The 288,358-nt window shown below is 41.7% G+C and overlaps 2 protein-coding genes across 2 annotated transcripts; both read left to right on the forward strand.

Moving 5' to 3' along the window:
* Positions 1–49,252: 49,252 nt before the first annotated feature.
* Man1a2 (mannosidase alpha class 1A member 2) lies at positions 49,253–178,066 on the forward strand. The gene is made up of 13 exons (XM_027393789.2): positions 49,253–50,177; positions 79,906–80,161; positions 82,586–82,682; positions 87,081–87,199; positions 90,016–90,096; positions 111,414–111,508; positions 124,073–124,196; positions 127,134–127,227; positions 141,721–141,836; positions 146,397–146,616; positions 153,110–153,282; positions 156,228–156,343; positions 174,505–178,066. The coding sequence occupies exons 1-13, from the start codon at positions 49,876–49,878 to the stop codon at positions 174,635–174,637; spliced, it is 1,926 nt and encodes a 641-aa protein (XP_027249590.1). The 5' UTR covers positions 49,253–49,875; the 3' UTR covers positions 174,638–178,066.
* A 68,688-nt stretch (positions 178,067–246,754) lies between these two features.
* Positions 246,755–269,250, forward strand: Tent5c (terminal nucleotidyltransferase 5C). Its single transcript, XM_027393788.2, has 2 exons — positions 246,755–247,009; positions 264,003–269,250. Exon 2 carries the CDS (start codon positions 264,030–264,032, stop codon positions 265,203–265,205), a length of 1,176 nt encoding a protein of 391 aa, XP_027249589.1. The 5' UTR covers positions 246,755–247,009; positions 264,003–264,029; the 3' UTR covers positions 265,206–269,250.
* The last annotated feature ends 19,108 nt before the right edge of the window (positions 269,251–288,358 follow it).

Consider the following 288,358-nt stretch of genomic DNA (forward strand, 5'->3'; position numbering starts at 1 on the left):
AAATATAAAGTTTAAAGAAATAAGTTCATTGCCTTAAATGAACATTATATAGAAATGAACATGTATGTGAGATGAGTTTGGGATTACCTGTGTGCATTGCAGACTGGAAGGATGCCCTCTTGACCCTTATTAGAAGACAACTAAGAGCCAATTGTACATGGATTTTCGAGATAGTAATGCTCACTTAGCTTCTACTACTATTTCAAATGTCTTACCCTCCCACAGCATTACAGACTTAGGTTAGTTACATCTGGGGACTGGGTGCTGAGTGAGGACTGCCACCAACCTCCGCCCCACCTCCTTTCATTATGATTCCCCATCCTGTAGCCCAGAGGCTTGCTGAGAAGAGGCAAGTGCCCCAGCTGTTCCCCACCATAAAGACGCCATTCAGGAGACCCCAAGTGCTCCTCTGCTGAGAGGTTCTATGGGAGAACTCGATTCCTTGTAATGTTCCAACACATTATCCCACAGCATTAGCCCAAACTCCATCACTGAAGAGGTGCAAGGGACGAGAAGCAGAGATGAAGATTTCACCAATGACTTTGCTTCGGTGTAACTTAATAGGGTTCCCAGACCCCCAAGATCTGGGCAATCTGCATTGATCATCTGGCATGTAACTAGAAGAGGTCAGCAGAGGAAAACATTCAGATCTTCTTTGAAAAAAAATGCAAATCAATCCTGAGCAGTATGGAGACCACAGGCACTAGAGCTCATTGGTTATCATTTGTGTGTGAGAGTATCGTAAGTTACTCACAAGTCTCTCCCTTTCTGCAATTTCACCCAACAAATGCCAGCCAGAAATGATCATTTCTTCACATCCTTAATTATCTTGGCCTCTGTAGACTGCAGAGCTTTCAATCAGTAGCTCTCCAGGCAGACACTTTGGAGTCAACCACTTTTTCCAAGGTCTGTTCCTCCCTCCTTGGGGCATGCTTATCTCTCCTAAGTGTTGCTTTCTTTAATGCCACCATGTCATCAAGCCAGGACACCCAAAAGGAAGCAACGTGGGGAAGAGAGCTGGGATAGTGATTCTTGATTTTTAATTGATTAAATTTGTCATTGATGGTTTCGCACATGTACATAGAGCATTTCGGTTCTCTTACCAAACCCTCTTTTCTCTCCCGCCCACTTCTCTCATCCCTTCCTCCTCGCTATAGGTTCCTTTCTCCCTTCCATGCCTTTCTATTTATTTTTGTGACTCTGATAGAACCAGACTGTGTGTGGACATTGGCTCAGAACTATCCACTGGAGCCTGATGAGCTTATCATTGGGTACACAACTGAGAGCAATAACTATCTCTCCCTCCCTCATATTCCATCAGTTGCCAAGAATTCATCTGGGAGTGGTAAGGACTCTGAGTCCTTTCTGGAGAGGAATGCGCAGGCCTGGAGAGAACACCACATGGACTCTCTCATGTGTGAACTCTGGCTTTCCATCTTCACCTTCATGTGTTTGACTCGAAGCAGCTGTTGTAGCCAGGCAAGCAGAGAAAGAAAATCAAGGGGAGTTAATAGGACACAGGTGATATGAAAGGCAGGAAGGGAACATGGGATGGAAAGGTTCAAGCAGGGATGGAGGTGGAGGATGGGAGAAACAAGGGGGCAGGGACAGACTAAGCACCAAGGGTGAAGAAAAGCCACACAGAGACCCATTCCGAATAGTGATTCCTAATGCTGCATTCAAGATCTCAGCAGCCTGCATAGGCCAGCATCTTCTGAAGGTGCTGAAGGGAAATTCTAGAATGCTTCATTTGTCCCCCTCTGGAGTAGAAAAGAGACAAAGCAATGCAGGCACCTCGGAGAGCAGAGGGTCTCACCTCCCACTCACTGCTTCTGTCACAGAGGTGTGGAGGGTGGGACAGTAGAGGAGGACCTCACTGTCAGACCTCACTCACAAACTCCCAGATTCCTGGTAGGAGCTCAGGCTGCCATCTCAGATAGTTAAAGAGCACAGAAATTGCCACCTGACTCCAGACATACTACATCCAGCCTAGGTATTCTCATGAAAACTCCAGAGATGTATTTAAGGGAGTGTGCTGCCCTGCAGAGACACAAACCCAAATACAGAGGGGAAAGTCTCCAGAATTTAGATGAGTCCTTCTGCAGTGTGAGCTGAGGAGGAAGTGTGTGTGTGTGTGGGGGGGGTTAATATCTGTGTCAAATCTATTTGTACACAGTCCTGTGATGTGGGCTTTCACAATGAGGACTTTGAAAGCTCTCAGCAACTATATGAATTAGTTATTATTACTTCCCATTTTCTAAATGAGAAAACTGGGAATTCACAAGGCCTGGCACTGTGCCCAAGGCCACACCACGAGTTGGAGGTAAAACTGAGCACGTTTTTTGCTCTTGGCCATTGTGTTCAATTAACTAATTGCTAAGTTATCTTGGTTCTGCCTCTCAATCTTCAAATCACTCTCCCCATGGCCAGCCTTATCTCCATGAACCTAGGTCAGGCCTTCATTTTGTCTCACTACAGTGGCTACCTAACTCTCCTCCCTATATACCCTACAACTACCCTTACTCCCCTCCTCCCAGCCTACCTCTATCGCATTGAAGGGACCAGAACACCCCCCCGCCACGTTTTAGCAGCCATGCTAGGCTAACATGTGCTCACCTGACCTTGCCCCTCCTGTCCTTCTCACTAGGAGGTTAGATGCCCTCCTCATGGCAAGGAACCAATCAGAATTTAGCTGGCGGGGCTGTGCTTTGTGGCTCTGGGTGTACTTTACACACAAGTGCACAACAATGATGTGCAGAGCATAGCAACCACCCTGGGAGGGCCTATGGGCCATAACAACCAGTTGACCAATCAACACAGGCCAAATTGTCCAAGCCTGGAAGCACACCAATCCTGAGACTGTTGCATACACTCCCCTTACACTGCCTTATAAGATCCCTGCCTCATAGTTTTTTGGGGTCTTTCTCCAGCCATCCACATGGTGAATGGATGAAGGGCCTGAGCTAATGGGGTTAGCACGTTAAACAGTTACAATAAAAGACTCTGCTTTTGCATTGAAATGGGCCTCTTGGTGATTTGGGGGTTTGGAATTTGGGCACAACAGCTTCTGTACCAGATTTTGACTTTCCAAGGAAAGTGCAAACACATGATTTTCTACCCTAGGTCTCACAGCCTTCTCATCCTTTCTGATAACTAACAATGGAATCCCAGGCATCTCAAGACAGAGGCAGACCAGCTCTGTCAGAGTCAAGCATCCATACATTTTCATATTTCTCAATCTCCCTGGCAAACACTTGACAGTAGGATGCAGCCCCCCAATCCCCAACCCGGAGCAGATTCACCTTTCTGTTGACTGTGGCCAGAGAGGGTGGGTGGGGAGATCACAGAACAAGTGAGAAACAGAATGAGACAGAGAGGTATGAGTTCAGATTGCAGCTTTGCCTACTTTTCCATAGACGTCTCCAATGCTCTAAGTTCCTTGTGAACACACCCTGAATTACTTTGTTGAAAATCTTTTGATGGTAGGCATAAGTGGTCGGCTCCCAGGAATGTTATTGTGTTCCAATGGTTTGTTTCTCCTGATTTCTTTCTGACCTATGGTGTACTTTAAGTCTTGAAACCTGGTGGTTTAACTCCTTCCATTTGCTTTTTTCAGAATGTCTGTGTTGTTCTACAATTTCTGCATACAAATATGAGTCTGTTTTTTAATTTCTACAAAAAACTCAGGCTGGTGATGGTTTTAATTAGAATTACTCTGATCAATATAGAGAGAATTGACAGCTTTACAATATTGAAACATGTAATCCATACATATGATGAATTTACCCATTTATTTGGGTCTTTTAAGTTTCCCTTGACAATGGTTGAACATAAAGATTTGCTAACCTTTAATTAGATTTACTCCTAATAATTATATGGTTTTGCTGTTATGAAAAATGCCATGATAGGCTTAAATTATTTCCTCCATTTTTTTTTTATTCTACCTAAAGAAGATTCACACTTCGGACTCTCTCCTTTTAAAAGCCCTTTGCAAAACCTTCTGAGGTAACCTGGTGGTTTTCTCATCATTCTTTTATATTATTTTTCTTAAGAAAGGGCCCCATGTTGGAAACATTCTAGACCCCATAAAACTTAGACCCATCTTTTGTCAGACTGTAGTGTTCTTGGTCTCTTCTCTCAGAGTCCCAGGCTTCTTTGAAGTCCATAGAGTTTGGATAATGACATCTGCCTCTGTGGTAGGTTGAATAAGAAATTTCCTCATAGGCTCATGTACTTGAACACTTATTCCTAGTTGGTGGTGTTGTTTGTGGACGTTATGGCCCCTTTAGGTTATGGAGCCTTACTAGAGGAAATAGACCAACCATTAGGGGCTGGTTTGAGAGTACAAAGCCTTGCTCCACATCCAGTTCACTTTCTCTGCTTCATGTTTGTGGCTGAAGATGTTGTCAGCCAACTCCATGCTCTGGCTGCCATGCCTGCATGCCGCCATGCCTTCCTCGCCATTATAGACTCCTCCTCAGTGTCTATAAGCCAAAATAAACTCTTTGATTTGGCTATGGTATTTTTATCACAGCCACAGAAAACAAACTAGAGTACACACCATTTGTTTTTATGACTGAGTAATATTCTGTTACAGTCTGTTGCAATCAACCACATTTTGTTTAGCTGTCTACCTTTAGCTACTCTGCATAGAGTTGCTGTGAATATGGATATGTGTGTTTTTTGAGACACCTGCTTCTAGTTCTTTTCGGCCAATACTCAGGAATGAAACTGCAGGTCATATGCTAGGTTGTTGTTTAATTTCTTGAGGGAAGCACCAAACTGTTGCCTTTCCTAGGAATATTTGGAGGACTCACTGAGCCAACATATTTGCAAAGCTTTTGGCATGGTATCTGGCACATAGCAAGAATCCAATAATTTGTTGCTAAAAGATGGAATTCCATACAAGTTATCAGTAGTACAGTGTATCTGTTGCAACATGTGTCATATGTTGGAGGGGACAATTGGTCTTCATGCCTCAGTTTTTGTATGGAGAGGTTTCTACTGGGAAACCACATCTCCTATCCATTCTCTCACTTTTTCCTAGAAAAAAAAAAGTGGGTTTTAGTATCTGGAAGATCAAATAAGACAAGTGCCTGTTAGTTCATTGCACCATTTCCTTGGGCTCTGCTTGGATATAGGAGCAGTTAGTCTACATCCTTGGACTATACCTGTCCATACCATTAAGGTGTGTGTGTGTGTGTGTGTGTGTGTGAGAGAGAGAGAGAGAGAGAGAGAGAGAGAGAGAGAGAGAGAGAGAGAGAGAGTATGCACATGTGTGAGACCATATACATATACACATGCAGGTATATATGAGTATTTGTGCATGCATGTGGTCAGCCTCAGGTGTCATTCCTCAGGCACCACCCATCCTATTTTTTGAGACAGAGTCTCTCACAGTCCTGGAGCTCCACAAGTAGTTTAGGAGGCCAGGCCAGTGAGCCAAATGATCCATCTGTCTCTGCCTCCCAGCGCTGGGATTACAAGTGTGTGCCTTCACATCCAGTTGGTTTTTTGTTTGTTTGTTTATTTTTTTCTTTTTTGAGGTGGGTTCTGGGCATCAAACTCATGTCCTCATGCTGGTGTTATAAATACTTTATCTATTGAACTATTTCCTGGGTCCTATGCTGTCAAGTTAGTGGCATATATTTATCACAGAGGCCTAAGGTTGTTCAGCTTAGCTCAGACTGGAATTGCAGAACTTTGTCTAAAATTAACCTGAAATATAAGCTAAATGAGCCTCTCTGCCTCTCTCTCGCTCGCTTCCTCCTCCTCCTCCCCTGCTGTCCCCCCCACTTTGGTTTTTAGAAACAGGGTTTCTCTGTGTAGCCCTGGCTGTCCTGGAACTCTGATCAGTAGACCAGGCTGGCCTCCAACTCAGAGATTCACCTGCCTCTGTCTCCCAAGTGCTGGGATTAAAAATGTGCGCCACCACTGCTTGGCTTGAGTCACCTTTTTAAAAAACTCTTTGCATGAGTAGTAAAGATTGTATTTGTGATTTATACATGCCTGGCCCCTATGCATATTACACAATTGATTCAGCAGTAAGGAAAGGATGGGCACTCCTCCCCACATCCACCCCCCACCCCACCCCCCACAAAAATCACTAAATATATCTAGAAAAATGAGTAAACTAATTCCTAAATTCTATTCAAATCTAAGTAGTTTAGGAAACAAACTGCAACTTGAGATCAAATATAATGAGTAAGTATTTACCTTTTTCTGAGTTTTTTCTTCTTTTGTTCTTGTGGGGGAGGAGATGGCATTAAAATAGAACAGCTATGGGTGGTTGTGGTGATGTAGAAAACCTTGACAGCAAAAGTGCTCTGCGAGCCATTCTCCATCTCAGAGAGGCGTCACTGCAGAGTCCCTGCACTCTTAAACTACCAACCTCGAGCTGGTATTTGTTTTCATTTTTGCACCTAACAGAGCATAGCCTCACATTCATTCTTTTGTCTCCCGGGATGAGTGTGGAATCCATAAGTAGTGTAATGGCTTCTCTTTAATTCCATTTGATAAGCTTGTATTGGGCACCCGCTATGTGCCAGGCATTTGAAGGGTGAGGGAAGGGAGACCAAGATAGGTAACCTTCAGTTTCATGTGCATGGTGTTTTTAGTGTGGTGCAAAGGAAGGATGCGACTCCTGTAAATAAACAGAAGGCAGATTTTAGCTGGTCTGGCTTTCAATGAGTTTCAGGCATTTGGTTTAGATGATTAAAATCTAATACATCTCACCAAAGGAAATTGGATTCAGAATTTTATTTCATTACTATTCCCACACTGGTTTTTCTCCCTTCTGTCAAGCCCAAGTGCCTCTCTCCCTTTGGAAGTTGGCATATTTTTATAGTTGCAAGCACATGCAACTAGTTTAGTAGTTTATTTCATGTTTATGAAGCCACAGTTTAAGCAGTTTAGTTATTTGGCTATTTCATGCCTATTTTTCAGATAACAGGCAACATCAGCCTAATGAATGAGCAATTAAGGGGAAAAATAGAATTCCAAAATAAGAAAGAAAGAAAGAAAGAAAGAAAGAAAGAAAGAAAGAAAGAAACCCTGTTTTTTAAATTTCATTTTGGATATATCCCTTGGAAATTCTTGCCCTCAAAGTCAGTTGCCAGGATTCTGGATTGCACTTCCCTTAGGTAGGGTGGAAGGAGTAGGGAACAATGTGATCCAGAGAATTTCTGTCCAGGCACATCCCGGCATCAATATTCCCTCGACGACAGGCATACAAGAGGCAGCTGCAGCAAAATGACTGAGAACAGGCCATAAAGCCAGACTGCTCAGCCTTGAATGCTGGCTCTTTTTCCTACTAGCTCTGTGTCTTTGGGTAAACAAGGAAACTTGGGTCCCTCATCTGTAAAATGAGAATAAACCCTGGGCTTGCTTCATAGGCTTGTTGTGGGGAACAAGAGTGAATTAACATTTCCAGGGTACTGGGACTGGTGTCTGGCACATGGTAAGGACTCTGGCTCATAAGTTGAAATATAGTCAAGAAGGTAGAACACAGAAGAGGGACGACAACAGCTCTCAAAAGAAAACAAAGAACAGGGAATAAGGTGGAATGAAGTGAAATGACAAAAGGGCAAGATGAAGAGAACATCGTGAGACAGAAAAGAACATAAGGCCAGTGCATGGCTGGGAGGGAGGTGGTAACCTAGATACGGAGTGTGGAAAGGACCAATCCGCACTGGTTTCTGTTCTGTGACCTTGTGCAGCTCATTTGATACTCCTGTATCTCTCACCCCACCCCCAAAACAAACTCAAGGACTGGACCCGGAGAACCGTAGCTAAATACCTGCCTAGCCACTGACCAGCTAACTGAGTAACCTTGGCAATTTACCCAATCCCTGAACCCCAGTCCACTTTGCCGCCAAGATGCTCAATAGTTCATACTTTACAGGTCACTATGGCGCACATGTTTAGCTTGAGAGTTCTGAGGATATCAGTTCGGGTTTATACGACCTTCAAATTTACTTGCTATAAACGTCCTAGCCTAAACAATTTCTTCCTGCCTTTGTCCAACTGAAAATTTTAAATTAACTGTGAATCTCAGTCAACAGAGAAATTTCCTAGCTGCTTCTCTCTCTCTCTCTCTCTCTCTCTCTCTCTCTCTCTCTCTCTCTCTCTCTCTGTGGGCTGACTTCTTAGTTAATTCTCTCCCTCTGGATAGCTGTAAAAGCAAAAACTACTGCCAGGACAGCTCTTATCAAAATATTTTAGCACTTCTGCATCTGGTCCTGGCCATAAAATAGAAGTGAAGAAACACTTATGTAAAGCTTTCAGAGCTGTGAAGAAAAAGAGGGCTCTCATTTTATTGGCTGTGGTTCATATATCTCCAGGACAGCAAGGAAAAAAAAAAAACTTAGAGATTTAAACCAAAAAGGCACTCAGTGAAAGAAAAAGATAGGACATGCTCAGCAGCAACAAAAGAAGCATGAGAGGCAAAGAATGAGTATTATTGGGTGAATGACATCACTCCTGGGCTGTTCAGCTCCCTGAACCAAGAAAACCAATGGGTTGGACCAGTGGGAGGAGTCACTGATTCATATGCAAATTAGGTCCCCATTCGATCCTCCCTAATCTGCTCAATTGCAGTGCTGGCAACAGCATCTGCACCAGTGAGCCTCCCAGTCCCAAACCTCTTCATCCAATTTTATTCTAGTGTCTGAGCTCCTCTCTCTCCTGGTGAGGCCTGCCTATTCCCTCCTGCCTAGCTATTGGCCATTTAGCTCTTTATTAAACCAATCAGAAGTCACTTTCGGCGGAGACACAGCTTCACAGTGCATAAATATCCCACAACACAAAACCAACAATAACGGCCTTCCTCATGATTACATAGGAAAAGGATAGTTATTATTTAATATTTACTGAATCCCTACCGTGGTTCAGATATTGGACTATACAGATAAATAAGACAGAAATCCTGAAGTCAAGTTCACTGGGTGAGAGAGCCATAACTGTGATAGGAACTAATGAAGTCTAAGGGTGTAAAATACATATCCTTGGGCAGGGTATTGGTGGCGCCTTTAATCCCAGCACTCGGGAGGCAGAGGCAGGCGGATCTCTGTGAGTTCGAGGCCAGCCTGGTCTCCAGAGGGAGTGCCAGGATAGACTCCAAAGCTATACAGAGAAACCCTGTCTCGAAAAACCAAAAAAAAAAAAAAAAAAAATACATATCCTTGATTTTAAAATGGAGTGGGGTGTCTACTTTCCATGGGAGGTGAAAGAGACAAAAACAACATCGGTGTTTCTCCTATCAATTCATTCCTATCATCTTCATGACATCTCTTATGACTGTCTTAATCATATTATAGGTTAGGAGGCTTTGGCTCAATGAAATTAAACAATTTTCGCCAAGTCACAAAAGGTTCAATCTAAGTCCAGTCTAAAGCCTTTGCTCTTTCTTTCTAGTAACCTTGCTATACTGACATTAGTCGGAATGACAGTGCATAGAGTCCATAGAAAACCCTGGGTGAAACCAAGGGCCATGTCACAGCAGAGATAAGTAGTAACTGGGAAAACAGGGAGGGGATAGGAGAGAGGTAGAGGGGTGGGGGACTGAAGGAAGCTGCATCTCCAAGAATATTGTCGGCTGGTTGGTATGGCCTTGATAGTTTAGTCAACCATGGTGGGGGTATTGATAGAAGAAAAACTGGTAAACATTCTGAATCAGGGTTTCCCTAGAGAGCCATTAATCAGCACACACCCAATGGCAAGGTCTAGGGAAGCAGCTTGGATGCTTCTTGAAGTATTTACAATGGTAAATTTCTTTCTGAAGGGAACCTAATAGGAGGGAAGCTAATGTCTCAAGCCCTGCATATTCCCTGCATCCCTGTGTTTGTAGTAGAATGGTTAAAGATGCTGTCTGGAGACCCTGGTATGGAACTTTCATTGTCCTTTGCTTGCTGTCTTTTGTATCCTGGGAAGGCTGAGAGGTTAGAGTAACCAGAAGAAACAGGGAGAAGTTAAGTGGATCAACCCAAAAGACATTCCCTACATCACCCATGCTTATTTTATAAAGCAGCCAGTTTTTTAAAAGACATATTTATTTTACTCTTTGACAACTTCACACATATTTTGATCATATTCAACCTCCCATTGTCCTCTCTAATCCCTCTTGACACTTTCACAGCAAACCCAACTCCTGTTTTTATTTATTTGTTGCTTGGTTTTATGTTAAGGGATATTTGTATACTGTGAAGCTGTGTCTCTGCCTAAGGTGCCTTCTGATTGGTTTAATAAAGAGCTGAATGGCCAATAGCTAGGCAGGAGAGAATAGGTGGGACTTCTGGGGAGATAAAGAAACTCAGGAAGAGGTGCAAGTGATCAAACCATTGAGACACAGGGAAGTCAACTCACAGTATGGAGGAGAGGTAATAGGTCATGTGGAAGAATGTAGATTAACATAAATGGATTCATTTTAGTTGTAAGAGCTAGTTGTGAACAAGTCTAAGCTAAGGCCAAGCTTTCATAATTAATAATAAATCTCTGTGTCATTATTTGGGGGCTGGTGTTCCAAAGAAAGTCCAATGAGAAAGCTTGCTAGAGCTTTGCTTTGCTTTTTGTGACCCATTGAGCCTAGAGTTGCTTAGCTGGGAGGTTGTTTGCAGGCACATGGGTAACATCAGTGGCTACACCACTGAAGAAAATGAACACCCCTTCCCCAGCAACCATTAACTGCCAGTGAAGCAGTAGATTTTAAAGAAGCTGTAAATGAGATGCACAGGTTGCATGAGAAAGCAAAACAATGATTTGACATCAGGGTTATTATCTATCAAAGTTGATTTCTTTTGAGGGAAATCCAAAGTCTCTGTAAATCCCCAGGTGGTCTGGTTCCATGCACCTGTGTCCCTAGCCCCCTCCATGCTCTAATGCCCTCTTCATTCCTTCCAGCCATAACTATTATTCCTGTAGGCAGATGGGGCTATTCACTCCATCTCTCTGCTTTCAACTGTGGTCCTCTCTGCCAGAGTGATCAATCCCTAGACATTGCCACCATTGGTTTCTTCACAAAAGTCATCTCAAATGTCACCTTTCAGAAAGACATCCCTTACGTTCTCCGTGTGAACTGGCTTCTGCCGCTCCCTGAGCAACTTCAGGGCACTTTTCCTTACGACTTCAGCTGTGCTTTCTGATTGACTTGTTCCCTTGTTAGTGACTATCTCTCCCTATCCTAAAAGAGAAGCTCAATTGGAGCAGGAACCATGTCTGCCTTGCTCACAGATGTGTTCCCATTCCTGAATAGACTGCCTCATACAGAGCAGGGCTTGACACATGCCCATGGGCTGAATTTGGTGTGTATTTATGCTGCTGGGGAGATGCAGGCTTTATGTAATATTAATTCAATAGCCTTGATATGTCTCTCCATCTTCTCTCGTTTCATCTGTTTTAAATTTCTCCAAAGTAAATAATGATTATCTTCTGGACAAGTCTAATACTATTTGGTTCATCTTGTCTTGGTATTTATGTTGTACTGTGAACTACTAGCCAACTACTACCCCATTTCCTTTTTTCTAAGTTAAAGGCCAATAATTCCAGAATCTTTCCCTTCCCCTTCCTTCCTCCTCTGCTATTCCTTTTTTTCTCATTTGCTAGTCCTACCTCTTCTCACATATCCCGGGCATCTATCAAGACTGCTGTTTTATTTGCATATTTGCCATGAATTTGTGAACACATATTACTCTCAGAGAAACGTCTAGAAGCTAAAAGGTACAAGAAAACAAAATCATAATTAACAGAATAGGAATCAGAAACTGCCAGTGACATTGATACAAGACTGCCATGATCTGTATTCTGGCTAGATTTTATGTCAAGTTAGAGTCATTTGGGAAGAAGGAACCCCAGTTGAGAAAATGCCCCCTCTAGACTGACCTATGAGTAAGCCTGTGGAGCATTTTCTTGAGTGATGATTGATGTGGGAGGGGCTGGCCCCTCTCTGGGCAGTGCAGTGCCTCCCTGGGCTGGTGGTTCTGGGTGTCACAAGAAAGCAGTGTGAGCAAGGTCTGAGGAGCAATTCAGTAAGCAACATTCCTCCTTGACTTCTGCTTCAGTCCCTGCTTTGAATTCCTGCCCTGACTGCCCTCCATGATAGAATGTGACCTGAGAGTTGTAAGCTCAGATGAATCCTTTCTTCCCCAAGTTGCCTTTGGTCTTGGTGTTTATCACAGCAACAGAAAGCAAACTACGACAGAAATAGGCAAAGATTTAGGAGTGTTACAAGAAAGTTATTAATCTAGTCACAAAATCTGACATCATAAGACATGACTTAATGCAAAGGGGAAAATCAAAGATGAGTATTTGTATCTAAAGTTCTTCATTACTTCTCACTCATAATAATAAACCATTTGTGAGAGGGGGAAAAACCTAGTATTTAATAAAAGGGCAATAAGATACCCAGGAAATTCATGGTTAAAGTATTTAATGTGTGGGAAAATAATGATACATTGCTAAGTGAAAATAATAATCTATTATTCTACATAGAATTAAATATTCTATGTAGAAGATACAACAAATGAAGCATTTTTTTTAATGTGGGTGATTTCTAGTCATGCTATTAGATGTTTGTATAGCTTTAAGTATTTTCCAAACTGTTTATAATAAGCAAGAATATAAATTTGTATGTGTGGTGTACATGCATATATATGTTTGCTTGTTTGGTTTTGTGTGTGTGTGCATGCATGTAGAGGGAAGAGGTCAATATAGGGTATTTTCCTTCATCACTTTCCATCTTAGTTTTTGAGATAGGATCTGTGATGGTTTAAAAGAAAATGCCCCCCAAAGTGGCACTATTAGGAGGTGTGCCCTAGTTGGAATAAGTGTGGCCTTTTTGGAGGAAGTGTGTCACTGTGGAGGCAGACTTCGAGGTCTCAAATATGCTTAAGCTATGCCCAGTGAGTTTGACTACTTCTTATTGTCTGCAATTCAAGATGTAGGAAGCTCAGCTCTGTCTCCAGCACCATGTCTGCCTGCATGCCACCATGTTGCACCATGATAATAATGGACTAAACCTCTGAAAATGTAAGCCACCCTGAAAGGCCAGGATAAAGAAGACCCCTTCAGCAGACAAAATAAGGCCTAGGATATAGGGTGACTAGCCGGTTCAGCAACTCTGATCCAGGAAAAGGCTAGCCATAAAAAGTTAGATTAGAATCTTACAAACGATCTTAAGGAATAGGGAGTTTCCCCTTATGATTTCCCTCGGGACCTTTCACTGGTATTCTTGGTATTTTTGGGTTGGGGCTTCTTCCCTCACTGGTATTCTTGGTATTTTGAGTTGTGGTTTCTTTCCTTGGGACCTTCCACTGGTATTTTTGGTATTTTGGATTGTGGATTCTTCCTTTAAAATCCCTATTCCCAGCCATTCGGGATCGAAACTCCTCTACTCCTGCGTGGGATATGAGTCTCGGGGCCCCAGCGCGCTGGTTCCTGTCAATAAACCTCATGTGATTGCAGCAAGGACGGTCTCTCATGAGTTCTTGGGGGTCGCATCATCCTGAGACTTGAGTGAGGATCTTCCCTCTTGGGGGGTTTTTACAACCCTAATTAAATTTTTTTCCTTCATACGCATTGCTGTGGTCATGGTGTGTATTCACAGAAATTGAAAACCTAAGACAGGATCTCTCACTAAACCTGGATCTCACTAACTTGCTAGGGAGCTTCAGGGATATGCCTGATTCTGCCCTGAAACTGGGATTACAGGCACACTCTGCTACACAAGCTTTTCATGTGAGTACTAGGGACCCAAACTCGAGTCCCAATGCTTCCGCAGCAAGCATTTTACCTACTGAGATATCTCTCCAGGCCAAGCAAGGATGATTTCATCACAATAATTCTCAAAAGAACATATGACCTCTTTATTATAGGTATCTTAAGTATTTCTTGGCACATATGGTATATTTCACATTGTAATTTTCAGTTGCAAGAACTGTTGATTTTCTTTTTGAAAAGATATATGCATATATACAGGTCTGTAGAACCATACCTACTCTAGAGGTCAGGGGAGACAGTCCCCATGCACTCAGATGCAGTGGCAGCAATTATGCTGTAGAGTTGTCTATTTGCAGTCTGAGGTGGGAGGAGGCAGGAGCGGCAGGAAGCCCACAAACAGGAAGGCACAACAGTATTTAATTAGAGAAGGAGATTGTTTGTCAATAGTGGTTTCCCGAGTTTTACAGGCAAACCTCAGGATGAGAAAACAGCTGAAATTACAAATGATAGGATGGACATTTAGTAGTTGTGATGAGCTGATACGAAGAAAATGAGATGCTGATCCATGAACTAAAATACATAATTCAATTATTAGAGATAATCAGTAAATCTTTAGCCCACTAATGGAATAAAATACAAATCACCTAGTCAGCGCAACCCAAGGTTTATAAGCTATGGGGATAATGCAAAACAATAAAGAACAGCAGCTAAGTTAATTGGCCATTTCCATCTTTATTAATTAGGGAACTATGTGGCAATGTGGAAAATACACGTTAACCATTTCAGACACGTTTTTCACATGTTATCTTTAAGTAGGCAGGATCTCTTGGTCTTAATTCTTTGTGAAATAAGAATGATGGGTTTGGTGCTGTAAGTTAGTCTTGATTGTAAACTTGCAAGGGTTCTGTTGCTTAAGAAGACAAATCTTTGGGTGTGTCCATGAGGGCGTTTTCAGTGAGGTGTGACTAAACTGATAAGATCCGCATTGGTGTCACCTGTCTAAGGACTGGGTCCAGAACTAAAAAAAAAAGGACAGACTATGCACACAGTGTGACCCACTGCCTCATGCTCCTGAGGCTGCCCTTCCCTGCCATGATATATTGTCCTCCCCCACACACAGCAGGGGACAATATAAACCTTCCTTAAGTATTTTGTTCAGGCAGCAAATACAGTAGCCAATATAACAGTGGCATAGGGTTTTCACAAGTGTCTTTCTTATTCTCTTATTGAAGCTGATTTGGAATAAAACTGTAATATATATATATATATATATATATATATATATATATATATATTTCTGGATTCCAATTTTTGTTAATAAAACAGGTTTGTTGATCTTATTAGTAAGCTTTCTAGTAAATGTGATATATTCCAGCTAATATGTTTACTCAAGTGGGGTTTTTGCTTATTTTTTTATTTTGTTTTGCTTTGTTTTTTTGGACAGAGTCTCACTAGGTAGCTCTGGCTGGCTTTGAACTCACAGAGATCCACTTGCTCCTGCTGCCTGCATGATGGTTCTAAAGGCATACAGCACCATACCTTGCCCCAAAGTCTATTAAAATTGCTTTACTTCAACATTAGATTTTGTCGAGGGAAATACAGTTTTACTGCTTAAGCAACCACAAAATTTATGCTAGGGAAGCCCAAGGTTGTTGCTGGTATCAGACACACAGCAACCTCAAGCAGTATAACACTCAGTCCTTTCCTGAAGCAGCATGTCACCTTGAAAGAACACTCTTGAAGAAACAGGGCCCATTCTCCCAAACTACTTTTCACTTTTGGAAAACCATTCAGAGGATCTAATGGCCTCTTTGCACTTTAAAAACTGCCCCACGAGGAAAGACATTCGCACTATATCATTAACTGAAAAAAAGCAAGCCACGGGGAAGTATGGATGTGTCCAGCCTACCTTATGAAAATGCATAGCTGAGTCTTGATAGATAAGGTGTGTGTTATATTACTTTTATAGATGCAGCAGGCCAGACTGGAAGCACTCTGCCTATTTCAACTCACACTTTACCCATGATCACCCTGGGAGGAAGATAATACCATCGTCATCTTTGTGTTACAGCTGGGAGTGTTGACAAATGGCCTTGAATTATGAACACACAGAGAATGTTCTGAAAGTGTGTCCTGAAAGTTATGGAGCCACAAGTAACAGTGCCAAAAAGAATTTACATTATTTACTTATTTAATTAAATTATTTGAGTCAGGGTCTCACTATGTAGTTCTGTTTGTCTTCAAACTTGATGTGTAGACTAGATTGATCTTGAATGAACAGAAATATGCCTGCCTATGTCTCTTGAGGCCTGGGATTAAAGGCATGGGCCATGAAGGCCGGGCCTGGATTTATACTATTTATGTAACAAAGTTAAAAGGGAAGCTGGAGACCTCACATTTGTTTTCTCCCATTCTCATCTGAAGTCTAAGAGTAGTGAGCAGGGGAAGGAGATGGTGGTCTGCTAGGATTTGGGAGAGCTCACCTGCTCTGCAGAACGTGAAATGGTTAGCGGGAAGAAGTGGTTACATCAAAATGTCCTTGGTAAGAAACCATCCATCAGGCTGCTCTCCTAGGCTAGCACACAGTTGACACCAAGCCCCAGATAAGCCAGGCTTATGGAACTGTGTTCACCCTCCCGACTTCATGAGAATCAGATCTGATCTCACACATGTTCCACTGCACTGTTTATTTTGGGTTCGTATTACTGATCTGTTTAATTTGCCCAGGGAGGTTATAAACTCTTGGACAGCAGTGATGCTTTGGGAAGTAGCACATTCTTCCCAGGATGCATAAACACAGAAAGTGTTTGGAAAATGGGAGTTGAATGGAAAGGAATCAAATAAACCTGTCATGGTAGATCTGGGCAATTTGGAGTGTTTACTTCCTGTTCCAGACCAGGGAGAGGAGCACACTGAAAATGAAGCCCATCATTTCAAGAGAGTATTTTATACGAAACAGATGAGTTAGGTACATGTTCTAAAACAAAAAGCCTGATTGTGTCCAGTCACACTGGTGCTGTGAACTGCTGTAGAGAATCTAATCTATACTGCAAAGGTTGAATTCACTGGCTCATGTTCCACAAAGGATGGAAGAATCCTCCCTTCTTTCACCTTCTCTTCCCTTCCTCTTCCCTGAGCCTTTTGTACAACTCAGTCCTAACTCCTTTATATGGAGCAAAGGAAGACACACCTGTGTTCAGGTTTGAGACATTGGAACCTTTTCTATTGCTGTGACAGAATACTTGATGAAGTAAAGGCTTATCTGGGTTTACAGTTGGGGGTACAGTCTGTTATGGTGGGAAAGCCACCCCATTGTTAGTATTTAGGTATTTGTACTGGCCTGCCCATGGGGTCCTGACAGGATACACCCTCAGCTGCTACCACTAAGAGCATCACTTGTGCCTATTCACTATGTTCCCTTTTAAAAGGGTCCCACCCACCTCCCATTCCTCTCTCCCTCACTCTTTCTCTCCCTCTCTTTGTCTGTCTGTTCCTCTGCCTCTTTTCTTCTCTCCCTCTGCTCCTGTCCTTGGAGGCCAGCCCTCCCTTCCCCCTTTTTATAATCCCTTTTCCTTATAAAAAGAACCCTTTGCTTGAACTCTGTTACATGGTGTCTTTCTCTCTCAAGCTGCTTTTTTAAAATTACAACGCCCATGATGGAAAGATCGGGAGGAGAGGGTTATAGTACTTTGCAGTCAGGAAGCAGAGAGATAGGAACGCTGATGCTCAGCTCACTATTCCTTTTCATTCAGTCCAGGACCTCAGCCCATGAGATGGTGCTGCCCACATTTAGGCTGGGTCTTCTCACCTTAATTGACCTAATCTAGATAATCCCTTACAGGTGTGCTCAGAAATTTGTTTCCATGGTGATTCTACATCCCATCAAGTTGACAATCAGGATTAACTATCTCAGAAACCAAACAGGATGAAGAATGTATTAAGGAAAGGGGACTGTAGGGGTGATGGGCTATTGGTTGTACAGATTGAATTGATCTAGTAGATAAATTCACTGAAAATGTGGAAGCTAAGTTTCTCATTGTTGTAGAAGAGAGAAATAAACTAAGAAAGAAATGCTAGTGTGAACAGTGTGGTATTGCATTGATATTGGTGTTGCTGGTGGTTCTTGTCCTGCTAGGTACTGACACACTTCAGCCCCAAATAAACACACAGACGCTATATTAGTTATAAAACTATTGGCAGATGGCTAGGGCTTTTTATTGGCTAGCTCTCTTTTAATTATTAACCCATAACTACTAATTTATGTATTTCTACATGGCCTTATCTTACCAGAGAACACCTGGCATGTCCTATCCTCCTAGTCCCTCCATGGTGTCTGAATCTCTGCCTAACTTTCCCAGAATTCTCCTCTTCTCCTAAGTCCCACCTATCTTCCTGCCTCATTGGCCAAACAGTGTTTTATTCATCAACCAATAAGAGAAACATATATACAGAAGGACATCCCCTATTATACTGGGACTCATGGATTTAAGTAAATATATACAGATAAGGAAATATTTCTGGCTATCTATGTGGTCATACATTTGTGTAGACATACAGTCCTTGCCAACTTTCCTAACGTCATTATATTTTCAACTATAAGTTCCACTAGATTTTAAATAAATCACTTTTAAATTTATTTGGTGTGTGTGTGTGTGAGAGAGAGAGAGAGAGAGAGAGAGAGAGAGAGAGAGAGAGAGTGTGTGTGTGTGTGTGTGTAGAAAGAGAAGGGGCAGCACACTTTTTTTTTTTAATCAGCTTGCCAGCCAATTTCCCCAACATTATTTATTGAATAATTCATCTCTTCCCATTGATTTGAGACACTTTCATTATCATATATTATGCTGACTGAAAATGTATTAGAAAAGCAACCTTGATGCTTAATGATGGAGCAATGCTGACACATCTCTGTTTCTTATGCTCTGATATCTTGAGCATCAGGGGCCAGCTTCACATTTGTGTGTGTGTGTGTGTGTGTGTGTGTGTGTGTGTATGTGTGTGTGTGTGTGTGTGTGTGTGTGTGTGTGTAGATCAGAAGTCAACAGCTAGTCGTCTTCCTCAATCCTCTCTGTCTTAATTTTTTGAGACAGAGTGTCTCACTGAAAGTGCAGCTCTCCAATATGATAGTCTAGCTGGCTATAGAGCAGACCTGCCCACCTCATTCCTGATCCCAGTGCTTGGGTTGCAGCTGCATGCAGCTCTCTTTGCTGGTCTTTATGTGGGTGCTAGGGATCCACACTCAGATCCTTGGGCTTGTGTGGCAAGCCCTTACCAACTGGGCCATCTCCCCTGACCCCAAAAGATACTTTAAGTTCAACAGACGCTGCCTGTGTGAATTCTTGCCTCAGAAAATATCACCACCAGTTTCCCTGCTCAACTGTCTCTTAACTGTCTCTGCCACTGCCTTACCTGCTCAGCAGGCCTTCCTTTTCCCCTTTTCTCTGCAGTCCCCTCCAGGTAGGCTGTCAGGACTCTTCCCCATGTTATCACAACAGCCTTAAACTCTTCAGATCCATCCGTCATACTGATTCCTGAAACACAAAAAAGATCAATAAGTAAGCATAATATGGGCATGCCCCCTGACTCTGCAATTGAAACCTTCAAGTCTGCTCTCCATCTTAAGCAGTGCAGAATTGTGGAGGCTGCTGACTGACCTTCCAGCAACTCCTCTTCCACCTAACTTGTGCATATTCTACAACTTGCTTTCCAGAACTAGGTTTGAACTTCTGATGGCAGTACTGTATCTTTGTTCTGTCTGAACTCTACCTAGAATGTGCTGTTTCAGTCCTATTTGACACAGGTCCTAAAAATGACACTGCTCCCCCCAACCCAACTCCTTCCACACTGATTTAGTAAGTGGCACTATTCTAGCAATTTAGGATGCTGTCATTAATGAGACAAAGTACTTGTCCTCAGGGAGTTTACACTCCAGAAGGATTTTTGTTTGATACCATCAGGAACCTGCTGACAGAAAGGCTATTATTCTTGCACCATTAATTATTTTTTATTTATCAGGTGCCAGAAAGGGAATTCAGACTCCAGTCTGCTCTGAGTCACTTGTCCTGAGCACCAGGCTTTGCTGAGGATTTGTGATGTGAAAAGAAGTTTGGTTCCTCAAAAGGATCAAGTAGGGTGCTGCTTGGGCACTAAATAGAAAAGAAGACAACTTGGTGGCAATGTTGAAAAAACCAAGACCCCTTTGCTGCCTCCAGTCACTCAGAAGTAAATATAGGCATCATGTCTTAGATCAAAGTTGGATCTTTGATTCTATGGACTGGTTTGATTGTTTGATTACAGAAACCAAAAAGAAAGAAAGAAAGGAAGGAAGAAAGAGAGAGAGGGAGGGAGGGAGAGAAGGAGGGAGGAAGGAAGATAGATGCATTGAGGTAGTCTAAAATAAAAGTATTTATTCAGTACTTCGGACTGAGCCTGACGTAGGCCAGCTCTCAACTACAAAGTTACCCTGTCCCTGTTTGTTTTTAGTGAGACCCCATCTCACTAAACTGGCCAGCCTAGCCTTGAACCTGTGATCCTCCTGCCCCAACATCATAAGTAGCTGTAGGCCTGTAACACCAGACCCAGTGTAATTAATTAATTAATTAATTAATTTTTAATACTTTCAAGAACAATGCAAAATTAATATTATGGTCTTAATATTACAGGTGGAAAGGCAGACTCAAAAAGGTTAAATAACTGTCCACCATCCCATGGTTCCTCTGGCATTAGGTTTGCAATAGGAATTTTATAGATCCTATACAGAACTGGCATAAACTGAATCACTTTGAAAATAAACAGGGCAAGTTGCTGTTTAAAGAACTTCTAAATGGGCTGGGGGTGTGGCTCAGGGATAGAGCACTTGAGGAGAGAGCACCTATGAAAGATAAATTACTTCAATAAATAATAGTGGAGGGTTGCTGGTGTGCCATTTTTGAGGTTAAGAAAAGAAAAAATAAAGATGGAGAGAGGACAGTTAACAGGCCTGAGAGTGCAAATTGATGGGAGAAATAGCTTGTAACATTCTGCAGCACAGTAGGAGGATGGCTGATAACAATTCATTGAATATTTTAAAATAGCCGGTAAGAGAGGATTTTGAATGTTCTCAGCATCAAAATATGATAACTAAGGTACTAGATAAGCCAGTTACTCTTATCATTATACATTATATACCTGCATTGAAATGCCATACTCTACCCTATAAATAAATACAATTACTATGTGTCCAGGCAAAACACAAATATAGTTTTAAAGAACTATATTCTAGCCTTGCTTCTTAAAAAACAGATTTAATATTATTTTAAAGTGTGTGTGTGTGTGTGTGTGTGTGTGTGTGTGTGTGTGTGTGTGTGTGCCAGAAGATTCCTCCTGCAGTTGGAATTAGAGGCAGTTGAGCCATCCAGTGTGGGTGCTGGAAATGGAACTCAGATCCTCTCAAATGTGAGTCTTGCAAGAATAGCATGCACTGTTAAACACTGAGCCATCTTACCAGCCCTCCCTTACCTTGCTTCTTAAGCCAAAATAACTACTAGGTACCTCAAAGATTTACATGTAAAACATGAAATCACCAATAACCCAGAAGAATATACATGGGTGCATATTAATAAATCTGGAATGAGCAAGACTTCTAAAAACATTACACAAAATCCAGAAGTTATAAAGGAAAAGGTTAGTCAATTGGATTGTGACAATTAGAGTTTGGGGGCTGAGGAGATGGCTCAGTGGGTAAAAGTGCTTGCTATGTGAACATGAAGACCTGGGTTTGGATCCCAACACCCATGTAAAAAGCCTGACTGCCACATGACTGTAACTCCAATGGAGTGACAGGCAGAAAGAGAAGGATCACTATCGTGGGCCCTGTCAGCCTATCCCTAGGGGTCAGTGGGGGAAATAAGGCAAAGAGTACTAGAGCAGGGCAGCTGACTTCCAAACCCTTGAATGGTGTGCACATTTGCATACATAGGTGTGCATACACCACACACACACACACACACACACACACACACACACACACACACACTGCAATAAAAAGTTTTGTTTGGTTCTAAAGCTCAGCATTGGCCTTTGTAGTGAAATCCTCAACAGTGATGTTGGACTGTATGATCTGCCAGACATCTACACAGAGATCTTGCTTGACAAGCTCCACTGATCATAGGCATTCAATCAGAAACAGAGTGGGGATATGTATTCTCTGTTCTGGGCTGTACAACTTTGTACTTGGGTACTTAACGTGGCCAGATGTCTGAAGCTTCAATAACAGAAAGAATGGACGTGGGGGTCTAACACACTTGGCATGGTAGACAAGGCTGAGCTGATGCGCCTCAGAGACCAGATCCCCAGAGCTCCCTGTCAATCCTTCCTTGGTTGTTTTAAGACAAGGTCCAACTGTGCAACCCTGGCTTGGATTTGACACACTCCTGTCAGCCTTCCCAGTGCCAGGTTGATAGGTCTGCACCGCTGTTCCTGACATGCCTTCTTGAAGCTGGGCTTAGGCGTAGAATACACAGGAAATGCAAGCATGAAAAGACAAGTGCAACCTATTTGCTTCTTGATGGAACTAAATTCTCCCATGGAAGGTACCGTTTTACTATTTTAAGAGCTATTTAGCTGAAAGGAAGCTATAACTGAGTTTATATGGCTTTCCTTAACAAAATTGTGGAATGTATCAATTTAGAAAACATTAGGGACTGACTTAGAGGTCTGTAGGGGAACTGCTGTGTAGATGCTTACACTTTGTCATTTGTAAAGTGCATATCCTCTATTAAGCACTGTCTCAGGGTGACAAACATGCACTAAGGGGATGAGCAATGAATATTTTTTAGTTTTGCTTTTAGTCTCTTCAGTCATCTAAATTACAGTACTTTAAAATGAGACTTTTGAATAATACTAAAGCTTTGTAAGAGGAAAGTTTGGTGTGTGGTGCATGTATGAGTGTGGATTTGCATGTATGTGGGGGGTGAGCATGTGGTGTGTGAACACGTAGGGTGTGTGCATGTGTGTATCAGTGTAGGTATGCAGGTGTGTGTGTGTGTCTGTGTGTGTGTGTGTGTACGAGTGTGGGTGTGCATGCGTGTATGTATGAGTGTGTATGCATGTGGGTGTATATGAGTATGCAGAGTATGTAGGAGTGTGTGTGTGTGCATGTGTGTAAGCGTGTATGCATGTGTTTATATGAGTGTAGCAGTGCACGTGTGTATGGGAGAGCATGCACGAGTATGGGTGAGTGTATATGAGTGTGAGTGTGTGTGGGGTGTGTATGTATGAATGTGTGTGGCGTGTGAATGAGTGTAGGAGTGTGAGTGTGTGTGTGTGCGTGCGTGCGTGCGTGCGTGCGTGCGTGTGTGTGTGTGTGTGTGTGTATGGTTTTTCTCTTCCTTCCTGTGTTTTTTCCTATTCTGAGAAAGGATCTCACTACGTAGCCCAGGCTGGCCCCGAACACATTATCCTCCTGCTTCTGTATCTAGAATGCCAAGATTACAGGGTGAACCACCAAGCCTGAATCTGTGTTTATGTGTATTTGGGTGTGTAAGAGCAAAAGAGAGAGAGAGTTGAAAGCATAACAGCATGACCAAAAAGTTACAGCAGGGCCATAGGCTAGAGGTACAGGAAAGGCCCTACCTTCAGTCCAAACACAGTAAAAACATGAACAACAACAAAAACATCTTAAAACAACAATAGACACTACAACAGGAGCAGGAGAGAAGGCTTAGTCATTAAAGATCAGGTATTTCCCTCACAGAGGATCCAAGTGTAGTTCCCAGCACCCACATCAGGCAGCTCACAACCACCTGTATCTCCAGCTCCAGAGGATCTAACACCCTCTTCTGATCTCCTCACATGCACATACCCCCACAGGATAAACAATTAAAAACTTAAGGATAGAACTTAAAACCAAGAAACAAACACAGCAACAACAACACTTTAGGCTCTGGGAAGTTCCTTCCGATCCTTACTGAGTAAGCAGGGTTCTGGAAAGCTTGCCTTCCCATTGCAGAAAGATTACCAAGCTGTTGCAACAAAAGAAGGAAACAAGAACTTAGGTGGCATGCATCTGTGACTCCAACCATCAGGCTGAGGCAGGAAGTTGACAAGTTTGAAGTCATTTGGTGTTGGGAGACAAATCTCAGGACTTGACATGAGATCCTAGGCCATTCTTGGCCGGCCACATAGTTGTATATTAACCTTTACATAGGAGCTCCTTAGAACCTCAGCTCAAGAAAAAGACCCAGTCCTCCACCCACAGGCTCAGTCACCTGGACAATCCTCCCTGGACCTCTTACTCATAAACTCTTTACCCTGCCAAACATCCTCTTTGAAGCTTCCTAATATCCTGCCTATACTAATACCTGGTGCACAAACAACCCATTCTACCCCTCCCCATATCCTGCTCTGCCGACTATATAAGCTAGCCTGAGAAAAAATTAAAGTTTGCCACTTGATCAGAATCCTGTCTTATGGTCATTCTTTCTGCGTCTCTTTTCCCCATTCCCTATCCCTGACTCTCTTGCTCCAGGTAGATGTCCTGCAGGTTGGGACAATTTGGACTATGGAGTGTGATCCTGTCTAAAACAAAATGGGGTGTCAAGGGAGAGAAATTTCCAGTATACTTTATCAAGGTGGGAAGCTGATAAGTAAGAGTGAGCCAGAGTGCATGTGTAAACCATCTGGAGGAATCCATGGAAAGAGTTAAACAACGAGGCTCAGGGGCTTTACTGAGAAATGGCCCAATAGTTAAGAGCATTTGCTGGTCTTTCAGAGGACATGGGTTCAATTCTCTACACCCACAGAGCAGCTCACAACCACCACTAATTCCAGTTCCAGAGGATTCTATGCCTTCTTCTGGCCTCTACAGGTATCAGGTACTAGGCATGTATGTGGTACACATATGTGCAGGCAAAATAACCATACACAGAAAATAAAAATAGATCTTATATATTAAAAAGAAGAAGAAGCAGTGAAACCCAGAACAGACCACACTTTTGGCAAAATCAGGCAAGGCAAAGAGGACAGAGATGCTACAACTTGGGGATAAATGCATTGATGCCCCATAAGCTACGAAGTTTGAATACTGTCACATTCTGGGGTTCCCTCCAGAGACTTAGTGACACCTAAGTGCTATCTATACACATGGATTTTAGCCAATTGATATTTGGAAATGACAGTGATCTTGAGGGAGGGCTACTGCACAGAATGGATATGAATTCTCAGTTCGTATCTACCTTCAAGGTCCTGTAGAGAGAGGGATACAGCAGTGGGCAAGCCTTTCTGAAAGGAAAGAGATGCAGCTTCCTGGCTGAATTGCTTGGCGCCTGTGTGCAGTATAGACAACAGTGAAAAGCTGGTCAGGGACAAGAGCTGTGGATGTGCTTCAAGAGTTTCATCACAGGCCTAGTACAAAAATATCCAAACTGCCAAGGGAAGACCCTGACACTGCCAAAATGGTAGATATTAGAAACAAAACGGCAACAGGCCAAAGTGCAATCTCAACAGTAGCCCACACTTACTAACTGTGTGCTAGGCATGGGGCAGAGCCCTTTATGGGGTTATCTCATTTAGGAAATTTAAGGAGGTAGATGAAGAACTTATACAGGTTTAACAGTTGAAGTCATCATATCCCATGTGATACTGCAGTAAGAGTAGTTAGGTACTGGAGAAAGTATTCCAAGTAGAATCAATTATAGGGCTATACATAAAGTTGTTAAACTAAAAAAAGAAGACCCCATTGTGGAAGAAAGTGGAAAAGAAAACACTGTTCCAGCTTCCTGTGAAGGAACAGTGGCTGGTCATGGCATGTCAATCAAAGCTCCAGCTGCCAACCCAAGAGCAGGCTCCTAATTGCATCCAGCTGTTAAGATTAGGGGTAAGAAGCAAGAAATGCCTATCCAAATCACAAAGGAGCCACCAGAACCGAGACAGTCACTAAACCATGAGAAGGCAAAGACCCAATCTCAACCCTCAGTCTTCCAAGAAGGCCTATGGGTGGCCTCTTACCAGCCACAGAGTCAGTCAACCCAGAAACAAACAAAAGGGTATCTGTAAAACTACCAAACCAAACTGTCCCTCAATGGGTGCTGAAGAAGACAACACTACATGCATAGGGGCTGTGTTTAAGAAGAAAGCCTGACACAAGCTAGAGTCATTTGGAAAGAGGGAACTTCAACTGAGAAAGGCTTCCATCAGACTGGCCTGTAGGGAAATATGGGGGGGGGCATTTTCTTGATATTAATCGAGATTGATGGGGGGCCAGCCCCCTGTGGGTGGTGCCACTGCTGGCAGGTGGTCCTACTGCTGGCAGGTGGTCCTAGGTTGTATAAGAAAGCAGGTTGAACAGTTAGTAAAGAGCAAGCCAGTAAGTAGCATCCCCCAAGATCTCTGCTTCAGTTACTGCCTCGAGTTCCTGCCCTGACTGTGAGCTTTAAGATAAAATAAACCTTTTCTCCCCAAGTTCCTGTTAGTCATGTTGTTTATCACCACAATAGATAGCAGATTAAGAAAATCCTTATCAGTATATATTTGAAGAAAAGGCTGTCAAAACCCTATAGCTGAGAGGAATAAAAAGAGACCATTAAATAATTTATGTACAATTTCAATTGGAGGAATCATAAATGGAATGTCTTTCCTCTAGGTCAGGATACTATCAACAAATATGCCTTAACAATAGCATAAAATGCTATAAAGGGGAAAAAACACAGCAAAAACTGGCTAAGTGATTCTAGGCTGCTAGTTTTCAAGCTTCCATCACTCCAGGAATAATACCTTGAATATCCTTCTCTATCCTTGTACTTAATATTTTCCTTTAAGTTGGTGCACATTTTAAATTTACATATGCTTTTTAAAAGACAAAACATTATATCAGGACTATAAAAAGAAAGCTGATATCACTTGCTGTAAATAGGAGGTAACAATAAAAACAAGCACTCTTATGTAATAAAAACCAAAACAACGTTATACAACTCTAGCTAGATACTATTACACATGTCAAAGGCTTTCAGCCTGGGGCCTGCTCTCTTTTCAAAGGGAAGATTGGCAAGTGATAGCTACACAAGGACTGAATGGAAAGTTTCTCCTTGAAATGATAGACAAGGACTAGGAGAGAATTAGAAAGGGAAATTGTGTTCATTGTGTAATTTAATGTCAGTGTCTGGGTATCATGGATAGTGTCTCTTATGACCTATAGCCTAAACTATGATTTGAAGTCATGGATATGCACGTGTGGGGAACACAGCTTGTGAGCCTCTGAAATGAAGTAGAAATAAGATAGGAAATCAGAGAAAGAAGGGTTTTATTTATTTTAATAAAAAAAGCACATTAAGAAATAGGAGCAGAAGACACACAAACACAGAGCAAAACAAAAGAAACCAGGAGGGTGAACTTATGCTTGAAAGTTATCAAAGACAGCTCACAAAATAGAGAAGCCAATCAAAGGCCAATTGGCTCCAAAGTGGTACTGTGCTCCATCAGATGCCCCATCAGTATGGATGGAGAGCAGAGAGATCCCCAAATGAGTATGAAAGGTTAAGGCTACAGGCCATATCAATGTTTCATGGACCTCTGTTCTTGAGGGGGAGTAGAGGGGGTGTGAGAGAGACAGCTGACACCTCTCAGAGCCCAGTGAGATCATTGCATGACTTACCCAGCTGGCAGAAGTAACAGGACCAACTGGCATGTCAGGTATTCCAACTTCTTTATTTTTCCCTGGTGGGGGAGGGATGGGAATTTGTCCAGCTGAGTTTCACTTCTCAGAGAGCTGTTTTGCATGTAGATTTTGAATTGCCCATTACTTAATTTGTTTTTCTAGGCGGTAATAAAAAATGTAATTTATAACTGGTGGGTTCAGTGACCAGAGAGAGTGATAAAATTCCAAACCCAAAGCATTGCTATTCGGTACCTTTTGCAATTCTACTATAATCTGGTTTACAGCAAGGCAAAGATGGGCCACTTGGGGCTAGTGTAGTTGCCATTTATGCCTCAGAAAATAGTGCCTAATGATTGGGGAAGGGTAAGTAAATAGAAGACCAATAAAGGACAAGGTAAAATCTAAACAGATCACATCAGAAGTTACACAGATGCTAGCCAACATAAAACTGTTATGTTACTTTAAAAATTGTACCATCTGGGGGAGGGGGGGTTGGAGAGATGGCTCAGAGGTTAAGAACAGTGGTTGCCCTTCCAAAGGTCCTCAGTTCAATTCCCAGCATCCACATGGTGGCTCACAACCATCTACAATGAGATCTAGTGTCCTCTTCTGGCCTATAAGCAGACATGCAGGCAGAACACATAATAAATAAATAATTTTAAAAATGTACCATCTGTTTTACAATTGTGATTCATACATAAGAAACCTAAGTACTTTGTATTATACCTAACTTACAATGTAAATATTTTTAATATTCTACTTTCATAGTATTTAACATATTATGTCCCCCCCAACCTTTAAGACATAGTACAGCTATGTATCCCAGTCTGACCTTGAACTCACTTATATAGTCCAGGCTGACCTCAAAGTCACTATTCTCTTGCATCAGTGACTAGGCTTGGGATTACAGCTGTATGCTACTACAACGAGCCTTTCTCTATTACATCTTTTTAAGATTCAAACTCAACTTTCTAATTTTTGTTTTTTCTTTCAGGTTTTTTGTTGTTGTTGTTGTTCTCACATTGATGTATTGAAGGAGGGAACAATATATACAAGATTTTCTCTATTTTAATGTACAATTAAAAATTGTACTTTAGGGCTAGAGAGATGTGTCAGCAACTAAGAGCCCTGATTGTTCTTCCAGAGAACCCAGGTTCAATTCCCAGTACCCACATGACAGCTCACAACCATCTCTTGGTAACTCAAGTCCCAGGGGATCTAATGCCCTCTCCTGACCTTCTTGGGCGCTACACCCATGTGCTGTATAGAAATGCATTCTGGCAAAACACTCATACACATAAAATAAAAATAAATAACATTTCTAAAAAAATCAAAGAAGTATTTTGCATTTGTATAATGTATTACATTCCACTCGCATGTTTTCACCATGACTCTCAGAGGCAAGTAGACTTTACAGAGGGGTAACAGGCAAGGTTGAACGATTGCCTCATGCACACTCAGCCTGTAAATGCAGGTGACATTTGAAGTGAGCCTCAATTGAAGGTGGTGTTCTGCCTGGGGAGGAGAGGCTGACTGTCTCCTCAGACCTCACAGGTGGCCTTATTTCATTAAGATGCCTTGGTTGTAGACGGTAGGCACTGTGTGAGAGACTTTTCCTGAGGAGATGTAACACACATCTACTCCCCCTAGAAAGGGAACTCAACAATTCATATTAATTATTGCACCAAAGTCCAAGTTGGTGAACCAGTGAGGTGGGGTTCCCACCAAAAGTATGAATGAAGGGTTATTTACAGGAAAGCCTGCCAAGGCATAGGTGATGCCTTGCCAGAGGAACCCTAGAACTTTCTGCACAACTGCCAGGCAGCTCCACAGGTCCCAGAGATCTCACTGAAGTGTGCCTGGTGGGTCTCCCAGCAGCTAGGAACTGTTTCTGTAAAGTGGAGCAATGTGTCTTTCAGAACCCTGAAAGTTTCACCTTTCCCAGTCATGTGATGTTTGTTTACCACCTGGGTCTCAAAAGCCTTCCTCTACCTCTTGAAAGGAAATGTTTCATTTCCTGTACATGGTAGGATCTGTTCCCAGGCTTGGTTCTCAGATTTAAGTGAATACCATTAGTAAACATACGAGAGACTGAAGCCTAAACCCTCAGTCTGGTTTATGTATTTTAAGAACCAATGTCACTTCACAGACCAGTCAGAGCCAGTCTCTGGTATAGCCAGTGTGTACTGGCCCTGCTAGCAGGATTATATATGATGACGAAGGGTATAATGAGACTGAATGATGGGAGGAAGGTGGGAGATGTTGGGTAGGGGACAAAGAGAAAATGGCATGTACAGATGCTTTCAATGTGCCTTTCATCATTGTTGTCTTTACACTATCACCAGTACTTACTGCCATCATTGGTCCCAGTCTAGAAGGGAGGAGATATAGAGGCCAGGAGATTAATTATTTTGCCCAAGAATTTGATTGATTTTATTTGTATGTATTTATTTGTAGCTTCTTGATGTTGTCACCCTCAAGCCAGCAACTTCTAATCTCAGCAACAGAGAACTACCTCATGAAGGGCTAGGGATTGCAAGTAACCAAACTGTCTGTAGATAGAAAACCTTCTCACTTTGGCACCTGGGAGGTAGAGGCACACAGATTAGAAATTCAAGGTCATCCTGTGTTACAGGAGATCTTATCTCAAACAAAACAAAACACCGGCATTTAGGACCATGTCAGTTTTATTTGCTTTGAGTCTTGGCTCCTTAACTGGCAACATCAGCTGTTTATGTATAAATTCACCTACATGATTCCCACCCCATCCCCCCACCCCCAACTCGGGCCCTCTCTACCGGTTCCCTTACATAATGAAGCAAGCCAGGGCTTATGGTTTATGACTTGAATTTAAAGTTTTCAAGAAACTTTTTGGAATTCTTTACTTAAAAGTGACATAAATACCCTATGACTAATATTTAATTTGATGAGCAGCAGTAAGGGACCCTTATCCTTTCTCCTTTTGCAATTTTATCACTTCACATTAACTTTTAGAGGTTTAAATATGTCATCTCGTCACGACTCTGTAAGTTTTAATTATCAAAGAAGCTACATCAGTTTTTACCAAAAGCAGAGTGACCTTATTTTATAGCTGAAACAAAACCCAAAGCTCGGTCCCAGCAGTAGGCACTTAATAGGTCATTCCATAAAGATTTATCTATACTTAGTGGATAGAGGAGAATTTCAAACAGGGTCAAACCATGTACTCACCTACCTTTAATCACTTAAGGCAGGTCAGGATTTTTTCCCATTAAGGCTGCATGTTGGTTAAATGACGTTTGTTTTTAGGACCACTCAAAAAAAAAAAAAAAAAAAACAAAAAAACACCCCCCAAACCAAAACAAAACTACTGCATTCAACAATTTAGAGGATAGAAAATTCAGTGACTAATATTAATATAACCGCAGGGGAAACAGAAACAACAAGCTAGTTTTCTTTTATTTCGGCAGAAGGTAGCTTCTCTATGGGGCCGGAGAAGCAAACAGGGTTTCATAACTGTATTTATACACCTGGCATAAGAAACGAGTCCTCCAGAATGAAAGCAAAATCTAGGGCAGAAATAGCTGGGTGTTGGAGGGAGGTGGGCATGCGTGTAGGAGAGAGGGTGAGGGACACGCGTCTCCTGTCTCTTAGATTTAGAAATATCAATTTCGAGCTGTCTATTGCTTACTTTTGTGCCGCGCAGTTCTTTGAAGAGATGTGATTAAAATTCTCGGCCTCTGCACCCCCATTCCCACTCCCATCATCCCCTTCCCTAGCAAAATCTGTTGCCAGCGCCTTTTCTGTGGCCCTTTCTTGTGTGGGTTTTCTCTGCGGACTAACAGCTAAATCAGGAAAAGGTCTTGGCCACAGCTCACTGCTTCAGTGACTACTCTGAGGCCAGCTGGGGACTGACAGCCTCAGACCCCACAACCACTTGCCACACAGATGCAATTGCCTTGAAAGGCAGATGCATTCCTCTGTTAACCTCATGCCGAAAAATGAAAACGGGAAGTGCAGCAATCGTTCATGCAGTTACCCCCTGCTCATTCTAGGAAATAGAACCAAAGAAATGTTCCCTCGGAGCAAGACGTGATCTTTCTTAACAAATAAACATTTCACGTGCAGAATCAGTACCAAATGTGGTTTGCAGAGTTCTCTGAAGAAAAAAAACTAAATGATTTGTCTTTCTCTCTTCCTTCCTTCCTTCCTTCCTTCCTTTCTCTCTTTCTTATCTTCCTATTAGTGAGGAGCTGCGTTGTGGTGGTGGGAGGCTGGAGGGTAGATGCTTGGTGTTTAGAGAATAGGCCTCATTTTCTTGATTTTACAAAACACCGTTAAAACATACATAAGGCTTTATAAATTATAATTTTGTCATTACAGGTAAGATTATCCTTTCAAGCATGTTTTGGATGAGTTCTGAGGGAAGGGGATTGTTAACGATGTTTGAGATCTTAGTTGGCTGCTGGTATTTTCTGTAATGTAGAGTGTCATTTGTCGCTTTCCCAAGCCACCTTTCCCCACCTGGGCAGAGACAGCCTGTCCATTGGAGAGCAGTACATGTGACAGAAGCAGCAGCTGACTACCAAATGGAATCCACATCCTGTAGCCCTGACAAGGGGTGCATGCCCTCATAGCCGGCCTTGTTCCAGCTCTTTCCCTGTAAGCTTGTTCTGTTGGTTAGTAGACTCTTGAATCTGCTTGAGTAGATATTTCTCCTCAGTGAGGAGCTTGCTTGCTGGGACCTGCATGCCTCAATGAGCAGAGACGGGCAAGCCCTCCCACCCAGGATCTTGCCGAATAATCAAAGCATTCCCTGCACTGCAGGAAAGCAGAGAGCCTGCACCCAGCTATCCAGATGTCACATGACCCAGCAGCCCCTCTCCTCCAGATTTCTCAGGCTGAGAGAGACTTGTAGCTTAACTAAGGACCAGAGGAGCTTAGCCTCACAAAGTAGACTCAGAAGGAGAATCAAATGATGGAAGGCAGGTGTGTGTATGTGGGGGGGGGGGGGGGAGGGCATAGACGACGACGGATGACCGGTGTCATTTGAGTCCAGGCTGTGTAGTCATAGTCTGGCTTCCTACTGATTTACTGGGGACAATCTGGTCCCTCCATTGTTTCAATGGCAGTACCAAGTCTTCTCATCTCTGAAATGGAAATAACTGGGTTCTAAAAAGCATGTGTGAGATAAAGTTAGCTGCTTGGCATATAGGTGATGCCAAACTATTATCAGTAAAGTCAAACAGACATGAGGTTTTCAAATGCCTCGTGGCAGCGGGACATGGTGGCCCACACCTTTAATCCTTGGAAGGCAGAGGAAGGCAAATCTCTGTGAGTTCTAGGCTAGCCTAGTCTACAAAGCAAGTTCCAGGACTGCCAAGGCTGTTAGACAGAGAAAGCCTGCCTCAAAATAAATAAATAAAAACCGACAAAAACAAAACAAAATCAAATGCCACATAATTCTGTTGTCTTTGAACCAATATCTTGAATGGGCAAGTAGTGGGCATAGTTAGCTTTAAAATACATTTTTTTTTTTTTACTTCAGTTCTGCAAACGTTAGTTTTGTGTGGAATTAACTTCTATGCAGAGAAGCCGGCACGAAGGCATGCTCCCAGCTGAGCATTTTTGGTTTACGCTATGCCTGGCCTCTACAAGTTGTCTAATGAATATTTATGAATCAGTACTAATACATGTCTACCTCAGAGAATTGCAGCCCAGTATCCTCTGACCTTTCTTCCTGTCTCCCTTGTTTTCTGGGGTCTTGATACTGACAATTATGGTTGTAACATCTATTTTTATTAAACGAGAAAGGGACAAAATTAGGAAAATGAAAGGCTTGGGCACACTTGGCTCTGCTGCTTTTTTAAAACGCATATTAACTATTAACGTTAACTTTGTTCTGGGCATTCTGCCAGCTGCTTTTCTCATTGCTCTATCTTTTAGTCATTTCAAGAACATAAAAGGAAGTTATTTCAGCTGAGGATCTGAGAAGTTATGCAGTCTGTTCTAAGCTAAACAGCTTGAAGTGGTGGAGTCCTAAGCTCTCAATAGCTAGTAATACCTATTTTTCACTTCTCAAATATTGTTGGAGGGCCCACTATGTTCTATTCACTCTGCTAGGCACTAAAGGCATGGTGGAGAACAAAAACAGACTGCTCCTGCTTCTCACAGGGTTGCTAGCTTACTGGTGAAGGTTGACAGTAGAGGGGCCATGGCAATTCAGTATCACAATGTAGAGGGGGTCTGTGGGTGGGGTAGGTCTTGCAGGCAGGAAGGATCTGGGCTTGCAAAAACTCAGGGGTAGAAAAGAGCAAGGGACTTCTGAAGCTCTGCAAGGAGTTCCTGTAGCACCCAGTCCATTATAATCAAGGCATGGGCAGAGCACCACAGGCTCTCAGGAGGGGGCCACTTCTGCTGCCTGGGTAAGTCAGACCAAGCACGAGTTTACTTGAAGTATTGTGCCACTAAGGCTCTCGGGATGTTTCACAAAGTGGTAATAATGGGCTCTGGGGTGATTATGTTCATTTCTATGATTAGAGTTTTTAAAAATGAAATGGAATTTAAAGATTCTCCACAGTAATTCCTTTTTCTTGATTCCCCCATCACATGAGCTGAAAGGCAGCCTTGACTGAGTCAGAGCTTATAGAATAAGGTATAGTGGTGTGTGTGTGTGTGTGTGTGTGTGTGTGTGTGTGTGTGTGTGTTTATGATGCATGTGGGAACCAATGTAAGATCTTGATGTGTGTCATGGACACAAATCTGTCCTAATAATACCAGTTGGTCCTGTATACCTAATACTTGTCTCGGGCTGTGTCCTTGAGCTATACAGGTTTTAAAGGCTCACTGAGGCTCCTTATAACCCTAGGAAGCAGGATCAACTATGTCTAGAGCTGCCCATGAGGAAATTGAGGCACTGGTACATTAAGAGATGGTGTTCACACATGGAGTAGGCAGCAGAGCTCAATCTTTAAAGCCAGGACAGGGTGGCCTCCAGTGGTTACTCTTGATAGCTGGCAGTGTAGGAGAACTGTATGATGTTCATGAAATCACTCATGCCAATTAAATTAAAGTCTTGGTTCTCGGTCTGGCTGTTTGTTTACAGATGATCCCTCCGGTACTATCTTCAATCCCAGATGTTAGAACTTGTGGGTGTCATTGGCGGGAAAGCAAAGTGCCCATTCTACCTTTGCGAGCTGTTACGGAGCAGAGTCCTGTCTGTGCTTGGTGGCACTTCTCACCCAAGCCCTGAAAGCAAAGCTAACCTCTCCTCAGAGGCCTCCATAAAGGCTCAGCCAAAGATGGGTGGTGCTGACACTGGCAATCATGTGTTTCTAACGAAGTGCTTTGGGGCTCATGGTGTGACCAAGTTCCACCCCAGATTCTAATTTAAGTGCTTAGAGTAAGGACTGGAATGTTAAGTTTTAAAAACAAGACGAATTCCATGTGTGAATGTGATAGACGGGTAAGAAGATGTAAGGATAAGAGAATAGTTGTACAGATAAGAGAGGATGATATACAAATAAGAGCATACGGCACACAGATAAGAGGTCCTTAATATGTATTGCTTACAGAGAACAATGAAGAATTCAGACATCACCCACGATGATGATGATGATGATGATGATGATGATGATAACAACAGATTAAGGTAATTGAATCAAAGACTATAAATGCTTCCATGAAAACTTGTGGCCTAAATACCCCCAACCCCCCTTTTGAGACTGGCTCTCTTGTAGTTTAAGCTGGACTTGAACTCTTCGCAGCCAAGATTGAGCTTGGACTTCTGATCATTCTGCCTCTGGCTCCTGAGTACTGGGCTCACATTCGCACACCACCAAGCTTAGTTTTTGATGGGACTCAAACACATGGGGCAAGCATTTTACCAACTGAGCTGCATTTCTAGCCCTCTGGTCTGTGATTTCATTAGAAACATATTTGAAGGTCTCTAGTTCCTAGCCTTTGTTATCCCAGGGTTGAGATCCTTGAGGTTTTTTTGTTTATTTGCCTGTTTGCTTGCTTGGTTTTGTTTTGTATTTTAGACAGGATCTCACTGTGTAGCCTACACTGATCTCGAACTCACAATCCTCCTAAAGCAAACAATCCTTTATAGAAAGTGGTGGCCTAACTTAGTTGTCATTTCTCCCTGTGTTTTCATATGAAACCAACTCCCAGATCTGCATCCTTTGGTCTGTCCTCCTTACATAGTCTTTTCTTGTATATGTATGGTGTATGTGTATGTGTGTTCATGAGTGTTCACATGTGTGTGGGAGCACCTGTGTGAGCACATGTGCTCTTGGGTATTGAGGTCAAAGGCTGACAAAGAGTGTTTTCTTTGGTCATTTACTAACATTTACTTTATTCACTAAGGCAGGGAGGATCTCTCCCTGAGTTGAGACCAGAGCTTGTCAATTCATCTAGTCTAGCTAGCTGGGCTCCCATCCCATCTCTACCTCCTGAGTCTAGGATTACAGGTGATCTACCACAGCAACTCAGCATTTGTGTGGATGCCAAGGATCCAAATGCTGATCTTTAGGCTTGCATAGACAAGTCATTTCTCTACTGAACCATCTCCCCAGCCATTTCCCTACATGTGCTATTCAGAGCATGCCCCAGTGTTTCCAGTTTTGAAATGTAATCAGCCACAAGTTTTAATGGTTACCTTGACATCCCCAGCTCTGCCCTTACATCTGCAGTGAGTTTTCTAATGTTCCATTAGCAGATGTGACTCTGTTGTTCAAGAGCTGCTTCTACCACTCTGCCAGCTGCTTGCAGGTATCTCCAGTAGGAGGGGAGAGGAGAGGAGGGGAGGGGAGGGGAGGGAAGGGGAGGGAGGAAGGGGAAAGGAAGGGAGAGAGAGAGAGAGAGAGAGAGAGAGAGAGAGAGAGAGAGAGAGAGAGAGAGAGAGAGAGACAACTTTGATAAAAATAGCCAGACATTTGAAAAGCCTTCATTTCCCTCAAACTCACAGACATTAGATAGTCATTGTCTTGTGGCAACCCAGGGTACTTTGCTGAAAAATGAGAGAAAACCCTCACAACTCTCTCCTACTTCCTAGTTACTATGTTATTATAATGATGAGATGGCTGTAGCAGACATGAGACGGTTCATTTTGTTTCCTGTTGGCTGCTAATTCTATCTTTAAGCTTGGTGAGTCTTCCTGGTAGCGTATGTCTATCCTAAGACATGTTCACATCTGCTCACGTATTGGTTCATTTGTTCATCCAAACATCTGTCTGTCCATCTGTCTGTCCCTCTCTCTCTCTTTTCTTCCTTCTTGAATACACATTTCCAGGAAACACAAAAGTTAGAAGGAAATTTCAATCACCACTACTACAAAAACAAAGAGAACCCAACTTTATTTTTTGACAACTGAGAAATATAATTTTATTCTTATAGTCTCTTTCCTCTACACTGTTTGAAATCAATAATTTGTGTGTGTGTGGGGAGGAACCAAGAAGAGTATGGCACATCTATTCTGCAATATCCATTTTATGGAGATGAACAGTAAAGCATATTTTGATGGCAGGACTCTATGTTTTCAACATTTCTTCTCAAGAGTGAGAGCTCTATAATGCAGAAAATAACTCATCAAGTTTGAGGTTGGTGACACCATATGGTGACTGGCTACACAGAAAGACTCTGTCCCTAAAGGAGATGAGTCCACTTTGCTGTTTTGCTTGCACCGTCTCTGATAAGAAAGGGCTGCAATTTTAAAAATTATGTGCTCTTAATGAGGTTGACGGTGGCTTACACAACAGGCTACATGAGAGAATACTAATGTAATATTAGGCTTCAAGTAAGTGTAAACTAAAAAATCATGACAATTTATTGTTTTCTTGGAATGCATCCTTGTCATCATTTAAGAGATAACATTAAGCTTAGCATGGTGGTGTATGCCTATAATTCTAGCACATGAGTTCATGTTTGCCTTACATAGTAAGTATAGTACAGCCAGAACTGCACAACAAGGTCCTGTCTTATGAACAAACAAAACAAAACAATAATAAATGATAGCACTAGAGTCACACATAACCTCATTATGACTCTATTACTATCCAGAAACTTTCCCGTCTGCAGACGCCCAAGAAAATTTCCTTCAGTGGTTTCAAAAGGCCTCATGCCTATTTGGGCAGTCATTACAGTCTCAAACTTTATTCACATTTTTAGTAGATTAGCCTGAAATTGCATAGCACATTTGGAACGTTAAAAATCTACACCTCATTTGCATTTGGGAATTACTATAAAGTAACTACAAAACCTCACAATTCATAATTGGAAATCTGTAAATCCTTTAAGCCCTTTTCATGCTTGAAGCTGCCAAGTTAAATGCCTTTGGAATAATAGCTCCTAATGTCCAGAATTTTATACCTCGGTTTGCATGTATAAAGTGTGCTCATCCCCATCCCCCACTTTCCCATCCCAGTCACTGCGAAACCATTGTTCTCTGAAGAATAATTACTACTTGGAAATGCAAACATTAGTTTATGGTAATTAATAGCAACCGGTAAAGAGAAAGGGACTTATGCACCATGAAATGTATGCCCGAGAATTCATGGTAAACTGAGAAAGTGTGATTGCTTTCATTTTTTTCTTTTACTTTGGTGCTGGGGACTCACCTCAGGCCTGAACATGTGCACTCTATTGTATTGACAGTTACAACCCTTGCCTTGGATTTTCCTATATTTTTTATATTTAGTGTGTGTGTGTGTGTGTGTGTGTGTGTGTGTGTGTGTGTGTGTGTGTGTGTGTGTGTGTGACTGAGTGAGTTTGTGTGTTATGTTCAGGCAGGTCACATCTCCCAGAACTGGAGCTACAGGTGGCTGTGATCTGTTCCATATGAGTGTGGGGAATAGACCCCAAATCCTCTCCAAGAGCTCTAAGTACTCTGAGTGGCTAAGCCATTTTCTAGACACCCACAAATAAGTTTCTTACACTGTCAAATGTCATTTTCTTCAAGTTATTGAAGCATCTTTACACATGATTTTTGAGGTGGAGATTATAGGCCAGTTGGCAGAGCACTGGTCTAGCATGCATGAGACTCAATTCAGTGCCCAGTATCACACACACACACAAAAGTACTTTTTGGTAGATTTTTTAAAAAAATTGATGTACTTTGTATATATTGAATATAATTTAAGTTTTCAGTGAACAATTTGAATGTCAAAACTGAGGGAGGAGAGTTTTAAGTATATAACCAGAAGCAAGGAAATAGTATCCACTCCCTCAAGCAACTCGGCTTTCCCCTGTTATTGCCATGCAGCAAGTTGTCTCTACAAGGTTATGGATGCTATCCTCATCCCTGCCATCCAATCAGCCATGCTGCCTGCGTACTTTCTTGAAAGCCTGTCCATCTTTGCCAAGGATTCTCCTATCATTCAGGGCATCTTTCTTATAGATGGCAGAGTTTTCTAGCTGCTCTCTGTCTTTGTTGTAGTCTAAACCATCCCAAAGCCCATTCTCCATTTTATAGTCAGAGTGACCCTTCTAAAAATGGATATGTGATCTAATCACGCCTCTGCTTAGAACTTTTTAATGGCTTCCTAGTGCTTTCAGAATAAAGCTTTCCTACTTTAATGTGGCCTCCCTCAAGGCTCTTCATGATTCAGTCCCTACTACTTTTTTTTTTTTTGTCTGCTTGATTTAGCTATTTCTGATTGTTAAAAATGCCCAGCCATATGGTGAGCTTGTCAATTCCTCTTTGCAACTTTGGTCATTCTTCTTTCTATAATTGAAAGCCACGTTATTGGGTACATTAGGTTTCCCCTAATGTAAAAAAAAGTAAAGACTTTTATCATTATACTACATATTTGGTTTAAAGGGTTATTGTCTGATATTTATAGCTTTATCAGCTGTCTTTTTGTTATTATTTTAATATGGATCTTGTTATAGCACCTTTCTGTGGTCTACTTTGTATGTCTCATGCTAACACCACCTACTTGAATATTACTTCTATTTTTTGTTAAATTTAAACCATATGATGTTCTATGTCTTTATAAAAAGTAATTACATTATGTTTATTACACTCACTGCTATTTGGAGTTAATTCTATTTTGTGCTTTTTGGGCTATATTATGTTTATTTTGCTTCTGTTGAATTATTGTTTTTCTATATTAACTCTGTTCCATTCTTGGCTACCCAGTCTCTCTGCTGATTGAGAAGATCTGGATTTTCACTGGTATAAAACAACCAGAATATAGGTTGATCAGACTGGTGGCATGGCGGCCTAGCTGGATGAGAGGGTCATTTGAGCCCAGGAGTGGGAGACTTGTTTGGACCACATAGTAAGACCCCTTCTCAAGGGAAAAACAGACTTCAGAGAAAGTCATTGTTCCTGCCTTTTCCCAAACATGACAATGGTCTTAGAGCTCTACAACTATCCATTTTACATTTGCTCTCATGCACCTATTTCCTTAGTTGCTTGTTTTGTTTGTTTGTTTGTTTGCTTGTTTGAGTCAGGCTTAACTTTGGCTACCTGAGTACTGGGATAACAAGTGTGTTCTACCATGCCTAACGTGTACTTTAAAAGAAAATAAAAACACAAAGGGAGGAAGTACTTAATCCCACTTTATATTTTATTAATTCCTTTGCTCATTAGTATCTCTTCTCTTAAGCTTTCTCACCAATGTTTCTTTGTTTTAGGCTGATTGGCTTTGCTTTAACAGTTCTTTTGATATAGAGCTGTGATCCATAAACTCTGTTAGTTTTTATGAATGAAAGTGACTGCTTCACATTCTTCCTTAAATGACAGTTTATTTGGAAACCAAACTCTAAGTTGATAGTTTTAATTCAGCACTTCCAGCATATTCAATTGTCTTCTTTGAGAATTTAGCTATAGTTCCTCTGCAGATAACCAATATTTTCCCTTTAATGACTTATCTTTCCTCTTCATCCTCTTGATCTTTTATGTCACAATCTTGTGGTAAATGTCTGTACTTATCTTCATATGAAGTTCTGATAGTCAATAGAAAACTTTGAGCCCACTCACACTCCCTTGAGTATAGCTTTTCTAATCTTGGCAGTTTTTCTTATTGGGATTCCTATTAAATGTAAGTTGGAGTAACCCGATGTTAGCTAGCCCCATGGATCTGGAAATTTCCCTGTAGTTTGCAGGTCTCTTTTTCTTGACTCTATTCTGGGTGAGTTTTTGGTGCATCCCATTGATGTGTTCCTTTTTCTCTTTGACTTTGCTAGCTCCAGAGAATTTTTTCCTACTTTAATAACCATGATGTTATTTTGTGAGATTTCTGTTAGTTCTTTTTCATTTTGCCTGTTTTTTAATTTATGCATTCCATAATTTCTTGTCCTTTTAAAAAGGGATGTTGTGCCTCCATTTATTAACTTGAAAAAGCAAATGTACTTCATTTAAAGATCTTTGTCTGGAGTCAGAGAGATGATTGGGTGTTTAAGAGCACTTAACTGCTCTTGTGGAAAACCTGAGTTTGGGTTTCAGCACCCATGTCAGGCAGCTCACAACTGCCTGTAATTTCACCTCCAGGGAATCTAATGCCCTCATCTGGCCTCTGAGGGCATCATGTCCATACATGTGCATGCACACATACACATAAATTTAAAAAATAAATAAAGCTTAGCCTTTGGGGCACCTGCATTCATGTACACAAATCCACACAGACACATACACATAATTTAAAATTAAATTTAAAGGTCTTTTAAAAATAAGTAGATCATGTCAGGTGTGGTGGTGTATTTCTTTAATGCCAGCACTTGGAAGTGAGAAACAGGAAGGTCCTTACAAGACCAAGGCCATCCTGGTCTACAAACTGAGTTCTAGGCTAGTCAAGCTACTTAATGAGGGGCCCTCTGCCCTTTTAAAAAAGTTTTTCAGGACAGGGTTTCTCTGTGTAGCCTTCGATGTCCTGGAGCTTTCTCTGTAGACCAGGCTGACCTAGAACTCACAGAGATCCTCCTGCTTCTGCCTCCCAAGTACTGGGATTAAAGTTGTGCACCACCTACAGCTGAGACCCTGTCTAAAAAACAAAATAAATCTTCAAAAATCTTTTTCCTTTTGTAGAGTTAGTTTCTGAGTGTTCTGAGTGTTTGTTGAATAGCTTTATTGGCATTAGACATTTTTATGTATTTATAACCTACCGGTAAAGGTCACTTTGAAGAGGGCATTTCTATTTTGTTTGTTTGTTTTTTCTCGTTTGTGTTAGCATATTTTTTCTTCTGCTGTGCTTCCTTCTCCAAAGCTAGTCATTTTTCCCTCCATCTGCCTCCTAGGCCTCAGTTCCAGAACCAGGTCTAAGGTTAGTATTTTGATGTTCCCACCTCATCCACGGTGGAGAGGGGGCACCACGGAACCAGCGTGTAGCTTGGTTCCTGGGTTCAAGGCAGGCTTTGTGCTCCTGCTTCCCTGGCATGGGGTGGCAGCAATATTTTCAGACCTTGGCTCATACACTCAGTCTGGCTCCTGTCCTCTCTACTTTGAAGTCCATTTTGTTTCTGCCCCCTCACAGGAGTCAAAAACCTTGGCTTTGGGGGCTGACCCCAGTGGGTTCCTGGCTATAGACTGCCAGGTGCTTTCTGTTTCTGTTCCATTTCTGCCTCACAACGTTTACTTTGTTTCTGAGCCTGAGTGTGTTTTCTCTTTTTGGTTTTCTCTTTCTATATTTCAGCCTCATTACTTTTTTTTTTTTAAAAAGAAAACTTAGAAAGAAAAGGACTTTTATTTTAAGGCTATGGGTGTTTTGCGTGCATGTATGTGCATGTTGTGCAGGTAGTGTCCATAGAAACCAGAGGAGGGCATGGGCTTCCCCTGGAACAGACAGTTGTCAACTGTCATGTGGGTGATTCGAATGGGATCCAGGTCCACTGGACCACCTTTCCAGCCTCCATCACTGCTGTTTTTATGTAGGAAAAGGAATGGTTAAAACATGACCTTGCTGCACTAACTTGAGCAAATACAGTCTTCTGTGGGCCTCTTCCTCTTTTCTCTCATTCTTCCATTAGAAGCTCTGCTCTAGAGAAAAAGAACTTCTTTTACTTTCCACATTGTCAACAGATTACATGCCCTTTTCTGGAACACCAAGTTAGCATGATATAAGCCATAGCAGACAGTTAGGTGGAAATAAAAACAAACAAACTCGCCGTTATTACATATAAAGCAAGAACCCACTAGTTTCTAGATCCGTAACCCCAAAGGGCCTGTTAAGTCTCTGATAATCTTGAACCCTACACAATATGGCTTCAGAAAAATCACCAAAGAGGAAGGATCTACAGGGCAGACATGCTTATCTGAGATTACTGTCTGTGTAGGTCAGGGGGCAGGAGAGGAAAATGAGAACAAATCCTTGGTAACTGAATCTTTTTTTGCTAGATTAGCTCCAGTCAAGAACAGTCAAGGCTGATGATGTGATATATGCACTCACTTGTCCAGCAAAATCAGAGTGCAAAGAATGGTGCAAAAAGCCTTAAGTGGTACTTCAATAGAAACCCCTCTTTCTCCTCATGACATTCTCCGAGGCTTTCCAAGGCTTTCCCAACCTCATTTGTCCCGGAAACTCCTATTCACACTGATGCCTGGGATAAGGTACTCATTAATGTTTGTGATATTCCAACCACAGAGGAAGCATCGTACTTATCTGTTTAATTCTTGGGACAACTCTATGGGGTTTGCAAGTTTTAAATGAGATTTCTCATTCTTAATATTGTGGATGAAAAAAATTAAGGGCAGGGAACATATTCAAAAACTAACAGGTACATGTGAAGACCAAATTAGGCCTGCGTTTCCCCAGCACCAGAGCTACATTCTCTGGCATATATAGGCTACCTCATATATTTTAGTCATCTTTGATGCCTACAACACAGTATAGCACCAGAATACATAAATCAACAAAATATATTCTCAAGCTAGCTGCCCAGAGTAGGCTTGTAGTAACTTTAACACAAGGATTTATAAAGACTGTTTAACCTTTTTTGGCATCAGATTCCTCTTTATAAATATGGATATGAACATCCCATTTTGAAGGTGTCTGTAGAGGCTGCTGAATTCATTAGCTTTCTGTTGTCACTTCTGAGCAGCCCATTCAACTTACATCTTTTTTCCCTGGCTGCCTAAGGAGACAGCTGTTCCCTTCTGTCCACCCTGCTTATGTCCCTGGTGCAAGTCTGTTTGGTTCCAGAAAGAATGGATTACTTGTGGTTCCTGAACCCTTACATTTCCAAAGTGAATGAAGTTTCACATATTAGTGGCAGCCATAGTTCCTCCATGTCAAGACATGCTAGGTATTGCTCAATAGTTGGTTTCAAGCCACCGAAACTAATTCCAAGGGAAAAATAAATTGCTATGGTTGTGTAATTGTGTTGGTAGCTTCCTGTCACTGTAACAAATGCTTGAGTTAATCAAGTTAGCAGGAGAAAAGGGTTTTTATGGTTCATGGCTTGAGATCCTGGTTCATGATTCCACAAACCCTTTACCTTTGGTCCTCTGGCAGGGGTGCTGGATGACAATGGCAGGGGGCACAATGTGAAGCAAAATTGCTCTTAACAGAAAAAGAGGAAGAGACCAGTCCTCCAATGTTTCTGGGGCATACCTGTAACCATCTGAGTATCTCTCACTAGGCTCTGATCTCAGTTTCTATTACTTTTTAAAATAGTGTTATGAGTTGCTCCAGACCCACACTTTGGCATTCTGCCTATACCCCCCAAAAGCCTATGTCCATCTTCCAATGCAAAATGCAACGTGCTCTTCTTTAAGAGTACCTGATACCTTAACTGTTGTGATTGCTCACAAGTCCAACTCTAACATCTTAAGACACCAACATCTCAAGACAAGCTCATCCATGAACCTTTATAAAAATCAAAACAAGCTGCACTATTTGAAGGTATAAAGGCATAGCATAAAACATCATCATTCCAAAATGGAAGGACAGGAAGACAGACAGGGAACCCAGAAGGACTAAGACTAAATCTTAACAGCTCCATTTCCAGCATCCAAGATAAACTGGTGAGATGTGGACATCTGAGGGCTGTGTGGCCCTGTCTTGTCCCTATGGCTTTACTAGAGAACAGCTGATTCTGCCAACTGTCTGCAGATGCTTATTCCATATTGCAGACCTCTGTGACTTCTTAGGGTCTCCCATGACCCTTGGTGTCACTCTCAGAGCTTTGGACATTGCTCTGTCAAGGGCTGCTTGCAGGGACTTTGACCCTGACATATACTATATATTTAGGCTTTCTTTTGACTTCTTAGTGCAAACTAATGCTTGGATGTTGTGTGCTTATAGAATCAGTATTACATGGAAGAATCATGGTCTGTTTCTGTGTGACTTGTACCTGGGGCCCCCTTGGGCCATAGCCTCAGAGTGCCTTGCTGAATAGTGACAAGGACATGAATTTCTATGCACTTTTGGGCACACTGAAAAATCTGAGCACTCAAGAGAGGGCCTGTGTAGATTTTCTCTTCAGTGTCTCTGCTACTTTCATCTTGGTTTCTTTCAAGGCAGCTCAACGGAGACCCATAGACTAAGATTAGGAAAAAGACAGTTAGCCAGAGGAAGGTTAGGTATACTTCTACCTCTAGGTCAAATAAGTAGGAAGTTTATTTTGTATTGAGCTAATGAGTTGTTTTTATGTTTTAAATTAAAAAATATTTTATGTGTATGAATCTTTTGCCTCCATGTGGATGGATATATATATATATATATATATATATGCATCTTTTTCTGGCGTTCCTGGAAGTTGCTTTGTAGACCAGACTGGCCTCTGCCTTCTGAGTGCTGGGCCACCACTGTCCTGCATATATACTTTTTGTTTAACGTGTGTGGTGTATACTTGTGTATTCATGTATGTATCTCAGAAGTTGACATTAGGTATCTTTCTCTAGTTCTCTTTTGTAGCACAAATTCTAATTGTTCTTAATAATAAAAACTCAGAGTCAGATATTGAGGTTAATGCTGAAGATAAGAGGAGCAAAGCAGCCAGCTACTAGAGAGTTCTTAACGCTACCAATGCTCAGACCAAAGGGGCGATCCTGTCCTCAGACTGCATTCTTAGACTGCTTAGACTGCACTGCTCCTCAGACTGCATCTCTCTCTTGATTCCTCCTGCCTTATATTCCTGTCTCCCCTCAACCATATCACTCCTGTCTCCACCTCCTCAGTGCTGGGATTAAAGGTGTGTGACTCCAAGTGCTGGGACCAACTTTGTGTGTTCTCTGTTTCTCTTTTAGACTGGATCAATTTTGCATAGCTCAGGATCTCTTTGAACTAAAAGAGATCTGTCTGCCTCTGTCTCCCGAGTGCTGAGATTAAAGGTGAATACACCACTGCCTGGCCTCTATAGCTAACTAGTGTGGCTGCTGGGATTAAAGGTGTGAGCCACCACTGCTTGACCTCTATGGCTAACTAGTATGGCTAGATTTGCACTCTGATCTTCAAGCAAGCTTTGTTAGATCATAAACAAAATAACAACACACTCTTTTCCTTATTTTTTTGAGAAGGGGTTTCTCACTGAACCTGGAGTTTGCTGTTTGTGCTAGACTGGCTAGCCAACAAGATCCAGGGACCCTCTTTTCTCCACTTGCTCCCAGTGCTGGGATTACAGGATCATGCTTCCATGCCTGGTGTTTTTACATGTATGCTGACACTCTCTGAAACCATGGAGTCAATTCCCTCAGATCACAAGCTTTATAAACAAAAACTTACATGATTCTTACAAATAAGAATTTACTTGACCTTAAACAGTTCTAGTAATAGGCAACACTTATTATGGATTTATAAATAAGCAAGTCCAGTAAAGGCGGAGGTTGGGCTGAAATGTATGTATTTTAGTATTGGTTCAGTACTCTGGTCACCATTTCCCTATTCGCCCACACATCTGAAAGCTCATTGGAGATTCCTATTACTCTAGTCTTAGGACTTGGTAGATTAGTCATACAGTGGTTCCTCAACAGTCATCTTTTATAACCAAATAAGCTATACATCCTCAGGCCCAAAGAGTTGGCCTAGGCTTGTTTGGGTTTTCCGACTTTCATGCAGGTAACCTGAAAATTTCATAACTTTAAACTACACATTATCCCAGATCTTTAAGGAAAATGCTTCCTAGAGGCAAATAGTAGTGGAGGAGCAAGGCTGGAACCTAGTTATTTCCCTACAAATCCAGTGGTAACACCCGGTCATTTCTCATCTGACATCCTTTCTTCAACAGGTTGGAACAAGAAAGAATCAGGTTAAGTAAATAAAAACCCATCTTTTTTTCAGTACTCTCCTCCCAGTTTCATTTAGAATGGGGCTAGATGATGATACTTGATCTAGGAAGCCTGGATCAAGGTCACAATTGTTTTATTTTATTTATTTTAACAATGGAAGAGTCAATATAAGGTTAAACAAACACAAGGAATATCAATATTGCAATACATGAGTGGATCCCAGGAATGGTCCTATCAGTCTGAAATCTGTAGGGATTAAACTTTATTTTGTTAAAATTTAATAATTCTAATCTTCTAAACTATGAATTAACTTAATATGGATTTGTAAGAGGGAAATTACCATTTTATCTGCCACTTCGGAACCTTGTCTACACCTTTGATCAAAGCCTGACTATGCTTTGAAAATGAAATATTCTCTTTAGGCATCTGGAATGAAATTCCTCTTTGTTATGTACTCACACACACCCCAGTTCACATTCTCTGCTTTCTGCGCATTGCCCTCAGATGCATGAGTCCGTGTTCACCTTGATATGACTGACTCCATCTCCTGAAATCTGACCTTAACTTTCTCAAGTACCATTCTTTATAAATTTTTAATTTAATTAATTATAAATGTAATACAAACAGAGCACATGGGGAAATTATACATAATACCACTGTCTTAGCTACAATCTTTTAAATAGTCCCTTTTACTGTATTTATATATATTATATATTTATATAAATTCTCATATACTTGTAATCATGAATAAATTTGCAACAAGCTTTTTAAAAACAGTACTGATTCTTTTAACTCTGTCTTTTTAGAAGTGAAAGATGGAAGGGGAGTTGGAGGGGAAGACAGAAGGCAAGTTGGAGAGGTAGACGAGAATTGGTAATGATTTGAGGGCTGGTGTAGGAGTATAATAAAATAGTTCACTATATTTGAGTATCTGCAAAAATATGTAAAATTAATACTTTTATCTCATGGAGAAAAAAAATAGGCAAGGGCAAGAAAGAGGGCTAGGCATGTATAAGACTTTTCACCAGCTATTAAGACTGGAATTGCCAAAGTCACATATGTAGAATAGGTTATGGCAGATTTCCAACGATTGCTATTGCTTGTGGCTAACAGTTTGGTGTCAAGCTAGGTAATATTTACTTTTCAAGATTTATACAACTTGCTATTTCATTCAGAGTTCGGTATTTATTTCCCTTGACCTCTCATGGAAAAGAATGACCTAAACAGCAGGACAGCATAGCGTTCCTTTTCCTCTGGCTCTCAGAGTCTCAACACCAGAGATCTATGAAACCGACACATTGTATAAAGACACATTCCGGGGAGCAGGGATTTCTTACATCCATTCACAAGTGTCCCACACAAATCTCACTCACTTTGGATCCAGCACCCTGAGCGACGACCCTTAACATTTTTTATGTCTTGTGCTTGTTTTATTCTGTAAAGCAAAGACTTCTGTTGTCCCGTGGTAGGCAGTTAGTTAGATATGCTGAGCTTTTAGAAATTTCTACTGAGATGTAGTTCTGAATCCTGCTAAGGAACATGGAGCTTCTCAGGCTGACTTCCCACCCCTGCCATTTCTGGGCCCCTCGCCAATTACCAGCCACCAGTGAGGATGTGTACAAGGAACACAAAGTAAATATTAAAATTAAAAAAATAAGCTGAAAGCAAATTAGCTCCAAGAATACATATGCACTGCTAAGAAACCCATTATACTTAACCACAACCTGGGTCTTCTCTAGATTATAGATAACAGAACTGACTCCGATTGCTACTAAGCCTCAACTTCAACAATATTGTCCTTTTGGGTTTCAACACCTGCTCATTCATCTCTATTATCTTTTTTGGGGGGTGGTGGTGGTGGTGAAGATGATTACAGAGTGTGTCCTAGGGACTGAACCATGAGGACTCGCCTGTCCTACACAGGTAGCCGGATTCCTTAGGAAGGAACCCAGTTGAAAGGGCAAGGCTGCCATTTTAACACGGAACCGGCACGTGGCTAGTGCCACCTCCTTCATCCAGCCTCGCGTGCCCAAGAACGCGTGGAAGTTTGAGACTCTGCAGTTAAACCCCGGGCCCGAGTGTGTGTTAGCGAGGCAGGCGCCAGCCTTGGCCCCCGGAATCCGTCAGTTCCGGTAATCCCAGATCCCAGGGCCACTTCCCAGACCCGGGCGCTCGGTCCCGCTCGTCTGGCCGCGGAGGTTTCCGGGGGCTCGGAGCTCCCGGCAGCGGCCAGGCCCGAGCGGCCCGGCCGGCGGGGGAGGGGCGCGGCGGCCGGGAGCGTGCGCGCGCACCTCACACTCCGCCGCCCGGGACGCCCACTCGCGAGTCGGGGCGGCAGGCCGGCCCGCGCCCCCGCAGCAGCTCCGCTCGCGCCAGCCGGTGCCTCCGCGGCTTCCAGAGGCCGGGGACCAGCCCCGGGCCGCGGTCCGCTCCGCCGCTGCTGCTGCTGCCCGCCGGCGAGAGCGTGCGAGCCACCGAGGCCGGGCCAGTCGGAGCCGCCCTGCGCCCGCCCGAGGCGCGGCTGCTCGCCCCGCGCTCCCGCCGCCCGCCTCTCCCAGGCGGTGCGAGGAATGAGCCGGCGCCGGCCCCCCGGTGGTCGGTCCGAGGGCCGCGGCCCGGTTACCTCGCACGCCGCCGAGGCGCGGGGGCTCGGCTCCCGCGGCTGGGCTCGGCCGGGAAGCGGGCGGCGGGGCTCGCTGAGAAGGAGGAGGAGGAGGAGGAGGAGGAGGGAGGAGGAGGAGGAGGAGGAGGAGGAGCCGGGCGGGGGCGGCCGCTCGGCAGAGGAGGAAGTTCCGCTCCTGACAGAGCGCGCGGCGGCGCGGGCGCTGAGGTGTTCGGGACACCGTCGCCCTCGCGGCCCCGGCTGAGTCTCGCCGCTGCCGCTGCTACACCCGGCGCCGCTGCTCGGAAACCGCGGAGGTTGAGGAGCGGCGGAGCGGAGGCTCCGGACGCGATCAAGTGGACGGACCTGCTGCAAGTCAGCGTGTCGCCGGACGCCCACCCGGGCGGGTGGCCGCCTCTGAGCATCGCGCCGGGGCGCGGGCATGGCAGAACCCACCTTGCAGCTTCTCTGCAGTGAGGCTCGCCCGGTCCACTCCCGGGAATGAAGAGGAGACTCGGCGATCACCCGGTGAGGCACTGAGAGCCAAATGGCGAGAAGATCTTACCGGACAGAGACCAGCGATCGCTTGGGAGGTCACCCGGGCTTCTGGATGTAATCGGAGAGCGTGAAAGAGGTGGCTTCGTAAAAACAAAAAAGCACAACAATCCTTTGAAAGGAGGGAAATTGAGTTTATTCATTTTTGCCAAGGTTTTGAAAAACGGTTCGATGTCTTGTACGTTTGATATAAGATGAGAACTTTATAAAGTATTCCGTCCAAGAGCCTAAACGATGACTACCCCCGCGCTGCTGCCCCTGTCTGGTCGTAGGATACCACCTCTGAACCTGGGGCCGCCCTCCTTCCCACACCACAGGGCTACCTTGAGACTCTCCGAGAAGTTTATCCTTCTCCTTATTCTTAGTGCCTTCATCACCCTGTGTTTTGGGGCATTCTTCTTCCTTCCAGACTCTTCAAAACACAAACGCTTTGATCTGGGCTTAGAAGATGTGTTAATTCCTCACGTAGATGCCGGCAAAGGGGCTAAAAACCCCGGAGTCTTCCTGATCCATGGACCCGACGAACACAGACACAGGTTCGTTTGTTTTTCAAATTCTGATACTCTCAAATTTAGGCTCTCTCTTGGTAGAGCAAGGAACAGTTCACTGCTTTTGCTTTTGCTTTTTTCCTTCTTTTTCTTTTTCTTTTTTCAGTAAAACGTCAGTGTTAAACGTTGCTGGCTCATACCTAGCTGAGTGGAGCCATAGCCTGGAAGGACTGCTAGAGTTCCTTAGTTTTCAGACTCCTCTGCTGTGGACAGCTGGGAGTGGAGATAGGGGATTCAGGGTGCGCTCATCCAGGACGTGTTGCTACCCTGTGAAGTCATTGAATCTTGACAGCTGCTAGACTTCGCTCACCCAACAAGTCCAAGCTCTGGCGTGTGCTCTTATTTTTTTGTTTGTCTTAATGTAAGATGTGGGTGGTGTGTTTCCAACTACTATAATTTGGTCAGTTAATCTGAACCGAGCTCTTGGGGTGGGGGTTATAGTGAAGATGAATTGGAAGCTCTGCTTGCACAAGCCTTTAAGTCATTTCTGTATTTTTACCTAAGAGACTACTTTGGAGGCAATTCACTCTTTGCAAAAGTGTCTCTTCTCTCATAAGCTAATTATCGAATGTGTGAGGAAGAATTATGTATTTGAGATGAGACCACCCGAATGATAGAAAGAACCCCTCCCTGTAGAAAACTGGCAGTGGAACTTAAGCGTGAGGATTTTGAAAAGCCTAGATTCAAATGTGAGCCCAAGTTAAATATTTGGGACAATACACTATTGTAATGAGGGCTTTCTCCATTTGTCAGCATAGTTAATCATTGCTTGCCTGGTGGTTCATTGACTTTTGGTTTTACCTTATGGAGTACTTCTAATAGGGTTTCATACCATTTTTCTATAATTTGGGATTTTTTTGATATTTCAATTTAAGTACTTTTAGATTCTTTAATTTTTCTCTGAGAAAAATCTTATTTGGTCTGGGAAATATCTGCTGAGAAAAATAAAGCAGTTTTTCTGTACAACCTTATTTCCCATGGTATGTATATAAGATATGATGAGCATTTGGGAAAGAATGTATTTAAGGCTGGCATTAGAGCTCTTTGACAGCAGTGATGCATTAATGTCAGTTAGCTATTATGGTTATCTGTCATGTACTAATAAGGAGCTTCCTTTGTATGGGTAAAAGTTTTCTAGAAATTTCTAATTTTTAGTTTAATGAATTTCTATTTAGAGAGTTAAGAAAAAATTCTCAATTGGTTGAAGTTAAAATACAAATTAGAATGAACATGTAGATATGTGCATTTTACTGCACAATTTTAAAAAGGTCTACTTAAGTCTTGTAAATAACAACCCTTAAACATTATAGCCCATGAATGTATGTATATATGTTGTTGTTACTGAGAACACCTGGTTCCTGAGTTTGTTGTGAGAAACAGGAGTTCTGATAGCTGAGGGGTGGTTGGTGAGCTGCATCCTTAGTTTGAGATAGGAAGAGTCAAGCTAGCAAATGATATATATGTATTGCATTTGCTTGGTTACCGAGTCAGACAGTTCGAATTCATGTGTTGAGAGTTCAAGTAGTGAAGGACCTCTGTATTATCTATTTCCACAGCATTAACAGTTTGTATTTATCTTTGTTTAGTATTTTGTTGCTTCCTCTCATCTGCAAACACTCTATTAAGAATAATTTTACTTTGAGCAAGCAAATACATTTAAAATTAAGTATACATTTAAAACTACAGCAAATTAATGTGCAAATATGAACTTGATTAAGAATAATTCAGAAAGTATTTTTATAGAATTGTTTGTAATTGAGATCATACTTATTTTTTGTGTTTGTAATATAGAAGGCAAAAATTGTGTGTGTGTGTGTGTGTGTATGTGTGTGTGTGTGTGTGTGTAAGGGCTAGGGACAGGAGTGAGGAACCTCAATTTACTAGGCGATTGGAGGCAAATCATGGCCATATTTCCTGTAAATGGTGTTTAAGAGCTACTTGTTGGGTTAGTGTTTCTTTATGAATGCATTAGGTAGCATAGTATGGGTTTAAGTTCAGGAGTTAGTCATTTTACAGTTTTTCAGTGACTAAAATGTGTGATTTTTGAGCTAATTTTTAATCAGCTCCAATTGTTTCCCTCTGTATGACTGTGACATCTACTTTACAGGTTGTTATGTACTGAGTGATATAATATGTGCAGAGTTCTCAATATTGTGCACAGCATTCAGCCAATTATCAATATATGTTAGGTTATTATCACTTGTTATAGTTGGGATATTATAATTCTGACTCTGCTTTAAGCATTTTATGTTTCTGAAAAGCTAGGTACAGTTTGGTAACTATTTTAAGAGGAACATTTTGTAACTACATTATTTTATAGCCAAGTTATTAACTAACAGTAAATATTGTTCAGACTGCCCATCTGGAGCCTCCCATGTGGAGAGGTTAGTGGACATTTAAAAGGTGATTTTGGTTTGGGGAGCTAGAAAGTTGTACTCAGAGCAATCAGAATTTAGGGAGTGACTGTCTAGCATTTGTCGTGGAGGTAGAGAGCAATGAGAAGAGGAAGGTTTCATTGAGGGAGGAGGGGCTCTGAAACGTGAAGAAAGCTAACTGAAGTATAGTAATGGGAGGAACAGAGGCTGCACTGAGAGTCCTAGTGGGAAAAAAGCTTGACATCCTCAAGGCTGCAAGAATTGTTCCAATGACTGATGTAGTAGGCTGTGTAGTTGTGTGGCCAGGTGAAGCAAGTAGACAGATGTGGCTTACAGTTCCTGTCTATTCCCTGGTCATAGAAGCCTGAGTTAGTTATTAGCATGCACAAACTGGGAGATTGATGTGAAAGTCTGGATCGCTGATAATTTCCTAAAAGACTTTGAGGCTAGATCCGTATTCCAGGGTGTATTTTCAGATGGCTAACACTTGGTTGGAATCTGGCTCCCTCTGACTCCCTCTGGACAGGCTTGTGCTCTCCATTTTATGTCACTCACTTAAGGTGTCAGATAAGTAATGTAATAAATCAGTACTTAGCCTGCCGGTAGTTAGGTTTGCATCTCTAGGCTGGATTCAAGGGTCTGTTGCTAAGTATTTTGGTCTTCATCCTGAGTAGCCTATGGGAAGTCACTGAAGCAAAGGAACACCATCATTTTGAATTTAAAAAGACAAAACCAGTTACTTTAGTATAGGAGAACAGCCAAGGCTTGAGGGTCTAGGACACAGAATATTGGCTTATGCCATAGCAGTAATACTAGTGAATAAGAGAAATTAGTGGAGAAATGAAATTGAGTTAAGTTTTAGAGACTTGTGTTTGGCTGAATATAGAGGCTAATGTAGGAGGAGAGAGTCCAGGCTAACTTTTGAGTTTCTGGTTTGCATGATCTTGGATTAATACAAAAGTTTTTTCTATTAATGCCTTTTTAAAAATTTACTTTTTTTGTTATTTTTGCCTTTATTTACACGATTGGTATTATATGGAATTAATATATTTGCTTGAGGATATCTTAGCATGTTCCCTTTTGCTAAGTAGTTTATACATTTTTGATAAACTTTTTACATGTTTATAAAGCATGTTTATAAAAAATGTTTATAAAGTATTTCAGAGTACCAGTCAACTGTCAAGTGATAATAGGACAAACAATACCAATATTTTAAAATTACATTTGTGATGTTAAATTGTTGCTAATAGGAATTTGTTAGTGTGCATTAATGTTATTACAATGTTTGATGATCTACATAAAGTGTCATCTTTCTAGTTTGTGTATGTAATAGGCAGTTTCAATCCATTTATCAGTCTTTCATTTTGAAACTGATATTTACTTATGCAAATGATATTGCACAGATGAGCTTGGGGAACCCTCTTGGTGCGTGCATGTGTTTAAAACATTGAATGTATATTTCTAAGTTATCCTTTAGTTAGGATCATGTTAGTTTGAATTCAGTACTTGAGAGTCATGTGTGTTTATTTCTGGTAGTTCTCTTAAAGGGGAAAAAATGTAGGTTTTGGAGTAGAAGGATCTAAAGTGAAAATTGTGTTTTTTTATTTGGTGGCTATATGATAGTGAACTAGATGTAATCATTTTGAACCTGCAGTGGCCATTACTAGTTACATCAGACAAAATGTGTACGTTAGCTGGATGTAGAGATGGCTTAATAAGTAAGGCACAGTGGAAACAGAGGCAGGTGTATCTCCATGAGTTCAAGGCTAGCCTGGTCTAGATAATGAGTTCCAGACTACCCAGGGCTATATAGTGAGATGTTGTCTCAAAAACAAAACACAAACCCAAACAAAAATGAAATCCCGCAGCTGTAGTGAGAGATTCTTGAATTCTCTCCTTTCTTAGATTTAGTTTTATTTATGTGAGTATCTTTCTCTGTGTGTATGACATGTACGTGCACAGGTACCTGTGGAGGCCAAACAGAGGAGGTGTTCGATCTCCTGTAGCTGGAGTTTTATAGGCCACTGTGAGCTTTTAGATGTGGGTCCTGGGAATTGAACTTGTGTACTCTTAACCACTGAACCATCATCTCTCCAGTCCTTTGAGTTCTTTATTCACATCATGATTGTTGTTTTTTTGCTTATGATTCATCATTGTTTTTTAGTGCATATATTGGTTATTTTTCTACTAAATGCTAGACAGGAAGTAACTTACAGGCAAAGTTATTTTACCTCACAGTTGAGGAATGAAGCTCATGGCAGTGGGAGCAACTTGGTCTGTAGTGCTGAGGAAGCAGTAAAAGGGAATTCCAAAGTTTATCTGGCTTTCTCCTTTTTCTCTTTTTATTTAGCCCTTCATCTAGCCCATGGGATGTTGCTCCCCAATGTTAGGTGGGTGTTTTTTTCTCAGTTAAATGTTTTTGAAAACACCCTTGACAGAAATTCCTGACTGTGTGTCTTGTAGGGAGTGGAGGAAGCCCTGAGTGAGTGAAATTCTTAGTGAATGTTTATTGTTGAAATGGACTCCAAGTGGACCCATGGGAAATTGGCAAATCTGTTCCCCAAATGGTTCAGGCTCAGAAAGATTTGAGTGTTTACTGATAAGTGATCAGGCTATACAAAAGCTAGCAACTGCAGCTTCCTCTCCATGTTTACAGCTGGAGACTGCTTGCTGAAACTAGCCAACTCCTTGTTGTCTTATGCTGTACTTGAACTCACTGAGTTTCTGGATAGCAGAGGTAGTAGCTCAGAGTTCAACACTATTCAAAAATCTAAACTCTCTTTTGAGACTCAGAGTAGTCTTTTAACTATGTAAGTCTATCGTCCAGTAAGATTTAAAACAAAGCAAAGTAAGTTATATATTTTCATTTTCAATGACACAGAGTAAACATCCCTATTCCTAAAGGTAGCAATGAGGGCATAGCAAAGAAAGATAGGGCCAAAAGCAAGACTGAAATCAGACAGGACATATACCAAATCCATGTCTGGTAGCCAGGGTTCTTGGTTGATCCCATATGGGCTCCAACAACCTTGGGTACTCATTCCCTTCCAGTTTTGTTGTCTACAATACAGTACACCTAGCCATTTCTCTCTTAGGCTGGTCCCATTCCTTCCCTACAGTATTTTTGGTAGATATGTCTGGTTGTAGCATCTCCATCTTCCTGGGGTCTCTAATGTGACTTAGGTTTCACCTTTATAACTTTATGCAGTGGCCTCTGCATTGTGTTGGGCTAGCTTTGGGGATTTTCTGAAACCTTGGTACAAGCCTCCATCACCCTGTAATTCTGTGAAAGTAGCACTCTGTGTACAACCCCACCAATTTTTACTACCAGCTCAAAATATAGTCTGTACCCTATTTCACATGGCCTCTGTGTGCGTTGGTAGTTGAATCTCAGAAGACACTTCCCCAGGTCAGTTACTTTTCAGTAAGAAACTCCTTCAGCAGTATTCTGAGTGCAGGCTCTTTTCATATGAATTTGCATTTTACAAGCTAAGTCTTCAGTGGGTGGGGTCTTGTCCTATAAGGGAATATTACTTTTTAAATTTTTAAATATTCTGTGTGTGTGTGTGTGTGTGTGTGTGTGTGTGTGTGTGTGTGTGTTGTACACATGCCATGGTGCACACAGAGCTCAGAGAACAAATTAGTTCTTTATACTGTGTTGATTACAGAAATTGAATTCAGGTTGTAAGGCTTGGCAATAAGTGTCTGCCCACTAACCCATCTTTTTGGACCCATAGGGACCTTTTTGTTGTTGTTGTGCTAGTACAAAATAAGTGATTTCTCTTTCATCTTAATCTCTCAAACCTTCCACCTAAAGAAAATGTTTTTTAGATTATTTAATTACATGTGTATATGTTTGTGCATATAAGTGCAAGTGTCCAAGGAGGCCACAAGAAGGTGTTGGCTGCAAGCCTTCTGATATGGGTGCTGTAAGGGTCTCCGCAAGAGCAGTGCATCTACCTCCTAACTGATGAGCCTTAATTTCCTTAATAACAGATTCTTTGCCTGTGTCTGCCATATCTAATCTAAGCTTACTCATATTCCTTTCCTGGCTAAATTGTACATTTTCCCTATTTTTCTTCTTCTCTCTGTCTCTGTCTCTGTCTCTGTCTCTGTCTCTCTCTCTCTCTGTCTCTCTCTCTCTCTCTCTCCATTAATCTGGGCGAGAGCAATGGGTAGTAACCATACCACAGGCTCAGTGCTCTGCTGTGAAATTTCCTCTGCTAAACAAATTAGTCCATTACTTTTGAATTCAGCCTTGCTCAAGTTGTCTGGACACAGTCAGACACAGCTGTATTTTTTGCCACAATGTAATATGGATGTCTTTTAGTCCTGTTTCCAGCTGAGTCTTTATTTCTGTCTGAGGCCTTGTGAACTTTAATTTCACTGTCTGCATTTTTATTGGTTCTCCGGTTGTCTGCACTCCCACCATAATGGCCTGTTAAGTTCCAGTTATAGCATTCCAGTGCATCACCCAAGGACTTAAAACTCTTGCCACTTTTGACTCCTGTTGCCCAAAATAACAGAAAAAAAAAACCTATATATATTAGATATAGATATCAAAAATTTATTTACAGTAAATCAGATTTATTTAAAAATTGTTCTTTGGGGCTGGAGAGATGGCTCAGAGGTTAAGAGCACTGACTGCTCTTCCAGAGGACCTGGGTTCAGTTCCCAGCACCCACATGGCAGCTTACAGCTGTCTGTAACTCCCGTTCCAGAGGATCCAATACCCTCATAAAGACATTCATTCATGCAGGTAAAACACTAATGTACATAGAATAAATAATTTAAAAAATTGTTCTTTGATTTTTCACATAACCTTACCATTTATTAAGCATAAAAGCAAGTTTGCATACTAATGATATAGATGTGTTTATTTTTACATAAATAAATCTGAGGCCACTTCAAAAAAAAAGAAGTCTTGACTACATATTTGATGCTGCAGGACACAGACCATCTTCATTTTTCAGAGTTGATTAGTATTTAATTTTATAATTATCAATGCTGAGAATGCTACTTCACATAAATTAGTATAAAATAGCAAAATGTACACAACTATCTTTTTATGTTTTTACATGTACTTATTTATTTATTTATTTAGTGTGTGTATGTGTGTGTGTCTGAGTATGCACATGCCTCAGGGCTCATATGGAACCCATGTGGACAACCTGTGGGTATTGGTGTTCTCTTACCACAAGGTGGGTTCTGAGGTTCGAACTAAGGCCATCAGGCTTGATGGCAGGTGCAGTCACCTGCTGAGCCATCCAGCTGGCCCACAAAAGGTACCTTTAAAGTCTTTTCAGATATTGCTGGAAATTGTACCATAATCTCAAGCCAAAGTTCATTTAATGATTTTTAAAATAAAACTTCTCAGCATCGGAAATAGCATCTTTAAAAATCAAACATTTTAACATTACACAGAGATAAACTAATACATGCTGATTAAAATATTAGAAGGCTTTGGTTATTATAATTGAATTATTTTTCTGTTTAAGGAAAAACATATGTACAAGAAAAACATTGAGGCTCATAACAACAATGTTCTTGAAGCTGAGTTTCAGGAGAGTTTATTGCATTGCATGGCGTATGGTGGCATGCACAGTATAAAGCGCCCATTTCATGTGTTCAGAATACAGGTTGCAGTGAAGTCATGTGATGCAATTTGGGTGAGCATTGCTAGAAACACCACAGTTTGATATTGAATGCATCTTGGGGTATTGCATGTGTCCTGTTGCCATATTTTCATGCCTCTTACATTCAGTTACATGTTTCCATCTGTGGTTGTGACCCACATTTTAAGAAACTGAGTTATACTCACAGATCCAAAATCTTTCAAATTCCTCCTGTAAACCAGTTCTAAAGGATTGTAAACTATGTGGACAGGCTGTCACAGCAGTGACAGCCCTACTTCTTGGTTCCAACTTTCTTTATTAGTTACTTTTTCTTTGCTGTGACCAAATATCTGACAGGAATCAACTTAAAGGTAGAGGGTTTATTTTGGCTTTTAGCTTAGCATGCAGTGGTGGGGAAGGCATGGTCCTGACCAAGAACTAGAGGAAAGGAATGCCAGGGTTTGTTTGGCTTTTTCCTTTCCCCTTTGTTGTCTAGTTCTTGACCCCAGTCAGTGGAATGGTACTACTCATCTTCAGGGTGGGTTCCTCCATCTAGTTAATCTCTTTGGAAATCATACAGACACATTCAGTGGACTGCCTTATTAACTAACATCCTCAGGTTTCTTATTCCAATCAAGTTCATAATTAAAATGAACCATTATGGTATGAGCTAGAGATTGTAAATATCAGTATTGCAGTTTTAATGTTCTTTCCATTTTGTACTCACTTGATTCCTCTTCTATGTTTTTAGACCCCCCTAACATGTTTATTTTATTTTGAGACAAGGTCTGATATGAGGCTCAGACTTTCCTGCCTCAGTCTTCCAGGGTATCAGAAAATATATATATATATATATATATATATATATATATATAGGTTCTTTTGCAGGTTTGCTGATTTATAGTAAGTCTGTTGGATAATCCATGATCTTTGTAATATATTTACACCATTTAGCTCATAGTTGTTTGTCTTGCTTCTCTTTACTTAGATGTGAAATATATACAACAGTCTTTGTACATTTTATATTTCTGGACAACAGACTAGAGTAGGTTTCTTTATTGTTGTTGTTTGGATGAGAATATTGACTGAGCACCCTTTCCAGCTCTGTAGTTGGAAAACAAATAGTCTGTATTCATAGACGTAACTATCTTATTGTTGGAGTAGGTTTTTGTGTAGTTCTCAAATTCAGAATACAGTTGGCAGTATGGATAGTCTGTATGATTCCTTCATCACTCAGAGTATAGTTCTTCCTAGTTCCTCTGCACAGCTAGCTCATCCAAGAGTTGCTCTCAGATAGAATGAAGGATATTGGAAGATGAGGTAAGAAGTACGAAGGGCTCTGTATAAATATTTTTTATAATATGTTTGTATGTGTGTATGTATATTGTGTGAAGGTTCGAACTTGTCTTGGGTAGACTTTTGGCTCTTCACTGAGATAGGGAGCACTTGCTAGGGTGGCAGATTGGGTATGAAGGAAGACCTGGGTGTTTTAAATCCAAGTATGGTTATAGGTTAGTGAACAATTTGTTCGAATTCTGAGGCTAATTTTGTGATGGCTGGTTGGTTGTTGATTTTGTTTTTTGATGGTCTGAGTTTTCTGTTTTTTCTCCACTTTAAATCATTTCTATTTTTTTCTCAAGTGTAATCTGGGAGATGTTGTACTGAGAGCTACTCACTCACAGGGTAACATTTGGTATGTTCTTATTTAAAGCCTAATTTTTATCTGAATCAAAAATGCCTGTAACTTTGCATTATTAGTTAAACATTTTGAAGCCACAGAGTATTTTTTTATTCTTGTATTGGATATTATAAGAGATGAGTATTAAATGCCATAATAGGTAGATAGTGTTTATTGGTGGGCAGAATTTATTATTACTATCATCATCATTATTTATGGTACATACCTTTAATCCCAGTACTCACAAGGCAGAGGCAGGCAGATCTCTGAGTTCAAGGCCAGTTTGGGGACAGCTAAGGCTACAGAGAGGAAACCTTGTCTCAAAAAACCAACCAACCAAACAAACATACAAATGTTTTAAGGAAATAAAAATAAAGTTTGCTTAAATCTAGTTTATTTCCTCCAAAAGTTAGGATAGCTTTTACAAAATTTTCTTTGGCTTTGTAAAAAGAGTTCTAGGACTAGGAAATATTTTTTTTTCTTATTATTTCTTCTTTTGGGCTTCCTTATTAAAATATCAAATTCGTGGTCTCTGGATATTCCTTCTAAAATATTGACATTGATTTATTTAGTGTAGGTTAAGGTTGTCTTTTTTTAAAAATCTAAAACACAGAGACTTTAAAATTGCTACTGATTTTTTATTATCAGTGGAAATGGAGTTTATCTCTGTGTCCATATCCAGGTAGCTTTTCTGATAATAAAGGTAGACTATCTATAATCCAGGAAGATGGTCTGTGCAATGGTCATTTCAGTCAACATTGGACTGTGCCTCTATACAGGATAGAAATCTTGTAACATTACAGTGGCACTAAGAAATGTCCATCACCTGTCTTATGCATAGCTGAAGAAATAAAAAGGGGTGGGTCTCGGGAGGGCTCAGGGAATCAGTCCACAGTAGAGTTTAGCAGAGCATTTTAGAGCTTTTGCAGACCTTAAGGAACTCCTTTAAGCTTTTGGAAGTGTAGCCCCCAACATTAGCAGGTTTTACTTAGCAGAGATGAATGCTCATGGTATGTTATCTATTTCTAAGCAAAATATTATTTTCTGTCATGACTGGTGTACATCTGTGCTTTAAAAATACTTTGAGGTTTTTAAAAATACTTTTTCTAATGGTGATTTTTTTTTTTAGAACCTAAGTGTTCTTGTTATTTTGAGTTCTGTGTCCTTTATTATTAGCTTGCTTGACTTACTCTTTTAGCTCCTCTGCTATTAGACTGTCTTTAGAATTTTTTTTAGTCTTTTGTTATTGTTATGGTATATTCAGAGGATTATATAATCATTGCTTCCTGATCTGTCTGTCTTTCACAATGGTCCTTGAGGACAGATAACTGTATTTTATCTATTTCCAATGCATGAAGGCCTTTTGTTAAAAAAAGTGACAAAAATATTAGAAATAATTTGTATTTGGTCAATCTAGAACAAACTTATTCCTGGAATTGTATCTTATAGTACTCAATGCCCCAGTACCAAATTTCCCGTTTTTTAGGAAAAAGAAATAGAATAGAAACATGTGATGAGAAACATGTGATGAGTGTTTCCATGTCTTTAATCCTCTCTAGTTTTTTCATCAGGTTTGTAAGTGGGTTTTAGTAATCTCATCTTGATACTCTAACATTGAAATCATGCCTATATTTTGAAAGTTTCCTCCAGAAGCTGTGTATCTACTAAACACCATTAACTGATTCTTAAAAATGTATGTATATGTTGTATTTCCTCTTGATTGAAAATTGCAAAAATATACAAACTGGGTCTGTTTATTTCTTGACTGGGAAAATGATTTTGTTACTTCCATTTTTCTGTTTGTGCAAATTCTGCCAAAGATGTTTATTTGCTGTTGTTTTTGCTGAACTTTTTTCTGTTAAATTATTGTTGAAACAAAATTTATGGTGGAGATTGTTTATTCAGATTGGGTTAAATACCTCCTTTAGAGGACATTGCTTGTAATACTTGTTTTAGTATTTATATAGTCCAGGGGAAGGCATCATTGTATATTTAAAGTAAAATTGGACTCAAAGATAAAAGAAGCTCTAGTTTTAGCCTTGGCCTTTAGTATTGAAGTATGTTAAGATAAGGTGTTTAACTTTCTTGTGCTTTGCTGTCTTTATTTATGAAATGAAGGAATTGATTGAATCATCTTTTGCTCATGAACATTATTGAAAAGTAATTTATGCAACAGGGAGCTGACAAGTGTGTGGTACTTTACACAGCACAAAGACTGAAGATATAATATATTCTATTTAATAGAAATTAATGTCTTTTTTGTACATAAAATTACAAGTCAAGACAGGGTTTCTTTTTGTAGCCTTTGCTGTCCTGGAACTAGTTCTATAGGCCAGGCTGGCTTCAAACTCACAGAGCTCTGCCTACCACTTCCTCCCCAGTGCTGGGATTAAAGACGTGCACCACTACTGCCTGTCTATAAAATAATTTTTAAAAAGTGAGTAAAATTTATTTATAATATGGTTATACAGTATATGGAAATGTAACAAATGAAAATGGTGGTGAAGGAGGTGGTTCATCGAGTAAGAGTGATTGGGCACAAGTGTGAGGACCTGACTTTACATCCTCAGCACCTGTATAAAAGATGGGTGTAGCCATGAACCTGAGCCTCAGCACTGTGGGGAGTGGAGACAGGAGGCTCACTGGGGCTTACAGCCAGCATAGCCAAAAAACAAAAAAGAAGGACTCCAGGTTCAGTGAGAGACCCTGCTTCAAAGTGGAGAGGGATAGAGCAGTATATCCGACCTTGTCTTCTTGCCTCCACCACACATACATACATAAAGAATATATACACACATACCCCTAAGTAAAACATTAAAAAAGTGAAATGAACTTCATATATTCTTGTTTCTCATTAGTGTAAACAATCTATTGGCTATTACAAATAGTGCTGCTATGAACATCGTTGAACAGATGTCCTTGTTGTATGAATGTGCTTCTTTTGGGTATATGCCTAGGAGTGGAATTGCTGGATCTTGTGGTAGACTGATTCCCAATTTCTTGAGGAGTCGCCTTACTGATTTCCAAAGCGGCTGTACAAGTTGGCACTCCCACCAGCGGTGGAGAAGTGTTCCCCTTTCTCCACATCCTCTCCAGCATCTGGAAACAACCTAGATGCCCCTCAACCGAAGAATGGATAGAGAAAATATGGTACATTTACACAATGGAGTACTACTCAGCAGAAAAAAACAATGGAATCTTGAAATTTGTAGGAAAATGGATGGAACTAGAAGAAACCATTCTGAGCGAGGTAACCCAATCACAAAAAGACAAACATGGTATGTACTCACTCATATGCAGATTTTAGACATAGAGTAAAGGATTACCAGTCTACAATCCACACTGCCAGAGAAGGTGGTAAACAAGGAGAACCCTAAGAGAGACATACAGGTCTCCCCTGGAGAAGGGAGGGTCAAGATCCCCTGAGCAAATTGGGAGCACAGGGAAGAGGTGGGGTAGAGAGCTAGGAGAATGAGAAGGGGAGAAGAGGAGGGATGCAGAGGACATGAGGGAGCAGAAAGGTTGAGTCAGGGGAAGAATAGAAGATAACAAGAATGGAGATACCATAATAGAGGGAGACATTTTAGGTTTATAGAGAAATCAGGCACTAGGGGAATGTCTGGAGATCTACAAAGATGATACCAGCTAACAATCTAAGCAACAGAGGAGAGGCTTCCTTAAATGCCCTCCCCTGATAATGAGATTGATGACTGACTTATATGCCCCCCGATAGCCCTCATCCAGCAGCTGGTGGGAGTAGAAGCAGACACCCACAACTAATCACCTAAGTGAACTGGAATCCAGATGCAGACGAGTGAGGAGCAAAGGGGTCCAGACCAGGCTGGTGAAACCTACATAAATAGCTGACCTGAACATCAGGGAACTCTTGGTCCCCAGACTGATAGCTGGGATAGCAGCATAGGACTGATCCAGACCCCAGGAACATGGGTTTCAGTGAGGAAACCTCGGAAATCTACAGGACCTCCTGTAGTAGTTCAGTACTTATCCTTAGCATAGGTGTGGACTTTGGGAGCCCATTCCACATAGAGGAATACTCCCTGAGCCAAGACACACTGGGGTGGGCCTAGGCGCTATCCCAAAGGATGTGATAGACTCTGATGACACCCTATGGAAGGCCTCACCTTCCAGGGGGAGCAGAAAGGATATGTGATAGGTAGGGTTTTACTTGTGGGGTGGTGGGAGGGGAGGATGGGAGGGAGAAGGGAACTGGGATTGTCATGTAAAACAATCTTGTTTCTAATTCAAATAATAAAAATCAGGGGGTAGAAGAAAAATAGTAAGTCCTCTAGAATAATACAAAGATCTAGACTAAAAAAACCCAACAATTTATTGAATGTTTTGTATGTGCCATTTTGAGGGCAGAGTTCAGTATATTTAGAAAAGTGTTCCTAGGTGTCATTTTTTGAAGTTGGGTTGACAGTCATACTGTTTGATTTACTATCTAAGCCATGAGAGTTAGATTTTGGGAAAAAACAGAGTCCTTGAGTAACTGAGCCATCAGGCCCTTCAAGGGCTTTCACTGCTACTGAGGCAAAAATTACCTTTGACTTAAGACTGTCATTTTCTAACCTTAATATTGAGAGGTATCCCTGAAAAGAGTTGTTCTCTTTTGTTTTGCAAATCTTATAAATTAGGCACGATTCTTTTTTGTTTGTTTGTTTTTAAAAAGGGAATAGGGTAATCTGGAGACAATATGCATCATTGCTTGCCTTTTGGTATTTTGACATTTACATATTTATAAAATCCTCTATTTGTAGCCCTGTTGGTTTCTCCTAAACTGATCCTTATACTACTATTAAATTATTATTCAGCAGGTGTTTCGAGTTTTTATTATGTATCAAGTAGTATCCCAAGTGTTAGGGATTATTGTGAAATATAGAGGACTAATTTTTGACAGTGGACACTATTTTAGATTCAAAGTCAGGTAATGGTGGTGAATGTCTTTAGTCCCAGCACTTGGAAGGCAGAGGCAGGCAGATCTCTGTGCATTTGAAGCCAGCCTGGTCTACTACAGAGGGAGTTCCAGTTCAGCCAGGGCTACACAGAGAAACCTTGTCTCAAAAAATAAAACAAAATTTTAGATTTAAATCTTGCTAGCATTCTTAATGAAACCTTTGTGAGGTTTTGCTTTGATATTTGGATCACTGCTGTTATTTGTGTTCAGGTTAGTCATTGCTTTTGCGTTTCATTTTGTTTTCTCTAATATATTTTGTTTTATTAACTTGTGTATTTTGATGTATGGACTAGGCTATCTGGAAATAAGTGGCAGATATGCCTATCTTTTTTTGACTATTAACAGAGCCTAGCATATGAAAAGAGAGGCCAAACATAGGCACAAATCTGTGTAATTATGTATTTTAAACTGTTTGAACTTGTGTATAGATGTGTAGGTGTTGTAGCTTTATCTGTATATTTACTTGTGCAGTGTGCATACATGAACCCCGATAGTAAAGTAGAGCATGATGAAAAGTTTGTGTTTGATTTGTCTGCTAATGTGCTTACTCAGAATGTGAAGTATTTGACTATGGTTTTGTGATATTGCAATAAACATTTGCCTTTTCAATGACCCAAATTTTTTCCCTCTAGTTAAAAAGCTTGTGGTAGCACATTAGGGTGAGGTAACCTTGAGCCCTGGCTCTCCTGCAAACTCACTGAGAATGTAAATTGATTGAAACTTTAGAATAGCATTTAGCTATCCTGACTAATTTACAGTGTATATTTCTTGATTCTGCAAGTCCAGGAAATTATCTTTGGGAAACCCTTGCATCACTATTCAAAGAAATGTTGACTTTCCCCCGAAGCTGTAACATGATGAGATAAATGATCCAATTGTCGTCTGTCAGTGTAGTATTAGTTAAGTAAATTGTAATGGCTTCATGTATACAGAGGTTTTGCATTCTTAAAACTTCTATTGATCTTTCTAGTTGCTACCAATAAAATCAGTTGTCATAAAATAACTTATTTATTTTTATCTTATATTCATTGGTGTTTTGCCTGCATGTATGTTTGTGTGAGAGTGTCAGATCTTGGAGTTACAGACAGACAGGTGTGAACTGCCATGTGGGGGCTGGGAATTGAACCCTGTTCCTCTGGATGAGCAGCCAGATGCTGAGCCATCTCTCCAGCCCCAGTGTTCATAGTTTTAGTGTATTTAATACTTTATGTTAAGTTCCCCCCCCATATCTGTCTTGTTTTTGAAAAAGTTAAGAACATACATAACATCAACAGGTAAATGTCAGGGTCCACAGTAGAGTTCTTCACATTTTCTTATTTCAGCTGAAGATTTATCTTTGAAGTCAGATTTTGGCCCAGCATTGTCATTTTCTTTTTCTTTCTTTTTTTTTTTATATTTTTTTTTTTTATTAGTTCAAATTAGGAACGAGTTTGTTTCACATGTCAATCCCTTCTCCCTCCCCACACCCACACCCCTCCTACCCTGCGACACTGTCATTTTCAGTACTTGGTTTTATATGCTTATAACATAATTCACACATTTCTCAATATTATTATGATTTGGGTATATTGACATTTTGGGGCTCTGTCTCAATTATATTATCCACTTAGATATTCTGTTGTATAGTTAGCTCAGAAGTTGTATGCTCCTCAGTTGATAGATTTTTTAGAAAAGATTCATTCTGCAGAAACATTTAGAATGTATTATTAGTGCATCTATTTTTCTTCAAGATTAAAATGTGGAATTGCTGGGTTTCAGTAACCTGTGACATTCAGAGCTCTGGGGTGACACTTCAACCCGTGTCTTTATAAACCTGGTATTATTCTACTAAACACCAATTTTAGTCTTCATGCTTTCATGAAGTGAGAATATTTGTGAACACATTTCTTGGTTGTTAGGTTTTGTATTCTGTGAGACTTTCTCCCTCCTTAATTTGTGTTCGAGAAGGCACATTCTTGTGTGGCTGCTTTGGAATTTCTGGGTTCAAGGGATCCTTTAGCCTCAGCCTCCCAAGTATTTGTGGGATGATGTGGGTGCTACTACACCCAGCTCTGCTGATTTTTCTTTGGGGCTTTTGCCCTTTTCTTGCACATTTGTAGGAATTACACTTTCTATATGAATTCTTTTGTTAAATATGTTATGATTTCTTCTTGCTATGGGGACTGTGCTGCCGAATTTCTGTGAACTCGACATAAGAGGAAACCTCAACTGAGGAATTGCCTCCATTGGATTGGCTTGTGGTCATTGCTAGTTGCTAGTTGATGTAGGTGGCCCAGCTCACTGAGGACTGGTTATTCCGAGCAGGTGGGCTTGCACTGTATAAGGTAGCCGGCCTGAGGGAACAGCAAGTCAGTGAGCAGCATTCCTCTGGTCTCTGCTTCTGTTTCTGCCTTGGCTTTCTGCAGTGATGGGCTGGAACCTGTAAGAGTGATAAGCCTGATCCTCCCAGTTGCTTTTGCTCAGTGTTTGATCACAGCAACCGAGAGTGAAAGAGGGCAGATTCCTTGTTTTTGTGCTCTGTATCTTTAGTTTTATATAAATTTAACATTTTAATGGGATTTGACATGATTAGCGTTTTCTTTTATGGTCTTACTTTTATGGTTTTATATTAGAACGTTTTCTTGTTACAGCCAACACTTTCCATTCTGGTGGTTTTAAATTTTGCTTTTCATTTCTAAGGATTTAAATCCTTAGTACTGATTTTTGCATATGATAAATAATGAGGAACTGACAGGGTTTCAAATCACCTGTATGTTTTCCATGTGAGGGACTACTTGTCTCTATTTCACTTAGTAAAGAGTCTTCCTATAGATTTATGATACCACTTATACTATATGAAAAGTTTCATATACTCCTAGTTTTTCTCTTTTCTTGCCTCTTTTGTATATTAACGTTGAGATAATGTAGTTTAGATGATGGTAGATTAGATCAAGTATGTTCTTCAAAACTTACCTTACTAATTCCAAGATCATAAGTGCTTTTAATTCAGATAAAATTCACCTAATGTGAAATTAACCATTTTAAAGTGATGATTTACTTAATGGCATTTGTAGATGTAATGTTACTCAACTATTGTCCATAATTTGAAAACAGTTTCAACACATCAAAAGGGAACATTGATTCCTGTGAAGGTAGGCTTTCCAGTTTCTATAGGCAGCTGTCAGAATTTTGTAAGAGATACCTTAAATCTGAGGGTTGCTCTGGGTACTGTCACCACCCTAACAGTGTTAACCCTTGCAGTTTATGAACGGTCTCTGTTACTTAGATCTCCCATACTTTCTGTATTGTTTGCAGTTTTCAGTCTGAGTGTTTTCTCTGCTGTAAATTCATTGCAGGTATTTTTTTTTCATTTTCTCTTTAGATGTTATTAGAAATATGATTGTATTCTTGGAGGGACATGGTGGTGCACGTCTTCAGCCCCAGCACTCTGGAATCAGAGGCAGGTGGATCTCTGTGAGCTTGAGACTGGCCCCGGTGTACATGAGTTCTAGGACAGCCTGGACTACATAGAGAGATCCTGCTTCAAAATAAAAGACAGACAATCCTACAGGTGGTTTTCTCTGTTCATGAAATATGCAGTATCTAGTTTTATTTATTTACTGCTTTAATTTGATTCTGGAGCTAAGGCAATACTGGCCTCATACAATGAATTATGGTTTTCTTCTTCAGTTTCCTCTAAAAGCTTCTGTGGAGCTGATAATAATTTTACCCTAAGTCTTTGGAGGAATTCTCAAGTAAAGTCACCTTAGCTGAGGAGTGCATGTGTGTTTTACATTTGTAAGATTGCTGTTGTGCCTCTTTTCTCATTTCTAATGTTGGAAATTTATTATGATTTCAATACCTTCCATTCAATAATCAAGAGAAGTGGAAGGAAAATCAGTAGGGACATAAAAACCAAGTTGACTTGACACTTACAGAGTACTACCCAACAACAGCAAAATACACATTCTGTTAAGACCATTTTCTAGACCATAATAAAGGGATTTAGGTCATATGAAGTATGAACTTAGCTTCAGTGAAATTAAAAGACATTTGGTATGGTAAAGATACTGGATAGTCCCCAAATGCCTGGAAATGGACACCTTTCTGAGTCATGGGTTACAGAGAACATAAAAAGTGCAGTTGGATGAACAGTAGTTATAGCTGGAGTTTTCCTGTCCCATAGCAATTCTCAAATGATCACTCAGAGGCTTACCATAAATTATAAATGCTTGGTCAATAGCTCAGGCTTATTACTAACTAGTTCTTACAACTTAACCCATTTCTATTAATCTGTGTGCTGCCCCAAGGCTTGTGACCTTTACCTCTATCTCATTTTGTATGTCTGACTTGTTCTCCTTCTGGCTGGCAACTCCAGATTCTACTCTTCCTCATCCCATCATCCTCAGTTTGGCTTTCCTGCCTAAGTTTATCCTGTTTAGCTATTGGCCAGTCAGCTTGTTTTTTCAACCAATCACAATGACATATATTCACACAGTATAAAGGAATATTCATAGTAGGAAGGTTTACAGTGGATTGTACACTTGAGCTGTGAGTTGTATGCTCTGAATAAAACAATTTTAATCCTTATTCTAAATTGTACCATCTGAAACTGATGTAGCTGCTGCCACTTAGTTTTTTTTTTTTTTTTTTTTTTTTAAATGAAGAAACCATCCTGACATGTATTTGTTTGTTTTTGAGATAAGTCTTGGCATACAGTTCAGGCTGACCTAGAGCTCACTGTGTAGCCGAGGCTGGCCTTAAACACATAGTCCTCTTGCCTCTGCTTCTCAAGTGCTGAGATTGTAGGCATACATCTTCATGCCTAATTGTTACACGAATTCTCTTTGGTCTTAATAATAAAAATGCAGAGTCAGCTACCAGAGGGTGAAAGTTGAAAGATAAGAGAAGCAGAGTGGCCAGCCACTAGGGTTCTTATCTATACCAATGCTCAGACCTAAGGGGCAGTCCTGTCCTCAGACTGCATTCATCTCTACGAATCCTCAGACTATGATGTTGAAGATGTCAGGCTGCCTGCTGCTGTGAAGAACAGTAAAACCTGGCCGGATTTTAAGGCAGCTATCTAGTTTGGCAGCAGCCCAAGAAGGGGGTCCAGGGAAAGCCCACCAGGAGAGAAGAAAGGCAAATCTAGATGGTAGGGAAGTGACTCTAACTGCATGTATCTCTGGCCTGTGCTGGTGGCTGCAAAGCCGCAGGCAAATGACTTTTTCATGAATTTGTACCTCCAAAATTAGGTGCCAGATGTTGCATAAATTCTCTTTTGTCTTAATAATAAAAACTCAGAAGTCAGCTATTGGGGTGAAAGTTGAAGGATCAGAGAAACAGAGTGCCCAGCCACTAGAGTTCTTACGTCTATCGATGCTCAGACCAAAGGGGTGAGCCTGTCCTCAGACTGCACCTCAGACTGCCTGAGCTCCTGTCTCTTCCCACCTTACCTCTCACCTATTGAGGTATACTGTACAAAACATAAAGTGTATCCACTTAAATTTGTTACTTAACCTTTTTCTCATTGACAGAATGCCCTGACTTAACCTAAAGGAGGAGCTGTTTATTTTGGTTTACAGCTGTGTAAGTGTCAGTCCATTGTGGTATGGAGGACATGTTGAAGCAGATCAATCTATGTCATAGTTATGAGAGAGGGAGGGAGATACAAGATACCCACAAGAACCTGTTCCAGTGACCTACTTTCTGCAGTTAGGGATCACCACTTGAACATTGGGAAGCTCCCAAAATGGTGCCACTAGCTGATATGTAAGATTGTGTGGTTGTGGGTCATTTCATATTAAAGCAGTAATATCTGAGTAAAGTTAGGTGGGAGCTTGTACAGCCTCCTTAGTGCAGATGATCACCCTTAGGTAGCTGAATATCTGTGCTTTGCTGACATTTGACTTAGAGTGTCTAAAGTCATACTAGTTATCTTTCTCCCTCTTTCCTTTTACCTGTTTCCTGTGTTTGTGTGAGTGAGTGTGTGCATGCACACACATGTGTTTGTAAGTGCATGTGGAGACCAGAAGTTGATGTCAGTGCCTACTATTGCTCTCCCATTTATTTATTTATTTATTTATTTATTTATTTATTTTATTTATAGGCAGAATCTTTCACTGAACCTGGAGCTGACTGATCTAGCAAGACTAGCTGGCCAGGAGGCTCCAGGGATTCTTTTGTGTCCACTATCCTAGAATTGGTATTAGAGACATGTAGCGAGATTTGCCAGGAGTACAGGCATGCACCATGGTACCTAAATTTCCATGTGAGTTGGCATCTGAACTCAGGTCTTCATTACTTATATGGCAAGTGCCTCATTGACTGAGCCATCTCCTCATCCCTCCCTTTTTCCTTCTTCATTCTCTGCATTAATTAATGATGTACCTGTTTTACATGTCAGTATAGAAAAATATCATTTTAACTTCCTTCCCTTTCTATATTCATTCACCCAAATTTATTGAAATGAATATAAATCTGCCTTTTTAAGATTAAAAAAATGTCTCTGTGTGTGTTAAGAGCTTGTGTATGCAAAAAGAACATTGTATCTATTTCTTGGAGCTAGAGTTATAGATAATAGTGAGCAGACAGACATGGGTGCTGGGATCTGAACTTGGGTCCTCTGGAAGAGCAGCAAGTGATCTTAACCACTGAGCCATCTCTCCAGTCTCTTGGTTTTGCCCTTCTAAAATTAGACTTTTTTCTTCAGATCTAGTGTGTATGGGTACATATGCATGTGTTTGCCCTCATGGCTTCTTTGACCTTCTAATTCCTTTCCCAGTCTCTGTTCCTCCTGTACCAAAGTCAACCCTGACATCTTTCTGAGATTTAAGTGTAGTTACGTTGTTTCAAATTGAAGTCCTTTAGTAGCTTCCTCTTGTACTCAGGATGCACTGTAATATCAACTCATGCATTTGTCTTGTGCACCCCCCCACCCCAAGCTCATTCTATCCTACTGTAGTATGTTTTCTTCTACCCGTGATTTGCTTTATTGGCTATACCAAATTACTTTGTCTGGTATGCTGTGTCACTTCTTTGTGCCATCATGCACTCTTAATTTCTGTGCTTTAATTTCTTGTTCAGCCTGGCAGGTTGCCATTCTTTTAATTTCTATTTGATGTTTACATCTATCTCTATACAAACCTGTTTTCAGATCATTCTCTGTATGCCTAATGTATAGCTATTTTTTCCATGTGTGGCTTACCTTTTCTGTAACAGTTGCTGGATTGTACTTCCTCTGTTGTGATTTACTCATTGTATACTTACTCTGTTTACATATTTGATTTTTACTCCTTGGAATGAGCAAATCTTTTGGCATGGTGTGTGTGTGTGTGTGTGTGTGTGTGTGTGTGTGTGTGTGTATTCCCAGAGCCTATTTTAGTATTCCTTACCTTTTGGAAATACTGGTTGATTATCATTGGATTCAGTGACTGATAACTATTCATTTGACCTAAAATTATTATCAATATGAAATCCTATTAAGACTCAAGTTCGCCTAATCAGTTAGTGTTCACTATATAAGCAGAAAAGAATTAACAGCCAAATTGATGATCTGTGCCTGAAGAAAAACAGTGGGTTTGTGTTGATGGTCATGGGCTGCATCATTGTGTAGCAATGCTTTGGAGTGGAACCTGTGGAGCCTGATGACAGTTTGGGTTTGGCATTGGTACTTGAGGCTCAGTGGATTTCTCAGTGCTTAGCTTTGAATCTCTCTTGAGCCTTTGTCATATGACTTGTACATTACCTATATTGATACAGAGTTAGGCTTCTCTATTAACATGTCTGAAGAGGAGGGTGCATTCTTATGGGATGGGGAGTCCCAGTGGTACAGTTTGTACTCTGATTCTTAACATAATCAGTATCCTAGAAAGTGCATGAGTTGGCCTACCATATTATACAGAAAGTTCTTTGTTGTTTATGTGAGAGTGCTATTCTGTGTAGATAGAGTGCATTCATTTGCTACTGAGAATCATCTTAGACTGAATTGTGAATAACTCCCTTATAATAGTTGGCACCATGCTATCTCCTAGCCATCTCAAAGTTTGAGGGGTCCTTCTGTCATGACCTTGAAGGTGAGGCATTTCTTTTTATAGGTCTTCATTTTCTTCAGGTGCTTTCACTAAGTTGTGCACAATTTCATTTGTGTTGTTTCACTGTTTTCTTTTCCAGTTGTTGATTGTCCTCTAGTCATTTACTAAATATAGACCATTCTCGGTCTATATTGTACATCAATAGTTTACCTAACTTTATCAGTTATTTTTTTATTTTTTTCCTACATTGTATGAATTTCTCTTTAATATTATTAAAACAGAATGGTTGAAAAGGCTGTTTCATAGCTAGTTTTTTAAATTTTGGTATAGGCTGTAAATCTTAGCAAGGAAATAATTACCAAGCTCACCAGTGTAAACATGGTATTGCCATAGAAGAGGCTTGAGTAGAAGTTGGAAGGCTTGGGGTCTAGAAAGGCAGGGCCACAGGGTGGTGGAGGAAAGTGTTTGCCCAGCACTGGTTGGCCATTCCCTTCCTTGCTGCACTCTTACATGTAATGGTTTGTCAATCCCTATAGACTTCTGCCTGTGACAGAGACTGGTTTTAAAGTCCTTTTTGTCTGTTTTGTTCTTTCTTTCATTTCTTGTTTAGTTGATAGTTTTCCACTACAGTCAAGTAGAAGCTGTAATAGCATCTTATTCACTCATCTGGAAGGGGATTGCTTTTGTAGCTTAGGAATGACTATATTGAGTGATAAGAATATTTGCCTTTGGAAAGTATCTTTTATTTGGTTTTCTCTTTTTCTTTGTTATGAAGTGTAGACATCAGAAATGGATATTGACTTTTACTCTCTTGCTTTTAATGAATGGTTTTATTATTTTCTTTATTATTAGACAAATTTTATTGGTAAAGCTTTTAATATTTTGGAGATAAATCCAATTATGATGTATTATTCTTTTTTCTAGTGCTTTTTTCCCTAAAACACTAAAATTTAAGGAGTTCAAGTTTTTATTTTTAAAATTAATTATAAAAATTACATATATTGTCAGTTCACACATGTTGCTTTCCAATTGTACTTGTAGCTGAGCAATTAAATTTAGTGTTTACCTAATAAAGTAAAATGTTGGGAGCTATTACATGACAATATTAACAGCTAGATGTTCTATTACTACCACATGAGTTTTTATTTGGATTTGAGGGTGAATTTGGCAAGTTGCTTACTTTAAAGACAATTGTCACTTACAGCTCTTTGACTATATCTCTGCACTAGGGTAGGAACTTGGAACTTGTTTGCCTTTGAATCTTTCTTGCGCCTCTGTTACCTGCCTATTGAGCTAAGCTTTCCATGATGAATCTGAACAAAATCCAAACTCTTTGACTTAGTAGCTTTTATCTTATTAGGAAAGATACTTAATTACAACATCACATACGATGGTATGTGAAAGAATTATGATGCCATGAGACTGTGTTAGAGAAACTTCTTAATCCAGGAGGTACTTGAAGAAATTATGATTGATCTGTGGCTTGAAGGTAAAGCAAGAGTTTAAGAGTGTTTTAAATAAAGGGGAAATACAATGCACAAGAAGCTTCAGGAGGCTTCTGTGACAAGCAGTTTTCAGGCCATCTAGAAACAAACACAGGTCCTGTGCATATAGTGTGCCCTAATGCCCACTTCTTCAGGGATCCACTTGGACTAGGAGCTACTACTGTTCCCAGGGATTTCCAGGTACCACAGGAAGAATTGAGGTATTATAATCTTTAATGGTGGCCTCAGAAATAGAAGGTTGGTGCAACTATGAGTGCTGTTGTCGGCACATAGACAAAGGAAGTGTTGGCACTGGACTAGAGGGGATAGATTAAGCACAGTTTTCCACCATTTTTGTCTTATGGTTTGGTGCCTTCTACATTTTTGCAGGTTTTCCAACAAGTTGCTATTGTCCTGTTTAGGGACGCTGAAGGTTGTAAGAGTGCAGGTCTTGGTCTCAAAGGACAATGATAATATATTAATTAGCTGTGCATATGGCTGTGTGTGTGGGAGTGGGTGGTAATGAGAAAGGGAGAGCAGCTTGAAGAAAATGAAGGAACCTAATTCAGGGCTTGCTGGACTTTCAGCCTGGGGTCCTCTCATGCATTCTTTTAGTAACTGTGTGCGTTTGGCAGAGACCTTCTGTGAGAAAGGAGTCTTTCTCAAAGAAAGACTTCTCTGAGAAAGGAGTCTCAGAGAGGTGATGTATCTTTAATGTCACCCACCTAGTGAAGATTCCATAGGCCTTACAGAGAGATGTCCTAGGTTAGTGTGTTTTGTCTTGCTGAAAGGGCTATGGTGAATAAGGAGACTATGACTAAGTAATCTTTGAAAATTCTGTGCTAGACATTTCTGTCATAGAGCTCAGGCGCTGTAAAATGGTCATGTTTCATTGAGAAGCTTTAAGAAGATAGATGGGATGTATTGTGGCCTGCATCCATTGCCATCCACTTCAGGGCTGACTCTAGATGGTAGTATATAACCTGTTTGCAGGGGTTCAGTGGTGGGTGAAGATGCTGCACAGTTATGCCTGTGAGCCTTTGCAAACATAGTGGGCTTTTGAATGTTACTCAACAGTTAGGTGAGGTAGTGCAGTTCTGGACTGGAAGCTGTTTCTCTACTTAGCGGTTACACAGTGCCCAGTGGGTTTGGCCACCCATTCTTTACAAGCCAACTAAAAGCCAACTTAATAATGAAAGCAGAAAAAGGGGATTTGTCCATTGTGGCCACATTACTATGGATGGACTTGAGAGGGGTTGTCACTGGATATTTATTCTTAAATAATTAGCTCCTTTAATTGCCTTATTGAGGACAGGTGGCTTGTTGGCGCACAGGATGTTAGTCCCTAGCTTCCTTCTGGAAGCTACCTTCCACTACTTTTCACAAAGACAGAACTTCCCTTGAAAGGACTAGTTCTCCTGTTTGACTGTGCTTTTCCCTGGGGCTCAGTACCGAGTCCTCCACTTTTCTGAACCTGTGTGTAGCCTGTACTTGCATAGAATAAATTCGGGAGACTTAGCTGAAAAGACAGAGCACCCAACTAGCAGAATCTGCACAGAATCTGCAAACTGGGGCAGGCAGTTGAGGGCTCCAGTGGAATCTCCCTCTCTCTTCTCTCTTGATCCATGTTGGCAATTTGTCCTCCTGCTTGATGGTCTCACAGTTGACTCATAAAGCTGTAACAGCTACATTTGAAGAGAAGAATAAATAGTTGGGTAAGTTTGGACTTAGTAGCCAAAAGGCTGTTTTCTCAGCTGGCTTTGTCCATTTCTTAATGCACAGAGAAAAAATTTCCCAGTAGACCTCTTTTTTTTTTTCTCGTTTATTAAATTAGGGTTATGTGATTACCTGTAGCTGTGGACAGGTGAGAACGATCTGGCTGGCATAGATGGATTATGGGGTGTTCTATTGGGCAGGCACATTGTTCTGTTTTTGGTAAGCTAGCTTTGTATTTTTTGTGTACGCTGGAGCGTGTGTGTGTGTGTGTGTGTGTGTGTGTGTGTGTGTGTGTCTGTCTGTCTGTCTGTCTGTCTGTCTGTCTGTCTTCTGTTTAACCATCTATTGAAGGACATCTGGATTTCCTAGTTTTTGTCTGTTATGAATAAAGCTGGTATAAATGTTTATATAGACTTTTCTTTGAGTTTAAAAATTATGGTAAAGTATATATAATTTTTCATGGCCTTCTTGAAGTACAGTGACATTAGTACATTCATATTGTTTGTATAGCCATCAGTTGTTGTGATATATATATGGTTTTTCAAGACAGGGTTTCTCTGTGGCTTTGGAGGCTGTCCTGAAACTAGCTCTTGTAGACCAGGCTGGTCTCGAACTCACAGAGATTGACCTGCCTCTGCCTCCTGAGTGCTGGGACTAAAGGCATGCGCCACCAACGCCAGGCTGTGATATATTTTTATGATCTAACAAATAAAGCTTACCTGAAGATCAGAGTACAAAGGTAGCCATACTAGTTAGCCAAAGAGGTCAGACAGTGGTGTTACTCACTTTTAGTTCCAGCACTCGGAAGACAGAGGCAGACAGATCTCTATTAGTTCAAGGCCACTTTGAGCTACGCGCAATTGATTCAGTCTAAAAGAGAAACAGAGCTCACATAAAGGTGATCTTAGAACTTGGGATCCCAAGCCTTTAACCCCAGCACTAGAGAGGAATACATGGTGGGAGACAGGAGCTCAGTGCTGTCTAAGGTTTGGTGGAGAGCAGTGCTGTCTAAGGCAGTCTGAGGACAGGATCACCCTTCAGTCTGAGCATTGGCCAGGGTTAGGAGCTCTCTAGTGACAAGCCACTTTGCTTTTCTTTTTTTTTTTTTTTTTTTTTCAAATTTTTTTTTCAAATTTTTTTATTAAATTATTAATATTTTCACATGTACTTTCCCTCTCCCTCTCCCTCCCCCCACCCCCATTCCTTCTCCCCCACCTCCAACCTACCCCCCACCCCATCCACCCGCCACTCCCCAGGCAGGGTAGGGACCCCAACCAGGGCTCCACCAAGTCCACCAAATCTTCCTGTGCTGGGCCTAGGCCCCTCCCCATGTGTTCAGAGACAGAGCGAATCCCTTCAAGTGGGATGGGCTCTCGAAGTCCCTCCCACCCACCAGGGCAAAATGCCAGTCCATCTCCAGAGGCTCCCAGGAGTGCAGGGGCCTCCCCATTGGCATCCATGATCAGGGGGCTGGATTAGTCCTGTACTGTCCTCCCAAAGAGCATCTGGGGTCGATATGCTTTCCCTTTTTCAGGCCAACTGTTTCTGTGGGTTTCTCCAACCAGGTACAGACCCCTTCGTTCTTCATTCCTCCCTCTCTTCAACTGAGTTCCAGATTTCAGCTCAGTGTATTTCTGTGGATGTCTGTCTCTGCTCTCATCAGCCACTGGATGAGGACTCTAGAATAGCATAGAGAGTATTCATCAATCTCATTCTAGGGGAAGGGTTTCTAGGCCAACTTCTCCTCCACTGCCCAGACTGTCAGATCGTGTCATCCTTATAGGTCTCTGGAGATCTTCCTAGTTCCAGATCTCTTCTCGGACCTATAGTGACTCCCTCTGATATGGTATCTCTCATCCTGCTCTCTCTCCTCTATTCTTCCCCCAACTCAATATATCTGCTCCTCCATTTCTTCTCCTCTACTCTTCATCTTGTGCTCTTATTGTGGCAGCACCCACTTCCCTACCCTCATGCTCTCAATTAGCTCGGGAGTTCATGCCATTTCCCATTCCTGGGGTCCATTTATCCCTTAGAGTCATTCATGATTTCTAGTTTCCTTGGGGTAGAGGATTATAGGCTGGTAAACCTTTGCTCTATGTCTAAAAATCATATATGAGTGAGTACATACCATGTTTGTCTTTTTGTGATTGGGTTACCTCACTCAGGATGGTTTCTTCTAGTTCCATCCATTTGCCTGCGAATTTCAAGATTCCATTGCTTTTTTCTGCTGTGTAGTACTCCATTGTATAAATGTACCACATTTTCTCTTTCCATTCGCCACTTTGCTTTTCTAATCTTCCACTTTAACCCCAATATCTGTCTCTGGGTTTTTATTATTAATAACCATTCTCCTTCATTTCAAGACCTCTTTTTATCTTGGAAACAGAAACTCTGTGCCCATAAAACAATGACTTTATTACCCTTACTCCAGGCCCTCGATACCACTATTTTAGTTTGTAGCTCTATAGCTTTACCTTCTCTACATACCTCACATGAGTGGAACAACATTTGCCTTTCTCTGACAGGATAGCATTCTAGGCTTTTGTGTGAACATAACCTTTCATTTCTTTGATAAATGTGTAGGAGTACACTTGCTGGATTCTGTGACAGTTGCATGTTTAGATTTGTGTAGTTTTTTTTTTTTTCTTAAAGAAATCAGCAAACTTTTCCCAGAATGGCAGTGCTCTTTTACATTTCTGTTAAGTATTATTTAGGTCCAGTTTCTACAAAGGTGACTCTGACCATTATGGATTGTCCCCTTTCAGAGAGTGGACATGGCAGTTTATTTGGAAAGTAATGGCTGTAGCAAGTCTCAGCCCTGACTGCATTCATGTGCATTGTGATGGACTTGAAGAAAGATTGAGATCTCTCTCACAAAAGTAGAACTGGGGAGAAAAACGCTGTGGTTGAGAATGTGGCATTGCTGTTGAGAAAGTGAAATGGTGATGACTCTGGAAAAAGTGTTTCCTTAAGAAAATGAAACATGGTATCCCTCTTGGAATGCTGCAGTTAGACTTTGGGCAGTTGCAACCCACTGTGTCCACTAAATTTAGCAAAGGGCTCTGCATAACACAGGTTGAGTAGCTCTCATCTGAAAAGCCCGCAGGCATGGCATGCAAAAGGTTTCAGATATCAGAGCATTTAGGAGTAAGGATTTTAGATTAGGGAAACAACCAGAATTTTCAAAACCTTCTGATAAACTGAAATCTGAGACACTTGTGGTCTCAATTATTTAGGATAAGAAACAATATATTCACCACTAACTAAAGTAGAACTTTTATTTTAAAAAAAGGCTGAAGAGAGTTTTAATTATTCATCAGTTGGGAATCATTGTGTTATTTAATCTTGGCCATTTGCAAAGCAGCTTCAGCAGCATATGCTGTACTAAATAAATGAACGTTTCCTACCTCTAATTTCCCTTCTCTTCCCTTGGTCCTAGGTTCCTGTGTTTGTCCACTCTCTGCTATTTAAACCACTGATTTACTTTCCCTTTCCCACTGGCCTTCTTGGCCTCCATCTTGACCCCATCGTTGCCCTCTTTTCATGGATCTCCTTCAAGTTATTGGTTCTAGTTTTCTCTTTTCTCATGGAATTAGAACTTTTTTCTAGGCTTCCTCTTTCCATGTAAAATATGTACTCAGCATCTAGAATACATTTTCCTATTCATATCACCTTATGTTTATCTTACTCTTTGGGCAGATATGAGAGATAAGAGTTTCTGTCACTAATACGTCTCATCTTTTAATGGAGGGGGCTGGAAAACAAGCATTAAAATTTAGAGAAAGAACTTTAAGGTTTGGTGTACTACTCTTTCTTACCAATTTTTTAAGTTTAAATTTATTATTTATTTTTAATTCACAGGGAAGAAGAAGAGCGTCTGAGAAATAAGATTAGAGCTGATCATGAGAAGGCTCTGGAAGAAGCAAAAGAAAAATTAAGCAAGTCAAGAGAGGAAATCCGTGCTGAAATTCAAACAGAGAAAAATAAAGTAGCCCAAGCAATGAAGATAAAAGAGACCAGGGTACTGCCACCTGTCCCTGTTCCACAGCGTGTAGGGGTCAGTGGTGGAGACCCAGAAGACAATGAAATCAGGAAGAAAAGAGAAAAAATTAAAGAGGTAATAAGCTGAGGTTGGTGATATGGAGTGGTTACAGATTTATGTCTGACTGGATATTATGTGGTGTTATACATTGTGTTTGTTCATTAGTGTAGTTGTAATTCAGTTTCCAGGTTGATAGCAAGGATTGGATCTCTGTCGTCCTTTTTTTTTTTTATTGATATAATGTAAGTTTTTGAAAACACATTTGATTCAAGTTTCTTTAGATGGTTATTTTTACCATCACCATGTTAGAGAGCTTTTGAAACACAGGACTTTATAATAGAATGGAGTCTGTGTATAAGTTTATTGAATAAGCAATTTAAAATATTCAGGTTGTGCCGGGCATTGGTGGCACACGTCTTTAATCCCAGCACTCGGGAGGCAGAGGCAGGTGGATCTCTGTGAGTTCGAGGCCAGCCTGGTCTCCAGAGCAAGTGCCAGGATAGGCTCCAAAGCTACACAGAGAAACCCTGTCTCGAAAAACCAAAACCAAACAAAACCAAACCAAAACAAAACAAAACAAAAAAAACCTCAGTTTGAAGGGGATGTACTATATACTGTCATAGACAAGGTTTTAAACAATTTGTGCTGTATTAGCCATGTTTCAAGGAACTGTACTGCTATTAGGACCATGCTCCTTCCGAAGATTCTTAATGGATTGAAGGAAAGAAAAAAATTAATTTCAAAATACTTTAAATTTATTTAGCTTCAAAAGTTTTTCAAGTTGTAGTTCTAGGAATTCCTGATTAAGAGAATACTAGCTCTAGTGAATTTGAATTAAACTATGTTAAGTAGGGCTCCTGATAATTCTGCGTATAGTTTACAGTTGTACTGCTTGAGAAGAAGCGTCATGAGGTGTAAGAGCATCAACAAGAATAAATTTAATTTATAGGAATCTCTGTATATATTCTGATAATAGATACATATTTTAAAAACTTAGTCTGGCAGTTTTTCTCACTGCCATGACATATTTGAGCTTCAAAAGGAAGGAAGGGAGGGAAGAAAGGTGGGTGGGCTTATTTTGACTCACAGTTTGAGGGGACAAACTGAGTCAGGGAAGGTGAGATGGTTAGTCATGTCATATCTGCAGTCAGGAAGCAGGAGAGTAGTAAATCCTGTACTCAGCTGGCTTCCTCCCTCTCTCCCCCCTTTCCCACAGTTTGAACCAAGTGGAAGGGATGGTGCCACTCACTTTCAGCATGGGTCTTTCTTCCTCAGTGAAGCCTCCCTGGAAACACCCTCAAAGACATAGCCAGAGTTGTTACTAAATGGTTCCTTATCCTTTGAACAGGGGCATTTGACATGGCTGATTCTAAGTCCGTAATATGCATTTGTCTCTGTCTCTTTCCTTTTGTTTCTTAGTTTTTTCATTGTTGGGAGAGAGTTAGCCATTATCAGTTTAGGATTAAATTATATTACATAAACCTTGAGATTATATAATGAGGTGATCTCCTTCCTCTTAATGTTTATACTAACATGAATACAAAGGACTTGATTATCCTACTTGATCTATATACCCATCCAGTCACAGTGACTAGAGCAAGAATTGGCAAATTACAACCTGTGGGCTAAATTTCTTTCATTTGCCTGGTTTTAAAAAAATCAATTTTAGTTAGAATACAGACATGGCCATTTGGTTACATATTACGTAGGATTGCTCAACAGTTTCAATCTTCTGGTCTCTGGACTAAAGGTAAGAGAGTGTGTAGTCAGACTGAATTAGTTGGTGGTAGAAGCAAAGTCCCTTGATTGGCAACCTAGTCATTATCACAGTGAAGAAAGAGGAGCTGTTTCCCAAAGCATTAGCAGTTTATAAAAGGAAAGAATGCCAAATAGCTACCTTTCTTCCCCCAAATAACTTTTTGATTACATCTGATTTTTTTGTTGTGTAGATTGAAATTAAATGTAGGTGTTTTAGTTAGGGTTTCTATTGCTGCTACCGAACACCATGACCAAAAAAGCGAGGGGAGGGAAGGGTTTATTTGACTTACATTTCCATGTTGCTTTTCATCATTGAAGGAAGTCATGACGGAAACTCAAACAGGCCAGGAACCTGAAGGCAGGATCTGATGCGGAGGCCATGGAGGAGGGGTGCTACAGGCTTGCTCAGTCTGCTTTCTTATAAAACCCAGGACCACCAGCCCAGGGATGGCACCACCCATCATCTTCCATTAGTTGCTAATTAAGAAAATGCCTTACAGGTGGGGAGGCATTTTCTCACTTGAGGTTCCCTCCTTTCAGATAACTCTCCCTTTGTCAGGTTGGCAAAAGACTAGCCAGCACAGCACAGTAGGTATCTGAAACAAGTGTTAATTGAATAATATGCTAATATAGGAAACATGGCAGAATGGGTAAAGATATAATAACCCAACTCTAAATTATATGAAGTAAAATAGTCTGTGGATAGCTTCAAGTGGTGCATTGTAATTTTTCTCTTCTCAGATGATGAAGCATGCCTGGGATAATTACAGAACATATGGATGGGGACATAATGAGCTCAGACCTATTGCAAGGAAAGGGCATTCCACTAACATATTTGGTAAGGTAACTTATGAATTACTGTTTTTTTTTTTTTTCTTTATCTTTGAAAACAAGATCTAGCTTTCACTCCACTAACATATTTGGTAAAGTAACTTTTTTGAATTACTGGTTTTTTTCTTTATCTTTGAAAACAAGATCTAGCTTTTAAAAGTACTCTCCAAGATCTTTATTCTGTGCAGCTATAATTTGAACTTTTTGTTTTAGTGTGCCAAGATTTAGTTCTTGCACTGGAATACATAGCTTTGTGTTAGATATTCTATTTACTTAGGTACATTTAAGGATTTTGAAGCTTTTTTTCTGCTTGCTTGTTTGTTTGCTTAATGTCATGATATGTAGGTATCTATTTGCAGGGTTTTTTTTTTTTTTTTCCTTCATGATAGTAAGTGCCTTTTGTGATACTCAAAGGAAAAGGGAGAGCAGTTTAGAGATTTCAGTGTGGTATTAGAAGTTTAATAGGCAGCACACCAAAAGTTACTTGATTGGTAATTGAGTGGATGATGCTGTGAATTGATGGTGTGTGTGTGTGTGTGTGTGTGTGTGTGTGTGTGTGTGTGTGTGTGTGTGTGTGTGTGTGTGAGGAAGGGGTTTAAATCGGTCTGAGGAAGAGCGGTACTATTCTTGAGCTTGTTCTTTTTCCTTTTCAGCTCAGTTCACTTGTTAAATGTAACTTGCCCAACTAATTTTGACTAGCATGTTTCATTAAACCCAGGGTTAGTTTTGAGACTTGTCCAAGTTGTCCCTTGGGTCATCACTACTTCCTCTTGTTTTGACTGTTGATGTGTTGGCTATCTTGGTGGTATCTATTAGTCAACACACATGCTGGTCTCATATATTATTCACAGGCAGAGCTGTTTTCTTTATTATTTACGGTATGCCATAGTAATAGTTCAAATAACAGTATTTTTACTTGTTAAGAATTTTTCTAATGGTATATTTCTCAGAATCTCTCTCTCTCTCTCTCTCTCTCTCTCTCTCTCTCTCTCTCTCTCTCTCTTTTTGTCAGAAAAAAATGTCTTAAAAGTTAAGTTGTCTTGAGTTTGAAAGTTGTGGAAAGAAAAGATTTCCTTTGGGTGGCTAGTCAGTAGCTACCAGGTTTTTCATAATATATTTTATTTAGCTGATGTCATTTAATGAAATAGAGTATATTTCCTCTCCAAATGCATTACAGATGAAAAGTTCCTGTTGCGTTGTAGATGTCACAAATGACAGTTCTCTAAAAGACATTGTATATTTAATAGTCAGTTAAATTAGGTCAGACTGTGATAGACAGTGAGCTTTAAGGATTTGAAGATAAACATGTATTAAAAATAAGAGTGGATGTGAATTTTCTACATTAAATTAAAAATTGTGTGTGTGTGTGTGTGTGTGTGTGTGTGTGTGTGTGTGTGTGTGTACGTGTACGTACATACATGAGCTATGGAACTGTGTGGAGAAGCACATCCCTGCTATACTCTCCTGGATGGAGGTCAGTTTTCTTCTTCCACTATGGAGTTCCAGGACTCGGGCTCAGGTTGTCATGTGTGTGTAGCAAGTGCCTTTACTGTTGAGTCTTGTCCCCAGCCCTAACTTTTCACTTTTTGCCAGGTGTGTTGTACAGTTCCTTTCATGTCTTATCATGTACCAAATAGACATTAGTTCTCATCCTGCTTTTAAATATTTTTTATTTTAAATTAAAATTAAGTATACAATTTCCCCCTTTCTTTTCCTGCTCTAACATAATCATTCTTTTAAAAACAGAAAAGTATTTTAGCTCATGGAGAACATACCATATAAGAAGAAAGTTGTAGTAAAGTGGTAGATAAGAGCCCAAGTGCAATCTGTGATTTTCAGTAGTCAAAATTAGGTGTTGATAGAGTTTATTATTTTTTTGTTATTTTCCAGACAAATAATTTGCCAAGGAAAAATAGATCATTTACTATTCTTTGTCTGATATTCATATACAGAAAGTTTATGGAAGGTGTTTTGAACTCCAAAAATTGTTTCTTGTTTCTCTCTGTAATCTTTTTGCACATCTTATTCTTGCTAGTGAATATGATTTGATGAATTTTTTAAAAAAAGTTTTTTACTTTTTTAAAAAATAAAATGCTGAAGATAAGAGTGGTAGTTTAGTGTCTCACCTGTCATCCCAAATTTATTATGATTTTGTAAAAAACAAACAAACAAAAACCAAAACAGTTTTTTTAAATCCATTCTCTGTTACTGTAGGTTTTGTGGACAGGTATTGCACTTTTACTCACAGTCTTGCAGGTTTCAGGGAGTTAAAATAAAGTTTGTCTTTCCTTTAACTTTACTTGTAAATGGTTCTTTTATATGATAAATGAAATCACTGTTCTCCTGGCTTCACTCTAGTTAGTCCTTGCCACCATAGTACTCTGCAGGTAACAGAAAGCCCATTTCAAAATGACTTCAACAAGAGTAGCATTCTGTTATCTCTGGGGTCCTGGTAGAGACTTAATTCAACTCAACCTTTTCCCAACCTCTTCCTTCCGTTTGTTTTGTGGCTTCTTAGCAGGATAGGTAGGCTTCAACATTTGAAGTTTCAAGTCTTCAGACTACTCACTGCATATGTAGAATTGGAGAAGGGTTTGGGTTTCTTAGAAATAAGATTGAAAGAATCATTGGCTTTTGTTGTTGCTAACTGATGGGCAATAGTCATGTGTCTTACCCTCTGTGGGCCTGCTGCTGTGGAGATCAGAAGGAGAAGACTGCTGCTGCTTCGGACATAGTTTAGCACTGATCCTAGTGATCCAGACGTGATTAATAGAACAAATCTTTGGGTTTTCTGAGACAAACTTTTTTTTGCTTATTGCTTGTCTATAACTTACCTCTTGCTTCAGCTTCCCAAGTTCTAGAGTCATAGGTCTGTACCACTGTGGTTGGCCAGCATGGATGCTTTTTATTTGGATATTCTGGAGAATTGTGGAGTTATGTTAGAGAGAGGTCTTTTTGCACTTAAAAAGAGGAATTTTGATTCAGCAAAGACTGACATTGCTGTGCATTATTATTATGAGATCCATCTGCCTCCACCTCCAAGTGCTGCAATTAAAGGCATATGCTATTACTACCCAGGTTGCAGTGCTTTTTAAAGACTGCTTTTGGTGTTCTCTTTCTCTCTCTCTCTCTCTCTCGCTCTCTCTCTCTCTCTCTCTCTCTGTGTGTGTGTGTGTGTGTGTGTGTGTGTGTGTGTGTGTGTGTGTAAATATTTTTTTTTTTTTACTTCTGATTTAACTGGGGCTTTGATTTTAGTTATTTTTGTTTTCATATTCATGAGGGATCTTTTGTAGTTTTCTTCCCTCCCTCCCTCCCTCCCTCCCTCCTCCCTCCTCCCTCCTCCTTCTCCCCCCTCCCTCCCCTTCCTCCCTCCCTCTCACCTTTTTGGAGACAGGGTTTTACTATATAGCCTCCTGGCTGGCCTAGACTTCAGCCCGAGCGGTGGGATTAAAAGGTGTGCACCTGACTAAGTTTAAGTACTGTCTTTATTGAGCAACATCCTTGAAGTACAATCCTAGTTATTGATTGAAGATCTCTCTAATGTTAGTATTTAGTGCTGTGCATTTCCTGCTAACTGCTAGATTTAACTTATCCTGAGATTTTTATGTCATATTTTCATTCAATTAAAATATTCAGACCTTAATCTAGAATCCATATGTTGATTTAATTATCTAAAAACTGAACAGTCCACTTAATGTCAAGGGTCCCATGTAGCCTAGTGATTAATTTGGCTATTTCTGTGACACTAGTGGGATCAGATGGTAGTTTTATTTTTCTTAGTGAATTCATATTTTCAAACAGTGGTATATGATATTTATGAAATGAGTTTTAGTTTTTGTTTTATTAACATTGGTATAGAGTTGGAATTGTCAGCCTGAACACTAAAGTAGAATTTATGTTATGAAACTTGTAGAATGTGTGGTACTTTTGTAGTGAGTGGCTCTTGGTATATTTGATCAAATATATTATCAGAAAGATCTCTGCCCTGCTAATCTAAGGTTTTGAAATTTATTGTGAAAATAAAGTAAGACTTAGAATTTTCTTAATTTCCTCTACTCTTTGCATTTTTATTTCCTATTTTGATTTTTTTTTTGTTTCTTTCCTCTGAAAAACTAGGTTAGGAATAGAATTACTATATGGTTGTTTTCATAGAACCATCTTTCAAATTAGTCATTTTGACACTTTGTTTCTAACTTATTTCTGCCTTTAACTTTTCTAGTTCTACTTTGTTGTTCATGTTTGTTGGTACCTTTTCTTTCTCAGTAGTGGTGGAAAGTGAGCAGTGATGTTATTTTTTTGATCATTATAATCTTTGATTTACTTTCAATATGTAAAAAAAACTAAAAATGACCTCATATGAGGGGGATGTTTTTAACAACAGCTATTTCTTTCTTTCTAAATATAGGAAGCTCACAGATGGGTGCCACCATAGTGGATGCTTTGGATACCCTTTATATCATGGGACTTCATGATGAATTCATGGATGGGCAAAGGTGGATTGAAGACAACCTTGATTTCAGTGTGGTATGTATACTTTGGCAATTCATCTAATCTCTTAATTATGAAAGTACAGTTTTAATGTTCTGGTCTGAATATTTGTATCCTCTCACATTCATGTTGAAATCTAGTCACTAATGTGCTAGAACTAGAAAGGGTCTTTGGGAAGTGATCAGTTCATTAGGACAGAGCCATTACGGATATAATTAGTTCCCTTATAACGAAGTTCTCAGAGAATTACTTTGCTCTGTATATGAGAGGTCACATAAGTACCATCATGAACCAGTTGAGTGGCTCTCACTAGTCACTGAATCTGCTGGTGCTGTGGACCTTGGACTTCCCAGATTCCAGGAAGGTGAGGAATAAATTTCCATTAGTTAACAGTTGCATATGGTGTATGCTGCTTGATTATAGCCAGCCTCATGGTTGAAGGTGTCAGTTGTGCTGTGAGCATGTTCTCAGCAGTTTGCTGAACCTATGCTAGGTCATCATTCTTTTGGGATTCTCATTTGTTCTGTTATTTTTGTGTAAATACTCACTGTTCTCGATACCTTTTCATATTTCTTGCAATGATCATTTAAAGCAGTGTCTTAGCTAGTTAAGGACATAATAGCAGGGGGAGAGGCAATGAGGTAAAGTCTTAAAAACTAATAAACTGCTTTATTAATACTTAGTTTATAACATTTATATTAAGAATAACAGACTACATCTGATTAGAGTAAGCAATGGTGGAATATTTCTAACTATTGAAGAATTTCTTATTAATATGACATTTCTGAGAAGATAGCCCAGGGAAGCCATGCACATGTGGCTGAGGATAGAATTAGAGGTTTGAGATTATATCCTCTTGTCTTTAAAAGCATATATGCCTGTTATCTTTGCTTGTTATGCTGTGTTGAAAATGTCCATTAGTCCAGTTGTTCAAAGGTGATCTGTCTTTTCCCCTTGTTTCTCTACTGCATTCTAATTCCATTAGCACGTGAACTGTTCTTCAAACACTCAAAATAAGGATTTGTGTTTTCATCAGCTTTGCAAAATTTGTCATTATTTTACCTATATGCCTCTTCCCTATTTCTTCTGTCTCTCCATTTAGAACTTTTCTTACCTTCTCTCTTAAGTTAGGGAAGAGAAGAATTTTACAAATAATTATATAGCAATAGATGATGTAAACATTACTTGTGCATATAATGTAGGATAAAAGCTTACTAATGGTTGACTTATTTTAAATTCAGTAGCCAGAAAAAAGTTGGATAAGGTGATATTTTATTTTTTTCAGAGACCTGCAAAAAGTGACAGAGTGATTCACATAGTGAGATGAGGGAAAATGGTCAGCTAAGAGAGTATTCAGTATAAAGTGACACTAGGCCTCAAGTTTGCCATTCTGGGAATAGCAAGTAGGCCCATATGACCAAGTCAAATAAAAGAATCTTAAATTAGTGAGATGTCAGAAAAAATGTGAGGGATCTGAACATAATAGATCTTAGTTGGCATTTTACTCAAAGAGTAACAAGAGGCTGTTGGAAGAGGTGTTAGTAGAGACTTAAATGCTACTGCAAGAATCATTATTATTATTAAGTCAAATATTTCCAGTATGTAGCAAAGGGACTTAATAATAATAATGAGCACTGCTTGCAGGGGTAGTTGTGGAATGAAGATGCTACAAGACTAGCATGGAGCACTAACGTGGAGCTCCTCAGTTTCCTATTGGTCCAGTTCTCCTGTGACTCTTGCTCAGCTCTTTGTGGCTACTTGCTGTCCTTCAGGGAGGTTTTTCGAGACAGGGTTTCTCTGTGGCTTTGGAGGCTGTCCTGGAACTAGCTCTTGTAGACCAGGCTGGTCTCAAACTCACAGAGATCTGCCTGCTTCTGCCTCCCAAGTGCTGGGATTAAAGGCGTGCGCCACCAATGCCTGGCTCTTATCTATTGCTATTTATTGTAAAAACTTTTTGCTATATTTATGTGTATGCATACTGCAGTGTGCAAATAGAGATTATTGGATAGCTTGTGTGAGTCTGTTCTCTACTTCCACCATGAATTCTATGAAACTGTATATTACATATGTAAATATTTGTGATAAATTTGCTTCAATTTGTTTGCCTTTTGGTTTTGTTTGTAATCTTTCTTGTAGGTAATTTGCATATTAGGGAACTATAAAATTCTTAATTTATTTATTACAAAATTTTGATTTTATTCTTACACATTATCTGCTTTATTAAGTTTGCAAATTATCATATTTTCTTCTACTTCTGTATTTTACTTTTTAAATTTCTAGCCATCCATTTTTCATTTTGATGTATGTGTGCTGTGCACATCAACATTGATTTCTGACATAGGAGTTGGTTTTCAGGAGTATTAGTTCATTAACCATAATTCTCTTGTGTTTTGGCATCTCCTTTAATAATTACAATAATTATTAGGTACCAGCAAAATATTTAATATTAATGAGAAGAGATAGAAATAGAGTTTATGCTACAATAATTAAAATAAAAATAATGGAGTCATTAGAGAAGTTTTTTTTTTTCCTTAGGACTTGAGATCCATTATTCAGGAAATGGAGGCCTTTACAAGTCAACAGTAGTCAACGGTAGTGAATACTGCAATGATCCCAGGATTGTGTCGGGTACATCAGTATGGTCCCTTGATTTTGGCAGTCAGGAAGCTGTGGTGATAGTAATAGAGGAACAGTAGTGAACTAACAAATAGAAGATGAGGTTTCATGGTATGAGGAATGAAAATGCACAATCTTAAAACACATTCTGTTTGTGAGAAACAATTGAAATACTAAAAACACTTGGAACTGTAATGTATTTTGTGTATGTGAGTGTTTTCACTTTGTCTCTACAGAATTCAGAGGTGTCTGTGTTTGAAGTTAACATTCGATTTATTGGAGGCCTCCTTGCAGCATATTACCTGTCAGGAGAGGAGGTGAGTAGTCAAGTAATATCTTGTTTGTTTGCTTAAGAAGGTCAGAGAAAGGATAGGCAGGGCTAGTGGCCAGAGAGAATAAATAGGAAGAGAAATCTAGGCTAACAAAGAAAAAGGCAGAAAGAAGGACGAAGCCAGGCAGTGGTGGCACATGCCTTTTAATTCCAGCACTTGGGAGGCACAGGTCAGCAGATCTCTGTGAGTTCAAGGCCAGCCTGGTCTACAGAGTGAGTTCCAGGACAGCTAAGACAGAGAAACCCTGACTTGAAAAACCATTTAAAAAAAAAGGGGGGGGGGGTGGTCATGAAGGGCAGTAAAATGAAACACTTTCCTAATAGCATATTGTTTTTTCTAATTTGAATATTTCTAAATTTAAGATTTTCCTTAAATACAAATTTTAGATTCCTCTTGCCTAATTTTTACAGAATTAAAGTTTTGGTTGAGTTTTATAAGCTTAGAGAGTTGGAAGAATAGTTTGGCTCTTTGGATTTATGAGCACTTTGTTTTCATTTTAGAATTTTATTTAGGTGTTTGAAAAATACTTTGTATGAGTGTCATGTCCATATGTATTTCTGTGTACCTTGTACCTGCCTGTTGCCTGTGGAGGCCATAAGGGCATTAGATCCCCTGGACCTGGGTGGACAGTAGTGAGCTGCCATGTAGGTGCTGGGAGTTGAACCCAGCTCTTCTGGAAGAACAGCCAATTCTCTTAACCACTGAGCCATCTCTCTAGTCCCTATTTATGATCTTAAAGGGTCTTAGGTGTGGTATTTCCTTACGGAACATTTTTATTATACAGGACACCTTGCGGGAGTCTGTTCTCTATTTCCACCAGGAGCCTTTTCTAGTTTTGCTAATTAATTCTGGTAGCTGTAAATTGAATAAATTCTCAGATGTTCTGTTCTGTTCTGTTCTGTTTTGTTTTGAGACAGGGTTTCTGTGTAGCTTTGGAGCCTGTCCTGGCACTCATTCTGTAGACCAGGCTGGCCTTGAACTCACAGAGATCCGACTGCCTCTGCCTTTTGAATACTGGGATTAAAGGCATGTGCCACCACCACCCAGTTTTAGGGATGTTCTTTGTGAAAAGTAATATTATTAGTAAAAAGGGTTGTCTTATTTTTCTCTATAGAGAAGAGTTTTCTTTTTCTTGCCTTAATGCTTTGTCTATTATAAAATTTAATAGGAATTGTCAGAGTTGGGATGCTTGCCTGGCTCTTGGTCTCGGTGGACCGGGGGTGGGGGGGGAAGCATTTGGTTTTACACTATTAAACATAGTGTTAGCTATATTATGGTCATCATCATCATTTATTATTATTTTGGTAGATACCCTTTATCAGTTTGATTATGTTTTCTCAAATTCTTAGTTTGCTGGATTTCCCCCCCATGAATGGATTTTTTTTTAACTTTTTTTTATTAATTTATTTTTTACATTCCAATCCCAGTTCCCCCTCCCTCCTCTCCTCCAATCACCCCTCTCCCCCCCCTTCCATCTGTTCCTCACAGAGGGTAAGGCCTCCCTTAGGAAGTCTGCTAAGTCCATTCTATCATCTCATTGAGGCAAGACCAACACACCTCTCCACCCCCCACATCCCTGTGTCTAGGCTGAGCAAGGTATCTCTCCATATAGAATGGGCTCCACTAAGTCAGTTTGTGTTTTAGAGTTAGATCTTGGACCCACTGCCGGTGGCCTCATGTATTGTCCCAGCTGCACCATTGTCGCCTATATTTAGGGAATCTAGTTCAATCTTATGCAGCTTCCCCATTTGTCAGACCGAGTCAGTGATGTCTTACTAGCTTGGGTCAGCTGGTTCTGTGTTTCCCCATTATGGTCTTGACTCCTTTGTTCATATTATCACTCCTCCTTCACTTCCATTGTACTCCAGGAGCTCAGCCCAATGTTTAATTGTGAATTTCCGCATCTGCTTCCATCTGTTTCTGGAAGAGGGTTCTAGCTTCTCTGGGGTTGTGGTTTGTAGGCTGGTTATCTTTTGCTTTATGCCTGGTATCCACTTATCAGTGAGTACATACTATATTTGTCTTTCTGGGTCTGGGTTACCTCACAAAGGGTGTTTTTTTTTTTTTTCTAGTTCTGTCCATTTGCCTGCAAATTTTAGGGTGTCATTGTTTCTTACTGCTGAGTAGTACTCCATTGTGTAAATGTACCACATTTTCTTTATCTGTTATTCAGTTGAGGGGCATCTGGGTTGCTTCCAAGATCTGACTATTATAAATAATGTTGCTATGAACATAGTTGAGCAGATGTCCTTGTGGTGTGAATGTGTCTCCTTTGAGTATATGCCCCAAAGTGATATTGCAGGGTCTTGAGATAGGTTGATCCCTAATTTACTGAGTTTGTCAAAAATCAGGTGTTTGTAGGTGTGTGGATTAATATCAGTGTTTTCAATTGGATTCCATTGGTCTACCTGTCTGTTTTTAATGCCAATATACCAAGCTGTTTTCATTATTACAATTCTATAGTAGAGCTTGAAGTCAGGGATGGTGATGCCCCCAGATGATCCTTTATTGTACAGGGTTGTTTTGGTTATCCTGGGTTTTTTGGTTTTTTTTTTCACATCAATTTGAGTATTGTTTTTTATGAATGCATGTTTTGATGTCAAATTATTTTGGAATGCAATAAGATGATTGTGTTTCTTAATTTTAAAAATTACATCTATTTATTTATTTAGAGAGAGAGCACTTAGGATAGTTGGGAGGAGATCTGTTCTTTCCTTCTACCTTGTGGGTCTTGGGGATTGAAGTCAGGTAATTACCCTGGTGGCAAACACTCTTATCCCCATGTGTACATGTGGAGGACTGAAGTTAGTGTTGAGTGTCATCTTGCTTTCTTTCTAGCTTATATATTGAGGTGGGATCTCTCACTTGAGCTCAGAACATGTAGAATTGGGAATTCTATATACTCATTGGTAGAATAGGTAGGCTGTCATGCCCACCTTGCTTTTTAAGTGGTTTCTGAGAATCCAAACTCCAGCTTTCACACTTATACAACACATGTTTTATCCCCTGAGCTGACTCCCAGCCCTCATTTTTTAATACTTTGTTTTTATCAGTTTGTGTATTTTGTGTAAACTTAATTCATTTTCTTAAAAGGTAGAATTTCCTTCTGAGGCAACTGAAGCTTTGATTCTCCCTACCCTCACATTTTATAACAATATATTCAATTAGATATAACATGGTTGAAAATGAAATGTGTTTTGTGTTTGCACAGAGCAGCATATGACTCTATGTACTTCTACAGTGATACCCCATCAGACATGCCTAGGTATTGGTCTTATTTCATTGCTGGAAAATTGGCAGTTAGTGAGTAGAGCAGCTTAAGGAGGTTGCTTTAGACACTGTTGTGAGGAGGAAGCTTTGGGTCAAGTAGAAAGGTGGGCAGAATATCCAAGGTTGGGCATTCTGTTTTTCATCTTTCTGGGGGAAATCTAGTCCCCAAAAGCTTTCTGAAGAAGGCAGCACTTCTTGACTTGGGAAGGAGAAGAATCCAGACATCCTGGTTGGATATAGGCTGAAACAGAGGATAGGATTGAGCAGCAAAAATTGTGGACTCAATCCAGAAGACTGAAAAATATTTGGTGATCTAAGGGGCACTAAGAGCTATAAACTCCAACCTTTTCTAATTCTGACTAAAAATTCTTTGCAAGATTAAAATGGAAGTCTAGATTTATAACCTGACTTTGCTCCAGGGCTCAGAGAGAAAGCACCAAATAGTAGTCCCTCTGGTAGTCAAAGGGAAAGCTAGAGTCACAGACCAAGAGATCCATAGTTAACCACGCTCATGCCATTCTTGAAGCCCTGTGTCAAGGTCATGGTATAGAATGAAGCTGTGACTAAAATATAGAGTTTTGCAAGCTCAACTTGATAAAATTTATATCACTGTTTTTCTGTTCTTTTTCCTATGGAACTTTTCCCAGTCTGTTTCAAGGTGAAGGACAGGGCAGGAAGAATCAGAGAGAATGCTGAGGGCAGTAAGTGGGGATGCAGATGAGACTGGATCTAGCTGCCCACCCTCACTTATTCTATAAAAAGAGCTCTCATCCTCTCCTTTTGCTGGACATACGGACCATAGGGTGAAGGCCAGGCAGAAGCAAAAGGAAGAAACAGCACAGCTGTTTCCTGCTTAACCTTTTCCAACAAAGAACAAGGAAGGTGATAAGACTGTAGGAAGAGGACAGCATGGGCATGTGAACTAATCAAAGAGGAAGAGGCTGTCTCTCGTCCTACATACAAATCTGTGGTGAACTTTATGCGAAGGCACGAGAAAGAAAAAATGGGAAACATAGTGGGATGTGGGGAGGGCACCCACAGCTGTGAGAGTTTTAAGGATCCTCTGTGAGTGTCTCTTGGGAACTGGATGAGAAATCATGGCTTATGTGTGGAGTTAATAGCTAGGAAAGTAAGGCCTTCACTGAAGAAGGTAGCTACTTTTTGTGATATTTGGCTGCTTGATTATAGTAGCTAAGATTTTACAGCATAGGACTACCCCTCTAGTGCCACTTTTGGGGATTTTCTCCATGAATCTCCTTTCATCTATACTTTTATGTACAACCAAGAAGAGCCCTTATGTGTTTGCTGCAGAGCTTGCTTAGCTACATTTTTCTGTAGCATTTGATCCAGTAAAGTGCAGATGCAGTATAGACTGAGCCATCAGCATCAGCTTGTTTTCATGGGAGTTTCTAGACACAGGGAAATAGAGATCCATGGTGCCTTGTTTTTTTTTTTTTTAGACTTATAAAAATAATTATGTTTGTGTGTCTGTGTGTGGGTATGTGCACATATGCTGGTGCCCATGTTGGATTCCAATATGCTCCATCTCTGCAGCCCTTCTGCCCTTTTCATACAACTGTTAAGATTTTTGTATTTGTCTCACCAGATTTTTTTATTTATTATTTTTCATTTTACATACCAACCCCAGTTCCCTCTCCTTCCTTTTTTCCTGGCCCCACTTCCCACTCCCTATCCACTCCTCATAGAGGGTAAGGCCTTCCTTGTGGAGTCAATAAAGTCTGGCATACCAAGTTGAGGCAGGACCAAGCCTCTCTCCCCTGTATCAAGGCTGAGCAAGGTATCCCCTCATGAACTGGACTCCAAAAAACCAGTTCATGCCCCCAGGATAGGTCCTGGTCCCACTGCCAGCCTCCTCCCCCAACAGATCAAATCACATAACTGTCACCCACATTCAAAGGGTCTATTTCAGTCCCATGCAGGTTCACCAGCTATCAGTTCATAGTCTGTGAGCTCCCACTAGCTATGGTCAGCTGCTCTGTGGTTTTCCCCCCCTCACGGCCTTGACCCCCCCTTCCACTTGCTCATATGATCCCTCCTCCCTCTCTTTAGCTGAACTCCAGGTGCTCAGCCCAGTGCTTGGCTGTGGGTCACTGCACCTGCTTCCATCAGTTACTGGATGTAGGTTCTGTCCCTTGGATTCCTTTCTTAGCAACAGCTTGTGTCTAGGAGCATCCAGCTTATAGTCCATCGTCAGGACAGGAGCTCAAGGTTGGAACCTAGAGGCAGGAACTGAAGTAGGGCTCTCCTGCATGTTCTGCTTCCTCTGCATCAGCTCCCCTCCAGATTTATTTCTTTTTTTAAAAAATATATTTAAAAAATAATTTTTAAAAGGATGCCTACTTTTAAAATATATTTGTAATTTTTATCTCCATAATTAACTTATTATTTGTATTGTTTGTGTGTGTATGTGTTTAACGTTGTATTAGAGACTACATCCATGGCCTCTCATGTGAAACAATTTCCCTTTGAGCTATATACCAGCCCTCTCTCACCCCTTTTTGATTTATTTATGTGTTTTGCCTGCATGTATGTATGTGGACCACATCCCTGCATGCCTGGAACCAAGGAGGTCAGAAGAGGGTATTAGATCTCCTGGAACTGGAGTTACTATGATTGTGAACCATCCTGTGAGTGATGGGAACGGAAGCCAGGTCACCTGCCAGAGCAACAAGTACTCTTAATAGCTGCTCATCTTTCCGGACTCAGACCCCAGTTCCTCTGGAAGGTTTGGGACAAGTCTCACAAAGTTGCTGAGGTGACTAAAGGTTCCGACTTTTGCCTTAGCCTTTTGAGTAGCTGGACACACTGGTGTATGCTGTCATCTAACACAGCTTAAGGACTTTTGTTGGTGGTGTTTTTTTGAAAATAGCTGCTCTTTTACATACAGATGTTTGATTTATCTGTTCTATTGTCTGTCTCTAGACTGAACTTCACTTCTGAGAGCCTCTTAATGCTGTTCTCTCAGTTCTTTTCTTTTTTTGTTGTATCTTTGTTTTATGCTAAAATCCATAATATATTGCTACAGTTCTTACTGTCAATGTCAACTACATGGTAGAACTATTCAATATAAAGGGAGACACTTTTTATTGATCTAAATTGCAGTGATTTTTGTTAGTCTTCATTTTTATTTACAGATTGTGTATTTTATCCCTTTGTGTAATGAGCTTCCTATAGTATTTTAAAAGTCGATCTGCTGTTAGTGAATTCCTTCTGCTTTTGTTAGTCTCAGTCTTTATTTCTTTGTTATTTTGTATTTTTTAACCATAATTTTTATTGATTCTTTGGGAATTTCGAATCATGCACCCCACTGGCACTTATTTCCTAGTCCCTCTGTATCCACCCTACACCCTTAGATTGTCCCCATCTCCCAGAAAACATTTGAAATAATAGAAATAAAGTTAAATTTAAAAATACAAATCAGTGTAGGGAGAGACCCCATACCTGTGTAAATGACCATGCCCAGATGGGCGTGGTCACAGGTATGTAGAAGGGTAGGATAAAGGGCAAGGAGCAGCTGGGCTCCCTCTCTCTTGGGGTTCAGCCAGGTCTTTGGAAGCATCTGGGACCCGACTTCTCAGAGTGACAAATCTGGTTACTGATTCCTCGTGTGAGTATATCTTCCTAATAAATTACCAGTTAATAGCCTATCTTAGGTTTAATCTTGTTCCCCATCAAATCAGAATATTAATTAAAAAACAAAGCAAGCAAACAAAAACCACATTGTTCATCTTTCCCTCCTCTCCATCGCCTCTTCATCTGTCTTGGTGGCATTGGGAGCTGCAGTGTGTCATGCAGTATATACTATTTTGTCCATACAGCTTTACTTGCAAAGAAATGTTCATTGTGTAGTCTGCTGTTGGTCATGTTCAAGGCTTTTGGCTTCTGGTATCCCATCAATACTGGACCTTCACCAAATCTCCTCTCAGATATCCTGGCTATTGCCCCAAGTCATGGAGCTCTTGTGGCTGTGGTTCTGAAGGACCAGTCCCTTCACTCTCTCTAGCTGGTGAAGATAAAGTAGATGTTGGGGAGTGCCAAGTCAAAGCCCTGGATATGTGCCTGGGTGGTAGCTGAGTTGGTCATTCTGGGCTACTGGTGCCACTCCCCTTAGGTAAAGGGTGGAGCCAGTGTGGGGATTAGCTCTCATAAGAGGGGCAGGTCCATGGCAGGGCAGGGTAAGTCTTCCCCAGGCCAGTGAGGGTCAGGGCCAGCCCAGCACAGCCCTCATATTCAAGACATGGTTCAACCTATGATTCAACACATGATTTGCATGGCTCCCTGTGGTAACATGACAATGAACATCAACACAGACCCTGGCTGCCCAAGGGCCTCAGCAACACCTCAGGCCCTGATGACACCATGGCCCCAGGTGGCAACATAGATCAGCTTGGGGTGACCCCTGTGGTGGCTGGCCCTCAGGCAACAATATGGCACGTGTGGCAGCCCAGACCCCAGGTGTCCTCACTGCCTTCAGTGATATCAAGAGCCACAGATACCAACACTGGCCATAGCTGCAGCAGAGCCATGAACCCAGACATGACCCTTGGCAGTAGCCCAGGCCTGGGTGTCAACTATGGCCTGGGGTGGCAAGTAGGCCTCTCACATCAGCTCCCCACCACTTTTTTTTTTTTTATGCACCTTCTCCTCTTCCGATCTGCAACTGTCCACAGGACATGAGCCATTCTGTCTTAACTGTGGTTATGCCTTCCTAACCCAGAGCAAGCGATATGTGTCTGTACCAGGCTTTTTCTTTAGGGCACCAACCAGCTTCCAAATCAAGACACAGAGACTTATTATTAGTTTTGAATGCTCAGCCTAGCTTATACTTGTTTCTGGCTAGCTCTTTTACCTTAAATTAACCTGTTTCTTTTTATCTACCCTTTGCCTTGGGGCTTATTACCTTTCTTACTTCTGTGTATCTTTAACTGCTTCTCTATGTCTGGCTGCCTGGTGGCTCACTGGCTTCTGGCCCCGGGTGTTTTTTGTTTGTTTGTTGTCCATCCTCCCATCCCCCCAAGGCAGGGTTTCTCTGTGTAGCCCTGGCTGTCCTGGAACTTTCTCTGTAGACCACGCTGGCCACAAACTCACAGGGATCCACCTGCCTCTGTTTCTTCAGTGCTGGGATTAAAGGTGTGTGCCACCACCACCTGGCTTCGTTCTTCTTTTTTCTTTTCTAGTGTAGATTTCTCCTCCTATTTATTCTATCTGCCTGCTACCTGCACCTGTCCTTTCTCTGCCTAGCTATTGGCCATTTATCTCTTTATTGGATCATCCAGGTGGCTTCGGCAGGCAAGGTGAAACAGGTGCAACATGTCTTTACATAATTAAACACATCCATACTTTCTTAAACAAATGCAGCATAAACAAAAGTAACACACCTTTACACAGTTAAAGTAATATTTTGCAGCATAAACAAATGTAACACATCTTTGCCTAGTTAAAATAATACTCTACAACATTTTCCCTCTTTTGTCTAAATGAAAAGCAAGGGTTTTAACTTTAGCATAGTAAAGCTATATACAACTAGAACAATTATCAAGTAAGGATGACATTCACAGTATCCAGTCCATTTGTATTTAGCAAATTCAGAGAAAATACTCCATTATTTATCTTGTCTTGGTGAGTCCAAAGTTTTGTGCCTAGTTTATCTTCGGTCATAACCAAGGAACACTAAAACTGTATAGTCTTCAACTCCAAAGACCAGAGAAGGATATAATATTACCTGAGTAAACAGGAAGTACAGTGCAAGCCACTTCCAACCCTTTAGAAATGACAGATATCTGGCTCCTCGAACAGTTACTCAAGGTTCCTCTGCAGTGTTGGGGAGGAACATTCAGCCTACAGGCCTAGAGTATCTGGCAGACTTTTCGATGAAGCAGGAATTTTGAAGGACTGTCCCTCCTTATATTAGCAAAGTTTGACAGTCTTTTTGCTTTGTGTCCTGCTTGTCCAGTTTGTATAGCATATTGTTAGCAGTCAAGACAAGAAGAATTTCTTGCCTAAATGGCTAGTTTTGTCACAACAAAAGCAAACTCCATATGGAGTTTCTTCGATACCCATCATATTCTCTGAAATAAGTTGGTGCTGCCAGGAGCAGAAATTTCTCATTGTCACGAAAAGCCTTAAGTAATTAAACATCTAAAATGCCATATTTTTTAGGTCTTTGAAGTGTTTGAAGACCATCTGTCAAATATATCTGTTTAACTTTCAAAACATACCTAATGTGACTACAAGTTTGATTATTATAGATGACTAACTACTAACCTGCATTTTTAATTATATGTTATATTTTTTTCATTCATTTATTTAGCTCATAAATAAATAAATGCACAATTATGATACAGAATACAGTATGTTCACAATGGCATGGCTAAATTAAACCAATTAACATGTTATATCACACATATTCATCATTTTTGTTTTGAAAACACTTACAGTATACTATCTCACAACTTTTAAAAAATAGCATTGTTATCAACCATATTTATCATGCTCTCAGTAGACCTCAAGACTTCAGAGAGTCCATGTCTCTTGTCCAACTGTAGTTTTATATCCTTAAACCAACCATTTCCCCATTTTTAAAAGACCCACATTGAAGCCTAATAGCCACAATTCTGGTCTCTGTTCCCATAAGTTCATCATTTCTAGGTTACACATAAAATTGAAATTGTGTGACATTTGTCTTCCAGTGTGTCACTTATTTATTTATTTTTTTGGCAAGCATATAACTTTACTACTTACTAAAGATGAAATCAAATTTGCATGTACAGGTGAGCACTCACTGAAATACCTTGGATTCATCACATATATGAGTTTCAATTAGCATATATATTTATAAATGTATACATATATATATATATTTATATATAAAAAGAGCAATAATGGCAGTATGTTATGCATCAATAGCAACAGCTTTTCCAGGTTCTGCAGTCCTTTGAACAATTGAAAATTGTAGAGACATCCAGCATACTCCCATTTAAAAAACAAACAAACAAACAACAAAAACAAAAAAAAAACAAAAAATAAAACATAAAATAAAATAAATAAAACTAAAAAACAAAAAAATAAAAAAAAACATCCCAGAAAACAGCACAGTTCTGTTACTCTTGTGGTACTTGGCACCATTTTTTTTTTTTTTAATTAGTTTCTCAGTCATCATCTGGGAGGAAACCATTCTGAGCAACATCATTAAAAACAGCTCTGATAAAGCATGGTCACTACTATGTATCATAAAGCAGGTCCACATATAAGTGAGTACATATCATGTTTGTCTTTTTGTGATTGGGTTACCTCGCTCAGAATGGCCAGAAAATTGTCCATTTTCTTTAGATTTTCAAATTTTGAGGAATATAGGTTTTCAAAGTATGACCTGATGATTCTCTGGATTTCCACTGTGTCTGTTGTTATGACCCTCTTCTCATTCCTGATTTTATTAATTTGCATGTTCACTCTTTGTTGTTTGGTAAGTTTGGATAAAGGTTTGTCTATCTTGTTGATTTTTCTCGAAGAACCAACTTTTTGTTATATTAATAATTTTTATTGTTCTCCTAGTTTCCATTTTATTGATTTCAGCCCTCAATTTGATTATTTCCTGGCGTCTGCTCCTCTGGGATGTATTGGCTTCTTTGTTTTCTAAAGTTTTCAGTTGTGCTGTTAATTCTCTAGTGTGATTATTCTCCTGTTTTTTTCATGTGGGCATTTATCGCTATGAACTTTCCTCTCAGCACTGCTTTCAGAGTATCCCCTAGGTTTGGATATGTTGTGTCCACATTCTCATTGAATTCTAGGAAATCTTTAATTTCTTTTTTTATTTCTTCCTAGACCCATGAATTGTGCAATTGGGTGTTATTTAATTTCCAGGAGTGTGTAGGTTTTCTGTAGTTCATGTTGCTGTTGAATTCTAATTTTAAAGCATGGTGGTCTGATAAGACAATTTTTTTGTACTTGTTGAGGTTTGCTATGTTGCCAAGTATGTGGTCGATTTTAGAGAAGGTTTCATATGGCACTGAGAAGAAGGTAAATTGTTTTGTATTTGGGTGGAATGTTCTATAGATATCTGTTAAGTCCAATTGCGCCATAACTTCTATTAGTTCTTTTGTTTCTTGGTTAAGTTTCTGTCTGGTGTTCCTGTCCAGTGGTGAGAGTGGGGTGTTGGAATCTCCCACTATAAGTGTGTGCGGTTTTATGTGTGATTTGAGTTTTAGTAATGTTTCTTTTACAAACGTGGATGCCTTAGTATTTGGGGCATAAATGTTCAGAATTGAGACTTCATCCTGATGGATTTCTCCTGTGATGAGTAGGAAGTGATCTTCTTCATCTCTTTTGACTGATTTTAGTTTAAAGTCCAATTTGTTGGATATTAGGATTGTTACCTCTCCTTTTTTCTTGGGTCCATTTGATTGGAAGATCTTTCCCCAACCTTTAATTGGGAGTGGGGATGTTGTGTTCTCTAGATTGCTTCCTATTGTCTGGATGAATACATATTTAGGAAACCTGAGAAAATTGAAATAATGGTCCAGTCCTGGCAAAACCAGTTATAACATTTGTTGTCCAGTCTCTGCGCAGTAGTAGGAAAGTAGAAGGCGGTGGCAGCAGCAGCAGGTATTGCTTCTTCTTCTTCTTCTTCTTCCTCTTCCTCTTCCTCCTCCACCTCCTCCCTCTCCCCCCCCCTCAGGTTTCTCCTATTATTCTCTTTGCCTGCTAGTCCTGTCTATCCTTTCTCTGCCTAGCTATTAACTGTTCAGATCCTTATTAGACTAGCCAGATGCTTTAGGCAGGCATGGTGAAACAGATGCAACATATCTTTGCATAGTTGAACACACATCCTTACATTGTTAAACAAATGCAGAGTAAACAAGAGTAACACACCTTTGCACAGTTAAAGTAATATTCTGCAACATAAATAAATGTAACACATTTTTGCCTAGTTAAAATAATATTCTACAACAAGTGACCTTCCCTCCTTATTTTTAATGGATTTTCTTTGGGTGTAGAATTTAGGTTTATGCAGTTCTCTTTAGCACAGTGCTTCTTGACCCCTTTCTGGGCCAAACGGCCTTTTCATAGGGTTTTCATATCCAATCGTTATATTATAATGCATAACATTTGCAAAATTACAGTTATGAAGTAACAATGAAAGTTAATTTTATGGTCGGGTCACCACAACTTGAGGAACTTCATTAAAGGGCTGCAGCATTTGGGAGGTTGAGAACCACTGCATTAGTACTTTGAAGACAACATCAGATCATCTTATGAAGGATGGCTTATGATGAGAAATCTGCTTTAAGTCTTTGTCCTTCTGTGTGTGATGTTTTCCTTTTTGGCTACCATTAGGATTTTCTGTTCATGTTTTGTTTTGTATGAAGAATATGAATGGTTTTACTTTTCTCTTGGAGGTAGGATAGGACATCTTTATCTTACTTGATGCTCCCTGAATCTCAGATATATCTTTAACCACTTTTAAAAACTTCTTAATTACTATTTCAAAACATGTTTTCTTCTGCCTTTGCTTCTTTTTCCCTGGTATTATAGACTATATATATAGTGTTGCCACTCTTGGACTAATTGTTCTTAAAAGATAAGATTTTTTAAAAGAGTAGTTTAAAGAGTACTTTAATGCAAATGTGAGAGGAAATTCAAAGATTTCTCATTTACCTTGTGTGTGTCCCCTGCCCCAACCTTCTCCCTTACTGCTGTCTTCCATGATAGTTTATTTATTACAGCTGATGAGTTTACACTGTCAGATCTTCATGCAGTAAGTAGTTTACAGTGTGGCTCAAATAGTGTGATACATTCTGTGGGTTTGGACAAATGCATAATGACATTTACTCCCCATTACAATATTATTTATAGTTGTGTCCCAGCTGGTCTAGTTTTCTGTTGCTGTGATAAACAACATGACTAAAAGGGACTTGAGGAAAGGGCTTGTTTTAGTTTACAGTTCTAGGACATTTAAAGGGAAGTCAGGCAGAAATGAAGCAGAAGCTATGGAAGAACCCTGTTTCCTGGCTTGTTCTTCAGGGTTTGCTTAGCCTGCTCCCTTCTGTCATCCGCAAGCACTTGCCACCCTCAGAGGACCCAGAAGATGGTCCCTTCCCCATTAGTTGGCTACCAGGAAAATGCTCTACAGAGTTGTCTACAGAATAACCTATTGGCGTTATCAGTGCAAGGAAGAACATAGGACTGTTTTAAGACTCTGAGTTCAGATCCCACTCCCCATCCCAGGTTAGAGGTTATTATCATTCTGGAAGTACTGTTTTCTGTGTGAGTGCATTTGTACTTGATTAGATTTCATCTCAATAGCAATGAGACAATTTGTGAAAGGGAAGCTTCAGCTTTGACTCTTCCATGGTAAGCAACCTGGAGAAAAGTTGAAACATCGAGGAAAGGTTTGCTTCTATTAATGCTTTTGGGGATTTCAGTCCATCTCAGCAGGGAGGGTCTGGCAGAGTAGAGGAGGAAGCAGTGAAAAGGAATTTAGGACTGAGCCCAGGCAAAGTAGGGCAGCCGAGTACATGTGCCCCGTGCCCCGTGACTGACCTTCTCCATCTAGGCCTGACTTTCTGCCCTTCACCAAAGTGTGTCACTATTGAAGTCCATTCATTGGGTCAGGCCTTCCACCATGGAATTGTCTCTGGAAGCACTTCACAGCTGTGCACAGGGTGTGTGTGCATCTCTCATTTTCTAGGTGTGCCTTAATACAATCAGTTTGGTAACATTAACTAGCAATTTGTGAGAGTAGTGTAGATTTTTACTTAGTTTAAAATAAATAACAAATACATTAAAAAAAAAAAAAAACTGTCTACTCAGGGGTAAGGGCATGCCTTTCTTTCCTGACTTTTCTCATTTAGTAGAATCCCCATAATGTATTTGTAATCATTTTGATTTGAAAGTTAAGACCACACACTTTTCTGTGAATCTAAAATCTGAGATGTGCTAAAAACAAATGCATCATAGAAAAGTAATTTGAGTTTGGTATTACCCAATGATGAATAAATAGGAGTAGATAGGCTCTTTTCATATGAGTCAGAGAATTGACTATAATTTATAATGTAACAAGGTGCTTTTGTTGTATAGAGGTCTAACTAGAATAAGGAATGTTTTACTTGTTACCCCATTTTCTGGTGTAGGAAGACACATATTATAGGTTCTCCTAACAGTGTTACTGTTTTTTGCTGATTTGTTATTATCATAAATGTGAAGCATTATTTTTCTCAGAAAAATGCTATTTCTATTAACTATCCACAAGTTAAGAACATTTGATGATTTATGTTTACTCAGTACAGATACATGGGTTTTCTTTAACAAAATGGTCTCTGCATTTTTTCATAGTATCAAAGTGCCTTTTTAGCTAGGAAGGTATAATTTATATGGAAAATGGTACCTGGAATCTGTCAGATAAAATGGAGGAATTGTTAGGTAGAGTTTAATACACACTCACAGATAATAAAAACAAAAGAAATAACAGCAATAAAATCTGTCTTTACTAACATAAGTATACTAGGTCAGTTTAGGGATATTTTCTTGGACAAATTAATAGCTTTTAAACCTAGGTAAAGTCATGAATAAAGAAAAAGAAATGTTAAGCATTGATGTTTTCTGGTTTAAATATCAAGTTATTTTGGAAAAAGTGATCTTGCTCCAGAAATTGCTGTAACTTCTATTGAAAATTTGATGGTTTTTTAATCTACAAATGCCATGGTAATTGGGCAAAATATTCCACTAAGCTTTGCTGGCTGTTCCATTTTTCCTTTTTTTTTTTTTTTTTTTTTTTTTTTTTTTTTTTTTTGCTGTAATAAACATCATGGCTAAAAGCACCTTGGTTAGGAAAGGGTTTACTTTACCTTACTGCTTATAGTCCATCAAGAGGGGACATCAGAGCAGAACCTCAGACAGGACTGCAGGATCTGAAGCAGAGGCTGTGGAGGAACACTGGCTTGTTCTTCTAGGTTGCTCAGTACCTTTCTTACACCACTCAGGCCCACTTGTCCAGGGCTGACATTGCCCTGAATGACAGGCCCTCCCATGCCAATCATTATTTAAGAAAATGTCCCACAGACTTGCCCACAAGACAATCTGATGGAGGCATTTTCTCAGTTGACATTCCCTCTTCTCAGATGGCATTGACTTTTGTTAAGTTGATGAAAAAAAAATAAGTAGTACTCTGATGTCCTAATGTCTTTAAATATATTCTTTGTTATTTTCCTTTTCATTGTGTGAGGTCATATATGCATCTGTACATAGTCATGTGTGCTATAACGTTTCAGTGGTAATACCAGTTTATAGTTGATTATGTTCCTGCTTCCGGATTGATGATTGAGAAGATAGAGTTTATAGCTATTTGTAGCAGGTAGAAATTTAGAGGTAAAATTTACCAGAGGAGAGTGCTCTAGAGGAGGAGTTCCAGATGTTGTACATAACGACTTGTTAGGCTAACTCCCAAAAGTAAGCATTCGTAAATCAAACTTCCTAGATGCTACTCTTGATCCTGAATATGCCTGTTCCAGCTGCTGTCTGCTGTAAGGAAAGGTGGTTGGATTTTGAGTTTAGTTATGTGCTTCAGAAAACATAAAACAAGGATTCCTCAAGGATATAACAGTAATGAAAGTCTCAGAATTCAATTTACAGTGATCAAGTTTCAGTTCAAGAATTACTAATGTGTGAGAAAACAAGGGAAAATGTTTTCTATACTCCCCATAAAGGTTTTATAGTATTTTCACAGCTAGGTATAGTGACATCAAGGAAAATATTCTTGAGGTTACCAGATAGATGAAAATCTTGGTAAAAATTAGGACTGAAAAAGAACAACATTGAAAATTCTAGAAATGAATATTGTATCCAAAATTTTTAAAAAAATTCTGTTTACAGCTGTCATTGGAAATAAGATCACTAGATGTGAAGATAAGATAGAGCAATATAAATTATTTAGCATGAAGAAAGATAATAAAATTGGAAAAGAAACAACCATATTGTTCTACTTTGGTGGCAGACCTAAATTGAAAACATGTTTTCTTAGCATGTATCTTAGTTAGGGTTTCTATTACTGTGATGAAGCACCATGACCAAAGCAACTTGGGGAGGAAAGGGTTTATTTCAGCTCACAGTTGTGTATCATGAAGGGAAGTCAGGCCAAGAACCTGAAGCAGAGGCCATGGAGGAATACTGCTTGCTTCCTGGTTTGCTCAGCTACCTTTCTTGTAAACCCCAGGACCACCCACAGTAGTCTTGCTTATAGGCTAATCTGATGGAGATATTTTCTTAAGGTTCCCAATTCTCAAATGACCCTGACTTGTGTCAAGTTGACAGAAAATCTAACTAGGGCATCATGACTAAGTACACTTAGTCATGCAGCTAGCCACCAAAAATAAAAAGAAAAGTTTGAAAGCACTGAGGGAAAAAATGATACTGTGGAAAACTATAAATAATTGAAACTGTGCAGATTATTTTTCATCTACTACCTTTAAAATGATGTATTTATTTAAAACAAAACAAAAAGCCAACCCCGAATGTTCTATTACAGTATTCAATTGTAACATATGTATCAACTATGAAATAAGACAGAGTGATTGACCTACATAGTTGGAAGCTTTTACTTACATTTTATAGGGACTTGTACAGTATACCTGGCAGTCTGAAAAGTTAAGGATTTTATACTAAGAAAATTTAAAAGTAATGGAGAGATGTATGCCTGTATAGATAATTAGATTTCTAGAAAATCATTTAAGAAAAAAAAGTAAAAGAGAAAAAAGGCGGATAGGAAGGCCTAGAGGGACCCCTCAAAAATCTGGAGGTGATAAATGGAAAACAGAAAGAATAGCACATGTCAAGCACATGCTCAACTGTAGAGCATGTGCTTGACATGTTTGATGCCCTGGGTTGGATGCTTATCATCATCATAGAGGCTAGGCAGTGGTGGTACGTGTCTTTAATCCCAGCACTAGAGAGTTATATGAAGCAGGAACAGGGTCTCAGACCTGTAAATTAGTCTCCAGCTACACTGAGGATTCAGGAATTAGTCTCCAGCCACATTGAGGACAGAATTGCCCCAGCCTTGGTAGAGGTAAGAGCTCTCTGGTGTCTGTGGCTAACTTTGCATTCTGAACTCCAGGCAAGCTTCATTAGATAATAAACAATATATCACCACAGCTCACTATAATCCCAGTACTTCAAGGAGACTGAACTGCAAAGTGAGTTCCAGTTCACCCTTGGTTGAGGCTTTGAAAAAATGTCTTGAAGTAATAAACACATCAAATAAAGAATTGCAAGGGAAATTGAAAATGTTATAAAGTTGGTTCTTGGAACGTATCAACAAAATTGAATAAAGCCTTTAAGCTAAATATTATCAAGAGCGAAGTAATAGAAGATAGCTTACCAAACTCTGGAATGAATGTTATTTCCAGGGCTAGGCTATCATCATAGACACCTGGACATTGTTGGGAGCACAAAAGACCTTGGGTTCACAGAAAGTACTGGGGAAATCACGAATGTTATTCAATAAAGAGAAGTATAATCTATTTTTCACCAAGAAGTCTGGGAGTAGGGGTGGTCAATAACTTGGGGATCTGTCCTGTCTGTATGGCCAGGTCACAAATAGGATCAGAAGTGATTAATAGTCTAAGTGACCTTTGCATTATCTGTATGGCCAGGGGATCCCCCAAGCTCTCACAACCAGGACCAGAGGTGACTAATGGCCCAAATGACTAGATCCTCCCCAGGCCCTTAAGATAATACATGTAGCCTATCTCTAGAATCCATTTTCTTGGAAGAAGCCACATGTACTGAAGGGACCAGATCCCCCTCCTGTTTTAGCATCCATGACAGGCTAACATGTGCTCACCTGACCTTGCTGGACCTGCCCTGGTCACTAGGAGGTCAGATGCCCTCTTCGTGGCAAGGAACCAATCAGAAGTTAGCTGGCAGAGCTGTCCTTTATGGCTCTGGGTGTGCTCTACCGACAAGTGCACAACAGTGATGTGCAGAGCATAGCAACCACCCTGGGAGGGCCTATGGGCCATAACAACCGGTTGACCAATCAACACAGGGCAGGTCATCCAATCCTGGAAGCAACCAATCCTGAGACTGTTGTGCATCCTTAGACATTTCCCCTTACGATATCGTATAAGATGCCTGTTTTGTGGTTTCTTGGGATCTTTCTCCAACCATCCACGCAGTGGATGGATGAAGGGCCCAAGCTAATGGGGTTAGCTCATTAAACAACAATAAAAGACTCTTGCTTTTGCATCAAAATGGGCCTCTTGGTGATTTGGGGGTTCAGAATTTGGACACAACAGTGCTTTTTTGAGAATTATGCCTCCTTGTGCACAGGGGATTGAATTACGCCAGGAAGCTTTTTTCCCAATTGTACTGCACTTAATTATGCTTACAGTAAACTGCCTGAGGTCAAACTCTAGAAGTGTGAATGAACACCATCTAAGAAAGTCTTGTTGAAATGGAATTCCTTCTTGCCTAAGGTGGATTGTTACTCTGTCGCCCTGGTGTTTACAGAGCCCCCAAAGATATTAAAAACATAATGATGGAATGTGCCAAACACTGTTTTGCAAACAAAGATTTTAGGTAAAATAGAAAAGTTCTCTGAAAAAGATGTATCAAAATTGACTCATGAAAAAGCATGAATAACCTTGTATAAGGTATTTGTAATGAGAATAAAAACTTTCACAAAATTAATTCCAAGGTAAATGGTTTTATTGACTAGTCCTATCTGGTACAGAAGGCAGGAAAATTTGGTCTAATATAGTCTTTTTTTTTTTAAAGATTTATTTATTTATTATGTGTACAGTGTTCTGTTTGCATGTTGCCTGCAGGCCAGAGGAGGGTACCAGATCTCATTACAGATGGTTGTGAGCCACCATGTGGTTGCTGGGAATTGAACTCAGGACCTTTGGAAGAACAAGCAGTGCTTTTAACCACTGGGCCATCTCTCCAGCCCCACAGTCTTTTTTTGGATGAATAGTTCAAAAGCCATTTATTTACGTTCTGTTTTTCTGCCTTAGGCTATAAAGGGTGGGGAATGGTGCTAGCCCCTCGAGGTCCTTACAGAGCCCTTACTGAAGTGTTTGTTTGGGTGGAGCAGACTATCTTGGTGCTTACCCCGTACCTTTCTGTTGGGCTTGCTGCTTCTTCCTCTCTTCCTGTTTCATTTGTAATGATGGTTTATTAATTGTACAAAATGGCTTTCCTTGTGCCATTTTTTGTACATGTGTATGATATACTGTGACCATACTGGTGCTTACCTCATACCTTTTTACCCCCATTCCCAGTAGTTTCCTGCCCGCCTTCCCAGTAAAAGTCCCATCTTTTCTCAGATAGTCCTAATTTCATGGCTTTGTTTTGAATCTGGAGTTCACATGTGAAGGAAAACAGGCTGGATTTGTATTCTTGGGTCTGGCTTAGTTTGCTTAACATGAAGATGATCCAGCTCCATTTCCCTGCAAATGACATAATTTTGTTCCTTTTTATATGTATATAAAACTTCATTATGTATATATACCACATATCTTTGATCCATTCATCTGTTGATGGGCACCTTGGCAGATTACATAACTTGGCCAATGTCCCTCTGAAGAAAGTCTTGTGTGGGTGTTAGTGATTGACTAAGCCCCTGTAAACTCAGGTGCTGTGCCCTCCACAGGGAACCCTTCCTCCTGTTCTAAGGCTATAGTGATACTGATATCAAAGCCAAAACAACAAAACAAAAAGAACATTACAGATTTATAAACTCTGCGAGCATATAAGTAAAAAAACTGAAGAAAAATTAGTAAAGTTCAGCCAGTAAGAATATGGAAAAAAGTCTCATGTATAAGTTTATGCTTCAGAAAACAAAGATGATTTAATATCAAAACAGTTAATATAATTTTCCTTGTTAATTAATAAAGTAAAGAAGAAAAATAATGAACTATTCACAAACATTCAGCAAAACAAACATTATTTTGATGGTAAAATATTATTAGAAATAAAGTGAAATATTTCTGTTTTACAATGTACCGGCACTGAGTTTTAATGCAAAGATAGAGACCATATTATATTGTATGCTCTTCTTTTTTAGATGCCTTCAAGTTTTTGAGATAGCCAGTTATGTTGTTTTCAGATTTTACTTTTTAAAATTTGCTTTCTAATATAATATAACCAGAAACACACTTACTAAACCCTTCCCCCAAAAACCCTCAATCAAATAGAAACATATTTACAGCAACTCAAGGGCATCTATCCAAACTGTATTACAGCTTTTTGTTGTTGTTGTTAAATATTTGAAATAAGCTTGTATGTTGATGAAGATTCATAGCTTCATTGTCTTCTCTTAGATTTTTTTTCTGTTTCTTTTTCTGTGTGCACATGTGTGTGGATGCACGAGTATGTGCGAGTATACATGGAAGCCTGAATTTTCTTGTGTGTTCATGTGTGCAAGTACATGTGAAGGCCTGGGGTTGATGGTGGGGGTCATCCTGGACTGCTCTTCCACCTTAATGACACAGGCTTTCCCAGTCAAACCCAGAGCTCTCCGATATGGCTAGTCTAGTTAGACAGCTTGCTGGGGGATTCCCTGTTTAGCTTCACTCTCTGGATCTAAGGTACACTGCCATGCCTGCTCAGCATTTTTGTGGGTTTTTGGAGGTTTGAACACTAGTCTTGATTCTTTCATGTCTAATGTCTTCAGCTGCTGATCCATCTTCCTAGCCCTCTCTTAGATTTTTTTTTTTGTTTTGTTTTGTTTTTTGTTTTTAGCCAGGTAAACATACAAATGACATAAACACCAAAACTATGTTCTTCCTTTGCAATGATGTGTAGATTGAGGATTTTGTATACTGGAAAACTTTCCTTAGTATGTACTTTGCAGATATCTACACTATTTACTGTATACTCTGCAGTAAAAACGACATGCAGCCCTTTATCATAAAACTTCCATTAACTTGTACATTGTGGTGTGTATACTGCCAGAGGTGGGCAATAAGCAATATTTACTTACAATTTATGATTATCCATGTTTTTTATCTCAGATATTCAAGACTAAAGCAGTGCAATTGGCTGAGAAACTCCTTCCTGCCTTTAACACACCTACTGGGATTCCTTGGGCAATGGTCAATCTGAAAAGGTAAACTCTATTTTATTTGATTATTTATGTTCTAAATTAATTAACTGAAGTTTGATATTTTTATTTATGGAGACTTTCAGTTATCTACTTCTATTATGCTTTTCAAGATTTTTCTCTGTATGTGTAGCTGAAAATGAAAACACTTTTTTATTTTTAAACTATGTTCTTTACTTTGAGACAGGCCCCTGCCTTAACTTCATTCCAATGGCTGATACTTGTCTCCAATTCTGTTCAGTACTGTATTCAAAATATTTCCCTCCCCTTTTCTTCTTCTAAAGTACATACTGTTCTTCTAAGGCACGATAGAAAGTAGCATGCCTAGAAATCAAGACTTTTGTTGATTGCCATACTAAGGATAATGATGTAATTTCCTCATTATACTGTCTAAGCTCAAGGCTGAGCATGAGTCCTTAAAATAATCATTTTTTGTCTCTGTTTCATTTGAAAACACTGATTTTTTTTTTTTAAATTTAGAAATCAATGAAATACTTTCTTTCTAGTACTTTATGTAAGTCATGCAAAAGTTTGAATAATGTTAATATTTTAATTTGCATATAAATCATTTATGCTGACTGAAATTTTGCTGTTCAGGTTTTCTCCAGGTAGTTTTTTTTTTTTTTTTTTATTAATCTTAATGTTTGTTTGCCCTTCTAAATCACATGAAAATGTGACTGTTGGTTTCCTTAGGACAAGTTGGTTGCATTTCTTTTTCTGTAGGTGTGAACCTGTGACACTCTAGATTGTAAGCCCTTGTTGTAACTATAGTTTGCAACTATTTTCTCCTGTTCCATGGACAGCTGCCTTCTTGTGCTGGCTGTTTCCTTTGCTGTGCATTAGCATTAATATAACTCCTGATAGTTCTTCTGTGTTCTTCCTTCTAGTCCCCTAACTGCCTTGGAATTGATAGAGTACATATTTACTGCTTTTATGTTCCTCATTACCTTTATGAGATAGCTGCTGTAGACATCCTACTCTCACAACTGCCCTTTCAGTGAGCTTACACTTGGTATTGTATTACTTAGTGTACAAGACAGAGGCATTGCGGCCACATCTGTCTGCTTCTCCCCCTTCCCATCGTTTATCTGTATTTTAAAATGAATTACACCTGATGTACTTTAATCTCAACATATATAGTTGAAATATTTACTCTAAACTGCCATATGTATTTCAGTGACATTAAGAGACACAGCAGTGGTCTGTCTCTCAATGTTCATATTATGTCCACAACTTCTATTTCAAGTTTTCTTTTTACATTTAAAAATATGTGTATGTGTGTGTGTATGTTGTATGCATGCATCTGCATTAGTATTATGGAGTATATGTGGAGGTCAGATGACAGCTTCTAGGTTCTAGGAATCAAATTCAAGTGGTCAGCCATGGTGAAAGGAGCCTTTATCCACTGAGCCATCTTTCCAGCCTTCATTTCTTTTCATTGTATACTTTTAAAATTTTTGTTTTTATTTTTAATTCTGTGTGTGATATGCATGTGAGAGTGTAGTGTCCATGGAAGCCAGAAGCACTTCCATGGATCTGGATCTCTTGGAGCTGGAGTGACAGGCAATTGGAAGACACGTGTTGTGGGTAGTAGGAGCCTGCAGGGGCTCTTAACTGCTAAACCACCCTTCTAACTCCTGGCCTTCATTTCTTTTTGAAGATCTAAGGTTTAATCTGTTGTTTACATCATTCTAAAGATCCCTTTGCCTTACAGAGGTAGTCTGTTGGGATGGATTTATCAAAGATTTCCCTTATCTAGGAAGCCTTCCCTGTCCTCCCCTTCCCTCCCCTGCCCTCCCCTCCCCTCCTCTCTCCTCAAATGTGACACAGTGCACGAAAGTTATACAGCTCTTATTAAACCAACAGTTTATTTTTCTTTCCCCCATTTTTATTTTTATGTATTTATTTTTTATTGCAATAGATTTTTTTCACACAATGTATTGTGATTACCATAACTCCTCCCCTATTCCTCCCAGTTCCTCTCCACTTCCCCTCCCACCTGGATCCATACCCATTCTATCTCTCCTTAGAAAACAAACAGGCATATAAGGAATAATAATATATAATAAAATAAAATAAGATAAAACAAAAATAAAGAAATTGGAATAGGACAAAACAACAAAACAAGCAAAAGAGTCAAAGGGGCAGAAAAAAACAGATGAGGTGCATATAGTTGAGAGACACACACATTCACACTCAGGAATCCCATAAAAAAACACAATACTGAAAGCCATAATATATACACAAAAGACCTGTGAGCTCTAGGTAGGTAGGCACCAGCTTGACTTCTTCATGTACAATGATTTGTTTAGGTGTTATCTTCAGTAATAGGCCTTAGTGTCAGTTTGTGGAGAGCCACTTTGACAATAGCCTGGGTTGTTTAGGGGTTCCCATGGGACATCTTTAGCCAAGAATTCATTAGCTGTAACTCATTCCTGTTACTTAAAAAACTTATTTGATGATAAGAGATATCCAGCTGGGGTTCTGTCTCCCTGTTATTTGCTGGTTTCATTTAGATTGCTTTCATGTATGTATATATATTTAGGAAGCTTCTACTCTATTAGATTTCCAAATGACCCCTCAAGTGGCCCTTAGTTTTAACTGTCCCTCCTTGTATTCCCTCCCTCTCTGCCTCCTTCTCTCCCCCTCCCTTTTTGATCCTCCCTTTCAGTGCTCCCCAATTCATCCATAACTATCTATTCTATTTGCCCTTCATAGGGAAATCCATCCCTCCCCCTTAATCCCTTACTTTTTATCTAATCTCTGTGATTATATGGATTTTAGCATGCTTATCTTTGCCTTAAATGCTAACATCCATGTATAAGCAAATATATACACTTTGGTTTTTCTGGATCTGAGTTACCTCGCTCAGGATAATTTTTCTTCTAATTCCATTTACCTGTGAATATAGAATTTTTCCAATTTCTGGCTATTATAAACAGAACAGCAATGAACATGGTTGGGTAAGTTTCTGTAGTAGAATGAAGTATCCTTTGGTATATGCCTAAGAGTGGTATAACTGTGTCTTGAGGTAGATGTATCCCCATCTTTCTGAGGAACCACCACACTGATTTCCAAGTACAGGTTTGCACTCCCACTGGGAATGGATGAGTGTTCCCTTTATTCCACATCCTTGCTAGCATGACTGTCATTTGTTTTATTGGTCTTGGCCATTCTGATGGGTATAAGATGAAATCTCAAAGTAGTTTTGATTCACATTTCCCTGATGACAAAGAATGTTATTTAAGTGCTTGTCAGTCATTTGAATTTTCTCTCTTGGGAATTCTCTGTTTATATAGATCTATACCCCATTTTTAATTGGGTTGTTTTCTGGTGTCCCAAATTTTGCATTCTTCATATATTTTAGATATTAGTCCTCTATTGAATGTGCAGTTGGTAAAAATCTTTTCCCATTCTGTGGGCTGCCGTTTTGTCTGAATGATTGAGAGTTTGTTGATGTATTGAAGCTTTTCAGTTTCATGAAGGTCCCATTTATTAATTGTTTATTTTAGTGCCTATGACATTGGTGTTCAGAAAGTCTTTTCCTATGCCAATGAGTTCAAGATTATTCCCCACTTTCTTTTCTATCATATTCAATGTATCTGACCTTTTCTTGAGGTCTTTGAACTACTTGAAGTTGAGTTTTGTGCAGGATGATAAATATGGATCTATTTGCATTCTTCTACATGTAGCCATCTAGTTTGACCAGCACCTTTTATTGAAGATGTTGTCATTTTCCAGTTTGTATTACTGTTCTTAGCATTTTTCTGGAGGTATTAACAAGTATAATGTTGCTGGAGGTTTCTGTTGTCCCGCCAGGTCCCACTTCAGCCTTAAATGCACACACAGAGGCTATATTAATTATAAACTGTTGGCTGATGGTTAGGGCTTCTTTTTGGCTAGCTCGCTCTTAATTATTAACCCATGACTACTAATCTATGTATTTCTACGTGGCCTTTTCTTACCAGAGAACACCTGGTGTGTCCTGTCTTCCCGGTCTCCACATGGTGTTTTTTCGTGGTCTCTCGCTGTCTACCTTTCCCAGAATTCTCATCTCCTAGTCCCACCTATCTTCCTGCCTCTATTGGCCAAACAGTGTTTTATTTATCAACCAATAAGAGAAACATATATACAGAAGGACATCCCCCATCAGTATAGCAATAGGAATGAGTAATAAAAATAATAGGTTATAGGCAGAATTATAATTAACTACATATCATATGACTGCATAGTTTAAAGGTAATTTTAAAATACAGTCTTTTAAAAGGTAATGGGTAACTAATTCAGATGAGGCAAGTTTGGATTTGCAGGATAATTGTTGAAAGAGTCATACAGTAGAAGAGCTCATTCTGCCTCACAGCTAGTTTCAAACCAAAGAATTACACCATCAACAGGGCATTCCTACCTGTCACAAGGACATTGAAAATGTCTTCAAGAACAAAATGAAGCCAAGTTATTAACAACATAATGTCTTATTACCCAGAATCCAACTAAAAATTACTAGTCATGGTACGAAACAGGAGAATGTTACCATAATCACAAGTGAAACCTGTCAGGAGAAATAGGCAGAGAAATAGAAGTAATAGAGATGATCTCCAAGGCCTTTGGAATAGGCTTTGTAAGTATGCTTAAGTGTTTAAAGGGAAATGTCATCAATGAGAAAAGTGACTTTTAAAAGGACCACATACACACATTCAATTTATATTCAATTGACAAATTTAACAGTTTTTTTTTTTTTTTTTTTTTACCACATCTTGAAGATCTGTGAGTTTGAAAGTACAAGAAACCATTCAAAGGAAATCACAAAAGAAAAACTAAATGAAGCAAGTCTGAGGAAGAAACCACTGAGTGGCCTGTTGGCCAGTATCAGATGCTTTATCTCACATGAGGAACAGCGGGTTTGGAGTTCGGAGCTAGGGAGTAGGAACAGAGGCAGAGACACAGGTTCAGAGAAATAATGTTTAACCAGGGAGCTTGCATGGGACTGACTGTGCATATATGTTACAGTTGTGTAGTTTGGTCCTCTTTTGGAACTAACAGTGGGAACAGGGTCTGTCCCCAACTCTTTTATTGTCTTTTGGGACCCTGCTCCCCATACTAGGTCACCTTGCCTAGCCTTAGTACATGGGGAAGTACTTAGTACTTAGTCTTACTGCAGCTCTATATGCCATGTTTTGTTGATACTCATGGGAGATCCTAAACCCCATGAGTGGATGGGCAAGGGCAGATAGAGGGGGATGGTGGGGAGGGACTCGGAGGAGAGAAGGGAGGAGAAACTATGACCAGGATGTTAAATAAACAAATAAACAGGGCTGGAGAGATGACTCAGAGGTTAAGAGCACTGACGGCTCTTTCAGAGGTCCTGAGTTCAATTCCCAGCAACCACATGGCGGCTCACAACCATCCGTTATGAAATCTGGTGCCCTCTTCTGGTATGCAGATATACATGGAAGCAGAATGTTGTATACATAATAAATAAATAAAAATCTTAAAAAAGTGTTTAAAAAAACAAATAAACACAAATAAACTTTTTTGAAAGAGAAATAATGTCTAAAACCTCACATTTGATGAGCAATTATTAATTTCACAGATTCTGGTATTTCATGAAACTTGGCAAGAAGCATAATTTGTTAGGAAAATCAGTTTTTAAAAAGTACCTTATCTCCTCTTCTCCATTCTCTTCCTTTCCCCACCCTGCTCTGTGAAATTAAGACAGTTATATAGGCAATAAAAGCTTATAGAATTTGTTATCAGCAGCTATATACTAGAAACAGAAAGGAAAATTCTAGTGATGCCAGTAGAAAAGACAGATCTATACAAAGAGAACGAAGAGCAATGAAAGTATATTTGAGTCAAAGTAAAAGACGTATTTTCTGCTTTTTACATTATTTTTAAAAGTTTTTCCTGAGTTTTATTTTTGTTAAGAAAGACTATTCAGAGCAAAAATAGTAACTTGCATTGTAGCGTCTATAACACATGTAGAAGGAAACACATGGTCACAGCAGCGCAGACTGCTGTGTGGATGTGAAAGAGCCGGTGCTTCTGTGCATACAGTGATGCGACATCTCATCATAAGCTCAGAGTAGCCCAGGCTCAGAGTGTACTTAATGAGACTGCTGAACAGCACAGTACTTAGTGTGTAGTGTTTACACTGTGGCTGTGTAGCCATTGAGAACTTGTGGTTTGTTGCCACTTCAGTGTCTCTTGAGGATATGTGACCACATGTCCTTAATGCAGGCAGAGGTCGGAACTCAAAATTGGAAGTATGATTTCTCCTGAATTCATATTGCTTTTATACTGTCCAAGAGTCAAAAGCCTCATGAGTTGAACTCTGAGAAATCATGGACTGTCAGTATACCATGGCAGTGTTCTCATACTGTAAAATACTGTATGGTAATGCGTATGTATAGATTAATGGTTTATGTTATAAGCCCTAGGGCATCATATTTGGACAGACTAAGTAAATAGAGAAACTACTGGAGCATTAAAAAATACTGCATGTCAAAGATAAAAAAAATGAACTTGGTAGAAAAAGAAAACAAAACACTAAAGAGTAGACTTAACATTGGTGGGACTTAATGTAGTGTAGTCATTTGGGAAAAGTTTGGTTGTAACAAGAGGTTCTTTATCCTGGGTGGTCCTATGGCCCTTGAGCCCCAAATAAGCACACAGACGCTATATTAATTATAAGGCTGTTGACCGATGACTAAGCCTTCTTATTGGCTAGCTCTTAACCCATTTCTTTTAATCTAAGTATTTCCACTTGGTCTTATCTTACCAGAGAAGGGTCCAGACCTGTTACTCCTTTGGTGGCCTACATGGCAACCCCATCTGCCTATGTTTCCCAGAATTCCTCTCATCTCCTAGCCTTACCTATACTTCCTGCCTGGCCAATAAGTTAATCAGTGTTTTATTCATCAGCCAATAATAGAAGCATATAGACAGAAGGACATCTCTCATCATTTGGTTGTTCCTATAAAATTAAAATGCAGTTATTATATGTCTGAGAGAAAGTAACTGTCCATACAAAGTTTGTTCATAATATTTTTTATTAATAATATTGCAAAACTGTGATGCACCCAAGTGTTCATCAGTAGGTGCTTAGCCAAATAGTTGTCATAATTGTTCAGTGAAACACTGTTTAGCAATAAAAAAGAATTGAGCCACTAAATCATAGCAATAAATCTCAAACACATTGAGTGAAAGAGCCAGTCACTAAAGAACATACACAACATGATGGTCATACAGAGTTCTAGAAAATAAGTAAACAATCTCTAACGAGATAATTGGTGAAGGGAGAATGTAGAATGACAGCAAGAGGGAACAAAGTCATGTCTACAGGTACTGACTTGATAACTGTGCACCTGAATGCTTGTAGTTTTGTCTGTAAATGACATACCAGTGTTAGGTTGTTTGGGTTTGGGAGCACTTAGTTTTTAAGTCCCATTTACAGTGTAGGTACTAATCTTGCTGAGATGCCGAGGTAGCAGAGATCCTCTCCTGTCTTGGAGTCTGTCTCTTTATTTGATGTCTGTAGTGTCAGGAATGGAAGCTTTTTCCTTTAACACAGTCTCATTTGTCAGTTCATGCTGTGTCGATCCCCCCCCCCCCCCCCGGGCTGCTTCAGGCCTTCTCTTCAGGAAGTCCTTGCCTACACCTGTATCTTGAAATGTTTTCTCTCCTGGGTTTAGAATTTCTAGACTTACATTAAGGTCTTTCATCCATTTTGAATTTATTTTTGTTCAGGATGAGAAGTGTGTATCTATTTTCATTCTTCTATATGTGTATGTCCAATTTTCCTATCACTGTATGTTGAAGAGGTTGTCTTTCCTCCAACGTATATTTTTGGCATCTTTATAAAAAAAAAAATACAGCTTTCAATGTGTGGGTTTAGTTCTGGGCTTCTATTCTACTAGTCCATTGCCCTGTGTCTTTGTTGCGATAGGATACTGTTTTTGTTACTATTGTTTTATAGGGTAATTAAAAATTCAAAATACCTTCAATATGATTGTTTTTGCTCAGGATTGGTTTGGCTGTCTGTAGTCTGTGCCTCCATATGAATTTTAGGATTTTTTTTTCTAGTTCTATAAAAAGGGTTACTGGAATTTTGATGATTATGTTAAATAAGGCCATTTTTGGTAATACAGCCATTTTTTGCAATGTCAATTTTACTATCTCATGAGCATGAAACCTTTTTTTCAGTTTGAAGTAGTTTCAGTTTCTTTCTTCAGTGTTGTTAAATTATCATTGAAATATTTATTTACTTTCTGTTAGGTTTTATTCAATTTTTTTTTAATCATTGTGAATTGTGGTTTCCTGATTTTTCTCATCATCATTTTCTTTCATATATTAAAAAGCTGCTAATTTTCACATGTTAATTTTGTATCCTGTTACTTTGTTGAAAGTGTTTGTCAGTTCTAAGAGGGTTGTAGTGGAGTCATTAGATCTCTTAGGTATAGGATCATCTTGTCTATAAACAGGGATAATTTGACTTCTTTTGTTCCTGTTTGTATATCTTATTTCTCTCATCATATTTCTCTAACCTAGATGTCAAGGATATGTTAAATAGGAGGGGAGAAAAGTCTCACACTTGATTTTAGTGGAAATGCTTTTTTTCTTTGTTTAATTGTAGCATTGTTTGTTTGTTGTATATGGCCTTTATCATTGGATTCTGTTAAATGCCTTTTCTGCATTGAGATGATCATGTTGTTCATACCTTTAACACTATTAATAGGTTATATTTATTGATTTGCAAATGCTGAAATATCTTTTTATCCTTATAATGAACCCCATTTTGAGCTATCATGGGGTGCTGTGTTGACCACTTCTGGACCACAGACTCTGTGTGCTGACCCTGAGGAAACTTCCAGAAAATTTGCCAGAATTCTGCTGTTTTTTTGTTAATCATAGCTGATTCTTCAGTCCCAGCCGACTAGAACCACAATTTATTAGTATGAAAGAGTACATGAACAACCCTGATAAACTCTAAAACTCCACAAGTCATCTGCACTGTTTTCAGAACTATCATCTAAGTTCCCTCAGTGGCTCATTGAGTTCTGAACATTCTAGACCAGAATTCCAAAATCTTCCACAATTCTCATCAAAATGTTATCAGGTTGTCAGCAATATTCCACAAAACTGGTACCAATGTCTGCCTTAGTCAGGTTTCTATTGCTGTGATAATATCATGACCAAACAACTTGAAGAAGAGTTTATTTAGTTTATAGCTTTAATGCACCATGATGGGAAATTAGGGCAGAATCTCAAGGCAGGAGCCCAAAAGCAAGAACTGCTGAGACAGTGGCCATGGAGGAGTGCTGCTTATTGACTTACTGCTCATGGCTTTCTCAGCCTACTTCCTTTTATAATTCTGGGCTACCTGCCCAGGGGTGGAACCACCTACAGTGAGCTGGGTCCTCCCATATCAGTTATTAATCAAGAAAATGCTCCACAGACTGGCGAATCTTGTGGAGGCATTTTTCTCTGTTATATTCTGTCTTCTCAGATGTCCAGATTTGTACATAGTAGAAAAAATCCAACTAGTACATCTCTTTTGTCAGATTTTAGTAAAATTGGATCTGTTTACTTTCTGATTCCCTTTCCTTAGAGTGTCCTTTTCCATTCTTTCACCTTACATCTGTTTTTTGGTTTTTGCTAGTAAGGTGTGTTTCTTACAGGCAGCAGAGAGCTGATATTAAATACAACGGAGAACTGGTAATACTAGCATTCAGAGGTATTGTTGAAAGATGTGTGTTGTTCCTGTTACTTGTTGTTTTTGCAGTGTTTGATGCTCTACTGTTCCAATATAGTTTTTTCTTTCAGTGGCCTTATAGATATGTTTATCTTCTTTTTAATTAAAACAAATGTTTGCTTCCATGCTTTTAAAATAATTTAGTAATTTAAAAATATGAATATTTTACGTGTGTAAGTATTTTGCTATGTGTCCATATATGTACCACATGTATACCTGGTGCCCACGGTGCCAGAAGAAGACATTGAATCACATGGAACTGAAGTTAGAGATGGTTATGAGCTGCCACATGGGTGCTGAGAACCAAACCTGGGTCCTGCTGAACCATTCCCCAACCCCAATTAAAAAATTTTGAATAATGTATTGTGAGATAGTTCTGCTAAAGACTATTTCCAAAGTAAAGCTATTTCTAAGAAAGTTAAGGAAACATTTATCCACATTTAAAGTTATTAATATCCTCCATTCTTATCTGAGTTTGAAAAACATTGTATATATAGTTGTTTTAGCGCAAGTTCTGTTTAAATGTAAATCCCTACTTTAAAATTTTTGCATATTATAATGTATAGCTTTTTGAGTGAACGTTGGAGCTCCATTAAATGCTTATTCCCAGTGGTCAGGATTCTGAGTTTAAACTTTTGCATTGTGCAATGACTTTCATTTTTTTAGTTAATTTCTTGGATTTTGATGGGATAAATATGATCATCAGTTGTTGGCAAGCTTTGTTCTTAAAATTGCAATTGACTAGAAGCTTTGTTCTTTAAATACATAGATTAAAGATTTTGTTTGTATTTTGAGCAAAATACAAATTGTAGGTGATCCATTATCAAAACAATTTAAAGTAATTCTAGGACCTTAAATTGATTACTATTTAACCATCAGACATTTTTAATGTCTTGTGCGGATGTTTAGCTTAGCAGAGAGAGAAGTCATGTTTTTAAATGTTTATTTGTATTCACTGCATGTTTTTGTTACTTATGTTCTTTGGTTATATATGAAAGCATTTTAATGCCTTCCTTGACCAGCTGAAAAAGCATAACATTTGTAGGAAAAATTTTAATGGTATTAGTTTGGGGAAACTCATCTTTTTGTTTTTTGTGAAGTTGGGTTACTCTTCAGTAATTTTATTCTTTGGAGTTAGAATATATATGGGTGAAAATTAATATTTTAGAATGCTGTCTATGAAATAAAAGTTAAAAAACCTTGTTTAGAATTTAGTCCTTTGAAAAGTGTCTGAATATACTTTGAGTATTGTTTCCCTTTTGTTGCTTTTAGCTGGTAAGTTTTTACATGGTGAACTGTGGACTTGGCTAGGTTCTATAGCTGTGTCTATAGCTGACAACAGAATAATTCATTAGTTAATTGAAAGCTAATTGATCTCTAAATGTTATGCTTTATTCCTAAAATGTATCTGTATTCCTTAGATTTTCTTTTGTCCTTCAATCACACTAAAATCAAATCCCTGGAAATTTACCATGGTTCTACAGCATTCTTGCATGGCTTGGGTGATAGCTAACTCTCTAATTACATCCTGTAGCATTGAGTTTCTACACTCTAGCTACAATGAGCCCCCTTCACTTCTTTCCAGACCATTCATTGGGAATTTTCTTTCTTGGAGGTCTGTTCATCGTAGGCTCCTCTGTGATTAGGACACACCTGGAATTTCATCACATCATAAGCACTTTGTCTGATCATAATATAGAAAGAACCTTTCTTCTGATGTGTTTCCTAGTCTTAGTATTCAGTATTCTGTTTCTCAACTATTTCTTCATAGTACCTTTTCCTATTTCAATGGCCTTATTTATTACAAGAGCAGATATATTATATGTCATATTTATAAATGTCTGTCTTGCATAGCTAGCTAGTTTTTGTTAAATATGGAAATAAATGTCTTACATAGTTACTGTGTACACATTCCCTTTTTGATTCTCACTTCTAGCTATAAAAGAAAAATCTGATAGTGGTATTTGCCTCTGATAATTTTAATGAAAAAATAGTTTTGAATAATGAAGGAACTGTAAAAGGTAGTGCTATGCCAGGCGTTGGTGGCACACACCTTTAATAATGGGACTCGGGAGGCAGAGGCAGGTGGATTTCTGTGAGTTCAAGACCAGCCTGGTCTACAAGAGCTAGTTCCAGGACAACCTTCAAAGCCACAGAGAAACCCTGTCTCAAAAAAAAAAAAAAAAAAAAAAGAGAGAGAGAGAGAAAAGGTAGTGCTATGTATGTATGTATGTATGTATGTCATAATAGAGATTTTTGTGTGTTCTTAATCTAGATCATTAGAGTTTAGCATATTAAATTGACAGCATTTAAAGATCAGATTAATATACAAGTATATAAGAGAACAATTGATTACATGGAATTCTCTACAGCTATTAAACCCCCACGAGGAAGCTGTTATTTGTGAACTGTTATGGGAAGACCAATAAGGAGCAATACAAGACTGCAGTGCCCAGTCAGAGCAGTCAGTGCGTTTTGCTTATGCTTTGCTTATAAAAGGTAGAAAAATTTTAAAAATGGATTCCTTATGTATTTATAAAAATTCTGAGTGTGTAAGAAGCTGGTGAAAAATGATTATAGAACCAGGTGATGTAAAGGAAATGAAAATAGTTAAAATATATTTGATGCATATTTTTTATGTTGTCTTGATTTTTAAAACCTGGCTGTATTATTGATTCAAAATTTTTAATAAACAAAATTAAGACAGAAACTATTATGTTGATATAATAATTTTTAAGAACTATTTAAGATGCATGTGTTCATTTAAAAAAGTTTTGCTCTTTCCCCAATCCTGTCTCTTTTTATCCCCTTTCACTCAGTGGAGTAGGTCGGAACTGGGGCTGGGCATCTGCAGGTAGCAGCATTCTGGCTGAATTTGGCACATTGCATATGGAGTTTGTCCACCTCAGCTACCTGACTGGTGATTTGATTTACTACAAAAAGGTTAGTTATAAAAGACTCTTATAATACATTACCCAAAACATCTTAATACTTAACATGTTTTTCAGGACTTTGGTTTTTGTTGTTTTCTTTCTCTTTCAGTTTTTTAAAAATTCCTTTCTACTTCTAATACATTTAATGTATTTATTGAGAAGTTATAACCACTATTTATTTTGTTAAGAAATTTTATTCCCATTTCTACTCATGGTTCTGAACTCCCTGGCCTACATGCTAAGACAAGAAAACAAAATTTAAAAAGCTTAATAATTGCAAAGAAAGAGAAAATACTGCTTATTCATAGAGTATATGATTATTCTACTGGATATTTTAAGACAGTCTTGTGGATTGATTTGTTTTGTTTTGTTTTTTTTTTTTTTGAAAGGAGGGTTTTCTTTTTTCATTTCCTTTTTGGTGAAGTAGATCAATCTTTGCCCAGGGTCTTGCACATGCTGACTGCTGCTGGCTCTACTACTGAGCTATACCTAGGTGTTAGGACTCTGGCTATTTACATGTAAATGACTACTGTGAATGCAAAACTCAATACAATGGCTCTCACCTCAAAAGGTGTAAGAGGTATGTTTATTCTAGAGCTAAATATGAACAGCCTTAGCCCCCCTCCCCCAACACAGATTCTGGTTATTGCTGTTTCAACAGTTTCATGAAATTTTTATAGTAACAGAGCACAATAAAATCATAAGTGAAGACCCCTGTTAAAATACATTAGTGGGAACATCAGATATATGAGTTACAGCAAAGTAGGGAGAGTTCTTTCTTAGATGTTACTTGATAGCGCTTTTAGCCTTTGGGCTGGTAGAAGCCAGGAGTCTGTCAGGACATTTCAAGAGGACCTAATAATCACAAGGATGTTAGGTTACACACAGAGGTGAATAAGGAATGGCTATTAAGAGGGCTAAATATACTCTAAGATAGTTTTGTTCTGAACCCAAAACATTCCAATACTCTATAATTATGGTGTTTTAACCAGTTAATTGTCCTTATAGACTCTTTAACATGGACAAGACTATTTGTTTTTCTTCTTAAGTTCAGTAGAAACAAATATTTAATGGGGGGGTCTATACAATATTAGTGTAGATTTAAAATCCTTAGCATCTGTCTATCAGCTGCAAAGGGTAAGAATATGTCATTTTATAAAGATGTCTTATGTGGTAGGAACAAAACTTGTGTTTAGCACAAATTTAAAATCTGTGGAGGTAAGTTCATAGTGAGAATAGGGTCACAGGTAGATGAGTACTTTTCAGACTAGAAGGAAGTACGGTGCTAAGAAGCTAGGAAAGGATGCTCATAACAGTCACACAGTGCCAGCTTCAGTGAAGGAAGAAGTGACAGTGTCTCTGTGAAATGCAGTGTTAGCCTCCAATATCAGTTGGTCAGGGAAAAGCAAAGGCTAGAAATCACACTACATTTGTGTTCATCCTTAGTCTTTTATGTCAAAACTTTCTTGTGAATAGTTGAGTAAGGAAAACAGATGGGAGTCAGTGTGGTAAGGCAAATGAATGTGTTTACACCAGTGTGGACTCCATTTGCTGAGTTTAAGAGTCTCCCCTCCCCCCAAAAGGGAGGGAGTTGATGAGTGATGATGAATAATTCATCTAAAAGGTGTAAGTACAGAATTTGTAAAGATTTATCAGAAAAAAGGAAAGGGTCATGGAATGTGACAAACACCAGGAAAAAAATAAAAATAAAAATCCTGACCAAATATCACTGTAAGAAAAGCATGTATTCCCTCATGCCCCAATTTTTGTAGAATAAGAATATAAACTGAGATGAAATGCTAATAGAATAAGATGTGATATCAGTACCAGAGTGGAAGAAAACATTACCACAAAAGAGAAGGCCAAAGTGGAAGCAACATGGGGAAACATGGGGCTTGAACTGTGGAAGGAATGACTTAGAAGGCAGAGCTGAGAAATGCTGTTAAAGGAAATAAAAACAATGAGAATGAATAATGTACTGAGAAACACAGAATCAAGTATTAGACATAATTTTAGATGTCAAAAAGCCAAGTTTTTCATCTTTCCCAATGTCATTTAAAAGTGTCTAAAAGTACTGTGTTGACTTATTCACATTGTACTTATTCATGATGGCGGCCTTGCATATGAAAGAATCTAGAAATGTAGGTAGCATTTTTGACCTTCTTGGTGCCAGGCCAAAACCCAGCTAAAGAGATGATGATGAGAATCATTGTGGTAAAACTATTGATGTGCTCAAGTTCACAAGCTAAAGTATGCATGCCTATGAAACAGAATGTATTCTACATCATCAATCATGTAAGGCAGTGTGGGTACATTACCTACTCAAAGTCTTTAAAAAAAAAAAAAACAAAACCCAAGAATACAAGAAATAGAATACCCGCACTGCCGCACTGAAAGCACTTATCAGATCTGACCAGCCTCTGACAGGTGGAGGGCAGTCTTTGGAGAAATCATCAGGCTCCAAATGTATTTTGTGATTCTTTTTTCTCCCTTAACCTCAGGGAGATCTCTAAGAATTTAGGGAAATATTTATTGGGAGGGTATTTAAATCCCAGCAGTAATAAATACTTCATCATTTATTAAACTCAAATTCTTTTCATAGAAAGTTTTGATTCCATTTCTATGAAGTTATTTTATTCTTCTATTTTTATATATACAGGGATATATCTGGAATATCTGGCTGATGTTTCTGATGGTCAAGTCTGTATAATAGACTGTGAGAATTTAAAATATTTTTGGAGCTTTTTGCTTTTGCTATTTTTATTATTGTTTGATAAAATTAACAAATCATTTAAGAAACAGAAGCCCTCCTGCTGACCACCACACATGACAAGGGAGAAGGTGGGTGTACATTCCCAGTGATGGAAGAACCACAAAGCATAGGCTAGTAGAAAGCTGTGATGACATCTGTTTCTCTTCATTACATTCTTATTTTCATTTTGATTAGGTCATGCACATTCGGAAACTACTCCAGAAAATGGAACGCCCAAATGGTCTTTATCCAAATTATTTAAATCCAAGAACAGGGCGCTGGGGTCAGTGTAAGTATTTCTAATGCAGTTGCTCACTTGCTAAAAAAGATTGCTTGAAAAGTCTTTGCTTGATGTGTGGTGTACCATGTGGAGTTAAAACCCCCGGTCTAGGCCTGACCTTACCAGTTGTCTGCTAATGCTGCTCTGTCCATTAGGGTCTGATCTTTTGAAGCTGCTTAAGGTGAGTTTTTACTTGTAAAATGGAAGCATTGGTAAGGTGCCTCACAAGAATATTTTCTTTCATGTACCTGTAAGTACTTTGCTGAAATATATTATGAAGGATAATATATAGTAATTAATCATATCTTATAAATAAGAGCACTTCTTGAGATAGCTTTTTATGAATACTTCAGATTAAATGTAACTATATAAATTATTAGAAAAGGGGACAGTTGCCATTGGACAATGTCTAGTCATTTATTTAAGAAAAAGGTATCATGCATCTGTTATTTACTAGGCTTTTGTATGAGACTAAAGATATTAAAAAAATTTGTGTTCATCTGATTTAGGGGGTTACCTAGCAGCAAAGGTAGATGATCATAGTTGTGGTGATATATTGGTTATGATTTAATAAAGCTTGCCTGGGGATCAGAATATAAAGCCAGACATACTAGTTAGCTATAGAAGCTGGGCAGTGGTGGCACACACCTTTAATCCCAGAATTCAGGAGACAGAGGCAGATGGATCTCTGTGAGTTCAAGACCACCCTGGGCTACATCAGAGTGAATCAGCCTAAAAGAGCCCATGCCTTTAATTCCAGCACTAGAGTGTATATGAGGAGCTCTGTGTTGTCTCAGAGAGCAGTCTAGGAGTTTGAGGTTTGGTGAGGAGCAGTGCAGTCTGGATTGTAGTCTGAGGATTTGTGGAAACAGGATAACCACAAATTACCTCAGATCTGAGGTAGAGGTAAGAGCTAGTGGCTGGCTGCTCTGCTTTTCTGATCTTCAGCTCGAACCCCAATTTCTGTCTTTGAGTTTTTATTATTTGTGCTACACAATGTAATAAAGAAGTTTACAAGTCAATATGAAACTTGTAGAAATGCTGTGTCTTGCTGGGCATTGGTGGCTCATGCCTTTAATCCCAGCACTCTGTGAGTTTGAGGCCAGCCTGCTCTACCAATCGAGTTCCAGGACAACCTCCAAAGTCACAGAGAAACCCTTTCTCTAAAAAGGAAAAAAAAGGGGGGGGGGAGAAAGAAAGAAATGCTATGCCTTGCGGAAAAATGTTTTGTTTGCAGAGGTTAATAGTGTCAGTGCTTTAGAATTCCTCTTTGAAGGTTTTGAGTCTCAAACAGTAAATGTTCATGTGGAAATGTTGAATTTATAATTTTAGTAATTAAGGTTTTTATAAATGGTATTCTCTTTTTAAAAGTAAAGAAACTTAAATAAGTGCAAGTAACAACTTTGCCCCAATAGGTCACTTTTGGGTTATTTTTGAAATTAACAATAGTGTAATGAAGTAGCAAATGAGAGATGGAGGTAACAATCATTTAATTTTAAGTATTGGAAGCACTACCAGCTCTGCCAGTGAAAACCAGTGAGTCTGAATACTGGGAGCTGAAAGATGTTTTCCAGGGATTGCCTTGCAAGCTTCTTGTCAGGACATTGCTTTAGATCCCAGTCCTGTATTTTCCCCTCTCCACTAGGTCTTTATATGAAGTTCACTTTCCTCTTTACTTAAGAAAATGTTAGAGCTAATGCTTATATTGAATGGATATAGTTTTGAAAAAGCAAATGTTGAGAGCTGCGTTTGTAAAACAAAATGTAGTTTTCTTATGCTAGATATGAGTGACTGAATTGCATACCTACTTAGTAATTTTGATGAATCAGGTTGTAGAATTTACTCCCTTAAAGTGTTAATTAAGATTTGGAATTTCTAATATTGTGGGAAAATTGGGCCCAGTTTCTACAATATCTTATGACATTATATATTTTATATGGTATAACTATTTCAGTGTTTACAATGAAAAACATAAAAAACTAAATAATGGTTGCCAGAAGCATAAGGTACCAGTTTAACCATATATAAAGGTTAGCCTACATTTCATAATAATTAAAAGGCAAATTTTATAAAAAGATGAATATTAATATAGTTGGAAAATGATTTCATATCCTTTCTATGTCATGACTTCTTATAAGAAATAGATGATCACTCAAAGAATGCTGAGGTAAGAAAGCTTAATTCAGAAAAGTAGAATAGGTAATCAATGAGCCAATATTGTTTAGCCTTAAAGGTGTGATAGTAAGTGGTGCTTGGAGACTACTTGCTGGGACATTTCTTGCTGTATAGACTACTGCTGCTGTACTAGTATTTGCAAAGACAGTCTCTGTAGACCTCTACCCAGATATCTTTGTCTTTCCCATTTCACTGTGCCTGTGATCATAAATGCACTTTTGAACAGGGGCATAGTTCTTTAACTGTAAGATTGGTAAAGCAAATTAAAACCCCTGTATACCAAGTATTTCAAACAGTATTAATATTTTTGAGCCTTTTGTATCTAGCAATTACCTAGTTTATTCCTTGGAAAATTTAAGAGGTATAAACTTTATTTATTGAACCTAGGAATTATTTACAGTTGCAATAATTTTGAAACATTCTAAAAGTTTTTTATCCAACAAAATTTTCTATAATTACAGAATGTGAGTATAATCAAAAGACAAATGATAGGCAATTGGTGAGAATTTAAAACATTACTATTATACTTATGAAACTATGCTTTAAACTTAACTATTTTTAATAGTTTTTTAGAACTTTATACATGAGCACTGCCTCCTCATCACTCCTGCCCCCCTTTCTTCCCCAGCTTCCCCCATGTCATCCTCCCCTCCCACATTCATGATGTGTCCTTTAGTAATAATTGTTACATGTATGTACATATGTATATATTAAATGTGTGTGTCCTTTAGCTTTGCTTTTATGTACTTGTGACTAGGGCTGACCCTTGGGGTTGGACAACCCATGTGGGAGCTCATCTCTGGAGGAAACTGATTCTTCCTCTCATTGTAGCCACTGACTGCCTGTAGCTCTTCATCTAGGAGTGGGACTATTTGTAATTCCCTGTCTGCATTGGCCTGCCAGCTGTGTTGTCATTGTGATGGTCTTGAAAGTTCTTGGGCATGCTTTCTTTGTCATGTCTAGGGGACATTACCTAACAGCAGGTGCCCTAGCCCTCTGACTTTTATAATCTTTTTACTTCCTTTTCCGTGATTTTCTCTTAGCCTTAGGTGTAGGTGTTATGTTGTAGATGTTTCATTTGGGGTTGGGCACCCCACAGTCACTTACTCTCTGCATTTTGACTGGTTGTGGATCTCTGAAATAGTCTCTGTCTATTGCAAACTGAATCTTTTCATGAGGAGGGAAAGCTACACTTTTCTGTGGATACAAGGATAAGTAGAAAACAGAAATGTCATTGGTCTAGGAACCTGACAGTCAAAGGTTCTCTCAGGTCTGTGACCTCTCCAGCCATAGGTAATTGGCTAGGTTTACAGTACCAGACATGAATTCCCTCCTGTTGGGCAAACTTTAAGTCCAATTAGACAGCTGTCTTGTTGTTCCAAAGTTAAAGTACCACTATTGTACCATTGTGCCTATCTTGTGGGTATAGCCATTGTTGTGGTTCATTGGCATTATAGGTGGGTAGGACTACCACTGTTTCTCTTCCTGGGAAGTTTGAATAACACCAATCAATACTATGAGAGCCACTCCCCAGAGAGGACGTTTCCCTGTCAGTTCCTGCTTAATTCCTGTTAAGTCCTTTGTCTGAAGAGTGTGGTGTCTTCAGTAATAGAGACTTGCCTTCAAATTCTGGTAGAAAACAGAAATTGCATTGGTTTAGGAACCTGATGGTAGAAGGTTCTCCTTTCAGAGAAGTAGCTGTGCTCACTATTGAAAATACCAACATGCTTTTTCTTTAATAAGTGATAAAGAAAAAAACTTGACAAACACTTGAAAAGTATTGAAGATGAACTCTTACTGTATCTATGAAACTGATTTCAAAAATGTATTTTAAAAATACAACCAAAGTTAAGAGCTTGAACTATAACAGCCTTAGATGGATATCCAGGCCAATAGATTCCTCAATATGATGCTAAGACTAGATGAACATAGGAAAATAAGTTAGACTTAAATAGAATTAAAAATTTTTGTGCATCCAGGGACACTATCATAAGTTAGAGATTACCTACCAGACAAGAATTATATATATGGTAAGGGTATGTTTCCACAATATATTAACTTCTACAACTCAACAAGAAGGCAACATAAATAAAAAATAGACCAACTGATTTGAATAGTTATTTTTCTCAGGAAGATATGTAGATGGAATATAAGTAAATGAAAACTGATGTCCTTATGGAAATGCAAATGAAAACCACTGCAACTACCATTCACAGCTACCATAGTGGCTGTAATCAAAAGTGAGCCTTGGTAAATGTGAAGAAATTAGAGCACTTGTCATTTCTGGTGGGAACTAGAAACCTTGCAGCCAGGATAAAACCCTGGAAGTTTCCAAAAAGGCAAAAAAAATTCCCTAATGAATAACCACCAAATGCATGAAAAACAGACTCCGATGCTTATATCCCAGTGTCCCAGATGCCAGGAGCTGGAAATGAGCTGCCTTAGATGTGCTTTATCTTGTAGAGGTTCAGTTGCTAGAGCCTCTGGCCTGAGGGTGACAGCAGTAATATAGTGGAACATTTAGGTTGTGAAAAGGTTCCAGGAATGGGTAGTGGTCATGTTTACCTCTCTCTGTGAACATAATTACTATTATTGACTAGAACACTTTACAGTGGTACACAGGCACAAGGTAATTGGGTCATTGGAGCCCTGTCCCCAGAGGAGCTGGTGCTGGTCTTGTGGAGGAGGTAGCTTTTCTGAAGATGGGTTGTTTCAGAGTACTCCCACCCTGTCTACCACTTCCTCTTCTGATTCCTTGCTATGTTGTGATATAGTCAGATTGCCTCCACCAAAGTTGAGTAGATGCTGACACCATGATCTTGAATCTTCAAAATTGTGAACTAAATAAACTTCTTTTCTTTATTAGTCCTAAAGTTTCAGGAACAGGTAGTGATCATGGTCACCCATTGATTGCAACTAGTGTCCTTGACTTGCCCGCTTCACTGTGGTGCCAGTGGCACTGTCAGTGTTATGTGTAGATCACCACAATAAAAGGCCCAGTCAAAAAGGAGAACTCATTTGCCACTCTTTTTTCTCCACAAAATAAATCGAAACTACTTTGTAATATATTCATCGTCAGCAATTATTAATTTTGAGAATGCTAGAGAAAGTGCTGTTCACTGGGTGTTTTGGCAGACAGATTTTAAAACCTTAGCAAGCTGGCCTTATATTCCGTTAGCAGCTGCAATCCCTACTAAATTGTCTGATTTGTTCTTTTTTGTGTTTTTGTATGTTTTTTATCAGTTCTGGAAAGTATCAAATTCCATAATTATCTTTGAGCAGTATACATCTGTCATAGCTATAAATAAACTGCAAAACAAACATTTAATTGAACTGAAAGTTAGCCATTCAGCTTTGGCTAACTGTATTATAATTAGAGTGATGATAATGTCTGATATGCACATAGCAATCAGAGAGTAATTGCTAGTAATTACTCTCAGGCTAAGGACTCGGCAACAGATTTAAAAGACTATCATAAGGAACCTAAATTTAAAGGCATTGGTTCTCTTCCCTTTTTACTTCAGTTCTCTCATTTTTACATACAATGATTAGCCTATGCCATTTAATGACTTAAAGTGAAACCAATCTAGGAAACCAGTCACTACAGGTTCATTAAGTTTTCTATTACTAACTTTAAAATTGTGGAAAGATTAGAATGTATAATGTTTGGAGTTACAATACAAACCCTGGCTTTCCTGCTTGACTTCTATGCCTCTGCTATTTCTCCTGGTGAGTTCTTTAGTCTGAAGCTTGTGGGGGTCATAATTGTGAGGCACTGTGTTTGAAAATGCTTCACACTAGCTTGTATTCTAGCCTTCTGTTTGGAGCTGCTTCTAGAAAGAGCTTCTGTTATAAACATCCCCTCAGATGGCCTGATCTGTAGAGATGGATGTGTGAGTGACCAGTGTGCTTTAAAATGCATCCCAGTATCAGAAGATTCTTGTAATGCATGGTTCATCAGATCTGACAGGTAGGCAGTCCCAAGTCAGTGGTTCAAATAGAGAAGCTAGACCACCTAGTGATGTTATAGTCTTAGATCTTAGATCTTAGATAGGCTTTAGATCTCTAACTTCTGCAGTTTTCCCCCCAGACCAGCTGCCCGAGTGAGCTTGAGTGGACCTATAAGACTGAGACTAATTCCCATGAATTAAGTAACTTGTTACATCAGTAAACCCTAACAAGAGTTCATAGATAGAAAAACACAGTTCCTGACCCATAGATCTAAATAAAGGCTTGCATCTTCTCCTTTCTGTGTCATTTCCTTTAATCCTATTTATGAGTTGTTTCTCCCTCCCATCCTTTCTTATATCTATAGAAAATCCAGAAATTGGCACATGACACCAAAGTGCAAAGCCCTTAAAAAATATTACTTTAAAATACAGTTAGTGGGTCTGGAGGAATGGCTTAGAGGTTAAGAGCACTGGGTGCTTATCCAGAGGGCCTGGGTTTATGCTCACATCCATTAGTAACTCAAGTCCCAGATCTAACACCTTTTGGCCTCTGTGGGAACTGTGTATATATGCTTCACAGGCAACACATGCAGGCAAAACACCCATACACGTAAAATTTTAAAAATGAAAGACCAACAACAAGCCAACCTTCTCATTGTCTGACATGATGCTGGAGTTTATTTGCCTTCCACTTGATGCTTCTTTACCATTAAAAAATTTTTCCTGATGACAAACACTAGCTCTTAAGGATACTCCTTTGTAACTTTCTCCTATGACACTAAATTACCATTCCATAGTGTTATTTTTCACCAAAATATTCTGTTCCTGTATTTTGTCTGCAGCATATTTCTTTGTGTTCAGTCCCTAGACCCAATGTGAAGAGACAGAACCAGCCTCTGAAGCTTGTTCTCAATCATGTGTTCAAACCATACCCTGACACCCACACTGATAATGGTCTTCATAAATCAGATTTTAAAAGGTGCATTCTGTTTTGAACTGTTAGGTACACTCTCCAGATATATAATGTCTTAGAAAAACTTGGAATTTCATCACAATGGTCATAGTTACTGGGAATCTCCATGTTCTATAAATGCAGCAGCCACTTTGTGGACCTTAGCTGTGAGTTCATCAACATGTGTTTCTTTTCTTGAAACACTTGCTTTCTAGGACATTCTTTTGCTTTTCCTTTAGTCTCACTTAGCTGTACTCAGTCTTTATGAATTTGCTCTTTATCCTTGGTTCTCTTTGCCTTCTTCCCAGTGCAATGGTGTAAAATACCATCTATATTCTAACTGTTGTGTGACACTGTTTCTGGGGACATGAGGAATATTATCTAATCCTAGATAGGGAACCAAGGACAGACTGAGGTAAGGATACCACCAAAGTCCAACTTGGTGAATTAATGAATTTTATTGTGATTACTTAGAGAAAAGTGGGTGAGGGAACAGAAATGACTTAAAGACAGCTGCATCACCAAACCTACCCAGCATGGTAAGAGCTCGTGAATGCTGGAGCTTCAAGTATATTTCACAACTTGCAGGCAGCTCAACAGCTTAGAGACTTTTTCTTTGAGGCAACACAGGTTGTCTGTGCCTCTTCTAGGCATCTCTGCTTCCTTCAAATGCTCTGCTTGCCTGCTTTTTCTAGACAGCTTGTCTGGTCTCTTTCTAGGTGGTCCACCCTGAATCTCTTCTAAGAACCTCAGCTTGTCTGAGAGTGTCTCTCAGCAGTCCTTACTGCTTATATATGCTTGCAAAATGAGCCAATGAATTGGGTCAGTTTCAGGGACTTCCTGAAGTTTGTGAGTTGTTTACTTCCTTAGTTTATTAAGGAGCTTTTCTATAGGATGGAATGTTTCGCCTCCTTTTGCAATGCCCTGTTTTTTAACTAGCTCCATCCAAAATAGCTGGATTTGACTCATGTCTGCTACATTCTAGCTTTGTGACCTGATTACTTAACCACTTTGCATCCTAGTTTCCTCATCTGTACAGTCTGGATAATAGCAATGTAATATGCTTTATGATATTATTGTAAAGATGAGTTGGCTTATTATGTATAAAGTACTTGAAATAGTATCTGATACATAGTGGTCCTATTGCTTGCTCTTTTATCTTTCCTACTTTTCATCTCTCAACAGAATACAAGATCCATGAAAGAGTGTTTTATTCCCTGTTTATCCCTAGTGCCTAGAATAGGGCCTGAGGCCATTCAAGAAATGTGTATTGAGAGAGTGAAGAAAAGTTTTAGTTATTACCTCACCTGATCTATTTGTAAATTTAAAAATCATGATCATTCCTTAGTTTTCAAACTTCCCTCTCTTGTGTTTGTCTAGTGAACTCATAGCTCAGAACAGTCTATGCCAATTCAATGATTGATCTGCAAGCTTACATGGACTTAAGAGGTAAATGCTATTTTTCTTTCCCTGTCTGTTGATGGGGAAAGTAAAGTGCAGCGAAATCAGTCCATTTGCACAAGGTAAAATATAGGTAGTGATCACCGAGCACAGCAGACTGGCTGCAGAGATCATGCTCTTACCCACCCCTCTTTGTGTGCCATCTCCCAGGACCTTACGCTATGCCTTCTTTTTTGCATATGCTCACTGATCTGCAGTGTCTGCTGTGACCTTCTTTCCTGTTCCCCATTCTTTAACTGTTCATATTCTCTCCAAAGTAGCAGTGTCTGCTAATGTGCATGCTCAAGTGAACTCCCTTTCACACTTAGATGACGGTGTGTCACCTTGTTTAGCTTTTCCCTGATTTCCTGTTAACATGATTGCTTTTTTTGTTAGCTTCATTTAGGTATGTAACTAGCATCTCAAAATTCAAAAGACCAGTTGAAATACCTTTCCCTTTAAGCCATTCTCCTCCAGTATTTCCAGTGTCCGTGAGGAGCACCATTTGTCACTCTGCTGCAGTTGGAAAGTTGGCATCACCCAGAATTTTCCCCTTTCATTAAGCACACCTGATAGATAGCACACCCAGGAGTGTAATAGTCAAGGAAGATGATTAAATTGTAAGGAGTTATTATAAATATCAAATGCTAAGAGGCTGGTGTAATTGAAGGCTAAAAGTTACAAATAAAAAGAGAGCCCTCATGAGAAAGAAACTGAAGTGGTCAGGCTTTAGAGCCAGAGGACTATAGTAGAGAACAGGTGCTCTATTCTCTTATTAATCAAAGGGGTATGGAAGAGTGCAGAAAATCCAAGGACGCGTTTTCGGCACCTTCTTCACTCTGATCTTCTCCCTTTTGCGGAGATAGGTGAAGCAATGGAGGACTTGGATTTCAGAAATCTACTTTAGGTCACAGGAAAGAACACTCATCAAGTAGTCATGAGGAAGATAGGCAGAGGGAGGCAGATCTTTGTGAGTTTGAGGCCAACCTGGTCTACAGAGTCAGTTCTAGGACATCCAGAATACACAAAGAAAAACCTATCTTAAACAAACAAAAAAGGAGATGATGGGCAACATTGAGGTTTTCTTTGATGGTGGATGTTGTGAGTTTGGTGCTAATAGTAGAGGAGACAGCTGAGTTGATCCAGAGTGATTGTGTTGGTTGGATACACCAGAAGAGCAATGGAGCAGCGTTTATAATGCCGGGACAGGAGCTGTTCCTGTTACTTCTTTCCTGTTCATCCTCTGTTGCATAGGAGCCACACTAATAAGAGAATGAATATTCATGTTATTGCCCTCTTATCTGCCCACATGTTTCCATTCATGCAATTAGCCAAGTAGTTTAGATAAGTTGCCATACATGTGTGGTGTCCAGTTCCCACTGGATCACTGCTGTTCAGCTCTGTTACTTAGATAATTTATTCCCTATTCTTTGTTTTCTTTATATTTTCTGTGTGATCCTCCTACCAGCCCTCTTTTTTTCTTGTTGCCTATTTTCAACTTTGTTGACAATTTTTATGTGTATTTTTAGTATCAGAATATGTAGAGTTTTGAAATTTTCAGTATGAAAATCTTGACATTCTAAAATCTAAGGTAAAACAAACAAGTTTGTTGGGTTTCTACTGATTTTAAATATTATTTTTGTTTCTTTGTTTAAAAATATGCTTTATTAAAATATAATTAATATGCAGCAAGCTGTTGGAAAATGTTAATAGCAAGTTCCAAAACATCACACTTGAGACAGCCATCACAACAATAAAAATAGGTAACATATCCCTTGCCTCTGAATAACACGGCACCTTCAAGTACCCACTTCCTCCAATTAGCTCCACACTTCCTCTTTTATCACATTCTAGTAATGCCATCACAGCCACCATAGCTCTTTGCATTTCTTCTGTACCTAGATGACCTATGTACAAAATCAAAACAAAAGTAAAGATGGAACCAGAAGTGTGGCTTCATGGTAGAGAGCACTTGCCCATTATGTTTGAATCCTGAATTGTATCCCAAGTACTTTAAAAAGTCTCATTACCAGTCAGGGCATTAACTCAGTTGGTTTTACCTTTATTTATCTAATTGCAGAGAGTGTACTGTCCATTGTACTGACCTTTTGATTGTGTTCCTAATATCATCTTTTCCTACTTCTTGAATTCTTTTTTCCCATTTCCCGAAATTTTATATGAACCTTTCAACTTCCCAATCCCTTTTCATTGCAGTAAGTCTAACTCTTTTACAGTGACCTACACCACTGTTACACAAAAAGTAATTTCCTATGTGGCCTTTAGCCCCCAAAGACAAAATACTGCTTACCTGCTGCTAAGTAGCAAATCACTCTAAACTCCTAGGCTTAAAATTCACCATTTTTTTTTTTTTGAACCTGACTAAGGTGAGCCTCTTTAGATCAAGAGAGAACTGAGAAGAATAGAGATAATTACTAAGAACAATAGAAAATAATTATCCAATAATTGAAAAATAACCAGTCTTTAGTTTGAGTAGTGCTTGGCATACAGGGGTTAGTGGCTGGGGTAGTGATGGGGATTGTGGTGGTGGTGGTGGTGGTCATTGTAGTTGTTTTGGTAGTGGTGGTGGTGGTACTTAAATGTAGTTAATGTTAAAATGAAGATTCTAAGCTCTGGAAAGCAAAGTTGAATGTAAGGAAATAGGAATATATTGAACCTGAAAAATGGCATCAGGTTTCTTACTAATAAGAGTGGATTTTAAATAGTGATAGGACAGTACTTTGAAGAAACTCTGAGGGAAAATTGTTTCTGCCCTTGAACTTAATACCCATATACTATAAAATGAAGTGGGAATATAGTAAAACCATTCCAAACAGTAAGGTGTTTTGTCTGACATGCTTTTTCTTAAGCATTTACTCAAGAAATTCAGTAAATCCTGTGTAGACCAAGATATAGAATTGCAGATATAGTAGGTCCTGTTGTTGAGAAGCTAGACAGTAGTGAACAATAAAAAATATGATAAACACTAGCATGGTGGCCAGAAAACAGAGAAAACTAAGAGCTATGCAAGAAAGTAATGATGAAGTATGAACACAGCAAATAAACCTCATGATAAGTGAGTCCTTGGTGGAGTGAGAAGATGTGAAGGAGATGTAATGGTTCTGTAGGAATGAAGACATTCTGACGTAACCACAAAGTTGAGACTGAAATTGGTGGCAGTACTGTGCCCTCATTTTGATCCACTTGTTTTAAAATGGTTCCTCTCCAGATGTAACACTGCTGTTTCTGTGCTTCTTACCAAACAGTCCCCAGAGGACTGGCAGTCTCTGCCCCATTGTGACTCTTCTCATCTACTATTTCATTGCTGTATTGCTTCAATATTTATAGTAGCAGACTATTATGCCTTTTTTGATTATAAAATGTTGATGTTAGCAGTTTTTTTGTTTGTTTTGTTTTTTTACCCTATAAACCCATCATCACTTGGCCACCATAGAATTCTTAAATGTAGACATGTTCTATATTGTAACCTATTAGAAATGTAGTTACAGATGTATTTAGTCTGAAATTGAGTGAGCTATCATCTCACAGCCATGTCTTACCCTCCAGCCATCTTCTGTGATGCTCAGTTAACTTTAAGAGACTCAAGCAAAGCAACGTTCCTTTACATACTTAGGTAGAAAACAAGAGATAGCTCTTAGCAGCGTTAAGTTAGTAAATGGACATTTTTATATTGTATTACTTAGGAAATATGGTGACACAGGTTAGAGAAGCTGTTCTCAGGGATTGAGTGCTCACTGAAGGTTGTGTGAAGTCTGTTAGGATGCTGGGAATGGTGTGTACTTACAGCTGTGTGATCTTAGTGATGTACATTGTATTAAAATTCATCAACATATTTGCTTATAATTTCAGGGAAATAGTGACATAAAATGGTGTTTCAGGTATATGGGAGCTATGGGAACATTGAATGTATTGCTTAACAGTGTAAATGATAGCCCTTTCACCCATTTGTTTTCTACAATAGAAGTTGATTTTGAGTTACATGAAATTACATGTGCTCCGATAATCACTGTTAGCAATTCTGTTCAAAGACTTTGTACCCTAACATTCTTTAATATATAATTTTTAGCAATGTCAAACTATAAATATTCAGAGCTGCTCCCTTTCCACACTTAACAGTATAAAAATAGATACCCTTCAATGTGAGATCACAGACATGCTGGATTCTTTTTAATTATCGTATAGTACTATATTTATACTCAATTTCCCTAGATAGTTCAGGCTAGTTCAACTTTTTACAAATGGAAGTAATTCTATGTTGGGTATTTTTACCCCTGTATTTGTGTTTTTCAGATAATATTATAAAATATTTCCAGAACTAGGGTCCTATATTAAGTTTTGGTATCTACCTCCAGTCCCAACAATTTGAATTATGTTGTCAGCACTGAATATTATGTCTTTTAAAATGCTCGAGGACAGTTGAGGATATAAAACAGTGGTAGAATGCTTACCTTGCATATACAAGGCCTGGGTTCAAACCTTTATGGAAGATGATAGGTAGGTAGGTAGGTAGGTAGATTGGAAGATGATAGATAAATAGATAGATAGATAGATAGACAGACAGACAGACAGACAGACAGACAGATGACAATTCTCTCTCCTTCCCTTCCTCTTTCCCCCCTCTCCTCTTCCTCTTTGTTCCTCCCTCCCTCCCTCTTCCCCTCCCTATTTGGGCTGCCAAGATGGCTCAGTAGGTAAAGGCACTTGCTATGATGCCTGAAGATTGAGTTTGATTCCTAAGACAAACTTGGTGCAAGGAGAGAGTCCCCCCCATATACACATGCTGTGGTATATATATGCCTATTTATATACACAAATAAATAATTGATAAAAATCTAAAAATATTCCTGGGGACTTGCTAAACAGTAATAGAATCTTGTTATTTTACTTGGCTTTTCTCTGACCACTGGAGTTGAGTGCGTTTTCTTAGGTAATGACAGTCTTGTTTCTTTTGTTAATTTTTATATCCTTCTTTCCTTTGTCTTGTTTTTCTTACCAGAGGTCTTAGCTTAGAGCATTACACTTTTTCCTGTCATGTATGTTGCAATTACATTCTATTCAATTTCTTCTTTCAGACTTATTATTTGTCTTAAATTTAGTTTGTGCCATAGAAAGTTAAAACTTTTACTTTTGACTCCTTCATTTTGTGTTTAAGAGCATCTGCCTAGGAAAACCGGAAGTATTAATATATTCTCTTCTGCTTTACTTGTAGTTTTATACTAATACTCCACAGGTATATTCTGTGATCTAAAAGATAAATTCTAACATGTCATTTCCTGCAACCAAATTGCAAGTTTTTCTCATAAGACACCTTCCTGTGATAGTACTGTCTGATTGGTTGAAAGGTTTATACGTGCTAGGGTGTTTTTCTTTTTGTACTGAGACAATGGGGATTTTGTGATTAAAATCCCGTGATGTACAGCCAGATTTGTGGGAAGTAAGGCATGACAGTGTGCCTTCCTTGGTGTTGTAGTTTAAAAGTGTAAGTGATAGGTAAGAGTATACCTATGAAAAGCAATGTGTACTAATATGTGAAAAATATTAAGGACAGAACTGAAAACCTAAGGAAAATATATTACAAAGTGAATCTTGCCTTCCAAACAAGATTCACCACTAGACCTTGTTGTATAGAGATGTTTAGGAGTCGGTGCCCTTTGTTTAGTAACAAGTATAAGTGTCATTTTAAATTGTTGTATATTTAAAGCCACTATTGTATAGATGATGATTATTTTACTTCTGCAAAAGTCTGGATGGACAACAATGTACAAACTATATGATTTAAGAAAAAGACTCATCAATGTAAAATACCACATACAGAGAAGAAAAGATTCCCTAGAAAATTAGGGGAGCCAATAGCCATGCCACTATGATTAATTTATCTGCTAAATGGTATTTATTATTTAAAATATTATTTGAATTGTTTTTATCATCTTTTCCCTTACCCAAACCCTCTTTTCTCTTTTGCTACAGATCACACATCAGTTGGTGGCCTGGGAGATAGTTTTTATGAATACTTACTGAAAGCGTGGCTGATGTCAGATAAAACAGACCATGAGGCAAGAAGGATGTATGATGATGCTGTTGAGGTGATTATTGTTTGACTTTTTTCTTACAGTGAATATATGTGTTGAGTATTAGATAGTGACTGAACAGATTAACTGTTTAATTATAGGCATCCAGGAAATATATATATCATAAACATTGTGTTCATTCACTGCAGTTTGTTAGTATTTTAATAGTCCTTACATCAACTCTTATTTATGACACTTTAAAGAAAATTGAAGAGTTTAGTGAGTGTATATATAAACATTGTTTTAATTACAGTTTGTTAATTTCTACAGAGACTGGTAAAACTACCGACTTCATCCTTATCTGTAAACATTTCTTCTTTAAAGTGATGGTTTAAGCCCACATATTGAGAATCTTTGAGTAAAGAAACGTCATGGTGCCCACTTGTGAGTTGCCTCCTCTGTGCCAGGCACTGTTCAAGCCCGTTTACATAGATGATTCCATCTGATTATTGTCATTACTTGACATGTGAAGACCTTAAGACACTGTGGCAGTGCTCACGTGGCTTGGTGAAGGTCACAGAGCTGAGAGTCTGGAGCTGAGCCTGTCCTCTTCATCACTGCTTTATATTGTTTGAGATATATACATGAATGACAGCTTAAAACCTTGGAGTTAATTCTGTGAAATTTCTAAGAAATAATTTAAAAAATAGAAAAATGTTAATCATTTAATAAGTTACTGACTTTCTGACCTATTGTAAATCTGTATCTCCTTGATGATTTTAATATAACGCAATCCTTCTGATATAATCATCTATCTTCAGCATTATAGTTTTGTAAGTTTAAAAATCAAACCAAAAATCTTCATTACCCATTTTATATCCTTTATTTTGTTGGTAGCTGATTTACTGCCGTTGTTTTTAAAGGTGCTCTGGTATGCAAGTTAATGTGTGATACACGCTGCCTTGCTTACTGTAGTCACTCAAAAAACATTTCATGAGGGATTAGTTAATAAATTGAATTAAAGTTTAATGAAGAATCTAAATTTAAACATGTGATTTCTAAAATTTTTATGAAGCCTTAAATTTCAAAAAGCTACAAAATTTTCTCTGTTCAAATTTAAGCCTAGAAAATGATCCTGAGCCAGGCGGTGGTGGTGGTGGTGCACGCCTTTAATCCCAGCACTCAGGAGGCAGAGGCAGGCGGATCTCTGTGAGTTTGAGACCAGCCTGGTCTACAAGAGCTAGTTCCAGGACAGCCTCCAAAGCCACAAAGGAAACCCTGTCCCAAAAAAAACAAAAACAAAAACAAAAACAAAAAAAAAAAAGAAAAAAAGAAAAGAAAGAAAAAAAAAAAAAGAAAATGATCCTGAAAAGTTGTGATCTAAGAATTTTCTAGAATATTTAGAACCAGAGTGATGTATTGCAAATAGTCCTTAGTTAGTTTCCCTAGTTTCTTAAAGAATAGAGAATAATTTGTTTGTTACTTTCAGTGCCCAGCACAAATCCCCCAACTGTAATAGGTACTGTAAGTATTTGAAATGAATATATTTAATTTTTTTCGCAAAATTGTGACTTTTACCATGTTATTTAATGATTTTTCTTTATATTTTTTATTATATTCTTAACCTAAAATGGGTTCTTTTAACCTTTCTTGTCAGAAGAAAAAGAAATATTTTTTATTATTTTATTATCACTTTTAAAATAGTTTGTGCTATATATATATACATATATATATTCATATTCATTGGATAGGTGTGATTGTTTTGAAAGTTAATCTTAAAATTTGAAATTATTTTCCATTACATATACTATATGAACATTACTTTATATATTTGTTTCTTCCATTCTGTTTTTTATTAGTTTTTAAGTTTAGAATGGATTCCTGCTTTAAAAAAAAATTGGTGAAATTTCATTGCAAAATATGATCTCAGCTATATAAGTTTTGTATTTTGTTATCTTCAGCAAATACTCCTGTTAAGAGACAGTATTTTGAATTGTAAAATAACTTGAGTTCACGGAAGAGATAGTGTTTTAAGATTCATTCTAATTTATGTGATACTTCTGAGAAAATGTTTGAAATGCTTCCATTCCCATCCTGCTCCTCTCCTCTACAGATTACTATAATCCTGATTTCTTCATCTTAGTGCTGTTAGAGGTTTTAGACCAAATTTACATCCAGTCTCTTTATTTTTTAAAGTAGTCTATGAAATATACATTTTAATGGCCCTTTGGCAGCAAGGCAGCTATGGTATTGCTAGTGCAGATATGTAAAGGTAATATAATTAACCCTAATTGCCATTCAACCATTGGCATTTTATGTAAGACATTGTTATATTCTTTAGAGAGAAGAGTGCAGTAAAGTCGATCTCAGGGGCCCCATAGGTAGTTTAGGGTTTACCCACCCTTTCTTTAGTTCTAGTAAGTTCATGAGCATGTTTGACTGTCTTATAGCATAGTAAGATTTGTGTAGTAGAGGCCAGACATGACAAAAAACAATGCAAATATTATGCAAAAAGTTAAGCTCTCCAGTTGTGGTTGTTGTAATTTAAGAAAAGCAGTGCTCAAGAGAAAGACACCATGCGACAGGGTTCAAGCAGAGGATTTTGTTTTTTGTTTTAATTAGGGAAAGGGATCATAAAAAGGGGAAAGGGAATGGGGGGAAGACTGGCCTCTGGGAACAGGAACAGCAGGAGAGAGGGGTAGGGGAGCAGGGGAGGGAGGGAGGGAGAGAGAGAGCTAAAGAGAGAAGGATAGGAGGTGGGGGGGCTTTTAAAAAGGAACAAAGCGAATAGGCACAGGTGGTACTCTTAGTGGCACCAGCTGAGGGAGTATCCTGTCAGGACCCCATGGGCAGGCTAGTACAGATGCCTGAATACTAACAGTGGTGGTATATACCTTTAACCCCAGCACTCAGGAGGACCCAAAGGCAGGCAGACATCTGTGAGTTTGAGGCTAGTCTGAACTTCATGGTAAGACTCTGTCTCAAAAACAAACAAACCAAAAAAAAAAAAATTAGCCAATTCTTTAGGCAGTTATTATGTATGTTGAGCCATGTTAATATCACTTAGCCCATCTATTCAAAAGATTAATATTTGAAAAAAATATATATCATGCTTAAAAATTAAAAAAAAAACTTAGAATTCAGGGTCAACCCTATCTGATTATCAGCCACTTATTGTTGCCTTTATCAGTCAGATCTAATTATCTAAGAGAACCATTATTTATAAAATTACTTATTGAGTACATGCCACATTATAACAGGCCTTCTGGAACATATGATGATGAAAGCATAATCCCTACAATTCTGTAAAACACACGTTGTCATTACAAAGACTATAAGGTGTATTTTTCCAGAACTGGATATTATTGAACATGTCAGAAAACAACCTGTAATCAAAATGTGAATTAATCCTTGAAGAAGTTCATAACTTATTTCAGAAAGAAAAGCACGGCCCTTCTCAACAGTGTAAGGACAGGGTCTAGGGGTAAAAAGCTCATTTTAAAAATATCATTATTAAAATGAAATGTGATTGATTGTTAGCCCTACTTTCTCTTTATATTTTAGTGTAAAATATTCTTACCTATCCCCATTATCTTTAGTAAAACTCACATTCCAGGAGAGTAACCTGTTTCTGATGTCGTCTCCCTTTACCCATGACAAAACATCCAAAACAAATTACCCTACTTTGAGAAACCAAACTTTGAGTAGTTAAAGGAATGTATATATCAACTTTCAACTAGTTTTGAAAGCCTCACCATGTGCATCACACTTTTTAAAATTACTTTGCTAAATGGCATAATTTCATGAAAATTTAAGAGCAATTTTAACTAATTACTAAAACCTTGATTTATACAATCTTCTGTTCAGTTTTTGTTGTTTGGAATAGAAAATGAATTGGGAGATCCTTTTGGGTTATAACTTCTTAAGGTTATCTCAGTCCATTAATTATTATGAATCTCATTTAGCTCAAGAGAAGCTATGTGGGTAATATCATGCAGAAAAGCACTCAAAGGCCATTTCTCTCCTGGTTTGCTTACAGTAGTAACTAGGATGTTCGTTCCAGGTTATATATACTTTGATAACTTATTAAAATTTTATTTACAAATTAGGTCTCCAATTTGTGAAAGTTAATGCTTTATGAAGTATCCTACTGCCAAGGTTTCTGATGTCCAAAAGTCCAGACATTGTGCTGACAGTTTGTGCTCTTGTTTCATTTCTGTTGCTGTGGCATTACCCTACCAAAAAAATAGCACTGGGAGGAGAAGATTTATTTGACTTGTAGTCCCATGTTACAGCCCTTTGTTGTGTCAGGGCAGGAGCCTAAAGCATCACTCCTACTGCCAAGAGCAGAGAGGGCCTTTCTGCGTGACACCTGTGTGCTTTTGTTCAGCCAGCTCTCTTCTCTCTTACACAGTCCAGGGCCAGCCCATGAAATGGTGCTGCTGTATTTGGAATGTGACTTTCCTTTCTCAACTGACAATCCAGACAGTCCCCCATAGACTGGCTGTGGCCTCAGGCCAACCTGGATAATTCCTTGTTAAGACTGTCTTCCTTGGTGATTCTAGGATATGTCACATTGACAGTTAAAACTAAGCAGAACAGTTGTGTCTAAAATTGTTTATCTTTTCCTTGAAGGCTATAGAAAAACATCTGATTAAGAAATCCCGAGGAGGTCTTGTCTTCATTGGAGAATGGAAGAATGGACACTTGGAAAGGAAAATGGGTCATTTGGCCTGCTTTGCTGGGGGAATGTTTGCACTTGGAGCAGATGGTTCCAGAAAGGACAAAGCAGGTCACTATTTAGAACTAGGGGCAGAAATTGCACGAACATGTCACGAGTCATATGACAGAACTGGTAAGAACATAATAAGGCTAATGACTTAGTCCAAAATAACATCTCAGTTCAACATGCTTTCCAGAAATTAGGAGGGAAATATAGCATATTTGTACTGTTCACTTCAAAACACTGCATACAAAATAGCAGATAATTTTCTCAACTTTTAATTCCAAAACTATGTTTCCAACATCATTTTTAAAAATTCTAAATTCTGGGGGGATTTTTGTTTGTTTTATTCTGTAATATTTAGACAATAATTGTTGTAAACACAAAAGGTAGAATATTTGAGGTAATATCACTTATTTTTGAATAAAAATCCAAAACTGTTAGTTTATATCACTATGCCTATACTCTTAAAAGGAACCAAAAGAGAATAGCGATTACCTCCAAAGTACAGTTGTCATCTGGCTATCAGACAGTTTGTCTTTTGCTTAATTCCCAGTAATTTTTATATGTTTGTTTAAGAAAAATCCTCTGTCATTGCTTTGGGAAAATATATAATATTTTCTGATCCTCTGTGTTTTAGAGGTTGAGATGGTTTTTATTGTTGACAAGAATTGGTTCAAAACACAGATACTACGTGCATTCACGGATGGATAGTCAGTATATGGAATGGCTCATTACGAGCATAGTAATGAAAGGGGTTACAGAGCACTGGGTAGTTTGGCTTTACAAACATGGTTTTCTATTGAAATAATTAGTGACCTGGAATCCTACAAACTTGTAATTTCTATTAGTGGTTTCAGAAGTTGAATTGTTGCTTTTCTAAAGTAACTTGAGTTTCTGTTTCAGGGTTAATTTGTCATTAAGTGCCATGACACAGATATAATTGGCTTGAAATTTGTCCTTGTTCATAAATCTATTGAGTTATTTTTGTATAGTAAGAAATGGAATTTAAGGTGAAATTCACCCTTCAATTCTATCATTGTCTAAACCAGTGTTTTGGTTTTTTGTTTTTTCAATGTACCTCAAAAGAATATTAGCACATGCTCTTTCAGTTTGTTAAATGTTGGCATTAGGTCAAATGATCTTATTTACAAATACAATTATTTCAGTGATAATATGGAGTGTGAGTTATACACTTGATGTAGTTAACAGCTGGGTAAAACTCCATTGTGCATCTGAGTTACATTGTTATTTCCCATTCAACTGTTGGTGGACACCTAGGCTAGCTCCCTTTCCTCATGACTGTGAGGAGGCCAGCAGTGAACAGGGATACTTAAGTATCCTGCAGTGTGATGTCGAGTCCTCTCAGTGTATCAGGAGGGATATAGCTGGTTCATCTAGGAGTTCTGCTTTTAGTTTTTTGAGGAACCACCTGTTAGCTAGTGGTTAGTGATTAGTTTTAATTACCAGTTTGACACAATCTAGAATCAGTTGGAGTGGATGATTCAATGAAGAATTGTCCAGATTAGGTTGGTCTTTGGAAATTATCTTCACATGCCTAAAAGTGGGCAGCACCCTTCTGTGGATTTGAACCCTGGATTGTATAGAAGGAGAAAGCAAGTGGACACAAGTATATATGGGTTGATTTGTTGTACTCCGGTTCTGACTGGATGTAATGTGACTAACTGCCTTAGGTTCCTGCTGCCTTGGCTTTCCCACTGTGATGGACTGTGATGTGGAATTCTGAGATCTAAAATAAACTTTCCTAAATTGTATTTGTTAAGGGTGTTTGATTGCAGCAATAGGAAATGAAACAAAGACACCTCCAAACTGATTTCCATAGTGACTTTGCTAGTTTAGACTCCACCAATAGGGCTAAAGGACTAAGGGTTCCTCTTCCCCACATCTTCCTCATTATTTATTTCCCTTTTTTTCTCCCTCCCTCCCTCCTTCCCTCCCTCTCTCCCTCCCTCCCTCCCTCCCTCCCTCCTCCCTCCTCCTCCCTCCCTCCCTCCTTCTGTTTTTTTTTTCATTTGCCTGTTTTGTTTGTTTGTTTGTTTGTTTGTGTGTGTGTTTTTTCGAGACAGAGTTTCCCTGTATTGCTTTGGAGCCTGTCCTGTAACTCATTCTGTAGACCAGGCTGGCTTCAAACTCACAGAGGTCCACCTGCCTCTGCCTCCCGAGTGATGGGATTAAAGGTGTGTGCCACCAATGCCTGGCATTCCTCCTCCTTCTGTTGTTTCCTTTTTACTTTTTGTATTCTTTGGCTTTTTTTGTTCTTTGGTCTTTTGTGTGGAGGCAGGCACCTGGCTCCCATGAGCCTTAGGTGTGGTGGTGTTTTATAGATGTATCCCTTGGTACTGGCTCTATGACTATGCTTTTGATTGGCTGTGGTTTTCTTTAATTGTCTCTGTCTATTGCAAAGAGAAATTTCCTTGATGAGGGTTGATTCTACATTTGCCTGTGGGTATAAGGACAGATGTTTATAGATTGCTGTTAGGAATTAACTGGCTAGGTTTACTAATTTATTAGTGGTTATATTCTTTTCCAATAAGCATGCTTCCAGTAGCACCAAGTGGTCAGCTAGGTTTCTAGTACAAGAAGGTCTGGTACCCTTCTTGTTAAGTGGGTCTTAAGTCCAATTGGAGAACATGTAGTTACGGCCAGGGTATTTGTGCCAGTACTCACCTGTAGTGTTACTGTGCTATGTTGGCTGTGTTTTCTTAATCATAACTATTCTGGCTAGGGTGAGATGGAGTCCCAAAGATACTGAATATTTTTAAAAATAACATTTGACAATTTGTGTACTTTCTTTTGAGACAGGTCTGTTCATTTTATTAACCCATTTATCAATTGCTAATTTCCTGGTTTGGGTATTTAAGCTCTGTAGTTCTTTATATATGCTACTTATCAGTCCCCTACCTGAGGTATAAATGGCAGAGATTTTTCTCCCATTCTCTGGGCTATTTGCTCTATTGATAGTTTGCCTTGCTGTGCAGAAACTTCTTAGTTTCATGTAGTTGCATTTGTTACCTCTTAGGACTATGTCCTGTGCTATTGAAGTCCTGCTTAGAAAGTTCTTATTTATGTACCTATAACCACATATATCCCCTGCTTTTCCATTAGCAATTCTGGGGGTTCAGGTTTTGAGTTAACACCTTTGGTCTTTTGGGATGAGTGAAAACTGGGTTTAAGGTTATTTTTCTCTGGGTAGACATTCAGTTTTGCCAGCAGTGTTTGCTGTAATTTTCAGGAAAATGGGTAGATCTGGAAAGTAAGGTGACCCAGTCTCAGAAATATGAAAATCACGTGTTTTCACTCATGTAGCTCTAACTTTTAATGCTTGAATGTATGTAAATAATGAGTTGTGAGTAGGTAGAAGCCATGAAACTAAATAGGAGACAGGAAGGGAGCAGGTGGTGTTGAAGGGTGGGTCACACTATCATGTGACATTGTTACATGGATGTGGGAGGGAGGGTACATGGGGGGTATGAGAGAGGAGGAGAAGGGAGAGAGACAACAAAAGCAAACTCTGTTTGAAAATGCCATAGTGGAACCCAGTTTTTTGTAAGCTATTAAAACGGGTAAAAAGTGAAACTAATATTAATCAGACATTGAGGACTTGCCTAGATATTTGTTAATGGGAAGTTGGGGTTTTGTTATGAAGATTTTGACCATAAATGGTAGGTTTAAAACACCAAATTTATAGTAGCAGATATACTAAGAATAAGCTACGCCGTAGTTGCTAAAACTGCTTATTCCATTAAGCAGGGAACACCTTCTATGCTGAGTGCTCTGCTAGATAGGTGCAGGTGAAATAAAGTGTCACAGTCTCTGCCTTTGAGACCCACAGGGAATTCCAGAGGACTTAAAAGACCCCTTTGTATTTCTTACATTCTAGTTTCTAATAGCACTGTTGATCAGTCTCCATTTATGATTGTCAGTTTTACATAGCAAGTTAAACCTGTGGCCTCTTTGTCATGGTATCTCCAAAAGCTTGCTGTTTGATTGTGCCTTGAGCTTTTAAATCTTTTACTGATTTTAATTGTCTTTGTTTTCAACTTGGATCCTGGATTAGAAAGTACAGTCCTAGTTGCTATGCATTCCCAGCTGGTTCTATGCTTCATTTTCTTATGGCTCTATTATAAGTTTTTGGCCACCATATTTTAAAAATTCCATCTCCTCCTTCGTAATTATTTCTGCTAATTCGTAATGTAGGCGTTGCCTTGGGAGTTATTTTCATTTTCATTCATTGTTGGAATTAGGATTAAAATTAATTCAAAATTAAATCATCTTAATGTGTTTCACCATGTGGTGAAAACAGCCAGTTATAATATTTAGCTGGGTTTATGGGAAGCATTTCTGAACCTGTTGATGAAACGAGCACTGCCTTAATAGCAGTTTAAGTATGATGTACACAAGGGACACTATTGATTGGTGCATTGTTTCAGTTTGTCTTAAACATGATTTTCTATGCTTGCTCTTTTTCATTCATAAGGCTTTACAGGAAAAAAAATATTCTTTTTCTTGTATGTTTGTGAAGTTATACATGACCACTAAGCAAAATAATTTTCAGTGAGAAACTCACAATGTTAATTTCTGACAGCAATTTCTATTCTAGTTCTGATGTTCTATCATTATAATTGTGGAAGTTATTAGCTAATGTAATCTGATCACCTCTTAGTACTAACAGATTTAAAGTTAGTCTACAAAGTTACAGCTTTCTTTATGGCATTTTTACATTTTGTTTCAGTAGACTCTTCCCTCACACATTCTCTTCTCCCTCTATTAGTCTCCTTCCTACCTAGGTATCCCACAGTTATTACCCTCCCTATTAGACCCATGTAAATACATACATGGCTTTATTTGAATGTCTGTCTATCTAGCTATCTCTATACAGAAACAGATATAAATTCATAGCTGGGATCTTCACATCAGAGAGAATATGCATGGTATTTATCTTTTTGAGTGTGGGATTCCTCACAGATACAGTAATTTCCAGATCCATCCTGAAAAAATTGTTTTTCTTTAGAGGAAAGAAAAAACACACAAGGAATCTAGACCAAATAATCTGCTTAGTGCTTATGATGTTGGACTTTTAAAAAAATATTTTTGTTTGTTTATTCTTAACAGAGTCTCATTCTGTACCAAGGATGGCCTTGAATTCAGAGTCTGTTCCATATAGTACTAGAAGTTACTAGCAAGAATAGTCAGACAAGGAAAAGAAATGAAAGACATTCAGATCAGAAAGGAAGAAGAAAAATTGTCCTGATTTCCACATGGGATGATTATGAATGTTGGAAATTGTAATGGAAACTGCACATGCACACAAACAAAACTCTGTTAAAGTGAATGAATTAATTCAGTGCAGTGATAGCATACAAATCAATGTGTAAAAATCACTTGTATTTCTTTACACTAATTGCAGGTTGTTGGAGGGAGAAATCAGGAAAAGAACCCTGTTTATGATAACATCAAAATGACAAAATAATTGGAGCTAGAGAGATGGCTCTGTGCTGATGCTTGCGGTGTGGTTTGAGGATCAGAGTTCTTAGCACCCACTTAAAAGCCAGGCCTAGGCCTGAGAATTTAACCCCAGCACTGGCAAGTAGAGACAGGAGGATGGCTGAATCTTGCTGGCTGCAATATTGCAAGCTCAAGATTCAGCAAGAAGTGCTGCTTCAAAGGAACATGACAGAGAGTGATAAAAGAGGATGCTTAAGGCCTTTTCCTTGGCTTCCAAATGCAGTGGGTGTGCACTCACACTTGTGTGTATACTCCTCCCCACCACACATGCAAAAGAATAATAATAATACTTAACGAATTGATTTAATCCAAGAGAGAAAGACTATATGCTGAATATTAGAAAATATTGATGAAAATAATCGGAGACACAAATAAAGGGGCAGAATAGTATCTGTGTTCATGGATTGCACGTTATAGGTACCTTTGGGTTGGTTTCCAGGGTACCACTTAGCTCTTGATAGAGTCAGATTGCACCCCATGTTGATATGTTGATGTATATTGTTCTGAGAGATACTTCATGCCAGAGCAATAGAATTATTTGTAATTCTGTTAGAGGTAAACCTAATGTGGTTCTTTTGAAACAACTCATTTTGTAAAATAGTAGTGATAAAAATGATAAAAATACCCCAAAGTTACTTCATGGCTGGGTGTAGCTCAGCCTAGTGTGTGAGAGGCTCTGATGGTGTGTCTGTCCTCATGTGATCATTATGGTTAATAGGACATTTATATTGCTCAGAGAAAAGCACTAGGCCTCAGATAGAAGGCTTGAAAACCCAGTAACAACAAATAGAGAGCTTGAAAAAGAAGAACTTGGACCCTGGCGGTGATGCACACCTTAATCCCAGCAGTCAGGAGGCAGAGGCAGGCGAATCTCTAGTCTACAGAGTGAGTTCAAGGACAGCCAGTAGCTTTCCATTATTTATTTGTTTAACACCAAACAAATAAATAAAAATTAAAACAATAGGAAGGGAAAAAAAAAACTCACAAATGATAAAGATTACTTCATATTTCTTCCTTTTAGGGAGAACAGTAAGTATTCCTTAAAGCACACATGTTGTTTATGTAACCTGTTTTCTTTTCTTTTTTTGACACATTACAGCATTAAAACTAGGTCCCGAATCATTCAAGTTTGATGGTGCAGTGGAAGCTGTGGCTGTGCGGCAAGCTGAAAAGTATTACATCCTCCGTCCAGAAGTAATTGAAACCTATTGGTATCTATGGCGATTCACCCACGACCCAAGATACAGGCAGTGGGGCTGGGAAGCAGCACTGGTAAATACACTGATTACTCCTTTTGTTAAGGCTGATTGGGCAGGGCTGCCCCCTGTGCCACATATTCTCATCCCAGTTACTTGATTTTGAGAACTGTGCACTTTGATTTTTCTGGGGAAGAAAGTATTCTCAGTTTGTCTCTTGAGCAGCACAAGCAAGCCTTAGACTCCTGTTTGCTCTCTATGAGTACTTTCATAACAGTGTGTACTCACTATTTGAGTAAGCAACTATAAGGAGTTATTTAAAAGGAAATCTCTCAGTATTGTTATAGAACAAGCAGTGTTATTTTTATTATGTCTTCTTAATGTTTAACCACTGAATTAAAGAAGCATTGTCATATTAACCCAGATTCATAGACTGGAGGATGATTCTTGTTCATTTTACGCTGTATTCTAATAATTCCTGTGTGGATCAGTAAATTATTTTTAAAAATAAAAGACAAAATGAGGTACACAAATATACAAGCAGACTGTGTGTGTGTGTGTGTGTGTGTGTGTGTGTGTGTGTGTATTTGGAAGCAGGAATTTGTTATGGTTAGTAAGTAAAGGAAGCAGTCCATTTACTCTTAGTCAATATTCACATTGAGTGTGGTGAAGTGTGCTTATAATCCTAACCTTCAGGAGACTAAGGTACAAGCTGTCAGAGACCAGACTGGGCTGCCAAGTGAGCCTGAAGCCTGCCTGGGCTTAAACTAGCTAGTCTTTAAAACAGACAAATGTCCCGCGCTACCGTCTCGCCAGCAAAAACCACGCGGCACACTCCTCAGGATCCTTCTGCAGTAAAGCTTTAATGCATCTTGAGAGGGAGAGCATAAGCTTACAGAGCGGAGACTCCGAACACCCAAATCCCCTCCCTTATATAGGCTGGCAACCGCCGCCTCAGAAGTGTTACTCTCTGACTGGCCGAAGCTCGTCGTACCATATGACGTCAGCTGATCGGACCATATGAAGTCACGGGAGGGGCGGAGACCAAGGGCTGGAAAGTTACAAAGTTACCTAGTGCGCATGCGCACTAGCTTGTAACGTCTCCTTACAGACAAAGACATTTATTTATTATTTGTATACCCCATAAGTGTGAATACCTCTGGAGGCCTGAAGAGGTTGTAGAATCCTCTGGGACTGGAATTACAGGGTTTTCTGAGCTCTCTGGTGTGAGTGCTGGGAACCAAGCCCGGTTCCTGTGCAAGAGCAGAAATTGCTCTGACCTGCTGAGCCTTCAGTGCAGCCTGATGGTGTGTCTGTCCTCATGTGATCATTATGGTTAATAGGACATTTATATTGCTCAGAGAAAAGCACTAGGCCTCAGATAGAAGGCTTGAAAACCCAGTAACAACAAATAGAGAGCTTGAAAAAGAAGAACTTGGACCCTGGCGGTGATGCACACCTTAATCCCAGCAGTCAGGAGGCAGAGGCAGGCGAATCTCTAGTCTACAGAGTGAGTTCAAGGACAGCCAGTAGCTTTCCATTAGGAGGGAAGGCCAGATGACCAGGAAAGGTAGGAAGGGTAGGAACAAGAAGCCACAGCAGCAGTGATGCGTGAAGTGCCGTGCCTTCTCTGCATAGTAGCTCAGGCTTAGACAGAGTAGCAAAAGGAAGAGCCTCAAATACTTTTAGCTTTCCCTGAACAGTCCAGCTCTGAAGTGCCAGGGAGACATTTGCACCCACAAGATACTCAGTGGCTTTGACTTAAAAGTAGAGTTGTAAATAGATTGTTTTTGACTTAATACATTTGATTTATGCATGTTCAAGGACACAAGAAGAAGTATACAGTAAGCATTTTAAATTCCAGTCAGGTATTAGAAAACAGTAGTTAAGAGAGTACAAATTGCTCAGCTCGATTTCTCCATCTGAAAAGTAGAGCAGTTAACCTCCAAGGATTATGAAATTTAAATGCCAGTGCATATGAAGCTCTTAGAATGGCTGCCGGCACATTGTTAGCTCTTAAATGGTTGCCATTATTGTCTAGGCATGTAGGTGTGTACTTTTTGCTACTTCTCACCACCTATGGTGCCTAACTAATAGAAATGTGTGAATACAATGTCTCAGAATAGAGTGTGGTTATAATAAATATCTCTTATTACCACTGCCATATAAAGCTCCTAAATAATACATTTTTAGGATGTTGTGAATTAGTATTTGTTCTTGGAAATGATCACATTGAAATTCATTGTGTGTGTGTGTGTGTGTGTGTACATACTCATGCATGTGTATGTGGAGTTCAGAATACAATCCCATGTTCCTTTTGTGCCTTCCATGTTTTAAATAGGATCTCTCATTGGCCTAAGACTTCATCAATTAGGTTAGTCTGGCTAGCCAGGCTAGCAAGCTCCAGAGATCCACCTCCATGTGCCTATGCCTTTAACCATTGTTGGAATTACAGAGAACACCATTACACTCTGCTTTTTACATGGATTCTGGGGAGCTGAACTCAGGCCCTCACTTTTCAAGACAAATGCTTTATGAGCCATTTCCTCTACCCTTAATTACAAGCTTACTTCTGTCTTCATTTGTGCCAGACAGCTCCCTAATTCAGAAAGAATAGGTCAAATTTGACATTTAAGTCAAGAAAACACAATCTTATTGTAGAGAGATTGTAGTGTTAGGGAAAGACATTCTGGTACAAGTTTTTTGTTTTTTGTTTTCTCCCAATATAAGAATATTTACATTTGATAACACTATGCTTTGGCTTAATATATTATCAGTTACAAAAATACCCAATTTTCCTACAGAAAATGAGTGTTTTTCTTTTTGGTAGAGACGGGGTCTCACTATGTAGCCCTGGCTGTCCTAGAACTCGCTTTGTAGACCAGGATCTCACAGAGATCCCTCTGTCTGCTTACCAAATTCGGGGATTAAAGACCATTATGTTCATCCTTTCTGTGAACTTTTGAAGGCAGTCTTTTCACAGCTTTGCAATTGAAATGTCTTCTCTGCTTTCCTTCACAGGCTATTGAAAAGTATTGCCGAGTCAGTGGTGGGTTTTCCGGAGTGAAGGATGTGTACTCCCTCACGCCCACACATGACGATGTGCAGCAGAGCTTCTTTCTTGCTGAAACATTAAAGTAAGTATATATTACTGAGGTAATATATACTATTGCCATACAAATATATATTGGATAATTGTTTAAATCGAATTAATCATATTCAACTCAAATAATTAGTTCTTTATGGTGGCAACTTTAAAATCCTGTCTTTCTGAAATGTAATGTTATTCACAGTCACCCTTTCTGCAGTAGCACACCAAAACTACTTTCTCCTCAGATGACTGTAACATTGGTCCTCTGGCCCTTTCTCCTTCTCTCCAGGCTCTGGTTGCTGCTCCTATGCAGTCGCTCTTTTGATAGTCCACATGTGAACAAGATCATAACAGTTATACTTGATTTTTGTGCCTTTCCCTGGACATAATAATTTTTAGATCACCCAGGCTGATAGAAATGACAGATTTAGTATTTAATTCTAGATATGTGCCACATTTCTTTATCTGTTTATTAACATTTTTGTGAGTAGTGTTGCTGTATGATTGCTGAATAATTAAATTGTGACTATATGTTACATGTACTGTGCTTATTACAAGAGTTTTATGTATTTGGGTTGGTAAGTAGTAAGCCATACCTTGAAGAATGACTGTAAGTATAAGGTAGCTATTTTATCAAACAAATGTTCTATTGTGGTGGTGCATATCTCTAATCCTGAAACTTTGGAAACAAGATGTAACAGCCTTTTTCATTTGGGCCACCAATTAGCTCCCAAATCATGACATGGAGACATCTTTCTAGTTATGAATGCTTGACTTAGCTTAGGCTCGTTTTTTTTATTTATATTTATTTATTTATCTTCGGCAAGCTTTCTTTAACTTAAAGTAATCTGTTTTTCTTCATGTACCTTTCTTTCTGTCTATCTTACTTTCACTGCTTCTCATGTCTGGCTGGATTCTGGCTCCAGGGGTGTCCCTTTCTTTCTCCCTTGTTCTGTCTTCTCTCTTCTCTCCTTTCTCCTATTTATCCTCTCTGCCCACCAGCCCTGTCTATCCTTCCTCCCTGCCTAGCTATTAGCCATTCAGCTTTTTATTAGACCAATCGGGTGCCTTAGGCAGGCAGGGTGAAACAAATGCAACAGATCTTTACATAGTTAAACAAATGCAGTACAAACAAATGTAACACATCTTTACATTTTAACAAAGACAGCAAAAACAAATGTAACACAGCTTTGCTTAGTTAAAATATTTCACAAGAACAAGACCCAAGCATTGCCAACCCTAGACCATCCTGAGCTATGTACATATATACATATATAGCAGGACTTTGTCTCAAAAAACAATAATAAATCAGGGGAAGGGGTGGTTTGTACCTTTAAATAAGTTATTTTGTTTCTTTGATGTACTTTATGATCACCCAGAAGATGTCTTAAATCATAGATACTATGGCCCATAACTACAAAATTTTAGTAGGCTGAGGTAGAGCCAGGCAGTATGGTGGTCATCTTTGGACCCAGCTGAGTTCAGATTACGTCTCTTAGGAATGATCATACATGCTTCGATGGTATTAAATGATGATGTAGCCATTGTCTACCATTTTCCCCATAAGATTTTGTACAGATATATGGAAAGGAAAAAAGACGATTTGGAGTTTATACTCAAAAGCCCAGGTAGAGCTCTGTAAATAGGCTTGGGGGTTAGAGACATTAATTACATATGTATGCTTTCTTAAAGGCATGCAAAGCAAGTATCTCTTCGTGTCACCAGTAACTGAATTTCATGTTTGTTTCCTCTATCTTACACATGGGTGACTTATAAGGACATCATTTGCCCAGCAAAAGTTTACTGCCCAGTACTACTCAAATCACTTGGGAATGTATCAGGAACACAAAGGACAAGTATCTTGCTGCACTCTGATATAAATATAGTTCATTATTTATGTCTGCCCAGCTGGATATCACACTGATATAAATATAGTTCATTTATGACTGGGACGTTAGAGCCGAACAGTATACACATCTCAAAGTGAATTATCCTATGGATCTATAGTTTTTCTTGTATGAATACTAGTCTTAATGTTTTTCAATGTCTTTTAGCCTCTAAATTAGTGCTATTCCTGCTTTTCCTTTTAATATATCAGTATGCTCTGTGCATCTATTTTCTTGCTGCTTTATTTTACTCCTTTCCACATCTACAACTGACCTTATTCCAGATAGTTTAGAGCATCTACCCTGGTCCTGAGTTTCCCACCTCTGGGCCTTCCTTGTTTTTGTGTATCCTGTGTGGTTAGGCTTGCATCTATATCAAATAGTTGTAAGAGCACTGGACCATAAGACAGATTGACAGCTTGAGTTATTCAGTGCTACATCCTAACTAAATAAACACGTCACAGTACATTTCTGTGCTTTACATGTAAAACTGTGCAGTTTGACACATTATGGTAGAGCTTCCCTCTTTCTTCCTCCCTAATTCCTACATGCTACACACACACACACACACACACACACACACACACACACACACACACACACACACACACACACACACACACACACAAAACGGGGTTAGGGGAGAGGGAGGGAGTAAGTGAGAGAACTGGGCCTTGTTAACACAGGCTTGGCAAGCTTGCTACCACTGATCTATATCTTCAGTCTCTTGCTACTTGTTTCTCTTGCTACCTCTCATCAAAGCTATTTATTTTTGCCTTTCCATATACACATACGTACATGCAGTTTTCCTCATTTAAAAACAACAGTTTTCTGGATAATTTGAGAGTTAGTTACAGCATTTGGTGTTTCACCATGGCTTTCAAGAAGGGGTGGATCTGGATGGGAGGGAGGTGAGGAGGAACTGGGAGGAGTGGAGGGGGGGAAACTGTAATTAAAGTAAATTATGTGAGGGCATTTTTTTTTCAATAAAAAGGAAGAATATTTAAATAAAAAGAAAGGGGTAGCATTCTGCCTCTTCCCCTCCAGTATCTATATGGACAATCACCAGTGTATCAGCAGTAGTATAGGTGACTAGCCATTTATATTTACTTTCAGAAAGTCATACATGTGGATCAATAAAATTAAAAAATATCAAACAAGAATAAACAGACATAACAATATTAAAACAGTTGCTGAGAGAATTATTAACACTAAGTACTGAATTTATCATTGAGCTTCCTGGAAGCTGAAACAAGAGGTAGTCATCCTACAGAAGGCCATCCTCTGCCCTGGGAGTTGAGAGAGCACATTACTTTGACAAGTGAGATGAATGTGTGTGCTGCTAATTATAGGATGATTTGAATGGTATAACTCATTACCGTATGTTTAACCAGTGAGTAAACTGTATGAACTGCTCTTTTCAAAAGCTAAAGACAGTTGAACATTATCAATTTCATGTGATTCAGCTGTGTATGTGTACTGTGAAGGATCCCCATTTAGTGATGCTAGAAGCTACTGTGATTCTTTGATCTCTTGTAGCTGCATTTCTTATCTTCTTATCCGTTCTGTCCTTAGACCAATCTAATCTATACTCAGACTCTTTCTTTCTTTCTTTTGGTTTTCCAACACAGGGTTTCTCTGTGTAGCTTTGGCTGTCCTGAATTCCCTCCAGGTTGGCCTCAAACTTAAGAGATCCATCTGTCTCTGCCCCCGAGTGCTAGGATTATATTCAGACATTTTCATACATGAAGTATGTAGTTGACACACATAAAAGGCACAAAAGTCAATGATACAGCTTTTATAAAAACTGATGGCACAATGTTAAGATAAGATAAAATAAAGTTCTGTGAAGATCAGAATTAACAGTCTTGATACTTTACAGAGAATTGCAGGTTAGCATGGCCCCTTAACTTCTCCAAATGTCAGTTAATTCAAACAAGCTTTGGTCAGAAACAGGCTAAGTAAGAAGACTGTTCTATCAGATGTGTGTTTGGCGTGAATTCACTAAAGGCTAGCAGTGTGTTTTAACTACTACAAGTGGCAACTGATTGATATGGCAGTGGCATAGTGAAGTCAAAGTAGTGTCCTTGACCTGAATTAAGGGCCATTTTACCTTTTATATTTGACCTTGGAAGCTATCCTGTGAATTAGTTGCTGTGATGGCTTTTCAACCCGAAAATTCAAAGGGCTCTATGCTATTTCTTTTGTTTTCTTCAGTAGTTCCTACATTATTATGTGTGTTGATGGTTTAACAAAATACTGTATACTGGGAAAGTCAGTAGATCCTTTACCAATTCTTTTATTCTTAAAAGTCTTATACTCTACAAAATAAAAATGCATTTGATATGTGAATAAACCACAAATATATTAAGTTTGTAAGAGAGTCATTAACAAAATAGTCTTTTGGAGGAACAATAGTTGTTTAACTTGGAAAACCTGAAGGAGATGTAATGGAAGTGGGACTTTTTTTTTTAACCAGAGTTGATGCTGAAATTGGATGAATTAGTGTTTGGGAACAACCATGAAGCTGACAGTAAAACATCATGCTGGGGTTTCCAGTTCTGGTGTTGAGTTGTTCCACACAGAGATTCAGTAAGAAGGGAAAATAAAAGGTAGTGTTGCCGGGCATTGGTGGCACACACCTTTAATCCCAGCACTTGGGAGGCAGAGGCAGGCAGATCTCTGTGAGTTCGAGGCCAGCTTGGTCTACAGAGTTAGTGTCAGGGTAGGCTCCAAAGCTATACAGAGAAACCCTGTCTCGAAAAATCAAAAAGAAAAAAAGAAAAAAAGATAGTGTTAACATTTCCAGTGTGGGTAATTATGAGGATTGTGATAGGAATTTAAGAAATAGATTTTCAGAACAATAATTACTTTTAATAAATATTTTGAAGAGGCAGTTCAAAAGATAAATTTTCAAAGACTGAGAATGAAGAATAAAGAGGGCATCTATATAATCTCTTAGAGTTGTATCTACCTAATGAGATAGTTCAGTTCAATTTGGCCAACTAAACAGCATTCGTTTATTTATTATACTTATTGAAAGCCATTAAAATGACTTCAGAACCCTTAACTAGTGAGATAAGAGAGGTCAAGGACAACTTCTGTCAACACATGTTTAAAAGACAGAGCAGAAAGAGCTAAGTAAGTGTTCCGGAAGGGTTAATTTGAACAAGTTGATAAACTGCTCATGCTGGGCCCCTTTGGAAATTGGGCTTTGAGAGTGGTGTAGGGAATATTAGATTGCAATTTCCATCCTGCCTCATCTCTGTCCCCTAAGTGGAAGGACATTTCTTAGGAGAGGAACCTCAGCCTGTGGACCTTGGGCTAACAAGCATTATTAAAAGTACATAGATGACTGGAAGACTTCCTTTGGAGAAGTTCCCTAGCTCACAAAAAAAGAAAAAACCTTGATAGTAACACATGGGATTCCTTATTAGGACAAAATAACCATGTCCTCACCCACTGCCCAGTGGCAAAATCCTAGTAAATACCAACCTGCCTACTGCTTCTAATCTGCCTTTCGGTGCCTTGCTTTTGAGTGTTAATTAGCTACCCTGGTTTAGGAATATTTGTCATGCTGTATGTAAGATTTGTCATTCGTGTGTGTGTGTGTGTGTGTGTGTGTGTTGTGTGTGTGTGTGTGTGTGTGTGTGCGCGCGCGCGCGCGTGCGCGTGCGCGCGCGTGCGCGCTTACTTGAGCACACAAGCCATGAGATTAAGAGGACAATTCACCTAGGTTAATTTACACAAGCTTAAGAGATTTCTTCAATATTAAATGTATAGAATCCTAGTATGTAGATAGGTAGATAATATCACCCTGCCAGTTCCTTTAATTGCAAGAGTTACAGGTTTTTTGTAAGGGCTTTTGTGTCTATGGGCTTAGTAAAGTGGGAGCTGATAAAAGTGTCTAAGCTGAAGGAGCCAAGGAGCCCAGTGCTAGGAGCACCTCTCTCTAGCAACCCTCACATTGTTGATAAATTTATACCCTTGAATTCTCTATGGTTTCAGGCTTTTTTATCACCTGCTGGCATCAACCAAGTCCTCTTTGGGAGTATTTTCTTTTCTTTTCTTTTCTTTTCTTTTCTTTTCTTTTCTTTTGTTTCCTTTTCTTTTCTTTTTGTAGGGAACAGCTTATTAGAGTTAACTAGCAACAAAATATGACCTTTATTTCCTTTTCTTCTTCAAACTTGTCACAACCACTGACCAGGGTTTTATAACCCTGAATTACAGATATAACCAGTGGTATAGTTATGGGTACTAGCCACAGTGGTGGCACAGTGCCAGTGAACTTTAACAGCTGTATGAGCACCTGGCCTGCTTGTATTCAGTATGTTTCTTTTTTTCCTCCATTTTTTATTTAAATTAGAAACGAGATTGTTTTACATGTCAATCCCAGTTCCCTCACCCTCCCCTGGCCCCTACTAATATCCTACCTATCCTATACCATTTCTGCTTCCCAGGTAGAGTGAAGCCTTCCATGGGGGGGGGGGAGTCTTACAAGTTTGTCATATCCTTTGGGATAGGGCCTAGGCCCTCCCCTGTGGTGTGTCTAGGCTGAGGGAGTATCCCTCTATGTGGAATGGGCTCCCAAAGTCCATTCCTATGCTAGGCGTAAGTACTGATCTACTACAAGATGCCCCATCGATTGCTGAGGCCTCCTCACTGACACCCACATTCATGGGGTCTGGATCAGTTCCATGCTGATTTCCCAGCTATCAGTCTGGGGACCAAGAGCTCCCCCTTGTTTAGGTCAGCTGTTTCTGTAGGTTTCACCAGCCTGGTCTTGAACCCTTTGATCATCATTCCTCCTTCTCTGCAGCTGGATTCCAGTTCTGTTCAGTGTTTTTCTGTGGGTATCTGCTTGTACTTCCATCAACTGCTGGATGAAGGCTCTAGGGTGGCATATAAGATAGTCGTCAGTCTCATTATCCGGGGAGGGCATTTAAGGTAGCCTCTCCTCTGTTGCTTGGATTGTTAGTTGGTGTCATCCTTGTAGATCTCTGGACATTTCCCTAGTCCCTGATTTCTCTTTAAACCTATAATGGCTCCCTCTCTTACGGTATCTCTTATTTTGCTCCCCTCTATTCTTCCCCCTACACAACCTTCCTTCTCCCTTATGTCCTCCTCACCCCTCCTGTTCTCCCCTTCTCATTCTCCTAGCTCCCTCTCCCCTCCCCCCATACCTCTTCAATATTGTCCTTGAAGTTCTAGCTAGAGCAATAAGACAACAAAAGGAGATCAAGGGAATACAAATCGGAAAGGAAGAAGTCAAACTCTCACTATTTGCAGACGATATGATAGTCTGCATTAGTGACCCGAAAAACACTACCAGGGAAATCCTACAGCTGATAACACCTTCAGCAAAGTGGCAGGATACAAGATTAACTCAAAAAAAATCTGTAGCCCTACTATATACCAATGACACATTGGTGGAGAAAGAAATCAGAGAAACATCATCCTTTACAATTGCCACAAACAACATAAAATATCTTGGGGTAACACTAACCAAAACCGTGAAAGACCTGTACCATAAGACTTTTGAGTCTCTAAAGAAAGAAATTAAAGAAGATACCAGAAAAGGGAATATTTTCTACCTGACTTTCGTGTTTATATCTCTCCCTCCAAATCTTTTAGTCAGTTAGGCTTTCATTGAATCTCAGCTCAGTTAACGTCTATTTGGACATCTGATAGAAAAAAAAATGTACACACTAATGTTACCTCTGAACCAGTTTTTCTGAGTTCATATACATCTGGCATCAAGGAGCTAAGAGAAATCAGAGATTAGTGGGAAGCCATCTTCTTACTAAATTTATTATTAAAGGAAGCAAGGCAGCAAAAGTTAATCAGCAAATTCGCCGTGTTGTGTCTGCTGCCACTGGTAATAAAGTCTCTGGAGCAACAATTGTGTCTGTAATTTCCATGTCTCAAAGTCCGTCTTCTAGCATTTGAATCTCAAGTGTTTTAAATAAATTCACCAGAGTGAGTCATTTAGCTCTTTTCTATAGGTTAAGAGTACAGGTTACAAAGCTAAAGGGAAGTTACTGGGAAATATTGGAAATGAAAACTTCAGCATTTCCCCTCCCTTTAAATTGTTACTTCCTGCTAGGGCGATTGCTTCCACTTCTTTGCTCTTGAATTAGTTTTTCACTTTGGGTTTGTTTTGAAGTCTAAATAATCTCAAAGTATAGAAAAGATACAAGATATGAACCACGTCATCCCGCAAGTGCTTATTGTTAAGTGCCTGATCTGTGTTGGCTGTTATTTCCTTACATCAGTGTGGATAAGTTAAGTGTCATGCAGAGTGGTCCTGTAGTAATTGACATCCTAAAAACTCTCTTCTACTCTTCCCTAACTTAGAGCTGCTCTTTTGATAGCCTGCTTGTGAAGATATGCCATGTGTGTTATCTTGCCCATCATTTGCTCCCCCACCTCTGCTTTGTCTTCATTGCAGTTTTACTTCATAATACAGATGTGTGCATTTTATCTGCTTCTATCAACAGAATTAAGTTTCACAACCAAGGGTCTCCTTAATTCCTCTGTTCTAACATCTACCACATGGTATTCAGTAAATGAGTGTTGAGTCTGTTCAATAATTTTTTGCTGTTATGTAAGGTAGGAGTTGAATGTTTGAATCTCTGATCACTTACATAAACTTCAAAAAAAAAAGATTTATTTATTTAGTTAGTTAGTGATGTGCATTGGTGTTTTGCTTGCATGTGTGTCTGTGTGAAAGTGTTGGATCCCCTGTCACTGGAGTTAAAGTCAGTTGTGAGCTGCCATCTGGGTGCTGGGAATTGAACCTGGGTCCTCTGGAAGAACAGCCAATGGTCTTAACCACTGAGCCATCTCTCCAGCTCCCACTTACATAATTTTTAATAGTGTGATTTTGTCACTTCCAATTATACTTTTAAGACATTATCTGATTGTTCCATGTTTAATTTTAAGTTGTTTTATACATCATCCTTTTACTCTACTTTTCTTTATAGTACCTGTCTTCTAACATAATTTTCTTGGTTGTTTTATTTTTTGTTTGTTAATTTGTTTTTCAGGATATGGTTTCTTTGTGTACTCTTGGTTGTCCTAGAACTTGCTGGCCTTGAACTCAGAAAGATTCTTCTGTCTCTGCCTCCTGAGTATTGGGATTTAAAGCATGCACATGCCACCACCCAGTTTATATCATTATTTTCTAAACATTATCAAAATAGAATATAAATTTCCAGGAATAAATAAGATTTTTTAATATTTTGTTTATTTTATCTTCATACACTGAGGCTTGCAATACAAGTTTTAATATTTAGTATATTCCAGATGAAGACTTGAGTCACTTGACTCCCAGGGAGACAATTGAAAACAACAGCAGTTATTTTTATATGATCTTATAAAAATAGGAGTAACATTAAGAAGACAATAGCTATGTCGTTCCCTGACTATGGTGTAGGGCTGGATTCAGTGCTAGCAGTGACTAATAATCGGCAGAGGAATTGATAAACCTGGAGCCCAGGTTGGAGAAACCCACAGGAACAGTTGACCTGAACAAGGGAGAGCACATCGACCCCAGATGCTGTCCAGGAGGCCCGTACAAGACTGATCCAGACCCCTGAACATGGATGTCAATAAGGAGGCCTCTGCACTCCAGGGAGCCTCTGGTGGTGGATTAGTATTTTTCCCTGGTGCAAGAAGGGACTTTGAGAGCCCATCCCATATGAAGGGTTACACTCTGGCCCTGGACACATGGGGAAGGGCCCAGGACCAGCATAGGAAGACTTGGTGGACTTTGCAGAGCCCCGTTGAGGGCCCTACCCTGCCTGGGGAGTGGTGGGTGGATGGGGTGGGGGGTGGGCTGGGGGTGGGGGAGGAAGTTTGGGGGTGAGGGGAGGGAGAGGGAGAAGGGACTTGAAATAAGCTTGTTCCCTAACTAGAACTAATAAAATAATAATAATAATAATAATAAAAGATAAACCTGGAGCCCAGGGTTAGCTGTGAAGACCAGAGGAATCAGAGCTGTGAGGTTGTTTTCAGTAGAGTTGAAGGTTCAGATGAGCTAAAGAAGGAACCTTGAAATAATATACCTCTTGTTATAAGTTACACATGTAGGAGACCTACAGAAGTGGCTCTCAAGCTAGAGCATGAACTAAAAAGGATTCCTTACCAGGGCTTCTTACTAGTAGGTCTAGAGCGGAGCTTAAGAGTATGCACTGCTAGCAAGTTCACAGGTGGTTCTCACAGCTGCAAGTCTGTAGGGATCTCTTTGAGAACCACTGACACCCATGCTCTGTAAAACATTGGTGGAAGCAATTAAGAATCAAGAAACTAACTGCTTGCTGGCAGAGTAGCTGCCACACCATGATGTCAGGTGGCAAAACCATTGCTTAACTGCTGTATCCATGTAGGTTAGTCTCTTCGAGTCTCTGGAGTACTGGAACCATGGTTTTCCGTCATTAATTCTTCTAATGCATGTCACAGTGCAGTCTAAGTGCTAGATATTTTCACTTTCAAAATTATGTACTTCAAAATACCTTGTCCAGTCTCTTTTGCTACAGTAGAGGGAGCTATAACACAAACTGTACTAAGTGGCAACAACAAAATTTTTGTCAGTCTTTATTGAAATAGTTTAAGTGAAGTGGTTCATTGGTGTTTTATCAGATTCATTAGCCTAATAACCTACTACCCCATTTAATGTAGTCATGTTCTGTGTAATGATGTTTTTTGGTCAGTGATAGACCACATATTCTAAAGTGGTCCCATGACCATTTTAGTTTCTATTAGTCCTCTGTAGTGTTCACACACCAAGGGGAGCACCTGACTGTGCATTTCTCCATACCCAGCCCCATGGGTACATGACACTCGACTGCAGAGAATACACCCCCACTTCCATCCACACCCAAACTGATCTTCTCTCTCTCACTGTACATTGCCTGTTTTAGAAACTGATTAGTTTGAATTATATCGTTTGGGGGTATTTTTATTTGGCATTTTATCAGAGTGGTTCATGTTACAGTTCTCAGCAATTATTCCTTCCCACTGGTGTGCTACTTAGTATTCTGTTGGGGTAAGCACATTTTGTTTATGCCTTTACTTTTGATGGTCTATTAGTTAATTTTGAAATGAATAAAGGAAAAAAATGATTGTTCACTTGATTATAGTAATGTATTTGCACTTAACTTATTTAATTTAAATTTTGCCCATAAACTAATTTTATGTAATATGCTATTGTCAATCAGTTATAATTGTTTACTATTATTAAGTAAATTTTGAAGTGATTTTAAGTGTAAGTACTAGGGTAGTGAAGAAAAGAAACTGAAATAATGCTAACTGATATGTAAGATGTTCTCAGGTTGCATAAAATAGGAATCATTTATGTAAAATGAGGGCCAACTTGAGAAGTACCTGAAATAGAAGAAAACTTCCTCAGCTTGATAAATAACATATGAAAAAACAATTAACAACATATTGCAAAAGTATTTGGTTCTCCCCGAAGGTCAGTAACAAGACAAAAACAGCTTCTCTCTTCATTTTTGTTTAACATTATACTGGAGATTCTCGCCAGCGCTGTCGAGCAAGAAAAAGAAACAAAAGGCATCATCCAGACTAGAAAGGAAGAAGTAGACTGTTTTAAAGAAAGAATGTGATAATCCATATAAACAATCCTATAGCTCTACCAAATAATAAAACTAGTGAATGAATCTAGCAAGGTTGCAGATACAGGTTCAATATTAATTGTATATATTAGCAGTGAGTCATAAGAAGTTAAAAATTAAGAATACCACTTTAAATAGCATAAAGATATAGAATATTAATGGGCTAATCTTGGTAGAATATTGAAGAACTGAACACTGAAAATTAAAAGCATTGTTCAAGGAAGACCTAAATAAATGTTCAAGGTTCTGGAAACTTGATATTAATTCTCCCCAAATTTAATGTGTTAATTATACGAAACTCTACTCACAATTTTAGTATCCCCCCCCCGTTGAAATTGACAGACTGTTTCTGATTACAAAGGATCTAGAATAACCAAAACAAGTTTGAAAAACAATGAAGTTAGAAGTGTAACAGTAGTATTGTTGGGACCACCAGCATGCAAATAATGACTCAGAGATTTATCATTAATTATGAATGCTTGGCTGTAGTTTAGGCTTTTTCCCAACTAGTTCTTAGAAAACTTAATTAATCCATGTTTTTAAATCTACCTTCTGCCATGAGGCTCAGTTATCTTTTCTTTTTTTTTTCTTTCTTTCAAAAACAGTTTAATGGACAGATGATGACTCTTTTTTTTTTTTTTTTTTTTTTTTTTTTTTTTTTTTTGAACCAAAGACAGTTACCTCTTCTTGATACAGTTCTGAGTCTGCTGGTGAAATGTTGTGCCTAGAGTCCTCCTCTTTCTAGCCACTGGCCATTTATCTCTATTAAACCAATCAGAAGGCATCTTATGGAGACATACATCTTTACAGTGGAAACAAATATCCTACAACATTTCCTCCTTTTTGTCTAATTAAAAAGGAAAGGTTTTAGCTCTAACATAGTAAAAGTATATACAATAAGAGCAATTATCAGGTAAGAATTATATTTACAATGTCCAGTTCATTTGCATGTGGCAAATTAAGAGAAAATACTATATTATCTATTCTATATTAGTGGGTTCAAAGTTTTATACCTAAACCACTTTCTATTATAACTTGTATTACCATCCTAAAAATATCTTTTTAGAACTTAAAACATCTTCCTAGCAAAACAACCTTATAAATTTTACATCTCTTTTGTAAGTTTCTTTTCTGAATTTGGTGACAAGGAAAACTGTAACTATAACTATCAAGTCTTCAACCCCATCAAAGACCTAAGAAGGATATATTACCTGAGTAAACAGGAAGTGCAGAGCAAGCAGATTCCGAAACTATAGATACGACAGAAACAGCTGGCTGTGTGGACAGTCATCCCAAGATTCCTCTGCAACATTGGGGCGTCTGTATGATGTGGGATAATGCTCTTGTTCACTGTAAAGATTTGTCATTTGTATTGGTTCAATAAAATGTTGATTGGCCAGTAGCCAGACAGATGTATAGGCAGGCTACCAGACTAGGAGAATTCTAGAAAGAGGAAAGGCAGGGATGTCACCAGTCAGATACAAAGAAAGCAAGATGAGAATTCCTTACTGGGAAAAGGTACCAAGTCACATGGCTACACATAGATAAGAATTATAGGTTAATTTAAGTTTTAAGAGTTTATTTGTAATAAGCCTGAACAATAGGCCAAACAGTTTATAATTAACATAAACCTTTGTGTGTTTATTTGGAACTGAATGGTTGCAGGACAGGGCAGGACAGAAACTTCTGTCTACATCCATCTTCAGACTACAGGCCTAGAATATCTGATAGACTTCTATAGTCCTACCATGCCTTGGCAAAGTTTAGCAGTTGCCTTCTTTTGTGTCCTGTTTGTCAAAATTTGACAGCATACTGTTAGCAGTCAAGGCAAGGGCAGTTTCTTGCCCAGATGGCTAGCTTTGCTATATTGAAAGCAAACTCCCATATGGAGGTTCTTTGATGCCCATCATCCTATTTTGAAGTAAATTGGAGTTGCCAGGAGCAGATGTGTCTCACAATCATGAAAAGCCTTATGTTATTAAAACATCTTAAATACCATGTTCTGTAGGTCTCTGTAGTGTTTGAAGACCATGTCTCTATTTAAAATCTATCTCTGTTTAACCTTGAAAAAATAGTTATCATGACTACAAGTTTGATTATTATAGATGACTAACCAGTAACCTGCATTTCTGAATTATCCTAAATAGTTTATAATAATAATTTAGAAGAACTAGAACTATACATTACATTTTTAAATGAGCTGTATAGGTACAATACCTTAAATATGAGAAGATACATATATACAGTATAGCAAAAATAACTTTATATTTGTACCAGTATACAAAAATATCTTTTTTGGTTTTTTTTGGACAGGAAAGGATTTATTTGATTTATACTTCTACATTGCAGTCTATTATTGAAAGAAGTCAGGACAAGAACTTAAACATGGCAGGATTCTGGAGGCAGGGGCTGATGCAGAGGCCATTGAGGGATGCTGCTTACTGACTTGAGACATGGCTTTCTCAGCCTGCTTTTTTTTTTTCTTTTTTTTTTTAAGACCTTACATATTTAATACAGTGCGTTATCCCTGTACAAATGGAAAAAATTAAGTTCAACGTTTCTAGACCAATATGGCTGTTAATTTTTGTACAATGCCAACTCAACACGGTAAACTGGGATACTTTTTTCCAAAGTTGACAGCACAGCTAAAGTTTCCAAAAATTCAAATTATATATATAAAATATCTTAAACAAGAGTAGAAACATAGAATATGTTCTAACAAAAATAACCTTAAATTTGTATCAATATACTATAATCACCACCTTTTTTTCAGACTAAAAAACAAACGCAGTGTCTCCCAGTAGCTGTTGTTTTTTGTTTATCAGCATTTAAAAAATTCAAGATCAACAAAGCACCATACAGAATCCAGAAACACTATTTTTAATCTTTATGGTTTTATTCCTTTTATATTACTTTACTCTCTCCTTAAAGTCTTTATTGTTTTTAAACTATTATATTTTTATATTGACTCTCTATGCCCATTTATCTTTTTTTTTTCTTTAACACTTAAGCATATTCAAACATATTGTATCAGTTTAGAGGTTTTCTCAGTCTGGACCTCACTTTTTGCATATCTGTAGTCTTCTCTAACTGAATGAGCCAAACATTAATGTGCTAGGCTACCACCTCCAGGCTCTGGTGGCTGGCTCCACCCACCTCAGTTCCCTGATTGCCTAACCTCAAACTGAAGGTACTGCTGGGACCAGCACTTAACCTCTCTAGCTCTAGGAACTTGCTGAACCCATTTTCCAGAGTCCCCATAAGCAAAAAAGGGACTGCAGTGGTGCTGACTGGTATGACTTCTTAGTTCTTGTGGTTGTACCTAGCATTGGAGTACCAAATGTAGCAAGCTTTCTTGTTGGACTATCTTTGGATAACCAGCCCCCAAATAATGACTTGGGAACTTATTATTATTATGGAATCTTGACCTTGGCTTAAGCTTGTTTTCAAAATTTATTTTAAAGATTAATTAATTTATTTCAAGCTTATTTTAAAGATTTATTTATTTATTAAGTAAACAGAATTCTGCCTGCATGTGTCCCTGCAGGTCAGAAGAGAGCACCAGATCTCATTACAGATGGTTGTGAGCCACCATGTGGTTTCTGAGAATTGAATTCAGGACTTCTGGAAGAGCAGTCTTAACCACTTAGCCATCTCTCCAGCCCCCTAACTCTTATAACTTAATTAACCCACATTTTTAAATCTATGTTCTGCCATGTGGCTCTGTCTCATCTCTGTACTGCACCTCCTGCTCTCAAAAGACTCTGGCAAAATCTAGATTCCTCCTCCCTGCCTCCCTGCCTCCCTGCCTCCCTGCCTCCCTGCCTCCCTGCCTCCCTGCCTCCCTGCCTCCCTGCCTCCGCTGCTCCCTGCCTCTCGCTGCCTCCTGCTCTCCCTGCCTCCCTGCCCCCTTCCCTCCCTCCCTCCTTCCCTCCCTCCCTCCCCCCTCTCTCTCCCTCCCTCCCTCCCTCTCTCTCCCCCTCCTTCCCTCCCCTCCCCCCCCTCTCTCTCTCTGGAAGTCTCTATAGTTGTTGGTATTTTTTTACTCTTTGGGGTCCACTATCCACAACCCAAATAACACACACACACACACACACACACACATATCCACAACCCAAATAACACACACACACACACACACACACACACACACACACACACACACACCCTTAGTTTAGCTTATTTCTAGTCAGCTTTTCTTAACTTATGTTATTTTGCCTCTGGGCTTTTTCCTTCTCTTATTTATCTTACTTTCACTCTTTGTGGCTGGGTGCCTGGTGGCTGGTCTCTGATGTCCTCCTTTCCTTGTTCCTTTGTTCTTCTTGTTTCTCCTATTTATACTCTCTGCCTGCCAGCCCCGACTATCCTTGCTCCTGCCTCACTATTGGCCATTCAGATGTTTATTAGACCTTCAGGTGTTTTAGACAGGCAAAGAATCACAGCTTCACAGAGTTAAACAAATGCAACATAAACAAAGCAGCACATCTTTGCATCACTAAACAAATGTGTTCCAGAGCATAAACAAATGTAACACACCTTAAAATAATCTACAACAAATCCCACCTATTCACTCCTGCCTATGTATTGGCCATTTAGCTCTTTATTAAGCCAATCAGAAGGTGTCTTACGCAGAGACACATCTTTACAGGGTAACAAATATTCTGCAATATCTAAACATACCAAAGCTTACTTGAGCCTACATCAAAGCTGCAGTGCTCAAAATGGTGGGTATTAGGGTTTTCTATAGATTCATTACTGTACAGAGTAGAGAGCTCAAGGAGGGCACTGTACATAAATGGAGACTGATTTTCACAAAAAGTCATGAAAAGAGTTGGTATTGACTAGATTGCACTGAACATTTGAATTTCTTAATTCATATACATAAATGAATTTATAATGGGTCATAACCTGAATGTAAAGCCTTAAAAAAATACACTTTAAAAAGAAAAAAAAACTGAGAAAAAAGTCTTTGTAACCTGATATTAGGCAAAGATTCCTAGATATGACAGCAGAAGCAAAATCATTACAATAGTCTTAAAATTGAAAGCAATTATTCTTGGAAAGATACCGTTAAGAGGGTAAAGGAAAAGCCAGGTATAGTGGTGCACACTTTTAATCCCAGAATTTGGGAGGCAGAAGCAGACAGATCTCTGTGAATTTGAGGCCAGCCAGAGGTATTAGAGAGACCCTGTCTCAAAAAAAAAAAAAAAAAAAAAAAAGCTGGGGAGGGGATGAAGAAAAGGCACACACTAGGATAATCTTTACAAAGCAAATGATTGATAATGGACTCCTAGCTTCAGTGTGTGAGAAATTCTAGGAACTTAGCAAGAGAACAGGTATTCCAGTTAAAAACTAGGTGAATTTTAAAACAGGTATCTCACCAAAGATGTCAAAATGACAAAGCACAGGAACTGGTACCCTTCTTCCTTGCATGTCTAGTCCAACTCTCCTTTCCTTTCCCTTGTGTTGCTGCACCAGGGCCACAGGAGCCACACACTGTGGCTGTACAGTCTGCATATGGAAAGCAGACTGTATGTACAGAGTTCCCTGCTGTGTGCAGCCAGTTATGTTGCAGCTTCTCTGTTGGCAGCCTTTGCGTAAGTCAGTCAGGTGGGTCTAGAGATGTAGGATCAAGAGTGAGAAAGTCCTGTTACTCTATGTTCCAGCTTCTCCATGCTAGAGGCAATATGTCATCCCCTTTTACCTGTACTATGCTTTTGCTCTCATCCAGAACTGTAGCAGTAACCAGAAGAGATAGTAATGTATCTTTACAAAAAGTCTCCACTGGGGCTCTGTAAAGTGGTGCTAGTTACTAACATCAAGAGGTAGATCCCAGGTTTTCTTACTGTGTGGGGTGTGTGTGTCTGTCTGTCCGTCCGTCCGTCTGTCCGTCCATCTGTCCGTCTGTGGCACTAGAAATGGAACCCAAGACATTGCTCATGCTAGGCAGGTGCTATATAACTGAGATATATTCCCTCAACCCCTGACCGTATAGATTTTTATGTGTACTTTGATGACCTTTAATAGGATTCAGATTGAAATTTTCCTGACCATATTAAAGGTAAGAATCATTGTGGTACTCCTGGTGGTGGTGGCACTTGCTTTTAATCCCAGTACCTGGGAAGCAGAGGAAGGTGCCTCGATCTCTGTGAGTTCGAGGCCAGCCTGTTCTATAGAGCTAGTTCCAAAACAGTCAAGGAGGCTAGTTAGTCTACAGAGACAGTTCCAGGACATCCAGGGCTACACAGAGAAACTTTGTCTTGAAAACAAACAAACAAAAAAGAATGAGTGTGGTTATGGATTCTTGTTTGGTATCCAAGTGACTCCAGTGGTATAGAGCTCTCAGAGAGGCCTTTGGCTACTATTCACCTTCAAACTCATTATAAATAGACAGTGCTTCTGAGACTTATTTAATAGCTTCCCATACCGAGAGCTATACAATTACAACTACTAGTTTTCCTCAGTATTTGCTAATAAATGTGAATCTTTAAGTCTCTTATGATTCTCTGAGTCATCAAAACTTACAATTGATATTATGTGCTTTTTGATTTCAGCAATCTAATTGTGCATCTTCTTCAGAACTGCTTAGAAGCAGTTCCTGGCTTTCTCTGCAGTCACCAGTGAGCCCACTTGACTTCTTGCTGGGTTCTGACTGACTCTTGATTCTCTTCCTTTTGTTTTAGATACTTGTACCTGCTGTTCTCTGGTGATGACCTTCTACCTTTAGACCACTGGGTATTTAACACAGAGGCTCACCCTCTGCCGGTGTTGCATTTAGCCAACACTACCCTTTCAGGTAATCCTGCTGTTCGATGAACACAGCCCCAGAAGGACCATTCTTACCTGTGTTTTGTTTACATGGACCACTACAGAAATTGTCTGGAGAGGTGGCTTTGAAAACCTGGACCTCTGTGTCACCATGCCGGATGAAACTCTCCCCTGCAAGACTTTAAACTTGTAGATACATCAACTTTGAAATTATTCCATTTTATACCTGACCAAAACATGTTCTGGTACATGTAGGATGGAGGCCTGATGTGCTTTGACTCTTAATGAGATGGCCACATGAGAAATAATGTCTGTATCATTAGTGCAAGCCAAGAACATAGAACACCTTCCAGGAGTTAGAGATGGCTTTTGGAACCAATTATACATTTGTTTCCTCCCACAGTGGAGCAGCTTTCAAATCAAATATTACACATTGTTTAATCCCTTTTCCTCCACTTTAATAATAATGGGACAAACTGAAGTGAACAAGAACAAAGGAACAGTGCAACTACATTAGTAGCAGGAAGACTTGGAGAAGAAAAAGATACCTGTCCCTGCCTGAATATTCAAGCTCTCCATTGGATTTTTACCAGACTGGTAACCATTTCATTCCCAACTTAGTTCATTGAAATCTGTTTAGATTTAGTTTTTCTCTGGGGGGCATGATCTCACAAAGAATACTTTTCAAGTCTCTTGTCTCCATATGGTATGCTGAAACTGGTATTTATCATAACTGCTGCTTATGAGCCCAAGTGTGGGAGTGTGCATGTAGCTCACGCTAGTGTTGGTAGCATGCAGAAGGTGGGGAAAGTGCCAGTTTGTTGCCTTGAAACCTGTTCTAAAGAAATCCTTAATTTTGTTGGTAGGAAATTATTCTTCTGAACCAGCAAGTCTATCAAGCAAAGAAACCTACTTTAATCACTAATGCAATTAATAGAGTTGTTCACCTTACAACTTCATGTGGCTTGGCAAAATTCACTATACTGTTTTGCAGCTCTGCATTTGCTAGAATAAGCTGAATAGCTTTCACAATTTACTAAAGCAAAAGCAAAACGTCTCAACATCCCTTGTGCAAGGGTTGGGTCCCTTACTTAATTACCTCACATGTGTGAGCTACTCACAAAGATTTTATGTTTTTAAGTTTCTCCAAGAATATTATATATCCAAAGAATTAATAGAATAGTTTCAAAATAATTTCCAGTGGCAAATGTGTGATATAATTAATCATACTCACTAAAACTGGCATAAACCTAAGGGACTTACAGATATTGTAGGTTTTTGTTGTTGTTGTTGTTGTTGTTATTGCTCTGTATTTTGGAAAAAAAAAAGGTAAAATTTTATCAAGATTATAAGATAAACTTTATGTCCCTTGAATTTCTGTGACAATACAAGTAATTTTCCCCTCCTTTTCATTTAGTACAGATATCATTTATTGATGATAATAAAATTTGAGAACACTATAATCTAATATTTACTTTGAATTTGAATATTTGATGAAACAGCTTATTCATGAGCTCTGCTTTGGAATTTTGAAAGCTTATTTCCTTGGTTGGTAGCTTTTCTTTTTAGCCCTCTTCTAGCATATAGCAGATTTCAATTATGGAAACAGTCAATGCAATTATACATGTAAAGGTGACCGTCTTATACCATAAATCATCTGATCCTCAGAGTTTAGCCAATGCTTTATAAGCTTGCCACCTCACACTGGTCAGTATTCATAGAAGATGACATGGAGAGAGCGAGTTCTAGCACATTTCAAAATTAAATATCTTTTACTACTTGAAATTTTTAAAATGTAAATGAGAAAGGCCATTACTTTAGAAGAGAAAGAGAAGGTTTTAGTTCTTAGAAGAAAAAATAAAGTGAGCCTTCCAAAACCAGCACTCACAAGTCAAGATAAAGTAAAAGTAAGAGACCAGAGCAGCAAGCAGGGAACCAACCATCTTTTACTTTGTTCACACCAGTGCTGTGAAGGCACCATCTTGGTTCCTCAGGAATTCTTAGAGGAGACAACAACAACAAAAAAAAAAACAAAACAGCACCTCCCACCCCACCTAGTACTCTTGTCATTCACATGATTCTAGAACATAAGAGAGAGGCATGGGTGTGAGCAGGGCATGGTTTGCAGGAAGATCTTAAGACTGTCATTTTAACACCCCAACTTTGTGATGAGAACTCGAGCTTACAATGATGCTTTTTCTTCTCTGAATACCAAAGGCATTAAAGTCAGGTGTAAATGACTCGCCAGTGTCATGTTGTATTTTGTTAATAGATTTTTTTTTTAAAGATAATATTCCCCAAATCTACCATTATCCTCAATTTTGCTTACTTTCTTGCTTGCTTTTTAAGCACTTGTCTTCTTCCATCCTTTATACCCTTGGCATTTATTTCGTAGACCTCAGTACTCAAGCTCCATACTCATTGTGTTTATAAGATTGGAAAAGAACCCGGCCATGCTTACTAACTGGTGCCTCTTGAAAGAGCCAATGCCTCGTCTTCTGCTTCGGGCACATTGTGCACAACAGATAATACATTAATGTGGGGTTGTTGAATACCCTCTACCTTCCATATTTATTGCTCATTTTAGAATAACCCTTTGGTTCAAACCGGATTTCTAGAAAATTAATGAGCTAATATGAAGTTCTTAAAAGTAAGAATGAGCCCTTCACCAAGAAGTCCCAATGCAGACAAGTCCTGAGCTGGACGTTCTTTCTTCCAGGTGGGTGTGCATTTTGTGCTCCTTTGATACCCCCCTACTCCTATCTTTTAACTGGCGTGTGTGTGTGTGTGTGTGTGTGTGTGTGTGTGTGTGTGTGTGTGTAAACGAATGCCTTCGTATGGAAGGAATGCACACACCATTTTTGCAGAATATTGGCCCTGATGTCCTCTAGGGCACCATACCTTTCCCTGGCAGGTTTTAATCAAGCAGTTTGAAGTCTTGATCCCCAGCTTCTCCTCTTTTCCACTCTTCATCGCCAAGGTCTTTGTCAAACTCCGAACTTGTTGATAAAAGGTTGTGCTTGCCGTACTCCTTATGATGCAGTCTCCCCGTTAGCCGGAGTCTCTGCATGAGCGCATGCGTGAGAGAGTGAATGAACAAACAGCTATGGAACATTGCATATGTGCCAAGCTCTGTGCCTGGCACCATTCAAGCCTTAGAACACATCATGTGATTCCAATGGCATTTTCTGTATGAGAGTGGTTCATGCCATTTTAAATGTTTCCCAAAATGAATCGTGCTCTGAAATTCTTAATTTTATATTTCATTTAAATTAAAGAGAAAGATAAAAGGTTTATAATATATTTTAAACATTTACTATATAATACTAACAACTATAATTGTAGTTAATAACTAAAGTCTCTTGGAAATGTCAAAGAAATATTTGACTTCTGATGCATCTTTGACTAAAATATTTACTTTAGAAATAAAAGCATTCTTATTTTGTTATATCACTTTAATTACATGATCAAAGTCAATATTTTGTAGTAGTGTGTGTTATTTTATATTTAAAGAAATTTGTCCCCTAATTCATGGGTATACACCTTGCAGTTGTAAATTGTCTTTTCTCTAGTATACTTCCTACTAATGGTAGCACCTGTATTTCTTACATATAAAAACAGTCGTACTAAAATGTCTCAAATGCCAGTTACTAGAGTATAATAGTTGTAGCTTCAGGTTCCTCCATTTCTCTGGGTTCTTTACCCTGTAATTGGCCAGCTCCTGCCTTGTGGACTCTGCATAGCTGTGTATATATGCAGTTATCCACAGACCTGGAATACTGTCTGCTCACTCTAGGTAGCTGACTTTAGGCTGGTCTGCTTTAGGCCACACAGCTTGCCTGCAGAGGATTGAAGGAGTCACTCATCCTGGTTCAGGGACCCTGGAAAGCTTGCTTCTATTCCTCTTCTCATCCAAACCCTCACAGGTCATCTTGTCACTCTGCATATCAGCAAGCCTTCCTGTGAACAGCCAGACAGTAAGTGTTTTAAAGTCTGCAAGCCATGTAGCTCTCCTATTACTCATTTCTGCTGCTACAGCTACAGATAGTATGCAAATAAGTGGGTGGAGCTGTGATGAAATAAACCTTAAAAAACCAGATGAAGGTCTGGATTTGACCTTTATATGTCACAGCTGCTGACCCATCCCAAGTTGATTTTGTATAAGACCCTCTAATCTTTAACCTGTACCCTTTCTCTGTTTTTTATTTGCATAATTCACTTTAAAGCTGAAAGATGTATGTAGGTACAATTGTATGTATCTCTGTTACCTAAAGCTGTGTATTTTGTTATCTTGAAAAGTAGATATATTTTTTAGGGTCTCTTTGGGTTTTAGGATAATGTGATTGTCATGAAAGAGTCAAGGTGGGAGGGTCAGGCTTTTGGCACCAGTCTTCATCTTGTCATTCAGTGACATAATTTCAGACTGCCCATGAAAAAAAATCTGTATGGCATCAAAATACTACTTTCTAACTTTTCCTACTGCTTGACCCTTGGACCAAGACCCTGGGATGTAGGGATGGATCCACTCTATTCCCTTAGAGCTTTCAGATGAGAAAATAATAGAATTCTGGATCTTGGTGCTGCAGAAAACAATCTTGGGAAACTATGGACAACACAAAATGGGTATGTGCCCAGTTCACCCCTTGGCACAGCTGCTGCTAGCCCGTAGAGTACTTAGACTGTCACCTCTAGAGCAGCTTAAGTCTGAGAGAAGATGTGAACCCAGAGGCATGCCCCCTCTCCCTTGTTCATAATCTCACAATACCTTCACAAGTATGTCAGTATGCGCCACTTTCCAGTGAAAGCATCCTTCAACTTGGGCTTTTTACTGGCACTGTTTAATAGCTCAACCAGCAGCTGTAGGACTCACGAAACTTACAGTTAGGCGATATAATCTTACTAGCATATATGCTGCAGTGTGCCAGTCCTGACAGGCAGTACACTTTTCATGATTTCACTATTTGGAAATGAAAGCTGTATTCAGAAAGAGGGGACAGAGAAAGCTCTTGTCTCAGCACAAATGAACTGCCTTTTTTAGGCCCTGCCCACTCAGAGGTCACTTCCACTTTGTGTGCATGTAAGCTTTGGTAATCTAAGCACATGCAGAATACACATGCACAGGATCATGTGAGGCAGACACCTTGCAGTGTGTGCTGCATACAGTGTAACTTGAATGCTACAGAATTCTGCATATTGCACACCAGAAAACCATGAAAAGCGAGAGAGTTCTTTATTGACAGAAACTTACAAGTTCATTTTTGCTGGGTTAACTAACTACAGTATCCCCAAGTATAATTATGTTGATTTGAAAGTTGAAATGCCATTCCTTACCCTCACTGGCCTCAAATTTCACTGATTTTCCCCTAAACTAATAAGTGGGTAAGTATAACCTGTGTTATTACCCACTGGCTGCTCCTGAACTGGTTTCCAGTTGTGTCCTCCATAATGTGATTTTTTTTATATAAATCAAAGGTAATATTGTATATTGGAAATCAAATAAAGATGTTCTTTAAGTGAAAGGTCTTTGTTTTCTTCTTCCTTTTTCACCCAACGGAGACAAACAGTTCAGTTTCTCCTGTGTGCAGAAGAGCAATTTCGGCTTTGTTTACAGGAACTGGGAATCCTCAGTTTCCAATGTTCGAAGCTTTTCTTTTGGCTCTGCCCATTTTCACATTTATTGATCCTACAGCCAGATGAAGAGCTAGATAAGAGACTAATTTTCATGCACTGATTTGAAGAAAAACTCTAGAGCTGCATGTCAATCTCCGTGTCCCCTCATGCATGCTATTCTCTAGAGCAGCCTCACGTTGCTAAAGTGTGAAGTTCCAGCAGCAGTTTTGGGCACATGAATATTTACAAACAAACTTTTGGGTGGGCACCTTTTCATTTCTCTTAGGTGTGTATAGATCTAGAAAGAAAAGTGCCGAGTTGTGGTACAGTTTTTATACAGTTGCCACAGTCTTCAGGAGACTTTTCATGTTCTTACTAGCAGTGTATAAAAGTACCAGCTTTCATCCCCACCACTTCCTTCTAACAGGAAGCTGAGACCATTGTAGAGACGTTTTAAGTTTAAATTGTGCATTTGGACAAGGACACTTATGGGAGTAGTTTCTTTCCTTCCACCATGTGTGCAGCTCTCCGAGATGGAACTCAAGTTGTGGAGTTTAGTGGGAAGTTGCCTGCTGAGCCATTTCACCAGCCCATTGTAGTTTTATCCCCAGTTCCCTAATCACTGACAGTTTTGGCTGTTTTCACCTCCCACTGAGTTGTGAGTTCTGAATACATTGTTTGCTGTTCTCTAGGATGTGAATGTGCCCTGTTTTATGGTCTTGAAGTGCAAGAGACTTTGGGATTATGAAGTACAATATCCCTGTGTTCCCTAATGGGTTGTGCTTTCTTGCCTAATTTAGTGTCACCAAGAGTTTTTATCTAAAAGCTAAATTGTTTTAGCTCTCACATTGAGGCCTATTATCCATTCTGAGTTCATCTTTGCGCATATGGTAAAGACCTAGTGGCATTTTTGTATGTGGACATCCAGTGTCCTGGTATTCTCTGTTGAAGAGCAGCCCTTTCCCCTGGCGTTGCTCTGCACCTTTGTGAAATGGCACTTGATGGCTGCTGTAAGGCTTTATTTCTAGGCTCATCTTGTCCCACTGACACATGTCCTCTCTAGTCTAGGGCTGTGGGTGGGGATGTTGGTGGCTAACTGGATGTGTTTTTCAGCCAGCAGTGGGATTTGCACCTCTTCCATGGCATTTGTACCCCTCTGTTAGCTGGCAGTGGTCCATGCATTTGAGAGTGGACTGATAGTAATTGATATCTCATGGGATATAAGGCAGGGACAGGGATGGCTTTAAGTCACTTAGTCTTTTTTTTTTCCTGAAAATAGGTTCTTTATGTAGCTTTTCATGTTTTATAATTTTAAATAAAACAAAAAATGGTTAAATTGTTATTGGAACAGCTGGATTCTGGTTTTATTGGATTCCCCCCACCAAGGAAATGTTTTTCTTTTTGGATTTTTGTTTTGTTGTTATTTATCTGCTCTTTTTGTTTAATGATTGCTGGATGAATTCTGTGATGTGTTCAGTCACAATGTCTGCTCACCTTCCTGCAGATTTCTTCAATTTGGATTCTTGGGAGTCAGCCCTGTGTAGGGTTAGCTCATTGGTTAGCCAGTGTTTGTCAGAGGCTTGGAGTCTCTAACACACACAGTGAAGCAGTGTGTGTTTGGTATTACTTTAGCCTAGACATTGTCCTATGTTTTCTGCCTATAGTCAAGATTCTTGCATAGGTGGGAATGTACCTGGGCTTCCCCTGCTGTCTTGATTCTGGGCTCAACCTTGTTCTTCACTCAGCACATACAACCTTCCAAACCACCAGGGCCATGTGGCCAGGTGCACGACAGCTACCTCAACTCCACAGAGCTCGCTGAGATGCTGTCTGTCAGCCAATCAACTGCTTGCCCAACTGGAACCAAGACTTCAGGTTACCTGTGTCAGCGTTTCCTGTTCATTTGCTATTGACATTGGATTTTCTTCTCTCTTCCTTCTTCCCCCTCCTTCCTTCTCCTCTCCTCATACCCACCCCTCTACTCCACTCTGGGATCAGACCCAGGGCCTTGCACATGCTACACAAGTGCTCTACTGAGTTTGTTCCTAAGCAACAATGCCTGGGTGCGGGTGCACAGCATTTCCATCCTGTCGTTGGATCCATCCCTCCCAGCACGGCCTCATTGTTCCTTCTGGAGGCTCATAGTTCTCCCTGAACAAATAGTTATTAGTGTTCTATATCTGTAGTCAGTCTCTAGAACCCTAAAATGGTTGGGTTTGTTCTTTAAGTTGCCTCCTTAGGAGGAAACAAGTTCTGATCTTCCAAAAGTAAGTTCATGTTTTTCTTGCTTCAGTGTGACTAACCCATTCACAGAGCCTTCCTTGATTTCCCTACCTGAGGGGTTTCCCACCCTGTGCATCCATCTGTCCTTGTCTGTAGCTCCCACTGTTCACCACATGCGACCTTGTCTATCACCAACTTAGGGACACATCTTTACCTGGTAGACCACAGTGTACACTGCTTCATGGCAGAGTATGCCAGGCATCTTTTATTCCAGGTATTTGTGACTGAATGTCCTAGGCCTTAGAGGCCAGCACTCTTCCCACCAGACCAAGCTACTCCATTTAAGGGCGACTGTAGTCCACTTCTCTTGTTTCTTGTCATCAGAAAATTCTAACGAGGCAAAAAAAGAGCTAAGCCATACAGTGTCTTTGGAGGGGGCGTGTACTGTGGTACACATGTGCCTGGAGGCTCAGGTAGGGATAACAATGGAGCTTAGCTACTAATGAGTTAAAATTGTACTTTTCTCTTCCCCTGGCTAAGTTTTTTAAAGTATGTAGACAAGTTATTCAACTCTGGGTGTCAGCTTATTTCCTATGAAATGGATCTGGGCTAGAAAAATGAAGGTGACTCATGATGTAATGTTCCAAACTCTAACCTGCTTGCCAGATGATGTATACAGGAGCCCAAATAAAACTCATACCCTCAAACAAGGACTGGTTTGCTTCATACTGGGGTATGTTTGGCATAGGTGTGGGAAGGGAGAGAGTAAGAAGGAAAGATTCGAAGAATGACTGATACTAGAACTGAGTTTAAGTTGTTTTGTTGTTGTTTTCATGGGGGACGTGTTATGGGGCACCTATGGAGGTCAGAGGACAGCTTTCAGGGGCTGGCTCTCTCCTCCCAGTGGGTTCCAGAAGTTAAACTCGGGTCATTAGATGGCTCAGAGCAGGTAAGACTGCTCCTCCAAAGGACCTGGGCATAATTCCCAGCACCTACTTGGCAGTTCATATTTATCCACAATGCCAGTTCCAAGGAATCTAATACTCTCTTGTGGCCTCCCTGGGTACCAGGTCACAAGTGGTAAACAGACATACATGGGAGGCGACACACACGCGCGCGCGCACGCACACTTTTTTTTAAAATAAAAACAAACCTCAGGTTATCAAGCTTGGCAGTAGGTACCTTTACCCACTGAGCCATCTCACCTGCCCTATAACTGAATTTTAAAAGGATAGAAAATTTGAAGAGAAGGAGAGCCAGCTGTTTGATGAAGCAAAAGCACTCAAAGAAGCAGTGGGGATGAGATCCAAAGATAGATTCTGGACTTGAACTTGACAGATCTATTTCACTGCTGCTCAAAAAAACCACACCTCTAATGCAGTCCTTTCCTGTCTCCTAGATTTCACTGGCCTTTGCCAAGGAGAGAGAGCAATAGGGGTACCCACCAAGATCTACTGGGGGGGTGGTGGTTAACTTCTGCAAGTCTTGAGTTTAATCCTCTCCTGATGCCAAGAAGACATGAGATGGGAAGGGAGGGAGAGGTACTTTGGTTTTCAATACTGTATCGTTGGCTAATGGGAGGAGGTCACAGCCATTGGTCTCTCAGGCAAGTCTGTTGCACCAAGGGCTGCTGGGGCCTTAGCCTGTGGACTCATGTCTCATTGGGACCAAATCGGTGATGAAATATGTACCAATTCAATGATGAAATGTGTCCCAAACACGGAAAATAGTAACTAAAAGACTCCCCCCCCCCAAATTAGATAATGGGTAAGAGTTACTAGAGAAAACTACATAATTTCAATGGAAGGTAGGCTGAGAAAAGTTCTAATGCAAACACAACATGTTTCACTCTGTGACCAGTGAGAAGGATTGGGCATGGTGAGGTGGAAGTCAAGAAAGGAGTGTCCCCATCCCACTGACTATAACTGAGTTCAGCTCATAGAGGCAAGCAGACTGTCTTAGCCAGCAAAAAAGGCAAAAAACCCAAAGTAGCTAACCTAGTGAGCCTGGATTCCACAGGGGACCCAGAACCACAGCACCCAGGAAGAGAGGCCACATCTCCCAGGAGGCTTTGTTCTATATCTATGGTTTCCTTCCGGGAATGGAGCAGAAACCAATGGTTAGCTACTTCCTCATAAGCCATTTATGAGAAAGCTCAAGTCTTCAGAAATCTGGAGGCCTATGATTAGAGGATAGTTACACACCAGGGGCTCGGGAAGCTGGATCCACAGAAACCCAGGCAGTAGGTAGTCCCTTTGTCAAGCACCTTCCTCCAAACCTAGCTGATCCATGGGAAGGTCCAGTTGCTTACCTTGGCTGCCCAGTAGAGGGAGCTTTCCACCCACTGAGACTCAGAGAAAGGCACATGGTCAAACTCCTAGGGCCGCTTAGGGGCCTGTGAGTAGCTGAAACCACTACAAAGACATACTGCCTACAAAGTCAGACACCTGGGTTCAAGTCCTAGGCCAGTCAGTTGCATGTTCTCTTGTGAGATTGATCCACACATAGGACATCTCAGCCTCAATGTCTTTCTTGTCATTGAATTGAGATTAGTATTATGAACCTTCTCAGAGTGGTGTGGAAATTAACCATTACCTCACATGGCGTCACAAGGTCCTACCACCTGAAACTCACACTCATCCTTCTACCTTTACCATCTGTATTGATGATGGACAGTCAAGGCAGAGGGGCCCAGGGCTTCACCCAGGGACTCAACCTGACTCCTCCCGTGGTAGCTGAGAGGTAGGAGGTAGTTGTACACAATCCTGTGAAGGTTATAAAATCGGCTGCAAGGAGGCACAAGCCATCCAGCAATGGAATACAATGTATGTGTTCCAGACCTTTCTAAGAGGCCAGAGGTTCTCTGCTAATCACACCAGGAACCGGCCTCATCATCACAAACCATAGGCTTGGTCCTAGCATCACCCCCGTTTTCAGATGAAGGACTGGACCTTAGGCCGGTAAGTAGCTTGACCTCTGTTGTCTGACACAATGGCAGAGCTTCTGCCCAACAGGCATTTCCTTCCTCTGCAAAGGCCCATTGAGTGTTGGGAACCTTCTCTGAAAGCCAGTGCCACTGGAAGAACTATGGGGGTCCTGCCCTTCCTGCATATTTGGGGCTGTTCTTCCACAGCTCCACAGCCTGAGCAGAGTCTGTGGCTGGGCTGTGGTTGAGTACAACTGGAGCTGGGACTGCCCAACTGGCCCTGCCCTGGGAAGGACTTTCCCCTCCCTGGCTCACAGGAGGCAGCTATGATGCCAGCTTTGCAGTCAGAGGAGCCATGGCCCCCAGGTTACGCTCACCAAGACTGGGGGCCATAGTCTAGGCTGGCAACTTCCAGGAGCTCTGTGAGCCTGTCCTTGGGCAATCCCTTAAGATCACAGATGAGGAACTGGACAGATGAATACTGGAAGCCTCCCAGGCCCTGTAAAGATATTCTCAAAGGGCACCAGTTTGATGCAAGCATGCATTTCCCTCTGGACATGCAGGGGTACAGGCCAGTTCCCCAGAAATGGTCACCTGTTTGCGAAGGGCACCCAGAAGCTGTGCACACCTGGCTCAGGCAAGAACCACCCCAATGCATTGTAGTCCTTGGACAAAATGTCTCTAAGAAGCACTAAATGAAACAGTCTGAAGACTGGTATTTTTCCACTTGGCAAATATCTATGATTTATAGGCACAAGGTGCTCCTGGCTCACTCTATTCTGATCCTTCCTCCAACGACATTCCATCAGCTCAGCTGGGGCACAAAGCCTAGGAAATCACTGTGTGGCCCCTGGTCCCTATGGCCGCTAGCAGAGGAAGTGGCCTGGGCAGTGTCTTCAGCCACCCAGATCTATGCGTGGTTGCTCAGGGACCAGCCAAGTGTCTCTAGAAGCGGTGACAGAGCACCCTGGAGCCCCAGACAGCCAACAGATTGCCGAAGCCTCAACTTGTCTTACTTTCTAGATCTCCGCCACTTCAGTGTAGAAGAGCATGGGGCATGTCCACCTCATCTATTCTGTTTGATTCCTATTTCATTAGTGTCTGCTCTTTATTTTCATTATTTGCTTCCTTCTACTTTCCTCAGAAGTTTTTATTCTTTCTCTAACTTAATTTTCAGCTTCTTTTCTATACATGTACTTAAGACTGAGGATTTTGAGTATGACATATGCTGTGGTCCATGAGTTTTGAACAACAGTGATCTGACTCACTGTCAATTAGTTCTTGTGTGCATGCAGGTCCAAGTGTGCCGTTCTTTGTGTTGTTAGCATTTCATAGTGAATTGTTCACTGATCTGCCTCCTGTCTCGTCTCACACAAGCATGTAATCCCAAAGAGAAGCTCACTTCAGTAAAGCCAGCGCAGATTGAATAGCAAATGGGAATTTCAAGAATAAAACTACTGAGTTGAAAATCGAAGCCAATGCATTAAAAAAAAAAAAGGAAAAAGAAAAAAAAAGGTCAGACATGTTGAAAATGAATTTATCCCCAACACAGAAAGCAAACATAACAGTAAGAGGGAACAAAAGACAGGGTAGGAGCCAAAATGACTGAAAAGGTTAGCATGTCTGCTTGGAATACTGAAGGCAGATAGAGTGGGGCAAGGTAGTGCAGAAGGAGAGTCTAACAAAGATTGAATACACAGATGAGTCCTCAGATCCAGGAAGTGTAATGCCGCTTAAGCAGGATAAAGGAAAAGAAATCCATGCCTAGATGCATTAGGATTACAAGGCAACACATCAAAAGCAGAAGGAAGGCCTTCAAGACAGCCAGGAACAAAAGCTGGTTGCTTGCAAAGGGCAGTTAGAATTAAAATGGCAGCCCACTTTTCAACACAGCAATAGACATAAATGTTGGGGAAAAAACAGGTGTTAACCTAGAATTGTGAATCCAGCCGAAGAATTTCATAATCCTAAGGGTGAAATGTTTATAGAAAACAAAATCAAGAGGCCTTACTACCAAGGAAATGGTTCTGGAAGATTAATTTTGTCTAGGGGTAGTAGCCCATGCCCCCAGTAGTCACACAGCCTCTGAGAGGCTGAAGAGGATTGTAAAGTTGGGGCCATCATGGGCTACATACATAGTGAAACCCTGTCTTAGAAAATAAAACAGGGCCAGTGAGATAGCTCAACAGGTTAAGGCACTTGCCAAAAAAAAGCCTGATGATCTGAGTTCGGATCCCTAGTGTTAAGTTCACCACACCCCCATCCCTATAGCAGAGCTGGTGACTTTGTCCTCAACAGAAGGACTTTGGCCAAGTAAACAGAAGGACTGTTACCAGGTGAACAAGTCTAAGGGTGGGTTTCTGTTTGTCTGTTTGCTAGAGAAGTGGATCCCTTAAGGCTCTTTCTCCTCACCAGGAACCCCCCCTTGATGCTCCATGTCAACTGCCTCAGGCCAGGGCACCTCCTTCCGGACCAATCCAGACAGTTTCTATCAGCTCAGTTCCCCACACTGCTCACTGTGATACAAAACATGCTTGCTTTTCTACCACTTTGCTCCTATCTCCACCCCTTCCCATGACCTTGGCAGTTTGATCCCATAAATCTTTCTTTCTATCCATAGAGTGGTCTAGTTGGGTAGTTTCTGTGCCATTGCTTATATCTGAAACCCGGGGACTCCCATGGCAGAAGGAGAGAATTCCTGGCAGATTGTCCTCTGATCTCCACATGAGCCCAAATGTGTATGCATATGTGCTCTCTCTCTCTCTCTCTCTCTCTCTCTCTCTCTCTCTCTCTCTCTCTCTCTCTCTCCCCACATACACTAAATATTAAAAAAAAGAAAGCACAATACAATTCAAGGAAGAAAACAACACCAAAAACATGGTATCATGCATGAGGGAAAATGGCAAGCCAATACAGAGTAATAATACCAGTAGCCCAACCAAGTATTTCTCTGCCAGGTAAAAATGTCAGAACTAAAATATTCTAAATCAGCTGGGTGGTGGTGGTGCACACCTTTGATCCCATCACTCAGGAGGCAATTGCAGGTGGATCTCTTGATTTTGAGGCTTGCCTGGTCTATAGAGCAAGTTCTAAGACAGCCAGGGCTACACAGAGAAACCCTGTCTCACACAACAACAACAATAATAACAAAAATACTGTGAGGTAAGAGGTGAGTTGGGTGAGGCCATTCTAGAAGAGGAATGAAAACTTTAATACTGTCCATATACATTGGTAAAGTTTGAATATAACCACTAAAGTCATAACAATAGCACGAAAACTTCCTAAATATGGAGAGGGGAAAATGAACTAAAGGAAATAATGGTAATTTTAAAAGATTTATTTTAATTATCCTTAATTATGCATATGTGTGTATCTGGGGGCTGGGGTGTGCATGCGTGTAGGGGCCCCTGGAGGTCAGAGGAGGGTGTCAGATGCTCTGAGGCAGCTGGGAACTGAACTCAGGTCCTCTGGAAGAGCAGCCAGTGCATTGAACTACTGAGTCATCGCCTCTCAAGTCCCCCTCACCCTCCCAAGAAAGTAAAGGAAATACATTTTTATAGAAGACAAAAATGAAGAAAGACAGAAAATTTCAGGTCAAAATAAAACAATAATGTTCTGTTTATGCAAGGCATAACTAGATGATAATGACACAGAAAAAGTAAGAGGGGTTTAATATTTTGGCTGACATTGAGGGAGGGCAGAGCTCAGTGGTAGAGTGCAGGCTTAGCATGTACAAAGCCCTGGGCTGGAGCCCCACCACCAAACCTAAATCAGAGTAAAGATGGGTGATTAGGAAGCTTCATCAGGGTGTGGGCTAAACTTGCTAAGAGCCTGAGAAAGGCTGCGGCAGTGACAGGGCCAGGCAAGGTGGGTGGGGGAGATGACACAGCCCTCTGTCTTCCTAGATAAAGACAAGGGATCTTTATGCCCTGAATGTTAAAATGACACTGCTGGCCTCAGGTTCTCAAGCAGGAAATGTTAAGTCTTGACTCCAAACCAGGTCTGAATTGTCAGCTGAGGTCAAGGACTGGGGAAGGGTGTGAAACTCATCTCCATCCACTTCCAAGTTACATCAGCAGTGCTCCAGGCACTGATCTGTTGACAGAAGCAGTTGCCAAGATGTCACATTGAGTGCCTGTCTCTGCAGTGGTCATCTGAGGCTGTGATCTGTCTGTAAGGAGAGGAAGAGAGAAGAGGGAGAAGAGCCCTCTGAACTCCGGCAGCTCCCACCTCAGACGTCCATCCCAGATGGACTCACCAGATTCTGAGAGATGGCACTCTTTTGCCAGGTGGGCAGAAGTAATTCCTCTCATTTCTCCTGATTGACAAGAAATAGGGACCAGAGAGTTGGTGTGTTTTTCCCCAGATCATCATGATCAGGGAAATTTGTGGGTGAAAGCCAGTGGTGGGGCCAATTATCTGTTTGCCAATTTTTGCCAGTCCAGAAACCATGGAGCTCCAGCTGCATTTCCAAAAGCTCACCTATATGTCTTTCTCAAGTATATGCAGAAGTATTTGTTTGGTTGGTTTGGGATTTTTTTTTTCAGTTTACAGTCAAATTTAAAAAAAAAAAAAACTGAGGCAAATTTACAAGCTTGCTTTCACATCATTACCAATACATTTCTCAAGTCCCCTTTGGATGTAATTCTGTGATGGCTAAAGGAATTCCATTTTGTGCTAGGCATCCATGTTGATATCTACTAGCTGTTTATCTATGACTCCAGTCCCTGGAAGATAAGTTCCTAGTAAGTCTGATTCAGTGACCCCCACCCAAAAATGTACGGCCATCATTACTGACTACTTGTTATGGTATTACTAACTGCTTTTTTGGCTTCTGTAATTTGCTTATGCAGATACCCAAAGATTGTTTTGGGACACTTAACCTGGCAGTACAGAGCAGTTTTTGCTTGTTTGTATAGATATTGGTGGTCTACTTGTGGTTTTTCCCTTTTAAAAAATCCTTCCCTCACCCCTGCTTCTTTTGTTTTTTCTTTTCTTTGGAGCCTATCCTGGCACTCACTCTGGAGACCAGGCTGGCCTCGAACTCACAGAGATCCTCCTGCCTCTGCCTCCCGAGTTCACCCCTGCTTCTTAAGGCAATCTCAAATTTGACTCAGATATTTGTTTGTCCTGATAGCAACTAATTGATAAACATTTTAATTATAATTGGATTGAATCTATGATCTCTTTCCAAGGGTCGAAAACTTCATAACAATTCCCAAGAAGACGGACAGCTAAAATTAATATAGTTTCCAAACAAGATAATAGAGATACAAACAAAAATAAGAGATACTAAAATTTCCCAGATCTGAAGACAAACACGAATCTACCAATTGAAAGGATGCTGAGAACTGGGTGTGGTTGGGAGGTGATGAGGCTGGGAGGGTTGTGCTCAGTATAAAAGTGAGGTAGTCTCTTTCTGGCTTCTTGTTCTTCCATGCATGCTCTTTTGTAGCAAATAAAACCTCATTAAATGCTGGTCTCTTGACCATAGACTGCCCAGACTCCAGAGGTGTAGGAAATAAACTTTATTTTCCTTAGAAATCACTGAGTTGGTGATGTTCTGCAATACAATAGTAAAACAAGACAAAGACAACTAGAGAAAGAAAAGCACCTGAAATACTTCTAGAGCATATGGGTGGGAGGTTCATATAAAAAGAACCAGGAGTCAGGATTAAATTGGATTTCTCAAAAACTAACCCTAAAATCTAGAACATAGGGGTCATGGCTTTCAACATGATGTAGAAAAATTACTTCTTAACTAAAATTTTATACGCAGTCAAATGACCAAACGATTACATTAAATATAAATAGATTAAGTACTACAATGAAAAAGGCAAAAGTTACCATCAGTCTTTTTTAAAACTTACCCATATTCTGTTTATAAAAGTGTCTGTAGGAATAGAAGGATTAGAAGAGTTAAAGGTAATATAATATGTGACATAAAAGCTGGTATAAAGTGGGGAGGTACTTAGGAGGGCAGGCAAAGGCAGGAGGATCTCTGTGAGTTCAAGGCCAGCCTGGTTTACTGAGTGAGTCCAGGACAGCCAAGGCTACACAGAGAAATCCTGTCTCAAAAAACAAAAAATCTGAGAAGAGGCTATGATATGGGGGAGGGGTTGAAGGATATGAGGGCAGGGTGTGGGAGGGAAGTATGGAGGAGTACAACAAGATAACTTATGTTTCGAAGTGCCATAATGATGCCTAATCCTTTGCATGCTAATTTAAAGCAATATGTAAATAATAAAATGTAATATAATATAATTAGAATGAAGAAGAAAATGAAAACACAAACCAGAAGAAAACCAATGTAACTACATCAATTAGAATTGTTACTAACATTAACCTTTGTTACACAGCAAAGTAGATTTTCAAACTGTAATTAACCTGGAATTCACAGCTTGACCAACTCTCAACCATCCATCATCATTATTGAAAATTGATCACACTTTATTGGAACTCTTTCAATGAGTTGACTGTTTATAGCTTTAACTTCCAAGAACTCAAACCCATAAGGAAGTGCATTAAAGAACTCTTGTGATATCTGCTACTTTGATATTTGTCCAGTGAGAAGAAAATGTTTTCTTGACTTCATTTTTCTTAAAAATTGTCACATGTTCTTTATATCTATGATTTCTGGACTGTAGATGATTTATCATGGATGAGGTCATACATGGCTTTGAGGCTTTTCTTCCTTCTGAAGATATACTGACTGGAATAAGTACTTTTTCTCCAGTCATGACAGATTTTTGTAGAATACCTTTAGCCCAAATGGTGACATAGTCATGCATTGCTTGTCATAAGACTGTTTAAGAGCATATAGTTTTTGTTTTGTAGTTTTTGTTGTGTCTTGTTTTGGTTTTTCCAGGATCCTGAGCTAGCTGGCCCATGAGCCGTTTCTTCTGTCTCACTGCCCAGCTTGCCATAGGAGTGATGGAATTACAGCTGTGTGCCATTGCTTCTGGGTTTTTTATGTGTGTTCTGGGGGCGGATCTTGGCTCATCAGGCTTGTACTGCAGGTGTTTTTGCCTGCTGAGCCTTGTCCCTGGCCTAACTTTTCCTCTTTGTTTTTAAAAGAAGGTCTTGCTATGCAGTCCAGGCTGACCTTGTCTGAGCTCCTCCTCCTAAGCAGTTACAGTTGACTGCTGTCATAGCCTTGTGTCTGCTACAATCTAATGGGCCTTCCATTGAATACTCACTCCACTGCTGTTGACTAAAATAGTAGGATATGACTGTAAATTTAAAAAAAGTTAAATATAATTTTGACTCCTTTGCTCATTTCATAATTATCAGTGATGAAAGAATTCGATAGTGGTTTGAATTAGAATCTATCTAATCTAAACTATTCCACAGTTTCTCTTCCGTTAGATTCTTGTATTACTTAGTTTTCTATTTACATTTTGTTAGAAAGCATGTCAAACTCTTCCTCTAGCTACCCTTCTCTCTGTCTTAACCTGTCTTAATCTTAACTAACACTGTTTCCTATACTGCTATTTGAATGTTTTCAGTATGTGCTTTTGTGTGTAAAATTACTCATAATTATCTTTCAGAATACAAATTTTTATATATTAAAAATATTCGGTAGACTTCATACTTACAAAGCACATAAGGAGATGTTCACTCTAAAGTGATTACAGTACTTTGATTTGAAGGTGAATGCTCTCACACTAGCAATAATTTGAGTGTTACAGCCAATTCAAATTGCTGACATACTAACTAGTTATGACAGCAATGCTCAAGGTCATGTCATTACTGACTGGCACAAACAATGCTTGTGTTTGCATTTGGCTTTGGCTTTCCTTTTTTAAAAAAGATTTATTTTATTTTATGTTTATGGATATTTTGCCTACATGCATGTGTGTGCATCATGTTCACGCTTGGTGCCTGGGCAGGCCAGAAGAGGGTGTCATATCTCCTAGAACCAAAGTTACAGATGGTTTTGAGCTGACATATGTGCTGGGCATGGAACCTAGGTCCTTTGCAAAAGCAGCCAATGCTTTTTTGTTTTGTTTTGTTTTTAAGGCAACAGCTCGACTTCATGTTCAGTGAGTTATGAAGGGCCTCACCATCAGTTTTGGGAGAACAATCAATTGCATTGGCAATAGCTTGGATTATTTGGGGGTTTCCATGGAGCCCATTTGACCAACAACTCGATTAGAAGGAATCCATCCCAGCACTGGAGTTTCATTTGGAGAGTTGTCTAGTTGGGCTGTGTCTTCTCCATTATTCAGTGACTCCATTTAGATTTCTTTTATATATGTGTATATTTTAAGAAGCTTCTACTGTATTAGGTTTCCATACAACCCAGCAAACGGTCCTTAGTTTTAGCTGTTCCTTACTCTCTTCCTTCCCTGTCCCCATTTGATCCTCCCGTTCCCACACCCCCCCAACCATCCATAACTATCTATTCTATTTCCCCTGCCTAGGGAGGTCTTTCCCTCCATCTAGTCCCTTACTTGCTACCTAACCTCTGTGGCTTTATGGTTATAGCGTATTTATCAATAATGTAACAGCTAATGTCTACATATAAGAGAATCCATACTACACTTTTCTTTTGGGGTCTGGTTTACCTCACTCAGGTTTACTTTTTTTTTTCTAGCTCCATCCATTTACTTGATAATTTCATGATTTCTCTTTTTAACTGCTGAATAATATTTCACTGTGTAAATGTACTACATTTTCTTTATCTATTCATCCATTGACAAATATCTGGAGTGTTCCAATATTTGGCTATTATGAATAGAGTGGCAATGAACATGGTTGACCAAGTGTCTCTGTTGTGGGATGTAGAGTCCTTAGGACATATGAATAAGAGTGCTATAGCTGGATCTTGAGGTAGATCTCTTCCCATCTTTCTGAAGGACTACCACCCTGATTTCCAGTGGTTGTGCAAGTTAGCACTCCCACCAGCAATGGACCAGTGAGTGTTCCTTTTACCTCAATCCTCTCCAGCATGAGCTGTCATTTGTTTTATTGATCTTGGCCATTCTGACTGGTGTAAGACGAATTTTCAAAGTAGTTTAGATTTGCATTTCCCTGATGACCAAGGACGTTGAAAAAAAATTTAAGTCCTTCTCAGCCATTTCTATTTCCTTATTTGAGAACTCTATTTTGATCCTCGCCTCATTTTTAACTGTATTGTTTGTTTTCTTCATGTCTAGTGGGTTTTTTTTTTTTTAGTTCTTTATATATTTTAGATATTAGCCTTCTATGGAATGTATAGTTGGTAAAGATCTTATTTCATTACGTAGCCAACAACTTTGTACAGATGATGGTGTCCTTCCCAGTTTCATGAGGTCCCATTTTTTAATTGTTGATCTTAACGCCTGTGCTAACAGTGTTCTGTTCAGAACGCCTATGCCAATGAGTTCAAGTCTATTCCCCACTTTCTCTTCTCTCGGATTCAATATATCTGCAGCCAGTGCTCTTCACCACCCATTAAGCCACCTCTCCAGCCTTAGTGTTTGACCTTCCTAAGTCTGATGCTTAAGACCAAGACTAGATTGAACTTCAGTTCACATTACCTACTATGTCCCATTTCTTAGGAAGTCTTCTGCCACGACTAAAGCATAAGCCAAGAAAGAAGAAAATTAAGAATTCAAAAATCAGGAGACAACTAGAGCATCTGTGTTGATGGCAACAACATACCACAGGGACTCAGGGGTGGCCAGAGTTTATGGAACCCGGAAGTGACAGATTTCCCCATGAGTCTCAGGTAACACACAGGCATTGGGGTGGACAGGTGACAGCTAGGGTCACACTGGAGGATGAGTACATGGGAGACTGCATCTGGCTGTTCTGCAGCCAGGGCAAGTGGCCCTTTGCTGCCTCTTGTTTTCAGTGCTGAATGAAGCACCATAATGTATGGTCTGGTCTTGAGTGGGCAGCTCACAGAGAGACTGGGGAGTGCAAGGAGAAGGCCAAGGGATGAATTTTCCAAATGAGAAAACAGCCTCTAGACAGAGCCAGGAATGTCAACCATGGCTTTCTAAAGCAGCATTTCTCAACCTGTGGGTCAGAACCCCTTGGTGTGAAGTAACTTTTTCATAGGGTTCACCTAAGACCACTGGGAAACATGGATATTTACATTACAGTTCATAACAGTAGCACAATAACAGTTATGAAGTCGCAACGAAAATAATGTTCTGTTGGGGTCAGCACAGCATGAGGAACTGTTAAAGGGTCACAGCGTTAGGAAGGCTGAGGCAAGGCTTTCCTTCAGCTTCATAGGCTTACTACAGGGCATCCCTTAGTGGCAGCCAGCGGTGGTGGCACGTCACTTCTCTTAGTGTCACTGAATTCGCTTCTCCCACACAAAGCATATGCATGCTAATTTTTGCTCCCAACTCCCCTTTTAAGAGGAACTGAGCTAAGATGAAAACGTCATTAGATACTGAAAAAAAGTGACTTTCCTTTCTTCACTGCTATTGACAGAAAGCCCTCCTCTTCTTCCCATATAGTCCTCTAGGGCCTCCCAGACTCCAGAACTGTAACAAGGAGGGGGAAAAGATTTTAAGAACAACTTACTCAGTCATCAGTATATTGTTACAGTAGCACTATGTAAAAGCAGACTAACATACTAGCCTATCGGTGTTCTGCCCTAAAGAATAAATTACCACAAACTCTACGACAGAAAACAGTGGACTGTGGGCTGTAAGGTTCTCAGAATGACCTCACAGTTTCTGTGGGCCTGGAGCCTAGGAACAGCCTGGCTGGTTGCTCCATTAGGGGTCTCACTGGACTGAATCTATATGTGGGCTTCCTCCTGTCCAGAACTTGGGGGCTCGTCTCAGCTCCATGGTTGTTGGCAGGACTCAGCTGTATTTGTAAGGCTGGGTCCCATTTTCTTTCTGGCTGTCAGATGCTTGGCTTCAGGAGAAGCCTTGGTAGCTCCTAGCCACACAGCCATCTTCTGGGGACCTCCCAGTAACCTTCGAGGAGTCTCAAGCAACGTGGAGTCGCCCTGGGAGTGACTGCCATCATCTTTGCCATCTCTATTGTCATTGGCTATAAATAAGCCATGGGTCCTGTCCAAGTTCAGGGGAAGAGCTGGCACAGAGCCATGGGCAGAGACCTTAAGAATGTTTAGAATTCTGCCTGAGGACTTATCCTATTTGTTCAGAGACCCAGAAATACACACACATGCACGAATGTGCACGCGCGTGCGTGCACACACACACACACACACACACACACACACACACACACACACATATGCATGCATGCACACACACTTGAGGTGTTTGCCCAAAAGAAATAAAAATAGAGTCACAGAAGATATGAATGTGAATGGCTGTAGTAGCTTTGCTCAAAACAGTTCCAAACCAGCAACAGCTCAGACATCCATCCTCAGCAAGCAGCCACTGGGAGACCCCGAGAATGACCGTTCAGTCATAGGGGCAATCAAACCTCCCTGCAGATGAATCTAAAAGTGTGTTGAGCTGAAACTGGATGCACACCACGACAGGAACCCAGTCGTGGAAAGCCACAGAGGTAAACCGACTCTCCGTGGCAGAGATCAGATTAGCAGTGGCTGGCTTTAGGAGATAGAATTGAGTAGCAGGGCGCCAGGCAGCCTTTTGGAGTGACTAAAATGTCGTGAGTCTTGATGTACGTTCATTAAAACCTGATAAGTTTGGGGTTTGTTGTAGGCAAACTATACCCCCAGTTAAAAGAAACTCAGGTGATTTCAGAGTAGAATGTTTTGTACCTGAGTTTTTGGCAGTGGACCCTACACCTCAAGATAAACAGCAGGATCTATTGATGAGAGTGGCTTTATCGCAAAGCTTTCTGTGGCAGGGGTCTATTGCAGCTATTCTGAGACTCTGCTCCCTGGTGTACCCAATCCCCCATTGGCTTGGTTGGTGCCCTCCCTCAGGTTCAATCATTCACTTTCACTATGACTTCTTGTAGCAATTACACAAAGACTGGGCAGACCTCAAGAGCCATAGCCCCAATCTCCAGTGTGGTGATGGAAAGAGTATGTCCCTCCTGCATGGTGATGGAGAGAGCATGTCCTTCCTGTGCCCAGCCCCACGTGGATCCAAGAACCACTTTCCCACCCACAACTGTTTATGTTTTCGGTAGAGATTGTATAGCTGGGGGGCAGGGTGGGGTAACTTGGAGGAGTTAGCCAGCATGCATGAGTTACATGATCCATAAAACAGGAAGGGGGTGCATCCCAGCACTTGGGAAGTAAAGGAAGAAAGATCAAAAGTTTAAGGTTGGAAAAAAATTGCATGCCTTTAATGCCAGCCTTCGGGAGGCAGAGGCAGGCGGATCTCTGTGAGTTCGAGGCCACCCTAGTCTACAGAGTGAGTTCCAGGCCAGCCATATCTGTTACACAGAGAAACCCTGTCTTGAAAAGAACAAAACAAACAAACAAACAAAATGTTTAAGGTTGGAGCAGTGAGATGGCTCAATGGGTGATGGCACTGGCCTGGTGACCCAAGTCTGATCTCCCCCAGCATCCTATTAAGGGGAGAGAGAACTGACTCTCACAAGTTGTCCTCTGATGTCCATACAAGTATACCAAATTAATAAACAAATGCTAAAAGTAAAAGACTAAAACAGAAGATCAAGTTTAATCATGGCTAAATAGCCATGTCCAAGGCCATCCTAGAATATATAAGACCTAATTAATTGAGTAAATTAATTAAAAGGTAAATAGAAACCCTCCTGGGTACCAGAAAAACAAAAACAATCCAGCTACCCCTTCTGGGCTGGAATGCAGACAGACTGGAGGAGCATCAATGGCTTTGTCCCTATTGCTCATAACCAACTCTAGTACTTGATACAGGATGCCTTGAGAGATGGGGCATCTGTGGCTGGATGGTCAGGGATTAGCAGCTTTTGGGATGGAGTTCTCTGAGTATGTCAACTGAGGAACTGCAGGGTGTCCCAAGGTCCATGTCCATCCTCTTGGCTTAGTCTGGGGCTAATTCATGTGGGGCTTTTCTCTCTGCTTCCTTGTCAGAAGTACAACCCTCTTTGTAGAGCTATAGAGCACACAGCAATGAGGGGACAGGGCTGCAGGCCCTAGCCCTCAGCAGTCATCATGAAATTGGGTGTGTTAGTGAGCCCCAGGCTGTCACTGGGCCCATGAGGCAGATCTAGTGTACCCCTCACCTGAAGGTTCCTCTTGGCAACAGATGCAAGGCTTGCACCTGCCCCGGGGGATGCCTCTGCCTTGCACCCTCAGGTACTTAGGGCCCGGCCAATCTTGGCAGCCATGTTGGGTTAAAAAGCAAACTGGCAGGGCAAACGTGCATGATATCGACCCTTCCGTATGAGAGCTTCCCAGGTATTAATGGAGTGGACTTGTGGTTTCTGAGGCCCAAAATGGTGCCTGAACAGCTTCATGTGCAAGGAGGAGAGAATTATGTAATATCAGGAGGTGCCAATCATAGAATGGAAAGGATAAATACCTGTAAAGTACATACTAAGGGTCAGCTGACCTACTGAGTGCTTTGTGTGCTCTGTAAACAAGAAAACAGCTAGGCAGGGTAAGTCTTTCTTTCTTGTAAATGAAAAAGTGAGGCTCAGAGGGGTTAAGTAACTGGTCCAACATCACACTGAAATAATAGGGGATTCAAGGCCCATTTGCTTTAAGAACTCTATGTCTCAAGCTGGGTGTTGGTGGTGCATGCCTTTAATCCCAGCATTCGGGATGCAGAGGCAGGCGGATCTCTGTGAGTTCGAGGCCAGCCTGGTCTCCAGAGCGAGTGCCAGGATAGGCTTCAAAGCTACACAGAGAAACCCTGTCTCGAACCCCCCCACACACACAAAAACAAAACAACAACAACAAAAGGAACTCCATGTCTCTCCATCAATACCCCATTGGCCTTCTTACCACAGATGGGCTGCTGGAAGTAGAGAAGTAGCTGTTGGTACAGAAGTTTCCAAAGGAAAAGTGAATAAGCTCCACCTCCTCCCAGAACATAGTTTGAGGCTGGCTGGGGGAATCCTCATGGGAAAGGCAACAACTGGAACGTTGCCACATGTGCTGGCACTCTGGCCATTGCCACCCTTGCTGCCATCAGTGTCCTCAGCATGCTGCCCAGCTTCACAGTGGATGAGATACCTGAGAGTCCTAGCTTTTAGTTGAATTACCAGGGCCTGCCTTTGGGCCCTGAGACTCGGGGGCTACTACTCTCATGAATGGTGTTGGAACCTTGGAGCAGGCTGAAAGCCCAGTTGGTGAGGGGACCCTGCCAAGTATTTGTGGGTGTGTGTCTTCGCCCAGGTGAGGAGGAAGAGGCTAGGACCAAAGGATTACTGGGCATTTGAACTCAGCCTCAGAACAACAAATATTGACTCAAGAAGCTGCCCAAAGGAGCTGACATTTTTATAGTCAACAAATAAAGTCGAGCCCCCAGCAAGGGCTCTTTCTCCACTGGGCTCCATCTCTGTCATCTGCATTTGGAAAGAAGAGGAAGAGCTGGTGGGAAAAGTCCACAGGGCCCTGGGTGACGTCACCAATCTTCCTTAGAGGGAACTGAGGAGCCCCAGGATACAAGAGGGGAGCCCTGCAGCCTGCCAGAAGCACAGCAGGTGTTGAGTCCCTTGGGCAAAGCAGATCTTGGCATCTGCATCCTCAAAGACAACACACGCCTCCCTTGCAGCTTCCACCTCTGCTGGCTCTTGGGTCCTCCATTCATGGCTGAGGGGGCCTGAAGCCCCACCAAGAGACATGGCAAGCTAAGAGAGATGGCAAGCTAGATTAAACATCCAGAGGACAGGGAAGCCTGCCCAGCTCTTCTGTTCCAAGGCAAAGGAGGGGAAGGGACCTCAATAGCTAAACTCCTATGCCTGGAGCCAGAGTGCATCTCTGTCAAAGAGCAGTCTTTGCCCTAACGCTCACAAGGGGATTCTAGAGCCTGGTACAGCACCCCTGCCTCCACAGGAGGCTCTCTTCCCAGGTGTGCATGACACTACCCACTGCCCATCACCATTGCCTGTGTCCTCTGCAGGAAATATTCCTAAGCTCTGGCCCACCTCTGACGTCCCAGCAGACAGAAATCACTGCTTCCGTCTCCCCACTCCCAAACACAGGCTTGCTACCTATCTTGGGGTATTTGTGCTATTTTGCCCTATACGGGGGGGGGGGGGGGGGGGTTATTCCTTGACTACTCACCTATCAGTACTCCTGAGCCAAAGCTCCAACCAAAACACCTCCAAGTGTTTTGCTTGCTTCAAAGCCTAGAACAACGCTGGGGACTGGGCAGGCACTCAGTACCTATGAAATGGGATCACAGATGTGCCATTCCAGAGCCAACCTGCCAGACTTGCCTTAAGCTGGTCAAGCCCTACACAGGTCCCTTGGCAGGAAGGGATGTGTGCATGACTTCTGGCCTTTATTCTTCCTCTGTGTATTCATCCACTTTCTGCTTCTGCACCTAACTCTGCTAGGATTGGGGGAGGGGGGTCAGGTATGGGTGGGGAGTGATTGGGTGCCTGCAGCACTTCCCCTGTCTGGGACTGACTTTCCAAAAGGCTACTTTTAAGCTGAATAAAAGAGATAGACACTGGGACCTGTCCCAGCCTCCCAATGCCCTCACTCACTGGCTCACTCTGTGCAAGTGTCTGGCTGCCCACACCCACAGCCTCTGGCCAAATGGAGCCAAGACATTCTCTCCCTCCCTTCCATTTTTTTTTTTTTTTTTTTTTTTTTTTTTTTTTTTTTTTTTTTTTTAGCTCTGAATGGCCTTGGGTGAAGTTCCTCTTTGAGGTTTCCTCTTCCTTACTGTGAAGGAAAGGCTTAGGCCAGTCCACCACCAAGCCCCTTTAGCACTGACATTTGATGGCTGTGACTACGGGCTTATTGTTTCTGGGTTTCAAGTTCCTCATGCATAAGACAGAGGTAGAGACAGTTCTGACATCAGAAGATTATTGTGAAATCATCTAGGGTCATGCCTGACATATAAGGAATAATACGTGTTTGCTATAATTCAAATAATACAAGGCCCAGTTGTTACTTAGATAGAACTTGATACACTTTCATTCATACTTTGAACTAAGATAGGGTCAGCAGATATTTGGCACAAGAACTATTATATTCTCCCTTCAATAAACACACATCACTGATCTATCAGAACATTCTGCTGAGGCAACCAGAGGGCAGTCTCAAGCTTTCTGTCATCCCAGAGCAATCTAGCAGTCCCCATCAGTTAATCCAAGAGAGATTCTCCGTGTTCTCACATCTAGGAAGTATTTCTTGGCCAAGCTCAGCAGCCCCTCTTTTATTTGTTGGTGCCCCATTTAGACTCGAGTCCCAGGAGACATGGGCTACAGTCAGCCTCTCTTCTGTGTAGCTCAGTGCCCAGACACTCCATGTGTTCAAAAGATAAACACCAAGCCCTCTTGACTGGCAGATACGTGATGGCTTATGGAATGGCTTTACTGAAATCCATGTTCCCTGCCTCTGGAAGTCTCTGCAGGAACCAGTCTCTTCCCCCCACCCCCTGCAGGAGGCTGAGCACCCCCAAGTGAGCTGACATGTGGCCAACATGGGGACCTCCAAGATGCTCAGAGGGGGCTCCTCTCCCCTTCTGAGGTGTCAGCATCCCCCAGGGCTCAGGCTGCAGGGCAGCTTCCAACTTAGCAACTAATGGATACAGAAGAGCTCAGGTACCTGCTCTCTGCTCTTATACACAGATGCTCACTAGCACCTAGGAGATGAAGTGGAAAATGTGGGTGGAGTAGCATGGGGGAGGGGCTGCCATCTGTCTGATCAGCCCAGGCAGAGGCCCACTGCTGGGGTTTGGGCAGGTCAGTGGCCACACTGTCCCCAGCTGTGTTCATTGTTCATAGACATGGCCCAAGCTTGGCAGTTAGAGATGTGGTTTCCAGTGTTCCCATCTCGTGGCAGCATGGTGCATAAAGGCTTCTGTCTATAAAGTATGGTTACCACATGGGGTCAGAGAGGGAAGTGGTCTGTGATGTGTGAGCACTGGGCAGGCTTCTCTGTCCCGCAACCACCCCATGGGCCCTGAAATGCCAGAATGAGGAGGAAGCCAGGAAGGTCATCTTGCTAAGTATATATCTCTTGGCCACCTAGCCTGTTATGGCTGCTTTTTTAAAAAAAAAGAGGGGGGGTGACAAGACTTGGGAAAGTTAAGTGGCCTGCAAGGATGACATAGTTTGGAAAATAGGTCATGTGTCTTCAAATGTTTTGCTGAGATAAAGGTCTCTTCATCAAGGACATGTTACTGTGACAAAGTGTTGATGCCATTCCCTTGCAGCAAACAAAAATCTATGGACAAAACTCACAGGAGAATCACTGTTGTTTAAAAAACAGTAAAATGCTTCTGTCTGTGATCTCAGATGATTCACTGGACACCCTACATGGGATGTGGGGAATTATTATAGGAACAAGCAGCAGAGTGGTGGTGGCGCACGCCCTTACTCCCAGCACTCGGGAGGCAGAGGCAGGCAGATCTCAGTGAGTTCAAGGCCAGCCTGGTCTATAAAGCGAATTCCAAGATAGCCAGGACTGTTAAACATCGAAACCCTGTCTCAGAAAAAAAAAAAAAAAAACAAAAAGAAAAAAAAAAGAGAGAAAGAAAAGAACAAGACAACTCTACTCCATAAAATCCACAAGAGACCATGGGTTCATACCGAGCTCTCACACTAAGACCCCAAGACAAAACCCACTGAAATTCCTTACTCTGTATCCAGACAAGGTGTTTATCTGACCTAAGAAATGAAGAAAAGGCTAGGGAGACAATAGCCCAATGTCCAAACAAGCCAGCTGTAGCCTGCATGATAAGGAAATCTATTCTGTGTTAAGCTTTACAAGGAAGGTAACTTTGAGATGGTCATTTGCCTTCTAGTCTCCGGCTCCGCTTTAGCCCTTGTCTATAAAACCAGGCTCTTTTGCTCAGCTTATAAGAACAAAATAGAACATTGTGCTGGCTAGTCTTATATCAACTGGTGATCAGAAAGGAGGGAATCTCAACTAAGAAAATGCCTCCATAAGATTGGGCTGCAGAGAGGCCTATAGGGCATTTTCATAAATAGTGATCAATGAGGGAGGGCCCAGACCATTGTGGGTGATGCCACCCCTGGGCTGGTGGTCCTAGGTTCTTTAAGAAAGCAGGCTGAACAAACAAACAATGGGGAGCTAGCCAGTAGTAAGCAGCATCCCTCCATGGCTTGTGTATCAGCTCCTGCTTCCAGGTTCCTGCCCTGTTTGAGTTCCTCTTATGACTTCCTTCAGTGATAAATAGTGATGTGAAAGTATAAGCCAAATAAACCCTTTCCTCCCCACCTTGCTTTTGGTCATGGTGTTTCATCGCAGCAGTAGTAACCCTAACTAAGACAAACATGCTGCCTGATTCCAAAACCACAAGTATAAACTAGTTTAGGTTTACATTTGTTATAAGCTTGCCTTTTGGACATCCTGTTCTCCAGGATGCTGGGTCTGGAGATGAGCTTTTAACTGGTCATGGTGGGGTTGGTGGCATCTCCCCTGGATTCTTGGATAAACAATAACAACACAGCATGCACCTAATGTGTAGGGAAACGTGTTGGTATGTGGTTGTGGGCTTTCCTCTCAGTTTCATTCCTTAGATGTCTGACACCACCCTTGTCTGCATGTGGTCAGAGCCTCCATCACTCTCCAGAGGACATGGACTGTCCATCAGGGGCACAGGGCAAAGGATGCTGTTCTGCAGACATTTTACACAAGTGGTTCTTAGAGCCCCTTTCAGAGACAACAGTTGAGAAATTCTTGGGTTTTGATTTATGGACTCAAGGAGGGCAGGAGTTCTTGACTTAGGAGGCTTAACCCCAGATTTGCCAAACCTGTTACTACTGTATGAAAGTCTACATGCTTTTGGGAGAGCCCATTCTGTGGGTGAGTTTTGGTTATTACTTGGACTTGTGATGTGCAATCAGATAGTTTCTCAGGATGCTGGGCAACAGCAGCTGTCAACAGCACCCGGTCAGCCACACACAAGGGAAATGACACACTGGGCAGCATTCTCCATTGCTCAGCTGTGGTATTTTGCTGGTGTTAAATCGAGTGGTTCAGAATACAGCTGCCTCCACACGTATTTTAAGTTTCCCCTAGAGGTTTCCCTCTATGTAGTAAACTGTAACCTAACTTCATGTGTAAATAGACTATAACCTAATTTTTTGAAACAAATTTCTAAGAGTCAGCCAAATGGTTAACTAAAAACCAAACCAAAACAAAACAAGTGGATGTGAGCTGGACCCAATCAGGCTGTTTCTACATCTCACTTCCTTCTTTCAGGCTTTAATAGACTTGCTTCTTGGGACTGATATGGAACAGTCTGAACCATTTTGGGTCCAGAGTGCTGCCTGATTCTGGAATTCAGAAATAAAGCCTGAGAAGATAGTTGGCTCTAACTTTCTTTTTTCCATTTTAATTACCATTTTCAGTTTATGGTGGATTTACCTGGACACTACTCAATCACAACTGAGGAGCATGAGAGTTTAGCAAGTCCAAATCCACCACACTCATTTAATTGACATCTTACCTGTGACACTCACTGTCTGGACACTGTCGTTGTTGTTTAGCATGTATTCAGATGAAAGCCACTTAGGAATTAGTCTTCAGTAAAGGCTCGGTCTCTCTTGATAAGCAGATCTGAAAGTAGAAGCAAGGTTGAGGTCGGTTGTGTGAAAGGAACAGATGGAGCTCAGTGTGCTCTCCTGGTCCATGGGTCTTCATGAAGAAACCGCCAGTAACAAACTTCCAGTGAATGTGACCCATGGAGAACTGGCTGTTAGCATCCAGGCACATCTGGCCCCACCCCTTGGGAATCTGGTAGAGTGCATCACCCACTCAGAGTGGGCATGGCAAGCAGTACCTCGACTTTGTATGCAGGCAGGTGCAAAAGGTCTCTTTAAGAGACAAGCTCTGCCCACTCCTGCTCTCTCTTTCTGGCTGTTCCTCTTAAGAGGCAGGTTTCTCTCTCTCCCTCTCTCTCTCTCTCTCTCTCCTTTCCCCACTCCCTTCCCTTCCCCCAATAAACTTCCCACATAATCTCTGTCTGCATGGAGTATTTATCCCCTGCCCATTGTGGGGCTTTCTGCAAAGGTCCCTCTGGAAGTGTATCATAGCATATCATAACACTGGCATCATCCCTGGGTTGGCCCAGGAAATCCTGAAGTACCATGCAGAGATGGCCTCAGAGTTGGCTCATGTATTCTGACCCTGCAAGGTGATGCTTCCTCTCAGTGACTCAGGACAGCATAGGCCACCTCTCCCCAGAGGTTGGCACCCATCACTATGAAGGACCATCCTGGGATGGATTGAAGAGAAGTAGTCCAGAATGTTCTTCTCTGCTTGGACAGTACAGAGCACATGATCAGGCAGGGGCTGCCCAGCCTCTCCCTACTGACCTTCCTCTGCCAGGTACACCACCTCAGGCTTGTGATGGTTCCTGCTGACCCAGTGATTCTGTCATTCCCCTTACAGGCAGGAAAGAGAAACTAGAAGAGATTGGATATATTACTCAAGATCATGAGACACTTACAGTCAAAACTGGGATTCAACTCCAAACCTCACTGACTCCAAAGCCCTGATACCACATGTTCTGCTTCCCTGAAAGTCCTTCATCCATGTGCCAGCAAATGGAAAGGAGAGCTGCTGATGACAGAACCAGGGCCCAAGACTCTTGTCTGGCCAGGAAGACAGTGTTTCTATCACAATGATGTTTAATGGGGGGGGGGATGAGATTATGAATCCAGGTCATCAAATTCCACCTGTGTGTAAAACAATAGCAGAGACAGGGCTTAGGACCTGTACATACTCAGCACACTGGAGCTTTGCATTGACCATCAGAGCAGGATGTAAGGGCCTGGTAAGACATAGATCCTTAGTGGTGTGGCTGCTCTTTGGCCATACAGAAGCCCAGAAGAGCCATCTTTGTTGGGCATCCTTGGTGGAGATGAATATACTCAGGGATATAAAGTGTAGAAGGAACTTGAGGCACCATGTGCACCTTTGGTGTGAGCTTGGGCCATCTGCTGACTTCCCTATTTTTCTTATGAACTGAGGCTGCAAGGAATTACTGTTGACCTAAATTAGTTATAGGAAACATTTTTCAGAGAATAGTAGTCAAGATATCCATAGCTGACTTGACATACTGAAAATCATTCTCCATGCAAAGGAATTTGGCTTGTACCATATGGTACCAGGAACAAAAGATGGCTGGGGCTCACCAGGAAGAAAGTTTGGTTGGGGATTCTGTAGCTGTCCCTGCACCCAGGCACTTCCAGAGAACTGCTTGACCTATAGGAATTTAGAGGGTCAAAGGTGATGTCTGCTTGGGTGTGGAGGCACATTCCTGCAGTCTTAGCATTTGAGATCTAGAGGTAAGAGGGTCAGAGGTTCAAGGACAGCTTCAGCTACAGAGTGAGTGATGGCTAGCCTGAGGAACACGTGATCCAATCTCAAAAACAAACAAAGCAAGTAACTTTAAAAAGTGACATCTAATTTGTTGGCCTTCTCTTGAAGAACTCAACATGAGGTTACTTTATAAGAAAACTCTGGAAGTGGTTTTTCAGTGTCTTTTAATTTGAGAGGACATGCTCATGTTTACAGCTATGTCCACATGCTTTCTGCTCCAGAACACATGAATATAGGCAGAGGTCCTGGCCCCAGAGTCAGCACTTTGAAGACTCATGCTACACTTTGACAAAAGGTTTTCCAGAGAGGTTGTATCAGTTGGAAATTCTGCCTGCAATATAAAAAAGCATCCTAGTTCCCATGTCCTCCCCAACACAGAGAATCAGTCCTTCCAAATGTTTTCAGGCTTGGCAGATAGGAGGGCACAGGGCATGTTGTAGAAGAGAAGCCCAGTGAGTTGATTAAAGTGCTGGTTCTCAGTCCAAGTGGAGACAGTTGCCACTCTGTCCCCTATAGGCTTTGCGAACTAGGAGTCATGGTTGTGCCCTCAGTTTCTCCATCTCTAGCATGGAATGAGTTGAAAGGCTTAAATGAGATACTGCAAGTTATGTGACCCTAGAACTGCTTTTCCTATGTTAAGATACACACATTATGCTGGCCTGCCCCCGTCACCTGGCAGGATGCACTCAGGCGATACTTTGGCCAGCCCAGGGTCCTATGGCTGCTACCTCACTAAGTAGTCTGCACACAGGTGCAAAGGTTTCTTTAAGAGGCAAACTCTGCCATTTTCTTCCCCCTCTCTCTTTTCAGTCATCCCTCTGAGCGGGAAGACATATCTCTGTCTGTCTCTCTCCCCTCTTTCCTCTCTGACTCTCTTTTTCTTCTCTCTTCCCCTTGTCTCTCTTTTCCCCCACTCCCTTCCCTTGCCTTCCCAATAAAACTTTCTTCCCCCATAAATTCTGTCTGATGGCATAATTTGTCCCTCACCATGGGATCCGCTGAGGTCCCACCTTGCCCTGTATTCCTAAAACCTATTTCTTGTCTTTCTTTGACAAATGTGTTTGGCTCTTACCTGCCTTTTTCTTACTGATTTATCTTAATAAGTCTTGACCTGTTAATTATAAAATATAGGCTCCTCTGATTTTTAATACTAAGTACGTGGTAGGATCATCCAATAGTTTTGACTATTTATTTATTTATTTATTTATTTGCATGAATGAGAGGGACAAACTTGACTCTGAAGGTTAGGGGATAAATTGTGGAGCCGGTTTTCTCTTTCCTCTATGTGGGTTCTGAGAAACAAACTCAGGCCTTTAGGCTTGGGAGTAAGCACTTTTACCTGCTGAGCCATCTCACTGGCCCATCCTGGAGCTTTAAAAATGAAATCTATCTCGTGGTAAGGTCTGAGAGTCACAGTTGTGCTGCATGGGGTTTCTTCTTCAATGCCAGGATTAAAACACAGTGGGCTGTCTTAACACGGCTATTTGCTTGCTAATTGTGTTCTTCTGTAGCTAGAGGTTCAGTGGTTTCAATGTTTGTGTAAGGAGCCACACTCATTTTTCCAATGCTTTTGTGACTCTCGAATATCCCTTGTTTATGAAGTTCCTTCCCATTCAGACAGCCACATGTTCCCCTGGTCTCTCGAGATAGGTCACCTCTCATGGGCTTCTGTGATGTGGGTTGCTGAGCCCTTCTGGGCTTTCATTTCCCCCAAATAGGTGGCTACATTAAGTCAAACTTTCCAAAGTCTTCCTGGACACTTTATAGAAAACATATTTTCCTGGTCAAATACATTTGGAAAATGCATGTTAACATGTCAAGGTTCTGAGAAATGGCATAGTAAAGAGAGACTACTCTCTAACCCCACCCCTGAGTCAACGCTCCTCAAACTGAAGATCAGCACACATACAAAACTTGTGTGTGTGATGTTCAGAGACACATTGTTCCTAATGGTCAAAAGGCAGATGCAGCCCACTGTGGAATATTCCTTTACACAGTGTGAATATATGTGATTGGTTTAATAAAGAAGCTGACTGGCCAATAACAGGATAAAGTTAGGCAGGAAACCCAAATTGAAAATGTTGGGCAGAAGGATGGAGTCAGAGGAGTTGCCAGCAGACACAGAGAGAAGCAAGATGGGCGTGCTGTGCTGAGAAAAGGTACCAAACCATGTGGCAAAGCACAGATAAGAAATATGGGTTAAACCAGGCATTGGTGGCGCACACCTTTAATCCCAGCACTCAGAAGGCAGGGGCAAGCGGATCTCTGTGAGTTCAAGGCCAGCCTTGTCTACAGAGTGAGTTCCAGGACAGCCTCCAAAGTAATACAGAGAAACCCTGTCTCGAAAAACAAAAACAAAAAACAAGAAAAAAAAAGAAGAAGAAATATGGATTAACATAAATGTAAGAGCTAGTAACAAGCCTGAACTATTAGACGAGCATTTATAGTTATATAAGCCTCAATGTGTTTATTTGGAACTGCTGGCAGGACGGAAACTTCCGCCTATAGCCCACATGCCCATCAGCCAATGATGATGGATGGACAAGCAAAATATCCACACATTGGGATATCGGTCAGCTATAAAAAGAGTGAAGTGTTAATTACTGCTAAACATGAACAATCTAAGTGAAAGAAGGCAGTCTCAGAAGAACATATGTATGCCCAGATTAAGCTATAGAAACAGATTAGTGATTTCTGGAGGCAGAAGAAGTTGTGGGGAAATAGGCATAACTGTGATGGGTGAAGTTATGGGTGGAGTGGTGAGGTGTTCAAAAATTAGATTCAAAAATTAGATTGTGTGAGGACTGTAGAATTCTGCAAACATACCAAGTTCACTGGGCCTCCCCTTAGAAAGGGGTGACCTTTGAGCTTGTTGGTACATATCTTTGGCCCCAGCGTGCAGGAGGCTGAGGCAGGATGAGGACAAGTTCTCAGTCAGCCAGGGTTAGACCCTCTTTCAGAAAAGAGGGTGGGAGGGCGAGTATAGGAAGTTCATTTTTATGGTAGTGAGTTATCTTTCCTAATGCTGCTATGAAAATGAGAAGGGCAGGCTTTGGAAAAGCCGGGTGTTCCCCAACCATATCTCTAGTTAACCCCAGGACCTTCAGCAAGCATTTCTTTTCATATCTTCAAGCCTTAGTTTCCTCATCTGAAAAACAGGACCTGCAGAGACAGTCAATGAGCAGCTCCAGGACACTCGGTTTGCTCTTTGAGAGAGTTAAAGCCACAGATGGGACCTTAAGTGCTAGGAGAATGGTTTGCAGAGCTGCAGAGAGGCGGTGTGTGCATTCGAACCCGTTTCTGGAAGGTTAGGTACTGGGAATCATGTCTGTCCAGGTTGTGTGTCTGTGTGGCTGAGATGAGTGCACCAGTATTGTCGCAGAGCCTGTTTGGAGCTGGAAGGAACCCAGCATGAGATAGCATCACAGCTAAGGGCCGTGGAGGGGAGTGATTCAGGACAATCAGTTCCCCTCCCGAGGTCCACCTAAGGCCCCAGGAAGCTCTTTAACCTTTTTTGAGTTTTATGTTCCTGCCCTGTAACATGGCAAGGCTGACCCTTACTTCAGAGGTGCCCTTAGGAACTAATAAAAGAGAGCAGCCTTAATGCTCAGTGCTGGGTAGGTGGCCTGTATTCTATTAGCCTTGGGCCCTGCCATTCCTCACTTTGGCCCACAGCCATCCCTGGAGCAGAGGTGGCCAGGCCCTTTCACAGAGGAACAAACTGAGCTCCAGGGCTGAGGGACTTGGGACTTGGTGCCCCTCCATTCAGTGTTACATTCACTGTGAGGCTTCGAGATTATTAAAGTCGTATATCATCATGGAAGTGTGGCTCCTCCGGTTCCCTGGAATTTAATACCTCATCTTATTTTATTACAAAATACAAACAGTGCTACAATGGAGAAAATTATTCATAAAATTCTGCACACCTCTTTGCATGGTTCCTTGAGGGCAGATTCCCAGAAACAGAATTACTAGGTCAAAGGGCATGAACTTGTACAATTCTCTGCACATGAGTTGCCAAGTGGCTTTCCAGAAAAGAAGGGATTTAATGCCCAGGGGGCCGTGCTGGAGATGCCTATGGAGGGTGGTTGGTTGCCAGTGTGGCTATGAGCCTATTCTGTGATCACCAGCAGCTTCCCAAGGAGCCTCCATTGTCACAGTAGGGGACAAATTCAGGAGAGTTGGAAGTCTGGTCACAGCTTCCTGTAGAGACTGTGCTGACAGTCAGCATGCTGCATGCTGAGTAGAGATGGCAAACCCTTGGAAGTGAAGGCTATCCTTGCCATCCAGCCAGTACTAGTAACACTGGCATTTATTATCGACTCGGTAAATGGTATATGCCAATCAAGCAATCCAGACAATAACCCTCTGCATTTAATTGGTATGGACTTCAGTAGTGGCATGCCCATTTTAATAGTAAATAAGAGGGAATTGAGGTACAGACAGGTTGGGTAGCTTGTTTGAGGTCATGTGGTTAGTGGGCAGATGGTTGATTAGGATTCAGTTTGACCTGGCACTCTGTCTTGGTCAGCTGGTCTTCAGTGTCTGGTGGAGTCTTTTCAGAACAACACACAACAGGGGCTTCAGCAACCCTGAAGACAATCTAGTGGGAAGCTGGCCTCTTGATGGGGCAAGAGATGACAAATAGGTGGCAGATGGTTTTCATCCACGTTGTCTACGTTCAGTAACTGGTGACATTTCCTTGTACCTTTTCTGTAGGCTGCCAACAGCAATCAGGACTTAGAATCTCTGTGGTCACCCAGATCCTCTGGGACCTGCTCAACCAGCCTCAGCCTGTCATCTTCCGTCCTCTATCTCCCAGCTTTTATCTTCCATCCTCTGTAAGACTGGGAGGGGTGTGGGGGATGGTGTTGGCTTCTTTGTTTCCTACAGCAACAAGCGTGAGTCCTAGTGCCAGGCTATGTGTGGGGCAGTGCTGTCCTAGCCTCCTATGGGGAGTGTCAAGAGCTCTCTCTGCAAAATGGATAAGGAACTAGGGCAGGGTGTGAGGATGGATAGAGAGTAAAATGATCAAAAAAAGAGTTGTTAGACATGGTGGCATATGCCATTAATCCCAGCACTCTGGAGGCAGAGGCAGGTTGATCTGAGTTTGAGGCCAGCCTGGTTTAAAAAATGAGTTCCAGGCCAGCCAGAGACACACAGGGATTAGAATTTCAGAAAAACTGAGAGTGGGGTGGGGGTCAGGTGCCCTCTTCCCATTCATCCTCACTGGACTACAACCCTGTTCCCATTCATCCTCACTGGACTACAACCCATTCGTTCTCACTGGATTACAAGCTCTGAATGGATCAAGGGATCCTGCTGCCTCATTCACAACTTGATGGTCAGGGAACCTCAATTGAGAAAAATGCTTCCAGAAGATCATAGGCAAGCTGTAGAGCATTTCTTAATTTGTGACTGATAGGGGAGGGCCCCAGCTATTATGGGTGGGCTGGTGGTCCTGGGTTCCATAAGAAAGCAGGCTGAGCAAGCCATGAGGAGCAAGCCTCCCCTCCATGGCCTTTGCATCAGTTCCTGCCTCCAGATTCTGCCCTGTGTGAGTTGCTGCCCTCACTGCTTTCGATAATGAACTGTTATAAGGAACTTTGAACAAAATAAACCCTTTCCTCTCAAAGTTGCTTTTGGTCATGGTGTTTCATCTTAGCAATGGCAACCCTAACTGAGATAATACACTGTCAGTGGGGGCCAAACATTGAATGAATGACAATGATGTGGTAGGAGTCTCCAACATCTGAATAAAGTCCCCAGTTTGGAGAGTTAGAGAAACACACACCAGTCTGAGGATACAAAACAAACAAACAAACAAACAAACCCTAAACCAAAAAAAAAAACCCTCAGCAGTGAAAGGGTTAATTAGTTGTTATATTAGTTGTTTTATATACTTTTATACATATTTATTTTGTGCCGCGTTTATTCCTGTGCCATAATTTGTTTCTTCAGTTTCTTCTGGGATATCTCTCCTTCTGTGCACCCTCCTCCTCTGGCTTTGGAACAAGCTGTTCCTTTTCAGTGAGGATCACCTCGGTGAGGCAGGGGGAGCTCACTTATGGGTTAATCCAGCCGTGAGCCCTGTAAGTTCCTCGGTGCATTTTAGGTGCTTTGCTGGATGTGCTCAATGACTGGAGAATCTACATCTAAACCCTTCAGTTTAGCACTACTCTCTGCATTTCTAAGCACGTGCAGCAAGAACTCAGCACTCTCTTTTGGCTGCTGACCCTGTGTCTGACTCCACTGGTTGGCCTGGGCACACCTACCAACTCCACCACCCTATAGTGGCAACCTAGGCACTGCTTCTTTAAAGTGACATCTTTCAGATACTTGGTGGCTTTTCTGATAAACATACCCTTGATGGCCTGAACAATTTCACAGGTGTTCTTAAAGTGAACAGGAAGATTTGAACCTCTTGAGTTGCATGATTTTGCAGGGTTTTCTGTGTCAAGGGTCAGGACAGTAGTGAACCATCTTCACCTCAGGCCACTAACAGGAAGAGTGCTGTGGGTTTCTTCTTCTTCTTCTTCTTCTTCTTCTTCTTCTTCTTCTTCTTCTTCTTCTTCTTCTTCTTCTTCTTCTTCTTCTTCTCCTCTCCTCCTCCTCCTCCTCCTCCTCCTCCTCCCTCCTCCTCCTCCTCCTCCTCCTCTTCTTCTTCTTCTTCTTTAAATCTTGTTGCTGTCATAAAATCTTTGACAAAAGCAATTGATGAGAGTAAGGGTTTATTTTGGCTCATGGTCTGAAGTTTGAAGGTACAGACCATAGTGGCAGGGAAAGCATGGTGGCAGGAGTGTGAGGCTGCTGGTCATCTTGCTCCTGCCACCAGGCAGCAGAGAACGAATCCTTGTGCTCAGCTTCCTTGTTCTTTCTCTCCATTTCAGTTGGTCTGGGACCTCAGCCTATGGGTTGGTGCTGCCCGACTCAAGGTGAATTTCCTTTCTTCACACACACCCACAAGTGTATTTCCATGGTGACTCTAAATTCAGTCAGTTGATGGTGATTAACCATCCCAGATGCCAAGGGTGAAAACTGGATGGGGATGACAAACAGAAAGCTGGAGTTGGTAAGGTTTTCCTGCCGCAGGGAGGGTGGGAGGATGTGTGGACTAGAGGAAGCCCATGTTTAGAATGAGCATGGACTACAGTGTGTGAGCTCCTGGTGAGATGAATTTGGGAAGACAGAGACCGTGGAGGCCAGGATGGTGGGTCACGTCATAGTCATCTGCCCACCCTGCCCTCCTTTAGAATGGACTTCTGGGCCTCTCAAAGCTTCTGTAGTTGAATCTATAGTCCCAGTAGTCTTTGAACCAGTGGGCCAGCTTCAAGTTCAGCACCCTGGCTGGGCTGGTCCTGGCTTCTCCATCCCAGATGTCATAGGGCTCCAGCGCATCAAAACTTGTTAATGCCAACATTCCTTAATAGCACTAGAGGCTGCTTTTTGTTGAGAAGATCAAGGAATGTGGGCAGTTCTGGATTTTCTGTTGCGCGCCAGTCCAATCTCTTCATGTGAGAGAGTGGGAGTTTGTGAAGTCACACAGGGCATCTGAGATGTCATGCCCAGCACGAAGCAGTGGCAGATACTGGAGGGCTCTCCTCGCCATCTCAGTCAGCCCACACTAGCAGTGGGTCAGGCTGGGGGAGAGCAGAAAGCAAGTTTCTGAAACAAAAATTCCTGCATCAGCAAATTCCTGAGAGATGTTGGAATGAGCATCCCCATTTGCATGTTTGGAATGAGAGAACAAAGCCTCATGCCCAGAAAGGCCAGGCTCACAAGACACCTGACTCTATGTCTGCCCTTGCCTCCCAATTCACTAGGAAGCCTGACCAGCTATGGGATAAGGCTAGCACCCTCACATGGGAGACAGGGAACCTGGCAATAACCCAAAAAAGTAACCGTGACTTCCAGATGTAGAGTCAATGTCAAGTGGCTGCAGACTGATGGCCAAGTCTCTGAAACTATAAACTGCATGTGTAAAACCCAAACACTAAAAATTTCCAATTCTACGGTGTTGATATGAGGGTATATGGAGACGAAACACATGTGGTAGGATTGGGGGGTCCTAATGCTGACAGTGTAGGGCCAGGAAACTCCCTGGGGAGCAGCTGTGCCTGACCAGCTCCCAGGTGCCAGGTCTGTGTTGATGCTGCTGCTCTTGAGAACCAGCCTAGAAAACAAGGCTGCAAAATCTATCAGGACAGGAAGGTGATGACACTGCTGGGGGCACTGTCGTAGGATTGATGGGGTTTCCCTGACTCAGAGGGTGTGACTCATAGATTCTACACAGTCAGACCTTCCTTGACTATATGGCTTGTGTGCCCTAGCCTAAGGCTCTGTCTTCCTCTCTGGATCCTCTTTCTCCAGTCTGCCCTGATTCCAGCCTTCCCTGTGGATGCTGAGGGCTGGGAATCTCATTAGGATAGTTCTCAAGCCTGGGTGTATACTGTGTGAGGCCCAGGAGCCTGAATTTCTCACTGGCTCTATGTTATCTTTATTTTGAGGGCCCCTGAGTGATTTAGGTACAACTCCATACAAGAGAATGCCACTGCTAGGGACTGGAGAGGTGACTCAACAGTTAAGAGTGATGACTGCTCTTGTGGAGGGTTTGAGTTCAGTTCCCAGTACCCACATAGTGTGGTTCACACTCAACTGTGGTTCCAGCATCAGGAAATCGACACTTCCTTCAGGCCTTAGGGCACCTTTTGTTCATAAGCACACATTCCTGCCCAGACACAGGCATACGTACACATAGTTAAAAAGAAACCTTAAAAAAAAAAAAGCCTCTGAAGTCACTCAGACTCGGATCTGATGCCCCACCAGGGTTTCTGGGAGCCTCTGCCAGCTGGCCACTGTTACATGGCTCTGAGTGTGGCTTCGAATGTGGACTTTTGTATCTGCCTCTGCTGTAGCAGTTGGTTTCTATTACAGAGGGTTTTGTCTGTCAGGCTGTTCCTTTCCATTGTCCCTCCCCAAATACCTCTGCTTCTTTAAGCTTCTTCTTGGGGTAAGTGATGGACCTAAATACCCCAGGGCTCCTGCATAATAGAGAGAATCCCCCCAGTCTTTCTCCCTGATTAACTTTACCTAACATTCACCTTCCTCAGCCCTTGGGGCTCTGTGGAGTCTCTGTCATTGGCCAGGCCTAACCTCCTACACAGGCCATTCATTTTTGTGTCTCTGAAGCCCCGCCCTCCACATCCAGTTTCCACTACCCTGAACTTGACCTTGTGCGTCTCTGTGTGTGACCATGGCACCTTATCTGGAGGGTTCCTCATACCTATGAACCCAACCACAAGGAAGGTCCCAGGGATCAGGACAACAATGACCTGTGGGAAAGGTTTGCTTCTGGCTGGCAAGGACATAGGAAGCCATTATTTCACAAAGGGAAAGGCAGCAAAGGAACTCAATCAATATTTGTTGAAAAAAAAAAAGGAACACAAAAGGTACTCACCATTATGTAGACTCAACAACCCTTCTCAAGAAAAAGCTCCGTGAGAGCCATGCAATTACGTGTAGAAAGCTCTTGATCCTTTGACCCAAAGTGGGGCCACTGGAACCCCAAAGAGGGAAATTTTTAGGTAAGGCACTTCCGGTATGCTCCATGGCAACTAGTATCCCAGCTCACAAGAACTGTACATTTGGAAGGGTCCTGGGGATTATGTACTTTGGAAGCACTGGGTGAGTAAATAAAAGCCAGTCCTGTCCCAGGGCAAGGTCTCTGAGGCTAAAGTTGAAGGAGGTGATGGCCTCAGTTGGCCTTAGTTATGGGTAGAGTAGAGTCGAGACGGGAGAAAAGGCCAGACACAGGGAAGGAAGAGGTGAAGGCCATACGACAGTTTCCAGAATTCTCTGAGGATGGCTGCCCTGGCCCAGGAACCCCACTGTCTTTGCCAATAATCATCCAGCATGACGCCATCTTGGGCTCTCAAATGGTAAGTGAACTTGTGGCTAGGGGACCTCTCTTTACCCCACCTGGACACAGTGTGACTGTAGGTTAGGCCTGTCTGTCCGAGCAGCCTCGCCCCTTCAGACCCCCAGGGAGCTGTGCCTCTCTTTACACCCATTTGTCTGGCCACCTACTGAGCCAGACTCTCCCCTAGGAAGTTCTCATATCCACCCTCTTGGCAATACCAACATCCTATGCAGACAGCCCCAAGCTTTCCAAAGTGGACATGCAATGGGGGCAGGCTGGTGCCAGTGGGGGTGGAGGTAGTGACTTGTCCAAGAGCCCATGGTAGAAAGCTCTTGATCCTTTGACCCAAAGTGGGGCCACTGGAAAGTCGAGGTCCTACTGAGTATGGAGAGATGCCTCCTCAAATAGGAATGGCTAGGACCAGTTGATGGCTTTTGCTCTCACCCACAGCAATGCTGGCCACAGAGGATGACATCTAGTAATAACCATGTTTCCTGTTACCCTGGCCTGCTGACTCAGGAAGCCTGGTGTATCACCATCTCATGTCATCCTCTATGGCTTCCTAAGCCTCAGCATCCTGAAAGGCAGTGGTGACACTAATACACCACAAAGACTGCTACAGAAAGAAGTTATTGCCGAGTCCTTAAGCAAGCAGGTGACTCATCATGGGGCTGTCCATCGGTTACCAGGATACAAGTGACCCAGCTCCCCAGGACTGACTGATGCTGGCCCTGGTTTCCAGGTTCTTCCAAAGCAGCTCTAGCAAATCATTATGCTAGAAAACTGAGGCTATGTTTAGCCTGTGTCGTCTTCTTGAGAAGGCACCCTAAAGGGCGACAAATGAGGCAGGGAAGGCCTCAAACACCCTCCTTGTGGTCTGTGGAATCTGGGATGAGTCTGAGGTAATAAGTGCGGCTTACTCACTCCCCTTTGCTTACCCACTTCCCAGTTACTGGGGACCCAATGGGCACCCCATGTATTTACTGTAGTAACTGGGTCCTTGGCATTCCAGTGTCACAGACACCCTGTGGGAAGGTGTCATATTTTAATTTCTGAGTACTAGCCCTTTAAGAGATCAGCAAATTCCTGGCTTAGCCCAAGAAGCAGGCCAGGCTTGGGAGGGCCCAGCAAGAGAGATAGGCAAAACTCCCTAGGTAGGACTATACCATTTCCAGTAACTGGAGTTTTCTTCGAGAGTGGAATTTTCAGGAAAAGTCTGTTCACAGGACAAGTTCCCAGAGAGAGGAGGGGGAGGGAGGGAGGGAGGGAAGGAGGGGGAGAGAGAGAGAGAGAGAGAGAGCTATGCCTTAAGTTAGGGCAATGAATAGGCACTGAGTAGCCCCTGCCCCTCCCGCCCCAGGCCCCTGTGGATATTGCCCACTTCTCAGCACCTGAAAAGGTCTAGAGCCAGCTGGCTGCAAGCACCAAGTGACCCAGAGGCCCCACCTCATGGACACTCAACCCTCTGTTTAGCCCCCACTCTGACTCTCTTCTTTGTTCTATCATGAGGCAGAGGCTGTGCCTGGTCTGGCCACTGCAGGCTGTACCTCATCATGCTTCCTCCACCCCATGCTTCCAACCATGCTCACATACCACTGCTGGGATGTTTCAAGCCAGAGCCTGAATCCTGCTACTGTTTCCATGGGACCCTTTGAAGGTACTAGTTTCACCTTCTAGAACAATCTCCTAGTTCCTTTTGGTCTGTTGCTGCCTACTTCCCTGGTCTCTCCCTGATCAAGTCAAGTCCTACCCTCACACATATCATGCTCTTGCTCTTACAGTGTGAGTTTGTTTGTTTCTTTAGGGCTTCCCAGCTAACATCTGCTTCCTGAGTGAACCACACAATTTCAAGATGTTGTTTAGAGTAAAGCTCACCAGTTTCGACAAGGCCTGTTTCAGGAAAAAAAAAATCTCTCCTCCTTTTTGGGAGACACAGAAGATAAGAAGTTCAAGGCCTGCCTGAGCTACAGAGTGAGTTCATGTCATCCTTGAAAACTTAGCAAGACCTGTCTCAAAATGAAAAATTAAAAGAGGGCTGGGGATGAGGATCAGTATCTTGCCTGGCATGCATGAGGTACTAGGTTCAAGTTCCCAGGACTGAAAAATTTAATACATAAAGCTTGCAAATTATTTCTGAGGCAGGGTCTTTTATGGCTAGCTTTGGAGTCAGAATATAGCCTAGAATAACCTTAAACTTTGGATCCTCCTGCCTCTGATTCCACAGAGCTGGCATTATAGGTATGCAGTACCCAGTTTTATATGGAGCTGGGGATCAAGCACAGGCCTTTGTGTTGTTCTTTCTTGTTTTGTTTTTAAATATTTATTTTATGTGTATGAGTGACCTGTCTTCAGATACACCAGAAGAGGGCACCAGATCCCACTACAGATGGTTGTGAGCCACCATGTGATTGCTAGGAATTAAACTCAGGACCTCTGGAAGAGCAGTCAGTGCCCTTAACCGCTGAGCCACTTCTTTAGGCCCCGCCTTTGTGTCATGCTAAGCAAGCATTCTACCAACTAACTGAACTATGTGCCCAGCCCAAGACTTGCCATTTTTAAAGGGTGTACATTTCAGTGAACCTAGAGGCATGATGACAATCATGTAATGAATGCCACCACAGTCAAGATACAGAACATGTCCACCACCTCAACAAGTTTCTGACATTCTTCACAGGTTGGGCTCCTGACCTCCTTGGGTCACACTGCCAGGCTCCATTGCTGTCCCTAGCACACATCACAGCACCATGGAGGAAGGGATTGCTGGCTCCAGGTTCACAGAGCTCCAGCTACTTACCCTTGCTGGTTGAGTGGCTCCAGGGAGAGGGATGCTCATTTCAAGGAGAATGTAGGCAACCCTTCTCCAACTCCTTGCAGTCTTAAGCTATGTCAGGGGACATCCCCTGGAGTTCCACTTCCTGCTACCCCTTTCCATGTTCCTTCTTCATCTCACAATGTCCTTCCTTCTCTGGACCTGTCCTTTCTAGGGCAGTGTGGTAGCAAGCGTGAGGTGCTAAGAGTGGTTCTCAGCCACACAGCAGGGCCTGAAGAGGTGAGGTGCAGGAAGCTGCTGACACTTGGGGCTCTTGGTCTATGGGTGGCAAGCTTCCAGTGTGATAGAGTCAGGGGAAAGATGGGCAGGGGCCATGCTTGCTTACTGTTGGTCAAGAGAGGTCAATTGCCCCCCCCCCCTCCCCACAGGGCACTGGGGCATGAGAATTGACTTGTGAGAACAAAGCATTGAAGATGGGACAGAGGAAGTGATACAAGCCTAGGATGGAGCAAAGGCCTTGGATGGATACCTGGTCTGAGCGCAGCAAGGGGCTTGGGGTACAGTGTGGAAGCTGGGAGCTGCTTGGGAGCCTGTCCCTTCGCATCCTCTATAACATACTTGGCTGGGCCCCTGGTGAAGCTGGAGCCCATGTGTTGTGGTAGCGGGGAGTAGCTACCACAACAGGGGATGGACATGCTTTAGGTTGTTTCCTCAAAACACTGTTGATGACTTGTCAGGTGGCATAGACTAATGTTTTACTGAAGTTCTTCATATTTATTTGGAGCTTTGTCACATGGTCGTGCTGTGTTTTGAAACCATGACTAGCTCTGTCTTCACCCTTCCTCCATGATGGAGTTGTGGGCAGGGCTAGGAGGTTGTGATCTTGTCTTCCTTATTTTAGAGAAGGCAAACAGATTATGAGGAAGTCATGGGCTGTGGATAAAGCCAAGGAGTTGTCATAGGAGCTATGTCCCTAACTACTGCATAGCATGGCCACTGTCCCCAGGCTGCTGAGCTAGGCTTACAGGGTCTGCAGCCCCTGGATCTTTCCCTCACCCAGCACACCCTTGAGCTGCAGCAATTTGGTGATGGCTGAGTGAACTGGGCCTCAGCGGTAGGTGGATTAGGAAAATGGCTGCTGTTCTGGGCTGAGTCCATTCTGCCCTCCCTACCATGCTGAGCAGAGACCCAAGAGCCTGAAGGTTGGGTCTTCCCTCCTCGGACTGGGAGGCCACCGGAGCTGACTCACTGAGGATATCCTTGAGATTAAGGAACTGAGGCCAAGGTTACCTGGTTGTGGTTAAGGCAGTTGGCTCTCTTGGCCAGTCACTAATCCTAGTGAAATACTTGGTATTTCCAGTCATTCCAGCTGGAATTAAGCTTAAATCAGTCCAGAAGAGCACAGCCAGGAGGATGTGAGTAAACCCACCCTTGGGACCAGGCTTGTGGCCTGTTCTAGCTTCTGAGATGCTGGCCTGCCTCTCAGAGATGCGAGTGTCCCCTGGACCTCTCAGCCATCCCCTACCTGGACCCCTCCTGCCTATGATATGGCCAGATCACATGAAGCTCAGCCAGCAAACAGCCAGGTCCAGAGGTCTGGAATGGAACTCCCTTTCTCTTGCTAAGTCCGTCTGCCTGGGTCACGCATATACACTTGAGGGCGGGGAAGTAGGACAGGTTGTGAAGAAGACAACCACCCTCGACCCAGTTTGCCTGAACCTGACTCTACCACCTGCTGAGTGGCTACAAGCTAGCTGCCCCTCTGTGCCTAAGCCTCCTCTTTTTGGAGCAAGGACAGTAATTGGCACCTTACCGGGTGCTGCATTAAATGGGTTAATATATCTAGGGATGTGGTGATGTGCTGTAAGCAGTATGTATCAGCTGTTAGCATTCCTCACTTGCAAGAGGGTGTTGGGGGTCACTCTTTCTTCTGGAACCCTACAGCTGAGAGTGTGGGCCCAGGCTTTGAAATGAACAAGACCCTGCTTTTACAGGACACCTAGTTCCCAGGGGAGGAGTTAACTAAAGGGGCAGCAATACACATCCCTCAAGTCACCCTAATCCAACAGCTGCACATAACGGCTGAGCGACTATGCATTTGCACACATACACATGTGTATATATATATATATATATATATATATATACACGTATATACATATATACGTATATACGTATATATGCATAGGTTTATGTTTATATATGTGTTTGCATATATACATGTGCACATTGCTCATAGGTTTCTTTATGTGCATTTGTATATGTACATATGTGCAGTTTGTACATATGCATGAATGTGTGTTCACATGTATTTGGACGTGTGTTCATGAACATTTCTGCATTAGCATGCATGTTTACAGGTATGTGTATACATGTAGGACTATGTATATGCACACATGTTTATGTGAATAGGGATGTTTATCTGGGGGAGAGCACAAAGAGCCATCCGTTTTGGGTCCTGTGTGGGGTCCACCTGAGTAGGCAGCAGGAGAGACCCAGGTCAGGAAAGGGGAACTGAAAGAGCGGGTGAGGTGTACTTGATCATGAACTCCAGCAGGATTCCGGTGGGAAGATTTGATAAGTGATAAGAAAGACCGTGACTGTATGGCAGACACAGGGTAGTAAGTTCTGGGGCTAGCTGCTACAGTCAAGGAACACAAAACTGAGACTGAAGAACTTGCTTCAGTTGTAGCGACTGAAGCAGAACTGAAGTGTGGGTCTCTTTGACCTCAGGCTGGCCTCAAATACCTGAGCTGCCTCTGGGGAGAAAGAGATGTAACAAAGAGTCCAGTCTTTGGTCCTCACTCTACCAAGCTTCATGTATTGGAGCTTGTCCTCATGTCAGGGAGGCTACCAGCTGAAGTGGGTCACCCCAAATGCTGGATGACAAAGCCCTAGTTCTGGGGTAGAGAAGCTGCTAAGCAGAGAACATCAGGACTCCTGGAGAAGCCTTAGCTGAGGCTCCAAGATATTTATATTTCACTTCTGTTCTATGTCATCCGTGAGTATATTGTCACCTTCCTGATCACTGTCTTCATGTCTGCCAAGTACCTACCCAGGTCAGGATCCCACCTCCTGGGAAAAGACAGGGTAGAGTTAGAGCTCTGATGCCAATCCTGATGCTGAATAGCTCTGTGGTACTGGGTGAGTCATTCAGCTGTTTGGTCTCAGTTTTCTCATTTGTGAAATGGGGATGGCAGTGGTTTACCTCATAGAGTTGTTATGCATAAATACCCCAAGAAAGATACCCAACTCAAAGGAAGGGGCTAATCAATGGTCGTTATTATTGATATGACTATTATTTCCTGAATCTGCTATGAGAATAAAGTGAGCTTGCTCAGCTAAGACTGTTCAACTGTAGGAAGAGATGTAAAAGTGGAACCCGACTATATTCCTGTTTGCAATTCTTTGGGTCTACTTTCTTTTTGCAAGTAACACATCTTCACTCCAATGCCCTTGAACTTGACCACATGACAGGCTTCAAGTCCATGGAGTGAAAGGACAGGTGTATACTAGGTCTCAGCAGAAGCTTTAACACCGACATGCTTGCATATCTCCCTCCACAAGAGTGGCCTGCTCCAGGTTATGGTGGCTCCTGCAGCCTGGATCCCAGGAAAGGAAGGTGTCTTGGGGTAGAGCCACAAGAACCATCACTGGCGGCCTCTAAGATGGATGTCCATGGGAAATATGCTGATAGCTTTACAGACCAGGCTGGCCTTGAACTTACAGAGATCTGTCTGCCTCTGCCTCTGCCTCCTAAGTTCTGGGATTAAAGGGGTGCGCCACCCCCACCTGGCTCAGAAATGTGCTGATTTTTATGAGCCATTGAGTTTTGAAGTTGCTAGTTACCACTGTGGGACCAATATCCACAAAGAATATGATGAAGGGTCTCACAAAGGGGACATCTCTTGTCCTCCTGGAGAGAAGAAGTACTACTCTCTGGCAGTTGTAGTCAAGAAGTTTGGAATAGACAACACACATGCATGTGTGCATGCTCACACAGACACACATGCACACGCTCGTGCATGCACATATACACACAGAGCAAGGTAGCCCTTCGTGTTGCCTGTGCTTCATTTCCATAAACTGTCGTATTTCTGTATCTCTTTAACACTTGGGAGGACCCTGGAGAGAGCTGCCCTACATGGTCCCTTTTATGGTTCCCCTATCCCAAGGGTTTCTCCTTTGCACCTGGCCTGGATCCCTGGGTTGCCACATTGAGCAAGACCAAGCAATTGGCCTTTGCATTGATTCTTGACCTGTATGCTTTTCTTGTACCACTGTGTTGTGAATGAGGAAGCAGGCCAAAATCAGCACCCACTGGAGACCAAGAGAAACATATTCCAACCTCCGGTTGGCAGAACTTCCCTTCCCATGGGGCTTCTCTCCAGAGCCAGGTCCATAAACTTAGGGAGCAAATGGTTTGTCCATATAACCTGTCCAACTTGGAGAGGTTTGCCTAAAAAGAGGCCCTGTAAGCAAGGGCCAAGGGTGATGTTACCCCTCCCCCCCACCTTGGGCCCAGTAGTCCTCAAAAGTGGCCAAAGAGGGCCTGGCAAACACCACCATCCTGCTCTTTGGAAGGGAGTCTGTGGATGGATTCCGACCTCACTGGGCAGAGTGAGTTTCCACTGGGAGTGATTTCCAGCCAGGAAGCAAAGCAAACATCTGGTTGCACAGTTTCCTTCTCTTTGCCAGCCAGCTTCCTCGGGGATTCCAGGCATTTGTTCCACCTCTTCTCCATTTTCTTTCCATACCATCTTGGCTTTGGCAACCTTTAGTACTCCTTCCATCCAGGGAGCCATTCACAACCTCACTCCTGGCCTAAAACGAAGTTTTCCTGTGGTGTTCTGTGGTCTCAATCCTGTAATTTACCACCCTGTGCTTGCAGGCTTTCGTTGAGCTAGACTTCCGAGCACATCTTGGTTCGGTGTGGTTGCTCTGAGTAACTGTCAACGGTCCTTGGAGAAGCTGCCTGTAGAGCCAGCAATACTTAGCCATTACTAGGTCCTGGCAGTGGAGCTTTGTCTCTGTGCCCCCCATGGACCTGAGGAATGTTCAGCAGCTATATGGGAGCTGCAGGCTATGTCTGAGGAACGTGGATAAGGTTAGGCTGCCTCAATAGGACTGAGATGAATGACCTCTTGGTTCTTCATCGATCAGCCAACAGGGATTTTGCGCCCCCCACCAGATGTCCAGATGTCAGACCCCTTCATTTCTTGCTGACCCATTGTCTTTATCTTCTTGTGCCTCAGTTTCTCTTGTTTGCTGCTTTCAAATTTGCCCTATCAATCTCTCCATCATCTTCTCTGTTTCATCTCTCCTTGATTATGACATCCAAAGCCTTGTGGTGTCATTTCCTGTCATCTCTCATGCGGCTTCTCAGCTCTGGCCTCCTTTGCTGCAACTATTGCTCAACAGTGATTCCTTGTGGATGCCTTGTCAGTCACCTTTAGGCGAACTCTGTTTCCTCTACCTGTCACTCAAGTACCCGTGCAACCATCCCATTCCTCCTGGGTTTCCTTCAGTCACCCTCTCCTTCGGGGTTCCCATGGCCCCTGTCAAATGGGATCCTTGCATATGGTTTGATCTGCTCTGTTTTCCAGATGTCATCTCTACACAGTTCCTCCTTGGAGTGTGAGTCACCTACATCAGCAACCAATGAACAGCATTCCCTTTCTGTGGTCCAGCCTCTGCAGACACAGAAAACAATGAGGCAGGGGTGCCATGTCTGGAGGAGAATGCAGTCTGGATGCCAGGTCCAGCTCAAGAGTAGCAGCAGCGTTTGTGAAATCAGATCATGGCACTCCTTTGTTCAAAACCCCGCATTTCTGTCTGTCTCAGGGTCCTAGCATGCTCTCTGTGACTTGCAAGCGCCTGCGTCATTCAGGTGGCTGCTTCTATAACCTCTCCAGTTACATTTCTCCTGGTTCATCAACTTCATCACTCTAGCCTTTAGTTTCTCAAAGATACCAGTCTCTGTCGCTTCATTCAATCAACAAGATTCATACAGTAGGAACTGGGCTTTTTGTTTCCAAAGCACCTGAAACAGAGCTACACAAATGGAGGCCTGTGGTTAATGTCACGTGTCTGAGGGAGCCCTTCAGATGTTGAAGTGTACTGAAGTGTGCTTTGCCATGAGTCCTCCAAAGATGTATGTGTTTGGTCCCTGGTATGGTGCTATTAAAAGATGACAGGACTTTTAAGGGATGGGTGGTGTCAAATGGGAAGTCACAAGACATTCCTCCTTCCCCTCTCCAGGCATGCCATGAGGTCATTTCATTGCTAACGCTTGTTTGCCATTCTTGTGCCATCTGCCATGAGGTAATGTAGCCAAGGGGGTTCTTGCCAGAGCCTGAGCTACGGTGCTTAGACTTTCTGCCTCCAAAACCGTAAGTTAAATAAGCCTCTTTTCTTCATAAGTACCCAGTTTGGGGATATTTTATTATAATAAAGAAAACCAGGCTAATCAAAAGTGAGAAAACATTAGGTAAATGATAGTCACCAAAACAGTGTTTGTGTGGCTAGACTGAAGGCCAGGCCAAAGGCCTTGAGGTGGAGTTGGAGTAGGAGGCTTCAGATGAACGTGAACCACCTGAACCACCTCTCTCTCTCTCTCTCTCTCTCTCTCTCTCTCTCTCTCTCTCTCTCTCTGTGTGTGTGTGTGTGTGTGTGTAGGTGCACATGTTCCACACACATGTGTTTAGGTCAGAAGGTATCCTTGTGTGTCTTTCTTTGCCGTCCACCTTGACTAAGATGACTCTTCGTTGCTCACTACTGTGTAGGCCAAGCTAGCTGGCCCACTGCTTCAGGGGAGTCTCCTGTCACCTCTCCTATTTAGCCACAGAAGCACCAGGATCAGAGCTGTGCCACCACCCCTGCTTTACAAGGGTTCTGGGGGTTCAAACATAGTACCTCACATGTGTGCAGCAAACAGTTGACTGACTGAGTGATCTCCCCAGCCCCGAAGCCCAGTTTCTACCCTGTAACTGACAAGATTTGGGATTGTATCACTGAGGAAGCAGAATTCTGGCAGCCACCAATAAGGCAGATTGATCTATGAAACTGGGATGCAGATTGGGAAGCCGTGGGAAATCCTCCTGTCTTGACAACGGCATCCTGTGGATGGCTGGTGAGAAAGGAGAGGTGCGGAGTTGTGAAGAACAAATAGGACTTGTTTGTGTATCGGAGAGTCAAGTTCAGGAGAACTGGGGGCTTGATCTCCACCAGTGATGATAAGTTTTCTATGGCAACTTGCCTGGGCTAAGGGATGCTAGGTAAGAGATAACATAGGCCTTCGAGAGTGCCCCTCAGAGGATGTTTGCATTTTAATCTGCTAGAAGAGCATCCTTCCCAGTGTGAGCAGACACCCAATCCTGAGCAGCCTGAAGAGGATCCTCTGTCCTTTGCCCTTAAAATTCAGAACTCCAAGTTCTGAGAGTTTAAATTCAGGTACTTAACACCAGCAGTGGCCCGGTCTTTAGACATTCTGACTCATTCTGAATCATACCGTTGGCTTTCCTGCTTCCTGCAGACAGGATATCATGGGGCACCTTGGCTTCCATGGTCAGGTAAGCAACTTCTGTAATCAACATATACATCCACATCCTATTGCTTCTGTTTCCCTGGAGAACCTCGGCTAGTACCGTGCTCTCTAGGCAGGCAGGAGGATGGCAAGAGTCTGGTGCCAGGGTTGAATCTGGAACATGGGCACTATCAGACCAGGAATACCATGCAATAGCTATGCCTGCATGGAATGGAGGACTTCCTTTCCAGTCACACTGGATCCCTGGCCAGTTCTGTCATTTCCTAGCTTGCTAACTGTGATAGTTTAAATAAGAATGGTACCCATAGGCTCATATATTTAAATGCTTGGTCATCAGAGTGTGGCACTGCTTGAGAGGGATTAGGAGGTGTGACCTTGTTGTAGGAAGTGTGTCACTGGGGGTAGGCTTTGGGATTTTTTCTGCTGCCTATGGATCCAGTTATAACTCTCAGCTACTTCTCCAACACCATGTCTGCCTGCGTGTCACCATGCTTCCTGCTACATGATGAGAACTGACTGAACCTTTGAAACTGTAAGCAAACTCCAATTAAATATTTTTCTTTTATTAGAGTTGCCATGGTCATGGTGCCTCTTCACAGCAATACAACACTTGCTAAGACACTGACCTTGGCCTACCACTTAATATCTCTTTATTTCAGTGCCCTTGTTACCATACGAGATTTACAATGGTTCTTGTTCTGATGGTTCCTCGAAACAATGCAGGTAGAAAGTACAACTTAATGCTCAGAATACAGTCTTTGGGTGGCTATTTTTTTTTTTCGAGACAGGGTTTCTCTGTGTAGCTTTGGAGCCTATCCTGGCACTCGCTCTGGAGACCAGGGTAGCCTCAAACTCACAGAGATCCGCCTGCCTCTGCTTCCAGAGTGCTGGGATTAAAGGCATGCGCCACCAATGCCCGGCTTTGGGTGGCTATTAACAGCTCCTTTGCAACTAGTATTATTAGTAAAATGCTAATGATAAACAAATTGGAAACTAGAGCTCAATTAGAGAGCATGGTTCTGGGACTATGAGCTGACTCTTTGAATACCTGGACTGTATCTGGACTTTTACGATATTTGCTAACTTCTTGAAAGGAGCTGAGGCAGTTGAAGCCTGCCTTTCCTGACAGTATGTCTGTAGGGCTGGGACAGACCAAGCCTTTGCAAGGTAAGGTGATAGAATTGGCATGAAGCCCTGTTGCTGGAACACACGAAACATGGTGAGGCAACCATTGAAGACACTGCTCAGTGCTGCTTAATGTTTGGCTAGAGGCAATAGTCACCTTGATGTGACACCCATAGGCAAGCAGGACATTAAATGCTCTGGTGGTGGCTGCCATTGCAGAAGATGGTCTTCAGTGCCTCATATACAGACAGCATTTCCCCTGCCTCTTCCAGGAATTTCTGTGTTGTGGTGAGTTTTAGAATGTGGGCTCATCTATCTGTGGGTACCAGGTCATCATTACATTGTACTTGTATGACGCCAGAACTTGGAAAGGGAGTTGTCAGTTCTGACTCACAGTGAGCCAGGAATAAGCCCAGACTCTGAAATTTCTGAACAATCAGATCTTAAGCCATTCCTGAACTTCTCTGGGCATTAAATTTTTGAAAAACAGGGAGAATCCTAAGTTCTTAGTTGGAAGTTGAGTAAACGCTAACTAGTTCTTTAAACCCATGAAAAGTTGTTGAATATCTTGCTGTGTTTTACCCCCATCATAAAGCTGGTGAGACTGGTAAAGTAGTTGTGATTCCCTTTACAGAGGGAAACATGCCCAGAGAGTTTAAAAGTAGAAGAAAGCTGTCTTAAACTAATCACCATAGATGGATAATAAAGTATGATCCCAAGCAGTCTCCCTACACAGTAGGTTTACTCTAGCCTGCTATGTAAGCAAATTGTAACCTAAGCCACCAGCCTATCATTGTAACCAAGCAACAGACTATCAGCCAATCATAGGCTGCCCACAGATCAAACAGTGTCCATAGAAGGCAAATTCTAATCACAGCCAATCGGGTTATTCCCAGATGTCACTCCTTCTTCTCTGATTATAAATGAAACCTACCTGGTCTTGTGGTGGGGCAGTCAATGCTTGTCTGGAAAGCTGCCTTCTTCTAGAACCCCTTTCTTACTCAGGTAGGCTTCATAAAGCCTGGTTTCTTTCTTTTTATTTTTAAATCAGTTTTGTGGCAGCTAAATGGTACATCCCCTGCAAGGCCTCCAGCAATCTCTAGCTGCTGAGAATTCTAATTAGGTGGGGTCAAGAGATGATCAAGTTAACAGATCTGGGGCAAATTCCAGAGCTGGATCTAAACTGGCAGGAGCCCTGGCCCTGGCCTGCCCTTTAGGACGGAGAGAAATAGAACAGGTTACATGGTGTCCACAGTCGGCACCTCTTAAAGAAGAGGCCTGCTACTCTTGGCCTCAGCACTAAGCTCCCAGGCTAGACGTGGAAGGGACTGAGCCTCAGAGGCCCAGGCATGTCTAGAGGGCTCTCTGCCTCTATGAAGTGTACTTCTTCCAATGAGGCAAGCACTAGAACCACATGGCCTGGCCTTGAATCCTGATTTCTGGGTTTCCTAACCCCGTGACCCTGTTTTTTTGTTTTTTTTTCTTTCCACATGAAGCCTTTGATCTGATTTCCAGGAACTAGGCCTTGATATTCCTTCCAGGGCACAGTGAGTACCAGGCATGACTCCTTACATTCCCCAGTTTATGGCCAGATTTAGCCTGAAAGGAATAGATGCAAGGATGAGTGTGTGAGTGAGGAAAACCCAACCCTAGATTCAGGTTATCACATCCATGTGATGTGACAAGAGTCTCAAGGAAGCAGGCCATATGAAGGGACAGTCCATCTTCTTGGGCCAACTCATACCCTCTGGCTGGTATTGCTATGAGCCTCCTTTGATACAATGGCCGCTAAGAAGCCAGACTGATCTCCTGGAATGTCTGGGAAATGGCAGGACCACAGTGGTGGAATGGACCCAGGCTGCTGGTCTGCCCCTCACAGCAATGTTCCTTCTATATGATGCCAGGTAATTCTAGAATCTGCCAACACAGTGGCAGGACATGCAGGCCAGGCCAGGCTAGGCAGTGTGTAACTACACAAGTGGGTGTCCACGGAGCTGTCCACTCTGCTGTTCACTGTCCTGGCTTCAGAAAAACTCGGCTAATGTTCTGGATCCTGGAAACTTCGTCCTCATCTTGGACTTTCTCCATTACCACCAACCCCACTGTGCTTGGATGTCTGCCCTGGGGAATTAGCTCAGTGCAAAACAAATAAAATTGTATTTTATTTTGGGTCATTGGCAACAAGGTTCTAACTGCCCCCTAGCCTGTTCCACTGGAAGTCAGACCAAGTGTCACTTCAGGGAACCACAAAGTTTAGTCCTCCACCTGGACATACAGACTGTAAAAGGGTCATGAGCCAAAGGGTACATGCTCTGCTGCAGGATTGGAAATACCAAAGCCCAAGCTCAGGGCAGAAGCAGCTTGCCCAAGGTCACATGACCAATCAGAGAGAGAACCAAGACAGGAGCTCATGTCCCTGGAGCTCAGTATACCCAGACCCTTCCTCCAGATGGTTTCCAGGGTTAGCGGCAGTTCTTGGATGTTTTCATTCTCTCTCTCTTTCTTCTTTTCCTTTTTTTTTCTTTTCTGAGACAGGGTTTTCTGTGTAACCCTGGCTGTCCTGGAACTTGCTCTGCAAACCAAGCTGGCCTCAAACTCACAGAGATCTGTTTGCCTTTGCTTCTCGAGTGCTGGGAATAAAGGTGTGCCCCACCACTGCCAGCCTCTTGGATGTTTTCAAAAGCTTTAGTGTCAGTGGGGAAGAAGCTGGGTGCCCCCAGCCTTTAGCTGTTAGAAACACCTATTCTAAAGGGATGTAAGATAGCGTGATAACCTTTGCTAAAGATTACTGTTACTAAAGATGGCTGCTGTAGGAGATCTGATGGTAACTCTAATCTCTGAAGATGCATCCTGCTTAGTGGGGTCTAGGAGTTGTTCAGCATGAAGCAGCCATCTTCCAACATCAACCTGCATGAAACTGGTCAGACAGCTGACTTGCACTGTCTCCTGGAAGCCCAGGTATGTGACCACATAGGAGATCTCATTTCTCCCATGGCTGGGTGCTGTTTCGTAGAGCAACACCCAGAAGTCTAGAACATATGGTTTGAGGGCATACAGTTTTGTTTTTGTTTCATTTATTTATTTATTTATTTATTCATTCATTCATTCATTCATTTTTATTAGAAACAAGATTCTCTTGTGTGTCAATCCCAGTTCCCTCTCCCTCCCCTCCTCCCCTTCCCCCACATCCCAACCCCTTTCTGCTCCCCAGGCAGGGTGAGGCCTTCCATGGAGGATCTTCAAAGTCTGTCATATCATTTGGAGCAGGGCCTAGTGTACAGATCCTGCATGATAAAACTGTGTATGCTCCCCCAGACACACAGGGGCGCATACACAGTTTTATCATGCACGATCCATACAGCTGTGACATCAGTGTGGGGGACAGGCTTCCTGCTGACATCTGTTTTGGATCCTGAAAGGTGAATGTAACCAGCAGGCTTCCTGAGTGCAGGGACCCATCCGTTTGAAGAGAAGGAATTGAGATCTGAGCATGCCTGAGACAAGTGCTTGAGGGTTGGCTTGTTAGCAGTGAAGATTCGAAATGGGACAGTATAAGCTGGCATTCCTTTGGGACATTACAATTAATGTTGCCTAATCTGGTGGCAACAGCCTGCAATCCCAGTTTTCTGGGAACCTAAGGCAGGAGGATTGCAAGTTGTCTGGATTAGGAATGAATGTCTGTAGCATTCTTTCCTACAGAAGCATCTTATGATGAGAGCAGGTTTATCACCGACATCCATCTTTTTATCTTATGGAAGCTCTCAGTAACTAGAGTAAAGCTGCTAGTTGCTGCCATTCGTGGATAGAAGCATTTTGGGTCCTTCACATGTCTCAGTGGCCCAAGAGACACAGAGTAAGGAACTTGCTAAAGGAAGTACAAAAGACAAGGAACATAGATAGACTATGGACCAGCCCTGCTTCGGCAGGTTCTCATGTAGCCCTGGCTGGACTTGAACTCATTATATAGCCTAAGATGACCTTGAATTTCTGACCTTACTACTACTACCTTCCCAGTGTTAGAACTATAGGCCTGCATCACCATACATGGTTTAATGCAGTCCCGGGGATCCAACCCAAGTCTTCATACACACTAGGCAGGCACTCTACCAGCTTAGCTTCATCCCCAGCCCTGAGACTAGATCCTGTGGGTTACAGTGTGAGAAGACCAGGAGTACTCATCTAAATATAGTTTCCCTGGGTTCTGTGTAACTACAGGATAGGAGCTTTGGGGCTTGGAACATGGAAAGGTGTTTTCTGAATACATATCCCCAGGTCTTCCAATGGTCTCAGAGGTTTTAGGACCATGTCCTAAATGAAGGCAACAACTTAGTGTTTACACAGGGTCAGCATTGTGTCTAAACCCTTCTTTCTAAGGACTGACACCAGGACCGACTAGACTCCTGGTTCAAGGTTTTACCACTTCTGCCAAGAGCCATCCTTTTCCTCATACAGCTCCACTGTCAAAACTCAGCACAACAATCAAAGTGTCTCCTGTCACACAAGTCATTCCTGGACTGTAACTGGCAGTTATTCACACCACACCAGCTCTCACCCTACTTTCCAATGACATGGGAAAGGGAGGTGTTAGGGGAGAGTGTCGAGTGTGATAAAAATACATTGTATGGAATTCTCAAAGAACTAATAAAAAATGAGGGAAAAAATGAAAGAGGGAGAGGTGTCACGTTACCGCTGCTTATGTGGCTGTACGCCAGAAGGTTCTGAGTGGTTTCAACACCCTGTAACAGGAAGCTTGCCCCCCTCCCCACCCTGGGGCCAAGCCACAAGAAGCATTGTCTCTCCTGAGCTGATTTAGCCAAGAAAGTTACAAAATTTTCTCTCTACAGTCTGAAAGCACCAGGCCTGTGATTAGACTGGTTCAGACAAAACAAAGCCTTTGGGAGACAGGCCGTGACAGCTCACTGGCACAAGGACCACAGTAATTCCTTTTGTTTTAAGGGCCTCGGGCTTGATGTGAGAGAATCTTTGCATCAATTCTGCTCAAAATAAAACAAGTGGAAAGAGGGAGGACTATTCCCCAGAAAAGAAGCTCTGGCTGGTGAGAGCCACAAATGTGGCTCTTCTATCTGCTGTCCCTTGGAAGCTAGCTGTGAGGCCTGGTGCTCTTGGCTTACCTTTTATGGAGTCACATGTACCCAGGATGTTCCTTGGGTGCCCGCGGCCATTCTGCAGTCTTTCCCTGACCTCCTCTGATCTCATATGGCAGAGAGACAGCCAACTGGAATGTCCAGACATAGGTAGTGCTAACATCCTCCCCATTGGCTCCTGTGAGTTTGAGTTTTAGATAGCAATGGATTTGGGATGTGTGTGAGGAGACAGTGGAACCGTGGATACGCTGCAGAAAGGGGGATAAGGAAAATGGGTCCAGAATGGCCAACATACTTTTCGTTCCCAAATTTTAAGCTAGATCCTGTAAGGTTACTTTTCCTGTGTCTTTGTCTAGCACCATTTGGGGACTCTGGTCTCATTATCCCAGACTTTAAAAACTGCCTTTGCTATCTTAGTCAACTGTAAGGGCTTATTTTGTTGAAACCCGAGGTAGAGACTTTCCAGCTATGCTTCTCAACACAGTGGTGACTTCAGGTTCCAGATAGATCAGTGACTGTCAATCTTCCTAATGCTGCAACCCTATACTACAGTTCTGCATGACCCCCAGCCATAAAATTATTTTCATTGCTACTTTATAGCTGTTTTTTTTGCTACTGTTATGAGTCATAATGTAAATATCTGTATTTCCCGATGCTCTTAGATGACCCCTGTGAAAGGGTCATCCTAACCCCCAAATGGGTCACACCCCACAGGTTGAGAACCACCGATAGAGGGATAGAAGGACAGACAAACAAGGAACAGATTTTTGCAAGACCCTGCCATGTGACAATTTCATATGCCACATGGGTTATTTGAAGGGATTCTCACAATCACCTCAGGAGACATGGAGGAGGCTCCCTGTTTTGTCTGTGAATCTGAGGCCCCACAGCACAACATAGCAGTTTGGACACTCAAATCCATCTTAATTTATCCCCAGCTAGGCTCTCAGTGTGCAGTGTGTATGATGACCAGTGTGGGCTCCTTACCTATGGATCTCTGCCCTTTTAGGTCCTGGGCCCACTTGGCAGAAAGCACTGCCACATGGCCCAAGGCAGGGTGGCCTTACGCTAAAAGCAGGGATTCTTACTCTTGAATCAAAGGGTCTTAAGAGCCTCCTGCCTCAGTACAAGTCTACCAAGAGTAACGCATCAGGCTGAGAGGGGCCATGGAGAACTTCTGGAACATTCTCTCACTTCTCAAAGGAGAAAACTGAATCTCATGGAGAGAGTTATTTTGGATAATAGTAATAGCAGACTTTTTTTCTTGAAAATTTCAGTTTCCACATACCCCTGGCAACCAGAGTAGTCACTTAATCATTGGTCCTGATGGGAGAGGCATCCTCTATTGTACATCCTCTATTGGAGAGATGTGAGTGAGTTTCTATTTGTTCCTGTATGGCACTAATGAGAACCAAACAAATGAATACAAATAAGTCTAGCTTGATAAGCCAGTGAGTTTATTGGGCTAACTTATTAGAGTTCCTTGCAAAACTTGCAGGAACTCCACTGAAGAGCCCCTTCTCTCTCAGTAATTGTTTATTGCTCATACATAAAATCTCTAAAGTGATGTCTCAGTGGGCAAAAGCACTTGCTGAGCAAGCCTAAAATCTGAGTTTGATCTCTAGAACCCACATGACAGAAAGAAAACCAAATCCTAAAAGTTGTTCTCTGACCACCAATGTACACTGAATACCATGGCACCTCTCCCTCTCCCTCTCTTCCCCCCCCTCTCTCTCACACACACATACACACACACACACACATATGATGGGGGAGGTCCTTCTGTGTATATGTTTGTCTTATTGGTTGATAAATAAAGTACTGTTGGCCAATAGGGAAGCAAGTTAGGCAGGACTAGGAGTCGAGGAGGATTCTGGAAAACGTAGGAAAAAGAAGTCTTGTGATCCAGGCAGGAAGTGACATAGAAGGCAGACTCAGAATATAAGCAGGGACAAGCAGGAAATCGCTCTCTTCCTCCACCTCTCTTCTCTGTGGGGCCACTATGTGATCCCGGGAACAATGGATGCACATGTCCGGCATCCTCCATAAGGTAAGTCTTTATAAAATATATAGATTAATGCCTATGGTTGATAATTAAGACTGACCTGGCAGATAAGAAACCCTAGTCGTTGGCCAGCAGCATTGTACCTAATATAAGACTCTGTGCATTATTTTGGGTGCCCATATGGTGGCAGGGCTCAGGCAGCTGGCGGAAAGACTTATCATTACACACACACACACACACACACACACACACACACACACACACACTCCCCAAAATGAAAAGGCAAAACAAAACAAAGCAAAACAAAAACCAAAATAAACCACCTTTGGGAGATGCCTTATAAATCTTGTCTTTTGAACTTTCTGGGCCTGGAAAGTGTCCTTTGCTTCCTGCATCTTAGGAGGCTCGCCCCTCCCTTGGGGGGGGGTCAATTCTGAGGAAATGGCTACACCTCAGTAACACCAGTTCATTATCAAGGTCAAATAATGAATCACAAGGAGTAGGCTAAGCAAAGACTTGAGCCCAGAGGGTGTGATCTGGGAGCACATGGTCCTACCATAGTGGTACTCAAGTCCTGTCCCCCAGTCAGCATCACTTGCTTCTCTGAGAACCTTGGGTCCAGTGTCCTGTTGGACTGCCCATCCAGACCTCCACTTCTATTGAGGAGTGAGTATTTGTCCGATGAACACTGAAACAGGGATGGAGAGTTTATTGGGAAAGAAAAGTAGCTGTGACAGGAAATGCTGATGTGAAAGACAGCGTTAGGAACTTTGCCTTCAGGAAGACACCTCTTGGAAGGTTAGCTTCAGAGTGGGTGATAAAGGACCAGGAAAGCCCTTAAATGGTTCAATGTGACATTTTTACAGTCTCTCTTTACCTGAAGCTCACAGAGTTTGAGTTGGAAAAAAAACTTATTTAATTTATCCAGATGGCTGGCTAGTAGTCAGAACTATAATTAAATTGGCTAGGATACTTGGAGAGGGTGGTGCTCCCGGAGGAGAGAGGCTTGGAAGCAGTGGGGCCTCCAATTTGGTGTTCCTGAATCTCTTCTTTGTGTCTCCCAGTATGTCAATGTCACCACACTCTGGGAGCTCTCAGGCAGCAAATGATAGGAGTTCTGTAAAGTGCCCTATCCCCACAAGGATTAGGGTGCTTTTCTCTTCCTCCGCATGCTGAGCTGGGATGCTGTTACTCCCTGAATAACCACAGTTTGTCCAAATGAACTTGAGGCAAGCAGGCTGACAGCCCCAGGTTGGGGCATCAGGTACATAGCAGTGTATTAGTGAGTGTGTGGCATCAGTCAAGAATGTTCAGTGTGCACACTTAAGATTTTAATTTTTCAAACCTTACAAGAAATGAACATGGCCAGGAAGAAGTCTTGGGAATTCCAACAGGCCAAGTGGCCATTAGCAAGCCCATGAAAGAGCCAGAGACAGGGAGATCTATGACCTACCTCATGGGGCTCTTGGGAGATTAAATAATACAAATAAGTGCAAATAACTTAGAATATCAACAACATATAGTGGAGACTGCCTTTTAGTAATAACTTAACTATAATGAGCCTAAAATATTAGCTATACAGTGTAGACATTTGTGTCTTTCTTTCTAAGTTCAGTTTCTGTTGCTACAATTAACATCACAAACTCAGTAAATTATAAACAATAAAGGGATTTTTAGCTAATGGTTCTGGTAGTTTGGAAGTTCAAGACTGAGGGCTGTGTTTAGATGGGTGGTGGGGGCCTCATGGCATAGCATGAAGGCAGAAGGAAAGGGAGACTGCCACAATTAATCCTCTTCTAAGGGATCTTCATCTGCCCATGCAGGCAATGTGTCCCAACTCAGTCACCTCTTGAAGATGCTGTCTCCCATGGCTGTCACAGTGGAGATAATTTCCAACATGAATTTGGGGACCTATAGAAATGTTACGTCTTTCTCATGGGGTTTGTCTTTGTGTTTGGTTAATGTGTCTTAGAGCAGTATCCCCAAGTCTCCCATGAAGCTGTGAGCTCCTGGAGGTCAGAGGCTCTGCCAATCTTCTCTGGTTCCTCCTTCCCACACAGCACTCTGTCTCATGCTATGGAAAGGTCCATATTCACTGAACAAAGAGTTGATTTAGAGGTAACAGTCTGGGATCTTAGCTCACTGTGTGAGGGAAACACTGTGAAGCAGTCATTCTCTATGCTCAGTGTAGTGGAATTCATTAAAAACAGAAAATTATGTTTTCCAAGTTCACCAGTTGTGGTTTGAATGAAAATGGCCCCCATAGACTCATAGGGAGTAGCATTATTGGAGCTGCGGCCTTGTTGGAGTAGGTATGACTTTGTTGGATGGAAGTGTGTCAGTGGGGGTGGACTTTAAAGTTTCAGATGCTCAAGCCAGGCCCAGTCTCTTTCTCTTCCTCTTGCCTATGGATCCAGATGTAGAACTCTCAGCTACCTCTCTAACACCATGTTCCCCTGAGTGCCACTGTGCTTCCCACCATGATGATAATGGACTAAATCTCTGAAACTTCAAGCCAGCCCCAATTAAATGGTTTCCTTTATAAGAGTTGGTGTGGTCATGGTGTCTCTTCATAGCAATAGAACCCTAGCTAAGACACCAACTGGGGACATTTAAATGGTATCTTTGCACTCATAAATGTACATGGGAGTGCCATGCAGACCCTCCCCTTTTACCTCTGATCCTGCTGGGTCTGGGGAGGCAGGCACCAATCTGCTTTCTGGGTAGGATACTAATAAGAAGCACAGGCGGGGATCCCTTTGCCTACAGGAGGTGGGGTAGGTGTGCTTACTGGCTCTTGACTTCTAGGGTAAGTCTAATGGCCATGGAACTCCTTAACCTAAAGCCATGTTGTCAGGTAGCCCTCTTGTAGTCATAGCAACTCTCTCCAGGTTTTGGTAGCCTGTCTTATCCCTTAAGACCCAGTGTGGAAATGGCTTCCCATTTATTGTATGCTCTTTAGGGCTGCCCATCACTTTAAGGCTGTGTGTAGGATTATCTGGATTTGGTTAAATGGAGTGGGGAGACTCACTCTAAATGTAGGGAGGACCATTCCATAAGTGCTGGTGTCCCAGACTGAGTAAAAATAGAAAATGAGGACAAACATTCATCGCTTTCTGCATCCTGACTCTGATGCAATGTGATCAGCCTTGTCAAATGGCTATTGCCATGATGGACTGTGTTGTAGTTTTAAAAAGTGGCTCAAGAGAAAGATGCCATGGAGAGAAAGACACCATGCAAGAGAGTTCAAGTGGAGGGTTTTTTTTTTTTTATTAATAAAAAAGTATCATAAAAAGGGGTTGGGATGGGAGACTGGCCTCCAGGGACAAAAGCAGTGAGAAAGCAGAGAGAGAGACAGACAGACAGATGGACAGAAAGAGAGAGGAATGGGAGGTGGGCAGAGCCCTTTTAAAAGGGAACATAATGAATAGGCACAGGTAGTGCTCTAAGTGGCAGCCGAGTATCTTGTCAGAACTCTAAAGGCAGGCCAGTGCAAATACCTAAATCCTAACAGACTGTACCCTCCAACTGTGAGCAAAAATAAACTCCTCCTTCCTTGTTGCTTTTGTAAGGCATTCTGCCACAGTAATAAGGGAAATAACTAATACAGATTGCCCTTAGCTCTGCCACGGTAATAAGGGAAGTAACTAATACAGATGTTTGCCCTTCATTGAGCTCCTGTCAGTAACCTTGCTCCTACATGTCATTGATCTCTGCAGGGACTTGGCTTGTACAGGAATGGGATGAATGTGTGAGTGCCTACAAATGCATATGCATGCTGTGGAATAATAAACACAAAATATAAACACAACTGTTGTGGAACCAGGCATAATTTGTTCCTTTTGCCACTATAGCCTCTGGTTTTTCTGCCATCTACTATTCATCATTAATGTAAAAGGTATTTTTAAGAAATAAGATTCCATAAACTTAAAAACTCCAGTTGAAAGACACAAAGCCCCCAGATCCTGATCCTCTCAGGATAGATGAGAGCCCTGATCTACTTTGGTGGAAAGAAATTAAAGGCATGGGACATGACTCCCTGGCTCAGGTATCATAGGGATTAAGGAGATAAACATGTCTGCAGATTGAGATTCTTAGCATGATTATAAAGAAACTAAGAAGCCCTTTGTCATTCCTGGGTTCAGAGGAGGCTCTTTAACCTTGGCTGCTCCAAGCTCTGTCAATCTGACCATGCTGACCACACAGGTGTAGAGTAGGAAGGGTTGGAGAGCCAGTCCATGGTGAGCTGGGACAGATGGATGGCCTAATAGTTCTCAACTTTTGGTATTCATAGTAGAACTGTCTTTGGTGCTCACCTGTAGTCACATTTTTCTTTGGGCCACCAGCTCACAAATAACAGCACAGAGACTTCTTTAATTATAAAATTTCAGCCTATAGACTAGGCTTGTCCCCAACAAGCTCTTATGACTTTAAATCAACTTATTTATATTAATCTACTTTCTATCTCTTCCATCCTGCACCTCTCTGGTGTCTCTCTCCCTTGCCCAGATTCTCTTCTGACTTCCTCTGCCCAGAAGTCCCACCTATACCTCCTGCCTAGCTATTGGCTGGTCAGCATTTTATTTCACCAATCACAGCAATACAGCTTCACACAGTGCACAGATATCCTACAACACTTACCCCACAGCTTGGTTGCAGGGGGCTGAGATGGAGCCTAGGAATCTTTGTGTTGGAGAAGCTGGCCCTCCCCACTCCCTACCACACACATATGATGAAGATAAGTGGTGCATCAGTCACGTGTTTCAGCTGTAAGTCCTGCTTACTTTCAGTGATCAGAGGAAGGGGAAATAGAGAGACAAGAAAAGAACCAGGCGGCTGAGAGGAGCAGTCATGGTCAACCTAAGCAAACCTTGTCATCACCAGGAGGAAACCCACAAGCAGGACATCAAGCCTCGCCTGGGCTATTAGTGCTCCGGAAACCACGGGAACCCACTGGAGGCTTCTACTGATGCGGCGTTCTTTTCCATGTCTTCTCTGATTACATTGATCCTGTACTTTCGCTGATGTTGTGACAGTCTAATTATAGACTTCTCAGCCGCTGAGCAAACAGCCATCCCCTCTTGGTAAATCTGCCTGTTACACAAGCACAGCTCTGGGACACTGTCATTATGTGCAGTCAGCCTCACAAAGCGCCTTGGGCAGCATGGCCCTGGACACTCACTGCCTGAGCTGGAGGAAGCAGGACTGACCAAGCCAGATTGTGAGTGTGTGTGTGTGTGTGTGTGTGTGTGTGTGTGTGTGTGTGTGTGTGAAACAGTTGAGGGAAACAGAGGCCCAAGGCAGCTAAATGATTGGCACTGCAAGCAACTAGGAATGGAAACTGGGACTTGAGCTAGAGTTGGGTATCCAAAGTCCCCTCCCCTTTCTTCCCTCCCTCTCCCTCCCTTTCTTCCCAACAGGCATCCACTAAATGCCTATTCTAAGAATTTGGAAGAGAAAAAGTACCACCTGCTTGAGAGCAGAGTATGGCAAGGTAGGGCCAGCTGGATGGCCTCCACCCTAGGAGCTTCTCAAGAATCTGTTTTCCTGGCCTCAGGCTCAGACTTCAGAAACTTGTCTGCATTGTGTCCCAGAGCCAGGAAGATGACAGGGTGCCAATTTGCCTGCACCAAGCTCACCGGAGACCAAGTGCAAAGCTAGAAGGGAGAGGATATATCCCAGTCACCAACATATGAGCTTCTTCCCTCTGGGGAGTCTTCTGCTTTGAGAGGCAGAACAGTTCCTAAGGTGAAGTCAGAAATGGCAGATAGTCCACATTATGGCTTTGTCTACAGGGTCTCTTCCAACCCCAGATTATGAATCAGAAATTGGTGATGGCATACAATAGGGACACTGACACAAATTCTGCTTACCAGGTGGTGCTGGGGACAACTACATCCAGTTCTCAGAGGCAGCAGTGGCAGCATTTGCTGTCTAGGTCCACTGTGACTTCAAGGTTTCTTTTGCACCTACCCTGAAGTTCGACTTTTAGGCCACGCCCCAGTAGCATGGTTGCTAGGCTAGTCTGTCCAGCTGTCTTGCTAATTCTGTGGATCCTTAATAGCTTTTAAATAAATACCATCTTGCCTAAATCTGCCAGTGTCACTTTTGAGTGCTTATGACTGTAAGTCCAGAGAACATGAGGACTATAAGACCAGTGTATGAGCAGAAAATGACATGTTAGGGGAGTGAGCCACTCCCACAAGCAGGCATCCTCTTTGTTTGGCAAAGGATGTGGAGACAGCAGGAGTTGCTAACAGGAATGGGCTCCTTCCTGTGTCACCAGTCGCAGCACTGGGGTAGTTGCTGAGGGAGATTCTAAACAGTGTTGACCCAATGCTTGGTCATGAGATCCGAGGTGATCAATTAACAATTCACACACATGAATCTCTCTTCCCAGTAGGAGACTTAAAACTTTAATCCTCAGATAAGACATAGGGTTGTAGAAGTGAGGGCAAACACAGAAAACTGTTGAGAATTTCTCCTCCCCTGCTCACGTATGACTTGCTTGCCAACCTGTCCTAACAGCCAGTGAAGAGATAAAAGGTTGCAAAGTTGGCAAAGGACCCTCCTCTCCCCTCCCCTTCCTCTGTGACACACAGCTCCATGAAGCAAGTAGGTAAATTCCATCATCATTTCTGTGTCTGCATCAGGGCGTTGAGATTCAGGCTGATGAAACCATTTGTCAAAGTTTAGAGCTTGGCTAGGGCAGGGATACAAAGCCAACTGACTCTACCCAGTGTCCTTTTTCCAAGGACACACTTTCAGAGAGGTGGACAGAGAAAAATTGGAGGTGGCTAGGAGGCAGTCAGCATAGCTGGTCATTGATATTCTTTGGCAGGGCCTTCGATACTCTTCTTGCTTTCTGGGCCCCATCATTCCCATCTCACCATATCCCCTTCATCCCACTATGCTATGCTGTGCTTGCTGTCACAGTCAAGGTCAGTGATGAAGCCATTCTCCTTCCTGTTTCATCTACTCATGCATTGGGTCTGTTCATTCTGGACGTCAGTGTTTCTATGGTTGTGGGGACACCATGACCATGGCAACTCTAATAAAGCAAAACATCTCATTGAGGCTGGCTTACAGGTCAGAGGTTCAGTCCATTATCATCATGGCAGGAAAAATGGTGGCTCTGCAGGCAGACATGGTGCTGGAGAGGTAGCTGAGAGCTCTGCCTCTGCATCCACAGGCAGCAGCAAGACAGCCAGCCTCTGGGCCTGATTTGGGATTCTGAAACTCCAAAGCCCATCCCCAGTGACACATTTCCTACTCCAGTAAGGCCACACCCTCTAATAGTGCCACTCTCTGTGGGGGGCATTTTCATCCAAAGCAGCATAACTTCCCTCCAAGCTTCATTCTCTTTCTGCAATGCCAAGAAAAAAACTTGACCTGAAGAAGCCAGAGTTTACTGGTGAGTGCTCTAGGGCTTTAGGTGGTCAGTGGGAAGTCAAACCATAGTCCTTCCTACCTGTGACTCACTGGGATGTAGACAAAGCCTCCTTATCAAAGTATGTCACAGTCACTTTGCTATTCCTTTATTTCTTAATCTGTATGTAGATAGCACAGGTTTGCTTAGTGTGTGTGGGACATTCATTAAGCTGTGTTCTTATTAAGGCTCTGCATTCCTTTATATGTAAAGTTGAAATTAATATTTTTTTTTTTGACACAAGGTTTGTCTGTGTAGTCCTGGCTGTCCTGGAACTAGTGCTGTAGACCATGCTGGCCACGAACCTACAGAGATCCGCCTGCCTCTGCCACCCGAGTGCTGGGATTAAAGGCGTGCGCCACCATACCCCATCGAAATTAATCATTTAAAGAGAGAGGCTTAGGAGACATTTGAATAAATATTATGATGACTCACTTTGAGATAAAGTAATCAAAACTTCAAGACATAGGAAACTGATAAATTAGGGGACGAGTGACCACTATTCCAAAAGTCTTTCTTGCTCAGTGAAAACAGTAATGGAATTTCTTTGCTTCCCTGGTGTACTTAAAATGATTTTATTGAGACATGAAGTTTCTAGGGTTATTCCTAAAAGAGGAGGTCACTTGCATTTTCAAGACTGTTTGGTCTGTTTTCCCACCCTCAGCTTCTCTAGGCATAAACCAGTGGATTATTCCAAATAAAGACAAGAAAGCAAGGTCTTTGAAGCATTTTGACTGGCTGTGCAGCAGCAGAGGCTAGACTCTGGCAAGGAGGCACCAAGAGTATTGGAGGGACAGTTTAAATATCTGGTTGTATGTCCACTGGGCAGGACCAGGTTACTTCCTGAGCCTCCTGCCAGCTTCAGGGTGCCACAGTTTTATGAGGTAGAAAGAACACCGTGTATTAAAAAAATAAAACTGAAACAAAAATCTTTTAAAAGTTTAGAAAGTCTCCAGGAATTTTAAAAATTGAGGGGGAAATGCACACGTGTGAAGTTTCTTTTCCAGATCCTGGTTCTCCCATCTCCCCATCATAGGATTACCTAAGTTGATCAGGAAGTTAACAAAATGTCACCTAAGCGGAAAGCCAGATCAAACTTTAGGTTCCGAAGTCTACTTGTAGTAAAAAAAAAAAAAAAAAGCAGAAGGGACTAAAAGGGAAGAAAAGGGGCCAGCTGGAGGGGGGCCTGGTGGAGCCCTGAGAGGGTATCGAACAAAATGTATGACAAACATGCGTGTATGAAATGTCATGGTGAAAACCACTAATTTATATGCTAACTAAAACATAATAGTGTATCAAAACCTACCTTTGATGCCAGTATCTGTGTCAAAAGCCAAGGTAATAATTTGCTTAAGTGTTATTGAGATTGGAACTTTGTAGAAGGTCAGTTATTTGCTCAAGGCTTGAAACTTAATTCTCAGAAGAAGACAAAAGCAATTATCTTTGTGGCTTTGGGATAGGTGGAGAGTCCTTACACAGGACACAAAACACTAGGCCTTAAAAATAAGCAAAGATTGATAAATTGGGCTGATTAAAAATTAAGAAATTATTTTAATCAGAAAGTAACATTAAACTGTAAGTCAGCCACAGGTTGAGAGAAAGTATTTGAAACAAAGGACTTATATCAAGAATATGTAAAGAACTTGTAGAGTTCAAACTGGCAAACGACATGAATAGATACATCCCTTAAAGACCATCATAATGGATGGTAAACATCTGAAAAGTTGCTCAATCGAATTGATCACCAGAGAAACAATGTTTAATTACAATGAAATGCACATCCCTGTTTTTAATTTAAAGAGGAAACACTTGGGCCCGGGAGATGGCTCAGCGAGCAAAGCTGCTTGTGGCCAAGCCCGATGAGGACCTGAATCCAACCCCCAGATCCTACACCTTGGGAGGAGAGAACCCACTCCCAAGTGCTGTCCTATGACCTCCACATACCCACTGTGGTATGCACACCACCCTCCAACAAGAAAATATAGTTAAAACATTTTAAACACCTTGATACCAAAAGTGGTAAATATGTGTTATCATCACCAGGAATCTTACAGTACTGGTTGAACATAAACAGTTTATCCCTTTTGTTTTAAAAAATGTATCTATTTTTTTGTTTTATGGTTTAAGTTTTTATTTTTTCCTTGGTTATTTTTCATACTCAGATCACTGGCAATATATTTAAAGCTTAACATGTGTATACTCTGTAAACCAGAAGTTCCAATCCCTAGCATGTGTGTGACATGAATGATGCTTCTACACATAGAAGACTATTTTCAGCAAATTCACTATGGACTGTCCAAAAACCTGAAGCAACTGAAATGGCTACCAAACAGTAAATTGAGAACATAAACTGTTGGTTATTGAACGAATATGCAGTAGTGAAGAATGAGTCACTGTTACATACAACAGAGAAATCTTACAGACAGAAAAATTCTCACTCTCTATTTCAAGTTCATGTCAAGTTCAAATACCAGTGCAACTGAACCCTATGAGATAGTGAGTGGCAGGAGCCATGGCTAAGCTGGACTATTGTGGGTGACAGCCCTGTGGGTACTCACACCCATCATTCAGCACACAATAATAGACACTGTGAGACCATTCAGTGCTCACACCATCAACAACAAAACTGACCACCTACCCCTGAATTTGTGTTCAAGAACAGGGACACCCAATCTCTGTAAGTTCTCATACTGATGTCTTATACTGTTACAATTTCCCCTCCCCCCACCAGAGAAAGCCTGTACTTGAGAACTCTTCGCAGCCTAGCAGACACTGCAGGGCACTCATGCTAGGCAGGGGTGGTAGGAGAGCAGAGAACACTGATTCAGGAAGTCATCTTGCACCCCAGGTACCCAGGAGAGAGTCAAAGGAAGCTCAACAAGTGTTTATTAATGACTGCTTTCTGACTTACACAGCACCTGGCATGCACTTTATTTCAAGCAGTGCATGATTAATAACTATTTTCCTAATTTTGTTGTTGTTGTCGTTTTGTTTTCGAGATAGAGTTTCTCTGTATAACAGCCCTGGCTGTCCTGGAACTCACTCTGTAGACCAGGCTGGCCTCGAACTCGCAGAGATCTGCTTGTCTCTGCCTCCTGAGTGCGGGGGGATAAAGGTGTGCACCACCACCACCACCACCACCACCACCAGGCCTATTTTCCTAATATTGGTCTCAGTTATCCCATCCTTACTCCTATCCTGCAGATGGGAAGTAGAGGTTCATGGAGGATAGGTTAAGCCAGTCAGGAAGGCTGGGCCTGGTAGGCCACTCCTGTAATCCCAGTCGTGGGAGGTGCACACTGGAGGATCAGTTAAAGGTCAGCCAAGGCTACTTAGAGGCCTGTCTGGGTTCAGGAGACATTGTCTCAAAAACCCAAACCCCAAATAAAACAAAAACAGCTCCTCTCAAGGCCCTCCAGATATATAGTGGTGAAGGAGATTCCCACTCATTAGCCTGAATTCTGAAGCAGAGCGAGCCATCAACCAACCACGTGTAGGGGTGTTAAGGGCAGTGTCCGGGGTCCCCCGCCCGGCGGGTATTAACAGGTCACAAAGCCCTTTGCCGTTCGTTCTGAGGGCCTAGATGCTGTGCTTTAGGCTTTTGTGATGGGTTCCGGGGCCACTAACTAACTGCACACAGGTGGTCCCGCGGCCAGAAAATCAGCTGCTTCCTTTCCTCCAGGACCACGATCTCACCTCCAGCCAATTTGCTCGAGGAATAAGATTTCCAGGACCCACCTAAAAGTTTTCTGATTTCACAAACACCCCGCGAGACAGGCGTGGGCTTCCACTCCCGGCTCCCGGAATCAGGGAGCCACTGGTGCCAAGAGCGCCCAAAATTCAGAAAGAAAACGCAACCCACAGGGAGCAAGAATGGTGGAGGTGAGAACTCTCGGGGCAAGGGAAGGCAAAGACCAGGAGCCGCAGAGAAGGAGGCGAGCGGACAGAGCGAAAGTGTCCCCTCAACTCCTAAATTGGTGGCGACACAGCCCCCTCTCTATTGCGCCTGCGCAACGCTGCCTCCGGGCTACCCCGCCCCTTCGCGCCTCCGGAGGTTTACTTGTCTCTCGGCAACCATTGACCCGCAGAGCCAATCAGAGGGCGGCATTCGCCCGGGCCCCCGCCGTTAGCGCCGGGCGCAAGGATCCCGCGGGGCCGCGGCCGGCGCGCCCCGCCCTGGCTCCCCCGGGAGGCCGGCCGCGGGCGGGGGCAGGGGCGGGGAGGCGCGGGGGAGTGGTCAGGCCGGTTAAGATCGGAGGGGGCGGCGGCGGGACCGCTCACTCGCGGCAGCTGCCTGGGGGCCATAGTCACCGCGCCGCTCCTGCTCGGGGCTGCCCACGCCAACCACCTGCCTCTGTCGCCTCCTCTTCCAGCGTCCAGGTGAGTCTGCGCTCCTCTTCCTCCGCAGGTGTGAGGATGCTGCTGCGGTCCAGCGGGGAGCCACGCTCTCACGCTCCCGGGTTCGTCCCAGCAGAGCCTGGTGGGATTCCCCGGAGATGGAGGGGAGACACCGGCAGGTGTCAGGACCCGCACGGCTCCTGCGCCCCTGGCTCAGGCTACCTCCGTGAGAGAGCGCAAACTTTTCAGAGACTATGACCGGGGTCTGGCAAACTTGGGCGAGCTCCTGCTGGCCCGGCAACAGGAGAGTGGGTGGCGATCACTTCTTGCTCTTTCATTGACCCTGCCAGTAGGTCCGTCGGCTCTGCGCTGCGCCCCTGTGGTGCGCACACTGCAGCCAGAACCGGGGCGGTTTTGAACCCCGCGGTTTCGGCGGCTTAGATGGAGACGCTGCGGTCCGGGGTTAGAGCCTGGCAGGCGAGGGGAGGGCAGCTTCCTGGGCTCAGTGCCCAGGATGGCGGCAGAGATCATTCTCTCTTCTGGGACTGTGGACATTGCGCGCGGCCAAGAAGCTGCGCGTCTCTCGGAAACTTCTCGAGAATACGGCGACTGAGAAACCTGGTTCCTCCCCTTGGGGATCGAAAGTTGCCTACCGCGTGTGCTGAAAGTCGTGCAGAGTTAGTTGACTCTGATAGCGGTGCTGTTGGTGACTTAGAGGCGCGGCTGCCCGTTGCGGTGTGGGTACCCTTTACCGCCGTTCGCGAAGAGGGTGGGTGGGACATCTGAGGAAGTTGAGGAACCTGCAGTGCCAGCTGGTAGCCCTTACACCTAAGTTCTGATACTCAGTGAGCGGGCGGGCGGGCGACCTCAAAGTCAAGGGGGGGGGGCGCTGGTGAGGAAATGCCTATTTGGTTTTTCCAGAATATAGAATTTCCACCTGAGCCGATTGTCAGATCTGGGTAGTCTCAGCCCCTTTTCTCCCCTCTCCCCCTTTAAATGTGTAGAAACCCTTCTGCAGGGCCGTGACTAATTCCTGGTCTGAAATCCTTTTTGCCCCTCGATTTGAGGATAAAGTGCTGACAACGAAAGACTTAATAGACTTAACAGATTTGCAAAGAACAGCTATATATGTAACCGTTTGAATTGTGACGAGTTTGGTTCTGGAAGTAAAAGTCAAGATGGTTAGCTCCTCCTTCCAGCTGCCCCCTGGAAGGAGGGTGAGGGTGGCCATTGCTGGCTACAACTTCCAGTGTAGTTTGCTTGGCAAGGCAGTGAGTGAGCCAGAAAGCTTGCCAGGCAGCCGAGAGGGTGGAAGGAAAGCTTACCAAGAATTCTACCGTGCTGGAAGTCTCCAGAGGTGTGATTCCCCGCCCCCCCCCCACGCCCCACATTTTACCCTGCAGTTGAAGGGTGTGGGGTGGGGACTAAAGAAGGTTGAATTTCTTCTCCCTGCGGCCAGCTGGACCAACTGTGGTTCTGTCTTTTGCCATTCTTGTTTGTGAAGATCAAGTTCTTCGTAACTCTGAGCAGGTAGCTGAAGGGACACCTTGGTTTTGGAGTACCCAGATGTGAATTAGGAGCTTTTTGAAGATTCTGATGTGTAGAAGATTTTGATGTTTGTAATAATTGTTCCAGTATCTACACAGAATGTCCCTTACTGTCATTAAAATTATGGAGGTGGGGTGCTCAGCTATCTCTAGACTGTTACCAAAAGAGAGGTCCCTACTTTTGTAAGTAACTTTAGTGTGTGCACCTAGAGCAAATAGTCACACTCTTTAGGGTGAGTTTCTCCCATAATACCTGCCTTGTATCTGGAGATCAGTTTGTGAACTCTAGAGGGAAGGGTTTGGCTCTTGGCCTGTTGGTCAGAGAGTGTGTGGAGTGCTAAGGGCTCACTCTTCAGCTCCACTGCCAGTATCATTACCAAGCTTTCAGCCTGACTTGCAGCCTCCTGCATTCCCTATCCGTCTCCCAGTCAAGCACACACTTAGTCTGCATCCTCCAGTGTTCAAGACCAGGCAGATTATATGTGCCGTGCACTGCCCACCAGACAGTTCAGCCACAGCTCAGCCATGAAGGTGATTTAAAAGTGGGCTGTTGTGTGGTTAGTGAGGCTCAGCTGTTACAGAATCAGAAAACTGCATTGAATGTTTCCTTCCTTTCTTCCTTCCTTCCTTCCAGCTCCATCCACTAAGTAGTACCTTTTTCTTCATCTTTCTTCTTTGCTATGCCATCCTAGAGTCAGCCAATGAAGAAGGGCAACCGGGTTAGATCGTTGTTGCCTATATTACTGAGAAAAGCTATATAAGCCTGAGGTATGGTGGCGTTTGGGAGTTTATCTCCTTCCTGTCCCTGAAACACACAACTCTCTCTCTCTCTCTCTCTCTCTCTCTCTCTCTCTCTCTCTCTCTGTGTGTGTGTGTGTGTGTGTGTGGTGTGTGTTTGTGTGTGCTGTGTGTGTTTGTGTGTGCTGTGTGTGTGTATGTGTTTAGTCTGAGGCGTTTCCTGGACTAAGACTGGTCTGTTGCTCTCTCTCATTATTGAAGAAACGGGGAAATGTGGAAAGCTGCCCTCCACCATCTTGGTGTTTTGACTGTAGCTAATGAGGTTGTATTATGATGACGCCAACTCCTCCATATTTAAAGAAGTGCCCATGAGTTTAAAGCTACTTGAGACAACAGTAAAGCCGACCTCTTAATCTCTTGGACCATAGGTTTCTCCCACTTTTTAACCTTTTGATGGGATGCATTCCTTGTAAGGAAGCTTTTATTTAGAATTGAAATGGTCATAGAAAGTAGCATCTTTACATAACCCAACTGCATAAGGGGACCTTGTGAACTGTTTCAAATTAGTATTCTGTACAGCTGGCCCTTGTAGCTTGCTCTTGAAGTGTTTGCAGAACTTTTTGGAACAACAGAAAAAAAAACTTAATATGAAGAAATAATTACTGACATGAAGCAGATCTGTGTGCAAGGAAGCTTTATGGTTTCAGAGCATTTTCCACTGTGGGTCATTCAGCTGCAAGGAGGTGCTTATTTCTTGGATAAGGGCAGGCAGGCAGGCAGGCAGGCGGGCGGGCGGTTGGGTCAGAAAGTACTTCCTAGGTGGTATTTGGTGCCAGGTGCTTGGGAGGCTTAGGGAGTGGTATGTGAAAAGCCTGTGGAAGAGCTTTGGAGGTGAGAGCGGCTAGGCTGCCTTTATGATGCTCTTGAAGAACTTGTTTTTCTCTCAGTTGTCTCGCCCCCCTCCTCACACATGGACCCCAGAAAAGTAGGATTTCTGGTCACTCTATAGAGTCCTGATCCCTGCCTAGAGAGAGTGCATGCATGGCCTTGCATGCAGACATATTCCTCTAAAGAGAATGCACCTTCTACTGAAGGCTGCCTGTTGCTCCTCCCAGACAGAGTAGGAAGCTCGATTGGATTGAGTGTTCTGCTGGGTCAAGTCCTGGAGGATGGAGCTTCTTGCATCAGAGGCTCCTGGTCATCTTTTCAGGGAAGCCTCAGCAGTGTAGGTTTGGAGCTGAGGAGCAGTGAGTGCAAATAGATTAGCAGCTGAAACTCCTAAGCCTGGCCAGCCTCTAGCCCCACCCCCCAGCTCTCCACCCTCCCTCCTGTCCTCCCAGCCCCAGCTAGCTCACTCAGCCTTTCTCTCTCCGTGTTCACTCAGCTGCTGGCTCTGCTGACTCGTTCTTTTTTTATTTTTTATTTTTTTTGTTTCTCACTGTCATCACTGACCTGGTTTAGGGGACTGTAGACAGGAGCTGGATGAGAGTAGCAGCAGCCTCCCTGTCTCTGGCCAGAGAGATCAGTCCTCTGCCTGGAGCACTAGAGTAAGTTCCCAGGATCTGCCCATCCCTGAGATCTCCCTGTATTCCTCTAAGATGCTATTTCCTGATGCTTTCCTGGCTGCTCCATGGCAGGTGGTCCCTAACTGTCCTACCCTGCCTTGCAAAATACAGACTTTGATATTTGGGGGAGGAGGGATTGAGCACAACCCCTTCCCCCAAATGAACTTTATTTTAATATGTCTTTGGGACGTCTGTTCAGGCTCTGACAGATCTTCTCTCATCCGAGAGCCATATTTTCCCACATCTTTCTGCTCCAGTATTTTACAGTTTTCTTTTGCATATTTTCTTGTTTCTAAAAAAATAATATGGAACTAAAAGGCTTTTTTTTTTAAAGAAGCCCCCTGTTGTCTCCATATCTGGTCTCTATTTAAAAAAAAAAAGTGAAGAAAATTATTCAGGGATCATGAATCATCATCTCCTTATCCCATTCAATCCCCCTTCCCTTCTCTCCACACTTGGCCTTACAGAATGAGGCCAGCCCGGCCTGGCTGCATGCCCCTGCCTCTCCATGCACTGTGGTGTCCTTGTCCCTGCTTGTCATAGAGTTGGGCATCAGGACTCTAGCTGCCTGAGGCTATAGTGCTGTGGTGTGGAATATGGGGATATAGACGAAAGAGTGGGTTCAAGACACAGGGGTGTTTGCTCTGGATTGGTCATCTGGCATTCAACACCATTGCTGCTACATCTCATTCCTGACTGCTGTAGACTTTACACTTACTTCCTTGCCTTGTAGGCTGCCTTTCATTGGGACACTGATCCTGGCAGACCCTTTACTACTTCAGGCTTTCATTTCTGTATTGTCATCCACAGCAGACAGAATCATTGGTGTCCCATAGACATATGGGAACAGAAGCCTGGTAAATTTCATTTAAACCATAAATCTATTTATCTATTTAACTTAGTATGTCAAGTAATCAGTGCAAAATCCCATAACAGAGATATTTTATATCCCTCCTTAATATCAAGTCCCTGAAGTCTATTTTGCATTCTGTATACACTGTGCACTCTGTTTGGACATTCTACCTTTCAAGTGCTCAAGAGCTACATGGCTTGCAGCTACTGTATTGGGTAGTGCAGGTCTAGACCATGTGCAAAAATGTTTGACTCTCAAATCCTGATTCTCTGTGTGTGTGAGAAGCAGTAGTGAACCAACCAAAGTCACTGAAGAGTGTCTACAGGACACAAGCTCTGTGTGGCCAGGGGTCTCTGTCCCCTCCCTTCTGATCAGAGTCCCAGGAGAGTGCTTCCAACACAGGAGGTACTTGGGTATCTGGACAAATGAGCAGCATTGGGTCATCACACTGTCTTACTGATAAGCATTCATCCTGCGAGGCAGACTTAATGCCAAAACCCAAGCCGTTTTGGTTCTCCCTCCATTGCTTTTGTTTTAATAGTTTTCTTAGAGAATAGCTGGAAGACCTGCAGATGAAATCTGAGATTGCCAGGGGACTAGGGCTGAGTTTTATTAGCAGTTAGTTTGTCAACAATTTGCCTTTAATGAAAACTTAGCAATGATTAAAATTTGAACAAACATGCAAGAGGAGAGAACTTTCAAGGCAGAGATGTTTGGGAGATCTCTAGGGGCAATCTGTGGACAGTCATACTGGTGACCTGGCATCCTGGCCCTCTCAGCTCTACACTGGTAAGACACCACCTCTTAGAAAGTTGGTACAGAAATAACTATTGTTCTGTGGTTTTGTTTCTTCACATAATGCACAACGCACAATGTATTTAAGTTTAGCATGTTTCTCTCTGCTTGGTCTATGCCTACTACCTAGAGGTCTGCCACCTGCTATGTTAATAGCCTTAACTTGACTGGTCGGCATGGGAAGTTCCCATCAGCAATGAAACTGAGGCTAGCTTGCACTTAGACATTTGTGAATGGGGTGTGTATACATGTCTTACCCTGATAAGTGCTGCGTTTGAGGGCTAAGCGCTCCTGGTCCTTTCCCTGATAAAACCCACCGATGCTGCTAGTGACTAGCTGGAACTTGTAGCCACTTTTAACTGACTAACTGAAGTCTTTGTTTTGGGCAGTTGATGATGTTCAAAGGTCTGAGCTGGAGAGCCGGATGGTGGTACAGCCTTTGAAATAAGCCTGAGGATTGTGACTTGGTCTTCCTTTAACAGTCTCCTCTCTAGGAACCTTGTTTTCCTTAGTCCAGCCCACCTCTAAAACAACAATATCAAAAGGCTGGCTCTGTTGGGAGAGCCCTTCATGTGAGTTGAGATTGGTTATGTCTCTGAGTTAGAAATGTATGGTATAGTGACAATTACTATTTCTAGTTCAATTTGTGTAGATGGTGCTTCATGTTGACCCCTTGGGCAGGGGTGGGGTGGACAGGGGGGGCCGGAGGGGAGGACCTCAGGTACTTTCTTCTGCCTAGTTGTCAACTCACAATATCTGTATTCTGACATTGCAATTTGTTGCATTTGCAAAAGGCAACATTGCATTTGTGATGACTTCAGGGTGAAGTCTTGAGCATTTGCACTTCCCCTCCATGACTATTGCAATATCTGCCCCAGTGTTTTGATTCTGCTCTGTGCTTTCACGACCCCAGCATGACTTCTTCCAGCATTATCTCTCTACCCACACATGCTTAGGCATCCTATTTTGAGAGGTGGGGAGTAGCTTTCTGTTTGGAGTCACGTTCAGGTAGTGTCTGGACAGGGCCCAGTTTCTGATAACCACTGGGTGTAGGGGAGCAAGAATCTGAAGATCCCCAGACTCTAGAAGCTTGGAGCATGGCAAGGCAGTGCCTGTTCTATGCCTCTTGGAGCATGGCAAGGCAGTCCCTGTTCTATGCCTCAGGCCTCTGTTGTGGGAATCTGACCAAACCTTTTGCCTTTGGTAGACAACAGTGTGAAATGGCTACTGATAACCCTGAGAAAATAGAAAATGTGATAGAGCAGCAAGTGAGAAAAAAGCCATCTGGGAAGTCTGGTGTCATACTGTTTTCTCTGGGCACAGTATTCTGGCCAGGGACAGCCATTATTGTGAACTGAGGTCCAATGGGTTATGGGCATTTGGGTGGGTTAATTGTAAATAGGACTGTATTAATTACATGTGGGTGTGAAAATACCCGATATGAGCAGCCTAAGGAAGGATTGGTTTTTCTTGGCTCACAGCTTTCAGGTACAATCATCATGACAAAGAGGGCACAACAGTGGGAGAGCCAGGCATCTGGCCACATTTTGTCTCAGTCAGAAAGCAGAGAGAGATGAACACTGGTTCCCAGCCTGCTTTCTTCTCTTCATTCAGCCCCAGATCTAACCTTAGGGGAGATGCTACTAACATTTGGGGTGGATCTTTTCCTACATCAGTTAAACCTCCCTAGAAAGGGTCTCTCAAACATGCCCAGAGATGTGTTTCACAGATGACTCTGAATCCATCAAGTTGACAGTGGAGAGTAACTGTATCACAGTGGTATCTTGGGAGAAAGTTTGTGTAGAATACACTTTATTGCCTTTTAAAGAAGGTATTAGTTTATCTGATCCTGTTGCTTTGGGCTATCTCATCTAGACTATTCTATATATTCCCAACACACAAGTTTCTGTTTTTCTTTTCTTTTCTCTGTGTAGCCCTGGCTGTCCTAGAACTTGCTCTGTAGACCAGGCTGACCTTGAACTCACTGAGATTCGCCTGCCTCTGCCACCCAAGTGCTGGGATTAAAGGAGTGTGCCACCAATGCCCAGCTGGATGTACTTTCTTAACAGGTTTGAGGCTGTGGAGAAGTATCCAGAATGTGACTCCTCCCTGTTGGGAGCCCAGGCTGTGGTGAGAGGCTGGAAGCCAACAGACTAAGGGCTTTTCAATGCCACCCTAGGCCCTAGATAACTTCTGGCCTTTATAATTCCAGGAATGCAAGGAGGGAAGGAGGACATCTCTATAGAAGGCCACACTACTTCCACCCTGGTTTTGTTCTTCACTTCTCAGCCTCGGACTGTAGATGTCCATGGTCATTTAAAGTACTTGGCTCAAGCTTGGAATGTGTCTCAGTAGCAGAGCATTCCACTTAGTATACACAAATCCTTATTTTCCTAAATGCTCGTACACACACACACACACACACACACACACACACACACACACACACACACCCTTTTCTCTCAGGTTAAAGAATCTTAAGTCAAATGGTATGGGTGAGTGGGAGGGGGCAAATGTCTTGTCTGAGGTTGGGCCCTTGTGGTCTGTTCCAGGTTGCTTCTGTTTTCAGTTCTGTCCGGGGCTAGCCCTTTGGGATCTGGTACCTCTCTATCTGCCCCGTCATCTGTAGAGAAGGTCTCTTCTGTTATGTTGCTTTATCATGGACCAACCCTTCTGATCTCCCTGTCACCAAAGTGCAAGCTAATGGTTGTTGACTCTGCTAGCAATGCCCACCTCTGACAAAGCGGATCCTCCGTTACTGTCTGCTGTCAGTGTTGCCAGACCATCCTCTTGACTGGCTCCTTCCATTTCTGGCTTTGCTGTTCTTCTGAATCTGCTGTGTCTAACATGAGCACCCCCATCCCCCAAGTTGGGATCTTAGGCCTTCATCTCTGAAGCATTAACTATTAGCATGCTATACTTACTTTTCCCATCCTGGTAGCTCCAGTCAAGGCTGGATACACCCCCAAAGTCATCATGACTGTGGGGGAGCAGTTTCTGTCCTGGCAGCTGTTAGGTAGTTGAGTTTTACATGTGTCACCAGCCTTTCGCACCTGCCATCTGGTCTTGCCTCACTCCAGTGGCCAAAATTCTTTGCCACCATCTGATTAAAACATCTCATGTTCTCCCTCCTGTCCTGTTGACGTAGTGCCACCTCCTTCCCATGGCTACTGGAACAGCTAGTTCTTAGTTTTCTCCCACCCTGGAATGCACCTCAGCTTCCTACCCACCTGCAAGGAAGAGAAAACCTCACTAGTCACATTTCTCCCACGTAGCAGCAGTGTGTCCTTGGACAGTTTACAATGTGCATATCCTCTTGGTTCCCCAGTGTACTCCCCTGAAATAAGGGGAAATGACATCTCCTTCATAGGGATTTCAAAGGCCCTTAAATATTTATTTAGTATACAGCATGCATGCAGAGAGGTCAGTAGCAGTTTGTGGGAATTGCTTCTCTTCCACCATGTGGGTGCTAGGTCATCAGGCTTGGCAGCAAGTGCCTTTTCCTGCTGAGCCATCTTGTTGCCCTATACTGCTTCTATAGAAAGCAGGTGGTCAGATGTAGTTAGAGCCCTGACATCATTGTCTCACTGCCTACCTGGGATATGGCAGAATTTCCAGGCTGAACACCCAGATGCATTTCCTGCCCTCTGTTATGCCAAGCATGCCAGGGGACTCGGTCAGTACATCCTGGCTGGAGCTTCTGAAGCATGGGTAGAAGTTCCCCTGTGGGAAAAGGATGTGGGGAGAACTAGAGGGGTTTTGTTTTGAAACAACCTGTGCAGCCCCCTTTTGCAAAGTAGGGCTTCCCAGATACGGTGGCCCATAAGTGACTTCCAGGGTCTCTCTGAAAGCCACCTCTAAGCCACTTTGGAGTCCTTTGGTTCTAAAGCCTGCACAAAAGCAGACAGTAAAGGGTGACCCACTCAAAGCAGAGACAGTGTGAGGCTGAGAAGGTCGAGGTTAGCAGAAGGCAGCTTGCTTTTCTAAAATTTAGTTTTATTTTTTTGGTTGGGACCAACAAATCTTTGTTTTAGAAATGCTTGTCTGAGCAGCAGTAAGAAGTACTTATCTATTGCACTTGTGGGCTTGTGACCTGTGTTCCCTGGTGTCCCCAATCTTCTGCCCACTAAGGCCCCTTGAGCCTGAGGGAGGAGTCAACAGTTCCAAGAATTAGGGCTTTGGCTCCAGGGATGAGTTCCTGCACTCTTTTATGAACCACACTGTTTAAATCAGGGATGCAGGAAGTTTGGCTTGTGAGGATTGAATGTGAAGTGATCCCAGCGGCTTCTTCTGCATGGGATTTCCTTCGCTTTTATTTATGCTTACCCTGCTCTGTATGTCAATGAGAGTCAAGCCTGACCTGTGGTGAGAGGCAGCATGGGGTATGTTTGGAGAAAGACTATTCTTGGTCATTTTTACTTCTGCTTAAATGCCTTTATAAAAATTTTTATATGCACCCAAATAGTCTCTTACCTGTAGAATCCACTCTGTACACAGGTGTGTATGTGGGGGGTCAGTTTGTGTGAAAGATATACAGGAAGGACACTCCCTCCCCCGACTGGGGTGTCTTTGGTCCATGCTCACATTTCACTTAGAAGCCTCGAGTCTGTGCCCAGGCTCAGTTCTTGCCTGACCTGAAAGGATTTACTAGGAAGATGCACTTTTTTTTTTTAAGATAGCATCCAGGAACAGTGAAAGGGCATTTTGCCACCAAGGGAATGTTGATATGTTGATAAGTGATGGTGCTTCTTTCCATCCTTAAACCTACAATAGTTGGAAGAGGATGTTGTTCATCTCCCTCCCGAATGAATGATGGGCTCCAATAAGAGAGCTTCAGTTCTAGCCTCAATTTCCCTGATGCCTTCTAGACAATCACTTCTATAACTTCCGTGTTAAATATCACAGGCCTGGAGAACCCATCCTTGGTTTCACAGAGACCCATCTTACTGCATGCAAAAACTCTGGGGGCCACTTTCCAACAAGGACTCAGTGTTAGTCAAATCTCAAACCTGAGACTTTTATGCAAGTGTCCTCAATGTCCTTAGTACCCTTATCCCTATCTCAGACATCTGCCTCCCCTGCATGCCCATCTGAGCCTGTTCATGACTCCATTGGCTATACCAGAAACCTCAGTAGGCTATGTAATAGGATTTCAGATAGATGCATTTCTTTTCCCCACTGCAGCTCATTGCCCTGTATAGCTCTGCCCTGGGCACATACAGCAGCTGGAGCATCTACCCTGACCTCAGGGGGCTTAGTCTAAGCCTTTGGCACAGGTTGCATCTCCTCCATGTCTATTGCCATCTCTGCAAAACATTTTCTCTCTATGTGTGTTTTTTTCTTTGCTGCTGTAGCCCAGGAATCCAGGGGTCCCTAGGAGAAATAACTGTTCACCAGTAATCATACTGTCAAAAAGATTAAATATTGGGGGGCTGGAGATGGCTCAGTGGTTAAGAACACTGGCTGTTCTTCCAGAGGACCTGGGTTTGAGTCCCAACACCCACATGGCAGCTGAAAACCATCTGTGGCTCCAGTTCCAGGGGATTCAAGCCTTTTGTCGGCCTTCTTGGACACTGCCTCCATGTTGGCATACATACATATATACAGGCAAGACACTCATTCACAGAAAGGTAATGAAAATGTATTTAAAAACAAACATTATGAACTGAGTAGGCATTTGGCCATCTGGGATTATAGAAGTGTCTGGATTTTCAAACCATTGACCAGTTGTGTGCCCACCTTTGCTGACTTCCTCTTTGTATAACCACAATGAATCTGCTTCTCAAACATTGCTTTGAATTTACTGGACTTCAAGTTAATTTGTTTCCTAGCCACTATTGTGCTAATTCTGCTAACTAGAATTTGCCTTTAACTAGGGCCTTTCATGAGCTGAGCATGTTTGTTTCATGTGATTCTTTTATACGGAGGTTACATAAGTGTTGATTTAAAAGCAGTTAATTAAAACTGAAACTGTTGAACTAAGGTCAGATGTGTTATCTAAGCACCCACAGCTGTAAATTACATTTGTTCTTGTAAAACCAATGTTGGAATAATGTAGGGATATGCTTTTGATATTTGACATCATCTGGATTTCAATAATAGTTATAAAAATCTTTATATATATTTAGAAATTTATTCACTTCTATTTATGTGTGTACGTTGGTGTGTGGATCTGTGCATGAGTACAGGTGCCCTGGGAAGCCAGAAGAGGGAGTTGGATCCCCTGGAGCTTGACTTCCAGATGGTGTGAGTCATCCAACATGGGTGCTAGTATCCAGTTGCAGGTCCTCTGCAAGATCACTACACACTCAACCACTAAGCCATCTCTCCAACACCACCATACCACCCCCTCCTGCCAAATATCTTATCAATTTATACTTTTCTAATGAGCTAAGAACATCATAGGTAAATTTATAAATGCATTTGGGGCAGCTCAGCCTCATCAGAACCAAGTTATAGTAAACTGGAAGAATTATAGACCATACTGTGGATGTGACATCAGCCCATGTCCCATAGTGTGCTTTTTATGGACTCCATTTTTTTCCTCTCAGAGTTTACACAGCCATTCATATTTATATCCAAAGAAATTGGTATGGAAAATGCCAACATCAGACTCTTGAATTCCTGAAAATGCACTTACTGACTTAAAAAAAAAAAAAAGAGTTCTTGCCACAGTAGCCAATAATCAGCAAGAGGACATAGCAAGGGCTGGAAAGTACAGCAGGGGTGGCTTTGATGGGTCTGAGGTGAGAAGTAGCTGCCCTGGGAAACAGTTGCAAAGTGTTCTGATACCAAACATTAAGTAGATGGAGTGAGATGAATGGGCCTGTTGTTATTTTGAGTTTGTCTTTCAACACAAACAATGGATGCATTAGGTAGAAATTTAACAGAAGGCCTTCTAAAGGGAAACCATCCTCTTCCCCTATCCCTGGCAGATGCCAACACTTCCAGCATGGAGGGAAAGTGTCCAAACAGATTTGATTTATTTGGTGTGTAGATATGGGGATGAAGCAGCAAAGGGAACCGAAGAGATTAAATACCAGGGAGCGAATGAGTAGAATTATCACAGCAGAAAGATCTTGGACTGTGGCTCACAAGATTTTCAGTTTTTATCAGTAAGTACTTCCACATCCAAAGGGTACAAAAATGCAACCTTTTCCACACCCACTCCAAACTGAAGATGGCACTCAGTACAGACTGAGTTACGTGTGAACTTGTTTAGGCATGAAGTTTTACATGCACAGTTTTCCTGAAGTTTTCCACTTTTCCACTCATGAGTCATGAGCATTTATATTCTTACACACAGAGCAGGCAATCTCCTTTTGAACACCTACAGGCTTCTGAGCATGGCTGTATGCTCATGTGACATTTCTGACTTCCCCAGTGCCTGTCTCTGTGCATACTTGCAGATATACTAGAGTTCAGAGGAGATGAGGCAGATAAAGCAGGACCACATCAAAGGGTAATGGAACTTAAAAGTTGAGAGTCTTACCTTGGTCTTCAAAGAGCCCAGGGGCCATGCACCAGAGGTGTCTGCTGTCCCACGCATGAGCTGAGCTCTGCTGCCATGATGGGTTTTAAGCACTGGGTTTTAGGTTGCCTGCTCTCTGAGTGAAGTTGAATATTTTGTGTCTGAGCCACTGTTTATATTCTTTCCCCCTTCTCTTTTAGGGTCTTGTATCTAAGACTTCTTACTAAGGAAATAAATACTTTGCCTAAAGTTATGAATGTTTTCTTTTGTATGTCTTCTGAATGTTTTGTATCATGTAAACATTTTAATTTTTATGTAGCCAAACCTGTCTGGTTTTGTGACTGGCTTTCTGCAGTTCAAGAAGGCTTAGCCTTGCCTACTGTGTAAACTTGTATGGAAATTTTGGGTTTTCTTTAGTCACTCCTAGAGTTCTTTTTGGTCATGACCCCTTTGGGGGTTGAACGACCGTTTCACGGGGGTCACCTAAGACCATCGGAAAACACATTTACATCATGATTCATAAAGTAGCAAAACTAACAGTTATGAAGTAACAACAAAAATAGTTTTATGACTGTGGGTCACCACAACATGAGGAACAGCATTAAAGGGTCACAGTCTCAGGAAGGTTGAGAACCACTGAACTAGATCTTAGTTTTTAATCCCTGTCCTAAGCAACTAGATCTGACTTTAGCAGGAGATAGGGAGCCAGCTTTTAAAAATATATAAATTAAGCATCTAAATATTTGCTAGTTTGTTTTCTCAGCACCATTTGTTTTTATCTATGGGTTGGGTTATTTTTGTTTGTTGAGTCAGGATCTCTCTATTTAGCCCAGGCTAGTCTGAAACTCTCTATTTAGCCCAGGCTAGTCTGAAACTTTAAATCCGCCTTTTAAGTGGTAGATTCCTAGGCGTGAGCCCCATACATTTCACTTACTGTTTTGAAATGCTTCCTCCTTTATAATCAGTCATGATATGTATTTGATATAAATAGTTAGAAAATTCTGTCCCAACAGTTTGTCCTTTTGTGCTGATAACACAGTTCCTGTCTTCAGTGCTCTTTCCCTTCTCTGTTACAGGCCATTTTCGGAACATTAGGGGCTATTCCTGCCCCTGCTCTCATGGGACCCTTACAGATACTCAGTCTAATGTAGATTTCAACTTTGAATCTGCTGCCAATTTAAAACTGTGTGAAGGTCTTCACACATACTTTTCACTCCAAAGGAAAGAGTTATGGCTCCTCGATTCTCTGTGATCCCTAGATGACCCTTCTGTCATGTTCTAGATTTTTATAGCCCTACATAACTTTTTCTTTTTGACCTCTCTTTGTCTTTTTAAGGCTTGAATCAAAGGCCTTTCCTACAGTTATTCTATGCTGTAACATTACTAGGGTTCTTTATGGAGATTTTTCTTAATATTGTTCCTTGTATCTCATTTGCTGACCACATTGTGACTTATCAGACCTGTGTCAAACATGGGAGCCCTGGGAAGTGTAACAGATGGCAGACAGCATAAAGCAGCTCATCCACTATGCCTGACTGAAGCCCACTTCGCCCAGACTGCAGGTGGTCTAGCTTCTGGCTGTGTCTCCAAACAACGCTCAGACCATAATATTTTCCTGAAAGCATTCAAATCTGTGCAGGCACAAGTCTACTGTATACTGATCATAAAAAAAGGGGGGGGGGGACAAAGAACCACTGAGTATCCAGTGAGCACAGAGAAAAGAGAGCCCAGCTGTCCCAAATCTGGCTTGGAGGCAAATGCCAGCCACAATAGATGTTAGGTGTGCATCGCAGGCCATGCTTGCTTGTCCATCACTGAGGTGGGCCATGCTCAGAAGGTCTAAATAGCTGCAGACTTTTAAAGAATCTTTCATCTTCCCCTTGACAAATGCTCTTCTATATAGCAAGCAGAGGGGCACTCAACCCCAGAGCCCACCAGAGCCTGCTCTGATCCTGGGGAAGCTGCCCGTTTCCAGCTGAGCGAATTGACAGTCCCTCAACTTGTGTCATTGTGCTGTCCTGTCACCCCCAGATCATTGCTGTTTCTAGCCATGCACTGCTTTCCTCCCCTCTGCTGTTCCAGCAATAGCTCACCATGGCTTTGTTATCTGGTATCCCCTCTTTGCAAGTGATCACTTCCATGGCTTTCCTTTTGGCCCCAGTTTAGGGAGTGCCTCTCTCGTCTATTTGTTGTATTTGTTTCCTTCCACCAGAGTTGTATAGACTACACCTCTCCTTGGGTTGGAGTCTTGTACTATCAACAATGTTTGTGATGGGGAACTGTAAAAGCTCATCCCCACATGAGTAGTGGTGCCCTGGTACTGTAGCAGCCACAAATCCCTGGACCAGGGCAGGCTCGAAATCCTTGTTGGAGTCCAAAAAGGATGCACTTATATGCATTAAAAAGCAGCAACTTCCAAACAATGAAACTGTGGCTGGGGGAATTTTGTCTGCACTGAACTTTACAGGGTGGAAGACTGCACCAAAACCTCCTTTTTAAGCTTTTATGTCTGTCTAGATGACATCCAAGCAATGTGAGAACACAAGGAGATACCAATATTTTGCTTTTATGTATTAAGATTTCTGGCACTCCATCATTTTCATCTCTTTGAAAGTGAGACATACTTCCCAGTTAGTAGGTAAAATTGCAGCTCATGCACTTTGTTTGCATGCTCATGGCCCAAGGTTCAGTCCCTAGCACATAATTATTTGGGAAACTTTGTGGTTCCAGCATGTACTTCCCATTTAGTATTCAGTTTTGTTTTGGTTTTGGTTTTTTGAGACAGGGTTTCTCTCTGTAGCTTTGGAGCCTGTCCTGGAACTTGCTCTATAGACCAGGCTGGCCTTGAATTCACAGAGATCTGCTTGCCTCTGCCTCCCAAGTGCTGGGATTAAAGGTGTGTGCTACCATTGTCTGGCTCTTGTATTCAGTTTTAATTTTATTCCCCCTAAGGAGCTTCAAGGATTCCTTCCCCAGAAGTTCACCTGCCCTGAGGCTCTTTGTGTCCTTGCTGAAGGAAACCCTCATTGCAAAGCTCCATCTGACTAAAACTGTTATGTTGACTATAACTGTTGTGTCCCAGATGATGCTGTGTTTGTTGCAAGGTAGATTAGGCACATATATGAAAAGGAAGTGATTGTCTTCCATAGCTGAGATGTAGTCTATTCCTAGAGCAAATGGAGCAGTGTTGTATGTGTTCACGTGTGTGTGTGTGTGTGTGTGTGTGTGTGTGTGTGTGTGTGTGTGTGTGTGCGCGTGCGCACACTGAGTATTAGGGTTTAGGTATCTTCCAGTTCAAGATGGGAACCCAAAACAGTAACTTCTATAGAAATCAGAGAAAATTAATAAAATGCAAAGATTGTAGCAAGTCTTAATCTGTCCCACCAGCCAGCTCCCAAATAAAGATATAGAGACTTATTATTAATTAATGAAAGCTTGGACTTTGGCTTAGGCTTTTTTTAAAAAAACTAGCTCTTGCAACTTAAATTAACCCATATTTTTATTAGTCTATGTTTTTACCTATATCCCATTTGTGTGTCCATCTCATTCCCTGATGCTCTGGTGCCTATATTACTCTCCTACTTCTTATCTCCCTGCCCTGAAGTCCTGTCTATGCTTCTTGCCTAGCTATTCAGCTGTTTATTACACCAATCACAGCAATATATTTTCACACAGTATACAAATATTTCATAACAACAGATTCTATTTCTCTGCACCTTGATAGGCTTTTTAGTGCTTTTTAAGTGATATGGTTGGTTTGTCTGCTTTTCTTCACACAAAGCAGCCTACTCTGCCCCTTCCCCACATAGGACAAGCACACCACCAGCAGCAAGAACACCCACACAAAGCAAAGCAATGCCAATATCCACCTTGCTGTAGAATGAAGCTTGTACATTTGTGGGTGCCATTCTTGGTGTTTAATGTGTTTCATGTTCACAGCCATGGTGAATAGCAGGCACCATTGACTGCTGGTTTACAGGCAGTTGATAAGTGGATACCTTTGAGGTCCTCTACTAGCTTTGCCATGCCCCCATGAATCCTAACTCTGTTTCTCACCCCTTTTCAGCTCCCCCTGGCCAGAACATCCCCAAAGATGGCAGAGGAGGGCAGCAGTACCAGGGACTGTGAGTCTATCAGCGTGCTCAACTGGGATCAGGTTAGCCGGCTGCATGAGGTCCTGACTGAGGTTGTACCCATCCATGGACGAGGCAACTTTCCAACCTTGGAGATAACCCTTAAGGACATCGTCCAGACTGTCCGCAGTCGGCTGGAGGAGGCAGGCATCAAAGTTCAGGATGTCCGACTGAATGGTTCTGCTGCTGGCCATGTTTTGGTCAAAGACAACGGCTTGGGTTGCAAAGATCTGGATCTGATCTTTCATGTGGCTCTTCCCACAGAGGCAGAATTTCAGCTGGTGAGAGATGTAGTTCTGTGTTCCCTTCTGAACTTTCTGCCAGAGGGTGTGAACAAGCTCAAAATCAGCCCGGTCACCCTGAAGGAGGCGTATGTGCAGAAGCTGGTGAAGGTTTGCACAGATGCAGACCGCTGGAGCCTGATTTCCCTCTCCAACAAGAACGGGAGGAATGTGGAGCTCAAGTTTGTTGACTCCATCCGGCGTCAGTTCGAGTTCAGCGTGGACTCCTTCCAGATCATCCTAGACTCTCTGCTTTTGTTCTATGACTGCTCCAGTAATCCCATCTCTGAGCATTTCCACCCCACTGTGATTGGGGAGAGTGTGTACGGGGATTTTGAGGAAGCCTTTGACCATCTTCAGAACAGGCTGATCGCCACCAAGAACCCTGAAGAAATCCGAGGTGGGGGTCTTCTTAAGTACAGCAATCTTCTGGTGCGGGACTTCCGGCCTGCGGACCAGGAGGAAATCAAGACCCTGGAGCGTTACATGTGCTCCAGGTTTTTCATCGACTTCCCAGACATCCTGGAGCAGCAGAGGAAGCTGGAGACCTACCTTCAAAACCACTTCGCCGAAGAAGAAAGAAGCAAGTACGACTACCTCATGATTCTTCGCAGGGTAGTGAACGAAAGCACCGTGTGCCTCATGGGGCACGAGCGCAGGCAGACCCTGAACCTCATCTCTCTCCTGGCCTTGCGAGTGCTGGCAGAACAAAACATCATCCCCAGCGCCACCAATGTCACCTGTTACTACCAGCCAGCCCCTTATGTCAGCGATGGCAACTTCAACAACTATTACATTGCCCACCCTCCAGTCACCTACAGCCAGCCTTATCCTACATGGCTGCCCTGTAACTAACCTTAAGACCTGAGGGTTTCCACAGTGGGAACCCATTTAGGGCAGGGGCTCTCGGGTAGGAGAGCCTCCTCCTAGACGTAGGTGTTTGGCTTTTAAAGGGGAACTCAGCTCTGACTCTGCTTTTCTTTGTGAGCCCATCGGAATAGGTCCACAGACTATCATGAGCCAACCCTAAAAAGGACCCATTACAGTGCCACTCCAGAAGATGCAATAGGAAGTGTGACCTCTCTACATCTTAAGACAGTCACTAACTTGTCACTTCCCAGACATTAGCACATGGGATTTGAACTCTGCACAGTCTCTGAGAGTTGGGCAGCATATGAGAAGCATTAAATTCTCTCTTCTCAGCTAAGCCTAACAGTCCTGTGCAGGCTCTCATTCAGGATTCTCAGCAGTTACATGGAAGCTGTGCTGATAGTCTCTTACTGTGTCCGTTTTAGTCAGCCCCCCCAAACTGGTAAACACGAGGGTGCTCTTTGTGACCAAATTTTCATTCATGGGACTGAGTTGTGTATGTCTAGTCCCTGTCAGCAGAGCTGAGAGTTTCATTCATCAATAAACCAAAGCCAATAGCTGGAGACTTGAGATCTGGTTGGAAGTGGTTTATGGTAGATGCTGGGCTGTATCAAGGAATTATGAGATATTGTGGAATAAAAAAAATGACCTTTTCTTGAAATGTAACTTGAAAACAAAATAAAATGTGGAACATAATGTTAAAAGTAGAATTGTGGTGGTGGTGGGGTGGCGATTGTCAATAGGAAACATGAATGTTTTGTTTTTGTTTTTATTTTCTGTAAGGAGTTCTTATAGAATGACATGTTTTCCCCCCCTTTCATTGACTCTCTGATGACTGACTCTGCTCTTCCTGAGAGTGAGGACTGTGTTGTATTTAGAGTCACTGTCTATCTGACACAAGGTTCTTCCCATGTTTTAATTGGTAGCCCATTTTTGGATATCATTCCCAGTATGACAGCTATTTTGCTGGAGTACATTGACCTTTCTTTTCCAATCCCTACAAAAACAGTGATTGCATTCCCCAGATATTTTTCACAGCAGGAGAATTTGGGAATTCCAGAAGAGAGTAACCAGTGGACCCACTTTTGAAGTTCACTTCCCCTCTCCAAGTTGCAGGGGTGTAGGGGTTTAGTGTTGTCTTGCCTTGTGTGTTCTAGTCACCAAGGCACTTTGCTATCACTCTGCTGTATTTGGGGACGAGCTGAGTGAGTGAAGGATAACCTTTCTTATTGTGTAGATTTGAGCATCGTGTTTATGTTCTGCACTTTAGAAGGAAAACAGTGTTAATTGCTGGCCCAAAGCAAGCAGTCCATGGGGAGAGATCTGGGCAACTGTTGCCTTTACCTAGTAGGTTCAGATGAGAGATTTGAAACTTTCCAGGGGATATTTTAGAATGTATCACTTTAGTATCAAGGGGAAAGACATTCAATATCACCAGCAACCTGGATTTCTAAAGCCATTCCATCAGATCCATGGGTTCAATTTTTACTTTGTCCAGTGACCATAAAAATCCAAAGATCCAAGTGATTGCTTTGTATTTGCTTTAAACAATCTAGTTATCTTCATGCAAAAAGGCTTAGTGCAAATGACATAGCTGACCTTTTTCTAGTGATGTGTTTCCAAGATTCTTCTGGAATGTGCTTTATTGGTCCCCCTAAGAGTTGATTGCAGTGCATCTTCACTGGCCTCCATATTAAGCTAGGTCACCATAAGCCACTTAGTATAACTAGTTTCTGTTGCTCTGTGAATCTTAGTTATGTTTGAATTCACTGGCTTTGCATTCTGTGATGGGGCCCGAGCCAGTTCAGTGTTGAAAGGAAGGTAATGAAAAGCGAACCCAACTTTAAAAACCATCGGTCATCCATGACCTTAAAATGCTGCCATTGTAGTGAAATGAGAATATGTTTGCACAGAAATAGATTTGCTTAATCAGAGTATTTGAAGTGGGTTGGAGCCTCTCTCAATGTAAGCACTTGCTAATAGAAGCAGAAGTCAGGATTGCATCCACTGAGAGGGGTTGGGGACCAGTGGGGCGCTGGAAAAAACATCTGGCTTCTTTTTGGAATTCTTTCTGCTTTATATATATATTTTCCCAGTCTTGTCATAGTCACCTGAGAATGGAGAGAGAGAGACACACAGAAGCTGTAAGCCACACTGTATGATGGCCCTTTTGGTAGTTTCTTTGCCTGCCCAGCTGTTTTGTAGTTTGAGAATTGGTGTGTGTTTTAGAACCACCATGGTAAAAAGTTGCATTGACCAAAGCTCCATTTTTAAGACACAACTCCTGGATTGTCGTCATCTGGACTAGAGGTGTATCCACCTGCTCTGTGACCCTTCTACCAGACCAGAAAGAGGCCAGGAAACCTTACATTTATTTCAGAAGTCAGGAAGTTCTTTCTGGAACCTGCCTTTGGTGCTGCTCGCATATGCACTAGCCACCCTTATTTGTAATGTATCCAGTGACTCCTCTTTGTGTGTGCTGGGTAATGAGAAACTTGGCTTTGGCAGAGGGCACTGAAATGCAAGTGCAGGCTCTAACTGGGTCCACCCTCCCAGTCTGCAGAGTCAGCAGCAGCTGGGTTGAAAACTGTGCCTTCATCGTTGAGTGCACACACATGCACACACACCTGGTCCTTGGCCTTGAGCTTCAGGCTCACCCTCCTCCTTGGCAACAAGATACTGCTCCTAGGTCAGTCATTCTAATGCTGAGATGAAACTCTGGTTACTAACACCTCTAAATCAAATTCCTGGTGACTGCTTATGGACTGAGTCATGGCCTACACCTGGGACCTGGCGGATGAGTGAAGTGGGGTAGGGAATATTTTTGTCTTGGTTCTTGAGTTTTGGGGTTTTTTTTTTTGTTTGTTTGCTTGCTTTTTTTGTTTTTTGTTTTTTTGGCTTTCCAGTGTTTTCCTCCTCCTGTTTGATTTAACTTGGAACTTGTGTCATGGTGATCTCTCTGTGGATCTGCACTTTGTGTTAATGTAGTAATAGTCACCTTGCTAAGCCCACAGTCTGCTCACCTTCTAGCTGACCTGGTGCTGGCCCCTTCATGGTGGTTTAGGATTTTACCCAGTACTGCTTTCGTTTTCGGATGTATCACCACTGAGAACCAACTTTGATCTTTCCTTTAGTTATCTCTCTTGTACTGGTGCCCTGTTTCAGGACACAGCTAGACTTGGCTCAAAAGCTTTAGTCTATACTCTGGGTAAAGTATAGTTATCCAAGCATCCTGATGCCTCCCGGCCTTTACTTCTGAGTGTCTAATGGGGCCCTGCACTGGGGAAAACCCTTGGAGGTGTGATTTTAGAAATTGAAAGATTTCCTAATTTTCAAAGTTGGATTTACATCATTAATCTGAGACAGAATTTCACAATATCACAGCTAATTTTGGAATGTAGCCTAATTTAACCAATTGGATCCAGAGGGGTGAGGAGAGGCTCTTAAAAAGGCCTGGCAACCTCTCAGGATTATTTGTGGAGCTCTCTGAGGAAAGAAAATTACATTTTTTTTTTTTTTTTGTGAATTCAAGTGCCTTCATCTTGTTTACCTATCACTTAAAAAAAAAAAAAACTTTAAGTATAAGCTTAAAGCGTTCTGGAGTTTTACCTGGGCTATTGAGATTTGGTGCAAATTCTCATGTGTGTGTGTGTGTAGGAAGGTGAGGTGACCATCCACTAAAGAGGAAGGAACTGATTAACATGATTTGGGGTCTTCTTTAAAAGAGAATACAGCTACCTGGCCTTTTTGAGTATTCGTGAAAACTTGATTTTCCTGAAGCATCTATTTATTTCCAAATTAACATGGATAAAGACAAAAATGCCCAGTGGACTCCATTGGAAGCTCTTATTTCTGTATTTGTATAGGCTGAAGTATCCTTAGCAGTGTCTAGAGGTACGGGCTTCCTCCTTGGTACTGGTCACTCACCTTCTTACTTGATGCAGATGAGATTTCTTATCAGTGCAAATGTATTAGAACTTGATGAAATAAAGCTTTGAGTTTGAGAAATAAAGGTATATTTAAAAGTGTAAAAAAAACCCAACTTGTCAGTTATGCTCCTTGCTTCCCACCCCCCTCTCCCAATTTGGTCTTGGGTGGTAAACTTTTGGTTTTAAGAAACACGGGGATGAAGAGTCTATTACTACTGTCAACTTTGGCAGTACCATGTCAGCTACTGTGGTGTGTTTGTGTGTGTGTGTGTGTGTGTGTGTGTGTGTGTGTGTTTACCCTGAAGGCTCTAAATTCCTTTTCCAAGGTGCCTGCCTAACTGAGGTGGATCTTTATTGCAGACTTGAAGCCAGTGGCTAATCCCTCCTATAGGTAATGTCTTTCCTTACTTGTTTTAATTCAAATGGGGATTGACCTTCAGTCTCAGGCATACCAGACAAGCATTTACCTATGATCTACCCTCCTAGTCTCACAGTGTTTTAAAATAGTATTGCTTCACCAGAACCTGGGTTTATCTAGTGACCATGGTTCTATGACCATTACAGTAAGAGACCCCAAATAACTATGCATCCTAACTAATTGATTTCATCATTTCACTTTATGAAATAACTATATGAAAAACGGATGTGGCTGATAGATATTTAAAGGGCATAAATAGTTCTGTTCCAGGGTGTCCAATCTTTTGACTTGTGACATGACATTGTCTTCTACATTCATAGCTATGCTGGGATGCATGTGGTCTCTGGGCTACAGGTTGGACACTTCCTAATGCCTTTAGTCCCATCTCCAGTTCTCCAGATCTGCATCTTTTCCCCTTATCCTGTGCTTTAGAAGGCTTCCCTTCTTTGATTTATTTTTTAACTCTTAACATCTTAGCCAAAAACAAGTGTTTCCCATGCCTTACCTTGTTGGCCCTCCCCATTTGTGCTGCCCATCCTTCTAGAACACTCCTTTACTCTGGCTCTCGGTAGAACAGGGTGCCGTGTTCCTGTTATCCATTAAAAGTACCTAGGAATGTAAGTGGATGCTGAATCCAGCCCTGCAACGTTAGTACTTTGCAGCTAGCCCTAGTCTTCCCGTTTCACCTAATCTACTTCTGTTTTCAGAGACCATAGCCCTTTCCCTTGCGCCCTATTACACAGATGGCTTCTAAAAATTCAGCTAAGTGTGAGTCCTTGACCCACTTCCTCTGGCTTACCAGGTACCAGTCCCTGATACCTCCCCCTTCCTGTGTTCCTACTAGTGTCCTTTACTTGCTTACGTCAGTTCTTCATCTACATAGTGGACACCAGTGTGGTGTCTCTTGTTCTCCTTTGCTCTCCTCCCACACAACTGGCAAAGGTTTAATGCTTCAGATGTTGAATGAGGTGTTTTTGTCCCTGGAGGACTGGGACTCGGGCCACTAGCAGCCAGAAGGCTGAATCCTGGATATTTCCCTGTATGTGTTGTAATGCCTCATTCTGATGCCAGAAACATTTGACTCCAGGCTTTGTCTGGACCAATATTTACATGAAGAGTAACTCGTGTGTGTGTGAAATGGTGGAATGCAGGTCTCCAGAATGAGTTGACAGGCCCTGACTCTGTGATGCCCATCATGAGCACTTGACCTAATGAAGACCATTACTTAGTCTCCCCACCCCTTTTAGTAGAACCTGTGCTTCCCTTGCAAGTGTCACTTCCTCCACACAGGAGTGAGGCTCCTCTTGTCATCCAGTATCTAGGATTACAGAAACATGCTTGCCAACTTCTCTGTCCAAGGAGCCGTTGGGTGACGAAGGTAGGACAGCAGCATTACTTGGTTGTAATGGAGGATTACTGTCTATGGAAAATGCTAACAACATTGGCAAGACCTGAGAGGACTTAGTACAGCAAAGGCCAGTGCTTGACAATAATGACATTTCTCCAGCCAACTCATCTGGTGAGTGACTGCAGCTCCAAACATACTTATGGAAGGCCGAGACAGAGGAATGTTAGGGGTTAGGTCTAGATTGAGATGTTAAGAGGAGCCTAACGCCACCATGGTAATCGATCCTCTCTCATTCCACAAGAGTCTGAGGAGGGGTTTGTGAGACCCGAGTGACCACCTAACTCTTTAAGTGATCACAGTAGAGCTGGGGCTATAGTGGTGGTTCCTACCTCCTGCCCCACGTGGTCCCTACAGTGGGACCTCAGGGATAAATGCTCTCTAGAAATTCGCTGCACTGGCAGATGAACCACACAGAGATCAGCCTCTTGACTGGGCATTCCTTTCTTGGATTTCTGTGAGCGGTGCCAAAAGATCTGAGGCAGCTGGGCTGTGTCAGCAGGATTGGTTTTATGCTGTTCCTGACCTAGTTCACCAGGCTTACCTCTTCTGGGTCTAGCTAGATCAAGCGTTTCTCAATCCCCAGGGAATTTCCCCCAAAGCGGCCCTTCTGATTTCAGTGTAGGGAGTTTCTCCAAAGGGACCTTAGAGCAAGGATCACCTGCATTGTTTGAGAAACTTGGGTGGGAAGGGTGTGTGTGTGTGTGTGTGTGTGTGTGTGTGTGTGTGTGTGTGTGTGTGTGTAGGAGAACGCTAAGGTTGGTCTAGACAGTTTATTCCATCCCTTCAACATGGATAGTTCATGAGGCTTTACCTTAAGAGGTCTGTTGGAAACTAAAGCCATGAGGAAATAGAATCCCTCCTTGACCAGGGTCTTATGTAACAGGAAGACCCAGAGACTGATATTGGGGTTCAAGCTTCAAGCTGAAGTTCAGAAAAGCAAAGTAGCTGGCCACTAGCTCTCACCTCTAGCTCAGGCTAAAAGGGCTGATCCACGAGCTCTTCACCAAGCCTCAAACTGCTGCCTCTTCTCAGTGTGCTGGAGAATGAATGGCTCCTACTGACTACTGAAGACCCTGCTCCTATCTTTTATACCCCTCTAGTGCTGGAATTAAAGGTGTGTGATCTGGCACTCTTTTTAGACTGATTCAATTTCATGTATCCCTGGCGGCCTTGAACTCAGAGAGATCCCATCTACCTGAGTCCTAGGATTAAAGGTGAGTACCACCACCACCTAGTTTCTGGATCCTGGGATTAAAGGTGTGTGCCTGGTTTCTATGGTTTTAGTCTGACTTTGCTTTCTGAATCCTCAGGCAAGCTTTAATAAATCATAAATAACATATCACCACAGTCTTAGGGTTCTCTGAGTACATGTCTTGTATGTATTAACTTGAAGGTTTCAAAACCTGAGACAGATGGCCATATTCCCATTGCATAGAGGAGGTGCCCACAAAAATCTGTCTGCAAGGCCCTAGTCTCCCCTACTACTGCTGTCTTAAAGTCCCTCCATAAATCCTAGACTGCACACAAATGCTCCTTATACCAGCCCCTCTCCAGGCTTGAAGTGTTGAGTTGCCTGGTAATAGATCTGTTTCCACTTAGGCATGAAGGAATTCCTCTGACAGGCCAGCAGCTATTCCCAGACAACTGTCCCTTTGTGAATCATGTTGGGGCACCTACTGAAGGCTGATATGTTTGGGGAACAGTCATTGGGTTCCAGGCCTTGTGTTAACCTTAGCATTGATCTCCCTCCCAAGAACTCTGAGACAGATCAACTATGTACAGATGAGACCAAAAAGCAAGATGGATGCTAGGGTTGACTTTGGGGCTGGGCCTTTTAGTCCTTCCACAGTATGTTGTGTATCCACCCTGTGTTCCACAGGGAGGCAGGTGGAAGACACACCTACCATCTAGCAGGAGCATTTGAGAGGAATAGGGAAGAGGACAAAGCAACTGATTGAACTGTTTATTAGAAACAGAAGTTAAGAGTGTTGAGACGGCTCAGCTGGTAAAAGTGCTTGTTGCCAAGCCTGTCGACTTAAGTTCCATTCCCGAGATCCACCTGTTGCAAGAAGAGAAGCAACTCCTTCTGTAGGTTGCCCTCTGACCTCCACATACGCACTGTGGCACACCCACCCACTCATATGCACACAGTGTAATAAGTAACACAATAATAGACATTTTAAATAGCATTTATTTATGGTGTCTGTGCCCGCACATGGGCACATGTATGAATGCAGGAAGTTATGAGACTACTTGTGGGAGCTGGTTATTCTATCATATGGGTCCTACGGGTCAAACTCAGGTCATCAGTCTTGGTGGCAGGTGCCTTTACCCAACGATCCATCTCACAGCACCCCTCACTGCCCAACATTTGTTTTAATAGAAAAATTAAGACAACTAACTCACTTCAAACCAAACCAAACCAGGATTCCTATTGTGTAAGGCATGAAGTTTTAAACTAGAATTGGGGCACAAACACCCTCCCCCCTCCATTCTCTTAACCACCGGTACTTAGATTTCCTGTAGGCTGGAGGACAGGTGTGTGTGTGTGTTGGGGGTGGTGGTGATGGTGGTGGTGAGGTGTCTGCAGCTGTCAGAAACCAGCTTACCCACACTAGAACAGTGAAACGGAGAAGGGAGGGCTTTCTGAAAACGCAGAACCCAGAGCAGTGCCTGGAATCAAACACCTGTGGATTTTCATGCACTAAATATAGTGGAAGTTGACTGTCTTATCGGTAAGTAAACATCACAGCAGGGCAGAGCTGCTGTGGGAACAATCTTTACATTGGCTCCTGTGGGAAACAGTGCTGGGCTCACTCACTCCTGCTGCTTCAGCTTCCCTCAGGTTCCCTGCGGTCCTTGCCTGGTCTCAGGTCAGTTGCATGTACCTGTTTGTCCCGTGCCTAGCGTCCCCTCCCCCAACATTCAGATCAGTTTTCCTGGCCTGCAGGAAGTGCCAGAAGTGCCCCCCTCCCCCGCGCCACCCACCTCCAACTTTTCAGCAGGATTATTTTCCATTATTACTGCAAGGAAAATGAGTCTTTGAGTTTTGGATGCTGCTGAATCAGGCACGGCCCCTCCCCCCAGGTCAGGAATGTTAAACCCGAGGCTCCCTGCTGCAGATGGCTGCTCTGTGCCCCCAGGGACACTATTCTCTGAGTGCCAGGCAGTACCCAGCTGGGTGAAAGAGAAAGCAGGTGAGAGCCCTTTCAAGGGAGGCAGGGAGACAACCAGAGGAGCTTTGCAGCCTGCCACTCAATCCCAGCATGCTCCTCGGCTCTCCCCCTGCTTTCAGGGTGGCCCCAGGCTCAGCGGAAGACAGTGATGATGCCAATCTCAGAGTTATTGAAGATAAAACAGCTCGGTACCAGGTGCTCACAGATATATCTGTTCCTTGCTAGTTCTCCATGGTTCACAGTGTTCTTAGAGAGTTAAATTCCCGAGTGGTATCTGAAGCACTGATAGACAAGTGACCCGTATTCTTTGGTTCTCTTAGATACCAGGAAGCCAGTAATAACCCTATCAAGATTTCCCAAGACTTACTTTAAGGGCCTTACCAGTATTGTGGGTGATGGTCCTGGCAGCCCCTCTCTTCTCCACCCCCATTTAACAGATAAAGAATCATGGCTCGGAGATGCTGAATAAAATGCCTTAGACCACACAGCTGCCTCGGCTGATATTTCTCACACACAGCCTAGGTGGTGTGGATCAGGCCTAGTTACTAGCCTGGAGGCCATGGGCACCAGCTCTGTCTTGGCAGACTGCCCTGCTGTCCGTTGGCCCAGGGGTTGCAATCTCATCATATTCTCTCTCACTAGACATCCATTAGCCTCCCTCAGAGGTATTGCCAACTCATACAGTTCCCCAGAACTTCAAGCCTACTTCCTCGGCCCCTGTGCTGGGGGTAAGAGGAGAATGACAGACGCAGTTTGACCCACAGAGAACTTGCCACACAATGGAGCCGTTTTGTGCTTTCACCAAACCACTTCCCTGTACTGGGAATTAGAATCTACACTTTGAAAAAAAAAAAAAAGCCTAGAACCCTCCTGCTTGAGCATGGCAGGCCCTTTTGTCAATGTGTGGCCTGCTGGTTTTGCTGGGGTGTGCACATTTCTGGTACGGTGGGAAACAAAGAGGACTTTGCATGGCAGGGGTGTGGCCTCCCTCCAAACTGCTGTTTCAGATGCCCCTCCACTGCCTGCCCCAGAGCATCTGCTAGCTCCCTCATTAGGGCCTGCTCCCCTCCCCTAATAAGGTTGTATTGTTCTTGCCTCCCACCCTAAAGGTGTCAATGGCTTGGAGAGAAGGTGGCAGTCCAGATATGTGGCAAAGGGCAGGCAGAGAGATGCTGCCCGGCCACGTGGGATCAGGGAACTTCTGACTCCACCTCTCTGAAAACTAATTTGATAAGTAATCTATTATAGGCCTTAGGAGGACTTTTCTAGAGCAAGGCTCAAGCAACACATTTTCTACAAAGGGCTGAATAGCCAAGATTTCAGACTTTGTAAACCCTGAGATCTCCACCATAGCCATCCCATCTGGCTTTACATCATGAAAAGCAGCCAGGGATATGATGACATGGGTTCAACTTGGATGTCCTGATGAAACACTGTCAACAGTAGACTTCACATCTCATGTATTCTGTGAGATTCTTTTGGTTTCCCACCACCACCTAGCGATAGCCAGTGCACCAACAGATAGAAGGACAACTTGGCCCACAGCTGTAGTTTGCCAAGCCTTAGTTAGATGACAAGTCTTGGGCCCAACAAGATGGCTCAGTGGGTAAAGATGCTTGCTACCAAGCCCAAATGGCCTGAGTTTGATCCCTAGGACTCGCATGGTAGATGGAGAGGACCTACTCCCCTAAATTAATGTCTGATGTCCATATGTAAATGCACACACCCACGTACCCCCCCAATATATAAATAAAGTTTTAAACCATCTTAAATAGGCTGGTCTACCTTGCCTACTTATTACCTCAGCTTCCCCCTTTCTCTTACCAAGGTAGAACACTTGCAGTGATGGTCAGTGGTTGAGATGGATGGAAGGTCACACATGGACTATCAGTTCTAACTAACCTGTAAAGAATCTGAAAAGCAAGAGGGCAGTCCAGAACAAAATCAGTGTGGCTCTACGCACCCTCTGGGTGTTAAAGGAATAAGATGAAGGACAGCTGTGCAGAGAGTCAGCTCCAACTCCACTCCTCCTACAAGTCTAACTCAAGAGGGTTTTAGCCATGAAAAGACTAGGGACAGGGTCCCTCTACCCAGGGAGGAAAGGAAAGCACAGAATTTCACCAGACAATTGTAAGCACTCCCTTACCCTGGGACTCTTTCGAATTCAACAGAGAACAAATAGAGGTAAGTCTTCGCAATATCATTTCCTGACTCCTGTGACCCTTGGCAAGTGTCTTCTGTTTCCTCTGCTCTACAAATGGAGATGCTTCTGCTAAACAGTATAGGAATTAAAGGCCTTAGCACTAAGTAAACAGTAAATGAATGTTTGTGTGCCACGCCCCTGAAGGCATCTGTATTTAAACAAGGTAAGCCTTTACTACAGTAATGGTCATTTGGAGCCTTAGAATGTCTGATTAGACTCATTTGAAATACTAATTAAAAGTTCAGATTCCTTAGACTTTAGCCCCAAATTTTGATTCAGTAGGTCTGGGAGGTGAGCAGAGAATCAGGGCTAGAAAACTCCCATGTGTTTCTCCAGTAGAGAGATTTGGAGCCTCAAACAGCTAGAAGACAGGTGCCCAAGGAGCTGAATCAAAACAACAATTGTAACAACAAACCCTTGATTGTTTGAAAGGGAAAAGGTGACCAGAAGCCTCAGTCAAGGAACTATTTCTATACTTCAGGTTAGTGTGTGTTTAAAAGATTGCCCATATGGATTCAATACGAGACACAAATTGGCCCTATTATTGTTTTCCTATTCGGTCAGAGTGTGGAAAGACCAATTTTTGTTTGTTTGTTTTCCCATTTACTATTGACTATTGCTAGTGTGCTGCCTTTTTATTTCAGACTTTTCCCCCTTTCTGGGGGGTGGGAAGGAGGTGGGTTCTGAATGGCAAACAAAACAAGGGAATTTGTGGTTTGTAGAACAAAACTGAATTCAAGAACTGCCATCTGCCCAGAGGATGGCTAGGAGAGGTTTTTCACTTCCCTTGGGGCAAAAAATTCCAACGTCTTGAAGGATTCACTCTGGAAGGAGACTCTAGCAGGAGGACCATGTGGTCAAGCAGGTCTTCCTTTAGAACCCCCTGAGTTGCCTGCCCAGTTGCTTCACCTGCCTGTGAAGCAGGTCTCATACAATCCACTCAGTGCCGGCTTGAGTTTGCAGAACTGCTGAGCCAAGCTGGATGCTTTAACGAGATAGGTGGCTAAATTAAAAAACAAAAACAAAGGCAGCTAAATCTAGAAAGAACAAGAATTACAAACAGATAACAATCCAAAGTGCTGTGCTTCGTGCTGACTGCCCTGTGTGGCCATGTCCTCCTAGCTCTAGTTTACAGTGCCTGTAGCAGGAAAGTTCTGTAGCACAGCTCCAGACGGTTGGAGAATTAGAGGGACCCACAGTGAGTCACCACTTCTCCAAGAGAGTATTAGAGGGACCCACAGTGAGTCACCACTTCTCCAAGGCCACTCTCTTGACCTCTTGACCTCCTGGTTCATCTGGGGGCAGATTCCCTGTGATCTTCATCCATGACCTTTTCATTTTTCCATCTTCTGAGAGCCTTGGCATCCCAGACTTACCTCAGACTCTGCCCCTTCCTGCTGCACCAGTAGCCAATGCATTCATAAACCAAGGGAAACCACCCGTGGCAGGAGTTTTGCTTCCTCATGGGTTCCTAGTAGCCTACACTTTGTCTTCTCCTCAGACTGAAGCCCTACTCAAGTCACTGGCCATCAGAAACCTTCCAGTCCTCCTTGTTGCCTGTTGAATAAGGCTCATAGTCTGTCACTGCCAGCCTCGAATCACCTTCGCAACTAAACCCCCACTCCTGCATCCCCAACAGCCCACCACATCTTCCAGGGTGCTGGGGGGAGCATGTTGGGCAGGTGCTGGTCTGTTTCCTATTATTTCAATGAAATTCTTAGGGCTAGATAATTTATAAAGAAATAAAAAGGATTTACTTAGCTCATAGTTCCACAAGGCCCAGGGTGTGACGTCAACTGACATTACAACGGCACAGTGCAAGACAGCCAGAGTGTGGCAGGATCTCAGGAGAGCTCTGTTGATCCTTTCCAAGAGTGGGGCCCCCAGTGGCCTACCTCCTTCTTTCTAGTTTCTACAGTAAAGATCCCATGACCTTGTACCACTGCAACAGATTCCAGCACAGGAATCTTTGAAGGTCACTCAAGCCCGAGCATCATATTCAGCCATCATATCTCATAGGAAGCAGGTGGGCACTGGTCTCACTACCAGGAGATCTCCTTTGCTGTGGCTTGAATGTGTCCCCCAGAATCCCTGTGTTGGAAACCTGACCCCCATTTCAACAGTGTGGGGAGTCAGGTGTTGTAAGAGGTGATCAGGTCGCATTGGGTTGCCCTCATGAGTGGACCATGTCATAACCACAGGCGTGGGTGGATTTATTACAAACATGAGTTTGGCCTCCTCTGGCCCTCCTGGCCTCTACAATATGATGATGCAGCAGGAAAGTCTTTGCCAAATGCCTGCACCTTGCTCTTGGTGTACCTGTCCTCCAGAGCTACCAGCCAAGTAGCTTATATTGTTTGTAAATGATCTAGTCCCAGATACTGTTTCAGCCACAGACAATGGACTAAGATAACCTCTTCTGGTTCACGTGGCCTAGTAGGCTCTTGGTCTTCACTAGATCTCAAAGTCCATGTACAAGATGCATCTATTGATCAGACCATCTGTAGAGGCTTTGCCTGCTGCTCCCAGCCTACCCTGTTGACACAGCTGCCTTTGTGACTCAGATGAGCTGTAGGGGACTCCGTTGCTTAGAGGATGGAGGATGCTTGCCCATGGTAGAGATAGGTGAAAGCCTAGAACCTTCCTCTGAGCAAAGGCTTCTCATTAGGGAGAAATAGGTACTCTTCAGAGAGTGACAAAGGGTGTGACCAAGAGTGTTTGCCCATGCATGGGCTGACCACTGTGGTAGGTGCTTGAGATGGATGGGAAACAATCCCTGCTCAGAAAAGCTCAAAGACAACAGGGAAATATAATATAAAAATACCCAAGTGTAGTCATGGGATACAAGGTTAGGGTCTCACTGGAAAGCACTTCATGAAGCAGGGGTTTTGGTGCTGTGTGTGTGGAGGGATGAGTCTGATTTGGCTACACGCACTCTAGAAATGGGAGACAACAGGAAGCCATTAAATACTGTTGAGCAGCTAAGTGACCAATAAGATTTGAGTTTTGGAAAGATCATCATGGGTAGCCATATGGTGAGACTGGAACAGAGAGACCAGATAGGAGGCTGCAACAATGGTCCAGCCAACACATTCTGAGGTCATGTGGGTCTGCACAGGACAATCATAGAGCCCTTGAACAATGAGGGCATCACAGAACATGAACTGCTCGTAGATTCACAGGTATGTGGAATAGTTGCCTGTTTCAATGAGCCATTTGTAGTTTATCTCTGGAAATAGCCTTCCATTCTCCTTAGTTCACTGGCCTCCACCCACCCCTCCCTAAGCACTCTGGACCACTTCAACCTCAGGGTGAAATCCAAGTGTTTGTTAAAGTGATCCTTTGGGAATTAGGGAATGGACACCTCTTTGCTGATGGACTGGTTCATACACTGGAAGACATTTATCATCCTGGCTCTTTAGAAACTACGTGGTGTAGCAGTCCCCAGTAATTGTGGCCATCAACCCCCATGTCGTGGAAGTCAGTATTGACTGGGTGCTGTCCATGCCTCACTTGTGCACACTCTCTTCCAGATAGCAGCTGTTTCTTCATCAGCTCAGCTCCAAGTGACACATCATCTGTCTGCTCAGACAGCATAGATTTAGAGACCGGAGTACCACCCAGTCAGCCTGCACATATAGCTGAAATATCTCCAGTCTACTTTCACACTAAAATTTTAGGCCACATGTCATTCACTTTAGCTCATGGAGGCATGTCTTCATTATCGTTTCTTTTTTCTTCTTCTTTCTAGTAAAGCTGTTAGGAAGTTTCATGTCATACTGATGCTTCATCCCTCGTATGTGATCTCTCCCTCTTTCCCTACTGTTTAAGGGCCTTTGATGACAAAGTGTCCTGCTCTGGGTTTGTGTCTGTTGGTACCCTTATGCTGTGTCCATCTGACTGTGCCTGCATGTGTTTGCAATAACTGTGTGATGAGTACTTCATGGACCATTTAAATCTGAAAATCATGGCTGTTGGCTATGAGAAATGCTACCACTGCCTTTAAAATAACTTCTCCCCTTTCTCTTGGTGGATTTTGATTACTGAGATGGTGAGACGCTGGCCTAATTCTCTAATGTCTCTAGTTTTAATGCAAATCACCATCTCTGTCCCTGACCTGGCTCCTTCCCTTTCTGCTCTCTCTAGTTTTCTGAATGACTTTAAGAACCTACCTTCTAAACTCTCTGGTGAATTTTAATTTTTGCTTAGGACTTTTTGGCGTTTAATGTTCTTTAAAAAAAAAAAAAAAACCACTCTTTGTTTAGCATCATGTTCCTATTTCACAGACCCAATATCTCCTTTTTTTTTTTGTCTGAGAATAATATTATTTGTAAATTTTGATAGGAGGGCTGGAGAGATGATGCAGTGATTAAGAGTGCTTCCAGAGGACCTGGGTTTGATTCCAGGCACCCACATGGCAGCTCCCAACTGCCTGCCACTCCAGTTCTAGACAACCCAATGCTCTCTTCTGGCTTTCACTGCTACTAGGAATACATGTGGTACACTTCCATACATGCAGACAAAACACCCATAATAAAACAAAAAATAGAAAAGAAACTACAAGAGTTAAAAAATAAACTTTAAATTAAAAATTTCAAAGTGGGATTTTCTTATGTTTTTTACACTTTTCCCCCTTGTGCCTCTTCTGTTTATGTGGGGTTCTTTTTGTTTTTTTAGTAATTTTTTACATTCCAATCCCAGTTGCCCCTCCCTCCTCTCCTTCCGCTCCCTCTGCTTCCTTCTCACCCCCATTTGTGTGTTTTATACCATCTTTCATTCTAAGACTTTCTTCAGAAGGTAGGCAGTCCTTGCTGTGTTGGAATGAGTACTTAAATATTAATTAGAAATGCTTATTAGCATATCGGGCTGACTTTCATCCGATCTTTTCTGCTCTCAGCCATGCTTTGAGAGGCTCTCCCAGGAGTGGACATCTGTAGGTATTTCCTCCCCACTGGTTCACTTTCCCAAAAGCAGTTTAGCTATCTGTCTGTCTGTAGGTACAAACCAAATTCACAGTGAGGCATGTCAGCTTGCACTTCACTTCCAGAATAAAAAAGACTTGGCCACTCCTTATATTATATTATTATTTAATGGTTAGTATATTGGTGGTCACGCCAAACCCAAAGTCATTCAAGCTCTCTTTCTGTACCAAGTAAACCTCTCCACCACTCTGGTGGGCAGGAGCAGTTGCCCTCAGTGTGGACTCGGGCATGGGGTTGCTCTTTGTGACCACTCCCCACAGATGGATCCTCTGTTTTTTTCTTACCCTGTATTCCCACTTTCTGAGGCTCCTGGTGCTTCTGATCCCTAAGTCTTTCTGAGGCTCTGAGACTCACCCTGCTGGCTTCTCTCCTGTTCCTAGCTTGGATTTCAGTGTCTCTAGACTGTCAACTGCCACTCATCCACCTTCTGAGGAGCATGTGGATCATTCTCAGACCTTGCCAGTTCTCCCACTCTCATTGTTCTTATGGATATCTGTCTTTTTAATTCCTGCTTTGTCATTTCTTCCGGGATTAAGGCAGAGGCCCTTGCAGCCTTTTCAAACTGGTTTCTTCCACTCAGCAGTGTGCATTTAGGATTCCTCTATGTGTTTTGCCGACATCTACATATACCACCATTGATGCATTTACCTACAGCAGCCCAGATTGATTTATTCTAGATTCGTCAGTTCTAGCTGGTGGGAAAAGAAATGGCCTTTGTGGAACACGAGACACTACAACCTAATCCTTTATTTAGTGTGACTCTCATTTTCCAGGTTACAGGCTTGCATCGTTGCTCAGCTGAAGGTTCTAGAAGATGCCCTGCAGCTCTCTGGAGCATCCGCTCAGAATGTTGTCTTATGATGCACCATCCTGCAGAGGCCTTGGACTTGATCTCCCCAGATGCCTAGATCTTCTCTGAAACTCCTCTTGCCACCATCCTGCCCACCTAGGGAAGAGACCACAAGGCTCTCCTCCTTTGCTTCCCCACTCAGGAATCACCTTGTTGCCTGGCTACCCTTCCCCAAGCCTGGGACCCAGAAGGGCTGGAGTCGGTGAGTCTGTAAGAGAAAAGCTGGGTCTGTCTGCCTTTGGGAAACAGAACAGTGGGGTGGGCTGGAAGGTAGAGAGGTATGAAACCACTGTGAAAGCCAACCACAGCATTGATACTGTTTGGCTTATTAAATTCAGTGCTTTTTTTTTTATTAAAAAATCTTTCAGGCTAGAGAGATGGCTCAGTGGTTAAGAGCAAGAGCTGTTCTTCCAGAGGACCCAGGTTCTATTCCCAGCACTCTCATGGCAGTTCACAACCATGTGTAACTCCAGTTCCAGGTGATCTTCTGACCTTCCCAGGCACCATGAATAAATATTGTCCCACAAATAACAGGGAAAAATGAAGGCAAAACACCCATAACATAAAATAATAAAATAAAGATTAATTATAAAAACTCTGTCTGTCTGCCATTCAATGTCTTTATTATTATTATTATTATTATTATTATTATTATTATTATTATTTTCAATGTCTTTAACACCTTGGGAGGAGACACGTTGTAAACTTGGGAATCTTTCTGGAGTTTAGGAAAAGCCTGGAGCAAGTGACTCCAGGCTCTGCACCTCTGATCTTCCAATGACTCCTGGGTTATCCTACAGTACAACATGGAGGCTGCTGGCATGGTTCTCTCATACCCAAAGCCAAGCCCTTTAAACAACAGCACTTCACAAAATTCACCTTCACATTGGTATTCTTCCCAAAAGCCACTGCATGCATCCTTGCCTTACTTAATAAACAAAATAAACTGATGCCACCACCCCTAATAACTCACACACAGGCATTTGGCATGAGCTTTACTGTTTTACATATGTTGTGTAGCAAGCTTTCTTGTTGGACTATCTTTGGACTGCCAGTCCACAAATAATGACTTGGAGATTTATTATTAATCATGAAAGCTTGACCTTACCTTAGGCTTTTTCCCAACTTGCTCTTACAGTGTAATTAACTTGTATTTTTTAATCTATGTTCTGCTATGTGGATATGTTACCTCTTCTTAGTATGGCACATCCTACTTGCTCCAAGTCTGCTGGAAAAATCACACCTAAATTCCTCCTCCCGGTTTCTCTCTCTGTTGCTCTCTCCCTGGAAGTCCCGCCCATTCTCTCCTGCCTAGCCATTGGCCATTTAGCTCTTTATTAAACCAATCAGAAGGCACCTTAGGCAGAGACACATCTTTACAGTGTAAACAAATATTTTGAAACAATGTTGATTAATTGAATCCTCATAAACAACCCCCTGATATATATGCTAGCATTATCAACATGTAGCCAAGAATTTGTGTAAGGCTTTTATCAACATGTATTTCATGAGGAAAACATACAAGGAAAATTAAGAATTTGTGGAAGGCAAATAGTCACCCAACACAGTTTTTTGTCCTTTTGGAAATGCAGAGACAAAACTAGGTTTCCACGTGTTAAACCATAGACAGCCATGGGTGAGACACACATCTGGAAGGAGTCAGACATCTGAACCCAGACCTCCTCAAAGTTAGGTTCTTTGTGTTCATTGATGGGCTCTCACTGGTAGCAGTTGTTCTATGTGGGAACCCATGGGGAAACAAGTTCTGGAGGTTCTGCTGGCAGAGAAAGGTATGGGGGAGGCTGGAGAGAGGTAGAGCATGTTGGGGTGCATGGATGGTGACCACCTCAGTATGAAGCAGCAGGGATTAAATGGAGCTGTTCAGATGTGAGGTCCCCTGTATTGTCCAGGTAATTCTTATTAGTTACCCAATCCCATCACGTGGTAACCAACACATTGATAAAGCAGAGGAAAATGGAAACAGACATCCAGCATTTAGAAGTGATTGACTCAGATATGTGCATAAGTGCTAAGCAGAATGCCTGGAATGTAGTAGGCTGTAAATTCAGTAAATGCTCTTAGCTGCTTCTAATGGTGAGCTGCTGAAATGAAGCCAAGAGGTACACTTGCCTCTGGTTACATAGTCCATCCCATCCACGAATTTGAATTTAATCTCAGAGCCATGCAATTCGCAGACCCTTCCCCCTCCCTTAAAGAACTCTTGTTTTCTGAGAGGAGACCATCTGGTGCTGACTATCCAGTAAGCTTCATCTCCCCACGCCATTTCCACCCCATTGGGCGGTCTCACTGAGCACAGCCCTGTCCATTCTGGCTCCCTGGGTCTCTGTTGCTGAGCTTAGTTCCAGACAGTCATGTGATGGTCCTCACTGTGCCCAAATCTCTCTGGCCTGAACATCGAAGGCCTCGGCCAACCCTTCTGGAAGCCAGTAGGTCTGAAGGGAGGCTGTGGGTCCTGAGCTGGAGCCTACCAGAGACAGTGGCAGACCAGTGTGGGAACAGGGCCGTTAGGCCCAGCAGCACATGGTAAAGCGGGTAGAATCTCCTTTGGCCCGGTTGTGGACCCTGAACAACACAAACAGCAGGGATTCACCTCCTGAGACCACAGGGTGAGCCAGGGAGACTGGAGTTCGCCCACGTGACCAAGGATGTAGCGTTTTTCTGGGCACACCAGTAGGAGAAGGGAGAATTAGAAAGATGAGGAGAAGAAAGCAGAGGGCAGGGCTCCAGGGTCCTGGATCCAAGCGAATGCCCGAGAGACGCTGTTTTAGTGAGTAGTCTCCACTAGAGTATTTACAAAGAAAAGTAATTTCACTATATTTAAATATTGTATCTATTAATTAGGGGGAAATGGACCGATGGGATTTTTCTACACTTTTCCTTTAGCATTGAAACCCATTTGCTACATGAGATCTTTGACTGTTGATCCACATAGCAGGCAGGGTAGCACAGCTCTGTTCTGATTGGAGGAGGTGCTGGTATCCTGCCCAGTGGGGTGTTGTTCCTGTGGGAAGCTCTACAGCCATGAATCCCAAACTTTGGACTTTGAACATGCCCTACCCCCAAATGAGAGAAAGATGAACTAAAATTAAATAGCCAAGAGAAACAGAGACCCACATCCACCCACATTCCTGCCTGCCTCAGGACAGAAGTATCTACCATCTTACAATTCACGCTCCATCTCTGAATTCTCAATAACTCTGGACTGGGGAATCCAAATAAATGAACACTTAAAAAGTAAGTTTTGAATTTTGAATGGGATGAGACGGTCCTTCATTTATCTTCATTTATATTTGAACAGTTCATTTAATTTTGGGGATTTCATCAGAAACTAGTTCTGAGATGGTTCCAGAGCCTGCTCCAAATCCCACCCCCCCCCATTTGTTGTTTTTTGAGTGCATGCGTGCATATGGAGGTCAGAGGGCAGCCTGCAGTTGTCATTTGTGTCCTTCTATCCCACAGGTCCCAGGAACTGAACACAGGTTGTCAGAGTTGGGTCAAGCATCTTCACCCCGTGAACCAGTTCATCAATCCAGGTGTAGCCAAGGCTGGCCTAAAAGTGGTGATCTTCCTGCCTCCACTCCTTCAGTCTATGCTGTTCTACTGCAGAAGATATAAGATAAATCTAACAGGGATGGGGCGGGGTGGTGGTGGTCACACATCACTAATAGAGATATGACAAGAGAAAAGTAATCACTTATTTGTGCCCTCATTCCCTGCTCGTTGAACTTACCCAGAGAAATGAATGTATTTCTGGCAGCAAGATGATGGGGAACACCATGGCACTCAGACTTTCTCTGAACCCATTGATTAATAATTAAATTTATACAAATGCTAGGCATCAATGATAGAAAGATGGGCAAGACATGGAATAACTGCTGGGATCTCCAAGTCCAAAAAGAGAGTGAGGGAAGAAGAGAGAGAGAGAGGCGGGGTAGAGAGGGAAGGAGAGAAAGAGGAAGAGGGTGATGGATCCTGTCTTTTTCTGTTATTATGTTTGTTAGAAGGGATCTGGCTCAGCCGGGCATTGGTGGCGCACGCCTTTAATCCCAGCACTTGGGAGGCAGAGGCAGGCGGATCTCTGTGAGTTCGAGGCCAGCCTGGTCTCCAGAGCGAGTGCCAGGATAGGCTCCAAAGCTACACAGAGAAACCCTGTCTTGAAAAAACAAACAAACAAGAAGAAGAAAAAGAAGAAGAAGAAGAAGAAGAAGAAGAAGAAGAAGAAGAAGAAGAAGAAGAAGAAGAAGAAGAAGAAGAAGAAGAAGAAGAAAGGACCTGGCTCTATCTGGAACTATGACAGTGCACAGAGATACAGAGGACATTGCTATTGTGTGTAGGGATAGAATGTGTTAGCATGGCTAGACGAGCTCTCGACTTAACACTCTCGGCTGCAGAGTCTGGAGCATGATGTTTCCTCTGATGCTTTCAGTTTTGAAGAGGTTCCCAATGGGTAAACTTGGTACTTCATTGATATCTCAGAGCTGATATGACTAGATGGCCCACTCAAAGGTAATGGGGACAGGAAAGTAGCTATGTGGGCTGGGTTTTTTTTTTGGGGGGGGATTAACCCCAGGTTCTTTCAAAGCCTTGAAAGCAAGAAGTGCTGGGGTGTGAAGGGGGAATGCATAGTGGCCAGTTAGGTCAGTTGTATTCTGTGGACAGCACAGCAAGAACTGAGCAGCTGGGATGAGGAGACGGTCCAGTGACCTTTGCACTAGCTCAGGTGTCCTGAGGAGCCTGGTAAAAGCCTAGCCCTGATCTTCCCCAAGGAAGATGTACAACCACAGTACATGTGAGCATTTGTGCCATCCTGGGGCTGTGCAACTCCTCTTAGACTCTCAGAGAACCAGCATACCTTCACCCCTACTTGGCACCTCACACAAGGTGAAGGATTTTGCACCTGTGCATGGATCCCTCTCCCCTAACCCTCCCAGTGGAGGTGGAAGCAGGGCGGAAGCAGACATATTCATTCAGTGGTTCTCCTCTCCCAGTCTCTCCAAAGCCGCACACGTGGTACAGCACAAGTACATGGTACAGCGCAGGTGTTGTGAGCCCAGGTGTCTGTTGGCTTCAGTCTCCCAGAAATTCCTGCTGAGATTCCTAGACAAGGTGGCTCCAAATGCTCTGCCTCTGCCTTTGGAAAGTGCCGAGTCTTTCTCAAGAAGTCCCGAGTCTGTTCCTAAAGTCCCAAAGCCCCACTTGAGCCTCCTCCACAAAACCTTCAAAATTATTATACATGGCTAACATTAAACATGGATTTGATGGAAAGTTTATGAGAGATCAGCACCACAATGATCAAGGTTGCCAGGTAACTGCCAGCTGCATTTGAGTCCTCCAGCCTCTCACTTTTTCTCCCCTATACCCTTTGTAAACTTGACACTCTTATCAACAATGCAAAGAACTTCAAATGGAACATCCCCTTCCCTGGGGATTTCTTCCTGCCTGTCACCTCTGCCACTTCTGTGGTCCCTAGCGCCCAGCCCTCAGTGACCAGCTTCTCTCTTGTGTCCCCTTTGCCCTCCCTGCACCTTCCTGCTGCAGGTTGGTTAGCATGCATATCCAAATTCTCCCTGGCTCTGATTCTGAGCACAACAAAAGGCCTTTTATTCACCCAGGGCTGCTCTTCTTGGAAGGCAGTTCTCCTCACATACACAAATGTCATATAATCTCACTCTTGAAGAGGACCACCAGGGACAGCAAGACCATGACATCTGCTCCAGATAGCTACATGGCTCCTTGTTGGAGCCTGACATTCCTGGTAGAGAAAGTATGTTAGTCTGAGCAGTACATGCATTTGGCACATACTCATCCATCCACGTGAGCCAATAGGTTCTTAGCATAAACAAGAAACGGGATATGGATAGAGGACTGAATAGTGAGTGAGAACTCAGGGCAGGCAGCCATTGGTACAGCATGGAGAGATTCACAGAGAACTCCCAGAAGAGGAGTCAATCTAGAAGGCTTCATGGTGAGGTGTCCTTTCAGGTAACTTCAGGCCAAGACAAGGGCCTTGTCTTGTCTTCAGGCCATATCCCATACAGAAAAACAAGGGATGACAGAGAAGTCGTTGTCAGGGAATATGCTTAAGAGAGAACAGTGAGGTGGGCCAGCCCAGAGGAAGTAAGGTGCCTCTGCTGTGTGCCTGTGCTTACAG

Source organism: Cricetulus griseus (assembly GCF_003668045.3).
Source record: "Cricetulus griseus strain 17A/GY chromosome 1 unlocalized genomic scaffold, alternate assembly CriGri-PICRH-1.0 chr1_0, whole genome shotgun sequence".
Classification (NCBI taxonomy): Eukaryota; Metazoa; Chordata; class Mammalia; order Rodentia; family Cricetidae; genus Cricetulus; species Cricetulus griseus.

What these genes read in the sequence shown, in the direction of transcription:
- Man1a2 (XM_027393789.2), top strand. Translation starts at nt 49,876, where the DNA reads ATGACTACCCCCGCGCTGCTGCCCCTGTCTGGTCGTAGGATACCACCT. An exon ending in TGTATGATGATGCTGTTGAG is followed by an intron (nt 141,837 to 146,396) that starts GTGATTATTGTT and finishes TTTTCCTTGAAG; the next exon opens with GCTATAGAAAAACATCTGAT. An exon ending in GGGGCTGGGAAGCAGCACTG is followed by an intron (nt 153,283 to 156,227) that starts GTAAATACACTG and finishes TTTCCTTCACAG; the next exon opens with GCTATTGAAAAGTATTGCCG.
- Tent5c (XM_027393788.2), top strand. Translation starts at nt 264,030, where the DNA reads ATGGCAGAGGAGGGCAGCAGTACCAGGGACTGTGAGTCTATCAGCGTG.